This window comes from Arctopsyche grandis, chromosome 9 (genome assembly GCF_051622035.1).
Source record: "Arctopsyche grandis isolate Sample6627 chromosome 9, ASM5162203v2, whole genome shotgun sequence".
NCBI lineage: Eukaryota > Metazoa > Arthropoda > Insecta > Trichoptera > Hydropsychidae > Arctopsyche > Arctopsyche grandis.
Window position 1 is genome coordinate 10,442,131 of NC_135363.1, and position 274,433 is coordinate 10,716,563.

Consider the following 274,433-nt stretch of genomic DNA (forward strand, 5'->3'; position numbering starts at 1 on the left):
ATAAAAATCACAATCCATAGAAAAAAACATCTGACTATTGATTCCAGTACTCAATTGTATAAACAAACATCTATTTACAAACTTATACAAACAATCAAGAAAAATAGGAAACATTTTAAATTGATACTTTTCGAGCTTTTGATGCCGCAAATTTATCTACATATTATGTTATCACAATCTAATAAATGCACCACATCACTTTCAATAAACATCATCGATAAGTTATTTTGATTTAACGAATTCCTTAAACTATTTTTAACTCATTTTAAAACTGAAAACGAACGTTCGCCACTTGAATTGCTTATAGGAAGCGTTAGAAATATTCTTAAAATTGTTTCAACATTTGGAAACGTTGAAACAATTAATAATTTGTTTTTAAACCTCCAATTAATAATTTATAATTATCGACAGGATTTGTAATATTTTCGCTTTTGATATGTGTCAATATCATTGTTATATTTTGAAATTATTCTTTCAACACGTTCGTTATTATTCTTAAATTATTCTTATAACACATTTGACTTATTTCAAAATTAAAAAAATAATTGAAAATCTTTAAGTAAACTATCATAAATTGAGCTTCTCCTCGATACTTCTGAAATTAATGCATTGCAGATAATGTTATGAATATTTATTGAAAAGTTTTCTTTTTGACTAAAAATGAACTTGACCGCATATCTCTCCAAATTGCAATTTTCATTTTTTACGTCTAGTGTCTTTATATTTATGATTTTCAGTAAGAATGTTAGCATCTTTTTCAATTTCACTGAATTAATTTCTCGTATTTTGAATAAATTCTGAAAGGTATTTTATCAATCTTGTTCCTAACAACAAATTGTGCTGCATATTTTGTAATGATTTATTTGTAGCATTGATGCGTTATACAAATTTATCTCACAAAGTATGTAGTTAGTAATGCAGTCTCATATTAATCGAAATAAACTGCCATTTTTTTTGCCTCCAGTTTTCCCATAGGTTTTTCAAATACGGACGTACTGATTTTAATAAGAGCTTCTTTAATATTTTGATTTTAAAGAAAAAACAGTCTCTTATCTAGACGCCCATCGCGCACTATTTATTGTTTTTAAATATTGGTTATTCAAAATATTATCAAGTCGATGATGAAAAAAAACATTTGGTCAAAAACAGATCAAAACGAACAGAGACAAAAAACAGATCGCCAATATCTCCGTTTTGAATTTATTTGTTTTTCTAAGTTTGTATCTACATATACGCCCATGAATTGATAACCGTTTTTGGAAAGTTAACATCGATTTAAAATGAGCTGGCGAAGATTTGCGTTCTTTTAAACTACGTGTTATGTTTTTACAATCGTTAAATCCTGTTAACAATTTAGTTTTAGCTTGTGAAAATAGTTTACATACATACATAACAATAAATGGATTTCCTTTTTTCTGAAAATATCAACCTGTGTCGGAGTTCTTTGTTACCATTTGCTTTTACACAATTAAAATTTAATTCATATATATTTCTATAATATGTTCGGTTTCTATATGTATACTCCACTTTTATTTTTTTTACGTCTCCAGTATGGCATGGTTTATTTATTAAAAAAAAAGAATATTTTTTTCAGATATATGCTCTGGCCACAATGCTAAATCCATAGGATAATCATTGGAAGCCATTACAGTATCATTTTCACCTTTACTTTCTTCCTCATTTTCTTTTTCAGAAAACTGTTCTTCAGTACTATCAGGAGTCTGTTCTTCATACGTTGTAGGATGCTGCTCATTAATTTTTCCAAAGGGGTCTTCATCAGTTCTTCTACAGGGCTGCTTTTCGATCCTTTCCAGTGGTTGGTCTTCGTTCCTCTCAGAGAGCTGCTCATCAGTTCTTGTACAGGGCTGTTTTTCGGCCCTTTCACGAGGTTGATATTCATTCCTTTCAGGGAGCTGCTCTTCAGTTCTTCTACAGGGCTGCTTTTCGGTCCTTTCAAGAGTTTCGTCTTCGTTCCTTTTAGGGAGCTGTTCTTCAGTTCTTCCAGAAGACTGTTTTTCAAGTTGTTCCGATATTCTGCCATTTTGAATGTAATTAATTAGTGAATTCTTTTGTAGCAGTGAAATTTTACTAGAAAGGCCAAACAATCGACGACGGCGAGAGCAAACTCCAATATTTTATGGAAAAATGCATAGGAATTTCCGAATTATAATTTTTCTCAGAACGATTTGGATGCCCCTTAAATTTAGAGGCCACAGATATGCGCCAATTTTGCTGTTCGATAATCCGCCACTGATTGTACTAACTTAATATTAAATTAGTACGTATGGTTACTTCAAGCAACAAGAGATTTTGGAGCAGAATTGATATTTATTTAAATAATTAATAATAATTGAATGAAATAAAACATTGAAGGTTAGGTAAAATAATGGATTTATTTTATGATTTCATTGATAACTATAAAATAGTTCATGATTTAAGCATTTTGACAACTATGTATGTAGATTTCATGACCTATGTAGTATTTTTATAGCCCTTGATGATTAATGTAGTATGTAATAATTTTTTTATAAAACCCAACCTGATTTAAAAATTACTAATGTAATTGATTTTAAACACAAAATATGTAATAACAAATTTATTACAATTTTCAATACAAATATAAATGGAAAATGACGATTCTTATGAATCGTCAGGCTACCAATATTGCTCGATGTAGCAATATTATCATGTCATTAGATAAAATGATTGATGCAAATCAGTTGTTTGAACTTCGGACTTGATTTATAAAATATGTCGGTAATGTTACGCATTAAATTTCAATTTGAGTATTTTTTTAGAACTATCAAATTTTAAAAATTTTAATAGAATAAACAGTTTTAATTGAAAATAATGTTCTACTTAGCGAATGCGTATATACGTATGTATAAATAGATACGTGGCCAAAATATAGAATATCGGTATTTCTAATTGTACAAATGCAGTATATGTGTGAACATATTCGAATTAAAATAAAGAATATTAAAATGTAGGAAATTATGCATTTGTAGATCAGTCAGTGGGTGGAGTGGATGTTTTTTGGTTCTATGACACCTTATGGATAATTCGAATATTCAGCATTTGTACAATTCTAGTAATGTTTTGATACGTAGCCCTTCATTTCCATATGAACAGCCATGCATACGTATGCATACTATACGTGTATGTGTTGTAGCATTTTCACTAGGCTACTAATTTGGAAGCCAGCTATCGTGGCTGAGGTGTCCGAGTGGTTAAGGAGTTGGACTTGAAATCCAATGGGTTCTACCCGCGCAGGTTCGAATCCTGTCCTCAGCGATTTTTTTTCATTTGGGATTTGATGACATCCTTTGCTATTGAGGATTGTTATAGGATCTGCGTGATTTTTAAATGGGATAAATCAGTGTTTATACATATATATTTTTGGGTTAATATAACAACTTTTGTATTTGTAGGAAATTGAAAGCGCACCACCTCGGGGCGATGGTGGTGTAATGGTCAGCATAGTTGCCTTCCAAGCAGTTGATCCGGGTTCGATTCCCGGCCATCGCACTCCTTTTTGTTTCTCATTTTGGAATATATTTTTTTTAATTAATGAATAATTCATATTTTGCCCATCAGTATTAAAATTATTTATATTCTAAAATCGAAGTAGTAAGTAATTGAACTATCGAACTAAAATTTTAATAATGAATTAAATATTTTTTAAATTTATATAAATTAAAGTTTTTGCAATAATTTTTTGTCAAAATATTATTTAATAATTTAATATTATTTATGAATAATGATATAAATAATATAGGCATAAAATAAATGACAAAAAAGTAGTGGCAGCGGTGGGATTCGAACCCACGCCTCCGAAGAGACTGGTGCCTTAAACCAGCGCCTTAGACCGCTCGGCCACGCTACCGTGAGAGCGGGTTGGCCTAATTTTCATGTCTAAGCTAAGAGAAACAAAGTTTGTTTATTTTGTAGTTATAATGGAAAGGGAGAAATTATATAAACACAATTCATTAAAATAATACGAATTTCCACGCGTTTTCTTCAATTGAAACATATCTTTCTATAAACTATATAAAATTCGCATAATTATTCGAAACGTAAATCTATACCTAAAATTGAGATATATATGTACATTAGTGTGTATTAATGCAAATAATACATACTAATGTATTAATAAGAACCTTAGAAATGTTGCTGAATTACATATTGTATGAACAATGAACACAATGTTTCAGAAAATAAATTGATTATTGTAAATCGGTAGTATTCATTAAATAAAAAAAATTGAACATATAAAATAGTAGGTTGAGATGTACATATAAAATATTACATATTTCGTATCATTTTCTTCATTTCTGAAATATTGATTTTTTATAAAAAATATTAAACTGCTCTGGAACGTCAAATATCATATTTTCATAAATGTATTTATGGTTTCAGTTTGAGTTTCCCTGAAAAACTTTTTACTTTATTATATTTATTTAAACATAGGTTAAGCTCCTCTAACTTAATTTGACTAGAATAAAAAAAATAAAACAGCCCATTATTTTTTATTAATATTGTAGGAAAATATTTTGCGTGGATGTGTTGAGGGGCTGCCAGATCAGAATAGAGGACGTAATGACTAGTGAGTAGCACTGCTTTTTCCTAACAGATTATTCCGCACATAGATTTTTCCGATCATAGATCGATTTTTGAAAAAATAAATCATTATTAAAAAATAAAGTTAATTCTAAATTGATTTTTATTCCGGGATGTTGAATTATTAATTAATATATTAGAGTAAAAACACATAATTACTTTAAAAAAATCGGACTTTCAGAATCATGACGCAAGCGATCAATTTTTTTCATAATTATAATACTATATAAATGAATTGTATGGTATATATAATATATATATTCTTTCAATTATTTATTTCAAACCCGTCAAAAGAATTTAATAGAGATCACCATGAAGCTTTTAGTATTAGTTTATCGCACTCTTTAACATTTTTTTCGATTTGATTGTTTTGTAATAATGAGAAGTTGCACAAATGGTAACATCGTTTTAGGGCCGGGCCGCACCGTACGACTTGCGAGCGACTTGGTTGAGGGCGACCAGACCAATGCATGCAGGTAGATGGGACATGCTACGGTTCGGTGATTACTAGTCAAATGTGAACCGGTCACAGGACAACCGGTCGCTCTAGATCGGTCACACGTGATCACCCGTCACACCCTAAAATCGGTCACGAGAAAACTGATTGACCGATTTTAGGGTGTGACCAGTTTTAATGTGACGGGTGATCACGTGTGACCGATCTAGAGCGACCGGTTGTCCTGTGACTGGTTTACATATGACTAGTAGTCCATTTACCCATGCTACACAATTGTTTGTCGCACACATTTCCATACATTTTTTCGTGTCGCGCAACTAGTCGGCCGACAAAGTTACACGGTGCGGCCCGGCCCTTACAAATGATTAAAAAAAAATGAAAGCAAATACAAAATATGATACCGTAATTCAAAATAATTATATAGAACAAGTAAAATTCAATAATTCAAATGTTAAGTTTGAAAAAAAAAATTTTCTCGTTTGGAAATACATATCTATGTCTGGAGTAATATATGTGTGGAATAATCTGTGCGTGCAAAAATCGTTGTCTGGATTAGTCACTGTCTACAATCTCTCTGTTTGAAAAAAAAACTGACTGCAGTGTTGATGGATCGGTGAATGGCCGTGGAAGAGAGAGTTGCGACCGAGAGCCAACTGTCAGGCAGTGACATCAGCGATCGCCGGAATAGCCGTGAGGTAAGGCGGGGACTATAAATAGCGGTGGGGTGGGGCGGCCGGCTCTGTGTGGCGCAGGCGGTCGTCCTCTCAAGATGGTTCGTCCGGATCCGTCCTCTCGGCACTCGCTCTCGCCTTTGTTATTTATGTTTAGTCCTGTTTCAGGCTGAAGCTGGCGATATGGTGGCGCCGAGCAAATCCGCGACGCAGAGGGTGGACTCCAGCATGATTCCTCTGGTGATTGCTTTCACCAAGAAGGTAATCCTCGTCCCTCAACCAACGCGACCTTGACCCTCTTCACTTTTTATTAGCGCTTATGCGTTCGGCCTCGCCTTAGACTAAACAACTTTTATTGAAAGAACACCGACTCGTGATTTTATTGCGAATCAGGATGTTCCGACTTCTTACTGCGATCTAAAATATATCTTTGACCTCAGGACTAATTGGGCAGGTGCAACAGTTGCGCAAACACATGCCGCTGAATTTCGTATGAGGCTATTAAGTGTATTATTTTTCCGTTAGTAATAGTGTTCTAGATTAGGGGTGTCGAAATTTTTTTTTGGCACTACTTCCATTTATGGAGAGTACAGTCATAAGGATGAAAAACCACATATTTTATATATGTGAATATATGATCAATATTGCATATCTATGTTCATTGAGCCTTCGTTACTTCTAAGATTTTATTTTTACTTGTGGGAAATTTTCATAATTTTTGTTCTAAATCATTTTATCCTTGACGACTTTCAGTTCTTGAAAATATCTACGCCCAAAGAACAGATTATTATAAGATTTTAAATAAAATTACGATTTTTACAAGCTTTTTATTAGTTTCACTATACATGTGTTCACAGCTTGAAATGTATGAGCTGATTTTAAGGCACTTCCACTCTTCCGATCGCTTTTACATAAATACTACCAAACATACGGGGGTTAGCTCTTGTTAAAGTAAGCAAACGCTTACGGACGAATTTAATCATTAACGAAATCATTAGAATCGACTGTTAGATCAGCGTGATGACAGCTATCTTATAGTGAAAATATTCTACGTGGTTGGACATTTATAACACTTAGTTTCTCGTATAAAATTTATATTACAACCTTTCAGATATAAAAATATTATATACATTTTCAGTTCACAAATAAATTATTGATCTTCAAGACGAAACTTTTTTTCACTACGCTAGCCCAATTTTTTTAGATAACAAAATTTCTTAGTTTTCAAAAAGAGTGGTTTTGTAAATGAAAATAATGTTTCTACTTTTACAATTTTTTTTTTTTACTACTGACTCAACTAAAAATACTCATAATATAAACTACATATGTATATGCATATAAATAATTGGTCCGCAAATGTAAAAAAAAAAACGGTTGCAAACTACTGTTCTAGAGTTATATAAGCTATGACACAATTAAATATTACATGTATCTTAATTTATTAAAAAAAAATATATATATATATATATCAGAATCTGTACTAGTCATAAATATTACATTAAGAATATCAATTGTTTGTCGTAATAAAAACGAACGTTATATTATGATAATGGTAATTGTTTTGATCTATTTTCCAAAAGAAAAAACTTACTTATTTTACGGAAAATTCATTTTTTATTTCAATCGAAACATTCCAAAGATTTGGCTTACCATTTAAAATGAAAATAAAATACTACGGCTGTTGTGTCTTTGCAAAGTTCAGTCATAAATCAAGAGTTCAGCTGAAAAACTGAAATATTCAGTTATATGTAGTTGGAACGGTTCCTTCTTGTATTTTCATTGGCGCAAAAACGTTCTATTCTTATCATTATACTAGTTCAGTTGAAGTGAACCACATGGTTATAAATCATTTTATGTAATATTATAACTGAAATGACTAATGCGCGGTTTTATTACAGTATAGATACGCCGTTTTATCAACTTCCTTTGGCTACATTTGTGCATGTAATTGAGGATGTTTCATGCGTTTGTAGTAAAACTAATAAACGTGTAATTTTTGAGTCGCAACACAAATAAGATGATTACTATTGTCTTGGAGCATTGACTGACGTACTGTAATGATATGCTATACTGAGAAAATCTACTCATTAAGTCAAACATATGATTTGTTTGTTTGTGAATAGGTATGCGTGGTCGGGGCCGTTTATTTCGCCGGTTACATGAACTGGTCGATGGCATGGTTCATCTGTCCCATTGTGTTGTCCGTGCTGAGGGATCAATGGCGAAAAGAAAGCGACATCCGGAGAACTTGGGCGAAGGTTTCTGCCATGACTTCGGATAAGGATCTCGTTTTGGCACGAGTCAACGAGCTACCTGCATGGGTATGTTCCTTTCTTTCATCTATGACACAGTTTCTTCAACACTTGAGCAACTGTTGATGCAATATTTTATTGATTCATTATGCTAATAGGTCACGCACGATACGTACAGGACACGTGATAGTTCAATGACATGTTTGTTGATTTTTTTCGTTGTATTTTTTTGCAGGTATTCTTCCCTGATATTGAACGCGCTGAATGGCTCAATCGGGTGATTACTATTATTTATTTTATTTGAATATTTACTTTATCTATGTATGTACGTAGTAACAATAGATGAAGTTTTGCAAAAATTCGAATTCTAGATTTTGACTAATTCGAACTCGGAATCGATCACTGATCACGTTTACATGATCTAGAAAAAATGTGTGTGTGTCTGTATTTTGGAGATTTTTTGAACACCGTTAGTCCTATCGAACTGAAACTTAGTATCGGTTACTGAAATTCTTATCGATACGACGTAAATTTTTTTCAAATTTTTAAGTTGTCCGTAAATGGTACCTCCCCTTATAGGTGTCATCTTTTTTTTTTTAAGTTTTTGAATTCAATTATCACCTAAACCGCTAACCGAATCAGACTGAAATTTTTTTACATGTAATATAAAATATATAAATTTTATACCCTAATATTTTTTGAATATTTTTGCCTGAACCGGAAGTAGTACTTTTACTCTAGAGAATCGAGGTTTTTTATGTTTTTCTCGGAAACATTTGGGTTTATTGAATTGAATTTTCATATCTAGAAGTTAAAGCTTAATACGAAGTTATGTATAAAATTTGATAAGCATCCGTCAACTGGAAGTGGCAGTTTACTCGTGTTTGATTTTTCTTCCACTATTTTTTTCGACCACTTAAACATGTGTGCTCTTCACGAAAAAATTCAAGCATAATTCTTGTATCAATGTGATGAAAATAAAAATAAAAATCACTAAATTTAATAAACTGGAAGTGGGATTTTTTCCTCTAAGAAAAGTCAAAAATGTTGTGACCACGATTCTGTCCACACCCCTGAACGTATTAAGCTGAAAATCTACATTTTTACTTTTTATGCACTTACTTAAAGCTGATAAGGTTTTGGTCAGAATTCGTAAATCGGAAGTAATATTTTTTTTAAAACAATATTTCATTATTTTATTTTGACCTTTTAAATTATTTTTATTTAATTTGTATAATATTTATAGTTATTTTAAGTAACAAAATAATTTTTAACAAAATCTGACAATTGGAAGTAGAACTTTTGTCTTGTGTAAATTTCCCTACATTTTTGCTCAATTTGTATCGAAAATGCTCTCATAGCCGGTATGTGTGAACGTGTATGTATGTTTAATTATCGAATTTTATTTTGTGACCTTATATTCCTCAAATACATAGATAAAGTCATGGGTTGGTCATATCCGAATTTTTTTTATTGTTTTTTTTTTTAATCTTTTTAATTTTAGATATTGATTCAAGTGTGGCCCAACGTGAACAAATACGCTCGTGCTATTATCAAGGACTCTATCGAGCCAAACGTAGCTGAAAGTCTAGCAAACTATAAACTTTATGGATTTAAATTTGAACGTGTGATTCTCGGAAGTATAGTGAGTGCCTTTATCTAATCTTATCGCACGGGCTTAATTTTTATAGATACTTAATAATAAAGTTGTACAATGTTTATTTGAACCCTTTGCGTTTCAGCCACCTAGAATTGGAGGAGTAAAGGTTTACGACAAGAATTTATCGCGCAATGAAATCATCATGGATATTGATTTATTGTTAGTACACATTGGTATTGTTTCATAAAGATAGCACGTGCAATATGCCGGATGTGTTGTAATTAAATAATGTTTTCAGCTATGCCGGTGATTGTGATATTACGTTCTTGCTTAAAGGTATTCGGGGAGGCATTAAAGACTTCCAAGTGAGCTGACAATACAATTTGGTAAAGTAGTTCATGTTGTGTTTCAGAATTCAAGGGTTTCCATTTTTCAGATTCATGGTATGCTTCGCGTCGTGATGAAACCGCTTATTACTTCAATGCCGCTGGTTGGTGGCTTGCAAGTGTTCTTCCTTAACAATCCGACTATAGATTTCAATCTTGTCGGTGCAGTTGATATATTAGACATGCCCGGTTTCAGGTAAAGATTAGATTGCGAAATATGTAAGAAATTGAAAATTTAAATGTGTGAATGAATATTTTATATGGTAACAATTTAAAGGTCCATTTTATAAAATAAATGTGCATTTAAAAAATTTTTTGTACATTAAAAAAAGTTTCTGTACATTACAAAAAAATTGTGTGCATTTCTAAATGACGGATACAGATTGCATTAGAAAGCTTGCTTTGATCATTGAAAAAAATATTTGCTACTTAAAAAGTGGGTGTAATGTGCATTAAAATGACAGATTAACTGTATCGGCAATGTCGCGAATACCAAAATACGAGCCAACGTTCGGTTAGGTTTTATTTATTTGTGTTTTGGTTAGGTTAGGTTAAGTTAGGGTTGGTTTTATTTATTTGAGATTACATTTCACTAGTGAGAAACTAAAGTAAACACTTTTGACAGTTGACAATTGTCAATATTGGAAGACTGCAACATTGCCACTTTTTTGGATCTATTCTAATGCTAAAATCTATTTTTTCGAATGATCGTTTCATATTTTTTAATGGCCACTTTATAGTGCCAAAATATTTTATTCGATGCACAATACGAGATTGTTTAATGTACCGGAAATAATGCAAATTTTTAATGCATAAACATTTTTTTTAATATACAATGTATTTTTCTCCATTTTATATTGCAGTGATGTTTTGAGACGAGCCATCGTAGAGCAAGTTGCAAATATGATGGTTTTGCCTAATAAATTGCCGATTAAATTGAGCGATGAAGTTCCATCGCATGATCTGAAAATGCCTGAACCAGAAGTATTTAATGAAAATTTACTATTTTTAGTTTATACTTATTATATGTTATATTATATGATGTGTATTTTTCTAGGGAGTTCTTCGAATTCATGTAGTTGAGGCTAAAAATCTGATGAAGAAAGATATTGGAATGTTAGGTAAATTTTAATAATTGAAATGCTCGTTGTTGATTTGTATTGTGAAAGATTTTGTCCAATATGTTTCGTTTTATAATTTTAGGTAAAGGAAAGTCTGATCCTTATACTTTGATAACAGTAGGCGCTCAACAATTCCGAACAAAAACGATTGATAACACCGTCAATCCCAAGTGGGATTACTGGTGTGAGGTAAGCATCGGAAAAGTGTGCATTATATTGATTAATTTATCTATCGGATATTGAATCTGCAGCGTTAACTGTAATCTGTGCATGTTTTTGAGTTTAGATCCCTATGTAGTATTTAGTTACATGAGTTCACTTATAATTATAGACACGTTATCTTCAATGTTTTCCATGAGGAAATATTGCTTCAGCATTTTTTATACAGGTCGCCGACAGAATGCACCTGTAGACTGTACGAAGATACCGTTTTTGGATTTCATTAAGTATGATCACATGCACGTGGAATGCTCTCAATTTGCACATTTTCATTATATCCATTTCATCAAGTTTCAACTGTAGTTTTTTTGTTTTTTTTCTATTCAAATTACATACATATATGAATTTTATTGAAATTTACAATACGAAACTGGTTAATTTATATCTACAGGTGATATTGTACATACATATGACATTTTTATGAATGGCTTTTAGTCTGAGAGTCTTTTGATATGTGGCATGAATGTATGTACATATATAGATCATGGCATATTTGCTTCAGTATGAACAGTCCGATTTTCCCATTTAAACGTTTAATGATTTTATATACAAATATACTCATATCGCTCTGTTCATTTCGAAATATTCAATAACAATCGTCGGGCTTACTTATTTAATAATAATTCCACAACGCTTTCAATTAAATATTTAAAACGAACTTGAGAATACATACGTGTAAGAATGTCTATGAGCTGATTTGTCACTGCATTGTTACAACATCATCAATTATCATCTGCTACCATTGATGACACACATGTTTGTGCGTATGAATCACATTGCAGCAAACTCTTATATATAATATGTGTGTGTGTTGTGTGTTTGTATTGCTTGTTGAATTCTGTGTTGGTATTTTTTTTTATTAATAAGCATAATATTTGTTCGTTTGGAAAATTAACCCCAAACTAGAGCAAAAGTATGGAAGTTATATGATAATTAATTGAATTGTCGTTGTCTTATTACTATTCTTATTATGGGCGTGTGTTATTTTAACATTGGGAATTATTTAATGGTTAATGTGTATTGTTGATATTAATCGGTCAAGTTTGCCAAAACTGAAGAAAGAATTTTTACTAATTGAATTTTGTTAGTAAATTATATGTGTGTATAATTGGTGCGTTTTTGGTATATTAAAATGAGTCGGGATTTGCTTCTTGTTGGACTTTTTATTCATTCCAACATCTTTGATAAAGCGTTGAATATGTACGTATGTACTGTAAGGATAGTTTTTTCATGAAATGAAATTTTATTATTGGATTGAATGATATCTTTAATAACGACAATAGATGCCAGAATACTATTCTAGTCGGGGCTGTGGATTCGGAGTCATAGAGTTGTAGCACTTCAAGTAGAGTTGGAGTTTGGGTCGTAAAAAAATGGACCAACTCCGATGCATTTTTTTTTTCTTAAATTAATAGTATTACGGTATGTGTCAATTATTTAGTCTCCAATTTTATTGAAGTAAATCCATTAAAAAATTAAAATTTAATAATTAGTATATAAAAATCGTCAATTTTAATATATAAAATTAAATAAAAAAAGTTGAGTTGTAGTCAAAATTGATTGTTTCCTCCGTCTTATACTTTTTTAAATCGATTTTTAAAATTTTTATTTCTCTACTCATTTTTTTATTAAATTAATTTATTTATGTGTGAAATTCATGGGTCTACGTGACGAGCCAGAATGTTAAATTACAGAAAACACAAATATCGGAAGGCAAAGATCGAAAATCGAAAGATCTTAAGTCGAAAGATCAAAAAAAAGGGTGCATGGTAAACGGTACATACTCACTTAATTTGCGCGAGCAGGGTACAACAGGAACAAGAGGAACAGCCTCCCATATTCTGCGCGCGCACATTAATACGGGAGGAAAAGCCTGTTCCTCTTGTTCCTGTTGTATCCTGCTCGCGCAAATTAAGTGAGTATGTACCGTTTACCATGCACCCTTTTTTTTTGATCTTTCGGCTTAAGACCTTTCGATTTTCGATCTTTGCCTTCCGATATTTGCGTTTTCTGTAATTTAACATTCTGGCTCGTCACGGAAACCGGAAATTCATACACATATACTATGAATTTGTTTTTTATTTATACCTATTTTATTACCAATAATTCAATACATTGGGCTACATGTCAATTTTTAGTCGAATCATAAGATAAAGTTGGAGTCGGTAAACTTTGAAGCGACTCTACAGCCCTGGTTTTAGTACATTGTACTACTAATAATGGACGATTATTAGTATTGTAGAGATTTGAATAGGTGGAGATGAGTAAGATATAGATATTACGTATTCATATATACGTATCACATGTAATGAATAGGTAATCTTGATTCAGGGAAATTAATTGACATTATACCAGCAAATGAGATAACATTTCCAATCGTTGTTATTCAGTTAAGTTACTATGTGTATAATTTTAGTGGAAACATATTAGAATTTCAATTGCTTTATTATAAATATATTTTTCAATTATCATAGAATGTAAATTTTTTTAACAAAGTCATTAAAAATAATTAGTATTGTTGGAAAATTTTCGAATCGTTACTATTAACACACGTTTCATTATACTCGTATAATATAAAGCATTGCGATATTGTTAAAAAAATTCGATTATTCATTATTATCATATCGGCAGGTATTGCTATGCTATATTTCCCATTCCAGCTTTACATGTATGTATGTATATCTACAAAAAATATTGACATACTGTTGGTTTTGACGTAGCTGTTATTTCTTCTTCATTATACCTTGTAGATGTAGCAGTACGTGTGGTTTTATTATGTTACACAATAGTATGTTTTCTTTCCTATACGATAATTTTCCATACGAACGAATTGTGTTTGTATTGTTTATTTTAAACGTTGGTGAAGTGATTTTTTTGTGTGCTGCAAGTTTTGCGTGTATCATAAGCTTAATTTTCACCGTGGGTACGTTTGTATATAAAATTGCAATGGATTTGATGCAATGTTCACAGCACTCGTTTTTTAACGTACTCGTTGTGTTCGTTTGAGATAAATGCACATTTTCCGTATGTGGTGTGAATAAATTTGTATTATTTTTACCTGAAACATACTATATGATTGAAAATTTAAATTTCTTTTTAGTTCAAGAGCGTATTTTAGTCTTCTTTTGATATGTTAAGACATCATCGACGATAATTGGCTTTATTCAGATTGTGTCATTTTTGTTTTTTTTCTTTTTGGTTTGTTTTTTGGTTTAATCCTCTAACTAATTGACGGTGTGACTTTCGTGGCTATTGAAATTCAACTGGATAAATAGGCTACCGTCGTCAGCGCTTCCGGTCAGAGAGCAGATTTTCAACTTTGCGATCAGGACGACATGAGCAAAACTGACGAAAGTCTCGGCAGGTGGGTCATTGAACGGAAATGGTTTCGTCTTAGATCGTTCATATTTTTCATTTGATTATTATATTTTTTATGGAATCTTTTTCGCTTAGAGCTACATACCTCATTAAGACGATCAATAATGCAATTCGTCTTGCACTTCATAATAGTTATCAGCCGTTACGTTGTAGCAGATATGTTTTATAGTAGGTTAAATCGTGATTCTAGACAAAAAATATGAAATTGTATTATATAAATATTCCTTACAAAATATCGAGTCGTATTCACATATTATATTGACAAGCAAAAAAGTAGTTTGATATATTATAATATAATACATAATTGAGGTCATGGAAGGTGTACTGTACTGTATACACTTGTACACTCGAAGACTAATTTAGTAAGTTATGGAGAATATTAATTTATAATATCTGTGGTTTAATGGCTTCAGCTTACTCAATCCACTTGCAGAAAACATTCGCTCAACACATATAATTATATATTTGTGTTAAACGAAGTATATTTGCAAGTTTTTTTTTTACTAGCATGGCTAATGGCACACTATACAAATATTGCACCTTATTTCAATATGCTATATATATATAATTTAACTTAAAAATAAGACTAGTGTATGAATATGCTGTGTAAATCTTGGTGTTGACTCACAATATGTAAATGAATGAATAGTTTCTACAAAACACATTTTGATATTTTTAAATGAGACGTTCTTTCATATTCTTTTATATTTTACAATATATGTCGATGATGTCATCTTGTGTCTTACAGTGAATTATTTGTAAGCGAAGTATTGCAGTGTTATTGGATTAAAATTTAAAATTTGTTGCATTCAGGCGCAAATAAGCTCTCGGAAAAGACAATGCGTGTTTGCCGAGTTGTGGGATTGGGATCCAGGATTTCCGGGCGCCCAAAACGATGATTTTCTGGGAAGGTCTGTCTTTTTATAGCGAGCCTCGCAGTAGTTTTTCTGAATGCCGACTGTCCCTAATTCAGATGAAATATAGAGTGGCTCTCATTATTTAAAAGTTTTGTTACATTCACTAATATTTAACGCTTTAAATACAGTTTTGGGGTGTTTTATATTATTTACAAATCTCATTTGTAGATAATACATTTTTTTTTATTATTCATATTTATGCCTTATAACGAATATGTTAGTAACATATGTAAACTGCCGGCCGAAAACATAATTAAATTGCATGTAAATATATGTTTATTATATTTGTAATGTCGCATGATTTTATGTAACACGTTAAATGTTATATTTTCGATGAATGTTATTAACAGGCATGATTTTGGCTGTACATATTATATATGATAATGTTTTTGGATTACTTGTTTATCTTATGGTTTTATCTTTAGTGGTGTAATATTAAAATACGTATATAAAGCTTTATTTAATTCAACTGAACTTATTGGTAATCGTGTCTAATCTGTGTACAGTAAATAGGAAGTGTGGATTTGATTAGCAAGGCTTTATATAGTGTGGAAAATTTACAAAACATTTCATATATCTTGTTAACGGTTATTTTGTCCCGTGTTGTCTTTCGATGTTTATGAATGTTAACGCTATCGGCAAAACAGTATTGAACTGAATTCATGAATATATACAGTTATAGTTACTAAATAAATGATGATGAATAAATATTGTATATAATTAGGTTAGACAAAAAAATCGATTTTAAATGGTATTTATTAAATATATATTTTAAAAGTTCTGATTATTATCATATGCATCTGTTGTGGATGATATATTCTTTTTTTGTCATTTTTTCATCTTAATGTGGAGAAGTTTCCGTCTTCATATTAATTTTCGTATTGTTACTGGGTATGATAGGCGATCGTGCAAGCTTGTTCGTCATCCAAAATCGGGATGAAGCTTTTCGACTGGGACAGGACAGGTGTGGATGACGCTCTGGGAAGGTCTGTTCAACTTAACACTTAACTTATATAATAATAAATTCCTTTGAATATTACAACATTTACCAATTACGTACATATATTAATTGTTTCATCTTCTTACATCTTCTCTTGCATATTGTTTTTATCACTATTTCTCTTCTCGTCTTTAAATTTCGTATGCGATTTTTATTTTTAGTGAGTGGATAGTTTAGCCTTGTGTGTATGATTTGCTTCTATTACATATATATCGATAATATTTGTCAATGTAATATGTTGCGATACTTTTTTTTTTAGTTTTATCTAATTTATGTTTATTATGTAAAGAAAAAAAAATTCCTTTAGTGTATTTATTTTACTTTTTTTATTGTGTAAATTGTGCATCGGTATCTCGATTTTGTTGTATATATATTTTTGATTTTTTGAAGAATTCATTAGGATTTTATTATATTTTATGTGAAATTTTATTCAGCACAGGAGAAGAATACAGTATATGTGTTTTTGTATGTTTTTTTTAATTGATTTTTACTATTATTAGGTGTTCAGTAGAAATCAGCACTGTTGTGAAGAAAGGGCAACTTGATACCGTAAGCATATACATATGTAATATAACTAGAGACACGTATTTTGGGCATTTTGCTATTGATGCTAAAATTCGAAATAGATACTAAATTCGTAAAATATGCGAATAAATTCTAAAATAACAAACAAAAGTCAAATTTGCATGAAATTTATAAAATTAATAGAAAATTTTTAATAGAAGGGTCTTCCTATCCCTTTGCCCATTTATTATGTGAAGAAAGAAAGGGGATAAAACAGAGCTTGCAGTTTACCATAGACGGTATTTTTCCTGTTGAAAGCAAGCTTTTTTGAGATTCGTCGCACGAATCTCAAAAAAAAAGAATCTGTAGAAATATGCTCCATGTTGAGTTTTAATAAATTTTAATTGGTATTATATTTTTATATTCATATTTTTTGTCTATGTATTTTTATATTCATGTTTTTTTCATTGTAATTTAAATTCCAAAACATTTTTGAATTTTTCTATTATTTTTTAATTGTTGTGTAGTCTTTAAATTGAATATATGTATGTATATAAATTTTATTAAAATTCATCGAAATTTTTATTATTTAAAATTAAACTCTTCATAAAAATATATGCTAAAATTGATGCCCTAAAACGCTAAAATGCAAAATGAAAATGCTAAAATTTACAAAAATAGATGTCCAAAATACGTGTCTCTAATTATAACATATTGACGCGAATTGAAGCTAATTTATATGCATTACCATATTTCAGTGGCTTACTTTGGAACAAGCTAAACATGGTATGGTGCATTTGCGACTCACTTGGTACAAATTAAGCTCGAACACGGCTGACCTTCAAGCGGTAATTTTATCCACCTTCTAAATTTGTATCGAATGATTTTTATTCATAATTTTAATAACGTAAACTTAATTTTTTCCTTTAGGCTATTCAAGAAACTCAATTGCTATGCGTAAGTGGCATGAGCACGGCAGTATTGACGATGTTTATTGATTCTTGTAAAAGTCTTCCAGTCAGTATTGTTTTTGTTTATTTCTACATACTTTATATTGACAGTTTAAAGTAGATAGTTATAATTGCAGAATGCTCGTACTCAATCGAAACCAGATCCTTACCTTGTGATCAACGTCGGAAAGAGAACTGAAAATTCGTCAGTTCAGTTGCGTACATCTGATCCCGTGTATGAAATCGGATATACTTTCCTCGTGGGAAATCCCGAAAATGATACAATTCATTTCAAAGTATAATTCATAATACAATAATACATATAAGCATTTATGTATGATACTTTAAGATGTGTGATTCATATGTTTTATTTTTAGGTTATGGATCAAAAAACGGCCACTCAGATCGGTGCACTAGATTATAATCTGAGTGGATTGTTGTCTAAGGAAAATCTTTATATAGAAAGTCAACCATTCGTTCTTCAACGAGCTGGCCCCGAGTCTAAAATTATCCTCTCGATGAGTTTGAAGGTTTGTTTCATTCGTACATTCGATTCATCGCTGTGTGTAATTTGTATTAATATATATGTATATTCATTTGTTTGCATATGTTTTTTCGAAAGATTTTGAAAGAAGCTGAACCCGAGTCTGAAAGTAATGCCGATTCCAATTCTGAAACTTTGAGTGTTGGTAGTGCTCAGCAAGATCCGCCAGCAAGTATTGCATCAGATTCTCCAGCTAAGAAGATACCCGGCGAAGAGTCTGATCGTACATCTGATATAATCAGTAAATTGCGACTTGCATGTTAAAGTGTATTTTATTTGTTTTTAATACGTGACTATTTTTATTATATTTATTTTCTATATTTATTTTCAGCTACCGATAACTTCCTTAAGGATTCTACCGGTGAGCCTATCGAAGAAAAATTGCCCGAGGCAATTGTTCCTCAAGCATGTTAGTCTTTCTTAAATTAGTCATGAGATATAATGTCTTATCTGTCCTTGACTTTGATGATTCAATAATTTTTGTTTTTAACAGTTTCAAGTCCGGCTTTGGATTCGTTGCGAGGATCACCAAAATTGCTTCATCGCACTCCAAGCACTACTTCGTAATATGTTATTTTTAATATAAAGTATATACAGTGATTTCTCATTATTTAATTAAAAAAATCAATCCTAATTAAAACTTGGGTTTATCATATACATACTAGTGGTTTTACCCAACTTTGCTCGGTATTTATAATATAAACAGCTTAAACATGGCTAATCTAATAGTAAACGATCATTTATTTGAATCGAAAAAAAATAATATTCAACGATATCAATATCATCGTCATAGAATCGTTGATTTGTTTTCGATGTTCCCAATAAACCTTACATACAAAGTCTCTTTCGATATTATATATTAGATAGGTTAATATCGGTATTCTGTGTGTATCTGAGATAACGCTCGCCATACTATAATAGTCGTTTCGATTCGACATACGTCACAGCTAAACCAATGCCAACAAAACGTACGAATATAATAAAAAAAGAAAAAAACTTCTATATATACTGTTTGCTACCAATGTTTTTTCTAGGCTAATAGACGGCGCTAAGTCTCTGAGCATTTACCGCCATCTATTGAAAATTTAATTAATTTTTCTATTTATATGTAGGTATTTTTTACAATTTTTTTTTCATGTTTAACAATTAAATATAAATATTAAATTAAATATGTATATTTAAAAGGTATTTGAAAAAAATTCGATCGAATACAGGACCGACACATTTCTTTTAATTTAATTGTATTTAATAACTTAATATGCCAACACCATAGAAGTAGAATGCATAGAATCGCTCTCAGCCTCCAAAAATGTTGCTACAAAAACTCTGCGCGGCAGAGTTTGTTCATTGTTTGCTTAACTTCGTCTCTCTCTCTTTCTTGTCTCTCTTCTGACTTTCCGTCTTTCTCTTAGATGGCTCGCTTTTAGATGATACTTTTGTTAACAATGACCATTCTATGCATTCTACTCCTATGGCCAACACCCATGCGATGATATTTCATCGGGTACTACACTAGTATTATATATAGAATAAAATTTTAATTAATGGTATTATTATTAAGTAAGGTTTTCAATAGAATTACAAATATATTAAACCTCGTTCTATAGTAATATTAATAAATTGCTATTTTTATTTGCATTTTTGAATATTTACTTTTGATTGAGTTCAATATTATAGTGTCGATTTAAATAAGTAAATAAATATTCTACAAACGAGAGAGATCACTGTGCTGCTTCAATGTATAATATATTTACATGCATATTAAATCATCTTAAATGCAATAATCATGTCATTACAGATCTGCAGGTGAAGCTGGTCTTGGTCGTATTCAAATGACATTTAGATATGCCGTTCACAGACAGCGGCTCGTTGTTATCGTGCATAAGATAGCGTTAGTTTATTTAATTTTTTTTTCTGTTCTAATTCGTATTGCAGTATAATAAAGTGTTTATTATATTTTTAGAAACATACCTCTTAAAGATCCAACCAATATTCCCGATCCGTATGTCAAACTGTATCTTTTGCCGGGTCGTTCAAAGGAATCTAAACGCAAGACTGTCGTAAGTTATATTTCTAGCGTTTTATGTTGTTACCAAAATTTGCAATCGGAACTGATTTGTTTGTATAATATTGACTATTCAAGGTTGTGAAGGATAATTGCAACCCCACATACGATGAGACTTTTGAATATATTATGTCTCAGGGTGAGTTTAATTCCCAATCTCTCGAAGTGACGGTTGCTTCCCAAAAAGGATTCTTCGCCGGGGGAAGCCCGGTTATTGGCCAAGTATGTTTATTGCTATTTGTTTTTTGTTCTGAATTTAATGGTAATGTTGTTTTTTTTTTAATGTTTTATGTTTACTTTAGGTGGTAATTGAGCTTGGAGAATTGTACTTAACGGAACCGAAAACCATGTGGATGGACCTTAGACCAGAGAGAAATTGAGATGCTTAAGTTGTATCTCGTCCATTATTGTTAACTCTTCATATAAGTACATTATGAATTTATTAATAATTCTCAGCAAAGATTTATATTATATGTATATGTGTATTTATGTCAATTTTGGGAATGATTCCTTTATTTTACAAACTTTGCTGAAATTGTTGGATCTGACGTGTATTTTATATCTTTCTTGTTGCATTTAGATTATTGCATACATTTGATGTTTAATTCACTAACACTTCAGTAATTGCTTTCTTCATCACTTTGTTATTGATGTATGACGTTGATATTCTTGACATTTTTTGAATTGTGATTTTATGGTATACCTTTTTGTACTTTTTTTATTGTTGTCATAAGTTTGTTACCGTAATATATTAGTTTTCATATTGTATTATCAAATACATAGGCATACATAAAATGCTTTTTTTAGTATTAATTTTTTTAGCTTTTCAAGCAAAAACGGGTTACAAGTGTTGTGTAAAAAAAAAGTGCCTATAGCAAAATATTTATATAAACATTTTACATACATACATATTTATGTATTACAGTAAGATGTCCAAACGACATTAAAATGCACTTGTCATATTTATTTTGATTATTTAATTGTTTTTCATGACAAATTATACACACATTTATTTCTTTTTTTAAATGTTTATACATATTTTTTTACAAATGTGCTTTAAAAGCCTGTTAATGTTTTCATTGTGCAAAATGTTAAGCATTTTGATTTTTATATTAAGTTTCTATATATGTAATACTATTAATATGTTGTGGTGTCACTAAAATGTATTAAAAAAAATCTTTATTGAAAATTTGCGTTTTTATTAGACTGTATTGTATATAATTAAATTTTAATTAATCATCATCTTAAATATTATACATACATATTACGATTTTTTACTTAAAAGATGCATAGTACTTGCATATATACGTTTTATACATTTATTTAATTTACATATTAATTAAATTGAACAATTTTTCTTATAAATAAAGTAAGGGATGAAAAAATAATTAAAAGGAACTGCATCATAAAAAATTATATGTAGTTTAATTATTTTTTTATTTTTTTACTAATCGATTATTATATTTCAAACGTTGCATATCTTCCCTGTTAAGTATTTTCACATCGTTGGTTAAAATATCTCGCAATAGTTTTGCATTGTTTATTTCTTCAACTAGATAGGTTTTCTTATCGTTCAGGTCAATTTCGTTACGAGTAGATAGGGATATCATTCTGTCAATGTTAGTTGAATTTTCTCTGTTGGAAAAAAGGAATTTCAAGCAAAAGTTTATTAAGTATAGTTAGTTACATCATACATTAAAAATTAAATAAAGCATGACTTGAAATGGAATATATTGATATTATGTTGATGTTTCGGAGAGTCAAGTTCTATTAAAGTGACATAATTGTGTATTAATCGTTGAAACCTCATATATTGTATACTATTCTATTTCAAACGTCATGCTATTTTAAAAGTTGTGTTACATGATGTCGTTTACAGATGTGAAGGTAACATTGTCTTTGTTTGGTAGAATTAATGTTTGTTTTATCGATTCTAAATTGTTTTCGATTTGGGTAAGTTCACTTTGAACTTCATTGGCTTTTCCGATCAAAGAACGAACTTTTGTTTTCAATCTATCGGGTGCCTGAAAAAAAAAACCAATTGATTCGTTAAAAAATAATTTATGGTAAAATTATTGAAATAGTTTTATACACACATATAGACTAGGGGCTAGTCGGAACGTTTCACCCAATTGGCTCAGTATTGAATCACGATGATCACTGCAACAATCATGAAATTAATTGAATATACATGTAATATGTATATTCAATTAATAATTAATATATTTTATTACATGCGAGTCGACGCTTTTGCTTTTTCTTCAATCATCAGCTCAATAACAATGTTTTCGTCTGCTGTAGACGCTTCGAATATTTTTCTTTGGAACGCTATTCTATTCTGAATTTCCTCCATTTTGGCTATTTCTCTACCTGAAATTTGTTTAATTCATTTGAGACGTTGAGAAAGTTTATTTAATTTTTATTGACGTTAAAGGGCATTTGTGTACCGGCTTCTATTTCTAAACTTGTTTTCAAATTTTTGGCTTTTCTCAAGTCTTCTATTACCGTTTTAATTCTAGTTCGTAAATTTTCATTTGCATTTTTTAATGCAAGCAATGCTTCACGCTGAAAATAAAATTCATTTTTATTCTGTTTACGAGAAAAGGAAAAATTGATTTGAAAAAAAAAAAAACAGTATTCATTTCATCTATAAATTATACACATATAACAATATTAAATGAAAATAGAATAATATATAAAACAATATAAGAATATATGTATATCTTGAAATTTGATTCATGTTTTCGAAAAGCGGGAATGAGAGTTTTTAAAAATTCATCCAAAAGTTAGTCTAACTTTAACCATTAAAAAAGAAATTGTCAAAATTATGTTAAATTGCGAAACTTTAAGGTGCGGATGGCTCTGGATTGCCAAAACCGTATCTTGCAAATCTTCAGCTACGCCCTTCGACATCGCGTCGTCCTCCAACAATGGAAGTCTATAAATAAATACATATATGGCCATGTACTAGGAGGCTTCGTTTTCGTCCGCTTTTACAATTTCGTAATGTTTGTTTTTTTTTTCAAATGATATAGTATAAAATTACGAAATTATTTATGTAATTGTCCGAACGTTAAAATTTAAGCAATGCTTAAAAAATGTAGTTTAATTTAGCGTATTTCACAAATTCAGGTCTGTTCATACCTATTCAGCACGACCCGTATCCTGCAGGTGTCCTGCAAGTGCGGATAGTACTCTTTGGTACATTATATGGACGTATTCATACTCCATTCGCGCATGCGCATTACGCATTCATGCGCGTCCATATAGAATGTACTAAAGAATACTGTCCGTACTTGCAGGATTCGGGTCGTGCTGGATAGGTATGAACAGACCTTTAGTCTAGTCAACAATGAATAAAAATAGAGTTTTGATAAAAACATTTTTACGCACGACTGTGTTGATATAAAAATAGCACCTGCTCGTAAATCTAAGTAGAGTAATTTATCAAGAAAATATTTCCGCTTACGATAGTGCGAATATTTCAATATTTCAATAACGTAATTATTTAGAAGAATCGGACGTGTTGCACTAAAAAATTTACACGTCCACTGCATGAACACGCTCAAATATTTGAATATGCGGTGTCTACCAAAATAGTTCACCTAGTTGGCTTACAATGCAAAATGTTTTCTGTGATTCTCAATATGTTGAAAGTACACGCATTGACTTTTATTTTAATATGCACCAATAAGGAATGTTATTTTGAGGAGTTCACTTTATTTTGATTTGGAATCATGTTGAGTTGAGACTTTGAATGATATGATTTAATGTTGAATATGAATGGTAGGTTGATATATTCCATTCCAAATTAGCTAATATTAAATTTAAATGATAATAAAAATGGTAATATATTTGTTTAACACTTTTTTAATATTAATTATTTACAATAAAAAAAAAAAAAAAATGGTAGTAGGGCGTGCAATGAAGTGTCTGGATCAACGTCCAGCTGTCATTGTGGCGGCGGTGGATAGCGTCGTCTTTCTAAAATCGCGCATATTTTTCTTTTGGCGTTGAATTAATAATATTCTTCTGGTGTGGAGACGCCTTCGAGTCGTCGGGAGTCATCATGGCGTCTACAGATCTGAGCTCGTACCGTGATCAACACTTTAAGGTATTATAAATTTTCGAGGTTATGTCTCTCAATAGTAATTGTCATTTGTATAATAGTGGCCGTGGCCGAGCTAGGAAACGTATTGAATTTTATTTTAATAAAATGTCAGATCGAAGCAGATACAAATTTAAATATTCAGATATTTAAACATTTTTTAAGTGCATGTGTGAAACATATCGAAACCATGTGTACATGTATTGAATTTTCAGGGATCTCGCACTGAACAGGAGAGACTCTTGAAGGACACGACCACCATGTACATTGGAAACTTGTCGTTTTATACAACGGAAGAACAAATTTACGAATTGTTTTCTCGGTGCGGTGATATACGTCGAGTAATCATGGGCTTGGACAAATATAAAAAGACGCCTTGTGGGTTTTGCTTTGTCGAATATTACACAAGGGCTGATGCAGAATGCTGCATGAGGTATGAATTGCTATTAATGTTTGCTTATAATACATTTTCGATATTATTATTATTATTATTTTGCATTTATATTATTTTAATTTATATTTTTAGGTTCATCAATGGAACGAGATTGGACGATAGAATTGTAAGGACAGATTGGGACGCCGGATTTATTGAAGGAAGACAGTATGGCCGCGGCAAAACTGGTGGACAGGTAAATTTGATTAGTAACATGTTGGTAATGATACTTTCATTAGATACCAATGTTGTATTTTGTGTTTTTTTTTTAGGTTCGAGATGAATATAGAATGGACTATGATGGTGGTCGAGGCGGTTACGGAAAGATAATCGCACAGAAAGTAGCTCCCAATACAATTGATCATCGTTAAAGTGCACAAACAGTATTATTGAGTGATTAGTGATAAACAATGAGACTTTCACGTATGAGTGTATATGACGGTTCTTTTGTAAATCAAATGGATTCGATTATTAATAATAAAAATATCTTAATTCTTTTTTGGAATGTGATTTCAATCCGCCTATTTAACAATCATTTTATTTAGCATCACTTTAATTTCAATTTGATTTATTTAATTTTAACGTTTTGATGTAATCATTGAAATGGAACTGCAGGTGGTGAATATTTTTAAATATTTTCAAATATACTTAGCAAGATGTTATGCTGTACGTTTTAATACCATATAAAATATAATATATATTTTCAAATAAATATATTCTGTTTTTAAAATCAATTTTCCTTTCATATCCCAATATATGTATATTTTTTATTTTGTTTTAATTTTAGTAAAATATATAATGTATGGTATTCAAAAGCCATTTTTTGGTTTGTTTTTACACTGTCATGTTATCGACATTTAGAAATTACATTATAATCTAAATGAAATTGGATCTAGAAGTATTATTTATAATTATACTGGACAACGGTCTTTATTAGTTTAGACCTAGTATGTATTTATCACGAATGTGATATTGACATTTTTCTATTTGGTTTGGTTTGAGAGATAATGTCTGATGTTTTATAATGGTTGAATCTCAAAATTTTTGACGTATTCTATTCACCATCGGTGTGTTTGAATTAGTAAGTATTTTTGAGTTCTAGCCGAGGTGGTCATTCAAACTATGCAGTCTAGTTTGTAATTATGAATAGTACAAATGATATTTTTTGGTCTGATTTCATTTAAACTACCTAGCAATCTAAACATCGATTAATTCCAAAAAGAATACAATGGAATATCCTATGAAGTATTTTTTTTTATAATGGCTATCATTATAAATTTAGTTTTTACTAAATCAAATATGAATTGTTAGCTTGGGCTTTTTTACAAGGTTTTTATTATTTAAATCTAGATTTTTAAGTGTATTTTTTTGAATATTATCAAACGATAAATGTATAAAAGGGAAAATTTTAGGGATTCATAGAAACTTAAAATCGCCAGTGTTTTTAAATTCGTCATAGATAATTTCGTTTAATATTAATGATATGTATATAATTGAAATAATTAATGGGCATCGTTACGGTGTACTGTACGATATAATTTGATGATATGATCAATGATATGAAAATGATTGTAAGTAAATTAATGTGAATTAATCAGACCATCATGGGATATTTAAAAAACGTTAAACTCGTCATTTCTATATTGTGTATTTTATGCTATGTCATCTCAACAGTGAATAGTGTTAGTTTAATGATTAAGTGTATACGTACTTTTAAATCTTACCGTTTACATTATTCTGAGCTACGAAAAGTGCTTTGATTTTTAACGAACTCGATTTAGCCCGTATAAGAAAATAGTTGATTTTTTGTACTATCACAATTTTCAATGTAATGATGCAAAATTTAATACGGACAGTGTATATTTTGCAATGAACAATTTATGTTCTAAACTTGAAAGCACAATATGCATATCAGAATAACTTACATATATTCATTTTCTTTTTTCAATACTTTCTTTTAATATTACATAAGGTACAATTCATATTGGAAAGGGCCAACGAGAAGTGTGTAGAAACATATGTATATATCTAATTGTTCTATTACGGTAAAGAAGTATAACCGGACTACTCCATATTTATTAACATTATATATGTACACTTTTACATAACACGTGGGCTGAAAATGTTACAGTGAGATATAAGATATATGTATATGGTTGATATTTATATGGTTTTCGAATTATTTTCAATTTATATGATTATTATTTATCGATTTTTAGTTAACTCTGAAAACGTACGAGTAGAAAAACAACCAGTTCAAAGAGAGCGTCATACCCTTTTCATACAGTGTTTGCAAACCATTGGATGTCGAGGATTGGTTGTTTCCATTGATAAGAAAGTACTCAAATTTACCTAAAAAATCAGACAAAGTAATGAAATGAAGCTGGATCCGGAATATTTTCCAAAGAATTTTCCGCTTTCCAAATGGAAGTTTTCCTTTATAATTGAAGAAAAATACGACAAATATGGTAATATTTGATGTTATCTAGTAAAAGAGTAGTAGAAATTGCTAAAATGTAATTAAAAGTTTGTTACTGTTGTGCAAAATATATAATGTACTACACCTGTAAGATTATTTTTGTATTTTTTAAAACAATAATAATAATTGATCTTTGTAAGTTAAATTTGTGAAGTTATATCACTATCTACCTTAAAATAAATATCCAAAAGATCAATGCTACATGTATAATTTAAATAAATTTAATTAGTGAATATCAAAACACCAAGTACACATAAATAACTTCAAAAGGTGTATTAGTTTTATCAATTGCACAGTTTGTATTTGTAATTGATTTATGCTCGTGTTGTCAATTTAATTTAAAAAATAAATTTCTTAACAAACCAATGAAATTGTTTTCTTCTGAAATTAATATCTTCATACTCGTTTGTTCAATGCAATGTTTGTTCATGGTCAATTCTATCATCTGGGATATGGTGGACAATCAACCTCCACTCTTCCCAGTCTTGTGCTCAGTTGAAAGCAGCGTTTATGGACGACTCTTGTCAGTTTTTTAATTTGATCTGACCATCATATTTTATTTTATCTATATATTTATACCATGAAGGTCTAACAGGGAAACCCAATGCTCCTACCTGGTCAATTATGGGAGACCATCCTTTCGCTCACCAATACATTTAAATATAAACATTCCTGCCAATGTTTCAACCGCTAGTCTGGATTTTTCATTTGTCCAGATATCATTGATTACCAAATTTGACTAAAAGAGAACAAGGAGGACAAAGGAGGGTACAATTTTTGAGGAGGACAAGGTTTCCAAAAGGAGCTCAACCCTCAAAGGAGGACGTCTTGTCACCTTATGTAAAGTCTCTTTGAAACTGCCAGCTATTTGAGAATGGAGATGCTCGTGGGTCTTGCGTAGAGGTTGCGATCGAGAAATTTCGTCTCGAGATTTGTCGACAAATTTTGATTATCGTTTCTCGAGAATATTTTATTGTGAAGTTTTGAGATTGTCATTTCTCGAGAATTTTTTATTATGAAAATTCAAGATTCTCTTTCTCGAGAAATCTTTTATTAGAATCTCGAATATTTTTTAAATTTATCACTACATGTTTTTGTTCAATAAACTGATTGATTTATATACTTGATAACTCGTATATAATTTTTTTTGTGAAATGTTTAGTATGAATATATGCATGAAGTACATATGTATGAAGTTCTTCCTAACAGGCAAAGATGTTTGATTTATTATTTATGTATTTGTGTAGATATTTGTGTATTTGTTTCATATATGTATATTAATCAATTTTTAATATATATATGAAATATAGATGGTTAGTATTTTTATTATTTGTCCGGTTTGTCCAGTATTTTTATTTTTTGATCAGTATGCTATCTTCTCGTCACAAAAACACAGGCAAAGTCGGGTAAAAACACGGAATTTAAAATTTTTTTTTGTTAAATATTGTTATTTTTACATACCTCCTTTACGTTTTTACTATTTTAAATTACTATTGTATATTTTTATTTTATATGATTTTACTTTTTTTTCTATTCAATGTTTTATTGTATCTCTCTAAATCTTTCTTTCATCATGTCTTTAATAAATTTATAAGTCCCTAATATAATATAGTCATTGTGTCCTCTTGGTTTTTGGATGGATTCACTATATTAAAAAAATAAAATTATACTCGAGAAGTCTCGATAATATCGAGAAACAAAATAGAAAATCTCGAATTCACAAGATTCAAATATTCTGAGAAAATGAGATTCTTAAATCTTGAGATTCGAATATCCTGAGAAAATGAGATTCTCGAATCTCGAGAATCAAAAAAAGTCGAGAGATCACAACTTCTAGTTTTGCGGTACCATATTTTAAAGTCATCTAACATGTCTTCTTTTCTCTTTTTAAAAATAACACTGTTTGACACGAAAAATGGTTCAGAGACGAGATATGACTTTTCTTATAGATGCTCCATTAGTACGAGTTTTTAGCTCGCAATTTTAACGATTTAAAATTCAGCACACTTCCAATTAACCCCTTTAAACGAAAAAAATAGTGTGGTCAGAACACTATCCCAATTAACATGTTTCAATAGAAAATACTCAATATAAAATAGTATTAACAGTGGGAAGAAATCCCAAGTGAAAATACGTACTTTTGACTTTGATTTGAACTGGACGACTACTTAGAGAGATTTGAAAGCTGAAAAGTACTACAAATGAAAGATAAAATACCCGACTATAGATTTCAATATTCATTTTGAACAGGAAATTTACAGATTTTGAGACATCGACCGAACAACACCAAGATATAGAAAAATCGCGCGATTTAAAAAACACATATCTTCGAATATCGAGCCAATCAACATTTTCCATTACCAGATTCATATTCACTGGGCATAGATCTATAAGAAAAGTCATATCTCGTCTCTGAACCAAAAAAAGTCGTCATTTGTCGAACAGTGTAATCGTAATATACACGTCGAAGTTTCCTAAATTTTTGAAGACGGTAACGTTTGATAGCTAGTAGCCTATTTTAATTGCTTAAACGCCTATATCTTTATCGTTTTCACACTACAAATGTATGTATATCTTATTTAGTGTCCATGTCTCGAATTCATAAAATGCAACGGGGATCACCATAAATTAATATAGGTATGATGTATGTAATATTTGTGTACATCTAATATATAATTTCGAAAGAGACTTTGGAAGTACATATGTAAGTATTGTTGGTTCGTAAATCCGAGACGTCATCGAACAAATAAATTTAAATAAAATAAAACTTCAAATAAATTTAAAAAAAAATGTTTACTATTAAATTGGCCATGTTTAAGCGGTTTATATCACACATACCGAGCGAAGCCGGGTAAAAACACTAGTCTTCTGCATTCATATATTCTATATGCTATCTAGTTTGTTTGTATTATATATACATATGTATATTTGTCCGCAATACATCACTGTTTTCGACTTGGGAACATTATATTTGGTATATTATCTCAAGGTATTCCAACATAAAACTTAGGCTGCATTCGAAAGGATAAGAGCCCTGGATCGAAGGACTCCTATTCAATAACGTCTAGGTGACGCCAGGTGTACTTGTTTGCTTTGAAATTTCAAAGATATTAATATAGAAATGCTAAATTTGGATCGAAGGGCCCATAAAAATTTGAAAAGGCAATTTTAAGAGCCTCATATTACGGGTGAAATTTATAAGTGCCCAGCTTTGTGGGGGTGACGCCAATAGCGCTGGCTAGTTGTATGTAAAATTACATTAAGTGCTTTGGTTACACAACGGTTCTTGATATAATTGGCTAATTCATACAAATGATGATTATTGTTGTTTTTAAGTACAATATTACTATGAATATTAATGTGAAATACAAATATAATTAAATTTAAATGTGATTTTACTTTGAGTTTGTGCGCTTAGTGGATTGGATTACCATGGGCTATTTTGAAATTTTTGTACTTCTTATAAGTATTTTATTATGTGACGCTAAATCAAATGTTAAAAGTGTGAGATTTTTTTTAATTTCAAAATTAATACAAAAACAACAATGGGTATTTTTTTATTGAAATATTTTCAAACGATCGTTTTTATTAATATTGAATTTTGTTTCATATTCTAGAAAGTAATATTTGTATTAGAAAGGTCGAGCCATTCTTGTAATGGGGAATATGTTGTTAATTGTTCGATGAGAGTGAACAAGTTTAATAGAACAAGTCCGTATCTGCTATCACTGTACGCTGAATTACGGCAAACGTGGTCTTCTAATATTTCTGTGAGAAAAATACTAACTGATTTTTATAATTAAAAAAAAACGGTGTCATTATTATATTTAATACTTAGGTCTCGCTTCAAACATTTGAGTGGAAAAATAACATATTCAAAGAGAGTTTTATTCGCGTTGAATATCCTCTTTGCATCGCGTTGGAAAAAGATGATTGGCTGTTTCCGTTAATAAGAAAATACTCAAACTTACCCAAAAAGTGTCCCGTATCGGTATCAAATTTGAAGTAAAATCTTGAAAAATAAACTTTAAAACTTATTTTATTCTTATTAATTACAATATTTAAATTTCAGATGGGTCCATTTATTATAAATCAGCTTAAGATTGATCCTGAATATTTTCCGAAGAATTTCCCGCTTTCCAAATGGAAGTTTTCGTTTTTCTTCAATATAGCCAAAAATAAGATATCTATGGCACGCGCTGATGTTTATTTTAGAGTTATTAAAAATGTTAAAACCTAATGTTCCTTTTAAGATTTTTGTAGTTCTTCGGTTTTTTCTTATGAAATCGAGTATTTATCGTAAACATTTCATAAAATTTGTGTGAATTAAAAATATTTTATCATTTAAAAATATAAATGTAGAATAAATAAATAATTTCTAATATATATATATTAAAAAAGAACAGCAATAAAAAACATTATAATTAGATTATTAAATAAAAGAACATAAAAATTCTTATATTCCTCTAATATAATATTTGCACACTTTAAAAAATAAAATAAAGCATAAGATTGAAAATCTCTGACATGAATAAATAAAAAAATACTTGATAATCAATTGAAAAATTAGAGATGCATTGTTGTAATTAGGTTAGCATTTAATTATCAAATGCGGGCATTTGATGAATTATTTTCACGATACAAAAATATAAAGCAACCTAAAATGAATGAAATGCGCATTAACGCCAAGCATTTAAGATTTCGCATATAGAATCGGCAACGTCTCAACCGTTATCGAAACCTCAACCTCAAAGTTAATGAAAGTTTTTCAATTCTACTGAAATATTATTTTTTATTTCATACTACAAATACAATATTGGTCAGTTTAACATTTTTTATTTTACATAAATATATTTATTTAATGCGCAAATGAATCGCTCTAAGAAGCAAAGATATTTTTTTAAATGCCCCCTTAAAATTGTTCTCTTTTATAAATTAGATTATTGTAATACAACATGTCGGAACATTTTTGGGTACTACTAAAAATATATAAAAATACATATGTATATTTGTTGACATTACCCATTCGATTTGAATTAAGAATGGTTTTTCTAAAATTTGACTTTTGACAACTCAAAACCCGTTTAAATGCATAATATTCTTGAAGAGTATGTCTTACAATACGATTGACCTATTATTTTAATAGCCTTAAGATTATCATTTTTACCCAAATATGCAGATATGTATGTACATACATAAGTTCTGAGATCCATGTTGTAATAAAATATATTTCTGAAAGACGTTGGTTTTCAGAACATTTGTTTTTAGATGTGACATTTAGTATAAGAAAATAAAACAAATCCAATTTCCAGATAAAAATGTATAGTTTTTGGCACGAATTCAACTTGAATTTTAAATAAGTTATCAATCTTTTTAAAACACATGTTGATTGTGTAATTTATGTGAAGTTTGTGCAAATTTTATTTTATATTAATATGTTTTTATTGACATATGCAGATTGTAAATCTTATTATTACCGACACATTTCTTTTAATTTTTTTTTATTTAATAACTTAATATGCCAACACCAGAGAAATGTTATAATAATAGAAGGGCCTTTACGAATAAATAAATTATGTCAATATTACGCGGTACGTCTCCATAAATACGGTACAGCACACGGAATACAATAAGATCAATTTACTTATAAAAATGTATCCCATGTTGATTATTGTGTGTTTTTAAATGCATTGTGCAATTTTTAAGTATGCTTGCCCATCTTGCGAGTAATATAAACAAACAGAGAAGTATTTATCGGACATACGTCGAGCAACAAACATCAAATACGACTGATGCTAAATTTATTTAGGATTGTCTGTGGACAATCGTCACTTGACAACAATATAACGCCTAAAGCCACTTCTATTATTATAACAATTCTCTGGCCAACACCCATGCGATGATACTTCATCGGGTACAACACTAGTTATATTATAAAAGTGAAACATAAGTTTCTATGTATAGAAATTCCATCTATTTATTATAAATCAAATTGTAAAAGTTTCATCAGGGTGCTTAGTATTCAATAGCGATTTTAAAAATATGTATATTGTATTATACATGCACGATGCATCGTCAACTTGTTTGAACCCTGAGAGACGATCAAACTCTGTCTCCGTGCTGATGTGTATAACTTTTCGCTTCGACCAATTTAAAATTTAAATTGTTTTCACTTTTTCAGCAGGTGGAAACACTATACTTCATCAGCATCACCCGTTTATAAATTTTATTCTCGAATAAAACTTTCCACTGCTGTTTCGCTCCACCGCTCCTTCACGGTGAATATTTTAAGAGGACTCTCGTCATGTCGAAAATTGAATAATAAAAGCATATAAATACTTCACATAGAACTATAACTCATTTTACAGTTAATAAAACAACGTGTAAAATACATACATACATACATATGCAGGACAGGTTTTATTGAATCATTATTAGAAATATAATGTACCAAGTGAATGCTGACACAGCACTGAATGATTTTGTGGAACTATTTATTATGGGAAAATTCTTGCAACTGCAGTATCCATAGGCACAATAACCGTAATCAGATCCATTTATGTTTTTACAATATATAGTGCAATCATAGGTTTCACAATCTGGATTGTGAATTTCAAATGTTGATGAAGTATAATTTGTGTCGCTGAAATCTAATGTATTTTTTTAAAGGCACACATGAGAACGTTAATACTGTTTTGATACAATTGTTGTTAAATTTAACTGAAATTTTATTACCTGTAATATTTTCGAGTGAATTTGTATGTAAAATTAAATGTAAAAGTAATAATGTGCTATTCATTGTGAATGAGAATGAATACTAACTAAAAAAAATGATAAAAACTAAAATTTTCATCGTTGTTGTAATGCAAAAGGTTATTAATTCGAGAGATAACAATTGTGCATTCAAATTCGATTTAATTTTACATAAGTATATATGTATGTATACATACACGGTATTGTGTATTAATAGTTGGCTTGTTGCTGATTATATGATTGCTGGTGTTCAAATATTTTACTTTGTTTTAAATATTAAATTACAATGTTAATACGCTTATGAACCTTCTGCATATCATGCATGGAATTATTAAATACTAGTGGTTTTACCCGGCTTCGGTATTTAATATATAAACCGATTAAACATGGTTAATCTTATAGCAAAATTTCATTTGTTTTTTATTAAATTTATCGAATTAAAGAATCAAAAAAAAATAATATTTAATGACAGCCAATCAGAAATGAATGTTTTTTTTATTATATAAGTGAACCGGAACTGAAAAAATAATCCTAATCCGGAACTGAAACAGGAATCCGGATCCGGAACTGAAAAAAGAATCGGAATCCAGAATTAAAAAAGGCATCCGGATTTGGAACTGAACCAGTGATTGGTATCCGGAACTGAAACAGTAATTGGGATCCAGAACTGAAACTGTAATCGGGATCCGAAACTGAAAAAAATCGAGATACGGAACTGAAACAGTTTTTGGGATCCGGAACTGAAACAGTTATCGTGATCCGGAATTGACAAAGCCATTCGAATCCAGAACTGAAACAGTTATGGGGATCCGTAACTGAAACAGTAATGGAGATCAGGAACTGAAACAGTAATTGGGATCCAGATACTCGCATACAAAGTGTCTTTCGAAATTATATATTAGATCTGTAAGATGTATATACATATTCCCTGTCAGATTTTAATTACATATGTATATACATAGTTAAAAGATTGCGAAGACCTTTGCAGGTTATTAATTATATTAAAAACCTGCAAAAGTCTTAGAACCTTTTCAAAGTAAGGTTCCGATATGAGGAAATCTTTAACTTAATTTGTAGACTATTATTGATTTTTCCCTAAATAATTGGGCGAAGATCAGGGGCGGCCCGAGGGGCAGGCTGTACCGGCGAATGCCTGGGCCCCAAAAACCAAAATTTGCAAATGATAAGTATAATTGATAATAAGTATTCAAATGACAAATTACAAATGATAAGTATCATTATATTTGATTATACAAATTATAAGTATCATTATATTTGATTATACAAATGATAAGTATCATTATATTTGATTATACAAATGAATATATGAAAATGAATATTTGTTTGTTTGTATATACATACATACATATGTATATTTGACCACAATACATCACTGTTTTGACTTGGGAACATTATATTTGGTGTATTATCTCAAGGTATTCCAACATAGACCTTAGGATAGATTTCAAAGGATAAGAGCCCTGGATCGAAGAACTCCTATACAATAACGTCTAGGTGACGCCAGGTGTGCTTGTTTGCTTTGAAATTCTACAGATATTAATATAGAAATATTAAATTTGGATCGAAGGCTCATAAAAAATTGGAAAGGCAATTTAAGGAGCCCCATATTACGGGCGAAATTTAGAAGTGCCCAGCTTTGTGGGGGCGACTAGTCGTATGTAAAAATGGGCGTATGTAAAAATAATTGCATTAAGTACTTTGGATATGGAATGGTTCTTGATATAATCGGCTAATTCATACAAATGATTATTATTGCTATCTGTAAGTACAATATTAATATTAATGTGAAATTCAAACATAATTAAATTTAAATGTGATTTTACTTTGAGTTTGTGCGCTTAGTGGATTGGATTACCATGGGCTATTTTGAAATTTTTGTACTTCTTATAAGTATTTTATTATGTGACGCTAAATAAAATGTTAAAAGTGTGAGATTTTTTTTAATTTCAAAATTAAAAAAAATAATGGGTTCCAAACGACCATTTTTATTAATATTGAATTTTGTTTAATATTCTAGGAAGTAATATTTGAATTAGAAAGGTCGAGCCATTCTTGTAATGGGGAATATGTTGTTAATTGTTCGATGAGAGTGAACAAGTTTAATAGAACAAGTCCGTATCTGCTATCACTGTACGCTGAATTACGGCAAACGTGGTCTTCTAATATTTCTGTGAGAAAAATACTAACCGATTTTTATAATTAAAAAAAAATGGTGTCATTATTGTTTTTAATACTTAGGTGTCGCTTACAACATTTGAGTGGAAAAATAACGTATTCAAAGAAAGCTTTATACGCATTGAATATCCTCTTTGCACCGCGTTGGAAAAAGATGATTGGCTGTTTCCTTTAATAAGAAAATACTCAAACTTACCCAAAAAGTGTCCCGTATCGGTATAAAATTTGGAGTAAAATCGTGAAAAATATACTATAAAACTTTTTTTATTCTTAATAATTACAATATTTAAATTTCAGATGGGTCCATTTATTGTAAATCAGCTAAAGATTGATCCTGAATATTTTCCAAAGAATTTCCCGCTTTCCAAATGGAAGTTTTCTTTTTTCTTCAATATAGTCAAAAATAAGATATCTATGGCACGCGTCGATATTTATTTTAGAGCTATTAAGATTTTAAAAACCTAATGTTTCTTTTATTAAGATGTTAGTAGTTCTTCGGGGTTTTCTTATGAAATTGAGATTTATAAGATTTTATAATGGGGAAAATTTAAATGCGTTTTTATCATAAACATTTCATAAAATTTGTGTTAATTAAAAATATTTAATATCATTTAAAAATATAAATTTACAGTAAATAAATAATTTATAATATGAATGCAATACTAATATGTATGTGAAACATTATTTTTTATTTAATACTACAAATAAAATATTGCACAATGTAATTTAATTTTACAGAAATATTTTTAATTTTACAGAAATATATTCATTTAATGCGCAAATGATTCATTCTATGAAACAAAGTTATTTTTTTAAATGCACCGTTAAACCGTTCTATTTATGATTATTTCTCTTTATATGTACATATATACTTGGTCAGTCCAGCGTGCGGGGGATCTGCCTCTGGCTCTTTTGCCTTCGATGCCATCAACCAAAACCAACCGCTACCAACCCCAACTCTCCTCACCTCTTCGTGCAATGTGGCCGAAGAACTGTAATATACATTTCAGGCATATTGTTGACAGTCCATCCTTGATTTTTATTTCTTCAAGGATAGACACATTTGTGCGTTTCTTGGTCCAAGGCACGCGCAATAGCCGTCTCCAGGACTACATCTCGAAGGCGTCGATTCTCCGTCTCGACTCCATAAAAGCAGACAGAAAAAACGAGAATCTTCACGAGGCGGACTTTGACAGCAGTTGTATGGGCTCTATCCTTCCAAATATTCGTTAGTTGTGACATTGCCGATTTTGCTAATATAATCCGGCGCCGTATTTCCAGTTCGCTGCCGCCGTTGTTGGATATGAGTGACCCCAGATAGACAAGATTATCAACCACCTCTATACCGTTTAAATCTGAGTTGTTATTTTGCAGCTGTTGGTGACGGTCAATTATCATTACTTTTGTTTTGGGTTGGTTTACATATCTGGAGGCCAAGCTCTCTTTCTCAATACGATAGATAAGTTGGGCCATTTCTTTATGATTATTAGCTATGAGCGTTGTGTCATCCGTATACCGAAGATTGGATAATTTTTTATAATATCGATTTGATTTATATTTACTTTATGTTTATTAGTTGCCAAATTAATTTTTCGGCAGGTATTTTGCAATTAAATATAAAAGGAAAGGTTACGAGGCGCTGTTTCGATTATTTTATATTGGTATTTGGCGAAAAGGCAACGTTAACTTTGTGGTTTCAAATTACTCATGCAAATTTTTGACTTTGATGTGTAATAATAAAATAACATCAAAGAGTCACAATTAGTCAGAGTATAATATAATGCTTTTGGGCATAAATTATATTATGTTACTTTATGTAAAATATTTTGTAGCAAAAAATGTACTTACATACATATACGTATGTATGTACATATATATATATATATATATATATATATATATATATATATATTTTTTTTTTCCCTTTATACCCACAGGCTATATGCATTTCATTTATAATTGATAGTATACAATACAATATATTAATAGTATTGAATACAACATAATTGATAGACTACACAATATTCTAAATATATATAATAATTAAAATTCGCATTCGGGGCTTAAAAACGCAATTCAAACGCGTCTTTTTGGTCCAAAAAGTAAAATGATTGAATCGAGGGTGTGAGTAGACCACTCTGCCCTTCAGGTATAAAATGTTATCATGTGCATAATCAATGCAGCTGATCCATGATCCTTCGCCTACACTGGGAATTTAACGCTACATACATGTTTATAGTTTTTTGAACCATTGTGGCATTACGGGAAGAACCTAATAGGCCACAATGGTCTACATAAGAAAACAAACAAAAGAAAAACAGTACATTAAAAATGAACATAACGAAAAAGTAATAAATTAAAATTTATAATATAATATATGACAAAAAATCTTTACAAAGCACTAATGAAAGAGAGTAGATCAAAATTCCACTCATACATCACATTCAATTATGAAAATTGAAAATCTAGTTTTGTTATCAAATTCGGGATATTTCAAATTATTTGAAATTCAACAATTACACAATTAACATTTATTTTAAATGATGACTATTATAAGGGACGCGCCGCTTACGAAATGAATTATTATTTTAATTAATTAATTATTTCAAAATCAATTATTTGTCATTTTCATTTTTTCCAATATACATACATACATAGATGTGTGAATTTTTGTATGTGTAATTTTTTAATATATGTATATTTACATATAATACACATGTATGTATCAATATTCCATCTATTTTTTTTAGATTTTATTTAATGTTGTTGGTTTAATGGAAGTAATTACAGTAATAATTTAGATGATATCAAGTTTTTATATTTAGTTGACAATTGCTTCACAAATTAATAAGTTTAAATGACAATAAATGAATAATATAATTGAATTATCGTCTTTTTTTTTAAAAAAAAAAATGATTATTCAATGTATTGAAAATTAGAAACGACCCCCACCCTGCAAATTTCTTGGATCCGCCACTGCCAGATAGTGTATTCAATGCTACGAACTCAACACGAATTCACCTGCACGCTATCTAATTACAGGTAGGTAGGCAAAGCTCGTTCTAATGGAGTTTAATGGCATTTGGACAATCTTGTTATATTCGCAATGTTACAATAAACACCGCATGCTTCGACTTTCTAATTAAGGGTCCGAGAAGGGTCGGATCCTCGTCAAGTGTCACTTCGTTTATGGCGTCTGACTGTAAAAATGGCGGGGCGGTTCGCAAGTGAATTTGGCGGGTGAGTTTTTTGGCGCTCATTAGCATAATTGTGCTCCTGTGGACCACCGCGGAAGCACTCCGTCATGTTCGAAGGTCAGGGGTGCTCAAGTGACGACCCCTGGCACCGAATAAATTATTCATGCTGTCGCTCGCGATTTGTATGCCGCCATTTTGGAAATAAACACCTAGCGCGCATGGCTACCAACGGTCGACCGTTTACGAGGATCTGTTCCCAAATTAAAACGGTCATAAAGCGACACGTACAACGCAGAATGAATACCAAATCCTGCAGAGGGTAAAAGTACAGGGGTTTATGTTTATGTCGAGGCAAATTATCTTGTATTATTACGAATATTGTATTAAATGTATGAACAGTATTTTCCAAATTTTGATGGAAATTTATGCGGTTTCTCGAATGTATGTATACGTACGCGTAAGCACGCTCAGTCGTCCTATGCACACTCAGAATCTTTCGTTCATGACCATATAGATACTATGTAGTTTTTTATACATGAACCTATTTGGCCAGTTATAGTGTACATAAAATAAAAAATTGACGACTTTATAAGTTAAGCATAAGTATTCTCAATCGTTTGTCTCATCCTCTATGTACATACATACATATGTATGTACTGTTATGTTTATGTTTAGTCAGCAGCATAGCTCGGTCGTTAAGCTTCTGCTTAGCGTGGAGAGGCGCCGGGTTATAATTTTTCTATCGAGGTCAGCATATCAGTATATCTGTAGAGCTGCTGGTAAAACCTGAATATTTGTGACTCCAGTTCGATCGTTTCCTGTAAAGTTTGCCAATTTTCTCTGATTTCATTGTTGAAACGGTGCGAAATACTCGATTCATATTGATCAATTAGGAAATATTGATTAATATAAATCGAGATTTAGAGTTGGTCTGATAAACATATGTACATGTATTGATTTACCGCCACTGGCCAATAATTGTAACATCTAAGGATTATACAAAACGTGTCTGGATTAAATTTTGACATTTATAGAAATACCTACTTGAGATGTTTTATACTGCAGCGGCTCTACGACATGGTCGAGTTTCGGTCATCATCCTGTGAATTGGGATCGATTCGGTTATGTTAGTTTGCCGCTGTTTCACTTCCTTCCCGACCGTCAAATTAAACAGTCGTGTGTGTAACATTCCGTCATTTCATTCCTGTACGCCCCCATAATACTATTGTAATGTAGAGATTAAGTGATTGGTGCTCGTCGACAAGCATTTTCTCACCGGTTGACAAGTATTGACCACCTGATTGCACGTTCGCGCTAAAATGAATACATACATATATGTACTCAACAGCCGGCAATGTATCGTTTTAGCGACCTTAATGGTTAGACCAGTTTAAGTTAGCAGCACTACGCACTCATACATATAACAATTTTGACGTTTCGTTTGACATTTGAGTATACTATACTCACAACTTGTAAAATTAAATGAAATGGCTGGCAGAGTCGATTAGAGAAGCAAAAGGAGAAGCAGAAGTCAGAAACGAATGTTGGAAACGTGGTGTTGTCATGGTAGCAAGTCGAGCGAGGCTAACGTTAAACGTCAAATTACGAATGAGTAAATGCGAGTTATAATACAGACATGCCATGTTGCTAACCTAAACTGGTCTAGACATTAAGGCTGCTAAAACTATACATGGCCACAAAAGCCAATAAGGTGTCGCGACCCATCGACCAATGGTCTCTCTGCAATGAGAGTACACATTGTGTATAAATATTCGGTGGATTTGTTCCGTGTTTCATTCGGAGCTGTTTGGTCGACGGATCGACTACTTCATCACTACTCACTGCATCTTTCATTCCGATCTTGGAAACCTCTCTTCACGTTCACGTTTCGTAAATTGGATACAGTGTGTGTCGCTTTTCATATTATTTAAATACATTTATATTTCATTGCTTGTATGTAGTCGGTTTCGTAGCGGAACTTATGTAAGAGAGTTATGTGTGTATAGTGATCTAAAATTTTATTTTTTTTATTTTATTTTATTTATTTGGAAAATTTACAGTTTACAGTTTATTAGATTGATAGTAAAAAAAATATAATTATGTTAAGTAAACCATTAATAATTTTCACATATAGGTAAAAAAAGAAAAGCTCAAACATTTAAAATAAGAAACAAAAATGATAATAGAGTAAGATAGTTAAAGAAAACAAAAAAAAAGAAAAAAAATAGAAATAACAGTATAATAAAAATATCAGAATAATAAGAATAATAATATGATAAAAATTATGAAATAATATAAAAAATATAATATATAACAAAAAACAAAAAGACAAAATAAATACATCAAAATAAAAATTCATAATCATAATCATAAACTTTCATTAAAATTAATCATCGAAAAACAAATTTGCAATAATTACTCTAGCTTGTATAGCATTAATATTAAATAAGTCAAACATAGAAATTGTTAAGATTAGTGTGTTGACGGTGGAGCTTATTAAATTAAATCCACTATTGTTGAAATAGAACTTTTAGAACGTGCCCTTTCTTACGAATACGAAATTTCATTCTACTTAAAGTGTCACTTATTATAATCAAACATAATGTGATCGCGAAGTGCACGGCATGAATTTTGTATGAGATTGCTAGAATTCTAGTGCGAACGGTGCCGTTTCAAAGGCGGAAAATAAAATGTAACGGGACGTATTCAAATATTGCGAATGTACAGGGTAATGCGAAATTTTATTAGAATTGACGACTGTTTTTCCGAATTGGCAAAGACCGTGAGAAAAAATTCAAAATAGGCCAAAATCTCTGAAACGTGCAATGAAAACTTTTCAATAGAATTAGCCATTTTCAGTCAGGCGAAAGGTGAGAGCGAATGCGCAGGTTTTGTCTGGTTGTTGACTTTTGTCCGTGGAATTTGCATATTAAACTTCGTTTTCAACAATTGCTCAATTCAAAGGAGAAACTCCGAAATAGGGAATTTCACGGACGAGGATCACAGACTATCTTACGTTGTACGAGATGAGAACGCGAGTTCAGGTTTGCAGATTTAACGGCTATTTTGACGTATAAAATTGGTATATTTTATATGGAAAACGTTGTGAATGTGTTGTATTTGGCTCCCTATTTGCGTAAGACACGGTTTGTTCGTGAAAAGTCTGCTCATGACGTTTCTGTTTAATGAAGCTGTGAGATTTCTTACGCAAGTCCCCTGGATAACGACAAGTCCAGGGTCAACGGTGACGGAAATACAAGGTCGGAAAATATCGATAGGAAATTAATTCAATTAAAAGTGTTGTGAAATTGTTACGAACACCGAATTATTTCATTACAGAGTTTAATTATAATACGTCGAAGACAAAAACTTATATTTAAAAATAAAAATAATATATATATTTTTATAATGAAATGAATCATTTCACATCTAAAATACAAATTGGAAAACTTCTTAATTTAAACTTATGTTCAGGTTCAATTTATATGATACATATTTAAAAGATATAGATGTTTGACTTTATGCACATATGTATGTCAATTTTTAATTACTTTGTATTTTAGTATTACTTTGTATTTTATCAGAATTTGCCAATTTTTCTGATTTTCATTCAAACGATTCCTGTAAAAATTGTTTCCTTCCCAATTTTCTGTTGCGAACCTTTAGTTATTGTTATATCTTAGGTTTCGCTATATTGCTCACCATAGATGTCTCTGTGGTTGTTTATCGAATATAAAAATTCGTATTGTTACATGAAAGTTATTCATTGTTATTTATCGTATTAATACGATGTTTGTAATATCTGACCATAGATGTCAGATATTGTTTAGATTTACATGTATCTATGTAATAATTATGTGGACCAGGAAGGCGCATTTGGGGTTTACCCGTTAAGCCTTCCTGGTATATTTGTAAATAAATAAAATAAAAATAAATAAATAAAATAAAATTTTATTTAACCTTTGCCCACGGTAACTTTCGCGGTACTTTTTTAGCGAATTTGTAAACCGAGCTTTCGACCATACATATATTATATATATTGTTAGATTTATTAAGTGACCAAATATGTCAATTGATACCTGAAGTATTTTTTTTAATAGTAAATCACACCTGAATTATTTTGTTTACACAGTGAATCACGCCATTCTCGCTACTGAAATTTTATGCATGACTTCTATAGCGGTCATCCTAAAGTAAAAGATACAATTTATTTATAGAAAATATAACATGATGTTATTGACTTTTTCATACAAAAAAAAAAACGAAAATAAACATGGCATAACCTAGTGGTGACATCGTGCACGAATTAAATAAAGTTTCAGTGAACTGGGAATCTTATTCTTATTCCGAATTTATGATATTTGCTCATGAGCTACAAACATATTGGGTTTCATACTGCCTGCAAGTAAACTTTTCCAGAGTGCATTAGTATTCCGTATCCTATATGATTCACTAGTACGAAGCATTCTTGACTTTTCTTCTATTATATGGAGCCCTAATGATAAGGTCCATTGTTTGTGAATCGAGAGAGTGTAGAGGAGGTTTGTCAGATATATCTACATGATATTTTACGTTCACTATCCTTGGCTCTATCCTAGTACTTACCTGCTAAGAGCACTAGGTTATAACTCCCTCGAGTCACGACGTAGAGTATAATTGGGGAATCATTTCTATAAATTACTGGTTGGTTTGGTGAGCAAACCTCAAATTCTTGCAGAATTGAATTTTATGGGTTCGTCGCTTGTTGCCAGGGGCATTAAGCGACGAAAGCAGGGGCATCAAGCTCAATTAATTTAAAATATGCTTGTCTGGTTGATAGATTGTTTAATTTGAGATCGTAATGTATTGTATTTGTTTATGATTAACTGTTTTATATTTATGCTAGTTTTGTTTTATTTTACTTTCATCTTATTGTATACTTTTTCTTTTTTTATTTACCCATATTGACGACTTGGAACTACTCGTACGCTATATGACAACACTGACAAAACTTAACGAAATTATATGATGTATGTATAGGTACAAAAAGATTAACAAAAGGTTCCGGTGAAAATAAATTAAAAATAGCTTCAATATGAAGCGAAAAATTCTTGTACATTGCAAAGCACACTTTGTAGGTTGAAATAATATGACAGTAATTGTTTTATTTTACTAAACATACATACATACATATGTATAATGAAAGGACTGAATATAAAACGCTACAAAATAAAAAGTAGTGACTCTGGGTAGTCACTTCACGTTGAAACATTATCAAACAGGCACTAGTGAGTGCTGTTGCATTAAGTTTGGCGGTGCAAGGTTATAACGTTATAACAAAATACTACATCTTATTATCAAATTTTGTTTCGCAACTTCGAATTTATTTCATAGTGCAAATAAGGGGGAGGGGCAAATAGGAGGGGATTTGTAAGTAAATAAATACTTACAATTTTCTTAAAATGCAAACATGAAACCTCTTTTTTATCTAAAAAAAATTGGTTGCACTGACAATTAATGTATAGATGCATATCTCGGCTTAGTATAATTCAACTTTAAAATGGAGAGATTACCCGGCGTTATATCATTTTTTTCGTTTTATTATTAAGTTCTTCTTCTATGGTCACGTTTCAGAATTAGGGCGAAAACACACTGATTAGTATGGGACGTCACGTGTCTTTGGCTTCCCGCTGTGACCGTAAACAGTGGATGTTCCCCAAACCGAATTGGGGCGTAATTGCACGTGCAGAATGCATATGTTTGGGAGGTCGCACGTGTATGCATATCAATATGCAACCGACAAGTTTCTCCTACATTTCTTCAAATATGAGATTCACCGTTATCGATCACTCTCAAGCAATGATATATACGAGGATAAAATATCACCGAAAACACTCCAGGGGGTGATTTTTGGGACCGTGTATCATATACATTTTTCACATTTTTGAGTATCGAAAAAAAAAACACGTACCACGTCTCACTCAGTGTGTTTTCGACCGTTACCACCCGCACATTCTGCATCACTAATTTGTTGATAAAATGATTTATTCAAAGGAATATACCTGAAAAAAAATCGAAATTAAATCTTGAAAGGAATATTTTTATACATATTGATTTAATTATTATATTTAGTACATATTCAGACGATCCATTAAACACAACGCTATTTCAAAGCGAGGGCTTACCGCCCGGAAAATTGACGTGAAAATTGATTGAACGAAAAATTAATTGAAAAGAAAATTTATCATTTTTTCCGAATCAATTATAAAAAAATCACCACAAGCTTTGACCGAACCGAACTTCGTAAGGCTTAAACTTGAAAGCACACTAGGATTTATGTATGCAACTCATATGAAGTTTATGCAATAAATTTCTGAAGTCCACAATAGTCGGCTGCACTGGTATGACGTCACGGCAGTTTTGCTGGAAAACTGTGTCACGTGACGTCATATGCAAGGGTGCCTGGGGTACTTCGGAATGGGTCAAAGGTGACGTCACAAGTGCCATGACGTCACCGAGGCAGTTAATTGCCATGCGTTTTATATTTCATTATCATCGTGATTATAATATAATATAAAATTTATGGATTTAATTCGCGCGGTTTTGGTCCGAAGCTTTTTCGCCCGCGAATGCTATAATTACGCGGAAAACATTGCCTCTGGGAGAATCGCAAGTGAAGGGGACGATTTGCCCTGATGCTGAATTATCTCGGAAACATTTCCGGAAATAGAAGTGGTTTTTTTTATTTTATTAAATATTTTGGCACTCGAAAATGTGGAAGTTGGCTGGAAAATGTTTATCTGTGTGTGCACGTGTATGAAAGCTCTAGATGTGATGGCTATCTTCAAAGGATATATGTATATATGTAGAGATAAAGAATTTCGATAGATAGATATAGAATATATAGAGTAAAAATGTTTGATTAGATGCTGACCTCGGAAGCTTTTTTGTATTCAGTAGATAGGGTCAAGTTCATTACGTCAAGTAATGAGTATTACGTCAAGCTCGTGGGATTACGAGTTTTAATGGGAGTATTTAATTAAAATATTAGTTTTTAGTTATGATGCTTTTTATACGGAACATTTTGATGTTAATGTAATTTTTTTTAATAGTATTACTGCATTTTGATGCAGTAAGTGCAGTTATATAAGTTTAATTACAAAAAAAATCTACTACAGAATCATCATTTGCATCTCAAATTCACAAATTATAAAAAATACTTGCTATGTATGTATGTGAAAATTAATATAAGATTAACATTAGATAAAACATCAGTCAAATTAATGAATAAAATTATGGCGAAAAAAAAATCCATTACAATCATTTAGACACATATTTCGACTCTTCACTAACCACTGTGCTGGATGCCAAGCGTCCAGTTGAAATATTGCAAAATATGTGAGGCTAATTATTGTAATCTATACATATAAAAATCAATGTTTGTCTGTCTGTCTGTCACGTATGCGTTCCTATACCATTCAACCGATTGCCATGAAACTTACATGAGTTATTGTGTGCATGTTTGCGACGGTTTCTGTAAAAAAATTGCCCATAAACGGGAAAGGGAACGGGAAAACAGGAATGAGTGGCATTGCAATGCAATAATTTCAAATGTGTTCGCGTCGCCATCTGCGTTGTTAGGGTAAAATAAACAAACAATTGAATAATTTCAAATGTGTTAGCCGCCTGCGTTTTTCCGACAAATTATCATTACTATAATTTAATTTGATTATAAAGTATTAATTTGAAACAAAAGCATTGATTTATTGAAACGGTAACGGGAACGGGAATTGCATGCGTTATTGTGGCATTGCAACGCATGCCGGGTTCAGCTAGTTAGTATATATAATATTGTATTAAACGTCGAATAATATAAAATAAGTGCAAGAAATGAAAAACGGCAGAAGCAGAGCCGTTATTCTAAGGCGGATATCATTCTCACACTAATCGTTGAGCGTGGCGCGTATTGAATTCCGGGTATCTCTTGATTAATGTTTTTATTTCGTAATAACATTATTCATAAAATATGAAGACCCTGCATTCAATGTATTTGGAGAAATAAAATAAAATACAAGTACTGGTCACTCGCTGTCTATCACAATGTGGTAAATGTTAAGTTGATTTGTGTAATTGTGTTTGAAAAGTATAATATTAAGAAAATTAAAAGAAATATCTGCTGTCATTTGAATGAAATATTCATTTTGATCATTAGATTAGGAAATTTCAGATAAGAGACCGAACAACATTAAAAAATGAATATACGTATTGTTGCGTAGGGGTGGGTGGAGGATTCAAGTAAAAGGCCAAAGTCGTGTCACAGCATTTATTGGTGATTAAGGAGATACACGCACTGGCAGTACTCAGTCCAGAATGTCTTGATATCGCCTAAGTACCGCCTTATAAGGGGCAGGTCTCTCAGGACATCTTCGACTTCCGATTTTTTTTTTTTTTATTTTTTTTTATTTTATTTTATTTTACGGTCAAGAAAAAATTGACCATTTTACATGTTGGAAATAGAGAAAGAAAAAGAAAAAAAATTAAAATGAAATATAAAAGAAAAATACACATACATTCATATACTACAAAATAAATTACATTATATTAAAAAAATATTTAAATAAAATAGATTTCATGTTATATTTACTAACAATGAATAAATCGACCATGGATAATTCGTTTCCAACTCTGTGCAGTCTCAACATAGCTGAGTTCAATGAGTAATTAGTGGTAAACCTGGGCATATCAAAAAGATGGTTACATCTAATTGATCTACCCGGCACATGGAAGCACACTAAACTCACCAAGTCAGAGCATTTAATAGTGCCATTAAGAAGACCACACAGAACTGAAATATCGTTAATTTTCCTTCTGTCATATAATTTTAGCAAATTAAGTTTCCTATAAATAATAACGTTACTGACATAGTGATTATGACTTTTAAAAAATTTAAATTTGATGAATCTAGTGAACTTTATTTGCACTGACTCTATTATGTTAATTTGTTTCATTAAATAAGGAGACCAAATGGTAGAATTGTACTCTAATTGGTTTCTAACCAGAGTGGTGTATAAAATTTTAATCGTATTTACATTTTTGAAGTGAGTACTATTTCTTATTAAGAAACCAAGTGTTTTGATGGCATTTTTTGTGATAAAATTTATATGAGAATTAAAAGTTAATTTGTCGTCAAAAATAACTCCTAGATCTTTAATTAGCGATGATGATGGTAATGATTCATTATTTATATGATAATTATAAATAATTTTGTTATTTGACCTACTGAACCTGACAACAGAACACTTCTTAATGTTTAAATATAATTTATTAAAAGAACACCAATCGTTTAATGAGTTTAAATTAGTTTGTAAAGTAGCACAATCGTTAGTGTCTTTTATACATTTAAATATTTTTAAATCGTCTGCAAATAAGAGCACTTTAACATCATTAAATATATTTATAATATCATTTATAAAAATATTGAATAGGACTGGTCCCATGTGAGATCCTTGGGGAACGCCACTAGTTGGATTAAAGGAGTAAGATTTAGAATGGCCGATTTTAACTAATAATGATCTATTGGACAAATAGCTCCGAAACCAGTTTAGTAATACACCGCTGATTCCGATACTGTTTAGTTTATATAATAAAATCTCAATATCAACTTTGTCAAATGCTTTACTGAAATCAGTGTAAATTGAGTCAACTTGCAATTTAACAGATAAGGCACTAGAAATAAAATTTTCATATAATAATAAATTGGATAAGGTAGATCTACCAGAAGTAAAACCATGTTGTTGTGGAATAATAATGTTATTAATGAAAGGAATAAATTCGTCTAATACTAAACTTTCAAAAAGTTTTGGAATAGTTGATAGTTGACAGATGGCTCTATAGTTCATTACATTATGTTTATCCCCATTTTTATGGAGAGGCATTAAATAGCCAGACTTCCAAGAATTGGGAAATATACCAGTGGAAATAGATTGATTAAAGAGATTAAAAAGAGGATAAGTTAATACATTGGCACAATTCTTGATAAAAATTGGGGGTATGTTGTCAGGACCCGCAGATTTAGATATATCTAAGGCATTTATTTTGTTAATTAATTTTTGAATAGATATATTTATAGAATGTAAAGGTGAAATCAGGACATTATTATTTACAATGCTATAATTAGAATTATTGTTGTTGTTTTTGACATAGATCGATTTGAAAAAATCAGCAAAAAGATTGACTGAATCATTAGTATTGTCAACAAATTTACCGTTAAGTTGAATGTTTTCTGGTATATATGTTTTATTGTTGTTTAATTCTTTAGTAAATGACCAAAAATATTTGGAATTTGAATCAATGAATGATTCAGTTTTTTTAATATAAAGTTTAAAACATTTGGATATATGTAGTTTACACAAAGCTCTTAGTTTTTTGAATTCAATATATATGTGTGTAGAGTTATAAATTTTGAATAATTTGTGCACACTTTTTTTTTTATGTATTAGGTTTTTTAATTCGGGACTAAACCATTTTGGAAAAAAATGCAACTTATTTTTATATTGAGGAACATGGTTGTATATACAAGAGATTAATAATTCATTCAGCATAATGACTTTTGATTCAAAGTTAATGTTATCGTTTAAGAACGACCAATTAGTGACATTTAATTGGTTCATGATTTCGTTATAATCGGCTCTGTGAAAATCAAAAATATTTTGCTGAATTAAAGGTAGATTAGTAGATTTATTTAAAGTAATAATAATATCTAGGGGTGGATGATGGCCATCCACTGGAGATAGAACATCATGAGATTTCATAACGTTAGTGTTTTTGAAATTGGAAAAAACTAAATCTAAGACACGATCATTCAAGTTGGAAATAGTATTAAATTGTTTAAGACCTAAATTTAAAGATAAATTTATAATTTCTTGATGAATTGGAGAATTTTCATTCATTTCAAGGTTTTGCCAGTCCAAATTTGGTAGATTAAAATCACCAGTTATTAAGAATTTTGAATCAGGATATTTTAATCTGATTGTTTCAATATTATTTATAAAATTATTATATACACTAATGTCAGAGGATGGAGGGATGTAAACACAACCGAATATGCACTTTACATTGAAAATTTTGGTTGATATAAATATTTGTTCGATGGAATTGTTTGTGTTGATGATGACAGATGATGAATGAACTTTTTTAATAAGAATTGCCACGCCACCGCCTCGAGTCTTCGTACTGGTGTTTATGTTTCTATCATATCTATACATATTGTATGTATGAAAGTTTAGTTCGGAGTCATTTATAAGGTTGTTTAGCCACGTTTCTGTTAATAATATGATGTGATATGCGGAAGCAGCTATAGCATTTTTAAGGAATTGTATTTTAGATATAATGCTTCGAACATTTTGGTAATATATTGTTAGTTTTTTGTACTATTTTTATTTATTATTTTAGGCACTCCATTAAAATATTTTATTATTAAGTCACTTTCACCTTTGTCTTTTCTGGTATTCATTTCGATCCACAAATTGTTTATATGTAGTCTTTGCATGTACGTTAGGTCATTTTTTATTTTAATTCCTAATTTGGGTCCTTTTCTAAGTAATGATATTGCTGTTTGCTGTACATCGAGTTTAACTTTTAGGGGCCTTGGCTTCGTACCTTGTTTTAATCCGATTCTATGAGCGGTGAATTTGTGGTTAGGTAGCTCGGCTTTTGACAATAAATTTGCGATTACATTATTGTCGTCATTATTACCTGTTTCAGTAATGTCAAATATGATAACATTGTTTTTTCTATTTTTTCTTTCTTCCATTTCACTAACAAGTTCCAATGTCGATTCAATCGTGGTGGGTGTATCTTTAGACATATAAATTTTGGTAGCTGACAGCTCTCCTTCCAGCATTGCAATATTACAGGACATTTCGCCTACAGTTTGCGAGATATCAGAGGTGAAAGGCATCAATTTGGCCATTTGGTCCTTGCTAAATCTATTGACAGGGTCCATGAGGACTTGGACCATACTCTCTAATATTTTGGAGACGCTTTGCACGTATTTGGCCATTTTATATTTTATTTAGTAACAATGAAGAAGTAGCAAAAACACACTTTGGCGACACGACCGAACGCGACAACGAACACACTAATCGTGTTTATCTATTGTTATGGTCACGTACTCGGATATGTATTCCCACGTCATTCGGTCGGTATCGGTCACTTCTCAGAAGTGACCGATACCTTGACCAATAACGGCCATTGTTTAGCCTACATGCACTTAGAGTCTAGATATAATCCTTGAAACCAATTATAACGGTCACACAGTCTCTGGGATGCTACTCGGCCTAATCCGATTACAACTACTCGGCGGTGTACGTAACAGTATGTATGTATGTATGTGTAGGTATAATGTTTTTATCATAAGATGTATTTTACGATTCACACCGATAAACGGAAAATAGACCAATAAGTTTGCATCAAAATACATACTAAGCTTACACTGATTTTTATAATTATCGGTCACTTATTTTATCATATTATTATTATCGTAAAGCAGAGTAATTGGTAATTGGTGCCCGTCGATCACTGGTTTACCAGTAATGAATAAACTACCTCTACCACTACAAAATGGGTGTTTCACTTCTTATTAAAATATGCTCTAATGAGATAAATGGCACTGATCCTAGAAAAATAGAGCATAATTGAAAATGTTTGATATGATTTTCGTAATTAATGGAAGCATAATATATAATACAAATAAAGACCTATATTATATTAATGTTTCGTATTCAATTAAAGATATTCAATTAAAGTAATTTTAATATGCATAGACATTCAAATGTACATACATACATACATATGTATATATGTACACAGTCGACGAATTCAATTATGGTTATTGATTTTGCAGACAACAGACAAAATTTGAAATGCAGTACTTGTGTGTCGTTTGATGTGAAATTTGGATTCGGCTTTACATAGAACTAACATTCATATTATTCATATGCACAATATGTATAATTGACAATGGACACTTTGTATTGAAATCAAACTACATTGATGAGAAGCTTTGAATTCCATGTATAGATATGTACGTCGAATTTTAGTACAATTTGCGAATTGATTCGAATGAAATACATTGTCACAGTGAAATTATAATAGCACTGACGTTTCATTGAAATCATATTTAATTACATTTTCACTGGGTATAGTTATATTCTAGCTACGGAAATTACAAAAAAAAAACCCCAGCAGCGTGGTCTAGTGGTGAATGTTGAATTATTTCGTAATTGATGTTACGAGTTCGATTCCCCGCTAAGTCTCGCTGTTGGCCAGACCTTGATTTGTCTAGGTCGATTGTTTCTTATCAGAATTTGCCAATTAACTATAGATGTCAGATATTATTTACATTTACATGTATGTATGTCAGCGGTTTCCAAACTTTATGCTACTACGCCTCCCTAAAAAAAAATTTTTTTTCCGCGCCTCCCTACCTTGTATTTTTAATAGATATAATAATATAGACCCGTTTTAAATAATAAACCTTTATTTAAAAAAAAATACTGAACACTACAATAGACAGAATAATAAAAAGGTTTTGCTATAACATAAATTTATACGAACACGTATATTTATTTTTATATTAAATTACTAATTAAACTACATCTAACACATCAAAATTTAATGTGAAGGATGTTGTTGTTTATTGGCACAAAGTTTATCAAATCTTGGGGGCAATATGGAGAGTGCCACTCGTAACTCCTTTTCGGATATTAACCTGGCTCGATATTTGGTTTTCATTGCAGCTAGTGCCGAAAAGCCCGTTTCGCTTAAATAAGACGTTACAAACGGTAGAAGCACTTGCATTGCTTTGCAATACAAAGATTCATACTCTCCACTAAGATTCTTCCAAAATTTAATTATGGTTTCATTTTGAAACTTTTGTTTTAGTGAGCTATCGCATAATAATTCTATCAATTTTTCTTTTTCGATGGTTGTCAGCTCGAATTCGTCTTCTTCATTGTAGTTAAATGGAATCTGTATCCACAAAAACTTTGAGAAATCAAGGTCTTTGAAATAATTGGAAAAATGCAGCACTTAACCATCCAAGTGGTCAATAAAATGATTTTTACCTTCTTTAATATTGGCTGTGGCCCAGAAATTTTTGGAAAGTGAAAGCATATCCAACTCATTCTTTTGTAAATTTGATTTCCATAACTTCAACTTTTTAATGAAAGCTTTTACTTTTGTCTTTTTGAACAAGTGGATGTATTTGTGATCCCTGCATTGATTTATTTTAACCGCTCAATTTTCCAAAAATTTCAACTAAATAGGCAAGATTAACAATAAAATTATCGTTCGTCCACAAATGTGCCTCTTCATGTTGGTTTTCTTCTTGAAGGGTTGCTAATTAAATGTGTATATAAAAATTAAAGAAAAATAAAAATAAACATTCATGCATTGAATTTTTACTGTTAAACTACGATATGAAGTTTTATTTATTTGTAGATATTATGGTATGAAAATTATTTTTTTATTTAAAAGTTTTGGCGCCTCCCCTGGCAATAGCCCGCGCCTCCCCAGGGAGGCGCGCCTCCCAGTTTGGAAACCGCTGATGTATGTAATAATTATGTGGACCAGGAAGGCGCATTTGGGGTTTACCTGTTAAGTCTTCCTGGTATATTTGTAAAATAAAAATGAAAATAAAAAATATACACACATATTCACTATTAGTGAAATTATAATTTTTGACAGTTGGATGATAGTGAAATGCCATTATTTTAAGATCCTTGTAATTGCGTCGCCGACACGAATCACGCCACCCCGCGTAACAACCCCGCTCTTCTCCATACCCACTCCGATGCGAAGCCCGCGCTCACACGCCCTCCCCGCAACCCCACTCCTGTCCATTTGCATTATGTAGAGATTAGGAATGGACAGGAACGTGATCTCGACAGAGAGTAGCATCTGCTTCGATTTGGCTTTTTTTGATGCCGCATGTGTGGGACTGAATGCGAAGCAAACACATCATTAAAGAGCGGACCCAGAGCACGCCGTTCATTGTTCACATGTTGTAAATGCATTGTTAAAGGTTTGCCGAACCTTTTTTACCAAGCATTTACAATAATGGAACAATAGACGGCGCGCTTCCGGTCCTATGTACCTCTACACATCATAATATCTTAGCAGCCAACACTTATTTATTATACAGGTTAGGTTAAGTAAGGATTGGTTTTATTTATTTAAGTTTAGGTGAGGTTAAATAAGGGTTGGTTTTATTTATTTAAGGTTAGATTAGGCTAGTTTAAGTTATGGTTGGTAGTGCGACGTGCACTATCCCATGGCGCATTAGCGTTCGAATTACAAATTCACTGACATTGAGATGTGAATTTGTAATTCTATTGTTAGATCCGTACTCACTGCTTGAGCGAAATTATAATTTCACCGACGGTAAAAATTTCACTGTAACACATATGTACGTACGTATGTATATTCATTTCATGTAAAACGAAATTTGCAAAAATAAATAAAACACACTAAAAAGCGGATATTTTTGAAAGCTCGTACCATAAATTATTTTCTAAATAATGTATTACCTTTCAACTTTCTCCTCCCTGTTTTATTGTGTTCGTGTTTTGAGAAGTTTTTATCTATTCCTGTCAGGTTAGTCTGCTGACAATGTATCAAACGAAAGTGAAAGCGCGTATTTTTCGGATGCTGAAAAAAAATCATCTGTACGCCAGTGGTGTACTTTGTGTCAGAAAATATTTACGCGCTTTCCGAAATAATTTTCAACGTCATATTACGACATGAATTACGCTTTTAGTCGATAGCAAATTGACATTTTGCGACGTGAGCGAATAATGTCATCAAAGTGAACGCGTGACTTGATAATGTTTTCAATATATAAGCGGCTCAATACATACATACATACATATGACGTGGAGGAAAATATTCACGTAATCAATAAATGGTAAGATTGAAATGTGTGTGTGTGTGTGTGTGTGTGTGTGTGTGTGTGTGTGTGTGTGTATTAAAACAAAATGGAGATATTCCAGAAAAATATTTATTCATTATTTTCGTTGAAACGTGTACAATAAATGGGTGAACTAAAAAACAGAACATTCTATATACAGAGCGAGTGACAATAGTCTACTAGGTAGTTGCGAATTGTCTAAAAATGTTAAAACTTTATCTTTTACAGGGCGTGTAAAAAAATTTGGAAAAGTAGAAATTATACAAAAACTTTTACTTGGTACAATAATAATAATAGGACATGTTTTGGTAATCATCTAATAAAATATTAATTTATTTTTAATTACAATCACTCGAAGCTCTACTTGTGTATATTGACTAGTCAAGTGATCATTTACAGGTGAATGCTTGGCACAAGTAAACTACGTGATTTTTTAAACACATACTTTTTTCATGTCTTTTACTATACCTAGAATACATATTATATATACAGATTCAAATAAATATTTTAATTTATATCTCACTGATTTTCAATATCATCTCTACAATAATTATTTCTTCATTGTTAATACAATACATATTCAATAGTCTATTTAAGTACCTTTACATCATATATTATATTATACAATAAATAAAGAATGTATAGTGAAGGGTTTAAAAATAATATATATATATTGCACATTCAACGTATGCCCTTCCTAAATCTTTGGCATTTCATATACATACATATACATACATCATTATGCTATACCTATATATGTGTATGAATATAATCGTAAAATACTGTAAGTCATGTATAATCAAGTCGTTAGACGAAATATAATATATGTATATAATTTTCATACATCAACAAATCAAATAGAATATAGATATTACAAAAATATATATAACAGCGATAAAGATAAATATTTCTATATTAATAAATACAAAGTTTTGGTCTTTAATGCACTACGTCTTATTTATGCTGGAATGATGAAGGGGTTTGTTTTAAGACTTGTGAAAATCATATTGATTTACTCTTAGAATAGTGATCTTAGAATAGTAAATTTACAAGAGTAATTTGTGATTCCGATTCCACTAAATTGCTTGAAGTTAATTTAGCGAATTCCTAACGAAGTTTCTGCTCAAATAGTTGCTTAATTTACCGCAAGATTTCCTACGAGGCAAATCTCGGAAATCAACCACGAGTCACGACATTACATTTATGATTTAGAAACAGTGAAATTATTCTGAAACTATTCAAAAATTATTAAGTACTACGGTTGGAAGTTACAATTGATGTAAAATGAAAGTTTTCATATGTATACTCACTATGTATGCATGTATGTACATTCATACATTAGGCCGGAGCAAAAAAAGCGAAATTTGGATTTTCATCGATGGACGTAATGGAAAGTTTTTGTCGTATCAAGGGACAGTTAAATAAAAAAATTCATTGATTTTAAACAATGTCCTATGTCACCAACCAATCGATTTATCTCGAAAAAAATTTCGAAAAAGTAGGTTTTTCTCATATATCTCTTTTTCGAGAATAGTTTTGATATTTTTCTCTTTAGTAAAATAAATAAACATTCAATACTTACCGATTGAATTTTATTTGGGTCAATTATCATAAGTTTTGACTGATTAACGAGAGTTCTAAGTCATCGTTTCGCTAGAAAGCCATCTTAGAAAGTGCGCCATGCTAGCAATGAATGTTTGTATGGGGAAAGCGTTATTTCAGAAAATGCATTTTTTTTGAAAATAATAGTCGTTGGGAGCTTCCTTGGATTAATTTCTATTGATCCTTTAATTTTAACACCAAATATCCAAAAAATAACGAATTTTTTAAATTATAAGGAGGCCAAAATGACGTATTTCTATTCAAAATATCACATTTTATGTCAAAACAGGTAATTTTGGTTTTCTTACATTTCATGGAATAATTTTTTTTTCTAGATTTTTTATAAACTTATTAGTTGTCGGTACAAGACATCGTGTAAAATCAATATTTTTATTTATTTAACGTTTCCTTGATACGACAAAAGTTTTCCGACAAGTTCATCGCTGAGCATCCAAAATTCGCGTTTTTCGCTCCGACCTAATGTATTATACATACAAATTTGGAAATTTTCCTATTCTTAAATTTTATATATAAAAGTGATTTTTATATATTATGTCTCTAATAAAAAAATTGGATCGACTGGTAGGTATAGGACAGGGCAGTGAAATTTGTTTGACTTAACACAGAAGATGTATGCTCAACATTGAATATATCTACCTAATAATACTATCTAAATACAATAAAATGCAATTTAATACAATGTATACCAGCTATATGTGAAGTTTATATTAAAATAGAACTTAAATCAGAACTGTAACATGTTCATCAAATGACACATGTCTGCAGACGCTTTCGTAATACAATATAGGTATGACGAAATACAATATACGTAATTTTTTGTATATTAATATTATATAATTAGCATTTTCAATATTAAAATAACTTTTTTCATAGATTCAAAGAGTGTTAATTGAAGTTGGAAAATTTAATATGTTTAATTGATGATTTATAATAATTAAAATATGTACATATATCTGTTGCGTCAACACACTCTAACGATGCCGTCTCACGAAAAGCTATCGTTCGTCTACGCGTAAACAATCGAAACTTCTAAATATTCGCTACAAAAATATTATCATGTAATTGGTTCGGTCGTGTATACATTTTTGTAATATATTTTGTAATATATTTTGTAATATATAGTAAGTGATTAATTCTTGGTTTTAGCACTGTTCGTCATCTTCTTGCTGGGTACCCTTTTGGTGGCGTCGGCAATCGTGTGGTTGAATTTATCTACTACGTCTTTGACTTTAACCGACGACACTATTAAGTCTTGATTGGGCTTTCCCGTGCCGTTCTTGTAGCACAGATCTTGCATGTTCAAAATTCCAGTCTCTTGCGGGAATTCCAGGGAGCTGTGGCTGCCGCTCAACGAGCTGAGGTCTAAAGAGCTCGCCGGAGTTTGGTTGAACCTTTTGAATTTGCTCTCTTTGGACCTGCACGCAGACTCTTCGTCGTCTTGTGAAGTCATCCTCGTCAGTTCCGAAGGCTTCGGTCTTTCGGTGTGGTTTGTCGGCTTGGAGACTGTTTTAGGGCTGAGTGGACTGTCTGGAACTTGATCGTATGTGATTGTTGGGTTTCTAGAAAGGGTGTTCGGTGTTGGATGACGACTCTCATCGCTGGCTTGAGACTCTTTTGATTTTTCGCCGATAAGCCAATATGTAACCATTTTTCCCTTTCCCTGTAGAATAACGACAGTTATAATGTATCAAGTATAAGAGTTCCGACACGAAATGTCTTTTAAGTAAGCGAATACTTTAGAGTGAAAAAAATACCATAAACATAAGACATATAGATGTATATTGTGCCATTTTCACTTTGAAACTTACAGCTCAAAGTGGACGTTGTATAAAATATGTATGGAACCCGTTTTAATAATAAATGAAAGCATGTACATATGTTTGCAGTCTTTCATTAAAGTACATAGCTATCCGTGTAAGATTTAATACGAGAGTATTGTTTTAATTATTGTTGGGTAGGTTAAGTCAGATTTAAAATGGCCATCCATGTAGAGATTTAAATGAAGACAAATCGACAGATTTTTGAAAATTGTCGGTTGAAGCCATTTTTCCAGAGACTAGTAACTTCACTGCCAACATATAAGACAACTTAATATAATATATGTAGTACAAAATTTCAAGTGATCTTAATTTTTTATCGCTATCTTTCAAAAAATCAAAATACTATTTAATATGGATTGGTTAGTATTATCAAAATTAAGTATAATTTTATAATACAATAATAATTTTAAAATATAATTTTACTGTTTTTTTAACGCTTTGTACGCCAGTGACTCACCCATGAGTCGCACACTGACTTGCCCTGTATGCCAGCGTCTCACCGACGAGTCGCGTCGATTTCTCTTCCAAAGGGTTCAATATTTACCGTTTAAAAATGCTTTTGCATGGACAAACTTGGTCACAAAAATAATAAAAAATCAATGATTTAACTTTTTCGGGATTCTTTTAACAAAAATTCAATAGATGTAATCAGGACCATCGCTTAGTCGATTATACCCGTGAAATCAGAAACATCCATAAACTCTCATGAATCATTACACTTGTCACGCATATGCAAGCAAGGTCACACCAAACCTCTGGGAGTCTCGAATTATGTGGTTCAAATAATTTTTGAATGCATATTCAACTAATTTATAAACTACTGGCGTACATATAAAGATTAAATATTTTGCAAGTGGTAGTTAACAAAATTTGTTCGACAAAAGAGATTTATATTCAACAAAAGATTCTTAGTTTAGTTTATCGTAGCTCTCTAGCCATAAAAAAATGTCGTAACCAGAGACCCTATAAGCGTCTTGTCGGCAGAAAAATCACATTTGGACGGCCATCTTTAAATATAAACTCGTTGTACGTTATACATTTCCTTATTGAACGGATTTTTTTTAAAGAGAACGTTATATAATAGTAAGTGAGTGTACTGATGAGTATATGAAAGCTTCGTACAAAGTTCAGCTCGCTTTGAAGTTTCTCGTCAAAAGCTACCTTACCTTCATACTAATTTCTCCACGACATTCGAGCTCAAAGCATCCGAACGTATCCAGCACTTCCTTAGTCTTAGGACTGACGTGTATTCTGAAGGCTTCGCCGTGAGACTCCATCCTGTTGGCAGTGTTGACAGTGTCTCCGAAGAGGCAATATCTTGGCATCTTCAGACCGACGACCCCAGCCACGCAAGGACCTGAAAAAAAATTTTTTTGGGCAAAATATACAAAACTCGGCATAATTTTCATCGAAATGTAGAACAAGTACCAGTGTGCATGCCGATTCGTAAACGCAACTGCTCCTTAGGTCTATGTGGTATGACGAATTTGTATACGTTTTCGAGCAGAGCCAGGGACATCCTGGCAACTTCTCTAGCATGCCTGTTTCCATTTCGAACCGGAAGTCCTGAAACGACCATGTAAGCATCTCCTATGGTCTCCACCTGCAATGAAAAAAAAAATTAAATCAAAGCGATTTCACGAAGATATATGTATATTTAAAATGATTATACTATATGTAGTATATAGCATTTGTACTTGAGAATTGGGTCACAGTCTGTATTAAAAAGTAAATGTCCGAGATTTTGTTTTTTAAAGGATTAAATATGAACTTAAATACGGAAAAGGTTTTTTGGATTTTTACAGTATTATAAAAAAATATTATATATTATATTATGTACTTAGGTTTAATATAAGGCTTAATTTAAATAATAAAATTGGATACGTATTGAATAATTCAACGTAAGGAGGGATTAACACAAAAACACTTAAATATAATACAACATTAGCAAATTAAAAGGCTTACTTTGATAAAGTTTCGATAGATACACTTTCTAGTTTCAGGGACAAAGCTTTGCAGATATAATGGTGAAAGTTTTACTCGGGAAAATTTTGAAAATCTTAACAATCTTCGAAGGTCTATATCATAACTATAAATATGAAGTTTCGGCCCCACTTTACTACATATATGTATCTATGTATGTACGAACGTATGTAGATAAAATAGGAAAAAAGAGTATAGAGCAAATATACGTGACATACAAGTTTTTGCGTACATCTGTAATCCCTGGAGAGTGCCTTGAGATAAGATCGTATATTCTAAATTTACTTTGACTTCGGAAAAGTGGATGTTTTGTCGGCAGTTTGTTGTATATTTGCAATTTTCACAATCGAAGCATATCAAGCGGAAAATTGGTACCTCGGTTCGACAAATTTGTGTACTTAAAAAAGAAATATATTTCATGCTTATTTATGGACGATTTTATTTACAGCCTGCAAATTTCAAGTGTGTGTATGTGTGTCGATTTATATTATATTACTTGCCTTTTGTGGAAAATTTGATAAAAAGCTTCACTTAAAATTAAACAATCCCTAAGACTTTTCTCTGATTGAGCAAACGTTACCGAATGAAATTGGAATAATTGAACGTTCTCTTAACAAAGGTGGTGTATAATTAATGCCGTTAAAAGGAAATGGAACAATTGAAAATAAACAAAATAGAACGATTCACTTCTATTTTATGAAATACACACAAAATTACGAAAGGCTTTCACTTTTAATTGGCATTTCAAGCACTACAAACTGATTTTGGGTAACATACCGCATTTAGTGATTCCTCTGTCGTAGCTGTTATTTATTTAAGAGACGAGCAAATTATTTACCAACAGATAAGGCTATTATTCAACACAATACTTTCTATCAGGTGATTCTATGATAGCCGATTTTCAAGGATTCAAAATAATGCGATTTTTATTTATCTATGTACGTAGTAATAATTTTATTTATCGTAGTACGTAGTAGCTTGTGACCATGCGAAAATTTAACTCGAGATTTTGACTGATTCGAACTCAGAATCGTTTACTGATCACGTTTTCATGATCTAGAAAAAAATGAGTGTGTGATAGTATGCGTATCTGTGTATTTTGGGGATTTTATGACCAAGATGCAAGACCTTCCCAATTTTTCTCATTATATTATTTGAATTTTTAGTTTCATAACGATGCAACCTTAAGCACTTTAAGTTTACTTCGATCTCATTTTAAAAATAATAATAATACTAAATTCAGTACTATATAATAAAAATAAATATTATATCTAAATACATACATGGATACTGTGTATTGTATTTTTTTTTCGTTTTATTTTGCTACTTATAATTGTATATTATTATTACTAATATTTTACACGTATACAAAAATATTCAATTGAAAACAAATTTATTTCTTATACATTTAATTTCCCGGTGCTAGTACCGGGATACCGGGATCGGAAAATTCCAGCACCGCAATCCCGGTGCTGAAAAAACCTTCCGGGATTAGATTTTGATGACGAATTTTGTAACTTCGGTGTTTATAAGGGATTTGTTTTCCGAAAATCTATTCACCAGCACGCACGCAGTACCCGGAAATTACCGGTAAATTATACGACGATTGCTCTAGTACGTATTGCAAATTAGCACTATAAAGCGAATCCTTGATTAAAACATCATTGACATTTAATTTAACCAAATATAATTACTGTGAATTCAAAACATTTGTAGAGGCGAAACATTGGAGTAAACAATTCGATTGAAATTAGATATGCGGTCTGGTTCGGAAAATTTCCACATGTCAAACATAATATGTGTCCTCTAGAGATTCGAGTGGACTTAATTCATTTCAGGACATACATATGTATGTATATATACATGTCCTGTGAGATTTATTATTTATGATTATTCTCGGCGTGTATGTTTGCCAAAGCTGTCGGATTCGATGAGTGTATATTTGGTTTCGTTCACCGATTTTATAGGACACTTCTTGGAAATATGATATTTTTCTATTTCTCGGTCGATTTAACAAATATGTATATACATACATTCATATGTCGGGGAATAACCTATTATATTTACGACCCAAATGTTCGTTCGAAAACAGTGCCTATAATATTTGTGAACATCGATGGCTTGGTGCACAGATTTGTATGTCCATTTTTGAATTTGCATCGAATTTTAAGTATGTATCAAATTTAAAAATGGACATATAATATCTGTGCAATAAGCTAGCGATATGTTCTTTTTAATTAAAAATATGTGTTTATTTTTTTGCGGAATTATTCGTTCGTGTTTGCGTATCGTTGAATATGCATTGTGTCGTTGATTGTTGGTTTTTTTCCGACGAAAAATTCTCAATTTGCAAAAAAACTTTAATTCGATAAAAAAGAGTGAATGTATAATTTAATAATTTAGATGCCTGTTGAATATGCAATTGAATTTTATATACGGTAGAGCTATATGCTTGTTAGGGACAAAAGTCGTGAACTTTAGGGTCGAGTTTTAACCAAAGATTAATTATCATCGTACAAAGCGGATAACAGTCGTACAAAGTTTTATCGGATTAATCGCAGATAATAATCTAAAGCTATCGTTGGGATTAAAATTCAAAAACTATACAACTAATTCATTTCATTAATTTATATTATATTTTATTTACAAAAACAAGCTTTAATTGTATAGTATGTAGTTTTTTTATATGAAATTTTCTACTTCTTTTCAAATTTAGCATGTTTATTGAATCAATACATAATGGATTTGCAGTAATTTTTTTTAACTTCGTCTTTATATATATATATCATATATTGGTACTTATTCCTGTCGGGATTATAACCGATGTAGCCGGGCCGAATATTAAGTGGTGCCAATTTTGCATCATCTCACAGACTAAGTCGGATTAAATTCAAAAATTCTATTAGATTAAATTGAAAACGCTCAATTTTAAATTGAAAAATGGCAAAATCGTATTGCTAACACATATTTTTATCTTCCGAAATTCAAATAAATCGAATAAATTACTGTAAGTTATTATAAAATAGTCGAATTGCCTAACTTTGCTGGGGAGGGTGAGACGAAAAAGCATTGAATAATTTTTAATGAGCTCGTTAATGATTAAGCTTCTCTATCTTCATGTCGTAGGCATTAGCTTACTTTAAAGTTGGCTAATCCTCATATGTCGGTAAAATATTAAAGCGATCTAAAGAATGAAAGTGGTTCAAAATCAGGTTAAAATTTTTTGGTGGGCTGCATTTCATGGAAATAATAGGGTGAAGCTGATATGTAAAAAGCTTGTCAAAATTGAACTTTTTCAGAAAATTTTGTCTACGGTCTAAGTTGATATCATTAGTACATTCATGAGTTAGTATCTCAAACTTGGTGGTTTTTAAATTGATTATGCAAATATAAACTGTATATTTGCACAGCGGATAAACACAAAAACGAACAATGATTGAATGCTTTAACCAGTAACATATGTATGTAGATCAGTGGTTAACGTTTAATGCTTTCGATTGTGTGGTCACGAGTTCTATTCCTGGCTTTGTTGGTGGCCAGACCTTGGATATGTGACTCCAAGGTCGATCGTTTCCTTTCAGAGTTTGCCAAGTAATCCGACTTCATTGGAATCGGTTCCAACAAATTGGCAATCCTGGCCTATTTCTCCCAAAATCTTTGTGTTTGCAACATCTCATAATTTGTTGATATTTAAAAATGCTGCAAAAATTTTGTCAATAGATGTCTCTATGATGATTGTCAGATTTAATGATTGATGTTTGTAATTGGCTTTAAATAATACTTATGTACAATGTGAACAATAGATGTCACGTTAAAAATGGTTATACCTGTACAAAAATAATATAAAATGAAAATATAGGAGAATGAAATTGAAAAGAAGTACACTGCAAAAATAGCATACATACGTGACAAACTTGATTTAATTTAAATTAATTAATAATTCGCACAATGCATTCGCTCTCACTATTGTAATTTCAATATTGAAAACAAACAGAAACCATCCATATTAAACTACCATGTGCATATTGGCACGACTTGGTGTGAAGTGGCACGACACGCCCATCTTTGATCAATAAAAACCACGTCAATAGTGATGCTACTGATGCGAAAATATAGGACATGAAGAATTGTTATCTGTTTTCCCTTACTTCACGACGTAGAGTATATTTGGGGAAACATTTCTACATATAAATTACTGGTTGGTTTAGTGAACAATCCTCAAATTCTTGCAGAATGAACCTTCAATATTTCCAGCCAACTTCCATAGGTACATTAAATGCCGCAATTTGTTTTCTTCTCCTGGGGCACGCACCAATTTGATGGTTTCGTCGCCTGTTGTTCGGGGCAGCAAAATCCTCAACCAGATTTCCATTGACGATTTGTTCATTCTAAAATATGCTGATCTGGTTGAGGTATTGTTCAGTTTTAGATCATAAATGTGTTCATAAACATTTCTCACATTTAATCGGTCATATTACATCTTATTTTTTTTATTTTTTCTATTATTTTTGTTCTTTAGTGACATTTTGATATATAATTTTCGGGTCTACGTGACGAGCTAGAACGTTAAATTACAGAAAACACAAATATCGGAAGGCAAAGATCGAAAATCGAAAGATCTTAAGTCGAAAGATCAAAAAAAAAGGGTGCATGGTAAATGGTACATACTCACGTACATACTCACTTAATTTGCGCGAGCAGGATACAACAGGAACAAGAGGAACAGGCTTTTCCTCCCGTATTCTGCGCGCGCACATTAATACGCGAGTAAAAGCCTGTTCCTCTTGTTCCTGTTGTATCCTGCTCGCGCAAATTCAGTGAGTATGTACCGTTTACCATGCACTCGTTTTTTATCTTTCGACTTAAGATCTTTCGTTTTTCGGTCTTTGCCTTCCGATATTTGTGTTTTCTGTAATTTAACATTCTGGCTCGTCACGGAGACCGATAATTTTCATGTACATACATATACATATATGTATGTATATACTAGCTATAGTGATGCCTGTAGTATATCTGTAATGTCACTAGAGTTGTAGTAAAGAAATAAATATTCGATAGTATGTAGTCTTGATTTTGAAGCTTGGTTCGCATCAATACATGATTTTGACAATATACTGGAATCCTTAACCGCAGAATACATATGTATATACAAACATATGTATCTCATTAACATTCAGTATATGTATGTTATGTATTTACATAATATGCGCATCGTTACTAACAGTTAATTAGCGTTGCTCGACAAGATCGAACATTCTCATTACCATTAATAGCACTAAAGGTTATTGCATCAGCAATGCTGAAAGCCTAGTAAGCCGACTGCAATTTACCGCTTTATCGTATTCATTAAGCAAACGCGTCGAAGCTTAACGCGTGTACGTGGAAGGACGAATTGGCGTATGCAAATCGGATCGTCTTCAATAGGCTACGGAGAAAGCGATAAATTAGCGGGAGACATTAAGGTGAATCGCATTTACCTTGTAAACATCGAAATTTTCAATGATGGAGTCGAAGCACGTGTAGAGGTCGTTCAGTAGGTCGACCACCTCCAGGGGTGTTGATTCTGCAGATATTTGAGTGAAGCCGATGATGTCGCTGAAGTAGATGGTCACCTGATCGTACGTTTCGGCCATCACTGATTGGCCTAGTATCAGCTGGGAAGCTACTGATCTGAAAATTGAAAAAAAAGTCAGATTGGGTCGGAAAATTCCAACCGGACTACAATCGCCACATTCATTAATTTGGGATTATACAGGATTTCAGATACCGAGATTTTTGTCAAAATACCGGTACTACGATTTAATTACTCAAATCTATTACTTTAATTAATTACAAAATAATGTATTGAGTGTTTCTAAGCGACGCGAAAAACAGATCAGCGAGTGACAAAAAAAATTATATACACAGATATTTAAATATTTAATTTATACATACATATACATATATATTCAAATAATTTTCAAGAAAAAAATAGGTATTCGTAAAAATTGGAAGGTGATGGGGCTTCTCATTGTCGGTTAACAGTCGGTTTTAAATTAATATACATATATATTTGTAAATAGTCTCAGTCAAAAATACGTTATACATTTCGGCGGCTTCTTTGAATAGAAGGTCAAAAAGGATGTTGAGTATTTTATTTTATTTATTTTTTATTTTATTTTATTAATTGAAAATATGTATAAAAAAAACAAATAGTAAATAAATAATATATGTAACATGCGAGTCCAATAATAGATTTTTACAAAAATGAAAAAGATAAATATAAGGAAAACAAAATAAAAAGTAAAGAATAAAGGCATGAAAAAATATGTAGAACATTGCATAATTAAACTATAGTATTAAAATATTTGGAAATTAAACTATAGTATTAAATAAAAGGTTATAAAATAGAATATAAGAAGAAATTGAAATTTACAAATATAAAACAAATGAAAAAGGTAAATACAAAATAGACAAATGAAAAGGAAAAGAATGAAAGCTATAATATGATTAAATACCACATTACATAACTAAACTAAAGTATAAAAATATTGGAAATATTGGAAAAATAGAATAGGAGAAGAAATGAATCAATCGGTCAAAAAAAAGTATTGATTTGTTCTTCTACCAATCCATAAAAACTCGCCAATACAACGGTTTCTTCTGAATTCAAAACAATTCAACTAACAAAACATTTAAAATATTATATTTTGGTACTACCGGTAATCTATTTTATACTACCGGTAGTACCAAAGGTGAAATTTTGAAAAATCAGTAGAACCGGTTTCGGTAGCACCGATATTGGAATCTTTAATATGTACATATGTATATATGTATGTAGATAAAAAGTCAATAATTGTTAACGAAAACGAATAAAAATATCAACTTATATCTGGATTTGAATCTTAAACTGTCCACTTTATAAATAATTCATATGAAGTTTAAAAATGGATTGGTAGGAAAAAGTTGGCTTCGAAACATGCGCATGTGGACCGATATGAGCGCCGAAGAGCTATTCCGAGCCGCTGAAGACCGATGCGGATATCTTCAAATAATCGACGAGGTGGTCGCCAACGTCCGGATGCTGACAGAGCATTGATAAGAAGAAGATGAAGTTTAATATTGTAATCAATTTATTAATAATATACAAAAGTATGAAACTGGTTCTACTTTTCGCCTTTATAATAATAAAGGTAGAATCACTGTATGATCGGAATATCAAATTATTTTTCAAAAATGCAATCAATTTAAAGCAAAGATTGTTCATCCCTGATACTGAAAAAGCCTCCTTTATATAATTGAAAAATTATCACTGACTTTCAGCCCCTAAAATTTTGGCTACGTGCATTTTGAGGGAAAATTCATACCATCTTTTTTATGAATGGTATTCAATTTTTATATGAGATTATAATACATTATTACATTTTTGCGGATGTTACAGAGGAAAAATATAAGCGTAATTTAAAAATCGTGCACAAAGTCGACAAATGAAAACATACTGTATCAATTTGATTTCCCCCTATTTTTTTTTATATTGTACACATGTACTCGGATGCGGCAAAATTCATCCGCATTTTTTAAAATACATACAAAGTGAGCCAAAAATGTGACTAGTTAATGATGTTTTATGGCACGAAATGGACTCGAATGTTACAGATATAATGGAAAATTCACTTCGATAACAACTGTTTTACCTCTTTCACCGTAAAACTGAACTGAACAACACTCAAAAAGACCGACAATGGCCATTGAATTCCGTGTACGAAGATACGGTAGTGTATTTTCATAAGGAAAAGTCATTACCAGACCAGAGTTTTCTTTCCTCTGTGGAGATTTTCCGTCAAGAGCACACACACTAGATTGAACGTCAATCCTGGCAAAATTCTGAATATAAGCAGACATCCATTAAATGAATTTGCATTACTTCCGGTATGTTTTTATCTCTTTTCGAGTATTTGCGAATAGGAATGAATGCATTAAGGGGTTTATTGCTCTATCGGACGTCGCCGGCTGCGGAAATTGCGCTAAAGGAAAATTCGCGAAAACGTGCGATCCCGACTTTGGCTCTCGCTCCCGATCGATTTTCCGTGTTATTTTACGGTCGAACGGAATGCTGCATTCTGGATTCGTAACGTTTTATTTTTAAGGTAGTTTTTCCCGAATTTTTCTATGAGGACTGCGAGAGGAGAGATCGTGCGAGGGAGGGGAGGAGGACTCGCGGAAAATTCGACGCACATAACGCGATCGTTAAAGTTAACGATGCGAAATATCGAAAACGATTCTTATACCTTTGTTAACATCTCGCATGATCGAATAAAATACACCTTAAATACGGATTAAAAACTTAGCACTTTACGAGGAATACGTGATTTTTTTGTATTGAAATTTATTAATATATCTTTTACTAAAAACGGACCCAATCTCTGCAGTACTATTTTGAAATGAATTGTTTTATAAATGTATGAAGCCGTGGATAAATGTATTAGGCCACTTGTAAATAATGATTTTGAACGAAAACACTCGAGTATTTGAAACTGCCAGTATGTACTTCATCCATACTTTCTCTTCCTTGGGATGCTAATTATTTAAAAAATATATAAAAAATTGTCCTTTTAACGCATATCTGTGTTTTAACAAAACTGCTCCGTTTCTGTTATTTATCTTTTTTTAATCAAGTGCATCTTATTTATTAGATAATGCCAAAAACACAACGAATAGAGAAACTCGAAACCGAACAGAACTCTTCTTCTTCTTCTTTTATATTCCTCTCCTCGTAGGAGGTTGGATATCATGACATATATCTTCTCTTTATCCATGGTTGCCCTGAAAAGTGTTGTGGAGTCACATTGGTACCATCCACGGAGATTGCCCATCCATGAGATGCGTCTTCTACCAACGCTTCTTTTCCCTTGTACTTTCCCCTGCAATATGAGCTGTATGATTTCATATTTCGGATTTCTCATCACATGACCCAGGTATTCGAGTTTTCTGCGCTTCACGACGCTTAATAACTCTCGTTTTATTTTCATTCGTTTCAATACTTCTTCATTTCAGACTCTGTCCACCCAGGGGATCCTCAGCATTCTCCTGAAACACCACATTTTAAATGCTGCCAGCTTTTTCTCTGTATCTTGAGTCATGGTCCAGGATTCGACCCCATAAAGAAGTACTGATAGAACGTAGTAGTGTAGAATTCTCATCCTTAGTTCAAGATTGAAATCTCTATTGCAGAGGAGATCACGCATCTTGAAGAAAGCGTTTTGCGCCATCTCTATTCTGATTTTAATCTCTTGTCCCATTGGTCGTTCAACCAGCATCCTAAATATTTATATTGATGCACTAGTTCAATGTTTTTGTCATTTATTTTTAGTGACGTGGGAGGCATTTCCAATTTTTTATTTTTGGTAATAATCATTAATTTTGTCTTCGCTGCGTTCATTCTTAACCCACTGTTATTACTAGCCGCGTTAACTTTATCGAACTAAGAATTATTTTAATACATTTTCAAGATTGGGATAAATATAAATTTCCAAACAACTTAAACAATCGCAATGTGCGGTCTTATTAATATTAAAAGAATACAATTAAAGTGGTTCTATAAAAAATCGATCAAAAAACGGGATAAATACGGATGAGTATAACACTGTATTAAGATCTCATTTTAACGACTATGTCCTTAAAAAATATCACAAAAACGGAATTTCAGAGTTAGCTAGATAAATGAAAAGAGAATGAAATAAAATAATTTTCTTTGTGAATCATAAAAAGACACCCGAAGCAATCTGATGGTTTCAGTACCAGATATTAGCCAAATTTCCATTTCGGCGAACACATGCTGATTTCTTGGTCAGGATGTAGTAAAAACCCAAGTAAACTTTAATAGGTGTGTTAGTTATAATTTTTTTTTGACTTAACTTAAATATTATGTATTGACGAAATATAAAACACGTGATTTTAAATTTTAAAATTATTTTTAATATTAAATTCACAAATATTTTATAGATTTAAATTCACAAATATATATAGAGTTTCAAGCAACTTTGACTGTTGATTCTTTTAAATATGCTGCCTACATACTCTTTAATAATGTATTTCTCGCAAATTTTTGATTGTACCACAGATATCTATATTGTATATAATTGTACTTTCTGTAATGTTTGAATTTGTTAGTACTTATGTACAAAATAATCTAACCATGTGTGTATCGCCTTGTTGCAATTCATCTCATGGCACCTATGATAGAGATGTCTGTAATAAAAATAAAATAAAAAATAATTTGCTCTATATTGGCAAAGAAATGGTAAAACTTGGATTTTTTTATATCACATTTGTAATTTTTCTAAAACGTATACAATCTTATTACTTGAGAATTTTATTTGAATTTCGTAGCTGAACCGAAATTTTTAGTTTAAATTATACGTAAATAAACGAATTGTATTATATTACTTTGGTGGAAGAGAGGTAATTGAGAATAATATATTTTATTACTGTAAAAATACGTTTATTACATTTTATGTTACAAAATGTACATTTGATAGTTGGAAAGAGTATACTCAAGATGTACATATATATGTACATACGTATATACATAGTATCAAAAATTCAATTTCGACAAAAATGCAAGAAGCAATAAAGAAGTCGGCCAGGAAATAATAAAGGTGAGCACACACACACAAACACGATGTCGTAAACAGTTTAATAGCAATATCCTACGTTCATTGAAGCGTGTATGGGTGGCATTAATCTATCGATTGCGAGTTCGCAGCGAGCTCGGAACGTATTAGTCGAGGTAAATCAGCCCCGGGTTAACGAACAATAAAGGTGAAATTACCGTCGCATTCATTTTCCTCCATCCGTCGGTCCATATCTTTGGGAGGCTTCGTGGTCCGACAATTTTCACGCCGAGTAAGGGAGGGGATATCGGGTCGGAAAAGCGGGTACGCGTCGCCATTAAGGGGAGGCCCGAGGAAATTCCGGCGACGTGGGAAAATCTATTTCACTCAAATGCGAAAAACCTTTCTTTTCTTCATCACACCTCGCCGCTGGAGCAATTAAGGAGAAATACGCGGAGGCATTCGCGCATCTCGATGGAAACTCGCCAAATTGATGGCACTTAGGATGTACAGGATCGAGTGACGATGCCGAAATACGGACGATTATAAAAAGCGTTTTTTTTTTTTTTTTTTGGGGCTTCAAATGTCATCCGATTCAAGAGAAATTCAATTACCACCATTTCATTTAAACATAAAGTATAATAGTAGTAGAATTTTTAGCGTGCCTTGACCGAGTAAAAACGCAGTTAATATTATAGTGCTGAGTTTATTAACTGTCATTTGGATTGGCGCTGTATTGTATATGTAATTATAGCTCGAACGTGGATTTGGATACATTGTAAACTGAAAATAGAGGCTTTTACAACGACATTTTTCCCGATACTGTAAAATGGCTGTCAGAAAATAGCGTCTTTGAGAGGATGGACTCAAATCGGATTTGTCTGATAGAAAACGTGCACTTAAGATTAAAGAAAAGTTCTCAAATAAATGTTATTATATAATATACTCGTACATGCTTTTCTTTGATAAATAAAGCACTACAAAGTATAACGTATAAGTTTTTGAGATATACATATTTATTGCATATTTGATCACTTTATTACAAAAAAATACATACGTACGGTCACTTTATTACAAAAATGTTGATATAAGATATACACATATATATGATTTACAGTTTCGTGTATATGTTACAGTTGAAGTGTTTTTCCGGTTGTAATATATTTTGACTAACGGAATATATATATATATGCATATACATATATTCCGTCAAACCCACATAAGTTGATTCATATTGCAAATTACATTTAAACTGGTCAAAATATATTAAAACTGAAAATACAGTTCAACTTTATGATGGTACGTGGTTAGATTGTAATTCTAGGTTTTCGTGAAAACGTCACTCGAGTGGTAAATTGAGTTGGTAAGTCACATTGTTTTGAACACATTCATAGAGTTATCGTAATAGATACTCATGACCATAATTCGTAATATAATACCTGGCTAATTTTAACGCATTATTAAATTCTAAAGCATGTGTATAAACATCAGAGCTGTCAAAATTTAACTGGCGTACATTGTTGAAAGTGTATTTACGTTTGATTGTATTCGAATATGAATAATCCAAAACGCCAGTTGGAATATATTACAACTGAAAATACACTTCGACTGTAGGATACATATGTATATACATACATATTTATCCATAACGTAGTTAACTGGTAGAGCATACAAGTAGAGCGTTCGTGGGTTCAAGTCTTCGGGTTATTAAAACACAGATTGACTGTTATGCTTTTAGGATTTTCTAATTTTTCTAGATTAATTGTTGTGACTGACTCTTAGTTTCTCGCAAATTTGAATTATAAACATCTCAAAATTGTTAATTCTTATAAAATACTCCACAAAACATATTTTTCGAAAAATTGTTAGTACTTATGTACAAAATTATCCTTGTTCATTAATTCCACATACATAATTGTATGTAATAAAATATATACATTTATGTATGCACGTTTGTTTATAAAAATTATAATTCGTTTCAAAGTGAGGTTTAATTGATTTTTAGGTTTATTATTTTCATTGATATGTCTTAATTTATGTTACCGTCGGATTTAATTAAGTAATATATATGTAAATAAATTGAAAGCACATATATGTATTATGTGAGGTTATATTTACATACATATATAAAAAGCGATTAAAATTTTGCGTATTGCGGTGTGACTACGTATCAGGATATGGTAATTTTGAGGAACTGCGTATTATTTCTAAAATATAACATCTCGCCTGTCTTGGTACATATTTTCATTTTCGTATATTCGCGACGGGAAAATGAAATTTAATATAAGTGAAAGTTGTTGAAGGGTATGCCTAGTTTTTACGTTTCAGGTCAAAAAAATACCAGCATATGTTACACTGAGAAAAATTGTATTTTTCTATCCGGGCCTCAAAACATCTAAATATTGGTGCTGATAAATCACCGAGATAAATGCGAGCACTAAACCAAGATTTGGGTCATCCAGAATCTAGATTCGCACAGATGGGTGTGATCAACCTCTTCGCAAGCGAAAAAACTTTTTTCGCCCTCAAGAGAAAATTCACCCTCTCGCAAATTCACCTACTTTTTGCGTCGCCGTAACGATACTGCCTTGGAATAAATTTCGAAACATCGAAGCAAACCATAGTTTGTGGTGAAAAGCCGTTGTTTGACAACAGTTTTAATTGCAAAAGTTAACAAAAACCCGAGGAAAAATACTGTACCAACCGATTGTGAAACTTTTCACGGCGATTGCTTCGGAGCTGAAAAGGCTATTGGGGATAGTATTAATTGTGTTCCGGGACGAACTTTACAATGTACATATGACAGAAGACTACTTTGTCGTTCACATCCTTTGAGTTTGTATCGGTATAATAGACATTTCCGAGTACCCTGGTACTCGGAAATGGCTCGTGTTTACATAACGTATGCATATACATAATACATATGTATGCAAAATAATACATTTAAAGGTTACACTTATATAAAAAGCCCAGCCAACTTTGTCACGTGCTTGCAAAGGCTATATTTGGATACTGTAATTGTATTGGTAACGTGCAAACACTCCTAGGGGAAATAAACATGAATAATTGCAGTTGAAAGGCTTGAATCCAGCAATTACTAGACTGCCCGAGCAAAGAAGACGGGAAGGGTGTTTCAAAAACGTGCGGTTATGTCACGCGTAGAATAATAAAAAAAAGAGATTTTTTTCACTTCTAACATTGCCAAGTCTGAGAAAAAGCGTGCCATTAAAAACGAACACGGTCCTGCTGTTGAACAAATCCTCTGTTTTTTAAAAAATTACATCCCCTCGAGCAGAAAAAACCGGGGAAAATCTTGCGGACGTAATGTTTTAGATTCATGTGGGATCGTCATAGCGAATGTGAAAAAGGAAATTTCATTATACTTTTCGCACTAAAAAAAAAGTTGTAAAACGAGTTTATCATCTGTTTTACGATCGTTGATCTTAGAAATTATGGTGTCGAGAAATTAAGGTCGAAACATTAAATTAATAAATTAGAAGTTTCATATACATATGTATATATTTTTTGTACGCACAGCTAAAGTTTAGGTATGCGCAAGCTTTGTGGTACTCATAATATTACATACGTAGGTATATAAACATACATATTTACCAGGGTTTATTTAACCTTATTCTGTCGGTCGAGATGGTTTAATATTTTAACCACTTACTACGAGTAAATTTCCTTGAAATTTCATCAAAAAGAGTTAATAGAAAAATGGTATCTGTTTACTTGGTTACCATATCAATTAAATCAACATTCAATACTTGCATGACATATGTATGTAACAGTTGATTATTTGGAACAATGTGCTGGAATAATGCTGCTTGTCAGACTTGGATATTTGTCGATCGTGTCCTATCAGAGTTTACCAATTTTTCTGATTTCAATGTTGAAACGGTTCCTCCATTAAATTGGCTAAAACCCATCCTACCTACTATGTCAGTACTATTTATGTATAATAAAATTTATTTAAAAGCTTAAAATTCATAGATGTGTCGTTAATTTCGAGTTTTTCAATGAGTTTTTCAATTCAGCGACTTTTGTAATAAAAATGCTGCATTGTTTGTAATTGGCCAGGAAGGCGCATTTGGGCTTACCTGTTAGGCCTTCTTGATATATATGTATATATGTATGTAAATTTTTATCTTTTCATCATTATCTACAGCCATTCGCCATCTATGTACTACTGCTGGATGAATGCCTCTCCAAAACGCTTCCATTCGTCTCTGTTTTAGACCACTCTCATCCATCTCACTCCACACATTTTTGTAATTTCATCTACCAATCTTTCACTCTTTAACATTTTATCGGGTATTATTCTATACTTCTTTTGTTCAAATTTTGACCATTCTTCTGGCTATGTGACCCATCATTGTCATTTCAATATTTTCACTTCCTCCACTATATCCACTATATCCACTACCCTTTTCATACTTCTCACCTACTTATTTCCTTTTCTATCTCTCTTCGTTATGCCAAGCATACAGCGTTCAATACTTCTTTGAGTGCATTGGGCTTAACACTTGCCACACTTTGATGGATAACGACCGACCAGGACTTATATTTTATTTTATTTCTCCTAATATATGTACCTATTGCAGGGTCTTCATATTTTACGTATACCTCATCAGAACCTCTACGATTCGAATTATGTCATTACGAAACAAAAATCATTGATCAGTATCAACAGAAATAATAGTTTTCGCGGAAAGCCTTTGTACATGTGCATCACAGAAGTTCACGTGTACATGTTCTTCACATTAGCTTAAAGAGCGGTTGGGAATCGCGATAGTTGTACATATTTTTCGAATTTAAAAGCTTTAATATTATACGTGTGAAGTAAAGCTATCAATAGCTGTACTTCACACGTATGAGTGTTCAACAAGTAATCCTTGACCTAAAATCGTCCTTTAAGGCGGCTTCAGGCGGCTTTGCCCCTATGCTTACGTCTATTTTTAATTTTCTACATGGAAAGGTCGTCGCTAAACGACTTTTATTCAGTTTGATGGCAAAGATTGTTAGCAACGGGAGCGACTCACTTCGGCAAGAGCTGGTAAAGAAGCTCTTCACATTTTCTCTTCTCTTCCAAGTAATCTGAAGTACGCTCCTCGACTAGAGTTTCCAAGTTGTTGGCGTATTGTTCCATGCGAGATAGGAGTTCGTCTAGTATCGAAGACGATTCGAAGTCCCTGCGAAAATAAAAAAGGGGAAATTATTATTGTATGCAAAACTTTTCCACTTGGTTCGTATCCGTCATAAATTCAAATTTTATCGCCGAAAGCATAAATTCAACAAAATTTTCCGGCTGCAAATTTATTAGGCGAGAGCCGATTACGACTTGATTGCGTTTACGCCAAAGCGCTTTGTCACTCTCTGTATACGTTTATAATGATGATTAAAATGGTGCAATCAGAATAAATAGTGACTTATTTATTGCAATGAGATATGAGTGTGATGACATGCGTGTTTCAGTCGAAATCAATAAATATACATAATACTCAATCAATATAAATGCACCTTAATATACTCGCCTTACACTTTAAATAAAAAAATTATATTCGAGAAATAGTACTTTGGTAGTGTGAAACTTGCACGAGTAATTTATTCGTAGTCTGAGTGGATGAATCCTTGTACTGTGAAAATATGTAATATTTTACTATTTTAAAGTTCAAAGGTTAAGGTTGTTTCATGCAAGAGAAGGAGACTGTTTCAAGGATCACTTCGCTTAAAATATACGTTTCTTTGGATCAAAGGATTTATATTATGCCAAAGATTTGTCGCACTCTTTCAAATTTGTGTGTCGATATTCTGAAAAATATAGCAGAGAATAGGTGTGTGTTGAAATGTGATATGTACATATTGACGAAGAAAATATTTACTTAATATAATAACGCACTTTGGTATAAAAATATAATCTTTTTTTACTATGTATTCTGTTTATTTGATATTTTTATTGTGTCTTCTATTATTAATGCTATTGTTTATAATGATTATTTATTAATGTTTTTTTGTCTGCATAATTTATTTTCTCTCCTCTAATATATTTTTGACCATTGTGGCGCATTAGGGATTCCTGTAATGCCTCAATGATCAAAAATTAAATAAATAAATAATATTATATAGTAAATAAGTATTGAAGTAATTCGATGACGATATCAACTTTTGATTAGGATTTTATACATAATTTTTAAATTGTAAATTTCTTTAAAAATTTAACTATTTTGATTCATTTTACAGTCGAGGTTGATGGTTTACTATAATTTTCATTTTATTTTTCTCATTTCCCTTATTTGTTATTATTATTTTTTTAAATTTTATTGGCCATATATTAAAGACAAGCATCCTTTTTGTCTTTAATAAATTATATATTCAAGCTTGGCAACCTTATAAAAGTTTCTCAACACGGACACAAATTGTAATGGAAAATTTTCAAGCACCTTTTTCCACGAAAACAAAATATTTTTAAGTGGATGAAAGTCAATATACACCGTGATTAAAAACCAAACGAACACGCTTACTCAATTTGAAAATGAAACGATCGTATCTCGTTACAGTTTAATTGTTCGAAATGTTCAATTTGGGAATGTTGTTCGCCATTTTGGTGAAAATTCATCAATATTTATTCAGTCTCGAAAGGAAAAATACAAACGGAGATAGAAAGAGGTAGTGCAAGGTCTAAATTAAATTGGTAGTTTTACGAGTTCAATGCGATTCTAGAAAGTACCCGGTGGCCTTTAGACATGCATTAGTGGAATTAGAGGATGATGGCATAACGCGATTAGATTGAAAGTATATTTAGATAACGGCCTCACTCGCATACATCCATATAATGATGAATGCAAAGATATTGTTTTGCTATACAATTCCGGATTTTCTTCTCGGTAAGCATTTTCGATGCTTCTCCATATTTTGCGGTGGAAATGGGGAAAGTCAGGGGCGCTTTATGGAGTGGACTCTAATTCGATTAGTGCACGTGCAGGTGCATCCAATTTGCAGTCAATTTAGTGGCATTTGTATGCAACTCGCGCTTGCCGCGCGGAATAAACAATTTATTGCTCGATTAAAGGGTTAAAGCGAAATGGGTGATATTTGAAACGTATTTGTTAATTGCTTTATATACAGCAAAGCCGCATAGATACGTATATCTGGAAATGAAGTGAATTTCAATGAAAAATTTCAACGTTGAGGTAGAAATCTCGAATGAAAATTCTATGTAAGTAATTAAAAAATTGTTTTAATTTGAAAATAAAAAAAATTATATGAAAACTGAATAACGTTTCAACTCTATGTACTATGTACATATGTACCTAAAAAAAAGGAAAAAAACTACTGGCAGAATTCATACCGTATAATAAAGTAAAAATTCAAGCTGCAATTAAACCCGAATGATAAAAAAATGATAAAAGCTGGATATATTTTTTTTTATTATAAAAGTAGAGCTGTTCAAATTTTACTGACTTCGACTACGACTTTATCTTATGATTCGACTAGCTTCGACTCCGACTCCGACTTGAACGATTTTAGTACGATCGACTTTTCTGGCCAACGTATAAAATTATTAGTAATTTCCATAATATAAAAAAACCGTTGGAATTGAAAAAATCACTAAAAATTGTCATGTTAGCCAATTTATTGAATTATTGGTAATGAAATGGGTATAAATAAAAAGTCTGTATATTCATAATGTTTGTGTATGAATACAAAAATATGTAAATCAACGCGAAAAATGAGAGCAAAAATCAGAGTAAAAAAGGAGGAAACAATCGGTTTAGGCCTCAACACATCAAAACACGTGCATTCAACGATTTTGTTTATTTACGTAAGTTAAATTCATGATTTTTATACAGAAATTATTAAATTTCAATTTATTGGTGGATTTATATCAATAAAATTGGAGACTCTAGTTGTTACATACCGTAATACTATTAATTAAAGAAAATGATTAAAAAAATTCAATTCCGACTCCGCTTGAAATGCTCCGACAGAGCGACCGGATTCCACAACCTTGTATAAAAGTCAAAAAATGTTTATGTGGTATTTCTGATGATTTTTTTTAACTTCAGTAATGCTAGTGTTATACTAATCCTTAAAGAGCTTTAATTTCATATGCATTATGGATATTATAATGTTTGATAAGAAAATATGTAGGTTTTATTTAGTTTCGTGCAAAATTAAATAGACGCCATCACAAATGTACATACATATGTACCTATACAAGTAAATAAATAAACTAGATGTAAATCTAGGACGAGAGATGGAAAAGGGCTATTTCTCTGAAGGGATTTTTATTCACCCTCATTTCCAAGTAGATATAAAAGAGATTCAAAAAGGTGTGAAGCGATTGAATGGCGTACAGATTATTTTCCGGTCTGAAAGATATTGCGGAAACGAACAGTCTACTTGAAAAATAGGAAAAGAGGAGAAAAATTGCTCGAAAATTATTTTTCCCCCCGTTTGATGTAAGTAATGCAAACATGGAATATACAAACATGCGGAAGCAAAATTCGCACGCAACGTACATATTATGTATACATGTAAAAAATCAAAATACTTTTTCGAGCAAAAAAGAAAAAATCAAATTTTCCCCGGAAAAAAGGCAAGGTAAGGACTTTGTACGGGCAAAAATATACATATAAAAATTGCGAAGCCGTAATACAAACTCTCGAGCCAAATAATATGCAAATTTTATATTTAATACATACCCTAGTTAAAACTGTACACTGGAGCGTTATAATCGAGTTCAAAATTAACGGTCATTATGGCGCGTCCTACTCTACATACACATACTTCTACTAGCACTGTTTTAGCCATATTTAAAAGCCCTATTCAAAGTCAGGATCGAAATCTGGAATTGGAACGAAAGCAACCGGTGGCTTTGATCGTTATGGATCAGTATATTATTGTAATTGGATCAATATTTGATTGACCACGTTGCGTGTCGTATCTTAATATTTGTCATGCGTGTTTATTGCGTAAGGTAAGAGCGAAATTGTCCATCACTGTAATGGCGTCGTTAAACTGAAACATTATTATTTACTTTCTTGGGGCTTCTGGCACGTAAGTTGTTTTATTATTTGTGGAAAAATGTGTCCGAACGCACTTACGGTCTCCAAAATATAACAGTATGAGAGATGCTATCGTTATTTCGATGTAGAACTACGACATTTGTGAGGATGTATTATATAGGCGACACAAAAATGTGTCGCCTTTAAAATCGCCATAAAACTGAGGTGTCTTTAACAGAACGGAATAATATTTATATCATATATTATAGACCAAGATTGGAGATTTATAGCAAAAATAATTACATAAGTAGTTATTTTGATGATTTACAGTCGGTTAGCAGTGTTTCGTTCTCACAAATATCGACCGGTTAATAATGTCAATTAACCTAGTGTAATTTATAAAAATGTTTGAAATTTTGAATAAAATCCCACAAATAACCGACGAAATTAGGTATAGCCAATTCCAATTGTGTTCACTGTGTAGGATAACAATGGAATGTTAGTCCCATAAATGATCGTAATAAACGAAACTATTTATAGTCAAATCTAATGACGTCCTCAAATCAAATGAATTTATGTACATACGTAAATGTAAATATGTATGTATATGATAACGATGAAATAAATAATCTTTTATAAAATAGTATTCATTTTTATAAAATTGTAGGTTGTACGTAGTTTTAGATCTAAGCACAGTATGCGAATTCATTTCGGTCTCGGTATTTTTCGTAAATTTTATATCTACGTATACATATACATACATAATATACATATATATTCTGTTGCAGGTTTCAGGAATGTCCCAAGAGGAGGAACCTTTGACGGTTCATTACGCGCCTAATGAAATTTCTATCCGTTTTTATTGGAATTCAATACGAGAGATGACAGTCGGCTTTCATTTTTTTTATTGCGGAAATGAATCGCGATTTTTGAACTAAGAAATTGTGATTTAGTAGTAGGTAACAATAGAGTCTAATAACATATTGTTTGGATAAGTATATTGTATGAAAAGTATGATACATATGTACATATATGTATATATGTGAAATAGGCACAATAAATTGAATATGATATTATAATGGTATTGGGAACACGAGAGAGAGTATCCACATCTAATTGCATTCGTTGGTGAACGATAGAGACCCCGAATTAGGCTAACGGGTCTCAGTTAGTGCCCGAACAAAGCATATGCTGTAATTCTCACAGAATGGGGCGAGTACGGACCTATGTACGTGCCTAGACAATAGACACGTCAATAGATCGGGGAAACTATGCTGGGCAACTTGTTCTTTATAAGGAGGTACATATACACGGTAGATCAAATATTCTGGAGTGAGCGGTGGTTACGTGGGGTCCTCCTGAATCGGTGAATAAATGCTGTAAAGCGACTTTGGCCTTTCATTTGGACCCCGAATCTACCCCTACGCAATAGCATAAATTAAATTAAAGTTTATTCAATTGATTTTTTATGATATTAATATAAATTAATGTTTTGTTTATTTTATTTTGGTATCGATGAGAAAAAGGGTGTGAAATTACACACCGCATGCGGTAGACTGTGACTGTGGGTTATTTGATTAATTACCAAAAAATACACTCTTTTTAACAGACAACGTAGTACAAAATATGATAGTAGACAGACTATGTTAAAATGTTTGTTATTATAAATGCACTGGAAATGTGGAAGGAGCAGAACTCCAATTTAAGGAATCGACCAAGTATAAAAAGCTTATATTCTCCTTGTTAAAATCTTTATTGTAATAAATGAGTTTTGATTTCAAGATAGGGCAAACTAATAACGATTTTATTTTGTATTGAACTCGAGACAACTCGGGAATTTATTCCCGAGAATTTCACGGTGTCGCAATTTCAAGAATTTCGGGAATTTCTAAAAAATTAGCTCGAGACTAAATTTATAAAATATATCGTTCATTTTATTTATGTTTAATGAAATCTGCATAGTCGAAAGCAACTCGTCGCCGATTTGTATACAGCAGGTAGCAAAACGAATAATGATTTATTGTAAAGAGGGATTATGTCGTCTTTGCTATAAAATCTTTTGATGTTGCTTCACTTAAAACGAAAAAATAATACAAGAGAGGAAATATATGTATGTATGTACATATACTTTTACTTTTACCAGAGTACTTTTGGGCGTTTTCCTAGAATATATATTTTTTTAATTTATCGTGCATCTTATTTGTATTTTTCAAAACTTGAACTTACATACATATATATATATATATATATATATATATATATATGTATATATATATATATATATATATATATATATATATATATATATATATATATATATATATATATATATATATATATATTTATTTATTTATTTATTTTAAACAGACCATTGTGGCATAACAGGAATTCCTAAAGCGCCACAATGGTCAAAAAATATAACACAAAAAAGAAAAAAAACAAAATAACAATTAACATAAACATAAATACATACATAAAAAATAGCATTTATAATAACAGATAAAGTAAAAATATCAAATAAAATATAGCATAAGGAATGCCTTGCACCTACAGCCAGTTTCAATAAATATGTAAGAAACAACTACAAATACAAAACATCCCTGTAAGGCCCAAATGGAAGAGAGTTAATCAAAATTTCTCAGCAAATGATGATGTCAGCAAATGATGATGTCTACCACGCACATAGTGAATAGGGACATAAAGCCCCAACTGCTCCAGCAACAACGGGCATGACGTATTACCACGTAAGAGCAGGAGAACGAAACGAATTATAGAGAAGTTTCTCCGAAGTTCAAGGGAATTATACCCAAGCATGCCCAAAAGGAAAGGAGTGGGGTAGAGATATGGGTAATACCCATATTCTTTCCTATATAGGAAACGAAGAAATGCTTTTTGCACTTTCTCAATCATCAGAGAGTAATTTGCTTCATGCGGATTCCACACAATCGCATTATACTCTAGCTTACTTCTCACAAGCGAATTGAAAAGCAAGCGAGAAGACAAAGGATTGGAGAATAATCTTGCATATCTCAAAACAAATCCAAGTCGACGAAAGGAAACGTCAGCGACTTTTTTGATATGGTTGTGAAAGGTGAGCTGAGGATCAAAAGTGATACCCAAATCGACAATAGATTCCACACGCTTCAACAAGACGGATCTAATGGAATATCCGTGACAATAGAGTGAATATGCACGTCCATAGCTCATAATTGCACATTTGTTTAAATTAAGTTCAAGGCCTAAACTAGAACTGAACTCCAAGACAGCGTTAATATCAGCTTGAAGGAGAGAGGCTTGCCTCTCATCCTTGACAGCAAAAAATAATTTAACGTCGTCAGCAAACAAGAGACATGATGCATTACATAAAACTCTAGGGAGGTTATTAATAAGAATTGTAAATAGTAATGGGCCTAAAGTGGACCCCTGAGTAACACCAGATCGAGTAAAAAATATACATATATATATATATATATATATATATATATATATATATATATATATATATATATATATATATATATATATATATATATATATGTACATATGTATATTCGAACGAAATCGCAACTCGTCAAATGAAACGGATACTGTTTTTTTTATTGAGTCTAATAATAAAATCTAGGTAGTTTACTTGTCTTCTTATTTACTTATCAATAACGTTGATTACATATTTCAAAATCTTTACGATTATGCCGTTAATGCCTTATTTTTTTATTTTTATTCAATTAATCATACATACTCGCCTAACAGATTGCTCCAAAGCGGCGATGGTGCTAAACAGATTAAGACTCGAGAAATTATATATTACATATATCAAATACATAATTATTACATACAGTAAATCGAAACAATACCTGACATCTATGGTCAGACATTACGAACATCGTATACAATACGATTAATAACATTATTTTATGTAACAATACGATTTTTACATTCAATAAACATCCACAGAGACATCTATGGAAAGAAATCTGGTGAAACCTGAGATATAACAATAACTCAAGGTTTGCAATAGAAAATTGGAGAGGAAAAGCTAATTTTTACAGGAACTGTTTCGATGAAAATCAGAAAAATTGGCAAATTCTGATAAGAAACGATCGACCTCGACAAACCAAGGTCTGGCCAAGTGGGAATCGAACCCTTCCACGAAAGAATACAACACTCACCACTAGACCACACTGCTGGTTATATATTAATAAAAAAACTGAATTTTGAACGAATCGAACGTACATTGAACATACTCTAATATTGTGTAATTCTATTGATTGTGAAAAGCATTTACAATTGACACTGTAAAAAATAATTATAATACTTTAAATTTAGTGTACTCAATCTTTTGATTACACTAAATTAAAAGTGTTGATAATCCCTTAATGGTCGTGGTTTTCTTTATTCAGAAAGAAAAACACGCCCACTAAAGGTTAGAAACAAAGAAAGTGAAAAAATATGTTTTCTTATTAAGAATTCCAAAGTTCTTATGATAGAGTTTGTTATTTACGATTAAATTTCGATAAAACTGGCGTATCTAAAATTCATTTATTAATGTTTCAAAGGACGTGTATAGATCTTCGTTATCACACATTTTATTGAATTCTTGTATGTTTTTTTTTCGTTAAAAAATTCGTTTTGGAACATGTGAATGTCATATTATGTCGCGTTATCATTTTTTCCGTAGACATTATGTCGCGTTATTATTTTGTCTGAAGACATTATATCGTGTTATAATTTTGTTCGTAGACATTATATGTTCTTTTGTGTACAATATAACTGGTCAAATCGGTTCGTATTTGAACAAAGTAACGAAATGTTCACTTGGACTGTTATTACGGCTGTGGAGTCGGAGTCGGAGTCATAAAGAAACAACCGACTCCAACGCATTTTTATTTTCTTTTATCAAAAGTATTATGATATGTCACAACCAGAGTCTCCAATTGTACTGAAGTAAATCCACTAATATATTTAAATTTAATTATTTCTTTATAAACATCATTCAATTGCAGGTATTTTTATGATTTGTAGATATTTGTTTGATGAACTGATTGTTTCCTCCGTCTTTTTCTTTTTTTAATTTTCAATTTTCGCATTGATTTATCTGTGTACACTATTATTGTACTTAGTTTTTATTTATACTTATTTCAATACCAATAAATCAATAAATTAGACTGCAACTTTCAACAATTTTTTGTATTTTGAAAATCACTATTATTTTTATTTCTTACAATTTTATACGTTGGCAAGAATAGTCGATTTTACAAAAATCAAGTTGGAGTCGGTAAATTTTGATCCGACTGCACAAATAAGTGTAATAAATATCTTTATTGTATATTTTAAATATTTTGTGTCGTGTAAATTATTTTATTACCTACATATAATGTTATTCAAACCAAAAATTTTAGTTTTATTATATAGATTTTCAGTGTAAATAGCGTACTATGATATGCATGTATGTATAAACCTTTGGTTAATTTGCTAGAAATATATTATACATGTATAATAAGATGCGAGACGGTAACAAGGTAAAATTTATTTCATAATATATTAAATGTGACACAAAACTCAAAACATTTTCAAAGTTAGTTCTTTAATTAGTTGACGTCAGTTCGAGAATTTTAATATTATTAGAGACAACGGGGAAGGCTTAAGCACGGGTCGCTCGTAAACCGCTTAGCTAAGGTCAAAATTTGTCGTTTAAATTGAACTGAAACGGGAAAGCAACAAATTTCAATGCGGAGTGAAATTTGTACGAAAGCAATTTAAATGTTAGGATTGCATTGAAACGCTTCAGTAAGTTACACTCGAAGTGTTGACAAAGGGATAGCTGTTCTTTGAAATTTATGTATAATACTTGATGTGCATTTGAATATAAGACAAACAGCAGAAGTCAAAGCATTACATAATGTAATAAAACGTCGTGAAGTCGTAACAATTTAATTTTAGAAGTAAATTTAAAATTATTTTAGAAACTCTAATTGGAAAAGTGGAACTACTCATAATGAATTACGCAAACGATTACGTACTTTTCTTCGGACCGTTTTTTTTTATTTATTTTGTAGTTACTCACACGAACCGCATGAATAACGTTTAAAGTGCTAAAAGAAAATCCGAAATTTAAAGCTGCGGGAAATTCTGAAGGCATAGCGTTTAAGCTTATTACCGAAAGGAAATTTTCTCAACTCCGTTTTAACGAGAGCCGGGCCTAAGAGCTACCTACACATGGGGAGGTATCGTTCAAAGTTTATGTTATATTATATTTTCGACATACGAAGATGTTGTCTCAGTGTGTGGTGCGAATCAGAAACGACACGCATGGAAGTAATAAACCAATTAAACTAATCCTTGGTTGAGCTTTTGGACGAAGCGGAAAGCTTCGCCGTAATCTCGTTTGTTAACGAGCTCACGCGAAATTCCCGGTCTCGTGTTTGTGTTTTCCGAATCAAAGGAAATAATCAAATTTATAAACGAAAAAGTCTGTTGCAATTCAAGGAAGATTTTCTCGTTGTTTATTCTCGTATCACGTACAAAAATATCACGGCAAATTAGATTAGTACAATATAACATGAGTTACAAGACATGAAACAGGCACTTTATAAACCCTATTATGTCATTTTTTTTTCATGTATACATATTTTACCACATACATGAAATATATGATTAAATAAATGACGCTTTAAAGGTCGTCAATCAATGTATATTTAAATTTTTTACAAGCTTATATAAGTCAGTATTACTAGAGTGGATTCAATCGAAAACAATTCTAACAATATATGTATGTACATACATATGTATATTCACTATGACTTTTTACGTAATTTTTCTGACTGGGATGTTAAAAAAATAGGCTCAAACGAGTGTTCATCCTATGTATATTTTTGTATCTTATTTTTGTCCTTTCTCTCGCTTTAAGATGGCAATGTACATAAATTGGAGGCAATACTGTTTTCCTTCTCGAGACACATATTTGAATGTTAGAATGTTAATTTTTTTTTCATTAATATATGTACATATACATATGTAGTAGCGGTCTCTGTGACGAGACAGAATGTTAAATTACAGAAAACGCAAATATCGGAAGGCAAAGATCGAAAAACGAAAGATCTTAAGTCGAAAGACCAAAAAAAAAAATATATGGTGCATGGTACATACTCACTTAATTTTCGCGAGCAGGATACAACAGGAACAAGAGGAACAGGCTTTTCCTCCCGTATTAATGTGCACGCGCAGAATACGGGACGAAAAGCATGTTCCTCTTGTTCCTGTTGTACCCTGCTCGCGTAAATTAAGTGAGTATGTACCGTTTACCATGCACCCTTTTTTTTTGATCTTTCGACTTAAGATCTTTTGATTTTCGATCTTTGCCTTCCGATATTTGTGTTTTCTGTAATTTAACATTCTGTCTCCAACCATCAAATATCAATTTAAAAAAAAATGTAACAACAAATAAATACATTTTTATGGAGTCATATCACTGTTATAGAGTTTTTAATTAACGTCTATATATAATATCTATATAATTTCGAAAGAGACTTTGTATGTATGTATGTATGTTTATTTGGTTCGTGGAATCCGTGACGTACAATTTAATAAAAAAACAAATGAATATTCAAATAAATTTAAATAAAATAAAACTATTTAAATATATTTAATAAAATGTTTACTATTAGATTGGCCATGTTTAAGCGGTTTATACTACAAATACCGAGCGAAGCCGGGTAAAAACACTGGTTATGTATAAAATGTATAATTAGCGTTTAAAAGAATTATAAATAGGTTTTTGAGCTCTTTTTCCTATTATGCTGTACATTAACATTAGAATAATATATAATACAAAATTGTAAAATATTATATTATAGAAAATGATCAGTAGATCAGTAGCTATTAGAATAGATATAAGATGTACTGAGAACATAATTAAGTAATAATAAAAAGCATTTAATAATCAAAAAAAAATCACTGTTGATTAAAACTACCAATTTTTCTCATGAAGAGTTGGATAGTGGCTTTAGCCTTTAGCAACGCATGTAATATATCAGGGGTGGCCAACCTGCGGCTCGCAAGCCACATGCGGCTCTTTGAAGGATTATTTGTGACTCTCGATAAATGTTCTCGATTACTGACGACAAATAAGAAAGACTAAGTGCAACTTTGTAACAAATTTCATTAATCCCGTAATAAACATTTTAAATGTTATGTATAGTTTTCAAACGCCCTGTAGTTTGGGAACGTGCGTCACAAAGCAGGTTGAAGCTTGCACTCGAGAATGTGCGCTCTTGCTGACGCACATATTATTCAATACACATATTTTGTACTTTTATTTATGTTTTCAATAAATATAATTTCTGTAAAAAAAATTTTTTTAATACCTTTTTTGCATACATTTTAAATACGTATTTAATTGCGGCTCACGAAATATTTCAAATTTTGAAAAATGGCTCGGACTATCAAGGAGCTTGGCCACCCCTGTACTATATCAATAGATGCTTTGTGTTTTTTTTTCACCATTGGTAATCCATTTTACTTAGTTTTTCTTTGCCCTCGAGTAAACCTTTATCGTGTTTTCCTTTTTGTGGGCCCTTACAAAAGATTTTTACCTGTTTGCGAACGCGTTTCGAAATGGTTTTACTTTTCATACAAACATGCCTTCGGGATAAACACGTGTTGCTTCAAAAGTGTCGGTACACAATTCGACAATGTCAAATATGTCGGTGATGTAAAAAGAGGCAAAAACTAAAAAAGAAAAACGAGAAATGGAGTGAGCGAGCTGCGTGCGAAAAAAACGGAATGCACGAAAAGTCGATTTCGCCAATAAAAATTCCAGCTCTACACCCGTCGACAACAAGATTGAGGGTCTGCAAATAAATCAACAACTAAGCAAACTTTTCTTTTGCGTTCGTTAAAATGTATAACTTCGAGCTGTATGTATGTACTTGACATTGTTTTTCCATTGTTGTTAAGTCGAGCAATTGACCCAGTTATCGATTGGTCGCGAGGCTTTAGAATTTGTTCGCCTAGTTTTTTTTTTATGTTTTTTTGTTCATCTTATAACGTGTCAAGGATGCTTCCTTTTATTTCAACTTTGAAATATTGTTGCGAATCTAGGTCTCGCATAATAATTATTTACGACTAAGGATAATGTTATTTATGCAGCCTTCCTTTAATAAATTTGCCTTGAGTATTGGGAGCGCAAGTTTACGTCAAATATGTGTCTATAAAACTTTATAACTGTGATAAATTGCCTACACGTGCAATATGTGCACTATTTGTTGTAGTATGTTTGACATTTTACTAAAATATATCCATCAACATATACGTACGTGCGTATAAGCATAATCACGAATGGAAAGTGAAGTCTCCTGGGGAAGGAATCCGATGGGTTTTCCTCGTCTGCTAAAAGCGATAGCACCAAAGAAAGAAGGGACAAAGATTTGGTGCACAGGATGAATATTTGGAGACTGTTTTTGTAGAATGCTTTGAAAAAATTCTGATATTATGTAAAAAAAAAAAAAAAAATAGAATAAACTGAGAGAGAAATTTGAAAATTTATAATATAATATATAATATTTGTACTGTGAATTGGCGATATCTTAAAGTATTCTATTGAAGATGTTGTCTTTTCTGTAGTTTAAGTATATGTACATAGTTTCACTGTGAAAATGCTTTTTAGTGATTTTATTTGCTTTTCTTCGAAGTACTGGCATGTAAAAGACCGGTGGGGCGGCCCAAAGGGGTTTGAGAAAAATATATGGACTCAAATCTGTAAAAGGCTGGGATTCTATTGAGAGCAGCTTTTAGCAACAACGAAAGATGTACAGTTTGTACTGAAGGAAACTAATCTTTGGATAAAGAATAAAATAGAAGAGAGAGAGTATAACATATTATTATGTACATATGTATGTACTTTTTGTTGATTTTAGCGTCTTGATCGACCGTCTGCTGCCAAAGACTACCATTTTTTCTGCTTCAGACAGCAAACAAAGATAATAAAAATAGTACAAATTTTAAACACGAATGAATTCCGCTTCGCTTATGATGTATTAACTAAATAGAAAAAATCTATGTATAAAAATCAATTTTTGTCTGTTTGTCACGTATGCGTTCCTATACCATTAAACCGATTGTGACGAAACTTACAGGAGTTATTGTGTGTATGTATGTCCGCGATAGTTTCTGTAAAAAAAAAATCGCCCAAAAACGGGAATGGGAACGGGAAAACAGGAATGAGTGGCATTGTAACGTAATCATTTCAAAAGTGTGCGCGTCGCCACCTGCTTTGTTAGGGTAAAATAAAAAAAAAAACAATTGAATAATTTCAAATGTGTTCACCGCCAGCGTTTTTCCGCTGTTAAACGCTGGATAAGTCAATTACCATAGCTTTAACTCGGGAACGGGAATTGTATGCGCTATTGTGGCATTGCAACTCATTTCGGGTTCAGCTAGTAGTAAATATAAATGATTATATAAAAATAAAATTGAATTTTATGTATATAATTACTTGTTAATTCTCTTGATGCTAGCTTTGAGAGCGTCGAAATCCGGTCTGTCGGTATCGTCGGGAGCCTGAGGGGCGCAGCACCTTTTGACGAGGGCATCCACAGCTGCCTCGGTCCACACTCCTCCCCCGGGAGCCCCCGTAGACGGAGATGACCCCAATCCCACCAGGAAGCCCTGGCCCCTCTCATCGATGGAGTGTCTTGGCGATATGGACAGGGGCGAGGTTCCACGATGACGCACATCCGGAAGTCCTGTAATATAACAAAAATTATGGTTATACTCGAATAGTTGAGGATTCTATTATACAAATACTATTCAAGAGCATGCAATTATGTATATTCATAGATAAATATTTTTATATTACGAGTTTATACGAACACTTGTGCTAGTATGTGAATGTATAAAAATTCTGCTACAAAGAATATAAACAACGAAATTTCCGGTACAAGTTTTTTCCAATTTTATTATGATTAATTTTCAATATAACAAAACAATTTTTAAAGATTATAAGAAGTATTTATTGTAAAACATACCGGTATATTTGATTTTATGTTTCATCTTATAATAAAAACAGAAAGGTCAAATTTATAACAAAATATTTATATTTTATTTAAGCCCCCTTATATAAGTATGTATATCCTTATGTACTTAGTATTTAGAATGAAAAATAACCATTCGTTTTTCTTATATGATTTTAATGATACAATACAGAAATAAAAAAAAGAAAGTTTGACTGTGCGTATTGATGTTTTTTTTTTAAAGGTTTTGATAATTACGGATATTCCATTAGATCCGTCTTGTTGAAGCGTGTGGAATCTATTGTCGATTTGGGTATCACTTTTGATCCTCAGCTAACCTTTCACAACCATATCAAGAAAGTCGCTGACGTTTCCTTTCGTCGACTTGGATTTGTTTTGAGATATGCAAGATTATTCTCCAATCCTTTGTCTTCTCGCTTGCTTTTCAATTCGCTTGTGAGAAGTAAGCTAGAGTATAATGCGATTGTGTGGAATCCGCATGAAGCAAATTACTCTCTGATGATTGAGAAAGTGCAAAAAGCATTTCTTCGTTTCCTATATAGGAAAGAATATGGGTATTACCCATATCTCTACCCCACTCCTTTCCTTTTGGGCATGCTTGGGTATAATTCCCTTGAACTTCGGAGAAACTTCTCATTAATTCGTTTCGTTCTCCTGCTCTTACGTGGTAATGCGTCATGCCCGTTGTTGCTGGAGCAGTTGGGACTTTATGTCCCTAATCACTATGTGCGTGGTAGACATCATCATTTGCTGGCTGTACCTCCTGCCCGCACAGTCCTTTTTCGAATGGCTCCTATTCCAAGAGCTATCCGACTTCTTAATGAAATCGTTGCTGCCGAGACTGAATGTGATATTTTCCACCTTAGTGAGCGTAAATTGTCGGAAATTACTCTAACCCATTTATCTGGTAGTCTGCGCTCATCATTGTTTTCATGATTGATTGTGATTTATGAGTGAAATTTTGATTAACTCTCTTCCATTTGGGCCTTACAGGGATGTTTTGTATTTGTAGTTGTTTCTTACATACATATTTATTGAAACTGGCTGTAGGTGCAAGGCATTCCTTATGGTATATTTTATTTGATATTTTTACTTTATCTGTTATTATTAAATGCTATTTTTATGTTTATGTATGGATGTATTTATGTTTATGTTTAATTGTTATTTTGTTTTTGTGTTATATTTTTTGACCATTGTGGCGCTTTAGGAATTCCTGTTATGCCACAATGGTCTGTTTAGAATAAATAAATAAATAAATAAAATAAATAAATAAATAAATAATAAATAATTACAAACATTTTTTTAGTCATACATATGTATGTAAATATGGTTTAATTTTTGAACCTTTTTTGTATATTATAATAATCTTTTTTTTTATCTCAAAATAAAAGTATATCAAATAAATAAATAAATCCTTATTTTATGAAAATAATTAAAACAGTGCTATTCCGACTTATTCCTTTCATCGAATTTCATGGAAGTTTTCCGTCCTGTGCTTTTATCTCATCTTTTATGCAAATGACATCAATCTCGACCATACATCTTTCCATTCAAAATATGCAAATAATAAATAAACAAAGTACATACATGTAGTATATGTGTGTCCATATTATATAATATATATAAAATATGTATGTAAGTAATTCACCAAGATCTCGAGGGTCTCGTAATAAAATCCGAAGTTAATTGAGCAATCGGAAAGAAAGATAAAATGTCTACTGTTAACATTTATACGTGATCGCTTTACAGTGATTCGAATTATCGGATTAATGGTTACTGTCTGAATCTATACGCTTTCTTGATGGGATGAATAAGCAAGAAAATGGATGGATATTATTGATAGTAAACGATTTATACTGTCGAAGCGTATTTACACGTACTATTATATTACTTATGTACATATAATATATGTATGTACCTATAAGAAAATTGTTGCCTTTCAAGATCTATCATATTATTATTACAAATTAAACAGGAAGAGGTTTTGTTGTTTATTCGCGAGGTCAATACGAGAGAAAACAACAATTTTAAGTTACATAAATGATTCCGGGGTTAAAATTCGCGTTGTAAATATTCGGCACGAGGTGTACTTTTTTACGGTTCGACGAACGGCAGCAAACTTTTTTTTTCTTTTCTGAAAAATGATTGGAAATTCATTTTGGCATGTTTTTACTGCTCGTTTTTCCGAATCATTGAACACCGCAAAAGCCCTTGGATATTGCGTATAAATTTATTAAAATTAATTCGAATAAAATTATTCCCATTTCAGAAATTAAATCGAAAATAATCTTTTAGATGTAAGAACACGTGCATCACATATATGTATTAAAATATCTATATTCAAAATCAAACTACGCAGAAATTGCAGAAAAAAAAAAGTCAAAATGTTTTTCACGTGGCTCTATTAGGCAAAACTATTCATGCCACCCATCAAATTATTACATCTACTAACATTTCAGTCGTATCTCCTTTAGCAGACACAAGATCCAAGACAAGCCTCTTGAAAAGGGCACTTCTCAAGAGACTCACGTTTCTTACATCGTTACCGCGCTCAAAATTGAGTTACTACATATATTATACGTATAGATAGACTATCGATTTATTAGGTGATATATGGAAAGTCATGTAATATACATATATGTTTAATTTTTTCAGTACTTCTAAGACTAAACTACTCAGTCTGTTATCATTGTATGCTATTCTCTAGTAGATTTGTGACATTATAATGTATTAACCAACTGGACACACGTCATACTGGGCCGAGTACGGTCCTTTGAGACAGCTCGTACATTTTTCATTAGGTATTGTCGGGAATTTCAAACTCTACGACCACTCGAATTTCATTTATAATTCCGAACACAAATATACGATATTTTATATTATATATACTATAGGTATATATATGTAGGTACAGATATGTAGTTTTCGTTTGAAAGTCTCATACAATTATATTTTGCAAGTCATTATCGACGTGTAACTCGATTGAAGCGGTTTCTCATTAAATTTGAATATTGTACGTTCGGATACGATTCTTCTTAATTAATTTTTCTGTCTCGATTTTTTCGCGATCTGACGCTTTGAGAAGAACAAGAGGGTCTCTTTACGCTCGAGAATATTGCGTTATAATGAGCTCGCTGTTTGTTCGGCGTCGTAAAAGAGAAATAAAAGGAACTGTTCCTACTATGGACTCTGGAAAAATATTGACACAAGATCTTGATTAAATCTGTGAGGCGACATTTGATGTATACGCTCCATTAACAACCTCTACATATACATATATGTATATTTTTTATTATTTTAATTCGCCTTGTCGTGCTTTGTAAAAAAATTAATAAAATCTACAAGTGTCAGAGTTTTAGCACCATGTTAGTACACCTATAAACGGAGAGACGGGATTAAACTAATATAATATAGTATAAATTTAACGCATAAAATGTAGAGAAGGATAAATTTTCAGTTTGGAATTTTGATGAGCTTCAATGGTAATTTCGTTCGCAGTTTCAAAAATAGTTATAGCCTCCCCTGGGTGCGAATTGTATGTATGTATATTATATGAGTCATAGTTTGAAATACGTTACACTCTATCGTATATATTTTATTACAGTGAGAATTATATTGGGTTCATGTATTAAAAAAAAATAAAAGGAGGAACGTCGACAATAATCTGATTATGTGATTTTTGGTTCAAATGTAAAATGATTCATAAAAACTTTATCGAAAAATTTCTTGCATACCAAAAAAATACGATTTGCCATTTCTAAGATATTGGTTCTTAAAACAATAAACTAGAAGAATTCCAAAGACAGCTGAAGACTGATCATTGATTCATATTGTTCAAAATTTTGTCACGGTGTGATATCGAAGGGTCCATATTTCGAATCTACACATTCCTAAAGATTCACAATCCTTTAGTATTTATGGTATTTGTTAAATTTTTCGAAATTAGTTCACCGAATGCTATTCGACATATACATATTTAGACGCTTTCTTAGAAACGCAGTTTTTTGAATGACATATCGTTCGAATGAATATTCTAAGCCAAATTCCAAATTGGTGGTAATATGTTTAATAATATTCACTCGGTGCAACGTTATTTTTCGACACGATATTAACAAATGGCGTAGTATAAGTATATAATTAAAATTTATGACAAACGATATAAATTCAGTGAATTGAACGTATTATTTAATTTTTTGGCTATTGATTTTTGCAACTTGTGTGTATATACATATATTGTATAGCAAACATTCACTATGAAAACGTTATTAGTGATCGATTCTAATTCCATATAAGTCAAAATTTCATACGATCACAAAACTACATCTATCGATACTTCATATATACACTATGTTCTCTTTATGCGATAGGTGCGTTCCGTGGGATTTTGATTTTGCTTACGCAGAAAAAGCAGGGATGCGTTCCATAGCCTTTTAATAAAAGTAGGGATACGTTCCAATATGATGGATATCAAAGAAGGAGGGAAATAACTCTCAGGAAAGCCTAATCTCGTCGGTTTGGGCCGCATTTTACTAGCCGCGGCCCGAGTTTGCACAAAGCAAGGCCGGTTGGGCTTACCTTCCACCTTTTTGAACACCGATACGAACATCGCCTTGTCAAAGCCTTGACAACGTCGCCTTGCGACAAAGCACAGGAAACATCGGATTTCACACATAGCGTATATAAACATCTAAACATTATGGAAATAACTAGTGGCTGGTGGCCGAGATGCCGCCATAAAATAGCAATAGACCTCCCCATTGACCGAGAAAGCAGGAGAGCAAAAAAAGGTTGAAAATAGTAATTGACAAAAGTGAACCATTCTTTTAGCCGTCTAGCATCGTCGCCGCCGATCTCTGGTAATAATGTTCGAAACTATTTATTTTCCTGAGAATCTTTATCAAATATGTACCTGAGTGTACACAAATAAAACATGAATCGAAAAACGCAACACCATTAAAAATGATAATATTTTAATAAACTTGAAATTAACAATACAAAAGTTATCCGTCAACTTAATAATTTACACTCGAACATTTACATTGTCATTCGGGATTTTTTTCGGTTGAAAAATGTGTCATTGAAATGACTAACATTTCGATAATCTGCTATTCGAGTTATTAGTTTGGACCAACTTGCTTTCCACCAATTGATTATGAAGAATTTGACTAGAATCAGTATTTATTATGCTAGGACGTTTTATTTATAGTCGTAAAAGTATAACGGAAAACTCAAATCATACAAAATTAAATATTTATTAGATATACACGTAAAAGACGGGGAAGGTGAATAGAATGTTGAATTTGGTACGGAAGTTTGGTACGGAAAAATACTTAGCTACAATAGCTATATTTATAATACATGTACGTCGTTATGTAGGAGGTATAAATTCGCGAATACGCAATACGGTTTCCCGATTCGATATTCAATCTCGTCGCCGTTTCTCACCCACCCCCAGCTTCCGATACGGTGGCAATTTTCAATGATCTTGTCGTGGAATTTCACCCGGTTTTCACACGCGCGAATTTTCCAAGTCGCCTCACGTGCCGGAAAAACGACTTGACCTCTCGATAACGTCCCATAGCGGTCGTCCGACTCACATTCTTCAATACGGTAGAAACGGAGTCAGAATGTAAAACTGGGTGTCACTACTTCATGTACGTCCTGTATACAATTCCACGTGTCTCTTCCTTCGCCAGGTGTAAGTGGAGCAGGCCAAAGAAAGAGAGTCGCATAATAAATTCTCAGAGCTGGGGCAAAATTGCGAACTGCTGAATTTTATTACGCGCCAGGTAAGACGGGTTGTTTTATGCGAAAATAGTTTAACGTTATTAATTATTTTATGTCCAAAACTCACTCCTCCTCTCCGAGCCTCCCATGTCGCTTTTCTTTCAGTGTTAAATTATGGAAATTTCTCAAGTTCAACGTTAATGTTGTACAAGTAACCATAAAATGTACTTGGAAAACATAATATGTCAGGTTATTTCTGGTATGTTTAGTAACGCTGTATAATTTTGTCTTATCACATCATCTATCCGTGTACGAAACTTTTAGAAGGTTTCCTGAAATACGAAGCGGGGAAAAACAAACTTGACGTACAATGGATTTTTGAATTGATTCAATTAGATAATACGAAATCTTGTGTATATTTGAAATCACATTGTTTAATATATGTATGTATGTATGTATAAGTACATACATACATACATATGTACATATTCGAATATCTTTCGCTTGTTAGCAAAACATGTTTATTTGAATTCGAACATTTGAACAACAAAATGTCATGAACCCAAAATAAGAAAAATATCTATCTACACACATACAACATATGTAGAATAAAAGTTGACATTTAATACACAAATAATATGAAAACACAAATAAAGACGAAATTTTAAAAAATTGATAAACAAGATATATGAATTATATCTACAATAATATGAATAAAATTTATAATTTGATTTTGTGTATAGGTTACAGTTGTAATGAATTTTGACCAGTTGGAATACATATATTCCATCTAACCTGGTACCAACTACCGTTATAGTTGAAGTGTATTTTCAGTTGTAATATATTTTTATTAGTTGGAATATATCCTGTGAAACCAGTGTAAGTTGATTCATAAGGCTATTTATGTACATTCCAACTGATCAAAATACATATATTACAAGTGAAAATATAGTTCAACTATTACATATGTATAAGGTGGTACTATAGTTACATAACTCTAATAATGTTTTCTAGACAAAAATGTGACTTTCCAACTCAATTTACTAGTGGAGTGACGTTTTAACGAAAACGTAACTTCTCCTTCTAATATGGTAACTACTTATAGAACTGTATTTTCAGTTGTAATATATTTTGACTAGTTGGTATATATTCCGTCTAACCCACGTAAGTTGATTCATATGGCGAATTACATTCCAACAGGTCAAAATATATTATAACCGATAATACAATTCAACTTTAAGATGGTATCAGGTGTGATGGAAAGTTTAGGTTTTCGTGAAAATGTCTCTCGACTAGTAAATTGAGTTGGAAAGTCACATTCTTGTTTAGAACACATAATTAGAGTTATCGTAATACGGTACTCATTACCTTTACATATTCGTAAAACCTAGCAATTATTAACGCATTATTGAATTCTAAAGTATTCGTAAAACATCAGCTGTCAAAACTCAACTGTTATGTACATATATTACAACTGGCGCACATTTGTGCTTGTAGAGATAAATGTAATTTACTAGTTGAATTACATATATCCGAATATGAATGACCTAAAACGCCAGTTGGAATATATCACAACTGGAAATACAGCTCGACTGTAACACATACATACATGCATATGTATATAATATTAATTGATCGCAAATATGTGCATTTGCTGTTGGAATACGTAAATAATTGCGGTTTCTGTATCCTGAAAAATAATTTATACAAATTTTGATACTCAAATATCGCGTGTAAAGTTCTCACTCACCGCAGAATACGGGAAACGTAATAAAAGGGAATAATGAGTATTATTTTGCAATGGTAACCTAACCTAAATGATATTGAAACGACTTATTATGTACATTTGTACATAGTTAAATTTTGTAGGTTTTTTTTAGATTTGAGCGTAATAAAATTTAACAGAATCATCAAACTTTAAACGGGGTTGTTTTTGTTACATGATTTTTTATTTTGTTATTGAAAATTTATTCAAATATTATAATTTATGTATAATAGAAACTTTTAATAAATATATATATATATATATATATATATATATATATATATATATATATATATATATATATATATATATATATATATATATATATATATATATATATATATATATATATGTATATTACATCCATGAATACAATTTCAAAAAAATGAATGCCAGAGAGGCAGTTACTTTAAGTCAGGTAGCATACTATAAATATAAATCACAGCGTCTGGAATAGCAACTATGCCTCGACTTATAAATTGTATCAAAATTCCAAGAAACGGGTCATATCCCCTTTTGCCTTACATAATTCGATGTAGAATAATATAAATCATTATTAATACTGGCACAAACGACATTGTAAAATTAATTTATCGTCAGGATTCCCATCTCGCACATCCTGACCCTTAAGATTAAATTACGCGAGGCGATTACATTAATCGAAGGATCGCATGTAGTTTCCGACTGAAATTTATGCATCGATTTGTACTTAGCAATCAATATGTATGTATGTATGTAGATTTTATTTACGTATCGACATCAATGAACGAGGGCGTTAGTTACGCTACACGAAGCTGTTATACTATTCTGTAGGGATTGGAGTTTGGAGCTTATCGATCGTCGTAACTGGACCATGGTTTAAACGCCGGCATAAAAAGAGAATGAACGGGCCAATTTACACGGATTATGAATGTATGGACGTGACCGTGAAAGGGTTAATTTCAACATGAATAATTTTCTAGCCTTAATGAATGCGCAGCGCTTCGTTAACGACATTTTTTTTCCGTATAAATGTTAGAGTATTAATTATTGCGACCGTTTGACGCATACCCGCGCGGGTTAACATTTTAAGGGTCTCTCCGTCCGCCCTTGGACGTGTTGGAAGTTAATCCGATTCGCAAACGATGGTTCAAAGTTGGACAAATAAAAACGCTGCTATCGAGTTATCGAGGTCTTGACCCAACAGTTCTGATTGCGAGCTTGGCTCACCGCGAAAATTGCCCTTCAGGGATGGCCAATTGCTTTGAAGGCAACTTCCCGTTGGATTGTAAATATCTTTATAGAGTTTGGTTCGAACTTTAAAGGTGATGCTATATAAATTTCAATGTTTATGAATGTACCTATTTAAAAAATAATGGGCTATTATTATTACACATGATTATGTTTATGTAGTATAAATGGGTCTACCTCACGGGACCGAAAGTGAAAAGCCCGAAAAAGCAAATATCGGAAGGCAAAGATCGAAAATCGAAAGATCTTAAGTCGAAAGATCAAAAAAAAAGGGTGCATGGTAAACGGTACTATGTACATATATATAATATATATGAGTGGCATGCGGTGAAATTATCTCTCTTTTTGTCATACAGCCTTGTTTAATGTGCGCGCACAGGATTCGGGAGGGAAAACCTGTTCCTCATGTTCTTGTTGTATCCTGCTCGCGCAAATTAAGTGAGGATGTACGACGGGGGGAGAGAGACTTTTACCGCACGCCACTGATATATATACTAACCGTTTTTCATATGAATGCATGGTAAACGAACATTTTCGACTTTTTAACATTCGGTGCGGTGACGGTCACCCAGTATAAATACATTGAAGAACTGTCAGGTTACTATGGCAAAAATTATAAAAAATAAAATACCTATTTATTTATGTACTAGTGTTGTACCCGATGAAATATCATCGCATGGGTGTTGGCATATTAAGTTATTAAATTAAAAGAAATGTGTCGATTCTGTGTTCGATCCGCACGCGGTCGAATTTTTTTCAAATACATAGCTTTTAAATATATTTAATTACAAAAAATGGTAAAAACTACCTACCTACCAACATGTTAACAATATAAAACACCAAAAGAAAAATTAATTAATTAAATAAATTTTCAATAGATGGCGGTAAGCGCGCAGAGACTTTTTTCTATTGTTATTATATTCGTTTATACGTTTTGTCAGTGGTTCAGCTGTGACGTACATATGTATGTCGAATCGAAATAACTATTATATTACGGTGAGCGTTATCTCTGACAGACACAGAGAGATACACAAAAAGACACACAGAATAGCGATATTATTTTATTTATTTATTTTTTACATATATATCAGGAAGGCCTTACAGGTAACCCTAATGCGCCTTCCTGGACACTTACTAACATTGCAGCATTTTTTTTATTATATAAGTCGCTGAATTACGAGACACTGAAAAACTCGCAAATTAACGAGACATCTATGAATTGCAGATAAATTTTATTGTACATTAATCAATCTCAAATAGTGGTGACATAGTAGGTAGGAAGGATATTTAGCCAATTTTAACGGGAGCTGTTTCAACAATGAAAGCAGAGAAAATTTGCAAACTCTGATAAGAAAACCGACCAAAGACCGACCTGGAGTCACAAATATTCACGTCTGACCAGCAGCACTACAGATATACTAATAGAAAAATTCTTTTCAATCGAGTCAACTCATGGGATCGAACCCGGCGCCTCTAGACGCTGAGCAGAAGCCGAGCTATGCTGCTGACTGGTTATATATATATTTATATATATATATATATATATATATATATATATATATATATATATATATATATATATATATATATATATATATTATATAGAGAGTGCTCTTAATCAGATACAACACAATCGATATTTATTTATTTATTTATTTATTTAATATACAAGTATACCACAGTGTCTTTACAGGTCACCCCAATATATTATACAATGCGAATTCATACAAACATCCATAGTGACATCTATGGAGAAATTTTTGCAGCATTTTATAATCAAATCGGAGAACTCCAAGACGCTGAATAACTTGAGAAAAGCAAGAGAGATAGAAAGGAAATGTCAATTTTACAGGAACCGTTTCATTGAAAATCAGAAAAATTGGCAAACTGTGATATGGAAAGATCGACCTGGAGCCACAAACCAAGGTCTGGCCAGCAGCGGGACTCTAGTGGGATTCGAACCTGTGACCACTCTGTTAAAGCATAATATGCTCACCAATAGTTCACGCCGCTGCTTAATCATACGCTTACATATACATACATACAAATGCACCGTTGCCTTATTTAAAATTAACTTGAATATTATAAATGTGCATAAAAATATATACATATGTACATACATATGTAAGCACATATATCATGAATATAAAAATCATTTCCTACTTCTTCAGTACATATGTATGTATGTACATACATACATACATACATATGTCGTTGTTATATGATACTTTATTATTATTTATGGCCGCCATAAAATGTTAATACTGATTTATTACATTTCTTTTTGATTACTGAAACATTGCAAGCTGTTTCAATTAGTCTAAAAGGCAAAAAATATGTATAAAATAATGCATGACTATGAAATACATATATTAATATTTTATAAATACATATATGTTGTTAATGTCCAAATATACGTTTCGTTGGTTCATGAACACGCTAGTAGTTTGTTTATACACGAACCAATCTGGCCAGTTTGAATGTAAATAAAATAATAAATTGACAAACGAACTAGTTTGATCGTGGATTAACTATTAGGCATAAGTTTAATCATTCCCATCCTCCATGTAGTATATACATACATATGTATGTATGCTTAAACTAGGTTGCAATATTTTTTTAAATTGGGGGATAGTGGGTTTATAGCAAAGTTGTAATGTGGTTTTTATAGAATTTATCTTTGAAACAATTGGCGTTTAGACATCTCAAAGGTTTTGACGGGAAATTTTAAGGGATCGAAGTGATGATAATGATAGAATGACCGTTCATTATCTGTATATTTATTTATTTTAAGTGGCTCATTTGGTGAGGAACCATTTCAACAATGAAGTCAGATAAATTGGAAAACTCTTAAAGGAAACGATTGACTTGGAGTTACAAATATCCAAGTCTGACCAGCAGAACCACATGAATACTTATGTATATGAATGAATCATACAGCGTGTGACTATTTTCAGTCAAGGTCAAACCAGGGCTCTAGCCCAGGACCTCTTAGTCCACAATGTTGTTGGCTTTTAAATAACATGGCACTAAGAATACGCGAGTCTTAATGGTCAGCTGAAATATTTTGATTAATAAGAATCGTCTATTTAAAGATTCGCATAAGCTAGTTCTCCCCTCTGGAGAAAGTCTGAAATGGCAGCCAGTAATAAAATATTTAGGAGTAACGTTTGATAAAAGAATGAGATGGGCACCTCACATTGAGGCAGCGAAATGCAAGGCGATGCGGGGTATATCCTCAATATATCCAATATTTAATCGCCATAGTTCTTTATCAACTCAAAATAAAATAAAATTATATCGCGCGCTCATATTACCATTATTAACCTATGCTTCACCTGTATGGAATAACGCCTCGAATACTAACATTTCCAAGCTCCAAGTAATACAAAATAAAACCCTAAAAATAATTTATAATACACCCATATATACTAACTTGAAAAAACTGCATGCTATATATAATATTCCGTTTGTTACAGACATTACTAACAAACTAACCAGCAGATTCTATGACAGAATCACTAATAAGCATACTAACACACTTGTGAAGAGTCTCGATGATTACAACAAAATGTCTATACCCTTCAGGTATAAATACAGATTACCTAAACACAATCTGCTTTAGATCGTCGACTTTAGAGAGTTTTTAATTAATATTATGTATTAGATGTAAATAGGTTTTTGAGCTCTTTTTCCTATTATGCTGTACATTAACATTAGAATAATATAATACTATGATTACTAACAAAATTAAATTAAAATTGTAAAATAGAAAATGATCAGTATATCAGTAGCTATTAAAATTGATATAAGAGGTATTGTGAACATAATTTCGTAATAATAAAAAGCATTTAAAAATTAAAATAAGCCAGTTCATAATATGTAAGGCTTGATAATGAACAGGAATTCAATTCTAGAGTTTACTTACTACCAAATGGAATGAAGTGACATACATATATAGATATGTCCATGTACATATGTACATTCGTTGAAAGCGACATATTCTTTATTATTTGAGCTCCGTTTACTGTGATCGGGATACATTACTATGGATTTTTTTCGCTCAAAGGTTGAAGACGGCTTATCCATGTGTAATGGAGCACTCAGCACCCATTCCGCAATATTATAGCATAAATGGTATATTTTCTTAGTACGACCAAAAACACGGTTAACGTTTCAGACATATCGCACGCTGTAATCGGTGAGTAAGCGATTCAATGCGTTCAAAAACCACACTTGTGATGTTCGAAGGGCTTGGTTTTGCGGTGAATAAATTAAATGTATGTAGATGTGCGGGGGAGGAGAATATACATACATAAGTACCTACTTGCTTAGAATAATAGCAAGAAGACTTCAAGAACGATAACAATAATATTATACGTATCATAATAGAAGGCACAAACGCACAGAGCAAACTCTACTGCTAGCGCTTCGAGACGAGAAATTTTTAAGAAAGAATTCCTTGCAAGAAAAACACTTTTCGCTTGTTAGAAAAATATTTCGCGGAAATTTTGAAATGCGAAATTATTAAAGGGAATGTTTCGAGCTCGTTTTACGCGAAATTAAAGAGATTTTTTCTCCCTCAAGAGCGTAATTAGATTTTATGTAAGTTTGAAAACAAGCCAACATTTTTTTCTTACATCATACAAGTGTACGAAAAAAATTTAAATAAAATATTTAAGTTAAAATTTTTATCGTCACGCTTTTTGCAAATAATATGGGATTATACAAATGAAATCGATTAATTTTTTCGTATAAAATTATACAATCAATGCAATTGTGACAAATAATCGGAAGGGCTAGAGGATTAAGTTCAAGGTACATATACATAAATGGGTTTTAATTTCCTATATAAATGAATCTTATTACCCTTTACGAGCCATCGCAGTGTTTACTGAAACCAATATATACTGGTATATATTGGTTTCGATTCTTCCGAGACTGTATCCGTTGGGAGTGTCGAGGAGGTTAATGAAGATCTTACATCATCAGGTCGGTAAATATATTGCGCAATCAGCGAGGCAATCGTCAAAAGCAATCTCTAGCTCTGCCAAGAGGAAGGAAACCGGTATAATTTCCGCTCGAATCCGTTTTATTCGATTTATGATTTGGCGAAATTTTCTACTACATTAATCTGCCGCGATCCGACACGAGTACTTTCGAAATTAAAAGTTTCGAGAATATGGCAAAAGCGAAATATTTTTCAATTTAAAATCCATCCATTCAAAGACAAATGTGGAGTGGATTTTCAGTTGACGTCACGAATTTTGATATATGTATGTATAAATCCAAAATAAATATTTACTGTTACTTTCGTTTATATAATTTGCGTGAAAAAAACAAAATGTTATAAAAGTGCTTCATGAACGTCTTTTGTACGAGTGCTCTTACGTTTATTCCGTAATATATTTTTCATAATTTTCTTGCGACGTTCCCAAGAGTAACCGTGAAATCAGAAAGAAACTGCTCCCCTTTTCCCATTTTCTGCACAATGAAAAATATTCATAGAAAACGTGCGACTGTTCAAAGGCTTCACCCGGGATATTATATTATATTTGACACGCATCCTTGCATGCATACATCACTAAGGATCAAGAGTTTTTTCATCCCCGAAAAGCCTTTTTCGCCTCAAAGGGTGAAAAGAGGCCAAGTGAAATTCATTTTTTTTTATTTTACCTTCATAGAAGTGGAGAAAAACTATGAATTTTTAGCACAAGTGCTTCCATAGAACGCGTTCAATTTTTAAACGTAAATATTCAAAACGAAATTCCGCTTTTATCTGAAACCATACTTTTACTAATTAAACATTATTCAATACATATTCATTTCACGTTAATAAAAAATTAGGAATGTTTTTGTTTTTTAATTAATATTCAAACATTAATTAACATTGAGTGCTCTTTTTTCGGGACTTTTGACAACATCGATTATGAAATGAGCAATGAAAAATGATTAAAATATAATATTGAAGAATGGATACAAAACATTGTAAGGTATATTAAATTTGGAAAAAGGTCTTCTTTATGAGATCGTAAAATCGCAGCAGTAGATACCTAAAGAAAGTATAAACAAACAAACAAAAGGTCGAGTCAAAGACATTGATGAAATGGATCTTTTCGTTTACTAGTGATACGTTATTTATTTTTTATGTTCAATATATATGTATATACAAGTTGTAATATTTTGATATTTATTTGCAAAGTTGCAAGTTTTTTTCGCATCTGATATAATTATTTAATATAATATTAACGTTGCTCGGGATAATCCGATTGACTGCAAATGAACGGCAAATTCGAATTTTAAAATGGAGCCCCTAAGGGATCAAATTAATTAAAGACCAATTAATTAAAATTTTCTCGTTTTACAGACACTCTCATTCTTTTTTTCTCAGGAAAATTCAGATTTTGAATATTATTTCGTTGGAAGCAATTATTCTATTCGCAGAAACGTGCCGATATTCTCAAACAAATTTACGTTTTGATAAATCTCAAAACAAAAATAATTATATTTTTTTTCCTGAAAAGGGATTTACATATGTATTATATACTTGTGTATACGATTCATAAGAACTTGTAAGCCAGGTATGTATGTTCAAGCTAATAATTGGAACGAAGCTTTAGACGAACTAACATTTGATCTACCTAGCAAAAACAAGAGAACGGAATCACCTGCAAAACACAAACAAAACCGCAAAACAAAACAAACAAGCACACACCGACGGGTTTTAAATTTAAGCTTCTCGGAAAATTACCTTCTACATATTCAAATTTCAGTATCGTTTTCACCATTTTGCTCGACTTATTCACTCCTATTTGCACAAACGTGATTTAGATTTCAAATTTCAAAAGCATACATGTATCGTAAACATTCATTTTCTTTGTGATTTATAAATCGAATCCGTTCATATCAATAACAAAGGTAAAACATACACGTACATACATACATATATGTATAAAAATTAATATTACATTGTACATATGTATCTACAGTTGATTCTAGTATTCGTTTTTTATTTGTGACTAACACATACATAAATATTTACATACATACATATGATTACATCAAAAAATTGATAGGTACTATTAAATAATACACTGAAAATAATAAATTATAATTTTTTTTCGGGAAAGTAAAACACTGTACCTACAATCATATATTGACTTCTATGTATGTATATACATAAGTATTTTAGAAGTAAGGCTAGAATTTGTGACATAGTATATATGTAAATATCTAGTGGTTGTCAAACTATATTAATTTACTCTAGAAAATAGTAAGTTTTTAATTAGTGATGTTGAAGCCTCATTTTTTTATTTGAACTTTTACTTTTATGTATATAAAAATATATCTCGAACCTTAATTTTATACTGTTTACTTCTGAAAAAAATTATATTTTTTCACTAAATGAGGATCATCTATAAACTGTTTGAAATATTTTAATTTAAAATCTGGTTACAAATTAATTACAAACTAAGTGTCCTTCAAATTTTGTATTATTTTACTGTGTCTTGATTCTTTCACATGATTGACTTTTGCAATTTCAATATCATATACATAAATGTAGACATGCATGGATAAATGTATTATCCCATTTTAAAAAAGTGATTTTGACCGGAAATACTCGTGTATTTGAAATAGCTACCACCTGTATTGCATCTTACTAAGAATTCATGTATTGTTTAACCCTACTTTCTCATCCTTGGGTTTCGTATTATTTAAAAAAAATACGGAATTGTGTATTATTGAAAAAAAATATATGAAAACCAGTGTTTCGAGAGAAGTGGTTTCATCGTTTCCGTTTCTGCCATTGTAAGTGTATCTTTTTTTTTTGTTAAATATGCCAAAAACACGGAAATCGAGCGAAAGGAACAAAGCAAGGATTATTTTTATACATTTTCAAGGGTCGGGATTGATAAAAAATTTCAAACTACTGAAATTATCGCGATGTGCCGTCTAAACGACATTAAAAGGATACAGTAAGATTGGTTTTATAAAAAATCGATTAAAACAGGAAACATAAGGAAGAAAACACTGTAAAGATCTCATTTTAACGACTATGTCATTCAAAATCCCAAAAGTTGCTAGAGAGGTGAAAAGTGAATGAAATTAAAAAAAATCTTCCCAAATCGTAACAAGTCGTTTTATGGAAGTTGGATTACGGGGTTGCAGGATCAGAAAGAATCAGATCTGTGGAGTCAAAATTTACCGACGTCGACTCCAATTCCGACTTCAAATCCGACTCCAAACTCCGACTCTAATTTTAGTAAGATGGAATTTTTTTGCCAACGTATAAAATTATTAGTAATGAACATAATAGCGATTTTCAAAATATAAAAAATCGAAGGAATTAAAAAATTGTTATTTAACCCAATTTATGGAATTATTGGTAATTTTATTTTCATTTTTTTTATACCAGGAAGGCCCAACAGGTAATCCCAATGCGCCTCCATAACCAGAAACATTGTACATTTAAACAAATATTATTATACAAAGTAAAAACATATAAATTAGCATCCATAGGTCTAACATCTATGGTCAAATTTGTAAATTTGCAGAATTTTTTTAATGTAATGAATTAGGTATAAATAACAACATGTAATAAAATAGGTATAAATAAAAAGTAAATACATTCATATTATATGGGTATGAATTTCATGCACAAACTTTCATGAATATATCGATTTTGGCCATAACACATCAAAGTATGTGTGATTCAACGATTTAATTGATAAATATAATTTAAATTCATGATTTTTATGAAGAAATTATTGAAATTCAATTTATTAGAGGATTTAATTCAATAAAGTTAGAGACTCTAGTAGACGCATACAGTAATACTATTAATAAAAAAATAATGAAAAGGAGTTGGAATCGGTTGATTTTTTTCAACTTTGACTCCGCTAGAAATGCTCCAAATCCACGACTCCAACTCCGACTCCACAACCCTGGAAAGAGCCCACTGCTCTCTGAGGTCAGGAGAATGCAGATGGTGGTTGTTTTAATATACCCGAGTATTTTCGGTCAAAATCATTTTTTACAAGCTGCTTATACATTTATCCACTTCTGTATATGTTCATAAGTACATACATACATACTATGTATGTATATAGGATGCTTATATGAGCATCATGAAACTTTCCCGTCTTGCAGTCTTAGCACCAAATCAAACTCAGTACTCTCATTAACATCTCCGAGAGGTGTACAATGTTTCAACACGAAGGAATTTACTTACATTCGCGAAACGTAGAATCGATACGCGAAAAGCACGTTGCTACAAAATTCATATTTATGGGAAGCTCCTTTTGACATGTTTATACCCCAGTGTTCACGTTTGAAATCCCAGCTTTTCGAGGGAATACGAATTTGATGCGGATCGGCTGAACTTTTTCCATTACCATCGCGTGAAATAACACACGATTCGTGTACTCACTTTATTTATTTGAATAATGGATTAAGTTTACGCTTCGACTTGTGTTTAATTATTACTTAAAGATATTTAAGGCGCAAAGCGGGGTCCGGAACGAGTTGATTAAATATTTGCGGTCGACTTTGTGCCGCGTTTGCCTTTCGACATATATTCGATTTGCATACAGAGGGTGGGCACGTAATAACCGTTATTAATTATGACGCCATGGCCATACTACCCCTCCTCCATGTTAAGTTTTCACCTGAGCCTATTACTATTTGATTAGAAGCTTGGACGATTTTCTCCGAAGGGTTTTGCGGAATAGGCCCTTTGTAATACGCATTCGCTGGAAACTCTCGAGGTACATATGTATGTATGTATACATTGGCACATTGGTCTACCGACCAAACTCTCCCCTTAAGACTACCATTGTAAATTAACGAATCAATGTCGATCCGGTTTTAATTTATAGGGTCGGATTTTGTGAATTCGTTTGCGAGAGGAGGAAGTCACAATGGGATGTCTTAAAAGAAAAATGCTACTAATTTACCGGTGTTTTTTTCCGACGGATTCGAGCTTTTCTCGTGACAACCAAACAAAGACGTTGATGAATGTGGCGCAAATATCGACAGGCCTGTATCCGCAAGAAAATACTATTAATCAAAACGATTTTCTCTCTTGGCAAACGAGAAATATTTGCTGTCGATGTTTTGCGTGAAAATCATCACTTTTTGTCGTAAAAGAGCAAATTAGATCTGTATGCGAACGCCCATGTTACAATTCAGTATTTAGTAATATCAATACATGAGCATTTAATATATAAAACAGAACATATGATGGATAGAAAGAAAAGTGTATATTTTTCCGTTTTCCTTTATTACAAATAAGAATATTCCTTGTTTCCTTAAATAAAAATTATTTACCTTACTTAATAAAAATTATTTACCGTAAATAAAAATTAATTTAATATGGCTATTTTTATTAATAGTATTTCTTTTAAAAGTAAATTGATTTATTTAATTTGAAAATTTGAGAAAAATAAACATTTAATATTTCTATGATATATGTATGTACGTATGTACATCCACTATACATTTAGATATGTACACATGTCTGTATATACATACTAATGTAAATATTTATTTATACAGGTTACAACCATTTTTATTAACACGACATCTATGTAATATCAACATTGTACATAAATATTATTCAAAGCCAATTACAAATATGGATCATCAAACATTACAATCTTCATAAAGACATGCATATGTACATACATATATGGACAATTTTTTGCGGAATTTTTAAATATCAACAAATCATGAGCAGAAATTGGCGGGCAAGTTTCCTTTGCCCACAAAAACGGTTCACTTTTTGTCAATTACTATCGTCCTGCAAAGTAAGAGAGCAAAAAAAGGTTGACAATAGTGAACCATTTTGTGTGGGCAAGGGAAACTTGACCGCCGGTCTTTAATTATGGGATGCTGTAAACTCAAATCTTGCGAGAAATAGGAAAGAATTGCCAGTTTGTTGGAATCGTTTCCAATAAAATCAGATAAATTGGGAAACTCTGATAGGAAATGATCGACCCCGGAGTCACATATCCAAGATCTGGCCAGCAACAAAGCCAGGAATAGAACCCGCGACAACAAAATCGAAAGCATTACATGCTAAGAATTGATCTATGTTGCTGGTTGTAAATATATGTATTAGATATATCTTCATACATATATGTATGTATAATCAAATCAATTAAACAATGTACAAAACTTAAAAGTCGATTAAATGAAGGGTTTTAATTTTAATTTATAATTTGTTTCATTATGTGACGTGCAAAAGGCATTTCCCCTTTTGACTTAATATTATGAAAATTTTACCTATGCCTGAAAGTACTAAAATTTATTGAATTAATAATATTCCACTGAAAGCTTTCAAAAGGTCGGTACCTTAAACCGTTCTTCGAGCTCATTAGTCATTACCGATAATATAATATTATACATTCGCAAGGCTTAGGTCTAACATTAGAGCCTGCTAATTAGTGGAAGTCGGTTAATTATATATGGGATCAAAGTGCAACGACGACCTACCCTTAATGCGATGTCCAGTTCAAAGCCCCTTTCCGGATTGTGGGGGGTCGTGGATCGCCATTCCGGGTCGTCGCACCGGTTTCTAGGTCACGGGTCATGGATCGTGACGTGCCGCCGCCACATGCGCTTTTCCTAATGTGGGAAAAGCTTTTCCGCCGAAAGCTCCACATGTGCGTGACCGGAAGTACAAACGGACGGGAAAACTTTTGAATCGATACGCTTGCGCCTCTCCGTCCGATCCGGATCTGAGATAGCAGGGAAACATTTTATCTCGAAAAACGGGAAAAGGACCAGTTCAGGACATTGTATTCATTCAATGTGGTTGGTGAATTCAATTTTTTTGACGTAGAACTTTCTATTTGAGATGGAAAATATGTATATGAGCGGTAGAAGTAGAGTAACATTTAAAATCATTATGAATCTGGGTTTTTATTTTGCATAGACATGATCCCTGCATATGAACACACTACAAAATATCAAAAATGATGAATTCATTTTTTTCCGATAATATTCATTTGACCGGTTTTTTTAATTCAATGTCTTCTTTTATAATCTTCTTTAATCATGATGAATATAATAGTTTTAGGTTGATAGTAATTGCAAGTTTATTATTATTTAATGGATTTTCCTTTGAAAATATGTATATAAATGAAAGGATTTATTTTCAATGGAATGTTTTTGAACTGAAGAAGCTTTCAAAACTTGGTAAATATAATACGAATACAATATTTTCATCATCTAATTACATATTTTTGAAAGGTACATACATTATATTGTAAAGTAAAGAAAAGACGTGTAAACGGATCAGAGAGGCAGAGGAATAAACATGAAGAGAAATAATATTTTGTTTGGTCTGATTTGAATGAATTCGATTTTGAATGAATTCATTATAATCATGTATATGTAGGCGGAATTGATAAATTGGTCAAATTTTTTTATTATGAATAATGAAAGATTTTCATATGTAAGTAATATTTGAAACCATTAATGAAATTGAGTATCTCAAATTAATTCAGAATTTTAGTATTCATAATTTAACTGGGAAATTATAATATGGTTATACATATGTAAATAGAGTACTCTTGGGTTATAAACAAGAAATTGCCTTAATAAAAACTTTTTTTGGAATAAATCAGGTGTATTAGAATGCTTACACATATGTACCTGTATAATCGTATAATTATGTAAAATACAATGTACATACATACATACATATGTATATAAGATGGTGTTTCTTTTCCTACTACTGGTATTCGCTACGAAGGCGTATGTTACGCAATAATAAGAAATATTTCTTTACCATTTTTATTTTATACATCTTTCTCGTAAATAAATCAGGAATCAAAAAATAATTCCTTCCACAGGCAACTAATTGCCATTGTTGTAAGTTAACGTTAGTTAAAGTTTTGTTCGAGTTGGGGTCAAAGAAACTTCATCTAACGCTTAAACTATCTATCAGTACTTCTTATACCTACTACATATAACAAATAAGTGAGTGAAAGTAAAACTTGGAAGATACGATGTGCGAAAGCAAGTGAGATAATTCAAAAAGATATAGTATAAGAGAAAACGAGAATTAAGTCTCACAATGGAGATGATAAGTTTTCGTTACTTGCAAAATATCTCAACGCCGCATGGAGAGTTAAAAAAATTCCGATTTATATACCCGTAGCTTAAGAACAAAAGCTTTTTTGTATTGTAAGCATAATAAGCCGTTACGTTAACACGATTTTAACCGGAATCGACTTTTTTTTATATATGTACATACATAATAAAAAAATCGTAGAATGAAAATTGGCCTATAACAATTTATCTAAATATATTTTTTTAAAAACTACGAAGATTTTTCGCCTGTAAATAAAAAGTAATGCTTTTTATAATTACGTAGAGCTTTCAATGTTGCGAAAGTACCTACGTTTTTCGAATAAAATTACATTTCTTTTGTCATCTTATTCACCTTTAGCATTGTTAATGAGAAACTGTCACGCATTTCGAATATAAATTAACATAGAAACGCTAAAAAGCTATAGAAGTGATACGATTTTTTTCGGACGCCAAGAGAAGAGGTCGGTCAAATGGCCTCCCAAAATCATATTAGCACTAATAGATATTTCTAAATGAAGCTCGGCAGATCATCGCCATACTGGCGTTTTTTACATGTTAGATATATTTTAAATAAATAAAAATATTAATTTGTCAATATCAATAGTCAATATCAATCTAGATAGATAGCTTATATGTAGTACTAAAGCTGATATTTTAATTGGAATTAACAATTAAATTTCAATTATTTCATAGTGCCACGACAAGTCACCCTAATCGTACGATCCTGTGCTAATCTTTAATACTGCTGGTTAGACTTGGATATTTGTGACTCTAAGTCGATCGTTTGTTATCAGAGTTTGCCAATTTTTATAATTTCATTGTTGAAACGGTTCCTCACCAAATGAGCCACCTAAAATAAATAAATATACAGATAATGAACGGTCATTCTATCATCAACATCATCATCTCAATCCCTTAAAATTTCCCGTCAAAGCCTTTGAGATGTCAAAACACCAATTATTTCAAAGAGGAATTCTATAGAAACCACATTACAACGTTGCTATAAACCCCCTATCCCCCAATTTAAAAAATATTGCAACCTGAAATCAAATTTGCGAAAATCCCCCTACCCGTTATGTAATATATCAAAAATATCTGAATTTGATTTACGTATAATATGAAAAAAATATGTACAAGTATAAAACCATAGATGGATTATGGATTACTTAATTAATTCATTAATTGTTAATATCGTGTTCTTCAGCCTAATAAAAATGCTGCAATGTTTGTAATTAATTGTTTAAGAAGGCGCATTGGGGTTGACCTCTAAAGTTTCCCTTGTATATACATATCTATGAAAAATAAAAATAAAAATATGTATGTACATACATTCATACATACGTATGCAAAGAAAATCCACATCTTGCTAGCAGCGATAGACGTACGGGAAATCGAATACATTTTTCGATTCCGGCCGTGATTTGAACCCATGACCTCTCTCCTGATAAAAAAAATCGCTTAACCAGTGAGCTACGCTATTTAATGTGCAAAACGAACAATCGCACCAGCGAATATTCTAACACGATTTCGGACAATTTTCGGCATACACGAAAAATATTATATCGCGGATAGGCGTGCGTAATAGTACGTATCGTCTCGAACACGATATGAATATGAATCGCATATCGATGTTTGGAGCATTGGTTTCATGTCACGTACGTGATACACAATCCCAATATGGTGGTCGACGACATGGCGTACCGTAAACCCTGGAAGTCTCAGCCTCCGAGCCGTTTATGTGCTGTAAACGCCTCAGGCGACATACCACACTTGAATATACATAAGTACATATGTATGTATACACAGGGTTGGGCAGAAAATGCTGTACGGTCTGGTGGTTCGTATGTATTTAATTACATTCAACGGTGTACGTAGGCGGAAGTTTCATGGACACCCTTACACAAATACGGGTCGAAGTTGACGTGTGTGAGTTTGTCGAAAGTCGTTCAGGCGTGTACTAATTGCGGTGAGCTTTGTGCATTTTGATTAGGAAAATATAATAGTGCGATCTCGTTATATGCTATGATTCGATATAAATCGCGCAGTGGCTGAGTTCGTTCAATATTTGGTAGAACTACATACACATAGTGTGTAGTTGAAATTTGTGAATGAATAATTCAGGTTTCTTTTCGCCACGGTTGCCAAACGAAAAGTACATATATTTCAGATGATGGATATTGCAAACCCTACGGTTTATAAAATGCCTAAAGTATGAGGCAACTTCATTAAACGAATATATGAATGTATGTTGATTATAATATAATTAATACAAATGGTTAACCGCCATAGCCGAAAGTCGATTGTTCGAAATGTAAACTCTAAGATGCAATGTTGTTGCTCTTATTTTGATATTTATTTATTTATTTTACAAATATACCAGGAAGGCTTAACAGGTAAACCCCAATTGCGCCTTCCTGGTTCACATAATTATTACATAGATACATGTAAATCTAAACAATATCTGACATCTATGGTCAGATATTACAAACATCGTAATACGATAAATAACAATGAATAACTTTCATGTAACAATACGAATTTTTATATTCGATAAACACCCACAGAGACATCTATGATGAGCAATATGGCGAGACCTAAGATATAACAATAACTAAAGGTTCGCAACAGAAAATTGGGAAGGAAACGCCAATTTTTACAGGAATCGTTTCAATGAAAATCAGAAAAATTGGCAAATTCTGATAAGAAACGATCGACCTTGACAAACCAAGGTCTGGCCAACAGCGAGACTTAGCGGGAATCGAACTCGTAACATCAAGTACGAAATAATTCAACATTCACCACTAGACTACGCTGCTGGTTATGGTGTTTGAATACGTATTACAATGTAGATATAATAAAATCATCGGCGTGGAATAGTGGTTAGCATATTATGCTTTCGAGCGGAGTGGTCACGAGTTCGAGCCCCACTTGAGTCCCGCTGCTGGCCAGACATTGTTTTGTGAACAATATTAGGGAGGGGGGGGGGGGTCCACAGAAAACGGCAAGGAGTACATGGAGGAAAAAAATTTGGGAACTTATTCTTCATATATATATATATATATATATAGACTTGTCCCTTCTCTACTTTTGTTCACCGTGCTGATTATGTATATTTTGTATGCTCAAATTCTTTAGATTTTTAATGCTTTTATTCTATGCGATTTATTTATTTATATATGTAGTTTGTTATTTTCGGAAGATTAACCTAGCTTTTGGCGATCTTTGATTTAGGAATATTTTTTTTAGGATCTTTATTTATAGCATTTTATAGTATCTGGGTGTCTTCTTTTTGGATCATATAGCTAGCAGTATAGCTTGGTGGTTGCGTTAATGCTAACCAACGAAAGAGGCTCCCGACTTCAAGCTCTGGGTTGACCTTGATTGAAAAGTTTTTATTCGGAAGTATTATGCAGTACCGCTCGTAAAAAATGGATATTTGTGCTCCAACTTGATCGTTTCCTATCAGAGTTTGCCAATTTATCTGAATTCATTGTTGAAACGGTTCCCCATCAAATTGGCAAAACCATCCCACCCACTATGTCACCACATTTGAATATAATTTCAAATTTATGATCTATAAATTTATATATGTACATATGTACAAGTCTAATACCAAAATTTATGCATGTAAATTTCATCTCTGTGTTTTTTTTTCAATATATGTACCCAAGTACATCATATATGTATATAATAGCGCTATTCTGTGTGTCTGTGTAAGATAACGCTCGCCGTACTATATTAGTGGTTTCGATTCGACATATGTACGTCACAGTTAAAACACTGGCAACAAAACGTACGAATATAATACGAACATAATAACAGATCGCCAAAAAACTTCTATATATATATATATATATATATATATATATATATATATATATATATATATATATATACTGTTTGCTACCAATGCTAAAGAAATAAGTCTCTTCATATTTAGCGCCATCTATTGAAAATTTATTTAATTAATTAATTTTTCTATTGGTGTTTTATGTTGTTTATATGTAGGTAGTTTTTACCTTTTTTTTGATATTAAACAATTAAATATATATATATTTAAATAAATATATTTAAAAGGTGTTTGAAAAAAAAATACGACCACGTGCGAATCGAACACAGTACCGTCATATTTCTCTGATTTTTTTTTAATTTAATAACTTAATATGCCGTAACCCATGCAATGATATTTCATCGGGCACAGCACTAGTATTTTATAAACTTAATATAATTGAGATTATTACTGTTTAGTGGCAGTATTTGCGGACTCTATCTCTCTGTACGTATGTACATATGTCTAATATTATATGGATATGTACCGATATATGTATATATGTAATTATGAATCTCATATCATACTCGATCAAAGAGCCATATTGAAGGAAGAGCACTCCAAAACAGTACCGTTCAAATATCTACGTATAGGAGATGGTTTTTACTCGGTGTCGGGTCATCTATCATCCCTCGAAGTTTGGCGTAGTATGCTGGAGACATCCAGTATATCTGAATAACATTACTTGAAAATAAAAATGCATACATATATTGTATATACATACATAGATTGTACTATATATGCATATGTATTTAGACCGACCTATGCAAGTACTTACATTAGGTGTTGGTATTAAATCGAGTTATTTTTACTAATACTAATATAGCGCAAAACTTGATGTTTATGATAGACAAAAGCCGTCGGGACTAAAAGTACATTATCGTCCATCACCAGCGACAAATCTAATTTTGTATTGCTAAGAAAATAAGCGCTTACGACACTTCGGCAAAAAGTAATTTCAAGAAAAGGCTGCCTAAAAAAGATTTTTTTTACCATTTTGACAAGTGAATTATGCCAATTTGGATATTAAATATGAACTAGTTACGAAAGTTGAATTCTTAATGTAAGAAAAATGTCAAAAAAGATAATTTGAGATACGTCTTGCTAAAAACAATACTTACAAATAATTGATTGCAGATTTATATTTCGATAAGGAATCGGTAAAAAATTTATAAATTAATTTTTCAGTCGAAATCATACCATCATATTTATATTGATTTACACGTATCATTAAAAATATGATTTATAATAAATAGAATTCTTATTAATCACGTAATAAATTTGATAGGTTTTACGAGTAAGGGATTTAACCATTCCTCTTGTTCCTTTAACGTCTTTATACATATTTTTTAACAGAATTTATTCTGCCACACATTTCTAAGAAAAATAAAGTAAGCAAGTTTATTGCCATTACAGAGTCAAAATAATAAAACAAAAAAATTTAGAAGCCTATGGATAGAGCGAATTGTAGGGCAATCAGTTAGGCAATTTATCATGACTAGAGACCGGAATCTGAAGGGGCTGTTTATTGTTCAAAGATTGTAAATGCATTGTTAAAAGTTTGCCGAACCTTTTTTACAAAGGATTTACAACAATGGAACAATAGGCGGCACGTTTCCGGCCCCTTCAGATTCCGACCTCTAATCATGACTATACCTAGGATTTTGACCAGGGAAATATCCATTTGGGGCGGGTTGCCAATGGGCTGTATTCGTAACATATTATATTTTTATTTTATTTTATTCAATCAATAATGTACACTCGTCGTATACATCGCTCCAATGCCACGAGCTTACTTTACAGATCAAGAAACAACAAATTTTATATGAATACAAAATTATTATATATTTTTACGTTATACACGACTTATCTATGTATGTATATATGTATATGGTCAAACATTGCAAAGTAGCTTTGCAAGCATTTTTTACAATACGATCAAAAAGATCAATATAAGCATTTATACAATACAAATTTATACGATTATTATCCACAGGAGAAATTTTGCCGCCGAACCTTTAGATGCTGAATATCTCAAGATTTGCGAGATAGATAAGAGAGGGGATGCCAATTTTCACAGGAACCGTTTTGAAAATCAGAAAAATTGGCAAACTCTGATAGGAAACGATCAACCTGGAGTCACAAACCAAGGCCTGGCCAACGGAAACCAGTGGGATTCGAACCAGTGACCCACTCTTCGAATCCCACTGGTTTCAAAAGCATTATATGCTAACCATGCTGTTGTTCATGCTGTTGGTTAAGAATAATATAAATTAAATAATATCTAAAGGCTGGCGGAAATATAATAAACAACGTTATCTTCTTCCAATATCAACTTAAACTCATGCACCACTTTTTTAAATTAGCCAGAGGGAAAATTGAGGCTCCTAATCATGACTATTCATCGGGTAGAAAATAATTTAAGGACTCTATTTTAAACACTAAAACAAATGCTTTGGATTTATTACAGTCAATTTTGAAACTTTTGTTAACCGCATTCTATTCTATTTACACGGTGTATTTTTATGGGTCTATGGGTCCCTAATATTTTGCTGATATTATTTATGTAATTAATATATAAATTTTTATACCATATGTACATATATGTATATGTATGTATACACATGAATTTTCAACTGATATAAGCTTCATCTAATGATACTGTAAATATATATAACATAATATATAGAGGAAATATATGAGTAGGAAATTTCAGCGTATCTTTTTACGGCTTCGATACAATTTAATTGAAATACATGAATGTCATGCGAGGGTTTGGTAAGTTCAAATGTCTTGAGATTACGTGAATTCGAATCGAATCTCAAATAGCGAGGGAAGCATTTCAACGCACCAAAAGTAGCCTCAATCTAATTAAGGTAACAAAAACGATACGTATCGGTTGAAATTTATTTATTTATATATATGAACTTTCACATACACATATACATATGTATATACATACATACATCGTACAATATAAGTAAGCCGATTACTATGTTCCAATTTCGCTGTGCTCGAATGCTTCGCTTTTCAAGCTGTCCGGACAAAGGGAGAGATTTTTTTTTCAGCCACGATATCACGTATTAAATTCTATTGTATTTGAGAGAAGAATGCGCTATATATGTATTTATATGATTTTCCTAGTAAATTGAACTTCTCGGAAACTGCGAACCAAACAAACAAGCGAAAACGTACTTTATGGAATTTTCGTTAAATATATAAGTAATTCTGTCGATACGTTTGAATCCATGTGATCAATTTTAAGTTTAGGAATTCTTTTTTCTCGGAAAAGCCTCAATTATCTTGCCGGGTTGGAGGGATTTTTATTTTTTGTCTTAGGCCGAGAAAGAATAATCGTTTTCTGAAATTGCGGGATATTAGACGACAGATGCTTCGACTGAAATAATTATTTCGCTGAGAGAATAAAAATTAAGGTTTCCTTTTTAAAATAACGTTTCGGATGCTAGCGGTGGATTTTTTTCGCAATATAGTGAGAAAACCTATAAATATTTCAGACTTTCGACGAAACGAATTAATCATTGTCGTTGCCTCGTACACCGGTATCGTTTGGTGTAATTAATGTTGTACGATATTTTATGTTACGTATATATATTGGTATATGGTTTCAGTGAAAAAAAAGAAAATAAAGGTATTCTTTTTTGTTTGATTTACATGGCATATTAATTTCAGTTAAATTTTCAGATGCTTATGTTTTAATATTTGGAATTTTATATACATATAAGATATGTGTGTATAAACATCTACATAAAACTAATTCTGTTTCATAGCATAGACATCGACATTGATGTATGACTTTCGTAGCAAAATATTGATATATTATGCAGTTTTTTACATTAAATATTTTTTCTCTAAATAACTTTCACCTCTAAAATATTATAAATAAATACATTTTTAAGGTCAAACTTCATTACATATGTACACATAAGAAAACAGTGTTCACAAATAAAAAAAAAATCATACCTTTCTCCGCATTAAAAAAATGTAATTCACTCTCAATGAGTGAAACTACCAAGAAAAAAATCTTTGAAGCACATAAACGCTTAAATCGTTTTCATTTGAAAACGATTGTAAATTGAAAAAAGCGTACACTCATGTTTTATAATAATATGTTGTGATATAATATCCAACGGATGACTTTTTATAATGGAAAAATAAAAAAGCTGATGAAAAAAACTAATTGGTTTTTAGATATTATTCAGTTGAACTGTTGAATACCTTATAATATAAACGACATTGAACAGAATCGTATTAGACATATGTAATATCCATTTCAATGTATTAAACTTAAAAATATCAACCGAGCATATATTATGATTCTATATAATTGCTTTCTACATAGCGAAAAAAAATAAACTAAAAAATTTACACAAATTCAAAAAAATGACAATTTTTGATTATTTTTTGTCAAATTAAACGACCAATTCCACTCTGATGAATAAATTTTATGAATTTTTCATATAAATGGAGGTTATCTCTAATGAAATGTCTTTTTCGTGTTAATGTTACAGTATTCGTCGACGTTTCATCTCATTCACCGGGTACAAGTAAAAGATAAATTATATAATATATAAATAAATATAAAATTACTAAAAAAAGATCGATCGATTGATTTGTCTAAATTTTCAAAATGTGACATTTTTATACCATATTTTCTAATGTCGATATTGGCTTTTATTTGAAATAGGTGCTATTTATTTTATTTAATATTTCAGAATGTTGCGAATTTTATTAGTTTTGGTCGTATCGATTGTAGCCAGCAATGGCCAGTTGTTTAAATCCGGATTTTGCCCAACTTTACCAGCCGTGACAAGCTTTGATGCAAATAAGGTATTAAATAATATTCATATATATTTATGTAATATATGTATTTATTCATAAAAATTCAATCACAGTTTTTTTTTTATCAATTTTTGCCGTTTTCCTTCAATCCAATTGAATATGTGTGATGTTTGCGATTAAATATTATATGTAATTTATTCAATATTAAATTGAAAAATTGTACAGTTTTCTGGCCTGTGGTATACTGTTGAGCAATACCCAACTATTTACGAAACAATAGCCAGGTGTCCAACTATCAAATACACCTACAAATCAAATGGAAAATTCAATATTGAACAAAATCAAATTTTACTGACGTGAGTAATACATTTGCATTGACAGTAATTAAGGTAATATTAGTATTTATGCTATTTTTTAAATTTTCAGAAATTCATCTCCCATCTCGTGGGTCGCTACTGGAAGTTTCACTGATGGTCCCACCGTTGCGAAATGGACCTGGAGTATTCCTATGATTCCTTCCAATATTCTACGAATTCCTTATCAGGTTTTAGGCACGGATTACTCCAACTATGCAGTGGTGTACTCTTGTTTGAATCTTTTTGGTAACTATATGGGTAAGTTCTCATCTAATTTTACGTAACTACCTATGTATATATACAATGTATGTTACGTCCTCGGTGCACAATTAATTTTTAATCTGATCAAAACTTTCAATATTTCAGAGAGCTTATGGATAATGACCAAAAATTATCCTCTACTTTCATTTAATTCTGCGTCAGCTAGTGGAAGGGCTGTCATGAAAAAGTACGGCCTGAATTCGACCATGTTGATACCAGCTATTCAACTTTTCTGTATACCAAACCAGAATCCATGAATATTAGTGTCACACTCAATTAATATTATTGTCAATGAATTCCATCTTCATACTTATAATATAATATATGTATATATGTAATTGCAAGAAAAAATGGTTTCGGGTATTTCAATTACATACAATTTGATTCAATATTATTTTTATTTTATTTATTTTTTTTATTTTTTTTTTATTTCATACCAGGAAGGCATTACAGGTGAACCCCAATGCGCCTTCCTGGCCAATTACAAACAATACAGCATTTTTTTTATTATATAAGTCGATAAATTACGAGACACTGACTAAAACTCGATAATTAACGAGACATCTATGAATTATACACACACATTATATTGTAATATTTACATTTATCATACTCAAATAGTGGTGACATAGTGGGAGACATAGTGACATAGACATTATAAATAAATATATAATATTATGCGATTGATAAATATACATATTCGAGTACGTTATTTTTAACAGACTACAATATAAATAAGTACATTAAAAAGTCTATTAAGTAATATAATATTTATTTTTATTTTTATTTTATACGGGTATACATCCATTTTTACTAACACGACATCTATTGTCAACATTGTGTGTATATACGTATTATTTAAGGCAATTACAAACACTAAAATCCTCATAGAGGCATCTATAGACAATTTTTTGTGGCATTTTTAATTCTCAACAAATAAAGAGATGCTGTGAATTCGAATTTTGTGAGAAATAGGACAGGATTGCCAATTTATTGGAACCGTTTGCAATAAAATTAGCAAATTATCAAAGGAAACAATCAACCTTGGAGTCACATATCCACGGTCTGGTCAGCAACAAAGCCAGTTATAGAGCCCGTGACCACACAATCGAAAGCACTGATCCATGCTTCTGGTTAATCTATTTTTTGAAATTTAATATTATTTAAAAATAATGTACATACATTTGTATTAAGAATTTTAAGGTCAGTTGCTGTAATATATGGTTCAATGCTAATTCTTTTAATCTTACGAACGCTATAGAAAAAAGGGACGTTGCCACAATAATGTATTTTTTAAATTAATATTAAGCACAATAAAATCAAATGGTGGATTTTTTTCAAATGCCCTTACATATGTATGTATGTTTGTATATTGTGAATGCTTATGAAGAAGAATCGGATGATAATTAAGGCAATAATGCAAAAAATGGTCATTTCAAATGCCGAACTGGGCCATTGCTTTATATTTTTCAAGGAGTTATTATAATTTATAAAATTATTTTTTAAACAAGAAAGGTAATATTGAACGTAATCATTAGTACCAAATCAACGGACATGAAATAGCGTTGAAGATTTTATATGAACCGCGAAGATCAAAAATTTCCCTCTGACTAATTAAAAAAAAAAATAGTGCGTAGGACAGGTTTAGGTTAACAGTGCAAGAAGGGAACGTTGTATGTTATATTTCCGCTAGATTTGGATATTATTTAATTTATATGGGTTTGGTGCAAGCGCTCGACAATCACCAGATAGACTGAACGACAGATAAACTGGATGGCAGCTTTAAACGCAATTCTCGTCTTCTAGAATGATTGATTGCAGATCAGATGACGAGTAACTTTTCGATGTGCACAGATGCAATTATTAAAATGGTAATTATTAAAATTGAGTTGGATCTTTCTGGCGAGTTTAATAAGGCAAGATTCAGAACTTATCGAATCTTGCCTTATTAAATATATCATTCGAGAAGACGAGAATTGCGTTTAAAGCTGCCATCCAGTTTATCTGTCGTTCAGTCTGTCTGGTGATTGTCGAGCGCTTGCACCGCACCGCATTTATATAATGTGTTACCAACACGGCCCATTGGCAACTTTCCCTGCCCTAAAAGGATACCTATCTGGTCAAAATGAAAGGTCACATTATGAACGTATCTTTTAAATGAAAATAAAAGCAAATTCAATTAGCTGACAGATTGTCATGTACATATATCTATGGGTCTCAAAAAGGCGTTGTTATATGTATACTGGCGACACTTTGTGAATAATACTAGTGATTACCACGATGAAATATCATCGCATGGGTTATATAATATGAAATTATATAATAAAAAGTAATATTAAAATTAACCGGAATAGAAATCAAAATTGGAAATCGGAACTGAAATCGGAATCCGAAAAAAGAATCCGGATCGGGAACTGAAAAAGGAATCCGGAACCGAAATGGGAAAAGGAATTGAGATCCGGAACTGAAAAAGGAATCCGGAACCGTAACTTAAATAGGAATCCGGAATCGGAACTGAAAAAAAGGAATCAGGAACCGGAACTGAAATTTAAAGCAAACATCAAAACAAACACGCAAGCATCTCGTCCGTTTTTATTATATAAATAAATGTTCGGCGGGCGTCATTGAGGGACACACACCCTAAGAATAACGTCTTTATATATGTATGTATATAAAATAATAAATTGCAATGTTTGTAAACATGTATTTTATATAATATACATATATGTACATACATACATATGTAGGTTGACGATAGATATATTAAAATATCCTAATGAAATAACACTCCAATTTGATATGGATGAGGCGAGCTCCAATCGAATAAAACGCAATTCTTCCTTCTCGGAACTAAATGAATTTTATATGAGAGTTTTCGGGTTAATCATTGACTTCGAAAAATAGATACCTACGATTCATTACGAGTAGTAACCGTATGAAGTAAACGTGCACTTAATAATAATAGGCAGCTTTTACGACCCCCAAATGGGTAACCGGGTCATAAGTGGCACTCGATCGATATATTTAACTACTCAATCAGGGGGTTTCAATCTCCAGTTAACTGATATTCTTAGGAAAAACGTAACAAACTGCACTGATAAAAATGAAAATCCTTCAATGGATTTCTCTATGTAACTACCAACTTGTTGGTATATTTAAAATAGTTGTCCATATTGATATTGTTCACTTGGATAAGCGAAGTTCAGAAACTGGAATCGATCCTACCTGAGGTAGTGGATTGTTATGGTATGGTCCACCGCGTCGTTCGTCTGCACGGCTCGCCGTCGAAATCCTGTTCCTCTCGCGGTACTAGTGAATTGTTATATATAAGCGTTCCGTTAAAGACAAAAAAATCTTTAATTTACTCGTTTCTTCAAGAATTTATGGAATTTTCACTTAAGAATATTCTAATTTTTGTCTATCAAACATCATTCTGAACTATTTTTTTTTTGTTAAAATAGCACATATTAATAACATACATAATATCGGGGACAGGGAATCGGCTCACGAAACGATTCCTTAAGGAAAAAAAAACAGTGCCGAAACAAATAACGAGTTCTACAAATCATTCAGAAGATTAAGTTTTGAAAACGAACAAGATGTTATTAAGAAAAATTATATTTCTGTTAGCATAAAAAATAAAAATTATACTCATTACTTGAGTACAGATTATTATAATTCAAAAATTAAAAAAAAAAATTGTCTATACAAAGTTCCCTGTTTTAAAAGAAACGGCGCGCCACTGGTGTCAAACGATTATTAGCTTGTAAATATTCACTACCTAAATAAAAGCAAGCGAAATACGACAAATTATGCCACAATGTAATTTTTATAAGATAATGCCACTCAGATGACATTTGAACAAACAAATTTTAACACGCTTTGGTGAAGAAATGCAATTTAAATGCGAAATCGACTTCGACTCCGACCAAAAACTTTGTCACTCCAAGACGTTGACTCCAAATCCACAATATTCTTGAATTTATGACATTCTGAAATACATATGTATGTAGTTCGGTTCTAATTGAATGGATGCAAGCTGCACAACATTTTATGTATGTTTCCACAACATTTTACATGTCGTTTCTGAGATCTTGTCCGATTTATCATCGTGCGACTTCATCTTGTGGAGCTACATGTGTACATATTTGAAATATTATAGAAAGTGTATGTTCATTGATATTTAGTTGAAGGATAGCATACGAGCGGAAATAAACGATTTTCAACGAATATATTTAAAAAAGTTATCGATAATGTTCGACAGCGTGTTGAGCTTACCTGAGTAATATTATCATCAAAATATGACTCTATGGCATTATGTTATACTGTGTGGTTTGGTTTTATTTAGCTACTAAATATTTATTCTTCAATTAAAGTGTTCATTTCCAAGAAAATAACCGTCTAATTGTTTTCTAAATTATACAAACACTCCAAATTTAACCTTTAAAAAATAAATGTTAAGATACTTACGGATGTGCTTGAATCTGTCCTCAAGTATTGCATTGCAATGGTCACAGTTGAGGGTGCAATGGGGACGTCTAACTTCAAGCAGGGGGCTCACAGCCCTTCTGGGAGAGCTGTCCGAACCCCCTACTCCAGGAAGGGCCAAAGACATCACTTCACATTCACTGTTTCAACACTGATGATCACCGAACATCGTCAAACTTACAAAATTACATTTACATATACGGATACGATCAACGAGGCCACTGTGGAAATGTGTATATCTAGGTATGTAGTATGAAGGTACACCGAATCAATACGATAATCAAATTTGTATGCCGAAATGCAATGGAATTCGAATGTAATATGGAATACAATTACGTACAACTGAGTCACATCTGGCTCTGTTATACAACATATAATATAACTGCTGTTTGCTATTCAAATACGTAGAACTTCTCGGTGAATATATTGTTTTTGAATATAATCTTTGAAGTAGACCTATATTTATATATTTTAATTTGGAGTAGCAAAATTGAAAGGTTAATTTTCATTAAAAACAAAACATGATGCCATTTTATATAATATGTACACGATGCCATAAAAGTATTTGGCATTGATACATTTGGAAGAAACGGTCATTATATACATACATACATATGTGGAGCTGTGTATTTGAAAATCAGAGTTAAAATAAGTGGTTACGAGATGTGATTATTTATCAGTGATCATATATTTATGTACTGTAGTTGAATTGAAATATTGCACAATAACTGTCTAAAATAAAAAGTATTGTGTTAAGGAAGTACATAAATTGTATATGTACATAGATACATACATATAGATGCTGCATTGACGTTGGGAAGATCGAGTGTTTTGTACATGTGATAAAACGAGAAATGTAATAGGATTGAAGAGGCTTCATACAAATAATGATGATGCTGATAATTGCTTGGTATTCTGACTTGAGATAAAGCTCTCGAATGAAACAATTCACTCGAGAGCATTATGAAGGAATTGAGTGAAGTAAGGCAAGCCTACATGTGTATATTATATTATACCTACATTATATATAAAAGACTGTTAGTCACAAAACATGTAGAAAAGAAGGTGACCTTATAAACAAAACATTTATTAATGAAATTTCGAAGTGTCAAAAAGACGAATATAATAATATACATACTAAATATACAGTATGGAACTTGCTTCTTCGAATCTAAGCAACTCGTCGAGTTGATATCTTATTTAGGTGCGGAATAAAGTTTTTGGGTCGAAAGAAGAGACAAGAAGTTGAATCAACTTGAAAAATTGTCCACATCTTTGGCACGTCGTGAAAGGCCAACGAAACTCCATTTCAGTTAAAACGAGCTTTCGGTTGAATTCGAAATAAGCTCTGAGAAAGTTCTCCCATTTCCTACGAATCGGTCTTTCCATTCAATGTCACTTGACAATAAATAGCCTCGCATTTTTCTAACAAGTATTTACGAAAAATTATTCTGCGGTTGATTTTTCACTATAGCCAGGGATTAATAAAAAATTCAATAGTTATATTTTTTCACATTTAGGTTCTTAGAACTTGATTTAAATTTAGAGTAAAATGAGATTAAGCGTCGAGAAAGATATTTCGGTTTCTTTTTATTCTACATATACATACATACATATATGTATCTATAATACAAAAATATGAATTATGTATGTTTACAGTTTTCTACCAGAACTTTCAATTAATCACTTTGAACCTTAAAGAAAGTCATTAAGCTTTAAGGAAGAAAATTTTCATTTTTATTCCATCGTCCACAGTAATGGATGATATTGTTTTTTAATTCAAGTAAAATTACATTGCCTTTGATCTTTCCCTAGCGCTTGTACCATAATCAAATGCGCAAATGAAAATGAATTCTCGTGTGACAATTAAATTTGCTTTTCCAGTTGCTGTTAATTGGTTTTTTTTTTATGGTTTCAAAAGGTCACAAATTGAATGTGTTCACTTTTTTTTTAAATTGAGCCTGTAAAAGTTTCTTTTTTGTGGAGTCGAAATGTGAAATAATGAATAAAAGAGTTCGTTCCCCAAAGCACCTGCACGAAACATGTGCAAACCAAAAATAAAAAAATCAATGTTTCATTTTTTTATGAAAAAAAAAACGTTCACAAAGCGAGATGTGCGATTGATCGAAATTTATGAATGAAGCATATTGATTGGTCGCTTTGAAAAATGAATTGAATGCGAAAAATAATTTCATATGATTGCATTGAAAACAGTATTCTTTCATTTAAAGAGCGAGAACTTGAATTATGTATTGAGGAAAGCTATTTCATATTCATACATACATATTATGTGATATATTAATGTAAGTCCCCAGATTTAGAGGGAGACTCTTGATTATATTTTATGGTTACTACCCGTACTCTTTAAAAATTACATACCCAGTACACGAGTGTTTACTTATCTATCGTTTATAAGTATTATATAATAGGAACTATCCTTGTCATATCCTACATTTTTATATCACTAAACGAGTAATTTTTCCATGTTTATACCAATGGAATGGATGAAATGAGATGGAATTACCATTTGCAGGGACGACAGCGATTTTACAATTAATAAAAATAAATAGATAATTGAATTTTTGAACCTTGAATTGGTGGTAGGAAACAAAGCAAAAAAATACCATGAAATGGTAATCAAATTCGGTGGTATAAAATTGAAAATTGTAAATTTGCAAAGGGGCATTCAAACAAAATTTCATATTTTTGCTCCATCTATGCACGTAAAATTGAAAAAAAGTAGGTTTTTACAAGTACATATATATTTTTACAAGGTTTTTATACTTCATTAATCGGTCAGGCAATATTTTATGCATTCTTCCGATCGGTTTAAAAATTAAAAATTTTTTTTAGAATAGTATCGATTTTTTTTAGTTGTAAAGAAAACGCTTTAACGTCTATAGCAATGTAATCGAATGAATTACGAGTAGTTTTGACTGATTAACGAGAGTTAAAATTATCCATTTTACCAGAAACTCCCACACTCAAGGCCTTAGGGCCGGGCCGCATGCATGCATTGGTCTGGTCGCCCTCAGCCAAGTTGTTCGCGAGTTGAGCGGTGCGGCCCGGACTTTAGGCGAAAGCGGTTTTTTCATTCTTCCATCATTATTTTGAACACAAAAGTTGTTGAGAACTTTCTTGCGTATCTATCTGTATTTTAAATACAAAACATGTGACTTTTATTAAATAAAAGCGGCCAAAACAACAATTTTCCACTAGTTCCATCGTGGGAAATCTAGAATTTGCATATTCCAGTCTGGTCTATTGTATATACGTACAGTAGCAGATGATGTTCACTGGTATACAATTTTCTACGTTTTAATAAGCCCATTGTACGTATTGAAACTAATTGAGAATCCTTGGTACAAGCTCAAGGATTCACGAAGGTAGTCAGAATTCTCTGTTATGGGATTTCCTTTTGACGTCCATCGAACGATATCATATTTAATACAAATATTTTGCATCACTTCTGATACTAATGATGTCGAAATGTCATATGTTTGACAAAAGCTTCAAGCAGCACACTAACAGTGTACGCGCAAGTATTACATATGTATGTAGGTATGTACATATGTACATACGTTTTATTTAAACAATGAGGGGTGCACTACAGACTCTTCAGCCTGAAACAGCAAAAGCTTTTCATGTCACACGAGAGTAATAAGAAAAAGCTCGACGACGTTTGCATGCGCTCAAAGGGAATGGCTAGAGCTTTTGAAACCTTTGGTCTTGGCTGTATTGAACCCAATTTCCCATTCATTCCAAAACGGCCTTCCCCGATGTGTAGCACTGACGCGCCAGGATCAAACGCTGGAGATGAATGAGTCCTCGGGGAATCACATTTTTTATTTAGTTCTTTGCTTCTCGTTGCCCACTTCAACCGAAAAAAAGGGGAAATAATAAATGGAAAATATTGGTCCCTCGATTGTTGTATCGAATAAAGTGGAGGTTTTCGATGCGGAAAAAGCGAAGGCGCGAAGCAGATCTGTATAGATTGACCGATATCCATATGTAACTCGTCTTTTGTTGGCGCTGTAGTCGTTATGTGTGCATAATGTCCGTCCCAGTGACACATCTGCTTTGACGCCAAATAAAATATGCCACTCGGTTCAAATAATGGATTTTTCGCTCTACTTTTTGCTGATATTCAAATATTATACATACAAATGTATGACGAATCATTGAAAACATGCCAGTCATATTTCATAAGTTCTATAGGCAAAATGTCATCAGCGTAAGTTGTATTTAACTAGGATATACATTGTAATATCCGCATTCTCATACATATTCATATATATATATATATATATATATATATATATATATATATATATATATATATATATATATATATATATATATATTCGCTCGGTATTTGTAATATAAACCGCTTAAACATGGCCAATCTAATGGTAAACATTTTATTACAATTATTTGAATAGTTTTATTTTATTTCAATTTATTTGAATATTCATTTGTTTGGTGACGTCGAGGATTTACGAAGCAACATTACATATTTACTTACAAAGTCTCTTTCGAAATTATATATTAGATAGATACAATAAAAAAAGCATGTATTTATCTTCCATTTCATATACATATGTATGTATATACATTTATATACATTTCATATACATATGTATGCACATACATTGGCAGTAGGCACACACCAGACATCGATCGACAGACTCTGTTATGAACATCTAACACAGTGCTTTCCAATTACTTTCATGTCACGACCCCCTTAAATCTGAAAGAATTAATTCCCGGCCCCTAAAAATTTTTTTTTTCTTGTTAAAAGGTTTTTTTGGCAGTAATTATTACAATTATAATACACATATTTATATTCAGCACAAAATTATAGGAACTTGCTTAAAAACATTTTTTTTAAATAAAAACTATACACACATGAAACAATAGATGAGGTGGCATGTTTTTACATAACAAATCGATATCGGGTTCAATGTCAGAAATGCTAACTCGCAATGCATCTTCCAAAGTCTCCGTGGAAAGGCACGACCTTTGCTTATTTTTTAATATATGGAAGTAATGACGAAAATGCTGTTTCGCATAGGTACGTAGTCACGAAAGGAATAAGAGTTACCAGGGCTTCTTTTCCAATAGCAGGATATTCTTTCTGTCGCCTTAACCAAAATTCTGAAATACGTTTTTCATTAAATTCCACTTCAAGCAAATTATCTGATCTGATATCGATGAGCTCTTCTTGGGCTGTCCACGTAATATGATCATATTTTAAGGACTTGGCAAATGGTGTTCTTATCCAATTGTTCCTTTCATCCTCATTCAAGTTTGGGAAATATCTTTTGAAAAATAGTATCGATTCGACCATGTGATCAAGTATAACACTTTTCACTGAAGTCGAGAGTGATATTTCATTATTCGTGAGAAAATTATTCAAAAACATCTCTGTGCATCCTTGACTAATACCTTTTGACCACAAAGAAAGCTTTTGTTGGAAAGTTTTCATATAATGTGTTATTATTTAACAGACTTAAATATATACATTCCCTTATTATGTAATGTGGAAAAATATTCATAAATGAATATTTGTACTTTCTACTGAATATTTTCGCGGCCCCCGCGAGAAATCCTACGGCCCCCCAGGGGGTTGCGACCCCCAATTTGGGAAGCACTGATCTAACATACCAAATAAAATTGGACAATGTTAGCTGACCAAAATTGCATTTTTTTTCATACTGCCAAATTCATTGAAATGAGTTATATAATTGTAAAACTTTCACCATTTAATGCCCAACTTTTATTTAATTTAATATAGACATTAAAAGCATTGGTCGAATTCCATAGTCTAAAAAGCCTGAAATGTAACAAAATAATGTTGGATTTAATTTGCTAATGCAAAATTATGACCGTTTTGTCTGAAATATATTGTCGTATTGGGAAGTGCTATTGAAAGTTATATCTGCAATAAATAATGGCTTAAACTGATACCACTTTAGACATGTCTACTACACGTTTGGATTATATGTACATACATATGTACATATGTACATATGTACATATGTACATCATGTACATCATGTGTACAAAATGCGAATTTATGTTTTTCATCGATGGACACGGTGGAAAACTTTCGTCGTATTAAGAGAACATTAAATCATTCTTTTTATTGATTTTAAACAATGACTTGTGCCTCCAATCAGTCGATCCGTCTTGACAAAAATTTCAAAAAATTGGGCCTTTTCCATAAATATTGTTATTAAGAATACATAGTTTAGATTTTTTTACTATTTTTGAATGAAATAAACATCAATACTCACATATTATTTGGGTCTATAACATTGAGTTTTGAATGATTAACGAAAATTCAAAGTCACCCTTTCACTCGAAAGTCCCTATACAATTTCTCGAGTACCTTTAATTTGAAAACACAAACATTTTGAAAACAATTCTGGAATATGAGAACACTAAAATGAATTTTGACTTAATTTCTCATTTTGACCCCTTATATTTCAAAAAAATAATTTTTTTTTTTGTATTCAAATTGAATTTATATACCCGATGAAGCTCTTAATTTTTATTTTCAAAATTATCACAGGAACGTGAGAAAATTGACGATTTATGATAATAATGATTACCCATTGCGAGTGCGGTGAGCTTTGTATGGATATTTTCTCGAAATGGTGACTTTCAATTCTTGTTACTCAGTCAAAACTTATCACAATCGACCCAAATAAACTTTAATGAGTGAATATTAAGCGTTTTTTTTTTAATAGTGGAAATATTCTATATGAAAAAAGAGATACATATATGAAAAAATCTTGCTTTTTTGAAATGTTTGTCGAGACAAATCGATTGGTTGAAGGCACAGGTCATTATTAAAAACAACGAAATTTTTATTTAACGTTCCTTTTTGCTACGATAACAGTTTTCCATTAAGTCCATCGATGAAAATCCAAAATTCGAATTTTTCGCTGCGCCCTAATGTACATATACATGCATACATTCATGGAAAAACTGACCCAAATATATATGAAAAAAGAAATTTTCCTTTTTATAACGGCTTTGTACTGAATGTGTGTATAAGAGTTTGATTCACGACTAATGATTGTCACTACGGATGTTGGTCTACCAGATTCGTACGAAAAAGGCAGATGTGTACCCCAATAAACAAACAAACATGGCAAGGCAGTTCAACGAACATACAAATATGGAGGGGATTATTATATTATTATTTTTTATATATTCGGTTAATATCAACGTGCGAGTTTGCAGATTATATTTTCATATTCGCCAGGGGAGAGAGACAGAGAGAGAGAGAGAGAGAGAGACACAGATACCGTTATGAAATTTTCAATTGTTCCTATTGCGAATCCCTCAAAATGGAACCGGTTCGCGGTTGCGGGCAGCTCTTATCGGCTAGAACCGTTCGCTTTAACCCTATCGATGACAGAGGTTCTCATCGGGGTGCTTTTGACCCAATTCCCGCAGAAGGTCAAAACGCACCGAAGCCCGTTGTGTTATCAGTAAGGTCGTTTTGAAATTGGTTCCTATTCGGAATGAATTAATCCATTTCGAATTAGTGAGAGAGATGCTTCGAAAGCATCTGTTTCCACCGTCGCGTCGCTCGACATTGACGATTGAGCACATTCGGCGAAGATCTCACCAAATCTGGATTTGATGACTGTGCATGGGTAATTTGGAAATGGGTCGGTGATTGGAAATCGCTCCGAGGTGCGCTCGTTCGTCCGTGAAAGACGATCACTCGGAAAAGTTTCGAGTGTCTCCGCCCCCGGGAACTTTCTAAGCATGAGAGCTTTTCCTAATTATTCATTATGGAGGCTTAAAGTGTCTTTGGAAACTTATCAAGAAATTATCTGCCGTCGTTCGAAGTTTCGCCCTCGAATAATACAATGTCGTAGCTGTTAAGTTGAATGTTTATTTTTTTATTGTTCGCCGTTAAACTTGGTTCAGAAATGAAGCGTGGGCGAAATTTGAATATCAATTCCAATACTTATGTATAACTAACTATACAATGTGACTCGCGGAATACTTCATTCACAAAAAAAAATAGCTCGTATACTTAATAGGCCCGAAAATGATACGTTATTAAGGTCAGGTATATTTGAAATGATTCTATTATATTATATACGAGATGCGATAAAACATACAGCGAATTACGCATGATATCAGGTCGTTAATCGCATTGACGAAATTCAGATATTGTTAAAAAAAAATATATGTACATATATATAATCATATAAAGCATTTTCATTCAATCTTTTATTCTATGACTTCAATACTTTGTAGTTGAAATTAGAATTGAATAGGTTGATTTTAAGTTGGTTTCAAATGAACAAATACCTAAATTACGTACATACGTATGAATATAGGATAAGTGTTCTATAACAATAAGATTATTTATTTTATTATTTATTTTATATATGCATTTCGTACATTTCGATCGAATATAAGCATATTAGGTGGGCTGAAAAGTTCGTAGGCTGACACATAGATAGCGCTACTAGTATTAAATCCATATGATTTTTAGTTAGCCCTAAAAAGACACGTGTATAAATTTGACAGCTGTCGTACTATTAGTTTGTGAGTTATAGCATTTTGAGTGAAGCAACTTTTATTAGTTTGAAAAAATGGATAAAAAGGAATTTCGTGTGTTAATAAAGCATTGTTTTTCGGCGAAAAAAAATACTATTGAAGCCAAGGTTTGGCTTGATAAAAATTATTCGGACCTTGCACCAGTAAAATCAACCGTTGGGAAGTGGTTTGCTAAGTTTAAGCGAGGCGAAATGAGAACCGAGGACGATGCACGCAGTGGAGGCCCCAAAGAGGCTGTTACCGACGAAAACATCAAAAAAGTCCACAAAATAATTTTGGATAACCGTAAAGTGAAATTGATTGAGATAGCTGAGACCCTAAAGATATCAAAGGAACGTGTTGGACATATCGTGAATGAATATTTGGGTATGCCAAAGCTCTGTTCAAAGTGGGTGCCGCGCGAGCTCACAATCGACCAAAAACAACAACGAATTGATGATTCTGAGCAGTGTTTGGAGCTGTTCAATTGTAATAAACCCGAATTTTTGCGTCGATATGTGACAATGGATGAAACATGGCTCCATCATTTCACACCGGAGTCCAATCGACAGTCAGCCGAGTGGACTGCACGTGATGAAGTGACTCCAAAGCGTGGAAAGACGCAAAAGTCGGCTGGCAAGGTTATGGCATCAGTATTTTGGGATGCGCATGGTATAATATTCATCGACTATCTTAAAAAGGGAAAAACCATAAACAGCGACTATTACGTAGCGTTATTGGAGCGTTTGAAGGACGAAATCGCGGAAAAACAGCCCCATTTGAAGAAGAAGAAAGTGCTGTTTCATCAAGACAATGCACCGTGTCACAAATCAATGAAAACGATGGCAAAATTGCATGAATTGGGCTTCGAATTGCTTCTGCATCCACCGTATTCTCCAGATCTGGCCCCCAGCGACTTTTTCCTGTTCTCAGACCTCAAGAGGATGCTCGCTGGACAGAAATTTTGCGCCGATGAAGAGGTAATCGCCGAAACGGAAGCCTATTTTGAGGCTAAAGACAAATCGTACTATAAAAATGGTATCGAAAAATTGTAAGACCGCTATAATCGTTGTATCGCCCTCGAAGGCAACTATATTGAATAATAAAATCAAATTCTAATAAAAAAAAGATTTTTTCTATGCTAGCCTACGAACTTTTCAGCCCAACTGTTATTTACTACATCGATTGTTCATACAAGATTCGTGCATGAACAAACACTCATAGTTCGTTCCAGAGTATGATTCTCATAAAATGTTGATAATAATATCTTGACCTTCTTAAAACTACAAATAAATAATTTAAAGCTAATATTCGATATTCGATATTCGAATATATTCGAACATTTGGAACCCCTATACAGGAACCAATTTTAGTGTACACAAAAGAACAAATTTGTTTGTTTATTCATTAACAAAAAGAAAATTATCAGAGCGAAAACTAATTTATCAATTACTATTTAACAGTAAACGTGATAAAGTGAAAAATTAGCGAAATTAGCTCATAGCATTACGGAAAAAATGTGTGAAATAATATATTTTTGGCTTTTAAAATTTACTACATAAGTAATTATACGTATTTTGAAGAAAAAAAAATCACAATCTATAGAAAAAAACACCTGACTGTTGATTTCAATACTTAATTTTGACACAGCAATACTGAATTTTGAATTAAAGACTTCAAAAGCCGAAAATCTGTAAAAATTGTACATATTATTAAACACTCATATCACTTAAACGAGAGTAAGCCGATAAAAAATATTATAATATTCAAATTTAGTGGGTCAAATTAAGTAAAAATTGATTAGTCTCCGCTCCGGTAAGTAAAAAACGTGATTTTTTGGTGCAAGACATTGGCCGAAGTTATTACCTACCCTAAATTTCTTGATATCATTCATACTATTGAAGGATCTAAAAATTGGTAATAAATTTTTTTTGATAATTAAAATCAAATTGGGATGGTTTATCGACATTTAAAAATTGTATTTGTATTCGTATTTTAACTCATCAGAAGCAAACTCATTCGTAATACATATAAGTTGCCTTTTTTAGGTAAATTTTAAGATCCTTCTCAAAAAGTTGGAAATTTTCTTTTCATAAAATGGAATAAATAAGTAGTGTTCACAGTTTAATATGCAGATTTAATGTAAATAAATATTTACAAAATTACATATATTATTTTGTATGTATGTATAAAAATTAACATACAAATACATGGACATGTTTCAAATATTCAACAGAATTCAGAACTGAATTGGTAATTAATATTTTATTTAATATACACCGAATTTTTCAATGTTTACCTGTAAATTCAGCGAGTTGATTTATCATAAAAGCAGTTACTAGGCATCAATCTATCTACATATGTACAATAATTTGAATTATTATTTGAACAGGTCGATTTACACGAGCATTATACGTATATATGTACATATATGTACATATGATCAAGCGACGTACAAAATTATGCTTTTCATTTTCCGAACATCGTATAAATAATTTATTTCCAACGTGTCACGTAGAGATATCGCAAAATAATAACGATAATAATTCGATTAAAATTATTCCACACCGACTGGCAAATCCTCTCGAGCAGATACATAGATAGGTTTATTTGATATGTATTTGTTATTTCACTTCGGTGAAAATAAACAAAATAAAAATACGCAATTCGCAAACTGGAGGCGTACCGGATGCTGTCCGCCGACTTGAATTTTCCGACGGGAAATTTTCCGGAAGCGATTTCTCGACGCTGAATTATGATGAGAAATAGCGCTCGCCGCTCACTACGACAGTGTCTCGGCGACATAATTAAGTTATTTATGAGAAAGTAGTACGTATATGTGTACAATTTATATGAGCAGCTTCATAGTATTCATCTACGCGTCTCGGGCACTCTCAATCTCGAGCTTCGCCTTGTTTTAGTCGAAAACAAACGACGCTTAATTGGTTAATTTGGTTACGACCGAGAAACCGGTCACATCGGTGAAATATTGAACTAATAATTTTATAAATCTAATATTCGCCGTGTTGCTGAAGCGAACGCCGTGTCAAAAGATCAGGTGTATAAGCAAACTTCTCCGAGCACATACGTAATTAGTTTAATGAATTTGTGACAAGAGTACTTATTGCCTAATTTTACTTTTAATTAAAAACAGCTAAATGTACTGAACTTTTACAGTATCTACGTACATTGTATATTTCACAATAGAGACTGGAAAGAGTATCACGAGGGAAATTTTATTATAAATATAATAATAAAAAGTCTTCATACCATACATATATAATATTTTATGAAGAACATTTCGCGCGAAGTATAGCAATTTCAGTGTTGCAATTTTTATTACGGATATTTTCATTACAATTCAAGTATGTATGCCTGTATGCTTAAGATTATTTCAAGTATGTCAATAAATATAATCCATGTCTGTGTGATTAAAATCAGTATTTAATTTTTTTAAATTTATTTAATGGCAAAGCCGATATATTTTAAAAAAAAAACATTTTTTACCATGGTGCCATTACAGATTGCCTCGAAGCGACTCCTATGGATTTAAACTTGTACATAAATAAATTTATAGATCATAAATTTGAAATTATATTCAAATAGTGGCGACAGGTTGCCAATTTGGTGAGGAACCGTTTCAACGATGAAAAGACTTTGAGAAACGAATATCCAAATCTGACCAGCAGCACTGCAGAAATTCTCCGAATAAATTATTTTCAATTATGGTCAAACCAGGGTTAGTGCCTCTCGGTGGTAAGCATTAGCGCAATTACCGAACAGAAAAATAAATGTATGCATATTGAAAGACATTAACGAAATTGCTTTTCAAATTGGGAAAGTCAAATCAAAATTAAAATTCATTTGCGTAAATTCAAGAGCGCACATTTGGAAGATATTTTTCAGTAGACGGCAAATATAATCGAAATTAATGCATATTGATCAAAAAAATTAACGTAGAATATTTTAATTGTACGGTTGAATATTCAAGTGTGCGAAAAATACACAGAATATTGTAAATGGAGAGGGATAAATAGAGTTGATTTTCAAATTAGAAAAGTTAAATTGGATTACGCCGAGCAGACAAAAAATAAGGACTAAAATTCATTCAATGAAATTGAAGCTTTTAAGCCGTCGAAGTTAAATTTAATTTCACGACACAACGACCGTAAACAATATTTCGCCAATAAACGAAGACTTCGAAATCAAATAAAAGCGAAATATTAAGGTGAACGTACACATTCGGAAGAAAATCGAAGTGTCTAGTCTACAATAGCAGTCGTATAGTGTGCCAACAAAACAAACTTGCACCGATGCACTTTTGACAACACATACATATTAAAATGTAATATAATTTGACTGTGCATATGTATGCAGATAATAATTCAAACATTATATGTATGTATGTACGTCAATTTGCTAATTGATTGTCGAACTCCACTGTACTTCGAGCACGTTAGTTTATGATAATGTGTCGTTTATAAATTTATTACTTGGAAAAGGATCGGTGCGAGTGCACCTCTGTAATTTCTTTTCGTTATTTTCGCGCTTGTATTCAATAAATAAATGAATTTTCGATCGGCGTAGAGGTTCGCGTAGGGCGTCTACGCCAGAGCGAGCGTAGAGCCGCTACTGAAAGCTCCCACCATGCAATTCTCACCGTGAAAGCTTCAGAACAGTGTGCCCCAAAGAAAATGCTTTCAAAATTTCAGCTTTTTTCATCCCTCACAGTTCCGCTTCGACGTATAGGGGTCAAAGTCGAAGTCTCACTCACATATTGAAATCCAAAATAACATATTCAAATTTGTATGCATATGTTACAGTGAAATTGTTATATATTTTTATTGAAATTATAATTTCACTGACTCAAACAGTGGGTACGGATGTAACAATATATGTAATTACAAATTCACTTCTTAATTAATTTCAGCTAAATTGTAATTCGAACGCTAATCCACCGGCTGTGATACAAATCGCTGCAAACGACGGCTGCATTTCGGTATTTGACGTCTCGACGAAATCCGCGACTGTTTTAATTTAAGCATTTACGAAAGACGAGATATTCATTGGGTGGCGTAGATGACATTTCGAGTTGAGTTGGATCTTTCTGGCAAGTTTAAAAAGGCAAAAATCGTGACAAAAATATGAAATGAACATGCAGCCGCGTCGTTTGCAGGGATTTGTAGCGGAGCGTAATCTACCATGCGATAGTGCATGTCGTACTATCAACCCTAACTTAACCTAACCTAACCATAAATAAATTGAACCAACCCTAACTTAACCTTACATTAAAAAAATAAAACCAACCCTAATTTAACAGACCTCCTTGTATCGAAAGATGTACTGACAGCTACTTTTGCAGGTGACACAGCCCTACTAGCCAGCAGCAAAAATGCAGAAAAAGCCTCTAAAATCCTTCAATGTCAGTTGGATAAATGCGTCCAATGGCTAAGGAAGTGGAGAGTGAAAGCCAGCACTAGTCAATCGGTCCATGTAACTTTAACATTGATAAAAGGGAACTGCCCACCCGTCATGATGGAAAACATAATGCTTCCGCATAGCGACTCTGTTAAGTTTCTGGGAATACACTTTGATAGACGGCCTGTCAGGAAAACTCACATCAAGTAAAAACGCGATGAACTTAATCTGAGAACTAAAAATATGCATTGGGTAATAGGTGGAAACTCTGCTTTATCATTGGAAAACAAGATACTCGTGTATAACACAATCATTAAACCGATATGGACCTACAGAACTACAGAACTCTGGGGCTCCGCTAGCAGTTCCAACATTGAAATCCTACAACGGTTCCGGTACAAAACCTTGCAAACAATGGGAGATATCGTCCACACGATGAAGCAACAATCAAACAAATTAATGAAAGTCGAAGAACTGAACATAGAACATAGTTAAAAAACCCCCTAATTTAACCTAACCCAACCTAATCGTAAATAAATAAATGTTGACCGCAAAGATATTTTGACGTGTTTGCTTCCGCAATTCAGTCCCACACATGCGGCATTAAAAAAGCCAAATCGAAACAGATGCTACTCTCTACCGCGATATCGCGGGAGTGCTACTCTCTACAGAGTGGGAATGGACAGGAGCGGGGTTGCTGGGGCGGGGGAGTGTGAGTGTGAGTTCGGCATCGGAGTGGGGATGGAGAGGAGCGGGGATGTGACGTGGGGTGGCGCGATTCGTGTCGGCGACGCACTCACTTGCATATATAATCTTAAATAATATAATATCTTAAATAATCTTAAAATAATGGCACTTCACTATAATCGTTGCTGTCACAAATTATAATTTCACTAATAGGGGCCAGTGAGTATGTAATTTCCGTAGTGAAAATGTAATTAGATATGATTGCATTGTAATGATCTAATTATAATTTCACTGCTGTTATAATTTAACTGTGACAAATACATGTAATATTGAAATACTTCTCCTATTCTATTTTTCCAATATTTCCAATATTTTTATCCTTTTTTTTCGTTATGTAATGTGCTATTTAATCATATTATAGCTTTTATTCTTTTCCTTTTCATTTGTTTATTTTGTATTTACCTTTTTCATTTGTTTTATATTTGTAAATTTCAATTTCTTCTTATATTCTATTTTATAACCTTTTCCCAATATTTTAATACTATAGTTTAATTATGCAATGTTCTACATATTTTGTCATGCCTTTATTCTTTACTTTTTAATTTGTTTTCCTTATATTTATCTTTTTCATTTTTGTAAAAATCTATTATTGGACTCGTATGTTACATATATTATTTATTAACTATTTGTTTTTTTATACATATTTATGTACATCCTGTCTGTTGATTTTTCAATTAATAAAATAAATAAATAAATAATAAATAAAGCGTGTTTCATTTTTACCCCAGCATGACAGGTTTCCTCAAATCGAAAGTAATGGCCAAACTTGTGTATATGTATGAAATTACATATATAAGATCAAGAGGTTACAGTAGTGACAAATAGAGAGTAGGTAATTATACGGAGACGGTTCGTTTTTAGGGGCAAACGGGGTACTCCCACACACACAAGTCTCCTAACCAGAAAATAAAAGAAGTTTTGAGTTGTCAAGAGTCAACAAGTGTTTCTTTATCCCACTCGCAGTGAGTAGAACCGGGTTAGAATTCAGTTCGGGGCAGTTGTTTATCTACCGCGGTCCCGTGGTTGCCAGCTTTGGTTGCCCGCACTTCCGATTGGTATTGTGTGTAGAAAGTCGGTCGAGGCAAGGAAAATTGATCCGTATTTCCGTATACGGAGGGTAACTTTTAGTTAGCTGCGTAAAGGTCTCTTTGGGGGCAAAATACGCCAGCTTCGGTCGTCTATATTTTCTATACGAATCGAAAAATACACGACAACGTTTCTCGACATTTGAACTATATTTTGCAAGGTATGCTTACTTCTTTCATCTTTATCATTAAATATTTCTTATTAATAACATTTTTGGTTTTGTAGAACACTTAATGAACGAAGTAGATAATTTTCTAAAAAATGGCATTTTCCTTGCATTACATGTTATTAAAAATACATATATGACGTTCGATTTTTTGGAAAAAAATATGTGTAGGGATTTTACCTTCCTCGTGCACCGCCTGTTTTTAAAGCTACGTGCCACCCCTGGGTTTATTTATATTATTCAGCACTGCATGGCAACAGCCCGGCACGGTAGTGGACGGAAAAGTCTACTTCTGAAAAGCAACTGCACGTAAGCAGCAATACGAAAAAAATTCGTTTGTAAATTCTACATGGACACATTCATATGTGACGTATCCGAAACAGCAGCAACCGACACGATCTATTCACACTACATATACAGCAGTACATGACATCGAAACGGATCAAGCAGCTTCCGGTTTTCTTTGGCCATTGTGGAAATATTCACACATGACGTGGTATTATAATGATGAGTGCACCCGCATACTAATGAAAGTATGTATTGCCATGTGCATGTGAAAAATTTGACTTGACGATACCGTACATATATGAAAGACAAATCCAAATCCAAAACAAGTATGAGCGTGACGAAAACAGGGGGCGCTGTATAGTATGAATATAAGTGGTCTTTTCCATGCAGTGTTGTGTCGAGCTGTTGACGTGCAGTGCTGGATAATTTAAACGGACTCTAATGGGAAACGATCGACTTAGAGTCACAAATATCCAAATCTGACCAGCAGTACCGTAGAGTCATACAAATTATGATTCTATTAAATCGAGGCTCGAACCTGGGACCTTCCAGCAGTACGGCTCGGTGGTTCGTTTATGTTTAGCACCGAGAGGTTACCGGGTTCGATTCCGTGCTAATATTTACACATTTGGATATTTGTGAAATTTTTAAAAGTCGATCGTTTTCTATCACAGTTTGCTAAGTTGAAACGGTTCCTCCATCAAATTGGCAAAAATCTTCCTACCCACTGTGTCACCAATATCTGAATTTGATTTATGTACAAGATGTAAAAATGTATGTACAAGTCTAAATCCATAGATGTCTCTATGGATTAATTAATTAATTTCGCGTTCTTCAGCATCTTGAAACTCAGCGATTTATGTAATTAAAAAAAATGCTTCAATTTTTGTAATTGGCTAGGAAGGCGCATTGGAGTTGAGCTGTCAGGCCTTCCTGGTATATACATATAGTTAATCTCTAAATAAAAATACACCAACTACTGAGCTACATATAATGAATGTGTGTATGGAAGAGCAAAAGCTAATGCCAAAATTAGTCGTATAATAATTTACCAGTGGTATTGGTGCATACATTTGTGCATTTGAAAAAAAAAGATTACTCACGATTGCTGATTAAAAGATTGCCTCTTCTTATTTTATCTCTGAAGAAACGTCGACGTAGACTAGAACAACGAATTTTCCAATATGGTGGTGCTGAAAAGAATTACGAAATAAAAGAACAAATAAAACAATGACAATTTCAAATTGAATGTAATAATAATAATATATCTTATTGTGTGTGTGTGTGTGTGTGTGTATTTTATTCATTCATATTTGATAATTCATGGAATATTTTCATCTGCATGTTTTGGCGGGGTCTGTGTTCCAGGGTGAGCTGTGGCTCACCCCGTTTGCAGCGAGAATGAACGGGATACATCCATCTCTACCGACGTGTACGTTCTCATAAAAATTTATGAATTTACCTTTTTCATTTGTCGAGAGCGCACGTATTCAAATCGAGTCTGAAGTGGTCGAAAAAAATAAAATAAAAACACCACTCTGTGTACAATACTATGGACACGATCGAAATTCAAAACATAAGACCATTTATCTTCCAGAATTTCAACCGTTGACCTTTTCGACACGACACGTCCGCTTTGAATAGGAAGCTACATTTGAAACTTTTTCGACTACTTGTATTTGGCAACTTTTTCAGATATTTTGCTTAAGTTGCTCGTGATGAAAAGATGATTTTCATTTGATTTAATATAATTTTATTTGACGGTTATCTTTTATAAAATAATCGTACTGAATATTTGTAGAAGTGATTTATACATATATAAATGTAATTCACAAATTACATTACATATTCATTTGTTTCAAAATTTCAATTTATAATTAAACTTTAGACTAGAGACATCTGTATTTTATTAATAAAAGCTATATATGTTCAAAATAGTACTAAAAAAAAGAAGTAGATGGCACTAGTAAATAATTTCGATTCAAATATTCTTGAATATTTATTTATGTAATTTCTATAAATTAGAATCATTTAATAATAATTAAATTATAAATTATAGTTTCAAATATGACATATTTATGCAATATGTGATTATTTCAGTGAACATTAAAATTCAGTGACTGCAAACAAAACCATCATATGAATAACAAAAGTTAATATGTATATGTTATACTTATTATCTTTCGTGAAAGAGCAAATATGCTAATGAGGTAAAAATATATGCGTGACTTATGAAAATATGAATACTGAATATTATTATTTACCATTGTGTAGTTGGAAGGAACGGATATATACATGAAATACGATACAATAAAAATAATTTTATTTATATTAATGTATACAGTACATTCATACACATAAGGATAATGTCATAAACTCAAATAAAAAAAAATTATAACATTCAATTTCACACTAGTCTTTTTTTCAATTAATTAAATATACATTTCAACATATGTAGCTTATCAGTTTAAGAACATTTCAACAATGACAACCTAATCTGGCTATGTTGAATTGATTGCATTTACAAATACGAAGTCTTCTAGAAGTGTTGCGTTCAACGAACGCGTATTCCACACACACAAACATTTATGTAAACATTCAATTAATTGCATATTACATAAAATATAATTTAAACATTTAAATATTCAACCAACCTATCAAATTCATTTCTATATTAAGTACTGTAAGTGAATTAATTCAACTACACACAATTTGGAACGGATACAATAAGTAAAAGGGTTAAATCAGCGATCGGAACGAACAATTACTATGAAGACATTTAATCTAAAATCCAATACTGACAATGAATCAATATTAATAATTTAAAAATATAATATATCAGAGCTGTCAGTTTAACTGATCATCTTGCACAAACCGAGTGGGTATATGTATATTATAATATAGAGGACTCGTTCATAATTTCATAATTTAATAACTTTATTTTTTTTTATTTTTTTAAAATTTAATAACTCGTTCATAATTTCAGTCATATTTAAGACATGTATGAATCGATACAATAGTTGTGTTGGTCCAACTGATTAGTCTTAACTTTCTAACAGCATTAATAAATATTAAATTAAGTCTTTTCATCACACAAAGGAGATCCTTTTACAAGATATGTTCTCTCGTATTTTAACCGTATTTCATACGATGGAATCGTGGGTTTCTTTGGCTTTGGCGAGTAGTGGTACACTTGCGCTGAAATCATGAGATTTGCCGTTGATCGTCTGACCACCCAGGTCCATGTCTTCAGGCGAAGCTAGCTTTGGTATGCAATTGTTATTTCCAACTCTGCTGTATTTGGGATTTGCTGGGGGCGTACTCGGTAAGTATTTATCTTTATTCTTAACTAGCGGTTCCAAGCTGAAAGATACGCTCGGAGAAAATTGTCTAGTCACGTTATTCGGTATGTTTTGATTGGAATTGTTGAATTCTTTATTAGTGATTCCGTTCAGAGCATTCCCCTGTGGCGAATACACTCCCGATCCCCTCCTGCTCGATGGTCTGGAATTATGTTCCAATTTTTGACGGAACGGTGTTACAGACGAGGGACTATTCATGTTAGAGATCAAATTATGTCTTATTGGTTCTAGAGAAAGCGCCTCTGGGGGGTTTGGATTTGGCAATTCACCGTTGAGCCAATAAGTTACCATTGTTCCTTTACCCTGAAATTATACAAATGTAATATTAATTTTTAATAAATATAAATATAATAATTTCGTAGAAGCTTAATTTGCCACTATAGAATGTACTTAACAACAAAAATCTAAACATTTGAGTAGGATTAAGATTTAATTGCTAACATTATACGGGACAATGATTTTGATCATAATTTTAATGCCTCTTCAAATGTGCCCGATGGTAGATAGGTATAATCATAAAAAATAGAGTGGAGATTTCCGCAAAATAAGTCGCCGGGGAGAAAATTAGGTTGTGGAGCGTTAAAACTGCTTGATTTTGCGAAGACAAATGCACACCATTTGTCAAGTCACACTAAAGAAAAACCCTTCATTTATCTCGAATGTAAACCAGTTTCAGTCACAAAAAATAGTGATATAATATTTAAAATTCAAACGATTTATCAGCAGATTGATGGAGTTCGAACGAATACATATTTTATGAGCTCTGAATATGTCACAATTTACATACATACATCTACGAAAGAACGACATAATTTCAAACTGACAGATCGCAATTCTTCCAGGCGACGTTATATGTATGCTTGTCTACTCTAAAGAGTGCACTTTGCGTAAATATATCAGTGGCTTAAATCGAAATGTAAATAAATACCTTCATAGTGATTGGTCCTCTGCATTGTAGATCGAAAGCCCCAAAATTATCCAAAATAGCCTTTGTCGTGGGACTCACGTGTATTTTCAGGGCTTCACCATTAGATTCCATTCTGCTAGCTGTATTTACAGTATCTCCGAAAAGACAATACCTCGGCATTTTCAAACCGACCACTCCAGCGACGCAAGGGCCTGCAATTTAACAAATTGATCAAAATTTATAACAAATACCCCAGTAGTTAGAATAGAATAAAATATTCAAATACGTTGGAGAAGTTTGGAGATTTACGACGGAGAATTTGCTTCAAATGGAACGCTATTTTTTATTTGAAAAACATGAAAACCACTCACCAGAATGAATGCCTATTCTCAATTTCAGTTGGTCTGTGGGCCTGTGTCGAATTACGAACTTGCGAACGTTGTCTAAAAGCGCCAAAGCTAACTTTGCAATTTCTCTAGCGTGATTGTTGCCGTTTCTCATCGGCAATCCCGAAACCACCATGTAAGCATCTCCTATCGTTTCCACCTGTTGAAGATATGCATCAATAAAATTAAAAATAGAAACCAATGTTTTAAGATGTTATATAATATTCATTATATGTAGAGAAGCTTTGAAGGAATTATTTTTTTAAATAACGAGAACACACATCTGAGCTAAGGTGAAAATACTGATCTCCAAGTTGCACAGATAAAAAGTGAATAAAAAGACCAAAGTACATAGTAGTGTGTGGGAAATGAGACCAGACGAAAACATGACAGGTGGATAAATGAAATATGTATTTTAAAGGTACCCGAAAGGATTTAGAAGAAAATAAGAGAGACTGAAAGGAATTTCGACGGATGAACTATGGGAAATGTGAGAAATACGAGTATTATACAGTGTGTATTAAAATTGTTTACGGTAGGCAGGAATGAAAGAGATATCTTTATGTAGCAGTAAAGAGCGCACGTACAAGACCTATAAAACACTACTCTAATGAATTAGGTCTTGTGAACGTATGTACATATGTATTACGATATATCCACGACACGCATTTAATGTTAAAATATAATAGCTAAATCTACATATGTACAAAATTTATAAATAAAAAAGAAAATTTTGTATTTGTTTTGGCTTCTTAAGCACCGGTAGTCCATGAAAATTGATTTCCAACATACCTTATATACGTCGAAATTTTCTACGGTGGAATCAAAACTAGTGTAGAGGTCGTTGAGTAAATCGACCACTTGAAGAGGTGTTGATTCAGCTGATAATTGAGTAAAACCAACAATGTCGCTGAAGTAAATTGTGACTTGGTCGTAAGTTTCAGCTACTACAGATTGACCACGTATCAATTGGGCAGCAACGGATCTTAAAATTCATAAAATTAACGATAAAATAAAAAATAAAACATTGATATTCGATCAATGTGTGATATAATACTTTGGTAATAATTGATATAGGAGTTCTTCGCATTTCTTTTTCTCATCTAAATAAGCAGCAGTCCTTTCTTCCACTTGTGCCTCCAAATTGTTGGCGTACTGCTCCATTCGGAATAGTAAATTATCTAAAATATTTCCAGTCTCGTGCTCTCTGAAATTGTGTAATAATTATTAGTCATTCATTCATTAGTCAAGTGAGCTAGCCAGTGCCATAGCGAGGCTATGGTAAATGGGCGAGTGCCAGGGGCGCTCGATGCGAGGGGTGCCAAAGGCGCCTCTGCCCTTTTTTTTTTTTTATAAAACTTGTAAAAATTAAGAAGGATTCGATGTGTTTTTAAAATATCCATTTGTATGTATTTAAAATATCCATTTGAAACATAATATGTACGTAGTACATATTATGTACGTAGTACATATTATGTACGTAGTACATATTATGTTTCAATTATTTATTTTGTTCAAGGTAGCGTTATGCATGTTTTACTTTTAATACTTTTGAGTTTGAGAAATTGACCGAACGAATTTTTTAATCAAAATCTTAAAAGCTTACAAACCGAAAAAACGAAACGAAAAAAAACCGAAAATTTTAGACGCTAATAGATGGGAAAAAATATCATCGTTAAAATAGTTAGAAAATCTAAACAAAACTAGAAAATAGTTAGAAAATCTAAACATAAAAAGATTTCGGATGAATTGGCCGAAGACGAATCCCAAACTTTAAAATTTCGTGAAAAATTAATGTTAAAATATCATTGATAATATTATAATGCATTTAAAAGAAAGAGTTCAATGCATTCAACAAGTGGCAAAAGAATTTTATTTTTTAACTGGTAAGGGCTTACTGACTTTATCTGAACAAAATTTAGAAAAATAAGGCATAACACTTTCTCAAAAATACTTGGAAATAGATTGTGATCAATTTCTAAATTAAATTAAATGTTTAAAACATCAATTATAAACTTTTTGCGAAGATAAATATAAATAGAAAAATAAATAGGCTTCGACAGAAAGGAGTTTTAGTAAACTAAAAATACTTAAAAATTATTTGAGATCGACCAGCGGTTAAGAGCGATTATCAAATCTAAGTATATTATCTGTAATAATTAATAGTTAAGTTGTTAATAATGTAATAGGTTAGCGGTATAAACAGATTTATGGTTTTAGATACAGAAAAATTTATTTGAAACAAACATTTTAACAAAAATTAAAATAAATGATAAATAAACAACAAAAAAATAAAAATCACGAAATTTTAATTCTTTCAAGCATCTGTTTTAAGATTTCTTTTATAATATGATATTTATTGCGATATTGTCAATATGGGATATTTATAATATAAAAAATAATCTTGTTTTTTTTTGTAATTTTATTTTAAAATATTTAATTTATATATTTCAATGAATTTATATTGTTAGATGAAATAAATTCTTTAAATCTAATGAAAAAATAATAATGGGTCGCCAAATTGATATTTGCCAAGGGCGCCAAAAACATCGCTACGGCTCTGGTGCGAGCTTCGAAACGTACTTGTTCAATTTTCTAATGTAATTTTTCAGTTCAGAGAACCGGGGTCTGTCGTTGGGATCCTCGGCCCAGCATCGCCTCATAAAGTTGGGAACTCTGTCGTTTTCACACCTGCTTGCTTCAATCCGAGGCCTCAAAGGCTCCTTCTTCAAGGATATGGCAACAAGACACTGCTCATCCTTCACTGATTCGATAATTTCTAAAAATATACGTTTCAAGTTAGAATAGACTACACAACATTATACTGTGTATAATATCTACACGCATACACAGAACGGTGTGCATATAAAAAACAATCTTTTATTCAAAATTAAAATTAAAAATACCTTCCGGAGAAAGGTGAACGTCATCCCCCACCCAGAAGGGTCCTTGCCTAAAAACAATTTCATGTATAACAATTCCAAAAGAGTAAACATCCCCTTTCTGAGTCCCTTCCGGTGGTGGAGAATTCATCTTTAAAAGCTCTGGAGACGTCCAAAGTTTTCCTTAAATTAAAATGAACGGAATATAAAATTTTCATTCGCATAACAATAACACACAGTGTACGGAGCATAGGGCATACTTTCCCAATACCAATGAGATTGCATATTTTCCACTTCATCGGAAATAGTTCTGAACTTGTGCAATCCAAAATCAGTTATTTTTAGAACGAAACGACTGTCGACGACACAGTTTGAAGACTTCAAAGCGCCATGAGATCGTATGTCAGTACCGTGGAGAAACGCCATACCCTAGAAAATTACACATACCATCTAAAATTCCATAAAATATTGTATTACTATAATTTATATAATATAAAACAAATATAATCGTTACTTTGGCTATATCATGCATTAAGCTGACTTTAATCATCCAATCCAGGGTGAACTGATCGTCTTCGAGAATATCCTGCAGTGATCCTTTGGGGCAATATTCGGTTAAGAAACAACAGTTTGGAGGATCGATACAAGAGCCATAGAATCGCACTAAATGATCGTGCTGTAGGTCTTTCATCTTTTTCAATTCTATCAGGAGGGGTCTGGTCAAGTCTATCTTCTTCTGTTTAAGCCTTTTGATGGCCACTTTGGAACCTTTGTAGAAACCCCAAGGAACGTATATCTGTCGTTCGCCAACCAGTGATAAATTATCCTCGGAGCATATTGACTGCGGAAAAAGTTTATATAAATTAAATTACAATAAATTTGATAAGCAATTGATATATTTAAGCATACGTCATAGCTTTTTGGGGAAATGAAAATATCAATTTTACAAAGATTAATTTGTTGTAGGATTTCTTTGCATAACTTTGATGCAATATTTCAGAATGACTGAATTCACAAAGCCGATTAATAACACCGAGCAACAAAAAAAACACGTTTTTTAGTTACCTAAGTTGAGAATATTCAACCATTTCTTTTCTTTTTTTTTTTGACTCATTCAATTCGAATATGATGATGATTTTGTTGGTTGATTTTAGCGGTCTTTAACAAAAAACATAGTATTACTGTGCTCAGAATGATTATTCAAATCAATAGTCAGATGTTTTTGTATTGATTGTGATTTTTTTATTGCTTTAAAATACATTTTTTCGTACTATTATTTATTAATTTTATATTTCACTACGCTTACAAGGATTGGTTTTCTATCACAATATATAATATTTATTTTTACGTGAACGCACTAGTTCGATCGGCAAATGATTTTCCAGTGCTATTATTGTTGTGATTGTGGCTCTATTTAAATATAAGTATACGATTTTTTGGATTTAAAGCGGCATATTTCGCATCCAGGCTACCGCTAGTACAATATAATTAAGATATGTACAATTAACATCGTCATTTATGTATATGTACAATGTAAATACATCATCATGTAATCTTCACGTTTATGTCATCGTCACGTTTATGTAAATACATCGTCATTTATGTATATGTACATATTTAGGTTGAATTAAGGTCTATTCATACTAGCACAGCACGTACTGACAACTGAACATAACCAGCAGTACGAAAAGTATTTTTTTGGTACACATATGTACATACATATATGTACATTTTATTTTTTTGTATATTAATAACGATAAAGTTCATTGAATTTAAAAAATATACATATTTTAATGTATAAAAATAATAAAAAATTTAACTGTCTATCGTGGCGTAGACGTAACGGCAAGTAACAGCAGTAGCCGACAAATCCATTTATACTATACAGCAGTGCATGTCACCGTAACGTATCAAGCAAAACCGGTTTTCTTTATCCAATGTGGAAATATTCACGCACCACGTGACGTCATAGTAGTGAGTGCACGCCTACTAATGAAAGTGCGCATGCGCATATGAATATTTTTGTAAACGTCATATTGTGACAATATTGACTCGATGATACGACGCAAGCAATATTGCACCGTGTCGTCGTGCTCTGTAACGCAAATGTAAGCCGATTTTGCTTTGCACTCAGCCAAATTGTCTGAACGTGCCGAAACCGTGAGATGCTGGATAGTATGAATAGACATTAAAGCGTAACGATCGGGCCTATAATTCTATTAAGTTTTATCAATAAATATTATGTGTAATAAAAGTGATCTTAACGACTGAATTTCGTAATTACACGGAAGGATTAAATGGGACGGGTATAAAATAAAATTTATTATCCGAGCAGATGTTTCGCGCAAAGTATTGGAACGCACTGAGTATGTGGGGCGTTTTATCGTAGGGTGGTCGTCATAAAAAATGTATATAATACATCGTTTGACCCATTTGTGGGTGAGGAAGTGTAAGCAAGGAAATGCTTTCAATCGTGGCAAAAGCGTTCGAACATGTTCCAGTTTGCGCGCTAACGCTATTTGGACGGGCTTTCCGGTTAAACGGCTTAAGAGGTTGCGGCTATTGGCAATAAGGAACGTTTTAGGATCTTTAAACCAGTTTTGGTCGAAGGATTGTGGGTATTGGAATGGATTCGGAAAAACTTACCCCGGTATAAAAATACCCCGGTAGAAAATCTCGACGCTCGGTTGGGGATTTTGGTCTATTTATTCGGGCGCTGGATTAAGGAACGAACAATCCAATCAAGATTTGAATAAATTAAGAACGTTTTAGATGAATTAAACCTTTCAGTACATACGTCATCAAATTTAGAATTGGATTTAAAAGAAAATTTCCTTAGTTCTGCTATAAAGAAATAGCTCACTGTTTATTAAATCGAAAAATGTGTTCGATTTTTCGATGATTGAATGAATGGCAAGATTTGGATGATTATAAAACTATTATAGCCGATCTGATGTAGCATGAGACTTAGGAGAACCGAGCACGCTGTCGCATTCGTACAATGTGTTGTAACATTGCAAGGACGTAAAATAATACCTGTATTTTTTTAAATTATTTCTTATTACCATATGTATATATAATTTCACTATTCCCTCTGTGTGTCTGTGTGTCGTATAATAGTCGTTTCGATTCGACATACATACATGTGTACGTAAGCTAGACTGCTTCCAACAAAACGATGTACGAATGTAATATGAATAATAACAAAAGAAAAAAGTTCTATATATACTATTCGATGCAAATGTTTCTGTTAGGAAAATAGGCCGCAATATTTTAAAAATTAATACCACCATCTACTGAAAATTTATCAAATTAATTAATTTTTCTATTGGTGTTATATATTGTATATATTATATGTATGTAGTTCTTACCATTTTTTTTTCAAATTAAACAATTAATTAAAAATAATAAATTAAATATATTTAAAAGTGATTTGAAAAAAATTGGACCGCGTGGGGGATCGAACTCATGACCGATGACATATTTTTTTATTTAATAACTTGATATGCCAATACCCATACAATGATATTATGTCACCGATTACAATACTAGTTAATTAATAATATCAATAACTTATGTAGGTATTTGATATTAAAATTTTATTAATGTTAAAAACAAAACTAACTAAAAGTCAAATTATACAAATGAACAATGTTGTATTTCTTGACCAAAATTCAATGCAAAACTGAAACGAAATGTAATTAGCCATCGTGGGTTGAGTGGGGGGTGAATGCGATAGCGTGCACATTTTACGTAAGCCTCATGCTAGATCGGTTCGATCTAGCAATAATTGTTGAGGTGGTTTTCTTACAAAATTGGCACCAAAAAAGATTCAACTTACCCACCAAAATCATAACCCGTTTCCACTCATTCATTATTTCCGCTCTAGATAGCAAACAGGAAACCACTGAAGATAAAAACTTTTCCCAAGATAACTTTACTATATGTCAAATAGTAAAAAAAAAAAATTTGACATGTCTAGGAGGTCAGGAATCGAATACGCATTTAAGGAATTTTTTCCTCTTTTATTGATCGAAATAATGAGATTTATTTCGTATTCGGTGCTATTTTTTTAATTTGATAGGAATTTTTACGCTTCACAAATATTGAATGATGGAGTGAATATTTATTTGAAATTTCAGAAGGACATACTTGGTATTCCAAATACTAGCCGTACAATATACATAGTTTGGCGAATTTTTTCGCAACGGAAAACTTCAGATAAAATTTCGTATTCGAAAAATGTATTCGTAACGGTGAAAATTTAAAAACATACCTCAAAAACACAAGAATATACGATATATACGCGTGTACAAAATTCTAAGAATTTTATTCTTATTCTTATACGTCTTGAAGATATTCTATAAATATTGAATAGCATCAAAAGGTTGGATTTTCAGCATGTCAATTACAATATAATTCAAACGAGTCGCGTCTTTGAGATTTCATCGAGCATGTATAAGGGACACGAATTGAATATATGGAATATGATATACATATACATATATATATATATATATATATATATATATATATATATATATATATATATATTTATATATATATATATATATATATATATATATATATATATATATATATATTTATATATATATATATATATATATATATATATATATATATATATATATATATATATATTTATATATATATATATATATTTATATATATATATATATATATATATATATATATATATATATATATATATATATATATATATATATATATATATATATATATATATATAATATATACGGACCATTAGTGCGCATAATATATTCAAAGTAATACATTTTTAAAAGGACAATAATTTATGAAGGTAAACCCGAAGCCTGGTTGTGGGTATATATGATGAAACCTAGCTTAGAATTATTAACTATAAAGCTTTCAATGGTTTGATCTGTGATACAATGTTCGTTACTATGGTAAGGCATAAAAGCTTATTTATTCCCCAAAAGGAAACTCTTTGAGTTGCGTTAAAGCCTTTAAGCGAAACAAAAGCTATATCCAATTAGTGAGCGTTTGTTGATGTAAATAGGGGATATTTTGGTTTCAATATCCGCGAGGGTAATAAATATTCCTTGTATGTAGGTCAACAGTCTAAATATTGTCTAAAATTCAATGAATAATTATACGTTTGAACTTTTGCAATGTAAATAAAATATGGATTTGATATTCGTATAATTGAGATTCCATAGAATAAAAAAAAGAATGTTTAAAATATGGTAAAATACGGTATTTATCTTTCTCTACCCGCCAGGATATAATGGGGAAAAGTCTGAATAATGTCCTGGCCAAGATACCTATAACAGACGTGTAAGGTTTATTGTTATCGGGCAGCATTCCAACGTTTAATATTACATGAAAGAAATATTCGAACAATAAAATAATGAAATAATGCTATAATTAAAATACCGCTTTTAAAGTGGCATTTTTAAAATTGAGGTTAGATAGTAAAATATAGATTTGAATTAAAATATTTTGCAATTGGATCTGTGTCCTATGTATGTACATATGTACATTCACATATGAACTAAAATTTTTAGTTTTGACTAAAATGTGATTATCTCGAGTTTTCAAAATGAGCATAAACATTTAATTATAATAATTATATTTTACCATGATATTATTACAGGTTTTTGGTATTAAACTTGTAATTTATAGTTTATAAATTTGAAATCATATTCAAATAGTGGTTACAAATAGAAGGTAGGAGTGGTTTTGCCAATTTGAAGAACAACCGTTTTTTAACAGTGAAATCAGATAATTCTAATAGGAAATGATTGACTTGGAGTCACAGATATCCAAGTCTGACCAGCAGCACTGCAGGAATACTCCAAATAAATTATCTTTAATTGAGGTCAACCCAAACCTTTCAGTAGTTAGCATTAACCTTAGCATTACATTATATAATGTAATATAGGAAGAAATTATTTCTAACATCGACCCGAATTTTTATTTCTAGTTTCGATAAATTATACTTCTTTGTAATATATGTAGTATAATCGCAATTAAAACCAATTTTTGTCATTTCCTATATACATATTGCATACACGCATTTCTTTTTAAAAATATAATTAAAACGTATGTTTGAATTAATTGAATTGGTAAAATTTCTTGGTAATCATTTTGTGTTATAGTAAGAATATTTTTTCTTGTGTTATATTTATAGAATCTATAATGTCCTTACATTAATTACAGAACCCTTTCTTGAAAGCTATACACTTATTAAATCTAAATTTATTGAAATAATTTAGTATTTGTTATATTTGATTCTATTTATGAATCACTTAAATTAATTTAAAGCGAAAGCCTTCTAGAAAATTATTAAGCTTAACAATTTTGTCGATCATACCGAAAATATATCAGATATATGTATATACACACATATATATATATATATATATATATATATATATATATATATATATATATATATATATATATATATATATATATATATGTAAGATATTAATATAAAATGATTATAATTATGTATAATGATGTGGCTCATGCCGAACAGTTGGTATTATTCACTGTATGTATTAATGTTAAGGTTGGTACTACCGAACCGTGGGCGGTAGGGACAGTAGTTGGCGTCGCGCCTTGACGCGCCGGTTGCGTACGCGCATCGATTACCTATTGTTCTAAATAAACATAAGATTGAATTGAGATCGCTTTTACTTGTCTCTCTCTCCTGCAATCCTCCCTACTACCCAGCGGACTTCCTATATATATATATATATATATATATATATATATATATATATATATATATATATGTGTGTATATACATATATCTGATATATTTTCGGTATGATTGACAAAATTGTTAAGCTTAATAATTTTCTATAAGGCTTTCGCTTTAAATTAATTTAAGTGATTCATAAATAGAATCAAATATAACAAATACTAAATTATTTCAATAAATTTAGATTTAATAAGGGTATAGCTTTCAAGAAAGGGTTCTGTAATTAATATGAAGTTAGTAGGTATTGACAAAAAAATATATTAAGATGATGATACTCACTAATTTACTTCCTCTGTGTAGCAAAGAGTAGTTGCTTCCACCGAATTTTCTAACATTTGGAGAGAGTTTCACTTCATACCAGTCAACTTTCCAGGTCATCATGGTGAGTTCCAAATTTAATTTGTAGCGTCTGCAATGGCGAAAATTAAATAAAGCTACCTTTCCGACATTCCAAATAAATCATAATAGATCATACGGTCAATTTCACAAAACAAAAAGAAACTATGAAGTGTTTTGTTTACATTTGAATTGAAAACACGATTTCTGCGTCGGCCGCTTTTCGTCAGAATTCTTAAGCAGTACTTTTAAAATCAATACTCGCTTACAGGGGTACATTTTTTAATTATAGCCATATTGTGTAGACATCTACATTTGTTCATTGGAGTGAATAATTGTGGAAGATCAAAATACACAAGGGGTAATGAAGCCGCTTACGAAAATTTACGTTAGAACGAACAGTGTTCTGCCTACTTGAACCGCAAATTTCCACGATAAATATTAAATATAGACATTTCTATATATGCACATATACATATATTTATCCGAAATCTGCATCAAAATCTGAAATATGAACAGGGTATTTCATTTGAACACATACCGTCTTATAACAAACTGTCTTTAACCGATCACACAGCTTTATAAAGTTTTATTTTTGTTCCCTCGAATATATTGGTGCAAAATAATGTATTGATAAGTATTTTTTAGTACATTCTAAAAATCTAAATGAACAAATTTATATGTTCTGTAATATGTATGTGATGTATTTGAAACAGTAGCGACCGACCCGATCTATTCATATAATACAGCAGTACATGTCACTGATATTAATCGAGCAAAATTCGTTGTATTCACTCATGACGTGATGTCATAGTGGCAAGTGCACCCGTATACTAAAGGTGCAAATACACTGAATCGTACAGCATGCACATGCTCGTGAGAGTTTTGGGAAGATTCTAACACTCCAGGGAGAGTTTTGGGAAGATCCCGACAGCACAGACTAAATGACCCAGCGTTATTTTAAAAGAAAAAAAAAACCACGTACGGTTATGTGTGTCTCCACCTTAACGAAAGTGTTGCCATGTGTATATGAATATTTTCGGAAACGTCATATTGTGAAAATATTGACTCGAAGATACGGCGCAAGCATAATTGCGCTTTGTCGTCGCTCTTGGTAATGTATAATAGAGCCGATGTTGCATTGCAATTACATAATCGTGCCGAAATCGGGCGGTGCTGTATAGTATGAATAAAAATGGTCTTCTCCGTGCAGTGCTGTGCCGAGCTGTTAACCTGCAGTGCTGGATAATATAAACCGACTTTAAAACTTTACCTTCATGTAACAGTTTGAAATGTATAAAAGTACCATAAGGGTGCAGACACACAGATTGGTACGCGGTACGTGTTTTTTTTAAATGGTTTTGCACATGAAAAGAAAACACTGGCCCATCTAATCTATGCTATCGAATCCTTAGCAAAAATCACCCCTTGGAGTGTTTTGGGTGATCTTTTATCCTTGTATTGACAAAGTTTTGACAGTGATTGGATATATCGGTTGAATTAATATAATAAGCTAATTTATTATGTATGTAAATATGAACGTAGTAAACATTTAAAAATTTAATTTTGTATTTTGCTGCAATTTCGGATGGTTTGCAAAAGAAAAAAGCGAATGAGATATGTACACATAATATAAAATAAACCAGGCAATTTATCATTCTGTATTGAAGTAACATTTCGGGACTCGCTTTATCCGATTTGTTTGGAGCGGTTTTATAGGCAAATCGACCCGTCATATTTGACGGAACGATACGCTTTTGATGGAGTGAAAGTTTTGCCATGTTTTTCCGCGTTTTGAAATTTAATAAGCCTTGTCACTGACGATAATTGCGAACCGATAAAGGGTTTAATAGCGGCATTTGAAGCTAGACTGGATATTCCGCTATGTTGTTGATTGCCCCATCGATTTATTATTATATCATAGTCAATGGTGATTAATCTGTCACGAAAACGCGAAACGCGATTAATTGATTATATTTGCTCTGTTTCGTTGTTCAATTATCCAATCATAACGAAATAGGTCAACGGAAAAGTATTGCAAACATTAACAAGAATTTTGATATTGTTTTTTTCTATAATAATATAGTACAGATAAATATTATTATACTATATTTTATTATACTAGTAAAGTACGTCTAAATAAAACCTCGAACTATAAGATTTCCATTATAAGTATTGATCCCGACGGTGTATTAATTAAGAGAGCTAATCACATATGTTTTTGATGTGTTAATCCTTGAATATGTATTATATTACATTTTAGTTCGAAAGTACATGTCTATATTTATTATATTGTATGTATATATTTTGCGATTTAGAACTAATTAAATTTGAGTTTAACACTGAATTTGAGTTTAACAATTATAATATTTTGAAACTCTAGTAGTTGCTGTAGAATGACGTGCAGTAGAAATATAAATATTTATTTAATTCTTTAATTAATTTTATGTTAGGGAATGTATGTATGTAGAAGATTTATGTAAATACAAAAAGTAAATTATATTTACACAGGTCAGCAAAATATTTTTTTTGAAAAATGAAACCAAATATTATATTTTATTAGCAATCGACATATGTTATAATATGACAAGTCGTATTATATAACATTTCATTGCACTGAAAAATGATTCCTTTTATATCAAATGTGCGTTTATAAGAAAATTTACATAGAAAACTATTTTTACGATACACTGTTAGGCTTCTGTGTTCTTCGCGTTTGTAATAAATATGTACATATGTATATATGTAGGTATTATGGCTTCGATGTTCCATTCATGATAAAAACTTTTTGGTGTATTTCATTATAATTAAAGATTCAACCTGTCTGTATGTGTATTTTTCAAATGTGATTTTATAAATATGTATACGTACATTTAATGCCCATAAGTACATATGTAAAAATGTAAGGATTTCATCACCTGCACCTATGTATGTATGTACATATAAAGGTTCGTTTATACCAGTACAGCTCAAGCTGGTAGCCGCACGTACATAAACAACGGTACGAAAAATATTCTTTAGTACATTCTATATGGAAACATTCATACGTTCCGTAATATGTATAATACATAGCGTATCCGTAACATTAGTAACCGAAATTATCTATTCATATTATACGGCAGTATATGTCACCGAAACGTACCAAGCAGAACTGGTTTTATTTGGCTGTGAAAATAGTCCCAGATGACGTGACGTCATAGTGGCGAGTACACCTATACTAACGAAAGTCCTGCTATGTGCATATGAATATGTTCGAAAACGTTGCAATTTTATGACAATATTGCACTTTGTAATGTATATGAATGCCGATTTTGCCTTGCACTCGTCCAAAGCAAGTACGAACGTTCTCAAAACGGGTGGTGCTGTATAGTATGAATAGAAGAAGTCTTTTCCATGAAGTGTTGTGCCGGGCTGTTGACGTTAAGTGATGGATAATATATGGACTTTAAATCTTCACCTTCATGTAGCGGCTTGAAATGAATTTGTAACGCTATGTACTGTTTATTAAAATAAAATAAAAATATTATGGTGAAAATACCTATAGAACACCATTGATACAGCCCCAACGAGTACGACTACGACGCTCAATATAATACTCAATATGGCATATCCGGGAATAGCTGAAACAATATAAAAGGTTTTATATTAAATAAAATGACTACGTTTCATTTCCTTTATATATAAATATATTTTTTGTATATATGAATTGTATGTTTGATTGAAAAAAAAAAACTTACAGTTATCGGGACAGAGCGATCCATCAAAACCACAAACAGGTGTATCCGATGGTGGTTCGGTTTTACCTCCAGCCCAGTGAATTGGTCTATCATTGACGTATTCGAGGGTTCGATTCGAAGCTATATAGTTGGCGACTACCTGAAAATGTGAAAATCTTCCATAAAGTATACGAAAAAAAGTTGCTGTTTTACTTTCAAAGTAAACGAGTCTTCAGTTTTGGGTCGGAAGTTCGAGCTTTGTTCTCGGATTTTCTTTACGCTCGGGATCCGAATGGAGGCTGTGGGTGGTTGCAGATGTTGCAATTTATGTATCGGAACGGAAGAACGATACGGATGGGGAAAATGGAGTTGAAGGCAGATGCGGTGGGGTTTCTCACGCAAGAAAAATAAACATGGACGATAGGACCCTTTTGGGAATTTATATAATTGGTACGCGAATTTACTTTTGTGTAGATCGAAGGAAAATATGAAATAGCGGATTGTTGCTTATATACAAAAGCGCACGAGGAACGGATCGAAAATATTTTATTTTGATTGAATGAAAACAACCGACGAAAAGAACTCTGTAATGCGACATAAGTATCGTATCTAATATGAAATGTGAAAATTTTGAGAGGGAGCTTTGAATTTAAGATACGCAAGCGATTTATAAACAGGGTTGCTCGACAAAATGGTCTAAAGTATTTAATATTTAAATGAAAAAATATAAGAAAAGCGATGTGTGCATAAGAAAGACCTCTTGAAAAAAAAGAACGACCTCTTGAAAAAGGTGTATGTAACTTAATTACATATTATTTTTGTTTAAAAAAATGAATTCCATTTTCGTTTAGTGAAAGTATAGGCAGTAAAAATTTATTAACAAGCATAAATAAATATCGGCACATGTACCCCCTGGATACATACTTTCCGGACGCATTTCCCCGGTCAAAACCCCCCTGGACATTAACCTCCAGTGCAAAAAAAAAAAACTCTCTGAAAAATAAAACCTCCATGGATAAAAATATTTTAGATGAAAGAAACATCATTTTATTCCGCAGTCTGGGAAACAATTTTCTTAACTGTTTATATGAGGTTGGACTCAAATTCGAATGCAATATATTTAACAGTTTAATGTAAGTATCCTGTCTTTTGTTTTGTAGTAAAACATAAAGACAAGGAATAGCTCGGTCATGAATAAGTGCATGAATCGTTTATAGTTGAAAAATAACGCAAGAGCAGTTTTGAAAGTCCCATACGAGAACTATCGCGATGCTGTTTCTAACAGTCAGAGACTGTCACATTTTCCAAAGATTAATATTCGATTGTTATCTCATCGGCCGGAATAATTTTAAATTATTAATTATTTATTACTATTTTTAAATAATTTAAACATAGCGGGGCTATTTTTCAAGGGGATTTTTGCACGGGGTTTAATGTACAGAGGGTTTTTGTGTCCGGAGGGCATGTGTCCGGGGGGTATGTGTCCAGGGGGTGTATGTCCTAGAACCCATAAAATGTTGGTGTTTTTTTTATTATTTTTGGGGATAATTAACACAATTGAATCTATGGCATCTTTGGTTGGGTAATTAATGATATCTATAATATCGGTCTCCGTGACGAGCCAGAATGTTAAATTACAGAAATATCGGAAGGCAAAGATGAAAAATCTAAAGATCTTTAGTCGAAAGATCAAAAAAAAGGGTGCATGGTAAACAGTACATACTCACTTAATTTGCGCGAGTAGGATACAACAGGAACAAGAGGAACAGGCTTTTCCTCCCGTATTAATGTGCGCGCGCAGAATACGGGAGGAAAAGCCTGTTCCTCTTGTTCTTGTTGTACCCGCTCGCGCAAATTAAGTGAGTATGTACGTGAGTATGTACCGTTTACCATGCACCCTTTTTTTTTGATCTTTCGACTTAAGATCTTTCGATTTCCGATATTTGCCTTCCGATATTTGTGTTTTCTGTAATTTAACATTCTGGTTCGTCACGTAGACCCCTATAATATACATATGTAAACATCGATTTGTATTTAAAAAATAATTATTGTACATATGTATATACAATCCCATACTCAATTTGTATATATTTTCATAAATACATTTATAGAATAACTGTATAAGTTTGAAGCGTTTAAATTTATCATATATACATATGTATGTATGTATGTAAGTGTGTACGTCTTAAAGAAAAGAAACATTCGAAAAATACCACGATTGTATTTATAATTGTATTAGATAAAGTAAACGTAGTTTTCCAACGACGTGTGTAATTCTGCAGCATTTTTCCTTCAGATAGATCGCAAACAAAGAAATTTACAACGGCAAAGTTGTCCACGAAAAAAGAACACATTTAGCTGTTTTCCACTTTGAAATGACGTGCGTTGTTTCGTACAACCAATAGTGAAAGCTTCAGACGAGTCGAAAGAAATAAATAATGCTCCCTTAAAAGCAAGCGTTTCAGAGAAAATTTTCTTTATCTTTTGTTTATTTTTCATTTTCATTTTCGGCTACAGCAGCTCTACGTTTTTGTCGTCCCTTTAATGTAAATAGGTGCGGCATAAAATATTAGTTCGTATGCGTCGCGCGTTATCCTACTGAGGGTCACGACTGGAATTAAATACTGAAGCAATTTCATAAGCGAAAAAAGCTTACGAGTTATAAAATATAAGTCCTAATACATACGAAAAGAATTTTCAATGTGAAGGATGTTAAAATAATATACAAATCTGGTTAACAATTACGAATGTCATTCACCGTACAAATTTAATCGATATAAAGAGATATTTGAAGAACGAAGACATAATAAAATTTCATCAAATTCAGTCAACTGAAAGAAATTTATTATTCGTCAATAAAATTTACGGAAAAATTTGTCTGCATTGGAAATTTGTCATATTGCAATGTTATAATACATTTTGAAGGAAAATTCTTTTGTCGCAACTTCACATGTATGTACTACATACATATGTACGTATTATATGATATTGGACCGACAAATATTGCAAATGTCAACGTGATCTGAAGGAAATAGTAGAAAATAATGGAATTTTGTCGGAAAAGAATATATGAAAGTAATGATGATACGTATGTGAAAGAACTGAAGGTCTTATTTGTCAATCTATACGGTTATAATTGACTCTAATACAATATCTGCCATTTATTAATTAAAAAGTGAAAATTGATCATTTTAAATGCCAATTATATTACGGCGCAAATAATTGATTGTTATATTGTGTATTTTGTAAAACAAATACCGTTTATGTGTGCCAATTAAAGTTGCTTTTAGGAAACAAACAATTTATGTTTGTATTGATCCCACCTAATGAACCGTGTATGAACGAGAAGATTTATTACGTTTCTGTGAGAAATTCACTAATTTTCAATTAAATCGTGAAAACTAAGAACACAATGGAAACGTATGTAATTCATACGGAGTACCTGAATAATTTTCCTTTGTTAGTCGGTCTGTTTACGATTTATTATCTGAAATTTCCATTTATGATATATGTACGTACATGTATGTACATTTGTATGTTAAAACATATAATAGTGTTACATCTCGTAATAGCGTACCTTTTAGTAACTAGATAAATTATATCCATATGTTCATACGATAAATACGAAGTTCTGTTCAGGACTGGAAATTTTACTGTTTAGATTTTTATTATAGTGGTATTTGACTCTATTTTTAAATATATAATTACCTCGAATTGGCCTGTATCTGGATGCATATCCAGTAGAGAATATGATGCAATTCTATCACCATTGGCGTCGATTGTAACATCTCCAGTTATTCCTATAAAATTTAAATAACGAATATTTATAGTACATATTATCAAAAAAATTTACATAATAGACATAAGACATATGTAGGTACATAGAATCAAACTTAATTCATAGCAAAATATTCATTGGAAAATTGTCGAGAAGGCTTTCAATTCAATTTTATTTTAAATTAAATTGCGTCGGGGAGATTTTTCAAATTTAATAAAAATGATTAATGAATTAATTAATGATTAATGTACCCATAATAAAATCACAGAATTGTTCTAAATACTTTAATTTCTTTTTTCAAATATATTTTTTATATTTTGTCGAAAATGAGAGAAAATGTGAAAGATTCGCCGACTGTTCTATTTCCTTTTTGTCTCTCACGCCATAGGCATGTTCGTATTTGAGTGTTTGCTCGATTTTTTTTCCAATTTTATAGATGAAATCGCGTTTGGGTTGAATGTATGCGCATCAATCACCTTTGAAGGTTCTATTCCACATCTTGCTGATGATCTCGGTTCCATTCAAAGACACATCCTCGAGGTTTCCAGCTGACTCCATCAGGGTCTCGTTTAAAGCTATAGCGTAGAGCAGCACTGCATCATAGAAAGCCGTGACGAAAGTTGATACACTTTCATTGCCGAAAGTGTAGTTGTAATTTGTATTTGCTAATTTTTTCACCTAAAATAAAATAATCATCGATATATTAATTTTAAAATTCGGAACATTATGTTCAAATTGTATTCCAAAAGAGCATTACTTTCGAGATTTTTAAACGTGTGATTTGTATGAATATAAATTTTATTCTGAAATATTTAAGTTGAAAACAATAGATATCTACTAGCATCATATAAATATAAATAAACAACGATAAAAAATATTTCTTATAGACTATTACGCATACAATGAAGATGAATTTTCTCGTTAAAAAAGCGATTTCAAATAAATATTGTTTATGCAAATTTGGCCAAATACGTTTTAGTATAAGAAACAGTAACGTAAAAATAAATACATAAGAAACGGTCCAAAATAATCCCCAAAACGCTGCCGGAAAGAAAATTCTGAATTTTCAACGATTGGAAAAGTGATGTTGTTCAGCCTTTTTATATTCTTTATTATATTTTTAACGTCTAAAAAATTAACCCTTGAGAGACGTGTCGCAATAAAGTGCCATTAACGTGCGTTATAAAAAATATTTCTCCTTTACGATGACATAAATCGTGGCAACTTTCGCCCGTATCCTTCGTCGTATAAATATTTTTTATTTTATTCATTTTTCTTAAGTTACCTCGTATTTTACGTAACATCCGCCTTGTCAACCTTTCCTTGTTTACATCATATTTTTTACGATTGTTACTTTCTCAGGTAAATCAACAAGGGGATGACGCCAAAAATTCATATTTACAATATTTGCTAACATTCTCCCTACGGCCGAAAGCAATATAGTACATAGTGAACAGTGTGCTCTAGCAGAAATGTAATATCACAAAGGTTACAAACAACGTTGGATATTCTCGCTTCCACACAATGCGTAGGTGTACAAAGATGAATGAGTATTGCGTCGTGAATTGTCTGAAGTTCAGCAGGATAAGGGTTAAAATGAGGTACGAACCTTTGCGGAAAACTCAAGGTATTCTTCATCATCAGGAGTTCTAGTTGTGACTGTCAACATTGCTGTGTAGGCTCGTTTGGCTTGCTCGTTGCGCGGATCATTTTCGACGTACCACGGTTTCAAAGAAGACGGCGATGAAAGACTAGAAATTGGAAATAAAAGTTATAATTTGTACGAAATGTAAAGGAACTTTGTGTCTTTCGTGGAAAACATCAGCGACATCCGCTGGAAAAAGGGCGAGAGTTTGTTTTTAACGAACGAGTAAAAGGCGGCTAATTTAAAGCATTCGCCAGACGAAGTCGTTAATATGCACTGAAACGATGAGAGAAAGGATATTTTCCGCACAAGAAGTGGCGTATTAAAATTAAAGAAAATTCAAATAGCTACCTCAACGTAATTGGTCTCCGAGGGCGAACGGAAATTTTCCGGGGAGAATAAACGTTCCTATTTTTTAGAGGTAAATTGCAAGATTTCCCACTGAAAAGCGTCTTTTGATAGGTACACAAAATTTCAACCGAAAACCCAGGGCTGTGGGTATATGTTTTTAATGTAGTCGACGTTATGACTATTTCTTCCTTTTTATATAATAAATTAATCAGTCTATTTGATTTAATCGATAATCTAAACTACATATGTTATTATAAAAGTTTAAAAACTATGAAAATATAATATATAAATATACTATAAAAGAAAAGAAAATATACTATAAAAGTTTAAAAACTTAATTTTAATATGAATTAACGTACATATATATGTATGTTTTCAATGGATATGCATATATAGTTATTATTTTTTTAAATAGTTATTTTATCCGTTTATATAATATATTGGATATATTGTCGACTTGAAAGAGTCTTATTTTCATACTATTTGTATAAAATGTATTATGAACATTTATAAGATTTGTAAATGGGTTTCTAAACTATTCTTTTTTCTATTATGCTGTACACTAACATTAAAATATGATAATACAATAAATAAATAAAAATAAAACACGTAATAAATTATCACTAGATCGTTGAATATTACAATATACCTAAGATGTACTGTGAACATAATTTATGATCAGTAAAAAGTATATCAAAGTAAAAATCAAATATTTTTTTGGGCAATTGCATAAGTTCGTGCTCGATTTTCATACATGACGATCAAGAACTTATATCCATATATTCGTCTAATGAAAAACTAATGGTGATTATTAGTTTCACTAATAAGCGAAACTTTTATAAAAACTAATGGCCACTGGATTAGATTTAAGTCTGAGTCTAAATTGTTTTACCATTTCACAACCCTGTCCAATTCATCGTATTTTCTCAACGATAAATGGATGAATTACGAACACTAATTGCTTTTAATTAAATTAAGTAAATAGATTAAGTATGAAAGTATATGTCATAGAAAAGGAAATTTAAAAGTATTCCGTTCGGATGAACAAATAATCATTCTAAAATAACAAAAAAAATATTTGTTACATTTGCATTGAATAAAAAAATCACAATTCAATTCGTTTATTACGATATAAAAAGCAAATATGTCGTAATATATCATGAAAATTGATCGTATTAACCTTTGAAAAAATATAAAGGTTGATTTATACCGGTCGTATTTTTCACATGGGTCCGCTAAGAAAAATTGGTAACACTTGCGATGTTATGAATATGATAGTTTGAGCACATACAATAATGATTATTTTAGGCACGTACCATACAATAGGTCTTATATAAATCAACCCTGAGTGCACTTAAGCTCTATTCATACATCTATACATGTACAATAAATACCAACATTTGTATATGTATGTATATGTATAAATGAACAAATGTGTATGAAAAGAAAACGATCGCTTAATTTGAAATTAATATACATACAAGCATACGAGGTGATGATATCGCATTTCAACTTCATCATTATTAAGTCAGCTAATAAAAGCCCTATTGTAATGGCTAAATAAAGCTTTCCAAAATTAAAATATCCATAGCCTCAGCCCAGTGTTTGGACATCCCAGCGTCACACAAAGAAAAGGGGTCTAGTTTGAGCTTTTAGAACGACATTAATGGATTGGGTCTGAGTGATGTGAGAACCGGATTTCCGAGGACATATTTTCGCCTGCGAACGTGATTAATGGTTCCAGTGAGAAACAGACAGCTCCTTTGTCATAATTGAAAACGAGCTTTGTGTGAGAATTGACTGGATTTGGAAAATCGCAATAAGCTACTGTACAAATTGAGCTTTTTCATTCTGAGTCGAAAAATATATAGTCGATCTGCAGAAGTACAAGTATGCGATCTGAAATTGTCTGAAATTTACAGGGAATTATATCTGCGAGTGCCAAAAAGCTCCGACGATAATCATCTGCGTTGAATAATGTATGAACGCGTATAAAAGCGTACGAGAAAGCGCGTAATCTGTACAGTCGAATATTTTTACATAATAATCAAAAAAGGGGAAAATTGTTTAAGACAGATTACGACAATTTTCCTCATCGAAAAATCAGAGGGTTGCTTTGAATCGCAGTAATCGAGAATTAACATACATACAAGAAACTGTAAAAGTATGTATATGTACATATAAAACATCTCAACATTATTGAGGAAATGCCTCGATAATTCCAAAACCGTACCGAATAAATTTGATTAAAATATACTACGCACATAAAGCTTTAATATCGAATGCCCATAATATTTTAATTACATTCCTTAAGATTATGTAAAATATATAACTTACCTAGAAAATAATTCGATATTGAAAAAGACGTATTCTCCCGATGAAACCATGCCAAGTTCTTCTGCAGCCAGCATGATCTCTCGCACTGTCCTTGGATTGGCACAAACGACCACAACTGCAAAAAATTCAAAATGTTAACTAATTCATATCACATAATATGGTAGAACAAAAGATGAAGTAATAATATTTCTTTTTTTTCAATTTTTAAGTGTATAAAAGGACTCGCTACTTATTAAGGTGAGGCGTTAAATTTTTTCTCGCTCTCTGGCCACGGAAAATATTTTATTACGGAGGAAAAAACGCGGAAATTGAACACCACCTCTAAAATTAGAGGATCCTTCCCGACGAATTGAATTATCTTCCCCTTTTTACGCTCGTCATACTTTCGATTTTGCCATGTTGAGGAGAAAATTGGCACGAAGGCTAAAATTTTAGCTAAACAAGATAACGTAGAATTTTAAACAGTGCTTGGATTTCTTTTTAAAAACTTTGAATACCAAGTGAACTTATTTCATTGAACTATGAATAGACCAATCCTTTATTTGCAAGCCATTCATGGTATGAAAGCGATCAAATTAATTACCTCTCCGGTCAAAGTGAAATCCGATCTCATCTGTGCGATATGTGCCAAGGTGAGCTTTGATTGAACTACGGATATAATTTTAATTAAACAAAATTCGAAAGCTTATCACTTAAAATAATACATCTCCAGGCCATGAAATCTTCAGGGACAACTCGTTTTAATGAAAGTTTATAAAACGGGAGAGGAATTGTAAAAATAAATTCCTAGCCTTTAGTCAGGCAAAACCCACGTAAGAAAATGGGGTCGTAAAAAACGAGCGCGACCTGTCGAAATATATCCGTGCGTTGTAAAAGTCGAGACGGGTCGTTAAACTAGAATAAAACAGCGAGTCCTAAAAGGTTGGCCTTCGCTGACTTTAGGTAAAGTCGTGTTGAATTACGCCCTAGAATGTTTGTCGGAATTCCAACTGATCCAATATTTAAATTTCGCATCGAATGCCCAATTTATCCGTTTTACATGTATATATACATATGTATATATGTACATACATAGTTTATGTATAGCATACACACATATACAAATAAAGCAACAGAATAATTTCGTTCCCTTTTCGACGGGGACAAATTCGTTACTTACGTGATCGAGATCTTAAATTTTAACCGACAAAAACCCAAAAGGGACACAATACATACGTACATATATTGAAACGGCCAATAAATTATTTATAGCATATTATTTTAGGTATTGATAATTAACTTATTTTTGTACTAGAATTTTCTCGGAAAATTTTGCGTATGCAAAACACACACACGTAGTTATGCAATGTTCAGATAACTGCATATTATCACGCTGTTTGCTCACGCTGCTCGAAAAATAGGCTCTTTATTGTGATGATAATATATATATATATATATATATATATATATATATATATATATATATATATATATATATATATATTTATTTATTTAATAGTTTTGGACCATTGTGGCATTACAGGAAGAACCTAATGCGCCACAATGGCCTACATTTGAAAAATATATAAAAACATGATATAAAAACAAGTAAACTGTAAATAAAGGAAAAAAGCAAAAGCAGAAAACATGGTAAAATAAAATAATAATAAAAAAGTAACAAAAGGAAAATAATACATCATTCAGAGAGAAAAAAAAAATAACAAAAGTGTAAAAATTAAAAATAAAATCCATAAATCCCATTCTTTGTTTACACTGAGCAAAATTAAAATAGTATATAAAAATGTACAAAGGAGAAAGAAAAAATAAAATAAAATAAAACAAAATATGAATAAAAAAATAAAATCACAGCGAGGCCCAAATGGAAGAGAGTAGATTAAGATTCCACACATTCATCACATTCAAATTAAGAAAGTAATGATGAGCGCAGGTTACCAGATAAATATGTTAAGATAATATCCGATAATCTACGCTCCCCAAGGTGGAAAATATCACATTCAGGGACAGCAGCAACGATTTCATTGAGAAGTCGAATAGCTCTTGGAATAGGAGCCATTCGAAAAAGAACTGTGCGAGCAGCAGGTACAACCATTAAATGATGATGTCTACCACGCACATAATTATTAGGGACATCAAGTCCCAACTGTTCCAGCAACAACGGGCATGACGTATTACCACGCAATAGCTGGAGAACGAAACGAATTAACGAGAAGTTTCTCCGAAGTTCAAGGGAATTATACCCAAGCATGCCCAAAAGGAAAGGAGTAGGATAGAGATATGGGTAGTACCCATACTCTTTCTTATAAAGAAAACGAAGAAATGCTTTTTGCACTTTTTCTATAATAAGAGAGTAGTTTGCTTCATGCGGATTCCACACAATTGCATTATACTCTAGCTTACTTCTAACAAGCGAGTTGAAAAGCAAGCGAAAAGACAAGGGGTTGGAGAATAATCTAGCATATCTCAAGACAAATCCAAGTCGACGAAAGGAAACGTCGGCGATTGTCTTGATGTGGTTGTGAAAGGTGAATTGAGGATCAAAAGTGATACCCAAGTCGACCATTGATTCCACGCGCTTCAACAATACGGATCCAATGGAATATCCGTGACAATAGAGCGAATTCGCACGTCCATAACTCATAATAGCACATTTACTAGTATTCAGTTCAAGCCCTAAACTGGAACTGAACTCTAAAACAGCGTTAATATCAGCTTGAAGGAGAGAGGCTTGCCTCTCATCCTTAACAGCAAAGAATAGTTTAACGTCGTCAGCAAACAAGAGACATGAAGCATTGCGTAGTACTTTTGGGAGGTTATTAATGACTATTGTAAATAGTAAAGGGCCTAAGGTGGACCCCTGAGTTACACCAGATCGCGTAAAAAATGAAGGAGATTCATAACTACCATATCTAACAAATTGCTTCCTATCACTAAGATAAGAAGCAAAGAGTTTAAGAAGACGTGGAGAAAAGCCCACTTCAGCTAATCTGATCATAAGAGCGTCATTGTTGACAAGATCAAATGCTTTTCGAAAGTCAAAGTAGGCTACATCAACTTGTTGTCCACGGTCAACTTTAGACATGGTATAATATGAAAAGCAGGCAAGATTAGTGGTAGTGGAACGACATGGTGAAAAACCATGCTGCTCATCACACAACAATCTTTTGAACTGCAAAAGAATCAAACGGTGAAGGATATTATCGAAAATTTTGGGAATAGCCGAGATGATAGCAATAGGTCTGTAATTTTCAACCTCATTTTTAGAGCCACTTTTATGAATGGGAATGACTGTAAATAATTTCCATTTTTCAGGATAATTACCAGAACCCAGAATAAGGTTAAAAATAAACTGAAGAGGCTCTAAGAGCGAATTACAGCATGCCTTTAATACGTCAGGGGGCACACCGTCAGGCCCAACAGACCCCTTCAGCTTCAAAATTGCTATCCTAACATCTCCAAGCGAGACCCGCGGAATGTCTATAACAACACCTTCAGTACCAATTTGGGAAGCCAAATTAGCATCAAGGGATGGGGATCTCTGATCAAATACAGAGCTAAAAAAACTAGCAAAAGCTTTAGCGATCTCAGGACCGACACAACTTTTATTATTAAATGAGAACGAATGCTCAAGGCCATGTGAAATATGCTTACTCTTAATAAATCTGAAAAAGTGGTGAGGATTACTTGCGATAGCACTCTCCATCTCTTTGAGATAGAGGGTATAACGCTCACTCACACCACGTTTCACGATCTTCCTAAGAATCCGAAATTTCTCATAGTCACGAAATGATTGGCTACGTTTCCATCTTCTATGAGACAACCATTTTGCACGAACATCAGTTATAAGTTTGGACCCAAACCACGGTGGAAAAGCCCGACGATGTAGTTCTAAATTAGGATAACTGATGAACCGAGGAACATAACTGTCAAAAATATTATATAGTGTGTTATACAAAAATTCAACAGCATCACCAGTATTCATGAGGTACATTTGGCGCCAGTCCATAGAACGGACCTCATTATAAACCAATTCAGAATCAACGCGAGCAAAATTCCATCGTGATGAAGGAACCCCAACAGATGAACAAGCTGAAACAGGCCTCACAGAAGACAAAAACAGAAGCTCAATTTGTAATGCATCATGATATAGGTCCTCAGGGATGATCGCAGTTCCTTTTGGGTATAGGATCATCGTTGCTGACACATTGGATTCATTCACCAACATAATATCAAGCTTACTTGGACTAATGGGTGAACCAACCTGTACTAGGTCGCAATAGGAATTATATATATATGTATATATATATATATATATATATATATATATATATATATATATATATATATATATATATATATATATATATATATATATATAAAAGGGATTAGTAAGCCGGTTATATGGTTGAAATTAATCAAATACACGATGCGAGAGGTGTAGGTGGGTGGATTAGGACCGGAATTCTGACAAGAAAGGACGAAGGGATTTCATTTAGGCTCGGTTGGGAAAACGATACCTTCGTATCGATTGGTGAGTTTCCATGTAGAAGTCATCTTGTCGAAGTTTCAACTACGTCCATAGAATCTGGAAAACTTTGACCTTATAATGGGACGGAAAACTCTCAGTGTTTTCTGATGTGACTTCTAAGAGCTTAGGTTATATCTTGAACCATGTTTCTGAATTCAAATAGCACTATCGCGATTTAATATTTCCCCAAAGATGAAGCTTAAATGTGTATGCATATTGATCGATTTGAATATAAATATAATTTATTCAACAATATTATTGAAGAAATATGTATATATTATTCTGATTATTCTTTTAGTATTATTATGAAGAAATTATATAAAGTATTATATGAATTTTCGTTTCAAACCTTAATAACTCAGAACTCGAATATAATTTTTTTTTTCGTTTGAAAAGAGAATTTTTCTCTCTTAAAAGAAAATTCGTTTTAATGAATAGCATCATGCAAAAAATTCCATATTATGTAAATAACTTCATCGACTGTATGTATACATATATTGTAAGAATAAGCCAAACGAAAATTTTGTTGAAATAAGCAATTCGCGATGTTCAAATCCAATAAAAATATATATATATATATATATATATATATATATATATATATATATATATATATATATATATATATATATATATATATATATATATATATATATATATATAAGATGACTATTTGTATTGCTAAAATTTTTATGATAATTTTTTTTTTACATTGCAAGGGTTTTTTATAACTTCTTTTTTAATTATTTAATTCAGTGAATTTAGAGATGAAAATATGACAAAACTTTCTTCATAGAATATAAAGTTCTCAAAGCTACAAAATAATATAAAAATATTTGATCGGTGAAAATTTTTTTTGTTGTTTATTATATTGTTTATAAAATTATATCTGTGTAGAAGCAGTCTATTTATTATTATTAAGGTAGTGATAACAATTTACGAATGAAGTGAAACTGGAATAATGTTTTGGGAACAGAAAATTGGACTTCCACCACATTCAAATATTAAAACTTGTTACAACTAAATAGAAAATTAATTAATATGATAGATCGAATTTAAATGTCAATTATAACTTAGTGTTTCATTTTGAATTTAATCAAAATATGAGAATTTAAATAACAGTATTTGTAAAACAATTAATAATGTTTGTAGTTATTGTTTAACGTTCATTTGAAATTGGATTAAAATCAGCGGTTTTGTACCCAACAGATACATATTTTGTACCTTTATAGGGTAATTATACCGGCTAAGAAATTTTAATTAAATATTTCATTATCAATCAGCGCCAAATCTTAATTGACTGTTGAATAAACAATGAATAGCGTAGTCCTCTTTAACAATTTAATTACGGGCCAAACACGAGGGATGTTTATTGTGATGCGGCGGGGGATATGTCAGAGAGGAGAGAGAAGGGTCGTCGCAGTTTTCCCGCACGGAACTTCCGCTTTTCCGACCAACAAAAGAAGTTTGACAAGCTCCGGTTGGACGAGAGATTTCTCCGCCACAATTCAAAATAAAATTAGTCAATTATCCAGCTATTGATTTGTGTAAACGTCGTATAATTGTTCCATATACTGGTAGGGGCTCATTGTTGTCAAAAACAATAGGCTCTCGGATTCGGAAAATGGGCGAACAATGCTCAGAATTCCTCGCTTACTTTACCCAAATTAATTACAACAAATAAATAAGCAAACTTGGACAAACTATTGTCGGTGAAAATTAACGCGAACAAAACCGAAACGATTTATAAACAAACCTCTTAGAGCGTTTACATACATACATATGTACATATGTATGTATATGTATGTATACTGTAAATTGAAACCCAGACGCGAAATGTAATACGCGTCCAATATACACATGTCATATCAATATTTTCAAGTTATTGTGATTGGATTCAATTACCATTTCATGATAGAATGAGCAAAGAATCTATACGCACTGTAAAAATACAAAAAAAATTCATTAAACACAAATTTGATTGAAAATTTGCCGTACAAAATAACAAAAAAGAGCTTTTGCCGATTGAAATTAATAAAACTCAATTTAAAAACCAATTTCGTTGTTTTATGTAGCATTTTAAAACTTAAAATAAATCTGTAGGTATGGTTAACTTAATAAATTGAAGATTTATAATCAAAACTATTTTTAATAAAAAAAATGCATTAAATTGTTTAGCCATTTTCTAGCTAAGACAACAGACAAACAGTTTTGTTTTGCTTACACATATTATAAATTAAATGCTTAAATACATATATGTATATACACAAAAATAATATACATAGATATTATTATTATATTAATTCAGGAGGGTGTTGCTAGAAATTCACACGATATTTTTTTAAGATAAAATTTATTTGTATACGAATGTTACAGAAAACATTTTTTAATTTTAATATTTTCAATATAATATACGAAGACGTACTCCATAAGTCACAAATTGTTTGAAAGTCGCCTTTTGAACACATTTTTTCAATGGCGTCAACGAAGCTCTCAGAGCTTTTATCTTGGTCTGCGCACTCGTACGTTTATTCCAGGCGAAAAGCTTCTCTAGCATTTTCGGTTATTTAAGAAAAACGCGGAGGTTCAATACACCTAAGAAAACCGGATGGTGGTAAAAAAATATACTGTACAAAGAAAAAAAATTCAAACATATCTATTTCGCTGTGTGAAAAAATATTCCGGAATTTTGACCTCTATGTTGCATGGCTGCCGCTTTTGAAGAAATTTTCGTGGTGTATAATTTGGCACACTTTCGACCCAAAATATTAGAAGTTCGCTGAACCGGAAGGCGTCTCTCGTAACACCAAAACACCCTAATCTGACAACCGGAATGGAAGAGGCTTTCATGTACTTAAAATATATCAAAATTGCACGCCGGAGGTTACCTTATTTAGTCAACAACAGATACGTATGACTACGCAAAGTAAATAATTAATTTAATAAATGCAATATAAAAATCCTACAAAAATGTATCATTGAATCATCTGTACGTTGTCTAAAAATGACAATACATTTCAAATGCAACTAATATATTCAGGAATATATATGTATATATTACATCCCACACAAGGTAATGTATAAATAGTTATGTACTAACATAATGAATTTTAAAAATATAATACATAATTAATTTTAAAAATTTTCTTGCTTTTTTATACATGTACAAATATATGCACATTTTCATTCAAAAATACTTTTTTTCCGTGAGAGATGATGAGAAAGAGATGAGGGTTGCATACAGCGCATCACCTTTTGTCACAAAATTCGCTTCATATTCCCATACGTGTTGTGCTTAAAAAGCAGTTTTATACATTCAAAAGCAATATGCTTTTGAGTAGAAAGTACATATAATGACAAAATTACACAAATGCGCGTGGAAATCATGATCAAAAAATTAAAAACATACGAGAATAGTCTATATAATCAAACTATGCTTTACATATGGATGTATGTACATGGATGTACATATGTACGTATATTGGATACCATTGATTCATCTACGTTATTTCATGGGACAAAGGAACATATATTTGTGTCGGTGTCTAGTTTTGAGTCGGATTTATTTACAGGTCACCTTGATGCAAGAGAAATTTGACCCTGATTATTTAAATGAAATTTATTACGATAATTAACAATTTAAATAGAGAAAGTCATCAATTCATTTAACATGTAGGTTTTTCTCGAAAATCTTTAATTATATTTTATTGTATACTTCCTAAGAACTGTTTTGTTTTTGACATACATACGTACAATGTATTTTAATTCTAAAATAATATAATATAATACTTATAATTTTCAATAGTACCACTATTGGAAAATCCAGCATATGAATGATGATTAATTTATATGACAACCAAATATACAGATACCATTTTAAAATATAACATATTATAAGACATTATAAATAAGTAAGGAGACGGTCGATTCACATTATTATACAATAGAGTATTGTTATCGGAAATATTTGAGTGAAATTTCAAGAAAATTGTGATGTAAGATGGTTAAAATTGATCGCAAGTTCCTTGTACAAATGCAACTTCATCGAATAAAATAATTTCATATGTATGTACATATTATGTTTATGTAGGTACTAACCAGCAACATGGACTAGTTAGTGGTTAGTATATAATACTTTCAAACAAAGTAGTCACGAGTTCGATTCCCACTGGTTGCTGCTGGCAAGACCTCGGATATGTTACTCCAGGTCGATCGTTTCCTAACAGAGTATGCCAATTTATCTGATTTTCACTGAAACGGCTCCTACAAATTGGCATCTCCTGTCCTATCTCGCAAAACCGCGCAAAATGGCAAAGTTTCAAAACGATCGGAAGTCTTTAGGAATTTCAGCTCAATCGTTTGCGAAGTGAAACATAAAAGAGCCTGTAAAAATTCGAGCTACTCAGCATCTCGATTTTTCACTAATTTCCATAAATGCTGCGACTTTCCCATAAGACGTCTCTCTGAATTTTTAGTGTAAATTTGCCTTCTATAATGTTTACAATGTTTCTGAACAATGTTTGACCATATATGTCGTATTTAATGTAAAATATATAATAATAATGTAGTATTTGTAATTGTTATTTCTTGATCTGTACCACTCGTCGCATTGGAGCGATCTGACGAGTGTACATGATTCATTAAAAATAAAAATAAAATATACAGTAGGTACTGTATATAGTTAAATCTTTAGTAAACGGAAGACTTACATTAGTTTAAACTGTAGGTTGTTCCTTTGCCTCAGTTTTTAATTACTAGGAATTACCCTTGGTTAAGTTCAAAGCTATATCCACGTTCAATTTCTACTGAAAAAACGTCGAAGTAAATTCGCTAAGGAAAAAGCGAGGCTGTCTGGAGTTCTTTAGATATTTATAGGGATGTGTTATTTGTCGTTGAGTACTCACTTCTGGCGTTCTTGGACATATTCTTGAGTATGGAGATGAACTCTTCTTTGGTCGTGTCATTCTCGTCGAACGACCTGTAGTTTTGTACCGGAATTGGATTGATCTTTTCAAGAGCGCTGTGCACGGCGGCCAATGTCAAAAAGCACAAGCTGTTGCCTTTTCCTGTTCCTGCCTTGTAGTTGTGGAAGATCATCCCGCAAGTGGTCCACCCGAACCCCTGCCCCGCAACAAAAACCTGATCGCATTAGTGGACGGCGTGGGGTGAGCGTTAGTCGGGTTAGTTGGTACTCGACATACACTTGGTTAGTCGTGTTATTTTATGCATTTTAAATAATGATGATAATCTACCTCTGATGTTATCGACGACAGTGGCTTAAAACGCAGGTGAAAACATCCCCGAGATTAAATCGTCTTGCGATTTCAATTATATAGAGTGCGAATTGAATCGAAGTGTTGGTTTCATCAGATGCAGTATCTATCTGATCCTGTGTGGACGTTCACATCGAAAGCAAAGTTTTTATATTACATTAATTCAGACGGGAGAGAATTGTGCGAGAGAGCTTTTCCACCTCGAGACATAAATTTCCACGTAATCTCAACGAGTCTCGTTCAATTTTTAGAAAACCCCGTAAGAAATGTCCCGAGGGATCAAGCGAAGTAGCGCGTTGGGAAAATTAAGAGATGACCTCGTCAAAATACAATTTCTTTCTAATTATTTTTAGCAACGTGCATTTATTTCCTAGGATTCAATTAAATTCAATGTTATTAAATTTGAAGCGAAATTCATTAACAACATGTTATTAAACGGTATAAAAAATAAAAAAATATTATCATAAAATTTTGGAATTATTCCAAATTGAAATATTTTTTTATACGAAAATACTATAGAATGATTTTCAGTTTATTTAATATATTATAAGGGTCAAAAGGGCGGGCATTGGTAAAAAAATCATGGGTCCGGAAATTGATCGTTATCAAATTATATTACACGCATTTGAATATCCGGGTAATAAATTGAGTTAGTATACATATTAATATGTACATAAAATTCGGTGAACGCGGTGTAATATAAATGTATTTTTCATTTTATTTATGCATTTTCATTTCATTTACTATTGTTTTGCAATTAAATTAAAATTGAAGCGTCAATTTTGATGTTTGAAAATGAATATATGACACAACGAAAGCTTTCAGGTTTATTTTTATAATAACTAAACCGATGGGAAATTATTTTTCCAGAATATAATTAATTTGAATGCAGGTATTTTCAATCTATTTTGGAATCTTTTGCCAGTCAGATGTAACCCACAAACCCTTTCTAATGCATAATATAATATAAACTTGCTTAGAAATCTTTTATATTGAAAAAAAAAAGTTATCAAAGCAAACTAGTGATGTTTTATTGGTAAAATAATCTCGAATAAGAACATTAAACTTTGGTGTGGTATTTGGAAAGGAAATTAACTGCATGTCATGTAAGACATCTAATCGATATTTTCAAGTTATCTTCATTGTTACAAATGTATAAAAGCCTCATGTATGTACATACTAGGGCTTCCAAACCGGTTTAAACCGAAACCGAAAAGCCGGCTTTTTGGCTCGATCAACCGGATTTTTAAGGTTTTCTTTAATTAATGTTTTTTTCCTCAAAATTAACAATTATGAATTTTAAATTTCTATGAAAAATCAAAATAAATGTGTATAAACGCTCTTAGGTATAGGCGTATATTTCTTTGAACAAAAAAAAAAGCTACACTTCTTTCTTTCTTGAGCGGTTTCTTTGAGATTTAGTAATGGACCAGGTCATAAACCAATAAAATATTATTGAAAGTATGTAGTTTCAATGGCCTCAGGTATAGAAAGCATCCTTATCTATCGCAAATCCTTGTACTTGAAAACATCAAAAAACGTAGTCAAATGATTTATGGCAAAATGCATAGGAAATTCCGAAATATAATTGATTTTTCTTCGAAGGAATTGCCCTTTAAATATTGAGGCCACATACCTACTTTTATTATGGATTTAAAATGTTCGTGATCAAATGAATTTGCCGTTTCAAATGAATTTGTTTCCGAAATTTGCAACGGTTGCTTTTGGATTTTTTAAGCTAAAACAGATGCGTAAAAACAACTTTGAAATCTTTTTATCTATAATATATCTAGCTTATTTAAATCATTTAATTATATGTGCGTATTTAGGATCTGCTATTTTACGACTGTGATATATGTACATATAATACAAATTTTATTATTTGTAATATTTGTAATAATAATATAAAGTAATGATCTTATGAAAGTTCATAATGTTTATAACTTAATTTAATTTATAAAAAACTATTTTTTTTGCATAATATAGATATATATTATGCAAATATATACTTATTTACATTTTTTTTTTCGATATAAAAATTTTAAACTTAAAAAAATCGTATTTTTCTAAAACCGGTGAAAGCCGGCTAACCGGCTTTTTATTTCGTGCGGTTTTTTGGAACCCCTATGTACATACATACGTAAATTGAAAAAAAAAATGGGGTTTTCACATTATTCACATTTCTAAATCATAAGGAAAATCACCAAGACGAAGATATGAATTACGAATAGGTATTTTAGAACCTTTCTTTTGTCCAATCCATCCCTTACAATATACATACATACATACGTATTTCACGAACCAAACACAACCAGCATAGTAAAAATTACATAATATTGAAAGCAGTCACCCAAAAGAGGCAATTTACTTCCCTTGACGTATGTAATTTACATTGCCCGTTTGAGTATCAGATTTTCCCCCCCATTATATAATATCTAATACTTCCTAAAATTAAAAAAGAAAAACCGCAACCGCAAAATATTTTTTAATTTGGCGAATTTTCGACACACAATATGGCGATAAGTAAACTTTTAGCAGCATACATTGACGCTATCAAATCCATATCAAGCCGACCGAAACTGAACCACCCCACATATGTACAAACCGGCCGGTGGTTATCTGGGGGGTGGAAAACCGGCATATTTATCGTCGGAGAAAATTCAAACTGGGGGGATTACGACTCCAGCCCATACGTCACGCGGTCTGCGGGTCAATTTAACCCTTTTCGTGCCCAACCGCGAGCAAAATTAGCGGTCGAATTCGACCGGGTCGAACAACGCGTGTCACGACTCGTTTAACCGGATTAATTAACCGCTGTCGGCACGTGCGAAAGCCCCGAAAAACGAAAATTCGCATTGTTTTTCGCACAGTCCGCGAACTAATTCGTACGATTGAGTGTATGTGGATCTGTATTCAAATTGGACGTGCGATAGCAATTTGCATATTTGAGCGGTCATGGTATAAACAACCATTGAAACGGAGGAATATAATTGCCGAATCAACGGAGATCGGTAAACCTGTCAAAGTTTGTCCCATCCATGTGTGTACATATTATATAATATACATATGTATGTATGTATATTAACAGGTGCGTTTTGTGCGTCGATTTATTTTCATGGTGAATTAATATTTAATGTTTCCGCATGATCTTTCTCGCTCATCGGTGTCAAAGGCACACAAAAACACACCTATCACACCCCAAATATAGATTTACATATGTATGTGAAGTGATGATGAAATAATCTAAGTCAAAGTTATGATAGTTAATTTATTAATTAATAATACCATTTATATAAAAATAATAATGATCTTTTTAAAATGTTATGTTTTATAATCACGTCCTTAAGATTGAAATAAAAGTCCAAAGTTCCCAAGGAATTCACTTTCTACTATTTTTTGTTCGTTGATAATTCAATGTGTAACTTTAGAAAGGAATCGATATGCGATCTGGAATGAAAGTTAATACTAAAACCAAAAAAGTGCAAATTTTTGAAAAGATACCAATGCTCTGTGATAGAAAATAGGATCAAGACTTCATAATTCGATTAACTAGATCGTGAACTCATCACTAATACGCGCCAAGGATACGATATATGGTCTTTTAATACTATCATTAACAGCATGTTATTATATAAAACATATTTTGCGAAGAAAAGTTTTGCTTGGATTAAATTTGAACGGTACAAGCTAACTTCGAAACAATGCAAAAACTGATAAAAAAATCCTACTTAATTACACTTAAGGACACGAAAGTATAAAAAAAGATTTTTATATAAATATTCACATCTGTATTTTATTTACATAAATATTTACAATATAGCAACGATATTAATAAAATTGAAAAAAATTATTTATAATACACAGTCTTTACAAGTCTAATTAGTTCATTTTTTTGCAAAAATGTTCTTATTTTATATAAAAATATTCCAATCCAATCGTTTTATAGAATATTTAAAGGTAAGCCGTTAATAACGTTTAATTAGATCCGCCGAAGAATTTAATAAAATGATAATAGGACCTCTTAATCGTTTCCTTAAATTGATGGCGTATTTATGTTTTCGCTTTATTAAATGAAATATGACATTATACAATTTCGGCGTTGATAAATTTTAATATGCAAAGTACGATCGTAAACGATTTTCTTCGGTGTTTTAATGAAAAATTATCCAGAATCGTTTTAAATTCAACGAGACATGCCCTAACCTTTAAATCCACCGGAGATTTTCTTTTGTTTATGCTCTTGGCTCGATTTCATCCCTCTTTTGTGGGGGGAGATAAACATTTTTACGCGACGCCACCCCGAACACGTGACGTTATTAAAACCACAAAGGACCCATTAAAAAGTGGTGAAAACCCGTGACGGGGGCGAACGGAAAATTTTCCCTTATTTTCCCTATCGAAGGTCGCGAGACCAATATAAATTCGCTATTGGAATTTAATCTCCATAAAAATAAACTTTTACGCGCGCTATTGAAACGACATTCCATTTCATGATAATTTGAAATTTCGATTACGCGTATTTCGAAGTAAATAATATTAAGAATCTACTACTAATTTCTGCAATTTCTATAATCATCGCTTACTATTAGTTTATGATACTGCTGTTTACATACATACATTGACAACTCGTATAATTTTATCCATCTAAGTAATTATGATTTATACCCCTAAGTTTTGAAAACTTGCCAAGCAATTTCAAACATCAAAACTGCATCAAAATTGGTTAAACGTACCACCTGTTTATATCCACAACTTGTCTAAAATAATTCTAATTTCACGAATGAAATACTATGCAAACTACGCATGAAAGACGTTAATATTCCATAAATATTATGTATTGTATATACATATATGTAATATTTTAGTATAATATATTTATAAGCGTGTATTCAGAATGATTAATATTTGCATTTAGCACGATTCTAAATAGTTTCTGAAAGATGAAACAAATTACATATGTACATGTAAGTTTTAAATTAACGTGAAATTTTATTCGCAATTATTTTTGCCAAGATTTTTTTATAATGTTACGATTTACAAAGCATTTAATATTGTTCTTGATAACGCGATCAAATAAAAAAATAAAGCGAATACAGAATTTCGTAATAGATTTATAAGATCTCACCAAAATCTTATTGATATTCAAAATTTGATTCTAAATGATTTCAATGCTTTCTTAGTTTATTTTTTGGTCTTTTTAAATAAAAATATTTTGTTTCATTTATGAAAAAAATTGAAATACCCGAAATTTACATACAGCTACGTATGTACATATATATGTGCCTATTTTTGTAGCTCAAATAAATTTTAAATGATTTTGAATATTTTATATCTGTATGTATATATATTTAAATGATGTACATACATAGTATACATATAAAATATTGATCTTTTATTAGTTTTCGGTTCGATTTTGACGTTTGAAAATAATTTTGCATGTTTTGAAGGTATCTTATTATATCGAAAGTACCCATCTATTTATACATTTATGTACAGCAGTTATTGATTTAGCCTCGTGTTTTATTAAAATGACATTATAAATTATAATAGCATAATAGAGAATGCGATAAAACTTAGCATCAACTTTGTCATATGATATTTACATAATAATTATGCAGATTATGCATATGTTAAATTAAATTAAAATTTACTGACGCTTAATGCGAGCAATTAAGCTAAATTTGACGTAAGTATAACCTTTAAAATAATTTAATTCGATGAGATATTATGCGCCCAATATTAATGTACATACATCAAATTAGGGGATTTTAATGTGAGTGTTGATGTTTCCATTGTTTTGCCGAGGTGCCACTGTCGCCGTTTGATTTCAAGTTTGTTTTTCGTAGATTACCTTGAGTATTTGATCCATGGCCATTCCTACCATGTTGTAGCCACCCATCATCCTTGTCAAAGTATTAAAATGTGTCGTTTTCTTCTCAAAAGCTTCGGCATGAGCGCCAGAAGTGATAACAGGTATGCCCCATTTGCTTGCATATCGCGCCACAGGCGCAATCACATATTCACAACATGGTCCTAAAAACGCATCTAAGAACCAAGGAAAATAATAAAATATCATCTAGAACTCAATTTGCGTAGCAATTTGATCTTCGAATTCATCTGAACCACTTTTCAACTTGTTCGGTGCGGTGGGTTACGCATCGCTCAACTTTCAGCATTTACAAACATTAATACGAATATAAATAATATATATTTTGGCAATGACTTAGGGTAAGTGCGACGTAAATGGATAATATCACTTATGGGTCGGCTATTCCTCGATCTTGTATTTGGTATGTATCTATGTATATTTCTTCTTTTGTATCTCAAAAAGAATGTATCATGTATTCAAATGTCAAAGTGTATATGACGACATTTTTGAGCGAAATATAAAGAGTGTTTAATATCCTTAAAGCGTCTCAATTGCGTGGGTTTGACGAAATGAAAAGGTCACTGATCAACATGGGTGTTTTTCAGAATTGTTTTCATATAAATATCTACATACATACATACATATGTATGCTAAAATCCAAGCAAAAGTAGGTGTTATTTCGAAGCGTGTATAAATTGATGGAGAGATTTTATTTTAATTTCTTATGCATTGTATGAATTATTTTGTGAGAGACTCACTTATATTATTCCAAGAAATATTATATTTAATCTAGGTAATATGTAGTTCAAATTCTTAGTCCAGTGATTAATACATACATAGTTCATATTTGTTGAATATTTAAAGCGCTTCATCGAAATGCAATAATCGAGTCAAAACGTGACCGGAAATCGAATTTTCCGTGAATATTTTTCAATCACACAAAAATGCTGAAATATTTTCATTATGAGTGTGAGAGAATGTGCCTTCAAAACACGCAATAAATGAGACAAGTTCAGTATTGCAAAAAAGACTATTTAATTTTTAATAATTACATAAATTATATATATATATATATATATATATATATATATATATATATATATATATATATATATATATATAAGTTTTATAGAAAATATTTTTAAAATTTAAAATTTAAAATTTAAAATTTAAAATTTAAAATGTCAAAAACACATTTTATGGATAAACTACCATTCTTCTTCTTGTTAATGCCTTGTCCGCATCCGGACGTTGGCGACCACCTCGTCGAAACTACCATTAATATGCAACAATACCATAAAAATGAGATTTTTTCGAGCATACACAAAATTACACTAAATATACAGAAAATATTCCATGCTAGTACGTAGTATTTATTATGTATTTATTTTTTAAATAATATATGCTACATTTCAAAACAAAACACGTGTATACACGAAGAAAGCACACGAATTTCCACAAGATCACAATAAAGCGCTTTTCACATTTTCACGGCGACTTCCAAGTTTTTCTCATGTCAAGATTTCATATATGACAAACACGCAAGTGCCTTGCTTATTTGCAATTTTCCACGTGTTTGAAAAATCCTTTTGACAAAATTCTTTTATTGCGTTTTCAAATAAATATGCATTCCTTTTTTATTAAAAGCATTCTCTTTTAATTAAACCTTTACCTTTGCGATCGTTGTAAGCATTGAGAGAAGCTCGAGTAATTAATTGCAATCTACAGTAGAACTATGTCAGAGTTTCTCGCACATAATACTATACTACTACATATGTACATATAATAAGCAATGCTTCTCTGAAAATAGCTCACTGCAGCTAAATTGAATTCCTGCAGTAGCTCAAGAATAACTAGAATTTAATTTAAACTAGCTGAACCCCGGCATGCGTTGCAATGCCATAATAACGCATGCAATTCCCGTTCCCAAAAACGCAGGTATCGAACACATTTGAAATTATTGCGTTGCAATGACACTCATTCCCGTTTTTCCCGTTTCCGTTCCCGTTTTTTCCCGTTTTTTCTTCACAGTAATCTTCCCGGACATGCACACAACAAATCCTGAAAGTTTCATCGTAATCGGTTCAGTGGTTTAGCAGCCTATTCGAGACACACACACACACAGACATTAATTTATATATATATAGATAGAAGTTAGCTATTATGCACGATGTATTGAGTTTTGAAAATCTCAAGAATCACTATGACTACTTCGCTTTTCAAAGAAATGCTAAAGAAAATTTATTCAGCGTCTCGCGCAGGTGACTGTGAACGATAGCAGTTTGTAAAGTTTAATAAAGCGTCACATGCAAAACGTTTAGGAAAAAGAGTATTAATAAAAAGAAAGAATTTCGATATTCTATGCAATTGCAATTTTAGATATTTTATGTCATTTCTTCGACACGTCAGTCTGGGCAAATTTTCTTGTGGGACACTTGCAAAACGTGGTTCGTACGTAAATATGCACATCAAACGAATTTATGTAATTATTAAAAATTAAAATATTCCTTTTCATTGATCTTTCACCGAAGAGTCTAGTTTAAGTTTAAACTTATAAAAGCTTCAACGCATAACATTTATACGCTCATTTGATTTTCTAGATTCAATATGTAGTAAATTTCGGGGATCAGTATCTTTTCATCGCGTTTATAATATTTTGGTCCTTGAATTTTGTTGATAAAGCTCACGGACTTTGTTAAGATTAATATGCTTTTCAAGCATCTTTTAAAAAGTTTTAAATGTGGTGCGAATTCTTGTGAAATTCCGTTAAGTTAGGATGGCGAAAATTACTAGATATATGAAAGTTTTTCTTAAATTAAATAACTTTTGAAATGATTTTTAAATTATTTCCAACCAAAGCAAATTTAATTATTCTTATTGCATTATCGTAACTGAGACATACATATGTACATATGTACATGTATACCATATTATGCATATGTTACAGTTGAAGTGTATCTTCCAGTTGTAATATACATATGTATTTTGACTAGTAGAATATATTCCATCTAACCTGGTACCAACTACCGTTATAGTTTAAGTGTATTTTCAGTTGTAATATATTTTGACAAGTTTGAATATATTCCATGTAACCCACGGTTACACGGAATTGATTCATATGGCGAATTACATAGATTAAAAATAATAAAAATATATAAAAACAGAAAATAAACTTCAACTATAAGTTGGTACCAGGTTAGATGGTAAGGTTAGATTTTCGTGAAAACGTCTCTCGACTAGTAAATTGAGTTGGAGAGTCACATTTTTATTTTGTTTTTAACACAATCATAGAGTTATCGTAATATGATACTCATTACCATTATTCGTAACTAGCAAATATGCATTATTCAATTCTAAAGTATTCGTTAAAACATCAGAACTGTTGAAACTAAACTGGCAACATTATATTATATTACAACTGGCGCTCATTGTCGAGATGGTATTTACGCTTGTAGAGTTTATTTGTATTCGAATATGAATTACCTAAAACGCCAGTTGGAATATATTACGACTGAAAATAGACTTCGACTGTTACATATATGTATAAGTTAAAGGATGTCATCTTTTGTTTGATTCGCATTAAATTTTAATTATTTTATCATTTTATGAGTGAAAATCTAATACAATATGTTTTTATATTAAGCAAGTCGAACGATTTTATTTAATTCCATGTTCAGTTATTGAACTGTTTCATATGTATATATGTACATATGTACAATATCGAATATGCATATATGTGTGTATACAATTCCGTCTATTCTCATACGTATAAGACGAATCAGGATTTGGATTCAATGAACTTTGAACAATGTCCGCGTCTCGGATTCATGACATTAGCGATGTGTCAAGGGTCACAAGACGACCGAATATTTTGGAGAAGCGTGTACGGCAAATAACCGGGTTTGTCGGTTGCGTGAGGGTTAACTAGTTTCTGGATAAATGGAAATTAGCAAACTAATTTGCTTGCAAACTAACCATGTCATCCCTGACGCCAACACATGGCCATTTACCACTGCTATACACTCAAAACTTCAACTACCACTGAAGGACATATGTATGTATGTATATATATTTGCAATACTTTCTAGACATGTATACTCGTATAAAAACACACTCGCAGATGGGATACTGTAAATGAGTCGGTTGAATTTCAGTTCCAATTTCTTTAAAAAGACAAGACGGGTGAGTAGGGATGGGTTTGAATTTGAAATTCAGATACGATCCGAACGGTTCGAAACACGTCTCTCGGTGCAAAAGTTCGTACGTCACATCGGATACGTGGAACATACCTGAGGTGAAAACTTGGCGAGAGCTCGTAGTAATGAAATCATCGGAAGCTCGCAATTACGAGAGCCTCCATAAACTTTTGTAACAGACGTCGATCGTTTTGTTCCCAAATTATCGAACGCATTTGGACAAGAAAGCATAAGTTTTATTTCGACACACGTGGGAAAACTTTGTGTTCGAGTGTAACTTTTTGGGTAAAGGGCGTTCGTTTTCCGAGAAGTCCACAGGTCCCCAAAGCTCTGCTGAAATATAGGACAATCGGGAATCACGCACGATAGGATAAAACAATTTGGAGGTATAATATAAAATTTCAGAAAATATTTTGCGTATAATTCACGCTTGAAGGAATTTCTTATGTTTCATCTACAAACACAAAAAAGTTAATTGGAAAAAAGAGAACTTGAAATTTTCATCAAAATAACATTTGATATTAATTAAAACGACGAGTTTTTAATAACGAAAATGAACTAATTTGTTTTTCCTTTTAATTTTTTTCCAATTTCTTTCAATATACGCACTCTTCATGAATGAATACGTGTCATGTTTGTTTTACTTTGTAAAACGATCTCGCTAAGTAAAGAATAATCTTAAAAAAAATTTTGTGTCGATTTGGAAAAACTAAACACACTTTTAAATTCGTCACTCAATATTTATATTTAAAATAAACGAAAATTCCTCATTTGAGTATAATTTGAGTATTCCATTTATATATACATATATAAGATCGATTATTTCCCTAAGGGCTAGTTCATTGCAGACTTCAATTTTTGATACATTATATTCTAACAAATACATGTATACTATACATGCCTCAGGTGAATAATATTACGTTCTCACTTTAATTCAATGGAAATAAAGAATACGCAAAAAAAATAATATTGCTAACTCCGTGTAAATAGATATACATTTTCCAAGCAATGAATACTAAATTAGAAATGTCAATAGTAAATTTTTCAAATGAATATAAATCACTTGAGGGAAGTCTGCTTTTTAAGATCTTAATATTCCATCTATCTTTAATACATGTTAAAGCTTACTTTTGCTATAGTATATATAATATATGTATATGTATTCATACATACATATGTATGTATATAAAATAAATTTATAACAGTTTTAAAATTTTCAATAACTTAAATAACTTTTTGAACGTTAAATAACTTTTTCGTTATTATCAGATGAATTTGAATACAGGAATATACATATATGGAGATAAAGTGATATAAATTCAACATCTGGAATTTTCTTAAATATATTATACTTCATATTTTCTACTGCAATAGATAGTTATCTAAAAATTTGGACTATAAACAATTTTTATTACAGCTATTTAAAACTTACGCGACATTTACAATATTCATGAGAAAATCTGATAGCGCGAGAATCTCGCATCGACTTTCCGATGGCAAATTCAGTTCGACTTGGCCGCAATGAAAGAATTTTCCTCGGAGTCGACGGAAAAGTGTATAGTTTTCCTCACACTTAAATTTAACGACGACCGTACCCAGTCTATCTCGCACTACTTATTTTGATCGATAACGCCCGGAAATTATTCGCATTCGCTCGTTTTCGCGGTGCAACGACACCGTTATGGACCCATCCGCAGGTTCCTTCTTCGTCGTTAGCAGTTAACGGCATCGTTCGTTACAGTAACGCTGCGTCATAACTTTACACAACCACCGCGCTTAACGCGAGGGCTGATTCTTGTGTAAAAAAGTAAAAAAAAAGCTTTCCATAGACACGCGTTATTAGCAAATTCGGCGAAGCGAACCCGATCAAATTGACCGGAACCTACTCACGTATCATTGAGCACCTTCAAGCCTCAACGAACAATACTAAAAATCGGAAATAAATCAATTCAAGACGAACAGTAAGTCGTAGGCGTAGTTCGAAAAAAAAAATTACCGATCTAATAAAATTATTAAAAAATTCCAAGATTTACATAAATGAAAGCTCTAAATTTTACTGTGTATAAAGAAAGCGGCGTTTGTTAAATTGAATACCAATATTGACTGTATAGAATGTCATATAAAAAACCTTTGAAATCATTCCGCATAAAGAAAAAGGAATTCCTACTACATGTACAAGCCCGAGTTTCATTTAATTTGGAATTCGCACAAAAGCTAGGCTTATATACTATGTGAGAGAAAAATTCCCTCGTAAGACTGAGATCCTATATATGATATGTGTATATATATTTTTTCAATTTTCCGCAATTCGCACGTCTCAATTCCAACTATGATTTATATGTATGGACGGTTCTGTTTTTGTCTTTCGATTTTTTTGCCATTTTTATTTTTTCGACAATTCTTTCTCGGACGTACATAAATCATCTATTGTTTTTGTTTTATTTTTACATAAAATAGGCGAAAAACTGTATGGCAATGTTAAAGTTGTATTCGACAACTATATATGTACATATGTATGTATGTATGTATTATATAGTCGTTTCTACGGGTCAAGGCTCGATATTTATTGAATTCAAAAGATGACAGTAAGATAAATAATAATAATAATATATCTATTTGTGATAAAATATCAGCGATGGCCAATCGGAGGCTCTTAAGTTACTATCGATTTATATCGGACGTGACTTTTCTATTTAATGGCAATCTTCTATGAAATATGTTCTGATATTGTTGCCCTGAAATATCTACATACAATATATGAAACCGAATGGTAACAATGTGAATAAAATGTTATTAAATATGTACGTTTAATACCAAAGTTAATACAATTTAATGAATTTTAACGTTGAACGGTTTATTAAATACGGGATATAAGTTCAAAGGCTTAAGTACCACAAAGGGAAAATTCATCTGGAGTGCAAAAATTTCAAAGTTACCTAAGATTTTAATTAGTATTTGTGTAAATCGAAGATGATACAATTGTGTGGATAATTTTACTCCAGGAATTTTAGCAAAGAAGGGTGTTTAATTTTCTCCATTGAATTCGTTCCCCCTTTTCGTGTCGGGCTATTAAAAATGCTCTACCGAGCAAAAGCTGCCAGCGAATAAGCCGTTAAGCGGAAAAACTTTAAAGCTATAAACAGCTGTTTGTTGAGGGCTTTTCATTATTAAAATTTATACAGGCGTAATTATGAAAATATACACACACACATACACAACTATCCAAATATTATATTCGAAACAATCTACACCCACATATGTATATTATCATTTTTGGAATCGTACTCAATCAAACTATAAATTATTAATTTTATGAAATAAATGAATCTGTATAATGTGGCGAATTTAGTGTTTTATTTCCGGAAAAAATCCTTTAATCTAGAGCGTATTTTTTGTAAAATTATACGGTAAACTCATGATTGCAGATATATTTTACTCAAAAAACTTTAAACCAAACCTTTACTTAAATGGCTAAAACAAACCAGGCTTTGTTAGGAAACTTATCGGATCGGAATTGGAAAAGTTCATAATGGATTCTGTGAATCGTTTCTTATTGTGACATTTTGACATTTGCATACAAAGTTCGTTTTAAAGGAAATTTCATAATAAGAAAAGTTTCGATGCATAATTTTCGACTCTTATATAATGCTAAACACTTTTTGTTTGATTTAAATAAACAAAAACTGAGATACTTCATATAAATTTCCTGTATTGAAAGCAATATCAAAATACAATTGTTCTTGATAAATATAATGCGTACCCCAGTTGAAAGTTGAAATGGTTCAGAATCAGACGAATAAAATATTGAATGATATTTCATTGATTTCATATGAACTGTATAGAGAAGGGGCAATACCTGCTTTGTCGTTGATGTAAAATTCAAAAGCGGCTAAAGGCCCCTCTACAGAAGAACACTGAGAGTCTCTGAAGTCCACTTGGATGTCCCAGCCGGGGAGATAACCTTTTTCTGGATCGGTGACCGCTTTAGAAGCCAACTCGATCATCGGCAGAATTTTCCTCAGGGAAAATTCATGAGTGGGATCTTGAGGTGCAATCACAGCCAACCTGACCTGCTTATCCTTCAGCTGATTTCGGCTGGCATTCCTCAGATGAGTGGTGATGTTCTTCACGTAAAACGGCTTGAAACTGTGCAGGCGATGCATGCTGTCTTCGTACGTTTCAGTGGCATTCGACATTCTTTGGTGAGTTCTAGAATCGGAACCGAGAACCTCGGGTATGCTATGGATTTGGATGTGAACGTGGGCTTGCACCAATTGGGTCCAAACCAGTAGAAATAACACAGCGTAATATTTACTCTTACTTAAGTCTAAAATATAGTATTTTTTCGGTATTCGAGATCGACACTTAACGCAATGGCTTAATTTATTCGAAGCACTGTCCATTTTGAGTCTCACACTCTTCGGATGACGATTGCAGTCCGTTCGATTCGAAGAATTCACTATGTTTGATACGGAATCCATGTCTATCGTGATGTTTATTTAATTGAAGTTCACATCGAGCATGGTTATTTTTATTAAACTCTTCACCTTTGTATAATCCATGAGAGAGCTTTTACGTGTATATAATGATGAAAGCTCTAAGGTGGCTCAACGCGCGTCAAAGTTCCTTTGAAAGCTGAAATACAATAAACGGTGGAAATTTCACTTTTAAAAAATTCATAGCTTAAAAGCTTCTTTCCAAAGTGATAAGTGCGAATATGTATAATATATATAACATACATGTAAGGCCGTTCGAGTGGTGCAAACATTAAATGAGAACGAGAGTAGCTTCTTAAATTACGCAATATGGTGGTTCATTAGTTAGTGAGATATTTTGACGTGAAATCGTGAAATTCCAAACCTCTCCTCAAATAAACAGTCGATTGTTATTATCATAATAATAAACTACAAGGTCAAATGTGGGTGGTCAATTTACTAAAAAATATATCGACACTTTATAGATGGAAAACATTAGTAAAATAATATAATAGAAAGGTAATTTTTTTTTTTAATCTTAAATTAAATTTTCTGAAGCAAAACATTGCGATGAGATAATTTGATTAAGCAGATAATTAACACTAATGATGGTACCAATAGCGATATAAAATTTTTTTGCTGCTAAGTATATGATAATAATAATTGTGCCTCATTAATACATATCTCTAAAAATAGTCGATAATATAGGTACATACTCTTATAATAACGCGGAATTGAATTGGCACAATTAAAAATATCTAAATATAACAGCAAAACAAATTATTTGAAAGAAAAGCAATTTTTTTTGCCTTTATCATTTTTGTTATATAAGAGGATTTCCCTAGTTCGAATAGTTGACATGTCATCAATTTTTCGGATAAATATGTAACTCATTTTCTTTTACGCCCGAAAATACTATAATATTTATAGGTATACTATTCCGTTAGAAAAACATGTTGAATGTTTAAGATGGAATATTGGTTTATTATTTACAAAATTATGACAGCTTGAACACACAAAAACCCTAACAGGCGAAATGTTTATATTTAATAACATAAATATAATAGACGACCCAGCCAATATCATATTACAACACGAGAAAGGTTTCTTCTTTTGAAATTTCAGATCGATTTCACTTTCTATGGCAGAAAGTTTTGTACAATGAATATAACAGATATAATTGAACATGTTTATTTACAAACATTCTAAGAGCGGCTGGAATCGACGTTTAAAAAATATCGCAAAGCACAAAATTGAGTCGAAAGTTCAAACGTATCAATGATGCAAACGCTCTCAATTTTATATACGAGAAAATGTGGGATTTCCGACCCGCGTCACATTATTATCCCATTATTATATCGTCCCGGAGGTGTAGCCATCATAAAAATAAATATTTTATATGTACTTTTATATTGAGTACTTATGTATGCATACAAGGTGGCTGAATCTTCACTTTTCCATAAAACTATGAATGGGAAATGAGAGAAAAAGTAAACCTATCGCTTTTCGAAGTCAACCTTTCGAAAAATAAACGTAAAATGCGTGTATTTTGGGAGAATAAACGATTTTCATATGGAATCAAATCTGCTTCGATTGATGTAATTCCACGGTAATCTCATCTCTAGGGTTCTGTAAGCATTTGGAAATTGATTACATTGTATCCGATAATGTCGTTGGATGAAAATCGGCAATATCTTCGTGCTTCGATTAACGTCAAATCAAATTTAATGTGAGAGCATTACCGTGTACGGATTCTGGGATTATTCCATAACTAATATATTCCGTACACAAACGAAATTAGATATAATATTATGTATTCATAGAATGTGTAATATTACAAGTCACATATTTGTGTTTGCGCAAAAAAATGACGGATTATCAGTCGAATCAGGTGGTCTATATGTAAACATGAAACTGAAGATCAATAACCGTTATTTGTTTGCACAATACAGCGTATTAAATTCTACACAGCAAAATTCCGGTTATAATAACGTAAATCAGTATATGAGATTATTTCTACAAAAGCTGCATTTAGGTTTACCTATGTACATGTACTATATCATGTAAGGTGGCTCCATTGTGAGCCACACGTACCTAAATATAATATGCTGGTTTGACCCAAAAATAAATCAAGTATCATCTTTCGGCCCCAGGATGATTAGATAGACGTTATAAAGCGCACGTACAGGTGTGTGTACGTATATTCGTAATTACATGTTATACTTTGCAGTCAGCCAATGGGCAGTTTGCCTTGACCGTCTTCTCACACGTGTCTCTATTGAAAAACAATACAGACATGTGCGTTGGGCCATCAACATCTCGGGCAAAGCCTATTTATAGGTATTGACCTTAAACCGGTTCAAGGCGCAGTCGAAGGAGACCTCTAAATATGAAAATCAGAGAAAATTTACCAATTTTTGGCAAAGGAAAGTCACGCGAATAAAAGAAAAAATACGACTATGATAGTTTTTTCCGGAAAATTGACCGACATTTAAAAGTTGTAATTTTGTATATGTATATAAATAAAAATGAAGTTCACACGTATTTTTTATCTCATCAATAATACTTAGCTACTTATCAACAACACTCTTATAAAAACTGTAGATGATGAAACTGTAGAAAAAAAAGATGAAAATCTGTAGATTTAATACACGGAAAAGTGTTCTAAATATCAAAAATACGTTATTATATCTACATAAATCACAATAACAATGAGATCAATACAGCAATAAAGAATCAGTGATTCCGGAAATTTACCAGGCTTTTTGAAAGAAATAAAAAGATTTCTTTGATAAAATATGGAATTCGTGTGCCAAGAATTCGATACATTCAGGAAAATCAAGAAACCTTAAAATTCGGGTTACATTCATTGATATGTACAATATTTAAGATGATAAAAGCGTATTCTGGTAGGTGAATCTATTCCAAAAATTGAATTTTGTAACGTTTATTATCGAAAATAAGATACGTAAAACTTGTATAATAAAATATCTATTTATGTATGTATTTTTCAATGAAAAATTCAAATGAATGTTCGTAACGCTTGATTTTTTTCCAATTTTTTATTATTTCGATTTTGGTTAATTTGATCAATATCAAGATTTTTGCAAACGCACACCGATGCGTGTACTACCATAAACTATGTACATAATATGTACAAGAATTCATATTAATTACACGATATTTTTGCACCATCGTAATGGCGGAGGATCCATTTACTTATATTGATGACCAAAATGAGTAATTATGAAAGTATGAAAACGATCGAATAAGAGGCAAATTTTTTCCTGAATTGTGATCGTAAGTGAAGTATAAAAGAGGTTTGTAAAAACGAGAAAAACCGTACATAAATTGATATAGCAGGAGACGTGTCCTTGATCTTTTCGCAATTCATAACAGTTATAGCGAGCGACATCCGATAAGCCCGTTACAACGTAATGCGTTGTTACGTCGTCACCATGTATGTAAATATATTATGTGTAAATAAAAATAACACACCAACGTTGTGTATTCTGCATCCGAGTGATAGCGAACGTTACACATTGAAATATTTTTCAATCGAGTGCGACCCAAGGTCGACCATATGTTTTGTTTTCGATTGTCAAACATTTGGCATGTTGGCAAACGAGACTTGGCTTAGAGGAAAAACTCATATTTACGATTCCCTCTCGGAGAACCGGCGCGATGCTGTGTGAATGAAAGAATCAGAGCTTTTCGAAATCGCTACGCAGACAGAATTACGGTGTAAATTACCACCGTTTCGAATTTACGGTATCAATAAAGGCGTGTAATATAAAATTTACGTCATCAATTGCAATATTTCCATTATCTATCGTGCAATGCGAACGAGCGCGGCGAATTGAGTTTCGGCTCGATTAAATTTAAACGAAGTACATATATTCGAAGCCATTTGAGAAATATCAATCGAAAGATTTTACGAATCTGCGGATAATGCGCGCCCGAGGTAAATGGACCGGATAATCTAAATCAATAAGCTTTTTTTGAGAGTGATTTTAAACTATGTAGTTGGAATGCTTCAACGCATGTTTGTGTGATTTGCGAAGATTAGATTAACATGTGAAGAATTGCGGTTTGAAGTTGTTGCTTAAATATTATTAGCATTCGAAATGCGTACATACATATATTTATAACCGAGAAGCACTCAACATTATTCGAAATTTAAAATTTACAGTATATCATTGATATTTTTCCTATTCAAATTAAATTTCGGAGTTCTTTTTATATGATACATCGGATGAATATTCACTTAAAAAAATGTTGCAATAAAATTTAATTTTATAGAAGCTTTAGCTGTTCGGAATATGGGAATCGTAAGAAGGCGATATAATTTTACGATTTTATATTATAGTAGTGTTTGTAAATAGGTTTTTGAGCTCTTTTTCCTATTATGCTGTACATTAACACTATGTAGAATAATATAATACCATGATTATTAACAAAATTAAATTAAAATTGTAAAAATAGAAAATGATCAGTAGATCAGTAGCTGTTAAAATAGATATAAGATGTATTTTGAACATAATTTAGTAATAATAAAAAGCATTTAAAAATCAAAATCAAATATTATAGTCGTGTTGTGGCCGTTGGTGTTTCAACGACGGTTTCGGAATGAAATTAATCATGAATTACGATAAAGTTAAATGATCGTCTACATCACTCACTTTAAAATTGTAAAATATATTTTTTGAAATCTCCATATTTGTCGACGCAATAAAACATTGACAACCCTTGCACATTTGCAAGGTTTTCTATTAGTTTCCCTAGTGGGTCGTCTTTATATCACATCAACCTTCCGCGACCCAAGGTTTTAAGTAATATATTTAATTACATATATCCTCTAGTATATGTACATACTATATCATGATATTCCTTCATGGTTATTTCATATTTTTATTCAAGTAAGCCGGGATCAGAATTTTTTCATTGTACTAATTTTTATATTTATTTTGAAATATTTAAGTACTTATATGTATATATGTATTTATATTTAAATTTTTAATATTTATTTTTATATATATATATATATATATATATATATAATATGTATGTATTTAGTAGTTACGTTAGGTATGTACATTAAACACAATGTACATACGTAAACTAACACAATAGTGTGTTTTGAATTTGCACCTGTAGAAATTTTAACTTGAATTTATTTCAAGGTGTGTATTTTCGTTTGTATTAAACTAACTACTGTGAATTCGCACAATATTACCCATTTAGATTTGTTTCGGCCGCAATTCCTTTAAGACCAATTTAGCAAAAGGGATGACTTTTGGGCTTTGTCTAAATCCACCTTTCAGCCCAGTCATCATTCTTAATCCAGGGGAAAATCCCATTTACATCCAACGCTCATACATTTTCATGTAACCCTTTGCCTGTGCGTTGACTTGCATTCGAAATAATAAGCGGTTACGACTAATCGCTCCCGTTGGCATACACAAAGGGAATAAATTAAAATTTTATTCGTAATCATAATAAAAGAGCGGTATATTATTTGGAATAATAGTACGTGTTGGCTGAAATGTTATAGAAATTTAGTTGGAAAACTTTTGCAAAGATTCCTTGTACAAAATGCGCAGCTTTTGAGTTCACTTTAACTACGTTAGCCTCTATGTAGAGCTGTTTCGGAGTTGTGCACTTGTTGAACAAATTCAATAAATTCCCTCTCATGCGAGCGATATTTTCGCGTATTATAATGCTATATATGTACATACGTTCATATAATACAATTTAATTATAGTTATTTTGGGGTCTGCATCGAGAAATATCAGATTGAGGCCAGACTCGTATTTATCCGGTACGTATATATCCGGTTGGGTGAAATTGCGGAAAATCCAACGTAGCGGACATTTGAGGATAGTCGTCAGAATCCGGTGATGATGCTTATCAAATAATCCCACCAATCTAAAGGGAGGAAACTATAATCTTACCCGAGTAGAGATTACATCGAAAACACAATAATTCGGTACGCTACTTTGTAACGAATGAGTGGAGTCATGTATTAATATTGATGAGAGATTACAGCGAGGATAAAAAATAATATTTGTCTTATTTTTATACAAAAAATGGGTTATACACGCTTAATTGGATGTCGCGTATATTGAATTTAGGAAGAGCTATAGTCCCAAAGGAACAATAGCAAAAAGCATACGATAGCGATTTGTATTCAAAGCGTTCCTTTACTGTCCGAAAGAGTCAGTAATGAAATATATGTACATACGTACATACATATATTGGAGTGGTTATCACTTTATATGAAGAAATTCGAGCATACCATTTCTTTATAATAAACAGTTATTTATACATAAATTTTATGGAAAAAGCCGGTCTTTCGCTATTTAAAGTTTATCTCCTGGAGTGCTGAAAGAGTGGAGAATGTGAAGAAAACTTTTCCGTTTTCGACCCGAAGAAAAGTTAAACCGAAGGACGAAAGTTAATAAATTAAAGACGTCAAGCACGAGAAAAGTATTTCTCGTGACATTTTTGCGAAAACTATTAACATTTTAATATGCCCACAGAAAATACCACAAGATTTACAATTAATTAGGTATTAATGATAATTCGATATTAAAATAACAATTATAATTATCATTCGTAAGCAAAAAGCCGTATGCAGAAAATGTTATTACATAAACAACACGACCAGTTAGTCATAATATATTATTATAATAATATTTATACTATAAATTAAAAACGTGAGCATTTGCGACACTTTAAATAACACCGAGATAAATACGTATACATATATAATATAAGATTTTTTTAGATCGATTAAATTTTTTCTGCAATAAAAGATTTCAAATGAAGGATATTACGTTTTTATTCGAATTTAGTAGGGCAAAAAGTAAGGTCTCCCAAGATGTCGTTTGTGCAAAACGAAAAGGCAATTTCTTTTGTCATCGTATGAATTTATAGCTGTAATTTTTACTACTGTCCTTAAGGTGGGTAAAATTACCGAGATATTACCACCGTAATATTGCGCAATAGTAGGCGCAGTATTTTCAAATGTAATATTGAATTTCTACTCCGCGATTTTCGTTTCACATTAGCGTTGATATGTTTGAGAAATGTCAGTATTTATGTATGTATATACACGAAGCTCGTGATTTCCATTTTATTACACCATTGGGATGTATCACATTTCAGCTGGCATATCTGTTTCAGATTGAAAACCTCCCCATCCGTGAGACAAAAGTCGTATTTTTCATCTGACAGGAAAAGAGTTTTATTTAACTTTTAATTAAAAAACGGAAACTTTAAGATTTTTATTTTTGTTTTTTTTTTTTTAATATTAGATTTGTTTTTCATTTCCGGGTGCTGTGCAGAGTTTCGTTTGAAACATTAACCGTTGAAAATAGATTTGAACTATTAGATGACTAAAACTTGTTTTTGCCGTTAGTCAAATTATAACAGTATTCACAAGTCGAATATATTTGAGGTAAAATTGACAATGAATTGAAATGTTATAATATGAAATGTTTTCTGAATCAATTATGCTGTATGTGCTCTAAGCCAAGAATTAACATGTAACAGCTTTGTTGTAGTATACATACGTATATATGTATATATATATATATATATATATATATATATATATATATATATATATATATACACATACATACATACATATATACATATGTATATGTATTTGGAGCAAAAAAAATATGATTAGTTTCATAAAATTACAACCAAATTTTAACATCAATAATTATCTCGCAATGTTAATTAAGGTCAATCAATAAAATTTTATTATGATATTAAAATATATATAAGAAGCGCATTTTCATCGATGATCAAGGAATATAACAAAACTTACGCTATTAAACAACTCTATAAGAAGTTTTAATTGGCACTAAATTTTACTAGAAGAAATAAATACAAATGTACATGCATATATGTATATAATAAATACTACATATTATATTGATGTTTGTATGTAAATTTTCCTAAATATTTATATTAAAAAGAAGTGTTCAACCGTCAAAAGATATATCAATATTATAGACAATTCCGAGGATGAAAAAGTATATTAGTAGAATATAAAGCGTGGTCCATTGTTTTTGAAATGAATACAATTTACATAGTAAGGAGAAAAATTATAATTTTATCATAAAATGAGCGGGAAATCAGTATTTTTTTGACGACATGAAAAATACGTATTTATTGATTTTATCATTTAATAATAAATATATTCTTTACTTATTTTATCTAGAAGCGATTCATATACATATGTATATGGATCGTAGTACTTGTAATTATCGACAGCTACACCCAACGGTGAAGAGACCTTTGTGAGGTGGACTAACCGAGCCCGTCTCCTTTTTCATAACCCTCTTACAATTAACAAATTAAAAAAAGAGAAATCACCGAAAGCTTCAAAGGAAATCCAAAAAAGACCAATCGGTCTCTCAGCATCAGCGTCCGGATTCTTTTTCCAATCAACGCGGGCTAATTGTGTCAGGCTTCGACGGCGAAGTTTGCAGTGTTTGCCTTTAACCGGATTCGCCGGAGGGTTTCGGTACCGGTAACCAGATTATCCCACGGCGAGATGGAAAACGGAGGCTTTCGACGAAATAATTAGACGCCCCTTAAGCAAAGTTCGATTGTGGAAAGCGTCAATAACGAGGCGCAAACGAGTTTCCTTGGAAAATTCCGTACGAATTTCCGCGACCTGTCTCCGGTTTTGTAACTATGCGGTAGTATGGGAAGTTTCAGTGGCGTGTCGGGTTCAAATGTCACATAGTTATCAATCGGTCAAGTTTCTACGCTCGGTAATTTATCTACGATTTTATCGAACATGTGAACTTAACCCGCCTAATACAATATACGGAGATTTTGAACTATACTGGTTCGTATATTGAGATATACGAACCACTTGCCCTTATAATAAATAAATACATATAAATATGCATATTACGAAAGCTATAACTTTTTCCATTATATTTTGTGAATGTGTATAATAAAAACTTTATTGACATATGTACTATTGTATATGATAAAATATACAATATAATATAATAATTCATTAAAACACTAAACTAAATTGTAAATACATTAAAGATGTATGAACATATGTATAACCATATCGAATTAAAACATACATACATAAAACTTTTCTATGTAGGATCCTTTTTTACTTCAACTTTTTTTCAAGTAAATGCTATTTTATAATCAATAATTGATTAAAAAAAAAACTTAACTGAATTGAAAGTATCGCAGTGATCATTTCAAAATGGCATGTGTGGTTTTTCGCTTTGATTCATTTTAAGGGTAAGGTTTTTACTTTCAATCATCGAAAAAGGTTCAGGTAAGAATACCCTTTAGTGGCAAAATGTCTTTTGAAGAAAAAGCGTAAAAGATAAGGATATTTTTATGTGAATTTTGTTTTGAACGTCTGAAAATTGAATTATTTTGACCGAAAGGAAACATATCGACATCGAAATTTCCAGCAACTACTGAATATCCTGTATTTTAAAAATTGTTTTATTTCGGTTTTGTTCAAATTATACAAAAACAACATTTCAATTCAAATTGTATGTACATATGCATATTCAAATTTAATCCGTTGGACCTAATATTTATACGATGTCACGGCAATTTTCCCAATTTAAACAGTCCAAAATATTTGTTTTAAAAACATCTTTTTCTGTAATAATTTATACAGGAAACGCCTTGATTGAATGAGCTTTAAGGGGTCTATTATATTCTTTAGTTATGTATATGAGCCGTTATATTTGAAAGTGGAAAAAGTCCACCTTTCTTGATTTTGAGAAATATTTTATAATACATTAAATATATTTTACGTTTAACAATATTAAAATGTACTGATGTCCTGTGTTATGTATATGTGTATTCTGCTTTTCCGAGATTCTGGACATATCGAATTAAAATAAGTGATAACAATTTGTGAATTAAGTCAAACAGAAATAGTGTTTTTAGAACTGAAAACTGGACTTTTACCACTTTAAAATATAACGGCTTATATGTACATACTGGTTTTGATGAAATTAGATATTAGAAATACTGAGCAGATAGCAAGTTATTTTGTTTGAAACCACGAAAATATTTGTTGCATTGGAATTTGACCGTAATCCATTTAACACTATTAATGTTGCTTGTCGAATTATTCTGCATAATATACATAAATCAACCCTCAAAACAAAATCTAGAACGCACTTTAATGAGCCGAATCTTACGACTAATACTTTAAGCCTATTTATACATAAATATATCGCGTCACGGATATTGACATTCTGAAGAGATTGAATTAATTCAAAAATATGCAATACATAATATGTTTACGCATACATGGATAGATAATCAAGTGACGTATATAAATTGAAAATAAACAATTTAACCCACACGTCATAAGCACCATATACAATTATCCTCAACGTAATAGAGATGAGATTTATTTTTGTATAAGTGTATATTTGCACTAATTCTAAACACAACTCAGTTGCGACTGCATGAAGTATGTAGTATGTAGCTCAAAATCTAATTAGAATCACTGAGGGGACAGCTGCAGCGTACGTTTAAATAAAATCTTCGTTGCAGTTAAAAGGTTAACGCGCGTCTGCGAACCACACATTCATGAATTTGAGACGTGCATTCAAATTAGCCACACGGACAAGTGGCTTATTTCAAGAGGTGCATTTTATGCAAGATTTATTATTGTAAGCGTAAAAAATATGCTCGACCTAAGTCCACAAGTGGAGAAATTTGAATGAAGCTTAAGTAAGATTATAGAAAACAATTTCGAATAAAATAATATGTTGGAATACGTCAAACGGTCATTTGGCATGGGTGCTTCCCACGCATACATAGCTTGTTACTCGCAATAGTATAGAAATGATATTTTATAAATGCTAGATTTTTACGGTTTGTAGGCGTGGACTTGGACAGGGATAAAAATAGCTCGTTTCATTTCCAAAGGTCATTTTCCTTGTTAGGATGGAAAAAACAAGATTATAAAGTATGCATTTTCGAGAGGAATCTGAGCTAGAGAAATTAACGTATGAAGATTACATCAATTTAATGATAATTAAAATAAAGTATTCAAAATAAAAAAAATCATTTTCTTCTCGTTTTGAAGTAGTGATGTTTTCATTACTAAATCTTCCTGTATATTTAATTATTTCAGTTTAATAGAATCTGACAATAAAATTGCGTGTCGTTAAAAATATAAAAAAATGGTAGGTCCATACATACATTTTTAAGCCTTACATACATACATACATATTGTATGTAATGTAAATAACTTCAAAGCTTATAAAATAAAATAAACATTAAAAATAAACCAAAAACGTAACTATCTTTGCAATTATGCGATATTTTGACTACAATTTTATTTATAATAAAATGTTGTAATATATACATATGTATACATATGTACATATGTATATACATTCGTATATACATATGTATGTATGTACTTTATAAAAAAAGCCCAGTAACCGTTTTTATTATCCTACTTTATATAATATGATTTATATTTGAACTAGATATAGAGCTTGCACACACAGGTGAAGCAGGAAAAAAAAAGTATGACAGCTTTTTACGAAGCTAAAAATGAAATACAGTGCGTTATGTACATTATAAATGTGTACATATACTGCGTTGTTGATTTAGAGTAGATTAAAATGTTATCATATCATGCAGAATCGTTCGTTTAAAATTTTACCATTTATATAACGCATCGATCCTTAAAATATTACATGCCGTGTGTACGTTTTAAAGTTTTCTTATGAGTCCATTTATATTTACGTGGAATTCCACACATATAGAGTTTCAGACTGAAACTGGGTTGATTTAAATATTATTCTAATTTTGTCGAGCACAATTAAATCAGTTTCGAGCAATTTCCACTGAGGTTTTCAAACCATTTCCATAAAGTATATGCGTTCGCATTTTCGTATATGAGGCCTTTACGGTTACTCGTAAATATACAGATTCTTCGATGGATACGATTTAATTCGGAACTTTATCAAATTATGTGCAGTCATTTAATTTTATGCACATGTACATATATACCTACTACATATGTTCATGCATATGTTCATTTATTCGTATCGATGAAGAGGGACATAAAAATGCGCCGCAGTGTTGAAACAATATGTAATGATGTAATTTACACGTATGAATAATATTCGCAAGATTTATTCCTCAATAATAAATTTCCATATTTTTATGCCGCCCGTTTTTAACACATAATATTAAACTTACTAATTATAAATTTTACTGTTGGATGATTATTTTTAATTTTTAAGCGTTTACATGTAGATACATTATCATCAAAAGTATTATATAAAATCACAAACCTCAGTTACTACTAAGAACAAAATGGCTACGTCAAGTTGTATTATAAGATTTAAATTTTGATTACGCTCTATCATTTTCCTGTTTTGTCAAGAATTCTGCGGAATTAGAGATGTTCCAACAGTTGGGATTAAAGTCTTTCGGTATTTTAGTGCAAAGATAAATTTAATTTCACTTGGCTAATGCGTACATATTCAGATTTTTATGCCCCCATTTTTGTTTATTTATTTACCGAAACAGAATTGAAATGTCTTTTGCATTTGTTCTTATTTGAATAATTTATGTATACAGAAAAGTACTGTCAGTTTAGTTGTTACGAGAAAGCCTCTGTCCGCCAATCTCATTCTGAAAATTCTTTCTAGGCGCAGTCGAGCACTCTAAACTGATACAACATATATTTTATATAATATATAAAAAGCCTCTTTTGGTAGATAAGAACTCCACCTGAGGCTTTGTAAAAAGGATCGATACCGCACGTTAAAAATGTATACCAAACTCGATCCAACAAGATTAACCTGTCACAAGTCAATAGAAAAATTGAGAGAGAGAGGGAGACTAAAACGACATACACATACACGTTCATATAATTCTGAAAGCACGGAAGCATAGTATAATCAAAATGGCATGAAAAGGCTTAATGGACAAACGCGTTCGGAAATTGTTCGACGCGATTTTACGGTAAGCGAATTGCGACGCAAAGCCATACTTGATTATTCTGATTCGCAAAGAGTGTGTGTGTATAGTATAATATAATGTGATCGAAAAACAAAAAGGTCATCAGGATATTATATTATATATACTGGAGCGTGAATTTTCGGACGAAATTTATTGCAAGAGCGAACGAACGGGTGGAAAGTCGCTCGTAAGCGATTTATGATTTGATTTTGACGGAAAATTTCGCCGACACGTCGAATTTCATTCCGGAGATAAAACCTCGGACCCTGAAGATCGACACCTAAGGAGCGAAAGGGTTAAATACATAAAATCTCAAATGACAAGATTGACGGTTTTATTACGAAATGTAACCCGGTTGCAATGTGTGATATATGTATGCGATTTCATTTTCATGTTTATGTAGATGCACATTGGACAATGACGTCAATTATCGGTCACTGACAATAACAAAAAGGACGAGCAAAAGCGTCCAATAGCTGACGTCAATGCTCATTTCCAACATCTAAGTTGGAAATATGTTAAAATTTAAAAGTCAATTTTTCAAATATATGTAGACAATATTCAAAGACGATATTCATATGGTATTGGAACTATGTACATGCATACAAATATATGTATGTATCTTTTGTATGTACATAATTATATCAAATAGATAAGATAATTTACTTCAATTTTTCTAGTACTCGATTAGTAACATAATCCCATCAAAACTAACCTAACTTAACCTAAACTTTCAGACGTAGATAACCAACGTTGTGCATAAACTTTTAATGCCCTCAATTCAACACTATCTCAAAGTAGACAGGCGATGACGTCAACAACCGGTCAACGGCCTTATATCTTCAACATTCTGTTTCAATATCAAAATTCTCTAAAATACAACGTCATTGATGGTCAATGTCATCGTGAATTATTCTCATTAGCTAAACTCGATTTCAACTAAATCATACGTTTACACAATACATACATATGCACACATACATATAATTAAAAGCATGTTTGTATTTTTAGTTTAATTAAATACATAAATTCTTCATTTTAAGCCCAATATATTGTATATAATGGATTTGCAAGATATTCATACAATAACTGAGCTTGGAACTTGCAGGAACTTTTCAAACTGAGCATATAGGAATTTTGAGCTACATACATATGTAGGTAAATATATCTGGTAGTTTCACAATGTAACAAATGCGCTCAAATACTATTTGTTTTGAAACAGTTGAAACGTTTGAAGGTACATATTATATCTAGCAGCATGGTTGAGGTTCACTTTGTTTGATTACAATGCTTCTATAGAATAGTAAAAGGAATTATAGAAGTTGAAATATTGCTCGAGAATGCTTCTAAAAAAAAATTCAATATAATTTCTTACAATATTTGCAAGTACGTATATCAATTAGTGCAAACAAATAGGTATTCAATGGATTCAAAGAAGCTCGTTCGTGGAAAACTCTAACAAAGAAGGAACGAGACGGTGACGTTAATGTCAACGTGTTAGTTTTTTTTACAAACTGCAAATAAGATGCGAGTTATAAAATTTGTGATGATATTATTTACGTGCAATTCGATATTATATAATGTAAAAACATAAATATATATATATACATTTCTGTATGCAGTTAACTAATTGAGCTCGTTGGCGAAACTCCAAGTACCGGAGTCGGATAACGTCTTCCACAAGCAGGTCTCGAAATAATCGAACAGCGAAACCAACGCATAAAAAGTATATTAAAATGTGCGAATTTTTGAAAATTATCACACCATTAAACGGATCGTATTATTCAGATTTTTTTCTATATATTTTATTTTGGCAAGCGAAAGCGTGTCATCAATTCAGATTTACCTGTACGTATGCAGATCTATGTAGGTACGTCCTTAGTCGCGAATTAAACCGTAATGCGTTCATTATTCAAATCGAACGAGAGCGCGTGTATTGAATGGAAAATTGGGTTTTTCCGAAGAGACGCTTCGACGATTACGTGTTTGACGCGTATGTATATGTATTCTTAAATTTAATTTGCACAAATTTTTCGGCAGGAAAATCGATATTATAAACTATACATAGAATTTATAATATTTACACATTCGATGGAAACGCAACAACACATGAAAGGTCGCATTTTCCTAACTGAAAATTCATTGCACCACAATATATTGGGAATAAAATGGAATACATGTATAGGTACATTTATTAAAATCATAAAGTTTATAGAACAATACTTTCATGTTGGAAACAATTAGTTTAATTGAATTGCATCTGTTTCATTTAGTTAAAATTTTTCGTGCTACGGAAATACAATTTTTTGTTAAAAAAATCATGTTTCAATAATCTTCAGCTTACCACTTGATGTGCTATTTTGTATTCCTTATATGTATAGGATAACAATAAACCTACAAATGTGTACTATAATAATATTAATATAATAAATAAGTTATTTTATAAATATTTTGTTGTTTACAGTCCAAGTTAAAGTATGATTTAAAATTTTGAAGAGCAATTCATTACTTTAAATTATAATAACGATGTCAAATTTAATTAGCTGTATGATATAATATATATATATGACTAAATAAATGATTCAAGTATGTATAATCCTCACAAACGGTGTATGTTTTTTTGATAAATAAATACATAAATAAGTCAACAGGAATATTCATAATAATTATATAAATATTATATAAGCTCCGTACGCAGTCACAGAAGGGACTTCTGAGAAATCTCCCTCAGGATATTTCACTCTCGCTTCGGTATATTTGTTTATGGACGAATCAAACTCTAGTGCCGGATATTTATTACGCTTTTTTCTAGTATGTTACAATCCCATAATATATACCGGTATATATGTACATTGGTCGTCATTGAGTTAAGCATGCCGGACACGAATTCGTTTATAGAAGAAGGGGGTGAAACTTTTGTTTGTTTTGTGTGGATATCTGTTCGGATGGACGCTTTCCCTTTGATGTGAACGAAAGGACTAGAATGGACTGGGTTAGTCGGTCCGCCAAACGGAAAAAAATTATCAAAAAGAAATTGAAAAGAAAAAAGCACACCTTCTTGTTTCGAATCACAATGAAAATCCGACGACTAATAGAGATCGTGCGCGCCGGAAAATTTAGATACAAAAAGATGCTTTGCACTCAAAGTTTTACGAGGCGTCGTATAAACCGTCGACGCTGTGTTCCGATTTTACGCACTTCGAGAGGAAAATTGCAGAGATCTACCACTATAAACCCAAATTAAAATATACAGTATATAAATTTCACAGTTTCACTCTACGAATGCTATGAAAATTTTATCAACGTCTGTCTACTCTTACGGTGGATTCAATGCAATTACAGAAGAGATGCATTCATATTCTGCATTGTACATATAATACGACACATAAAACGGTGCTATTAAAATGAATGTGAACAATTCAAATCATCAAAATTACAAAGAAATATAAATGTTATGGGATAGATAAAATTTATGAATCATACATATTGCATAATCAATAAACGTATGTACATACATACATAGTTAAAATTTCTTCTTATCTATTTTATAGAGAAATAAAAATAATTGCCACATGTCTATCTCTAGCATACATATTATTATATGTATATGGTTCCTACAAATGTAACACTGATTGTTGCTTTATAGAATAAGAATGAAAAAAAATCATTTGATGTTTAGTATTAATGTTTTGCTTGGACATGTCTCGACTGTTAATTAAAATGGAATTGATTGAACTTTTCGACTTTGAATATGAACTTACTTAATTTCTGAACTTTTCGTGTACAATATAATAGCTAAATCTTTTAGTTAGTTAATCTATTTCCTAGATTGAGAGGTCAAACTAAATTGGAAAACTTAGTTTGCGGATAGTTCCGGCAAGTTATCATCCATATAAATATGTACATACACATCGAGAGAGAAAATAAATCGCTTACTAGATGTTTTATCTCGATTCTAAGAAATTAAGTGAATATAGAGTGCAGTTTATCAAAGTGTATGTGCGACATGTCGGATTTCACACGCTGATCTTTCCTAGAATTTATGTTCCATTTACCATAATGTCGAGATTCCGAGTAATAAATTAGTCTTTGCTTTTTTCTTCGATTTTCCAACTTTATTACATTTTATCGGCAATGGAAAAATGGACCATTTCACTGGCCGTATATCTTTTCGATATTACGCGTCGGTGCTTTGTGTGCAATTTTTACAAACGCTATCATAAAAGACGACAAACTTACGAACACACATATTTTGCGATAGGTTTTTTTTTTATTTTCTACTCTTTCAATTCTTGCAGAACTGTGTGATTCGTGCGAAATATTTATTATATACATATGTATATGAAAACGAGTTTCGCTCGTAGTGGTGGCGTATTAGGTACGACCTAGTACTCGTTTTGCGAGTCCTCGCTCCGAAGAATAGCAATTATTTTCCAAACATTCGTCGAGGCATGAATGGACACGTCCATTTCGAATTGAAAGGGCTTTTGTCTACATATGTAGCTATGTCAAAAGCAGCCACGTTTTCGACATTGTTAGACCGACTGAGGAATGTCCCTTTACATGTTTGCCAGTGTTACGTGTGAAGTGGTCAAATCTATCATCATTCACATATTGTATGTACATATGTGCATATAGAGGTTGTGATTTCTCGACTTTTTTTGATTCTCGAGATTCGAGAATCTCCTTTTCTCGGAATATTTGAATCTCGAGATTTGAGAATCTTATTTTCTCGAAATATTTGAATCTCGAGAATTCAAGATTTTCTTTTTTTGTTTCTCGAGATTCTCGAGAATTCTCGAGAAAGTATAATTTTTTTTTTAATATAGTGAATTGATTTTTTTAGCATATAAACTTGACAACATACAAAAATCAAAAGGCGCAAACACTACATATGTATATTATATCAGGGGCTTACAACTTTATTAAAGAGATGACGAAAGAAAGGTATAGAGAGATACAATAGAACATTGAATAGAAAATAAATAAAACTATATAAAAAAAAATATTATAAAAGAAGGCATGAAAAGAAAATAAAAATATACAAAAGTAATTCAAAATAGTAAAAATAACAATATGTAAAAAAGAATTTTATAAATTCCCAGTGTTGCTTCCCGGCTTTGCCCGTGTTTTTGTGACCGGACAAATAACAAAAATACTGACCATCTATGCATATTAAAATACTGACTATAAATTGATTAATATAACTAAGGAACAAATACTCGAATAAATAAATAATAAATCAAAAATCTTTGTTTTATGTGTGTTAAGTGGGGTCATATTGTCAGTGAAAATATATTTTCACTAGCGTTTTAGTGATATCATAACCGAATACTTTCGCACTAGTGACTAGTACCTACATACATGCACATACATAAATGTTACTTAAAAATGGTGCGATTTCGTTTTAACATGTATATATGTACTTACATATATGATGACCGAATAATAACTTGCCGGACAAATAAAAAAAATACTGACCATCTATACATATTACAATACTTCACAAAATTATTTACGAGTTAACAAGTATACAAATTAGTCAGTTTATTGAGCAAAAACATGTAGTGATAAATTAAGAATATTCTCGATATTTTCGAGATTCTAATAAACGATTTCTCGAGATACGAGAATCTCGAATTTTCATAATAAAATATTCTCGAGAAATGAGAATCTCGAAATTTTACAATAAAATATTCTCGAGAAACGAGAATCAAAATTTCTCGAGAATTCTCGAGAAATCACGAGACGAGATTTCTTGATCACAACCTCTATGTACATATATAAATACAATTAACGTACGGCAAAAGGTCCCAGGTTTTGGTATAATGTTATTATTTAATTTTATAACGTATGTAATAAAGTTTATGATAGTCAACTTTGTAAGGCTGTAACTAGAGGATACCGCCATTCAGTTTGCACGCCAATTCTATCACGCCATAAGGCGATCTACATACATGCATACATACATACATAAATATAGTTATATTTTTCAATAGAATTAAATTTTGACCAAATTAATTTCACAAAACAAGTTATATTAAACTATCTGCGAAGCCCTTAATATCTAACAGATAATATTTTGGATGAAATTACAAAACATTAGACCCCAAATTCTAAAGAAAGTTTAAGCCTCTTACCATATAATCCAACTTATACATATCCATGTGTATATAGAGAATTTACTCGTATAAAATTAGTTCGAAATGTTAATTGATATATTTCTATTGAATATTGAATTCGTTGGCAATGTCGATGTTGAAAGAAAGATTCCTATTGAAATTTAATCATTTTTATCTGAAGAAATATGAGGTTTATAAAAATACAAATATAGCGGTCCAGAATTACTTGGCAAATTAAGTGAGAAAAGGGTGAATGATTTCTATTGGTTGATGCGCCATAGACGGTGCAAGACTGTAATATGAGCTCTTCTGCAGAAGTGCTCTTCTGCAGGCACTGGGATTCTGATGCAAGTACATGCACATACATACATAGAAGGGTATACATATATAAAGTAGTTCAATATGGAACATGTTAACGTTTAATATAGTGTATATAATACACATTGTCTAATGAAATCAGAAACTACATATATCTACTAAAGAACATCTCAAACAACCAATATACATATTTAGTTCGGTCGTTGAACACGTAAGTAATTAGTATCCCAATATTCCCCAAAGTCAGAGGTGACAAAATTACCATGGAGAGTGGCAGTTGTCCACTAGGTTCAAATACAGAGTGGGTAGTTAGCGATTGCAGAGTCAGAGGAAATTGTATCCGAAACGGTATTCGACGTTGATTATTCAAGTGCATCGTGCAAAATTGGAATTGCAATCTTGGTGTTCAATTGCAATTCAGCTCACATTCGCGCATAAACATATCCACGCTTCACACGTTGAAGGTCGCTTTCGACCAAAGTATCAATTTACCAATTCCTCTATATCGAATAAGATGGTTAATTTCATAACACATAAGTTTCAGCGGCGCTCAATCATTCCAAATGAGAGGGATTAGATTTGCATGTTGCGCGTGACTATCGCTCATTTGCTTAGTCAATATCCATCAATTAGTCTATTCGATACGACTTTGGATCATCACAATGCCGTAATAAAAGCCCGTTTGATAATTAATTTAGATTATATGTTATTATCTATTATATTTAAAGTGTGCACGACCGTAGTGTCGTTTTATCCAATGAATATTTATTTTGTGTGGTTAAATTGGCCGGAACTTGTGGTCAATTCCTTAGCGATTAATATTTTTAATTAGCATACACTATTTTTAGGGTATATTTCTGTACATCCTGATTCGATAAAGTTTATTTTAATGGAATAAAAAAAACATCGAATTAATTCAACGCAACCTTAACAATAATTTTCCAAAGAGAGGAAGGCTTAAAACAATGCGCCAAGGATCAGAATATTTTTTTCCCATCCTTTATCCTCGCCTGACCTCGACTTGACAAAGGAATCTACCCTCAAAAAGGGTTTTGGTCAATTCCTCTACCCTTCGCACAATACACATTCGTACTGTATGTACAAAACTAGGGTAGGCGAGTGGGTATCTCACGTACAAAAATATTACGGTTAACGTACGCGAGGATTCTGTTTATAATACCAATTAAGGCAGTATATTTACATATATGTAATAATACGTATCGTTATTTCATATTAAAGCACAAGAAAAATTGTGATATTTTTACGAAAATGGAAAAATTATTATACGTAGACTAAAATAGACTCTTATCTATAGAAATATAACATCGCAATCTTTAAAATGAATCAATCATAATTTATTAAATGGATAATCTAAATAATTTCCTACACCGAATATATCAACGGATTATAAGATTTCGTTTTTTTTTATAAGCTTTAGATCGTATTAAATGATAAATATCATATCAAACAAATTTACAATCAATATAAAATAGCTAATTCCGACGTTTACATGGTGTACTTTTAAAACAAAATTCATTATAAACCAGTATATGAATGTACATAGAAAATCAACACATGGATAGATGTGTATGTACATATGTATCTCATCACTCTATTTATGTATGTATCTATCGTTTGTAAATGTACATTGTACATATAATACATACACAAACACATACACCATGAGTCATATTTAACACAGGACATTTCTTTATTTCGTCCCTATATACGAGAAATTCGTTTAAAAAGTTTGATACAGTATATGTATATGTACATACTTTCAATTGCTCGTGTAAACGGAAGCACTACTGTATATTTTTAGACTGTGAATTTAACTAACCCATAACAATAGAAGACATCTACAATATTTATAAAGGAAAAATTATTGCCAATAAATTATAATATTAAAAATATATAGACAGAGTTCTATAACAATACGATCCCTTCAAATAAATTTTGGCAAAAGCGTAAGTATATAAAAATGAACATGAAATTTTATTTCTTTGTTAAGCAGAAGTAATCCAATATATAGATAAACACGAAATTTAATCAATTGATTGTTTTATATCGCATGTTAGGTTGAATTATATACATATATAGATTAAAATTTCCCGATTAGCCGATAGAATATTTCCCGGATGTCGGAAAAAACTGGTAATCATTAAACCAAGTATATTGTGTTGTACATATGTACATACATATATTGCGATTCGATTTGATAAATTTTAGCATGTATATCTATAATAATCAAATTCGTCAGACAATCATACAAAAACGATGAGAGGGTTTGATTGATCTCGTAAATATCTAATAACAAAACATCATCACGATCAACCGCGATAACTATAATATCAACAACGCCCACAAAGAAAACACACAATTTTATTGATAGTTCAGTTTAATCGCTGTTTGTGTTGTATTTAGTGACTATTTAGCGACGTGTTTGGTATGCAAATATTTGGCGAAGAAGAAGCGTTTTATTACAGTCGTAAATGTGCAAATATTAATTTAAGTTTCGGGGACGAGTCAGTTAGAATTGATCGCCGCGCATTCAACATGCAAAAATTAAAGAAGATAATTGCACATTAAAACACTAATTGCACACTATTTGCATGCTTAAATAAATTAATTGCGCGTGATAAATTTCAATTTTGATCGCAAGTGGAGGTCGAACGATGACTCACTCCAGTGATGATTTTATTTTGAGAATCTATTTAAAGAAACTGTTGATATTTATTACATATACATACATATATATGGGCCTTAGTGGAGCTAAATGCAACGTCTAATTTTCAAGAATCACACTGAAACTTATGTATAGTTCAGATGTGTACAGAAGAACTTAAATCTACCTCCATCAGCATCAACAGGTGCTAATGTGGAAATTACAATCTTATTAAGTCCTCTGTTTATTGGACACATTTTGCAATCATGATTAAATAGTAATATCCATACATATGGCCAGCAATATGGCTCGGTGGTTGCGTTTATGTTTAGCACCGAGAGGTTACCGGGTTCGATCCCGTGCTAATCTTCTTCCTTCAACAAATTGGTAAAAACCATACTACCCACTATGTCACCAATATCTGAATTTGATTAATGTACAATATGTAAAAAAATTATGTCTAAGTCTAAATCTAAATTCATAGATGACGATCCACGAATTTTACTACTTAGATTTTATTTTATTTTTATTTGTTAAAAGTTTTCAACCATATACATACATATGTATATAAGGTTTTTATTTTAAAATGTGATGCTGGTCCGTGAGAATTACTAAAAAAAAAATACTGGTCCGCCAGCTGAAAAAGTTTGAGTAGCACTGCTCTAAAGTGACTTTTGATTGAGAATGAGCAAAAGAGACGAAACAATTACATCTGAAGAAAGTTTCTAACTTCCGAATTGTGACACGTGACGGGGTGGGTGAGGTGATTCAGAATTAATTCAGGACTTATTACTAGCCGACTTAACTGAAGAGAAAACTGCGTGAAAATTTGTAACACGTTTCGTATTGTTCGTCAAGTTGATCGTTCGAGACTCGAAGTTTGAGTTTTAAGAGTCTTTCAAATTCTATTTAATGAGAGTCGTCGCGGTCGCTAACGAGCGGAGGATTTTCTCATTCGAATTATGCAGCTTTTCGCTTTGGCGTTAAGACGGCGAAGAAAAAAAACGAAGAAAATTAATTTCACCGTCGAAAAGATAAGGTGGAAAAGACAATTTCGGCTTTTCTATCCGTGCGGACGCAAATCTCGCAAACTTTCGAAGAGGACGTCTAAAAAAATTTCCCGCTAGCTCCGGAAAGTTACACGTTTGCGAAATACGTTGTTTATATGATAAACATTTCCCGCATTTACATATTTACACTACGGTGAAAATTGAAAAACACCACATGCATACATCATAAATTTAACCATAAAGTATACACGTTACATAATAAACACTCCGACGGTTGCCGTCAGATTGCTGAAATTCCCATGGATGCGAAAATTTTGTCACACATTTATGTATTCATAAAAAACAATGGTTTAATTTATGAAGCGTAATACAGATTTGAAACAAAATGTTAATAACAATAATGTTTTTCTAATATGTAGAAAATTTTCTATATGATATACATTTGTATGTACATATGTATATTATAGCTAAATCTAAATTTGTAGTTTATTATACGAAATGTATATTTAGGATTATACAGAATCTTTTTGATGCATATCTCATTTGAAATAGAATCTTTGAAGTATCAAGAGGCCAGTCCAAAGATGATATCGTTGATTTTTTTTTGCGAATCCCGGAAATTTCCATTAAAAACTTTCAAAAGAAAATGAATATCATATTTTTATATCAGCGTAGGTATTATTAACTCATCTATAGGTCAACGCTCAAATAAATAAAAATATAAAATAAGTTTGAATCAATTATACGAAGATGTTTATAAATATTGTCTGATATCGGGTTTTATATTGGTAAAACATTTCAAACCAAATGTTTACGACCGTTTTTCCCACAAAAGATATATATTTTAATTTATGCGAACAGAAGTGTAGACAGTAAACTCAACGATCATACCTTGTATGTACAAGAAAGGTTTGCATATGTACTTTCGTAGGCTAACCCTTCAGTTTTAGCGAAATCTGGTCATTTTCGAAGAAAACTTTCCTATACGAACCCCAACCCACGTGATGTTCGGAAACTCGTAAAACATTCATGTGAAAATTTATAACTATAATACTTGAAATGTCGAGAAAATAATATTGGATGATATTACTGAGTAACAATTGAATGTATACAATTCTTTACTTAAAAATAACCAAAAAAATATATTACATAATATTTGTACACTTCTTGTTAGTAAAAATAAATATATACTATTGGAAAAATAATTTTAAATTCAATAATAAAAAATAAAAAAACAAAAATTTTAATATATGTAAATAATATTACAAAAAAGCGTCTTATTAAATATAGGTAAAAAAATAATACCCTTTCAAAATTTGATCCTTTGTATGATGAATACTTTTGAATATATAATTTTCTTTTATGAATTATGAAATACGCCAATAATTAATTAATCATTCCCATTAGTAGTCATCAAAATTCTACGTACTTCTAATTAGTATAACCGAGAGATTAGAGACTGATCCAGCGATGGTTCAACAACGCGAACATTACAGATGTGTATCTTTTAACTGGGCTTGATGACCTCATGCTTTCGTAATGATTTCTAAAACGGCACTGTCAATTTAAATTTAAAATAAAAACATGACTAAAAATTTTCTTTACGAAATTGTTTCCAGACGTAAACAAATTTACCCAGATAAGCACACCAGCTAATCATCATATTCATATACATGCATACATACATACACACAAAGCTTATTCAAAATATACACGGCATTACCAAACATAATTTAACTTCAACTTCAAATGTACACGGTATTGTGTGTTGTTACTTGTTACTTTTGAAGCCTGGCAAAGTTTCTCATGTGTTGCACAGTTCGCAAACTAACAGTTGAACAGCTCTGTTTCGGGCTATTTTCAAACATGTTTCTTTTTTTTTGCCTAACGAAGAGTTCGTTGTACAAGTGGGCAGCCCATAACCGACAGGCTTGCTTTTATTGTCGGTCGAAAAAAAGGATGAAAGTCGAAGTAAAAGAAGACTTTTGCAAAACGAAGTAAAAGATTCGTTGCTTCAGAATATATTTTCGTCGAACGATAGTCTTTCTATTATTATAATAAAGCTATATTCGTATGTATGTGTATGTTTGTTTGATTTTGAGGATATATGTACATACATATATTGCACGTGCACAATTCAAACAGAATGATAAATTGCAGCATATAATGTAAAACAATGAAATCACATGGCGACAACGCAGTTTAGAATGGAATTGTAAAATATATTACTTTTTGAATTAATTAAAATAGATTAATTTTGAACTTGAATAGATTACTTTTGAGTGTATTTACATACAAACATATATTGTATGAAATTTATTTCAAAACAAAGAATTTTCAACGTTTTAACTTAAATGCATTGAATTCAGTATACTTACCAAACATTTACATACATATTATCTCATGATGTCTTGACTAAGATATTACATACTAAATATTTAGAGTCATTAGAAGGGGTCTTTTTCAACATTAATGAACCCGAGTAATGCCGGTTAGCATAATTTAAAATTTTATTCGTCCTTTTTCAGGTATTCAAATTAAAGTGGCGAAGTTTTAGAAGTAAAATTTTCACGACAAATAAAATTAACGAGCATCTTTTAACTATTGATGTTCATTGCGACATAAAAGAAAATATTTTCAATTAAAAATCGTCAGGTTTTCCACCACAATATATTATGTAAGCATAGCAATGTGACGTTTGAATTTATAACCGGGAAAGAGGTCTACGTATAAAATACGCACAACCAACCCGTATGACAATATGCTGAGTACGTTCCTGACGCAAGGGATAGATTTGTATGGAAATTGTATACTAAGAGATGTTGATGGAGTGCTAAACTAGAGGAGACACATTCGAGCGAATGAAATTTCATCAAACAAGCCCATATGTTATATGTATGTTCGTATGTACATATTTACATATAATATATATACAATCTACATATATTACACACGTAGTGTATTGCAGTAGGTGTAGATTTGACGAGAACTGTTGTCCCACACATACATACAAATGTACGTTCAATATTACCCCGATATCGACAATTTCATTCTGCGGCTAGCAATAATATATCCACGGATTAGATTAGGTATAATTCGTATCAAAATTAGTTATACGTTCACGTATAATATTCGAGATTGTGCGGCGGAAGTCATCACACCGAACGAGGCAAATCGGATTCATCAATGTTCTGGTTTATGTCAAATTGCAAATTCGTGTGATTTCAAGTTATATAATGCTATGACATATTTGTATACATATATGTTCGACACTTCAAAGCATCACTCTGATATGCGTAAATAATAATATTTTGACGTCGCATCGACATTTATCATATAATATTTACTGATGAAATTCAGTGCCAATTTTAGCATTGCAAAAAATATCTTATACATATATATATGTACATATTTGTGTATGCTTCTAGTAGTCTCAGTGGTTTTAAATTTTTTTGACTCATACAACCCCTAATTTCCATAAATTTTATCTCCCATATTGAAAATTTTTAGCTGCGCTTGTGGAGCTCGTCCATATTCAAATCTTTACTACAGACAAATCTACAGTTTGTTAATTAGCAACGCTCATCGATTCTAAAGAGCCACAAATAAGGAATAAAACCGACACAGAAAGTTCTCATGTATTCATATCGACAATCTATTTCAGGCAACAGTTTGTCCAAATACTATTTTTGTTGTTTCTACATTCTTAACTCTATTTTTCCCTTACATTCGATACGAAACGAGTAGGCATAGGAAGTAAAGAGACAAAATAAACAATGATCAGAATGCGAATAGGTCAAAAATGATACTTTCAGTCATCATAATATGTTTGACGTACCTCGACCCTAACGAACTCTGGGAAAAACGCGTATATCAGATTGAGAATCGCTGTGATTTGAAAATGACGTGTCGGAATGTGAACATATTAAAACAACGAAGAATCCTAATGCTACGTATAATACAAAACCAGTTTTAATATAACCTTTGATTAGGTCTCGTTCCGAAATTGCCTAATAAATGCTATAATAAAGTTTTTTGTAACGAATTACAACAAATATAAAACCTCCAAATGTATTCACGGCTTCATACAATTTGAGATGTTAACGAGATGAAGCCTTTGAAGAAAATTCTCAATTTATTATTTAAATATTCACTTTTGATCGCTCGAAGTACAGAAACAAAAATTTTACTTTGATGCCGGCGGGTGTATTTGATTTGAAAATCTATTGTATGTAAATATATGCACACATCTGATTTAAACCGTATTTACATTGCAACTATGTTCATACGCAAATTCGAAACATTTTCAAATTCACGATTTCGCATTTGGATTTCAGATGCATTTATTCGAATATTTTAAATTCGAGCGAACGTTGCAAATCCTATGGATAGCGATTTCGGAGTAAAATATATGGACGCCGCACAATACTTCTATTTTTAGAAGCACATGTTCAATTATTGTATGCAAACAGAATAAATATTAGTATAATTATTTATTACTCGATAGTCTCTTGACGAAATATGAGAGAATTATTCTATTAGCAACACCGTGAGTATTTTATTTATATGTACTTTATAATCACATAATAGTAATTGATTTTATTATACATATTTGAATTAATTCAATGAAATAAAGTACGTATGCCCTGTATTTAATGTGAAATTTTAGTAAAAATTATCAAATATACGATGCTTTAAATGAAATACGATTATGTGTGTCAAGTATGAATAAATGTATACCGGCACTTAAAATGTTAGCACAATTTTCCGTCAATTAAAAACGTCCACATGTGTATTATATTTTTATCGCGTGTGTAATATTATTGTGAGAAGTGTTTGCCTACCTATAAGTCGACATTTCAATGTTAATCTAATAATAATGTTAATTTGTCAACAACGCTAAGATATTGAAGTTTTACATACAAATACATATGTACGTATAATCAAACTTACATACCCACATATGTACATATGTAGTGTATGTACATTAAAAATTTAAAATGTATTGCACGTGTCTATGTATGTATGAAAGGATCAATTTTCACAATTCCTATTAAATATTTATGTATATACAATTCATCGTTGATGCAAATCCGGGATAAAGCTGAATTTACGTAAAAGAAGACTTCAGATCTGATTTGAAAACATTCGACAAGAAATAAAATGGAATTTATGAACCAAAGCAAAAAATTTATTACGCAAAATAAAATTTGGAAATAAAATGAAGAGGGAAATACTAGTATGATGCTAAAATATACAATATGTCTAATAAAAAACAACAGAAAATATATTGTGGATTTTTCACATTTGTTCATAAATAAAGAAATACATACATACATATATGTGTATGTATGTACATATATATGTATATATTGTACATACATACTATAATATAATATATACCCAAAATATAATACTTATCACTGTAATGATTACTATTGGTTTTATGTCAATATAGAAAACGATAACACAATATGACACATTCCGATCACATATCATATCAATACTAATTGACTGATTTCGTCCAGGTACATGTTTTCTTCCAATTCCCAAATATTATTATTGTTACGTGGAAAAGTAATAACAGAAAAGCGATACCTTCGATATGTTATATTTATTTCAATCTGTAAAAAAGCTTTTTTCGACACTTACCCAAATTAGGTTCGACACTATAGACTTGCGAAAAATATTAAATATCAACACATCTCGAATAACAAAAGCTGGATGTAGTGCTAGACACATTGACGCAGAAATTAATACCTAAAACAGATTTTCAACGTATGCATTTATATATTTTTTTAAAAGTAGAACTAGACACGTACATATCTTAACTAATGTGAAAATACTTTGGATATCAAACATACTAAATAAATACTAGTAAATATCATTAGAATTTATAATAGTTTCGTTTATTACGTTCATATACGGGATTTCATACAAAATTTCATGTATTTTCGCATGACTTTGACGCATTACTACAGACCGACTGTAAGTCATCATGCCAACTATCAGTTAACCTTAGAAAGCGTCATTTTACTGTCATTTAACCATTTAATAATTATTTTTATGCCAGAGATAGTCTCAGATTTATGCGATTATAAAGGTGATATATTTACGTGACGTGACTACCGTCACTCTGTCTTTTAAATACAAATAAGCCATTTGTTTTCTTATTTTATTTAAAATCATTCCAAACATCAAAGATTTATATTTTATTTTGAATATCAAAGATTTATCTGTTGGTTTTTATTTACAAACGGACTAGATTTTAATAAGTAGTGGGTGTCGGGAGTAATTGGCATTTTAAATTTTGAAATTCTCGAAAAAATCTGAAAATACGTACATATTAACGAACATACGTATTTTACATACATATTAACGAACATATTAACGAACATATGTATATACAATATTAACGAACATACGTACATATTAACGAACATACGTATTTTAACGAACATTTTGGCCTTTGGTGACGAGCATACGGACGCTCCTACACTCTTTGACAAAAATCTAAATAAATAACTTTAAATTGAGTTGTAAAAAAATATATCATATAAAATGATAGCCAGGTATTTTCTTCAGACGTTCCCAAAAACAGACTGCTAAAAAAAATTCTCAATTAAGAACAGTTGATATTCTCCGGCGAAATTCGCCTTAACCTGACAGATACTGGGACCAATACCTTATGCCGCGATTCATACGACACGTTATCAACGCAAATTATCATGGTCGAATTAATTAAACATTCGGAAAATATTGAAAACAATCATGCAAACGAACGCTTCATTAGCTATTCAACGCACGACCAAGGACGAACGCCGATCGTTTATACGTAAAAACACACCGACAAAATCCTTATTTACATCTTTTTAACGGGTACACTTTTTTCTTACAACTCGTGCGAAATTGAGACGAATGTCCAAATTATGCACGCTCGGAAATAAGTCGTGTCGGCGGCGGCAAATTTTAATTTCTCTCATATGTACATTGTACAATATCCGAAAAGGTAATGTGAACCGAAAATGTTTTCAGAACACACACACACACACGCACGAGTCTCGCGTCTCGGCTAAAGTTGATTTATTGTATGGCAAAAAATAACAAAAACATGAAAATTGGATGACTAAGGAGCCTTCAATGTGTTTGATGTATCTTATGTCTCGAACGATCCGGTAATATAATGTCAAATGCGTTTCCAATAAACCAATAACTACTTTAACCGTCCGTTGACGGTGACGTTCATCCAGGTGACGAAGTGCTTCCAATTGAAGTAACATTTTAACTCTACAATTGAGTTTTACGATGCTATTTTATTCGTTACAATTTGAACGTCCTCTCTGTTATATTTATATACGGTTTGAACAGTTGTCTTCAGGCTATGATGAAGCCTCATGTTGATCGTATTTCTGTAAATAAACCTTTTCGCAATTTGTTCAGCGGCAATTCAGCCACTAAACGCGTACATACATACAGACCCGACGAAAATACGTAAATTCTATTTTTCAAAGAGTTTTTCGTGCCAGAAGAGGCCATTATCCCGCTTAATTTTCGTGCCGAAATCGGACCAAATTTATTCAAATGGACGATCGTCAATCATTGCTGAAAGCGCATTGGAAAAATTCACAACAAGCATTTTCAGCAGGTTTTTATTTTCTGGTTTAAAAATACATACAATACATGTGTGTGTGTATGTAAGTGCTTATTTTGCGACATCTGAAAATGTTGTTTGCATTAGCATATGTACATATATACATACATACATACATTCGATTTTTTTTAAATCCACAGTTACAGCGTAACGAATTGTTGATATTTTCGTCGGAGTTGTCACGGAATGCGAATGTCATAATTTTAGCATATTTTTTACGGTATAATTAATTTCAAATAGCATCGCAACGAATTCACAGATGCTTAACGTCATCCCCTTATTCACGTTTTAAATTGAAACGCACATCTTTTCAATTTAATAAAAACGGTCCACCTCTGTGATTCAATTATGCAGCATTTCAACGTCTGTTCGTAACATTTTCATCTGTGATGAACGCAGTCTTGCACTGTTGATTTTTTTCACTGTTAGACAAATTTGAATCATCACTTTTTATGAAAAAATTAAAATAAATTATTTAAAAAATACACACGTTCAATGAAACGAAGGTCATTCTATGATGACCAAGCAAAACAAACGCTGATTATACGGTCTTATCTCACATTAAAAAAAAATTGGTATAGAATAATTTCAGCTATTACTAAATATCTATAATTATACCTTGGAACTTGCGGAAGATAAAATAAAATAAATCTATTAGCGAGTTTACTCTAAATATACAGCATTTTCACATCTAATGTTTTTTTTTTACTTATTTCATAACTTGATTAATATACATATATGTATTTACCACGTGTTTCGTTTTCATTTTATAACCAGAAAATAGCTCTGTTAGAATAATGCCATTGATTGGAAGGCTTGATATCAAAGTGGTCCCCAATATAATAATTCCATATATGTAAGACAAGGACAGAATTTTAATGTTACAATATTCAAGAAAATTTTATAACACATATGTACATACATACATATGTACATACATACATATGTACATAGCTCACAGATGTTAGCGCTGGCTGTAAATGTGCTGGATTGAGAATAAAATAGAACCTTACATAAATCGATGAATTGATCATGTGAAGATTAATAGCATATTTTGGTTGATACTTCTCGTATTGCAAAAAGCAAAAAAATATAACTTTCAAACTCAATAATTACTACATATGTATCATCATTTACAGCCATTCGCCATCCACTGCTGGATGAAGGCCTCTCTAACACGCTTCCACTCGTCTCTGTTTTGCGCAACACTCATCCATCTCATTCCGCACATTTTCCTAATTTCGTTCACCCATCTTCCTTGCGGTCTTCCTTTTACTCTTTTGCCTTCTCTCGGGTACCATTCAAGCACTTCTTTTGTCCACCTTTCGTCCATCCTCCTAGCTACGTGACCCGCCCATTGCCATTTCAATCTCTTCACTCTATCCACTATGTCCACTACCCTTGTCATATTTCTCACCCACGTGTTCCGCTTCCTGTCTTTCCTCGTTATGCCAAGCATACAGCGTTCCATACTTCTTTGAGTGCATTGGATTTTATTTTGCATCTTGGCGTTCAGTGTCCAAGTTTCACATCCATACGTCATCACTGGCAAAACGCATTGATCAAAGATCCTTTTCTTCAGGCAGAGTGGCATTTTTGATTTAAAAACAGCATTCATCCGTCCAAATGCACTCCACCCTAATTTCATACGTCTCTTTATCTCTTCATTTTTACTACCAGACATGTCAATTATTTGACCTAAATATAAATAATTATTTACTACTTCTACTGGTTTATCATCTAAGGGGATGCTATCAGGCATGCAATAACTATTGAACATTAGTTTAGTCTTATCTACGTTAATTTTTAATCCTACTTTTCTACTTTCCCTGTCCAGCTGTGTTAGTCTGATAAGTAGGTCAGCTGAATCACGAGCTACTAAAACTATATCGTCTGCGAACCGAAGGTGACTCAAAAAGCGACCATTGATGCTTACTCCGGCTGTATCCCAATCCAATTTCCTGAAAACTCCCTCAAGCACCGCATTGAATAACTTGGGCGAGATTGTATCTCCTTGTCTTACTCCTTTTCCTATGCTAAATCTATCTGTACCTGAAAAAATTTTAACCGAAGCTGTGGCATTCTTATATATTGCAGCTAACAGTCCCACATAGGGTTCCGGCACTCCCTGTGTTTTTAGAGCGTTAAGTACTGCATTATGACTAACTGTATCGAAGGCTTTCTCATAATCGACGAAACCTAGGCACAATGGCCGTTGATATTCGTTGGCGCGCTCGATTAGTTCGCCAACTACTTGGAGGTGGTCCATTGTGCTGAAATTTGCCCTAAACCCTGCCTGCTCTACAGGTTGGTTCTCGTCGAGGATATTCTTCAGCCTTTCTGTAATAACCTTCGTGAAGAGCTTCACATATGTATATACATACATAAATAGTAGAATGAATATAAGAATCGAACTCCGAGATAATCCATTCAATTTATTTAAATACGGATCGATAATTTATGTATTCGATTTTAGCTGTTTTAATTAAATACATCCTCAAACGACTCGCATTTTCCATGCGTAAGTAAAATCCTCTGGTTAATTAAATTTTTCGCATTACAAACACTCGAAATCCCCTTCCGTGAAATTAACCTTGATCCCATTAGATAACATGCATAGTTTAACTCGAACAATCAGAGATAAAACCACGTGCAAATTCATAATAAAACAAGCTACTTATCAAATAAAAAAACGAGTGAAAGTATCTATGTATGTATATGTATATACGTATATATATAATATAATTTAAAAGATTGATCGAGAAATTGCATTCTGTTGATGGCGTTAGCACGGTGGAGAGGTCGGGTTTAAATTTAACACCGTTTTTAATATCTGCGATAAATTGAATATAATAGCACTTGAGATGCCTTCAGCTGAACAAGTATGTGTTTTTCATGTTATAGACAAAGCGCCCTGTAAGCCGATCTCACTAGAGGCGCCCTCGAGCCCTATATACCCAGTAAATTGTCGAGCTAACCCAATTAGCCGCTATTGGTAAGTGTTCATACTTTTAACAAAACTAGACACCATACGCCTACAAATATTCTGGACCAATTAGACGAACCTTCCAAATTATCCGACAACGATAGACGCATCGTTATGCTTTAGTGCCGAAGTGCGTCATTGCGAATTACAGCGTCCATTTAATACCAGAACACGATCCTTGGGGCAGGATCTGGCAAATCTCTCCAAAGCCGCCTCCAATGTTCGATTTTAACGAATACGCAATTATTTTTGACTTCAAACTATGTCCATTCTGAAACATGTATTTTAACGAAAACCGTCATGCGAAAACGTGTCCCCTTAAAAAATCGGTATAAATCCGAGATTGGACCAGATTAAATCTTTAAAAGAAATAATGTTTGCATCATTAGAGCTAGAGTGATATTTTGTAACATAAATGACCCGATGATTTACAGCCACTGTTGCGTCAAAGCTATGCGAAAAAGACAATAGTGATAAAAAACATGAAAAAAAGCAATCCAGTATTTTCATTTATTTAAATATGTTCTATTTATGCTGATGTTTCAAAGACTTTCAATAAAATTTCTTATTTACATTAATGACCGGTCCTGCTTCTTGGACTCGTCTTTTCTGCTTTTTGCTGGCGATATAATTTGAATAAAAAAAATCTCTTCCATTGAAAATTTTCTAAACTTACAAAAGAGTTAGACTCCGTCACTAACTACTGTCTTCATAACCAGTTGTTTCTCAATGTTTCACATTACATTCTCTAGACTTACATTCCCTATATTGTTTAATTTCCTTATCAGTAATAATAATCAATTACTTAGGGTTAATCGTGTGAGAGACCTCGGCGTTTTACTTGTTAGTAAATTATCTTTCCGTTTTCATATTGATTTAATAATAAGCAAGGCATATAGAAATTTGGGTTTCATTTGTACACTAACCAAGCATTTTTAATCTGATAGTACTGCCTTGCTGTTAATTTGTAAAAAGTCATCTGGAGTTTACTAGTACTGTTTGGAATACTTTCTATCGAGTATATACGAAATTATTAATTATTTTACATTCCTGTAATTACTAGTTATAGATAATAAATCTTGTTCATCTTTTAAGAATATTCCCCCTCCCACATATTAGCCAGGAAGGCGCATTGGGTTTACCTGCTAGGCCTTCCTGGTATAAATAAAAATTAAAAATAAAATAAAAAATATTAATCTTATTACTGTTCCTTTTCTTGTATTAATTTTCTATTGTTTGATTATTTTTCTTAATGATACATGTGCATACATATATCCCATATCTACCATTATTCAATGCTTTTCTTCTTTGTTTTTATTTTATTATTTTCATTATTGTTATTAATTTTTAGAAGTTTTTTTGAATGCTGTATACGTATTTTAAAATAAATAAATAAATATTTCTGTGAAAATCCTAAGCTAAATTCAGCGTACATGTCACAGCGGGCGAATCCATCTCAGCTCGGTAATATATGTATATATATTTTTTTACGTTTGTTTAAGTTCATATTATGTTATTGAATCTATTATAATGAAGTACTAATGAGTGTTTGTGATCGATGTGCGTTGATTGCGCCGAATCTGTAAGGGACGTTGACGATTTCGTACGCGAATTTCAACCGAGATGGAAAACTTTGTTGTCGTTGTTGTTGTTTATGAAAACAAATGATTCGGTTTATCCGAATAACAAAGCTTCAAATTGACACGTGCGAATCGCACGCAGTGCAAATTGACAATTCGAATAACGCTTAAAGCAAAGTAATGAATATACAAAACCAAAGGTAAAATTATTTTTCTATTAATGTCCATATATATTAAATTGTGCGAGATTTATATAATTATTTTTTCATTATTAATTTTGCTAATATTAATATTTAAAAAAATATACATTTTCAACATTTCATTGTAACTGTAAAGATTTATTTTTATCGATTATGTATATTAGAAATCGTTACTATGGAGCATTATAGTTGGATTTAAAACATCAATGACCTATTTTAAGAATTCAAATAAAAAAGTATTTCAAAAAGCCGATTAAAAAGTATTTCATTGTTTTTAATGGGAAAGAATTTCGCTCAGTAAAAAAGTCAAAATTAAAGTTAAACCTTTAAAAGTTCAGAAATTCAGCAGTTGATTGAAAGTTACATACATACATACTAAAAGCTAGATGTATAATAGCTAGTTATATAGCATCATGTCCCAATGTGTTTAATTTTTAATATAATTTAAATATTATACACGTGTAAATTAAATGTATTCTACTATGTCAAGATCTAAATGAATTTTTAAAATGAAATAAGTTTTCAGTCATAATATATTGAAATGGTTTGTTACTAAATTCAATGGGCAGTTACAGTTATTTAAAACGGTCAGTATTTAAATTAATCACATATTTATAATAACGCTCATATACTTTTTTTTATTAATTACCTATTTTAAAAAACATAAAAAAAAACAAATTTCGAAATTGTTTGAATAATGGCTGCTTTCATAAATACTGATCATTAATGAATTTGGTTACCGTCCTAACAATAAGTTGTTCTATATAGGTATACATATAGTAGGTATACATGTAATATGTACTTATTTTATTACAAATTTAGTTAGTTTTCAACGTGCTATATTTAATTATATTCATGTGATATATTTAAACAATATAATTTTGCATGTTGTGTCATTAGCATAATAATATGCATAGTTACCATGCGTTTTATGTATCAATGACAGAAATCAAGCTACGAATATGCAAATTAAACACAACAATGAACATTTTTTTATCCATACATTATGTATGTGCATATGAATTTGGGCAACATTTTGTTCAAAAATTATAAGATATTGGAAATTTGTACATGACCTTGTCGACCGCTTACGAATGTTCAAATATGAGTTTTTATCTTACATGTGCAAGATTACTAAAATATTTATAGCATAAGCAGGCACAGAAAAACTGCAAACACCCGAAATAGTCTGTTGATAATTTTTTTTCATATTATTACGTTTGTGTAATACAATATTAGTATAATTACACATACATACGTGCATATATGAAATACCTATGTATTATATGTATTTGGAGAATAGAAAATCAATGCTCTCGTGTGATAATTCAACCCGTCATCCTGCAAAATGAAATTAAAGCAAAATTAATTTTGCCATATGGATTGAACCAATTTCCGGAATTCACCAGATATGTGAATTAAAGAATTTCGCGTGAGTTATACATATATTAGGTACATGTTCCAACATTATTCATGTTTCATTAGTTTTGTGCTATGCGCGGGTTCCCATATATATTTTTAGGGACAAATCGAAACGAGTTCAATGTAATGGAAAGAATTTAAGATATTATAATAATAAAAAAAAAACAATACGATGTAAATTCTCACATTTAAATATGCATGAATACGTATGAAAAGTTAATTAAAAAAAATGGGAAAACATTGATGACATGTTTTTAAATGCTATTAACCACAAGAATGTCGATATTAATTTTGGAAAAAATTATATAATAGGAATATAATAAATAAGAAATTTTCGGAATCTATGGATCTTAAATTGCTATAATGTCAGCAGTATGGTGGTTGCGAAAATTATAACCACCGATAGGTTACCAGGTTCGATTTCGTGTTTTGACCTCGATTGAAAATAATCTATTCCGAGTATAATCTGTAGTGCTGCAGGGGAGACTTGGATATTTGTGACTCCAAGTCGATCGTCTCATATCAAAGTTTGCAAATTTATTTGATTTCATTGATGAAACGGTTGCTCTATGTCACCACTATTTGAATATGATTTCAAAATATATAATTTACTAGCCGAACCCGGCATGCGTTGCAATGACACAATAACGCATGCAATTCCCTTTCCCGAGTTATCTGACATCGTGGTCATCTAACATATCCAGCGTTTAACAGCAGAAAAACACAGGCGGCGAACACATTTGAAATTATTCAATTGTTAAAAACATTTGAAATTATTGCGTTGCAATGCCACTCATTCCCGTTTTTGAGCGATTTTTTTTACAGAAACAATCGTGGACATCCACACAATAACTCTTGTAAGTTTCATCGCAATCGGTTGAATGGCATAGGACCGCATACATGACGGACAGACAATAGTCAGACAAACGTTGATTTTTAAATGTGTGTTTTAAAAACCTGTGTGTTTAAAATTAAGTACCGATTAATAGAAAAATCTTAAACAGCATCGGTTAAATACCTATCTTAAATTAAAATTTTCTATTACAGTAATCATCTTAATTAAGAAATTCATTAAATCAAAGAATAATGTCACCTTAAAAAAAAAATTTATTTCGTCCAAATACCGTACTACATATCTTTCGTCTATGAAAAAATTTACAACTGCACTAAAACAGTAGTTTACTACGTTCAACCACCGCAAAATTTTAATTACCGAAAAACTTTTTAAACAATAAATTTAACTAACCAGTTTCTTTAAACGCGGTGTTTTTATAACATGAAAAAAAATAAAACACATTCAAAAAAAATTCACACTTCAACAAAGCACCACCATATGAAAATAAATATGCAAAAAATACAACACACACACACACACACACACGTACAATAATAATCAGAAAATAATTTTCCCTTTTCACGTTACACTTCTCAAAATTTTCCGACGGGTAGATTTAATTACACATTTCACCGCCGCTCTTTCGCAGAATCGGCCAACAGCGATATACGCGACTTTCATAAACACAAACAAAATCATCAGTCAAAATTTAAATCGAACCATATCGCGACCGGAACATCTGCAATGAACAATTTACACACAGCATAATAACAATAATAACAAAACATAAAAGCGACAACAAAATACTATCTCGGACAATAAATATTTAACACACGCGCTCACATTCTATTCATACATACGTACATATACATACGTATATAAAACACATTCGGTACGTTATCTCGAAAAGTCGAACGGAAAGGGTTAACTGACGCTTCGTTTGCACCACTCGAACCTTACCTACTACATATGCACAATATGCATGACCAATAAATACAATTTTCTCACAGGCGACTCACTCCATACTACATATAGCCATATACGTATATATTTATAGCAAATATGTAATTAGGAAACGCACTTTGATGACAATCACCACCTATGTACATATGTATGATATTATGATCAAAACGCGCACATCATTTCATATGACAAATATTTTGAATAATTTGGTATATACATGGCCGATAACGGTTGCCGCGAATTCGCATACGAATTGTTGATAAGTGGTCGCGCGCGCGTCGGAAACCCCACACACGTCTGTCGTGCGCGACAGTCGCGCGGCAACTGAACACGGTCGTGCCGAACCGCGTTTCGAACTTCTTCGGTTCGTTATATTCGTGTTATCTCAAAAAGCTGGTCCAAATAGACTTCGTGGCGACCATGACCCATTTCGCGACGCATCTGTCCGCCGCTTCGATTTCCTGATATAAATAAACGTGGTGATGTGGATATCAAAGTCGCTGTTGTCGGCGTCATCATCATCATCATCATCATCGCCATCACACGTTTCGATGATGAAATTGATTCCGAGTATCTATTATGTCTATGTTAATTTTTTGCCGTTGACTCGGTAAGTTTGCTCGATTTGGTCAGTAAATCAAAGTTTATATAGTAAGTCGTTAAATATACATATGTGTAATCACCCTAATCCGTGGGTTTCCGGAAACCCGTTATTTAATCTAAAATTTCATATAATTTTTGTCAAAAATTATACAAATCTTGAAAATTTAATTAACTTTCATGTAATAGTGCCTTGGACGAAAAAAAGTGTGCATATATAATATAAAGTACGGGTCTACGTGACGAGACAGAATGTTAAATTAAAGAAAACACAAATATCGGAAGGCAAAGATCGAAAATCGATAGATCTTAAGTCGAAAGATCAAAAAAAAAAATGGCGCATGGTAAACGGTACATACTCACTTAATTTGCGCGAGCAGGATACAACAGGAACAAGAGGAACATGCTTTTCCTCCCGTATTCTGCGCGCGCACATTAATACGGGAGGAAAAGCCTGTTCCTCTTGTTGCTGTTGTATCCTGCTCGCGCAAATTAAGTGAGTATGTACGTGAGTATGTACCGTTTACCATGCACCATTTTTTTTTGACCTTTCGATCTTTCGATTTTCGATCTTTGCCTTCCGATATTTGCATTTTCTGTAATTTAACATTCTGTCTCGTCACGGAGACCGATAAAGTACATATATATTTTCAAAATAATTTTATTAAAAAAAAATTGTAAGCCCGTTGTTCCAAAATTGGGGTGAAACCATTGTGTGTAATACATTACAAGTAACATTTATTGGAAAAAGTCATCATTTAATTATCTGCCCCAAATCTAACCATTAAAGAAATTGTAAGGTTAAAACTTTATTTAATTTCAAAATTGTAAGAAATCAATAATGAGTCTGTCTTTACATATGTATCTCTCACACTTTTCAATGGTGGAATTGATTCCACTATCTATTATGTCTATGTTCATTTTTTGCGGTTGACTCAATCTGTAAGTTTGCTCGATTTGATCAGTAAATCAAAGGTTATATAGTAAGTCGTTAAATGTATGTACTTACATATGTGTAATACATTACAAGAAAAATTTATTGGAAAAACTCATCATTTAATTATCTGCCGCAAATCTAGCCATTAAAAGAATTGTAAGGTAAAAACTTCAAGATTTAATTTCAAAATTATAAGAAATCAATAATGAACAGACTTGTCTGTCTTTACAAATCTCACACTTTTCAATGATGGAATTAATTCCGAGTATGTATCTATTATGTCTATGGTTATTTTTTGCGGTTGACTCAATCTGTAATTTTGCTCGATTTGGTCAGTACATGATTCGTTATATGTATAATATATTACAAATATCATTTATTGAAAAAACTTTTCATTTGATTATCTGCCCCAAATCTAACAATTAAAGGAAATGTAAGGTTGCAAGTTGTGTATATGTAATCAATAATGAATAGACTGCCTTTACATACATATGTCATACTTTTCAATGATTAATTGATTCTGGCTATCTATTATGTCTATGTTAATTTATTGCGGTAGGCTCAATTTTGCTCGATATGGTCAGTAAATCAAAGATTACATAGTAAGTCGTTATATGTATGTACATACATATAATACATTACAAGAAATATTTATTGAAAAAGTATTCATTTGATTATCTGCCCCAAATCTAACCATTAAAGGAAATGTAAGATTAAAAGTTGTTTAAAATCAACAATGAATAGACTGTCTGTCATATTTCACATTTTTCAATGACGGAATTGATTCCGAGTATCTATTATGTCTATGTTCATTTTTTGCTGTTGATTCAATCTGTAATGTTGCTTGATTTGGTCAGTAATTCGATGGTAAGTACAAAAGTCGTTATATTTATAATATTGTAACGTAGAGATTAGGTGAGTGGCGCTCGTGGACTGATGGTTCACGACCGCGGATCACCTGATCTCTCGTTCCCGCCAAAAAGGCCTCCACGAATGAATCAGCCCTATGCAACGGCCAAAGGCATCGTCTGACTCATCGACCAATGATTGTTGAGATATGTATGTATGTGTACTGTGTCCAGCGAGTATAAATATGGGGCGTTCTCGGCATGGAATTCATTTCCAGCCCGGACCGCCGCCAAGAGAACACGAATAAACCGCTACTACCCATCTTCCTGCGTCTTTCTCCGATTCTGGAAACCCCCCCTTCACGTCCACGCAACAATATATTACAAGTAAAATTTATTGGAAAAACTGTTCATTTGATTATTTGCCCTAAATCTAACCATTAAAAGAAATGAAAGCTTAAAATGTGTATAAAATCAATAATAAATAGACTGTCTTTACATATCTCACACGTTTCAATGATGGATTTGATTCCGAGTATCTATGTATAATGTGTATTTAAATTTTTTGCGGTTGGCTCAATCTTCAATTTTGCTGAATTTGGTCAGTAAATCAAAGGCTATATAGTAAGTCCTTATATAATATTTATGTATGTATTTATAATACAATACAAGTAACATTTATTGAAAAACTAACCATTTGACTATCTGCCCCAAATCTAACCATTTCAGGAAAGGAATGGTTATAAAATTTATAAAATCAATAATAGGTAGATTTTGTCTTCTCACATCTCATACGCTTTGATGATGGAATCGATTCCGAGTATCTACATACATATGTACCTATGCATATGTATGATGTAATTATTCTGCGGTTTTGCTTGCGAATGTCGAATATTTTGATTAAAAATGATTGATCATTTCTATGATCGAGTCTTGATTTAACCATTATTAAAAAAATAAAGAAACCGTTAAATTCACAATATAAATATTTCAAGTCCAAAAAGTAAAAAAAATAAATAAAATCCAATAGAATTATAAATAGAAGTCCTCTTCTATCAATTCTCTGTTGGAAAAATACAACTCGAATAAAAAAGATGTGTATTTTAACAAACTTTGAAAACACTTTTAGTATAATTTTTCACCTACAAACCTTAAATTATTATTGGATAATGTAAAATAAATACCTTTTTCTGTTGAAAAAACAATTAAGAAATACAACATGAATATTTCGTTGAAATATAATATTTTAATAGAGGTGTGAAAGGTCAACCCTTTAAAATAATTCTCACGCATGTTGTGCAGTAAAAGGTATAAAGTATAGGATCTGTATCAAAGTCAAAATTTGACATAATAATATTATGAAAATCCTGCGGCAAGTTTTGGCAAAGCCGCTAAATTATAATGAATAAAGTTAAAGTGATAAGAGTGTGGACGAGAGACGGAATTTCACTATCAAGGCATAGTATAAGCCGTAAATGAAAGAAAGTGCTTAGTCATTAGCTGTCTTATTTATGTTAATGATACGCAAAATTATTTTACATACTATACATAAGTATGTACATATATACATATTATTATACGTATAAACATAACACTTACGAAACATTCAAAATATTGATATAATAATGTTCGGTTGAGGTAGAGAAAGTTTACTTTATATTATTTGTATATAATAATAATAATAATATTGAATACTTGACATCAAACATCAAAACTGCAAAGATCATGTAAAAAATTCCGGATTTTTCGTAAAAAATTATCAATTAAATAAAAATATCCTAGTATAAGCAGGAAAGCCTGAATTTATTTTATCATAGTGTAAATCAATAATTGTAATCATGGTAAAATAAAAACAGGTTTATAAACAAAAAATAAGTTTGTTCGGAAACTGATTTGGATTAAGGAGAAAAATCTAAATCTTTTTCAGAATGGGAATTTATCCCGAAGTGAAAAAACAATGGCAGGTATTCGACTCAAAGTTTTCCGAAACTTAAATTTTTAGCTTTATGCTAAAAACTTTAGACATGCTTATAAAAATTTCTAAAGATGAACTTAATATAAAATTTTATATTTAAAATATTATATAATAGGTAAGTTTTTAACATGAATAAACTGCGAATATTATAAAAAAAAAGAAAAAAATAATCATAATTTAATTTTTATAGTAAAAGAAAATTTGGAAATGATAAATGTTCATCCTTTATTTTTATTGTCACAAATCAATACACACTCACCATTACAGATTTGCTCCAATAGGATTATATCGATATTTAACGGTTTGCGAAAAAGAAAGTGCTTTTATTAATTTGCAATAAATTCTAAGTATCGAAACGAAGTATAAAACCTTTGCAATACATAAGAAGTCATAAAAAAAATTATCTATAAATTTACTATCCATAATATTTGGATTCATTGATGCCTATAAATTATACGTATAAACCTAAATATAAACATACATACATACATGTGTTGCGTAGAATATGAAAATGTTTTATTATGTTTGCATCGAAAGATTAAAACTGAGAGAGGGAATGAGAATTATTACAATATAATTTTTATTTATTACAAGTAGACTTTTGGGAAATTCTAAAATGAATATTTATCATCGGAATGTTTCACTTAGCAGCCGAGTAAAATGGGAAAACTTTTCAAGGAAAATCGCGCACGTGCGTACATTTATTAATTGAATTTACGGAGAATGCTTTACAAAATAACTTATATTTCTTTTATTTCATTGAATTTTTGGTCAAACATCGAAGCCCTTTGTAAAATTTAATCATTAACTCATTATTAACTCAATCATTAACTCCTCGTGGCAATGATTGTTATTAGCGTGAACATATTTTTTAAAATATGTATATATATATATATATATATATATATATATATATATATATATATATATATATACATATATATATTATATATTATTTATTAAAAATATCGCATATCTTAGTTAATTAAACATATCTTTGTCGTGCCAATGACCTGATATTATATTATATAACACAACAGACGGCTTTACGGCTAAAATCTGGTATTTTCAGATGATGTTCATTCGTTTAATTAAATTTTTAATAACTTATGCCTTAATTAACGATAAAGCTGTGGCAAAAACTGAAGGCTCGTTATTCGAAATCGTTTGCGAAATCTCGTTTCGTTTGCTTCAAAGGGACCACATTGTGCACGAGCAGAGATTACATAGCGCTCTCGGGATGCGACCTTATCACAAGCTTAAAATGAACACAATACAGCAAAAAATAACCGAAAATACACCTACACACGAGATTCCAATAAATCGGCTTATTCTTAAAGGCCAACAATATAAATTTAACAAAAACATAACACCACCACGACGAAACTAATAATACATTCATACGAAAAGTCTACTAAATTTTGAAAGAAACTAATAAAAAGCTTCTCGAACTTACATATGTATATGTATATTAATCGAATATTAAGTTCACTTAGCATGTTCGCTGTCGAAACGGTTCCAGATAGTAAAAAGCTTTCCTGACCGAAGGTTATGTATGAAACGATTTAATATGAGGTCGACTGAACACAAGAAGATGATCCTTATCCTGAAATACGTACCCAATATAACCGTTATTAGATTGAACCGTGGTTCGTTCGTACACACTATTTAGATAAGATCTGTAGTTTAAACTGTCGTTTGAACTGTAATTTAAACCGGACTAAGACTATCGTTGCAAATCTGGGATTTCACTCGAATATACATACATACATACGTACACAGCAAACCATCCATCTATGTATGTATATATATATATATATATATACTATGTATATTATATATTCGGCGAAAAGGTCACTTTGATCCGTTTCGATAATCGTTAAATAAGGATTCGGGTGCGGTTTGAAAATCGCACTCAATTAAACCCTCATCAATGAGAACGGTGTGGTGCGGTTTACCATTTCAGTTAAATGCGCCAATTAACCACCCGGTGAAAGTAATTAGCGTTTTTTTACGTTATAAAGTCTGATTTTGTTCACGATGGATTTTGAGTGAGTTATGGCGGAACGAAAATTCACATGCAAATAAAATCGCAGAGAAATATAGGAGAATTTTTAATTTATTCCCGTCCTTTCGAGAAGAAGCTCCCGAAATATGTATAATATAGGTATGTATAACGCCGCGTTCGGGCCAAACAATATATGTATATTATAATATTTTCCGACATAGCAAAATGAAAAAAAATCGATATAGACTCTCAAAGGAAAACTCATCGTCGCGTCCGAGTAATTTTATCCGATAAATTAAACATCGAACCACTTCATAATATCACTCGAAAGAGAAACACAAATTCTTGAAAGGTTCAATTTCAGAAATCCCGTTTGGAATAAAGGAATACTTTTAATTAAAGAGAGGTTCACTTTATACGCATTTATTTTCAATAGTACGAATTGAAAATAAAGGTACGTTTATCTCCATTGTTAGCGAAATGATGCAATTAAATAGATTAATGGGTATGTATTGGAAAATATTTCGTATTTATTGGAACTGATCTAAAAGAGTCCAAACGAAAAATTAAATTTCACTAGAAAAAGTGCAATTTTAAAAAAAACACACAAAGGAACTTATTGAACATATTTTCAATGGAAACAATCAAATGATATTATACTGTCTTTCTTAATATTCCTGTTTTTGATTATTATTGAAACAATTTTAATTATTACTGTATTTATTTATTTTTATCATTGAAATAAATGTTTAGTTATTGTTCATAAAATATAGCAATACGTAATATGAATTGAAGGCTTTGGATAATAATATATGTATATATTATATATAATATATAAAAACGTACGCGATGTATGTGGGTATGTATGTGGCGGACGCGTGGACAAGTATGGAGACTTCAAAACAACAAATTTTAGAATACCAGGTGTATACGTTATGCATAGGGATGTGGCGTGACGACCGATCGTGTCAAGGGGATGCGGGGTACCAGGGAAGTGGAGAGGTGCGGAACGTCTGACATGTGCTCCTGATATTGAGCACCTGACTTGGAACGGGTGACGTCAGCGTCAGATGCGCTGCATGGGAGCGTGCACACATAAACATAATACATCCACAAAGACACACACATACACATTCATTCATCATTTTGAGCGGGTGAACGGGTTGGATCAGCGAGCGTGTAATGCGCACACTCAAAACTTTAGTATTAATACTTGCGTGTGCCTATAAACTATCTTACATTATATTTATATATATATAACATATAACTTTATTTTAATTCATGTATCAATCCTTTATGAAACCACCCGTTAAAATCAACACTAGTAGTAAAATAAAATAAAAACCAACATTGGAAAATTTAGACGGGAAGTGAAAATATGTATGTACATATATAAATAAGCCAACGCTTTCGGTCTTGCGATTTCAGTCAAAATCAACAGGTCAAACCCAAAACACAAAGATAAAGTTTCAAATATAAGAGCTTGAAGTCGTATTTTGTTACGACATTCTATTGTATTTACGTTGTTAAATAATGATAATAATGAAACGGTCCAGAGTTTTATTTTGAATTACGAATTTATGAAAGATGGCGAACGTTTGAACTTCCTTCACCCGAGAGGGTTAATAAAATTATGCCGTTCGTGAGAGCAGTATTTATGAAAGGTTTTCAGTGAAATTGGTGAAAACGGTTTATTTAATCTTCAATGTAATTAAGACGCTAAAGAGGGTTGTTCATTAGTCGGGCCGACGAGATGAAGTTCTCGATAAATAACAATTTCGATAAATTTCATCAATGCCAAAATTAAAACATTGCCATATTTCAAACGTATGTATGTACATACCAAAATACATGCATATATTGCGATTCGCATTTTCTCGACATTGCTTTGCACACAGGAAAAGTCGCACATCTGCCAACCGATTCGAACGTACATACTAGCGAGAAATAATCCACGATAATGCCGGGCCTTTCCAACAAGAGAATCAAAAGAAATCGAAAACGGAGGAAGAATTCTCGAAATAAAAGAAGCCTGACTCGGCACAAAGCCGGACCTCTCATAAATATTCCGCGGAATCAATGAAAAATTCAAACTAAACCAACTTAAGTTAAAAATTTCACATCGAAATGAGCCACCCGCGGGGGTGGGACAAGATAAGGTTGAAATCAATTCGAAATTATACCCCGTAAAATTCATATACATACATACATAATATGTACGTGGGAGTCTATTATTAAAATGTGGGTTAGCTTTTCTTCGTGAAAGTAATACGTATGCGAATAAAAGGCGCGTATAAAAATCTCTGCAGCGTAAAATGAAATTTATTACTGTCGGTCAGCATAATAATGTTTACTTCAAGTATACATATATGGAGAATAAAACGCTCGTAAAATTGTGTTGATCTCGTATCGTTAATATGAGATTTTATTTGTGCTCCATAAATTCTAAATCGAATGTAAAAACGAGAGCTTTTAGTGCGAAAGCTCCGCGTTTTATATCATTCATTATAATGTAGATACCGTCAATCATAAATTTTTATTGATCAATTGCATGCTTTGATGACATATGCAAATTTTCATTATATCTATGTATTATCTATTCCATATATGTATTTCACTCTAAAAAATATAATAAACAAATTGGGGAAACATCAATTCTTGTTAAATGAAATCTCCGTTTCCATCCTTGTCTCATCAGATTTGTATTAGGATCATCATAGTAATCATTCCAGAAACATTTTCCAATATCTACTATGTATGTTACGACTTATCTCAATTTTTAATTCAATATTTATTAAATGCAAATTAATTATTTGAAATAAAATTATTATACTAAAATTTTCATTTTAAATGGATTTGGTTTCATTTCATATAAAGCATATAGTACCTGTAATAAACATAAAATTATTAATCTTATTCAAAATTATGTCCAATTATAGAAACGAAGAGTTCATTTAACGAGAATTGGCGAAACGAGGCCCACCGAAAAAATCGACATATTTTTTTGATTAATTCTAAATGCTAGATTAAAATTTAAATTGCTCCAAATAGAAACATACGTAATATTTTTATTCAAAAATAACATTAAAAATTAATACGAGTATTATAGTATAATGTTTTACGGTACCAATTTAAATTAAACGGTGAAGTTGAAAGTATCGAAACTTTGAAGACTTACAATATCTTACGAGGAGAGCTTAAAACTTAAAAGTTTTCATCTTAATATAAATTATACATTGGTTATGAATAAAATTGTCGAAAAACCCCATTATTATTGAGCATGCAAATTATTGTTTGTTTTTCCTGTTAAAGTGTTTTTAATGGATTCCGTTGTTGTTTTTCGTATTTTTTATTCTCAAGCGGAAAATCGCTTTGTTTGTCTACGCGTATTATTTTCTGTAATGAAATAATACATACATATATCCATAAAATGAAATATAAAAATACGAGACGAATATGCAAAAAATTTTTCGCTCACAAAAATACAATACATATTAAATATGAACCGAGCAACGATGACATACCAAAGCAAACATACATACATATGTACATACGTACAAACATTCGTACTTATACATGTTAGCGAGCATTAAAGACATACTTTAAGCTTTTACGACAAATTTGATGCACAACACGCAGTTATGCGGAAACCGGAAATTATATTTCCACGAGCTCTTAGCTTTATTGCGTACACAGAGGCCGTCGTTGTTTCTTAAATGTATACACACAGTGCATTATTTTCCCCGTTCGAACGTTGGTAGATAAACGGGGGGAAGCAATCGAAACATCCACTTGCCCTTCTCTCAATCGAATTCAGCACATATTGGTGTATTAGAAGAGCATTGAAAGGCTCGAGAAAAGGCATCAGCTGTTTGTGGAGAGGCCTTCGTCGGCGAACGCTTGTGGGTCGATATGGTGATAGTGGAGCAAAATATACGTACATACGACGATCCGACAGAGTGGTACGAGAACGTGTTCTGTGCAACGTGTGTGGGATCGTTTGGAAGGTTTTGTGACAAGGGCATATCTGTGATTCACATACGAACGAATGTACATACATATAAACGCGTAGAGCGCGACGAAACCTCCAATTAAGTTGTCGAACGACAGTCAGAAAGGGAGAGAGAGTGTGTTAATTCGGACAAAAATTTACAGCGTCGTAAAATCGCATCGCTTGTAATTTTTGACTATTTTTGGGAAATCTACGACGAAAGCGTCGACACTCCCGGGGACGCTCGTAAACGTAAAATTTTATTGAAATTTTACGAAAAGCGAAGCGAGAATGGAATGAATCGAAAATTTTCAATAACAGGGACGACCGTTCCGAAAATTACGGTACTAAAGAAATTCACGCTAAATGTTTTGTCGAAATTTTCACACAAAAGAACGTAACAATACAATCATTTTACTCAATGCCATTTCGAAGCACTTGTTTGTTGCTATCTTTAGAAAAAAAATATTAAAAGGAAATGAATGCGTACGATTTTACAGCCATGAAACTAAAAATGCGATGTTTACGGTTCGACATATAGCGTTTCATCGCGATATATTCAATTGAAACAAAGACATATATAATTCAGTTTATATAGGTACATATGTATATGCATATTTTGAAGTATAAAACTCGGCTTGTATCTTACAAGCAGGACTGTGGAGTTGGATCAAAATTAACCTACTCCGACTCCAACTTGAACGATTTTAGTTAAATAGACTTTTCTTCCCAACGTATAAAATTGTCAGTAATGAAGATAATAGCAATTTTCAAAATATAAAAAATGAAAAGAATTAAAATAATGTAAAAATCATTGAAAATTGACTTAGAGTTGGTAATGAATTGATTTATTTGTGTATGAATTTCATACAAAAATAAATCAATGCGAAAATGAGAATAAAAAAAAGTATGAAATGTAGGAAAAAATCGGTTTTGGCCACAAAACATAGAAATACGTAAATATTGCTTCAAATACAATAATGTAGCTCACTGCTAGATCAATAATATTTTATACCAGTTGAGAGGTCGTGGATTCAAGTCCCAGCCGAATACGCTGCTGGCGAGATTGGTGATTATTAAAACACAGATCGACCGCCTCATGCTAGAATTTGGCGATTTATCTAGCTTAGCTTTTGTGACGGATCCATTAAATATGTAAGTATCCACCTCCTCTAGTTTTTCACAAATCGAGTTTCTAGCATCTCGAATTTGTAAATTATTATAAAATATACTACCTATAGGTTCTCGCAAATGAATTCTCTATGAATTCGTATGAATTCTCGCAAATTTTATGTCCATCAAATTTGTACTAGTTTGCCCAAAGATGTCTCTATTATATGTACTCGACATACATATAAATGTACTGTAATATTTGGATTTTTTTTGTATTCAACAATATTTATAGTTAGTACTTATTTACAAAATAGATGTCATTTTTTATGTAAAAATAGATGTAATTTTTTATGTAAAAATAGATGTCATTGACCATATATGTCATTTTGGGATAATACCTGTCATGGCACCTATGATAGAAATGTATGTATGTATGCTTGGTTTTAAAATATGTATGTACATTTATAGGTTGGTTATTTGGTTGGTTCATTAAACAAAATTTTCGTCTATACGATAATTTCTCTTTATAGAGATATGATATACATACATACATATGTATATACATAATTAAATATATAGTTATAACTATATTTCAAATAATCTGAAGATCACAAACAATTATGCAACATACAAACTGTGATATTGATCGCTCAACGATGCTTCAAGATTAAATTCCAATTTGCATGCAAGTATCAAATGTTTCCCAAATAATTAATATTTGCATCAACTAGCATTTCGTTTCATAGGTTGTAACATGGAAATTGGGTCTAAAGTTAGCAAAATAAAAAAAGAAACATTCATACCACACGTTATTGCACGTATTACGTGCTCGTTAAAGCCACCATTGGGCTCGAACTGTTAAACATTCAAAATCGTAACAAAGCATATTGCAATATCGATATAGACAGATAGATATATAACATGAAAAACATCTTAATGAAAAAACCACCTCGTTAACGAAAAACGAAAGATCGCACGCAGATCTGCCGTTTAATACGATTTCTCGTTAATGAAGTCAATTTACAATTCGAGTAGAGATTGGCTTCGTTACGAGATGCGCGCATTTTCCGAACCGCATCCCTATCGTTTTCAACCCGAATCAAATAAAATGAAAATTGTTAAATTTCACAATAATATTCGCACGTTTCTAAAAAAAAAAAAAGTAAAAATCACTTGAAATATTTAAATTAGGACATCTCTGTCCGACCTTGATAAATAGATTGAAATTTTCAATGTCGTTAAATAGTTTTTCAATTCGGTAAAATTGATTCAATTAAAAAGTATGAATCGATTACCACGTTCATGTCGGTAACGTTGCATTGGCATACTTAGGCGAACACGAAAAGAAAAAAAATCGATGGATGGTGCAACATTATCATTACGAAATTCGACACATAGTACATAATAGTTATATAAATAGTATGATTACGTATATATATATACATATATACCATCGAGAGAAAGGTATGCAATTTGTCTATGTATAATAATGTGAGCACTGTTCGATTACAAAACGGAATACGCATCGGATTATTTGACAGTGAAATATTTGGGAAACGTAGACGACATTTTATAACGTTTACGTGCAATCGCTTTTATAAGCACTTAACGAGCTTTCAAAATGGTCCATTATAAATTATAACGAAATCCTCGTCTTATGCTAATTAAATTTAAAATTACAACGGAGTATATGGTATATGTATGTATGTGTCTATGTACATGTGTTTAATATGATGACTCATATTTGTATGTATATATTTCAAAAAAGTTACATACAAATGCAGAAATCGTCAGATGAAAGTAAACAATATTAGAAATGAAACGTTCACGTTCAAATCGGACTTACATACATTATATTATTCTACACCTGAAAGATCAATACTTCGGCACTAATTTGTGGTTTAATTTCACGATTAAACACGGTCGTATCGTTCAGTTCCAAACAATCTTTAGGTAATCTGAAGCGTTGCATTATGTAACAAATTAATATTCGCATCGAATTGAGAGTTTGAGGAGCTCTGGCGGATACAGGTGTTTTCCTTTTACGTCACCAACCGTTGCAACTACTTTTATCCCTGCGTTTCGCTTTTGTTCTTGGAAATGGAGTTATTCTTTTTCTTTTCAAAATACTCATATTTCAAATAAAAATGAGATGAAAAATCGGAAAATAAAAAACAATTGGGTATACAATATACACACTACGGTAACGGTACACACGACGGTAAGCAAAATAAAAAGAATTAAATGCAAAGCATTCTTTCATGAAAAAATGATCAACGTGAATTTTAATAAAAATTCTCAGTTGTACATCGCACATACATACGTTGTGTGTGTGCGATATTGTTGTACGTTGTATGTGCATACATACATACATACATACGTACTTACCTATGAGTATACATAAATATGTACGTATGTAGAAGATGAATAAAAATATATTTTTCTAACAAAGAAAATAAGCGTAAGAGGAAAAACGAGGCCGACACGTAAAGAAAACATACAAATGGTGCGAAAAGTCATGGTGATTATGAGAATTGGTGCTCGATTTTTGTCCAAATTTGAAACTCACTGGCGTAAACGTTCCCGATCTTGTCTAGGAGTTTATCGGTCATATTGACGCCGTCGTCTACGTACTGATAGCTGGAATAGGCGATGGTGCCATTGTTGATTATCGTTTGAATTAAGGTGCTCATGTGAAGGTGGCACGTGTGTAGACCGGCAACTTCGAATTGTCCGTCACGCTCGGAGATCAAGAGTACTTTCCGCCAATTAAATCTGCGAACAAGCAGTATCGAGCAAGTGTCATCAATGGTGTCGCCATATTCGGCAGAGACAACCCGGAACCGGGACAATGTTTTGTGCAAACGAGTGCAGCATGCGAATGATTATGTATGAGATTGAATTATGATAAAATGTGTCATAAACGATAAATACAAAATGTATCTATTGTATATTTCGACAGCCCTGAATAAGACGTTTCTTTCTAAAATAAAAATTTAATTTTGATGCTTTTGTCAAAATTTTCGTTTCGTACACATATCGTAATTATTTTGAAATTTATTCAAAATAATTAAAATTATTGTAATTATACTAGCGACATCTATGAACGTAAATAAAAACTTTTTGTAAAAACATTAAATAATGAAATCTAATATTATTATATCAATAAAAATTAATTTTAATTTTAAATAATTATTCGAAATTATTTCTATAATATTGACGCATTTGGATTATTTTTTATTGGATTATTTATTATTATTTTAAATGTTTACGATAGTGACATCTGTATATATTTATAAAAATCAAACGTGCTGAAAAACGCAAGAAGGCAAAAGCGGTGTCTGTTTGAAAGCATTCGATTCACCACTTACTTGAATACAATAAGAGATTAGTTCTCAGGTTTGCTTTGATGTCTTCCGATTCGTTCCTGTCGCTCTTTACGTTCTGGCTCGTGTTCCACGTTATGAACACTTTGCCCCTTTCCTTGAGACGCTCATACAGCGATTTCATCATCAGGTTGCAGGTGTCCTTGCAGGCGATCCTATCCTGGCCTTGATTCTCGGTGACCAAAATGGTGCGGTTCCAATGGAATCTAAACAGACAAACACGATGGGGAAAAAATATGCGGTAGTGCCGAATGTGGTGCTGAATGCGTGCTTGCGGTAAGGGTGTTAAATAAAAATGATCAAAATAATGAAAAAAACAGTGAAATATAAACACAAAGAGCATCCACCCCCTATATAGATATGTAAAATCAAAAACATGCAATATATCTTAGAAAATAATTGTAATTGAAGTTTTCCAAAACTAATGATTAGTATCGAGTGTTAATGCGACCGATATCTTAATTGCGTTATCTCGTCACGATTAATTATTACAATAGAGATACATAGATAACGGTTTTTTTAGATGTCTATAAATAAACTCAATGTTAATTTTTACCATTGTGATGATTTCATGTCATGCAACTGATCAATCAGTCGATATGGTCTAATCAGTGAATCTATATAGATAACCGGTTATGAAAAACATCTTAAAGGTTTGATTATATGGCACGTCTGTACGTAAATATGTACACACATAATAAATATATGTATGATGTCGGCAAAGAACTATTTAATCAACATGTCGCTACGTGTTTTTCAGACAGTTAAGAGACAATTTCCGGTATGGAGCTTTTCCCAAACGATGCTCTCCCATACGTGACTTGGTTTAATTTTCACTTGAGACCCTTTTTATTACACGAGTGTATTCCATGTATCGATGGCTTCGAACTTAAACAAGTATATAAAGCGATATATAGAAATCGTTTCGAATAACCTCAATTTTATTATTTACCAGTGTTATATAAGTTTTGCATTGATTTTTAATTTAATCTAATACAACGATGGTTATTACACTGTTCAACAATGGTGACTTTTTTTTTTGGTTCAGAGACGAGATATAACTTTTCTTATAGATCTATGCCCAGTAAATACGAATCTGGTAATAAAAAAATGTTGATTGGCTCGAGATTTGGAGATATATGTATTTCTTAAATCGCGCGATTTTTCTATATCTTGGTGTTGTTCGGTCGATGTCTGAAAATCTGTCAATTTCCTGTTCAAAATGAATATTGAAATCTATAGTCGGGTATTTTATCTCCTATTTGTAATACTTTTTAGCTTTCAAATCTCTCTAAGTAGTCGTCCAGTTGAAATCAAAAGTCAAAAGTACGTATTTTCATTTAGGATTTTTTCCCACTGTTAATACTGTTTTATATTGAGTAAATTCTTGTGAATTGATAACAAAAATTCTATTGATAACTGGCTTACCCCAATAAAATAAACGAACACTATCCCAATAAACATGTTTCATTAGAAAATACTCAATATTAAATAGTATTAACAGTGGGAAAAAATCCCAAGTGAAAATATGTACTTTTGACTTTTGATTTGAACTGGACGACTACTTAGAGAGATTTGAAAGTTGAAAAGTACTACAAATGAAAGATAAAATACCCGACTATAGATTTCAAATTCATTTTGAACAGGAAATCGACCGAACAACACCAAGATAAAGAAAAATCGAGCGATTTAAGAAACATATAGATATACATATCTCCTAAACTCGAGCCAATCAACATTTTTTATTACCAGACTCGTATTTACGGGGCATAGATCATAAGAAAAGTCATATCTCGTCTCGGAACCATTTTTCGTGTCGAACAGTGTTATCTATACATATGTACATATAAAATTTATCTATTTGATAAAATCTTAATTACAACTTATATAATTTACAATTGATAGGATTCCGATTATTGACACGTTGTTTTGAGGTTATATGTGCGATCGAATATAACACAGTAAATCTAATTAATTATTTTTCTTTGAAGATAGCCTGAATATTTCTATTCAATGGAAAAACTTCCATTTTTAAGGAAAGTACTTAGCAAGTATTATGCCAAGGGCTTCGTTCGTGTTTGTACTGTGGAGTTTGGGGTACAACAAATAAGACGAAGTACTACTTTCAGATCGGAAAACAGCGCCTAGACAAACCGTCGCTAAGTTACTATTCTTGTCATAAACAAAAAGGTATTTTCCTTGCAGATTTACATAAAATGAAAATGTGTGTATATGAGAGAGAAGAAAATATACTCACTCGTCCATAACTTTCAAAACGAAGTCAGATATGTCTTGAAATCCCGCAAGTCCTGTTCTCGTAAGCATGTGATATTCACCAGAGCAGTTTTTCTTTTCCCGTACAAAGTCGAAGGAAAGTCCTCCGGTAGTAAATTGTGGAGTTCCACTATTTCCCAAAAATTTCACAACGCGAGCAATTGACGCTGAAAGGATTAATAAAAAAAATCATAACATATTTTCATGTACATATAAAACTTAAAGCAATTAAATTATGCAAAAAATGTTTGAAATATTCATTGTAAATATTGGTTAAATGTAAAAGATTGTCCTCACATAAGTAAATAAGTCATTTCTAAGGCATATGCTTGTGTTAGTTTCGTATTTGTGACAACTAACCAATTTTCTCAAATGTCGACGATCATTTTTATATTAGAATTTTATAGGTATTTATAGGGCTATTGATGCTGGGTGGTTTCAAAATGTGATGCTTATAATATTGAAGACGTAGAAAATGAAATCACATTTACAAATAATTGAAACCATTATTGGTGGAAAAAAAAAATAAAAGACAAAATTTTTATTCAAATATTAAAATTATAAAAACAAATAATGAGTACTATTAAAAATGAAATTATGCATTCTTTCTACATAAAAAATAAGGTTGCGATAATTTGCGGGAAAGAAATGTAGTAATGGTAATGAAACTACATATCTATTAAATACATATATAATTACATATTTATTAAATACATTTAGCCAGCAGCATATCTCGGACGTTAAGCTTCTGCCTGACACCGAGAGGCGCCGGGTTCGATCCCATGAGCTGACCTCGATTGAAAAGAATTTTTGGAGTATATCTGTACTGCTGCTAGTCAGACCTGGATATTTGTGACTCCAAGTCGATCGTTTCCTATCAGACTTTGCTAATTTTCTCTCATTTCATTGTTGAAACGGTTCCCGATTAAAAATTGGCTAAAAACTTTCCTACCTACTATGTCACCACTATTTGAGTGTGATTAATGTACAATTAAATTTATGTAAAATTCATAGATGTCTCGTTAATTTGCGAGTTTTCAGTGTCTCGTAATTCAGCGACTTGTATAGTAAAAATGCTGTATTGTTTGTAATTGGCCAGGAAGGCGCATTGGGGTTTACCTGTAAGGCCTCCCTGGTATAAAATAAAATAAAATAACCGATACTAAGGTTCAGTTCGATAGGGCTAACGGTGTTCAAAAAATCCCCAAAATACACAGACACATACACACATTTTTTCTAGATCATGAGAGCATGATCACTAAAGGCCGGATAACCAAGGTGCCTAAACGGACCTAGAGGGTGAAAAAAACGGACCTAGAGGGTACTGTGTATTGTTCATTGCATTGTTCGCCGATCGTTTTTTTTTTTACTCTAGCTTTGTAAATATAACTAAGCCGCCCCGATTCCTAGAAAAAGCACTGTGACTATCCGGTGTCTAATGATCACTGATCGATTCTGAGTTCGATTCAGTCAAAATATCAAGTTCGAATTTTCGCATGATCACAAAACTTCATCTATTGTTACTACGTACATAGATAAAGTAAAAATAAAAAATTATTACATGTAAATATGTATGCATGTATGTATGTTACATTTGAAAGTGTCATTATATTTGAAAGTCCAATTTTAAGTTCCAAAAAGTCTTTTTATTAAATAAAGTATTTCTATTTGACTTAATTAAAAAAAAAATGTTATCGTTTCTTTGAATTCGATATGTCCAGAATCTCTGAAATGCAGAATAAACGCATTACAAGCCACCATAATTTTTAATATTATTAAACGCATAAAATTATATTTACTGAAATACTTGGACTGTAACATATACATACATAGTACGAACTTTACTTTAGCTGTCTGAATGGTGGCTGAAAAGCCATACGAATGTTGGAAACTTTGGTAAAATACTTGCATGCATTGAAAAATTGCACTCTCCAGAAATATGTACATACATATTTACATATTATACCTATATAATGGAAAGCTAATACTATTTAATGAAAATAAAAATTTAAATAATTCCAATACACAATATATATATATATATATATATATATATATATATATATATATATATATATATATATATATATATATATATATATATATATAAGAACGCAACACTACCAAGAGATTGAAAAGAAATTCCGTTAAGCTTAATCGTCTTTAGATGAAGATTAAATTAAGGACGAGTGAATCGGTTATACAAGTTCGATAGATTCCGATACTAAATAAGTAAGATACAAATTTCGGAGCTTTCCCATTTCTTTTCAAGGCGTTCTAGCACGCAACGGAATTTTCCCGCATATTAGCGACGGCGTTAATACAAAGTATCTATGTACATATATGGAATGACAATTTTCGTTAATGAAATTACAATTTGGTTCGCCACGTGCGTACATACATACATATGTACATGTAGTATAATATGTGAATGCATAAATCAATCAATCCGACGATAAGTTGAGATAGGTACCGAATAAATATATGTAGGTGCTAGAGATAACCTCGTTATACTGTTGACTTTATTGAACGCTGCCATTTTCGCATGTATGTACATATGTATGTGTACATATATAAAATGTGAAAAATTATGCGAAAGTCCATACGATTGTGTACGAAGGAATATATTCATCTTGTCGAAATCCCATTCGTTTCACATTCTAAGCTTGTACAATATGTCGAGAAAACCGCACTGGGATTTGAACCAGTGTATATAATACGTACATGTGTATGTATATTTATAGTATTCTTTTTGAGTTTGAATTATACATATGAAGAAAATTCGGTTATGTTTTGTATGGAAAATTTTGACGATTTGTACTTAAATAGAGATAATTCTGCTAAATTGAGTCAATTATGAGAAAAGTTACAGTTACAATATAATACATATTTAATGAAAGACAACCCTTTGAAAACGTTGAAAAAATATTGCATAAATAAGCGATAGAATTTTCTTCGGTAAATAAATATTTTATCATTCACAAAATGAACAAAAATTGAAAGAACTCTACGGTGAAAATTTCAACGAAACGAACATGGCGAAAAAGCTTCATTTTAATTCCAATGAAGCTTTAATTCGATTTTTTTTTCTATGCGAGATTATTTCACAAAATTGGCAATTTCAATTTATATATTCCAATACTCGAAAAATCACCCTTTGATGTGTATTGATATGCGGCAAGTTATAACGATCAGAGTATATTTTCCATACACGACGAATCTTATCAAGACGAGCGGAACAGATTGTATTTCGATCGATAAAAATGAGTGACACAAATGAAAAGCGTGCCGAAATGAAAAGTTACGTAATACGCCTTAAATACTGTATATATGTACCTATAATAAAGTAATAAATAATTTTGAATAGTATGAATTAGAAACATACATACATAGGATAATATTAATGAATCAATAGTTTTGAAGATGTGTTTTGAACATAGTTAATAAACGATAAAAAGCGTTTAAAAATAAAAAAAAAAACACATAGTATATACGAACAGTTAATACTGGGTACATGACAGAGATTTCGAATCGTAAAAAGTGAAGTGCCGTTTACGTTGATTGTACTGTATGTACCTCATACGTAAAAATAAAATAAATATCGTCGGGGATCGTGGATCATTAACCCAAAAAAAACCCTACAATATATATCTACTTTGGCGTAAACCATCCATCCCTTGCAGACTTGGCAAACAACCACTCTCTGAACAAACAAAATTTGGGAATATGTGTGTCGGTGGTCGTAGAGACCTATCAGATTTCAGTGGTAGGCCCTGTGCGACCCTTATTTAGTACACAGAAGAACGAGCATGGAGCATGATCGTCGGAAAATTGGACGAAAAATATAGTAATAATAGAACGTAGTTTTTCCCGCCGGGAATAATCCACCTGTGTAATTTTTTGATATACACAACTTTATGAATATTTTTTGTACAATATAAAAGCAGACTCATAAAATTTGGTACAATCTATAGGTACATAGAATAGTAGACAATAATAATAAATTGTTATTTAATAGAAAATGGCTTCAAATTGAAAAATTCTTTCTGAAATATGAATTTTTATACAATTCTACTCGAATAATGTTATGTTCGATTGCACGTGTACGTTACAACAGACACGTTTCATGTTAAAAGATATTCTAAAAACCCGCTTTTTCTTTGTTCCGCGATCGGTATATGTATAGCACCATGAATTTTATATGAATAAAGGATGTGCGAATTTATGTGATAAACGGTGGAAATCGAAAAAAAATCAACCGGAAGTAAAATAATATTACGTATTCTAGCAACATTTCTCTCCGAAGACTCCTTGTAGAATTTTTAGATTTGTATTTTATTTGATTTTATTATTAAAATCAATACATTAAAAATGGAAAAATAATAATAATAACAAATAAATGACCGCTGTAACCTGACGGATTACCCCAATGAGTCATAGTCATACAAAAAAACAACAACAAAAATAAATAACTTATCAATCAAATCATCTCATTCAAACAGACTCGTATTGAATATCATGAAACTGACCAGTTCATCAACACCACAATTAAACAGGTCTAAATGCTCACCTATCACATTAAGGAACAGGACAGCCTCTACAAGAGACGAGTTACCAAAAGCAGACGTTGAAGCAACAATAGGTTGGAAAAGTCGACGAAAGCTCTACCACATTCAGGAGCCCTTCAATACTTCCGTTTAATACTCTAAAGAAGTCTTTGAAAATGGCAACAATGCTTCTCTAAGATAGAGAGTCGAAGCCTAAGATGCTTTGTAAATAAAGTAAAAAGCTGTGGAAAATATAGGTAAATATGGGTAATTCATACGTCCTCGTGTAAAGGTATAGAAGAAACTTTTTTTGAACTCTCCCAATCAAGAGAGAGAATTTCATTTCACTGGGACTTCATATGACAGCTACAGACTATAATATGCTCCAAATAAGAGAACAATAACGTAACCCGATTATATTTGGATCTTGAAAGTAGTGAGCATTGCGCGAAATAAATCCAAGTATTCTAGTAGCATTACAGCACATATTTTTGTCGAGTAAAATATTTGAAATTGCTCCTGAGCAATATGCTAAGATCCACAATTGAGTCAGCTTTCGATAACTATTAGTTTTAAAGGCTATAGGAAAATTCAATTGGGGATAACGATCTTGAATAGGAAATCATCATCATAATCATCTATAGCCATTCACCATCCACTGCTGGATTAAGGCCTCGACAACACGCTTACACTCGTCTCTGTTTTACGCAACTCTCATTCATCTCACCCTACATATTTTCCTGATTTTGTCTACCCATCTTCCCTGTGGTCTTCCTTTTGCCCTTTAGCATTCTCTCGGGTACCATTCTAGTACTTTTTTTCCACCTTTCGTCCATTCTTCTAGCCACATGGCCCGCCCATCGCCATTTCAATCTCTTCATTCTATCCATTATATCCACAAACTCTTGTCATACTTCTCACCCACGTGTTCCGTTTCCTGTCTTTCTTCGTTATATCAAGAATACATCGTTCCATACTTCTTTGAGTGCATTGGACTTTTTATAGCAACATGGAGTTAACATTTTAAAATTAAAATTCATTACATATGTTTGTATATCCATCATCTTATTCATTTGATTTGTAAACTTTATTGAAATAAACAATAGTTTCATTCATTACGATTTTTTATACGACTTCAAACAAAACTTTTCGTATAGCTTTGACGCAATAATGTGAATTTTATCAACCTTACCAACCAACAGTACTATTTAAATCTCGCTTCATTCAAAGATTTAATTAGTACTGTTTTGATATACGAATGGACGTAGTTCTGCAGGAAAATTTCATTGAAAGTCGGAAAAAGGTTGAAAGGTTGAAAATATATTTGAACCTTTGCTTTTGTTCTATTATATTTTAATATTACATTACAAAAATATTTATAATATCGTTTTTACTGCCGTTTAAGTTACTTCTAAGCGAATATTTCAAATTGCGAAATCAAACACAAGGACTTTGGAGATGCAAATAAATTTTCATTAAAATGAAATATAATATATTTGTTTGAAACGAGCACCTTTGATCTTTTCATTATGTATTTTGATCTTAGAGCAATGGATCAATTTTCCTAAAAATTTTACCTTGGAAAATTTGTGAAAATGTTTCTTACGTATCTTTGTCGATTTTCAGACGGATTCAATCAATGCATCTGTGCGAAATTACACTTCTTTGATCGATGCCCAATCTGAAATCTCATTATTTCGCACGAAATCCCAATATATCCCCAAAGATACCGCCGATCTATCGCATCGGACATTTACGAGACTCAAATAGCGATTTATCTTAGCTTGCGTCCAATAACCGAAGAAAGTCTTATGTGAATTTACGTATAAAAAATATCTTTCCCCCGTATTATATCCAGCCTTCCTTTTATATGTCTTAACGTAATTTTCTACGTAGTTCATTGCGAATATGCTTGTTTGCGTAGATTGATTAGGTACGCCTCGAAGACTTACTGCACAAAAAAAAGTGAGTTTATCATCAACAAAATAAACAATTTTTGTTTTTTCGAAGAGGAAAACGTATAGACAAAAACCGGGATTGTCGTTGCTTTGGGGTGAATTAATTGATCCAGGGACCTACATATAATGTATCGTCTTATTCAGGAGCACGTTTCGGTAAAGTTGTAAATAATTCAAGCGGCGTACATAAATTAAGGAAATTAAGTTCGATTATCCCTAGATGTATGTATATAAGTTTCCAGGGAAGTTAAACGGGTATAGATAGTTTAATTTGAGATCCAAAAGACTAACAATCTCCCTGCCTCGAACACATCTAGTATTTTGTAATTGGTTGTGTATCGGATGTTGATCGATTTTCTTAATTAACCCGTGGTATTTACAAATATATTGTATTATATTATATCACATTATACAATATATCCGTGGAGCGTCTTTTCCTAAATATAATATAAAGCATTAAGTAAGATAAATATTTTCCCATAAAATACTCTACTTCGAATTGGGGTAGCATTAGACCGTTATACGCCTTTAAAAAGTTACTATGTTATGATAAATGGTAAATAATTATATTAAATTGGCAGAAAACGAATTTGGCGGTTAGTAAATGTTATATTATATACATACATACATATATACGTGTATCAATTTGTCAATATTTTATATCTAACAAGCAGTATTTGAAGTAAATGATTAGTTTATTTTGAAAGTTGGTTCGTAATTTGGGATATGAAGTTCTATTTTTTTTATGTATTACACTAAGTTGAAAATACGTGGAAGATTTTCAAATTGTATACATATTTGGACATTTCAATTAATCCAATAAAAATATTAATTGACCAAAACTGAATGAATTTGTATATACATATTTGTTACAATGATTTCATACTAGCAGTGAAAGCAAATTTGTTATAGGGAATTCATTTTCCGAATACTTTAAATTTTCTTCTATTAATGTTGTGTCTTCTTTTTCTACCTCCAACTAACAGTATAAATGTTCAATCACATCAAAAGGTAAATTTTATAATGTTAGACTGACTTTTAGTTGATCCAAATGCAGTTTTGTATGGGGACCGTTTAATTTCTGAATAGAATTCCCTATTTTCCATAAATTGGATAGTCCTCAGTCTTTTTTTCCTATTGGTGCTGTTATAATCTAGCATCCAAGATGACAGCTTATTTTAATGTACTGATTTGTATGATAAGCTTTCACCGACTGAGTTATACACCGGAAAATGTATACGTCTACTAGTGAAAGTATAATATCACTGAGGAATACAGATTCACTGTAATATATATGTACACATAGTTACTGGCCGTTTAATTTAAATAGCATTAAACCAGCACGATAGATTAGTGGTTAGCATGCAATGCTTTCAAATCAAGTGGTAACGGGTTAAATCTCTGTACGGTGCTGCTGGTCAGACCTTGGATATAATACTTCAGATCTATCGTTGCCTATCAGAGTTTTAAAATGCTGCGAAAATGCAAATTGTATCCATACATGTCTCTATGATGCTCTGTAAAATTTACTTACTCATATATTTATCTTCCTGGTATATATATATATATTTTTGCACACTCATCTTAATAAATTGCTCCAATTTGTTTTCTATATATGTACATATAGATTAAGAATTAATTATATATTTACATTAATCACGACATCTACATATGGTCAAACATTAGACAAATATATTGTAAGTATTATACAAGGCAAACACAAACATCGATTAATATCCACAGACAATTATGGACAATTTTCAGCATTTATACAAATCAGCGAAAATCAAGATGATGAATAGCTTGAATTTTCGCGAGAGAGAGAAGATGCCAATTTGTTAGAACCGTTTCAATGAAATCAGATAAATTGGCAAACTCTGATGGGAAAAGATCGATCTTGGAGTCAAATATGCAAGGTCTAGCCAACAGCACACACCAGGTATAGAACCCGTGACCAAATAATTAAAAGCGTGCTAACCATCGATCTTCATACCTATATACATACAATATATTAATTAGGGATACTATTATTAATGCTATTGTTTTCAATGATTATTTATTATTGTATTTTTGTCTGTATATTTTTTTTTCTCTCTTTTCTATTATATTTTCGACTAGTGTAGCGCATTAGAGATTTTTGTAAGGCCACAATGGTACAAACTTAAACAAATAAATGAATGTAAAATAAATATTATGAATAACTAAACGAAAATTAAACTATTAATATTTTCAGTGTTTTCAAAAATATGCTAGTTTTATATAACATTAAAAGCGTGTTAAGTAAAATTGCATTTCGCAATGAATAAATTTCATAAATCGACCAAATATTTTGATAGCAAATATTTGATATGCGTCGGCGCGACTTTTAATCAAAATCGAATCGAATTTATTAATATAGGCCGAGCTACCAAAATAAAGACCATATGGCCATGGTAATAACGTAAACCTTTCTATGGTAAATATTTTGGATACCTGTTTACATATGTACATACATATATGCAAAATTTTCATAGCGCATAACGCAATCAAATAAAACATTTAATTTGAATGGCCAATTTGACACTTTGCGTTGATAAAATCCAAGAAATCTTAATCTCGCTATATAAATATACACGTCCAACGAAATTAGATTTTGATTAAAATTATTGTATGAAGAAAAGCCTCATTCATTGTTGTGACATCGAGAATTAATTAAACGCCTCAGTCGACTCCCGCTTCCTTTGCGAATGAATTAAAATAATACGAATACGCGATACTGATACAATCCTCGATTGTTTATATTAAAAATAGAATTAAATTTATACCTAGAGCATATTCACAGACGGGTCCAAAGAAGACGTGCACACAGTCATCAGAGTACGCATCGATGGCCGAAAGAAGTGAATGTGATGCATCACATCTGTCATCGTAAGGTATCCATGTAATGTTTAAATCGTCAGGCAAGAGTTTTCTTCGACGTATTTCAGCTTCGGCCAGTTGGAGAGTTGGCATCACCTGAAAAGTATGAAAACAATTAAAAGTGGAAATTGAAATTACAATGTGATGCAAGATACTCGTGGAAAATGAAAATTTTCTTTTCATATTCAGTATATGTACATGTGTCGAGGTTCGACAGTTGATTTACAAGATTAGACGTTACCCTTCTTCAAAGTAAATCACGTCGAATTTGAATGAAAATGTATATTGAAATGGCTTCGCGTTATAGACGTTTTAGATATATCGGAATATTATAAAGAGAACATTTGTACAATGAAAAAGGACTGGAATAGAAATTCGCACAAATAAATATATTTTCTATATATTACATATCTACATAGTGTTGTATAGTACAACTAATATCCAAGAATATTTTTTTATTGTTACCAATTTAATAAATCGCTTTGCGCAATATAAAAAAGAACCCATCAGAATTTATTTACAATAATCGACAGTATATTGTTGCGGCTATTATTATTAAAAATTCGGATGTGACCAACCTACGACTTTATCTATGTATTTGAGAAATATAAGAAGATCACAAAACAAAATTCGATAATTAAACATACATACACGTTCACACATACCGGCTATGAGAGCATTTTCGATAAAGATTGAGTACAAATGTAGGGAAACTTACACAAGACAAAAGTTATACTTCCGGTTGTTGGATTTTATTCAAATTTTTTTTATTACTTAAAATCACTATAAATATTATACATATTAAATATCAAGAAAATAAAAATAATTTAAAAGGTCAAGATAAAATAATGAAATTTTTTTAAAAAAAAAAATACTACTTCCTGTTTACATATTCTGACCAAAACCTTATCTAATCTTAGTTAGTACATAAAGAATATAAATATAAATTTTCAGCTTGACACACTCGGGGGTGTGGAAAAAATCGTGTGGTCACAACATTTTAGACTTTTCTAAGAAGAAAAAATCCCACTTCCGGTTTGTTAAATTTAATGATTTTTTATTATTTTCTTTTCAGTGATACAAGAATTGTACTTGAATTCTCTCGTGAAAAGCATACAGGTTTAAGGGGTCGAAAAAAATAGTGGAAGTAAAATCGAACAAGGTTTCCGGTTGATGAATGCTCACCAAATATTATATATAGCTTGGTATTAAGCTTAGACTTTTAAATATGAAATTTCTGCTCAATAAACCAAAAGGTTTATGTGAAAAACATAGAAAACCTCAATTCTCTAAAGTAAAGTACTACTTCCGGTTGAGGTAAGAATATTTAAAAAATATTAGGATATAAAATTTATAATTTCTATTACATGTAAAAAAGTCTTCAGTCTGATTTGGTTAGTGGTTTTGTAGATAATTGAATTCAAAAACTTAAAAAAAGGGACACAAATAAGGAGAGGTACCATTACCGGTCCACTTAAAAATTTGAAAAAAATTCGAAAAAAATTTGAAAAAAAGATAAGCGATACTTTCGATAAGAATTTAAGTAAGCGAAGTTTCAGTTCGATAGGAAGAATCATGAAAACATGATCAGCGATCAATTCGTATGATCTCAAAACTTCATCTATTGTTACTAAGTTTATAGACAAAGTAAAAAGTTTTAATTTTTAATAGTATAAAAAGAGAATCACAAAATTATCCACGAGGGAAATCTTTCACAATAGAAAAAACGTCTGATGTATGTAGCTTTAAATGAGATATGACGGCAATATATTACAAACGGTAGTGTATTCTTTAAAATAAGACCGTTATAATATTGGATTACTATTTAAATGGGTATCCTTATATAACTCGATTACACAAGAAAAACTTTAACACATATAGACTTTAACTATTTCGAAATTTTAACTTCGCATCGCTGGTATGCATGTAGTTGTTAAATTGAATTCAAATTGTTACGGCGTGGAACATTTTAGCTTGCCGTAAAAGTTATCTCGGCTGTATGAAATAGTAACAGCAAAAGGTCGGGAAGAGCCACCATTCCTGTCAATTTAAATATGGTAAAATTTTAATATGAGGCGAAAGGGTTGAGTTTCAATATATTAAAAAAAACGGATGATAAATATAGTAGTTTATGACTTTAAGTGCATAGGAAATATTTGATACAGCAATCGAAGCGATTCCCGTCCTTTTGAACTGTGATATATGTATATATGTAAGTTATAAAATATAATTGGAAATGATGTATGTTTGTATTTATATAAAACCGATTGAATCATGAAGCTTATTAAGCAAAGCGTGTTGCTTTCAGTTGTTTATCTCTTATGTACCTATAGTTCGGTTTTGAAATGATACAAATCAAAAACAAGTTGTAATTTTATACCATAATTACATATATTGTATTACATGTGAGTGTTATTTTATTTATAATTATTCAATTTTTACTTCCGATCGTTATATGTACATATATGTTCATATAATATATAAAAATGTTTTTTAATATTACATATTTTTATAATTATAGAAGCAATTTTCGCATGTATGTACAGCGTAATATTAATTTTTTTATCATATTTATATTACGTGTAATATTAATCTCTTTATAAAAAGTATCTGGAAGATATGTATATTAAAACGTATTTCAATGCTAATACTACATTTTCACAAAAAGGTAAAATTCATTTTCGATAAATAATGTTTACTGATGAATTCATCCAATTGTATGAAACCGATAAAAATGGTACTTTTTCTTTGTTGTGGAAAACGATTTTCCTGTTTTTTTTTTCGCTACATTGTTTAAAAGCATCGTATTTTAATTTAACAAAAGCCTTCATGAATTTAACACTCAAAAGTAATTAATTTATAAAAATATGTACTCACAGTAGAACGGGATGCTAAAATGGTAGTATTCGTCGAGATGACGACAGCAGCTCTAATCTCACATTTTCCATTTTCGTCACACAATTTTTCGCAGCTTCTTTCTTTTTTTGCATCTTCTCTGCATGAAGCGTTAACAATATCGAACAAAACACACGACAAAATAAAAATTGTCAAATGATTGAATTTTCCACCACTCTTCGTTGACATTTTCTTTAAGATTTATTTTGAACGGATTCTCACTTCACTGCAAACACTTTTTAAACACGTTATTTTTATTATTATCACAATAGAATTCTTTTTACTTTTTCACTGCATATATTTGTTCAAATCGTGTATGCTAAGCCTGTCCGAGCAAAGAATTTTTGTTAAATATTTTCACTGGCTTTCCGTCGTTCAATTTGACCTAGAAATGAAAATGCACAAATGTTAATTCAAATGTATGTATAGAAAGACATTGTGTTAGATTGATATATCAACCTAAATCTGTGCAATCCAATTTAATTTAACGAGACTAGCATCTCAATTGCTATCAAACACATTGTCAACAAGAGGCTTCAAGTTAGAGAGTTTCCAATGTTCCCAATGAAAACAGTTACAATGTTACACAAACGAAAATCATATTTTATCATTTTGTTTGCGTGCTCATAGTATGGAAATTTCAAATGAAATTACATTTTCCACGTTAATTTACAAGTCCGTGTTTAGGGATGTTTCCATGGGTGTAATGTAACAAAGTGTAAGCTCTCTAGATTGTGCGGGTGAAGTTTGCGGACCATAATACACCGCAGTTAATTAAATTTGAATAATCACTGAACAAAGACACTCAAAAATGGTAACTTTTTTGAAACCAATTAACATAATAGAAAGTATCGATTAGAACAATCTTAAAACTGTTATATTCCCAATATTACGGGAAACAAAAAAAAATAATATCACGTTGTTAATTATTTAAAAATATATAAATAATATTTTTTATATACATATGTATGTACATATGCATCGTAATATAACTTAGTATAATTTGATTTAAATATATTTGTCTTACATATGTTTCTGAAAAAACAAGCATTCGTTTTTTCGCTATGGTACAATGTAATACGAATAAATGATACATTTTATAACATTGTAATGGAAAAGTTTTGTTTATTAGAAAATGTATACGCTATAAAATAGTCCAAAGTTTATAAACAAAAAATATCTGACAGTCTTTATTGTTTACTTTTGAAATTTTAGTACATATATGTATAAACCTACATATCTTATATATAAAATATCTAATAACATTTAACGCAAAAGATTAAGCTGCATATAGGCAGTTATAATTCAAAGTGGCATAAGTCTACTTTTCTTCATTTCGAGAAATATCTCGTAAAATATTAAATATAATGTTGTGTGTTTAAAAATATTTAAAAATACTGGCAGGCTGCAATACGTTTATTATGTATGTTCATAATATTGAGATGATACATTTTATAATCTGTAGTTTTAGGATTTGTAAGTAAGTTTTTGTGCAACGAAGACATTAATTTTTATTAAATAATGAATTGAAGAATTTTATTGACTGATATGTAATTTCGTGAAACAAATACATATATATTTCCTTTAACGTCACGGTTCAGTAATATTGTATTAAAATACAATTTGAAATAACCACTTGTACCGACAACAGGTTATTGTTTGACAAGTTGTATTCGTTAGTCGTTGATATTTGACTATCGACTTCTTGCGTTTCCCGTAAATTTTAATATTTTAGTCAGTATTTTTACTTCGAGTAGAAAAATTAGGTTGAATATAAAATGTTTTATTTTATATTATTTTTTAATTTTATATTTAAAAAAATGCTATAAATACTACAAAAAAATTAAATTCGTGAAGTAGAAAATGATCACTAGATCACTAACTGTTATAATATGTAGATCTGTTATGCATTATGCAATGCATATTATGAACATATCACTAAGTAACAAAATATTACGCTTTTTACATACCGGAGAAGAAACTAATCAATCTTTACTAAATTTAGCTCACTTAATTCGAATACGATAATAAATCTTGTTGGTTTCCTCTCGTTTATGGAACATGAGCGTTTAAAGAATGTGCAATTTTTACAGACTTTTGGCTTTTGCAGTCTTTAACTCGAAATCTAGTATTACTGTATCAAAAGTGATTATTGTAATCAATAGTCAGATGTTTTTTCTATTTATTTTGATGTTTTCTAGCTTTAAAATACGTATAAATAATTATGTAGCAAATTTTAAAAGTCAAAAATATACCTTTTTCTTTTATACATTTCTTCTCGAGCTATTATATATGTACATATACATATGTACATATATTCATTAGGCCATTTTTATATTTCACTATTGTCTATACCCTTCAGATATAAACACAGATTACATAAACACAATCTGCTTTAGATCGTCGACTTTAGAGAGTCTTTAGTTAATATTATGTATAAGATGTATTATGAGCATTTATAAGAATTGTAAATATATTTTTGAGCTCTTTTTCATATTTTTCATATTGAATAATATAATACTATGATTACCAACAAAAATAAAGTAAAATTGTAAAATAGAAAACGATCATTAGATCAGTAGCTATTAAAATAGATATAAGATGCATTGTGAACATAATTTAGTAATAATAAAAAGCATTTAAAAATCAAAATCAAATATTATAGTCGTGTTGTGCCCGTTGGTGTTTCGACAGACGGTTTCCAAATGAAATTAATCATGAATTACAATAAAGTTAAATGACTCACTTGAAAATTGTAAAATATCTTTTTTGAAATCTCCACATTTGTCGACGCAAAAAAAAATTCACATCCATGAAAAAAATAAAAATTTTAATCGCTAAGTAGGAATCATCAGTTCGGGGTTTGAAAATTTTTTTTGGGGAAAAATATATATTTATTTTGTTAATATTTGTATTTAGTTTATTTATTTTTATTATTATGTGATGTTAATATTGGAAGTACATATTTAGATTAAGGTATTGAATACTGAAAATTTTCGAAAGAGACTTTGCATATATGTAAGCTTCGTTCGTTGGTTCATAGACAACACGACGATTAGATTTTTTTCTATTAAAAGGATTCGAAGTCCCCGGGGGCGAAGGCTCTGGGGGCGAAGGCTCCGGGGGGCGATGGCGCCGAAGACGAAGGCATCGGGGGGAGGGTGCCGCAGGATTCCGGTATATACATACATATAATTTCGAAAGAGACAGTATACATATATGTTTGTTTGTCCGTGACAGTTAATTTAATAAAAAAAAAACAAATGAGTATTCAAATAAATTTATATAAAATAAAACTATTCAAATAAATTTAATAAAATGTTTACTATTAGATTAGTCATGTTTAAGCGATTTATATTACAAATACAGAGCGAAGCCCGGTACACCCACTAGTAATAATATACATAATTAAAATAGCTTTATTTAAAAGTAAAAAGTCTAAAAAACCAAATCAAATGCTATTCTCGACAGTTGTAGATGTCAATGGGATTACATAAACTACAAATTAGAGGCCAAAAGATAAGTCATACTCAAAAGAATGTTTCCTCTCTTTGAATTAGTGACTTCTAACTTTTTTATTATGTCTAGAGATAGCAAAAAGATATCAATATTTTTAGATAGAGATCTTCTAAATGCCCCGGCAACAAAGGGTTAACCATTACGCTTCGATTAGCAAACATGTCTATAGTGAATAAATTTAGGAGAAGAGCCAGTCGAAAAAGAAATCGTTGGTGACGTCAGAGCGAAAACCCTTTTTAATAGCGTTTCGACTTTCTATCGAATGTCATCAATGTTTAAAAAATTTGTACCTACATATGTGAAATCAGCAATAAGATTATTTTTAAATTTAGCGATAGCAAAAGTATGTCGATAATAGTTTATCAGACTATATGTACGTTCGATAACAGCTGAGTGACATTTCACGTAACGTCAGAGAGTTGTCATTTTATTTATATGTAATATCTAATTTTGATCATACTACGTAAAAGCCTTTTGGAACCCAAAAAGAGATTATGGAAAACCGTTTTCAATTTTTAAAGGCACGTCTACATTTATTTTCATAATATCATGAAATTGAATTTTCCAAATTTTCCTGTAAAATATACAGAAAAAAATCCATTGCATATTTAACTTTGGGAGTGTAGCGTGATAAGTGCAAATAAAAAATGATACTTTTAATTATTGAAAGAACGGAAAACAAACATTTTGCCTAAACAGACTCACATCCGATTTTTATTATCAATCATTGTTTTAACAATCGGAAGGTTGTTTATTCTATCACGCTGAAGTTATCTAAACAGACTCACATCCGATTTTTATTATCAATCATTGTTTTAACAATCGGAAGGTTGTTTATTCTATCACGCTGAAGTTATCTGATGACAAATTCGTACTTGAATTTTATCAATTGAAAAATAACACAAAAAAAATAGATAAGAAACGCGATGAGTAATTGATTTTACCTATGAGTATTTTACCTTTCATTTCAGCGATGACACATTACACAAAATTTTTATCAAAACGATTTAAACAGTGCAGTCATTTGAAGGCGTGTTATACATATGTATGTATGGTAATTCTGGTGATCCCAAAGGATACATTCCATTCGATCTTAACACCGTCGACTTAATTGTCAATTAAGACGTGTTCCTTTGAAGGCCAAAGGCAAGTTATCCCAATTTTCCGAAACACCAGGTATAGATTTTCAATTTTCCGAATGGCTCAAAATTGTCGCGGTTGAATATATACTTATATATAAATCTCAATCAAAATCCAATTCCTTGGAATGGGTAAGTCGAAATTCTATAGGAAACCTTTTAATGTGTGTTAAAAGCATAAAATGAAAATCAATTTATTTTAAGTCGTACATAGCAATGAATCAATTGAACAAAACCAAAAAGTTGTGTTTTCTTAAAGCTCTGTTGATTATATGTATACAGAATCGGAAAAGTAATTATGTATGTACAATAAATGAAATCGTAAGAATATCTCGTACATATAAATTAATCTTTTAGTGTTTATTTTCTATATACATATAGTATTTGTTTTTATTTAATATTTCAATACGAATTGGAATATTTTACATTTTCATATGCGGAATACCTGTGTTGCGCTTGATCGGCTATCAAAATTTTAATTAAAACCGAACTAGAACACAAAAAAGTTAATCAACCAAAACCTTATCAATCAAAAACAAATTCAATATAAAAGTTATGAATTTGCGTTGTATCGACGAGCGCCTTTTCGCCTTATCGAAAAAAAAACATAATTCAATATCGTTTAAGCGTTCCTTTTATTTACCATCAAATCTTACCTTTCTGTATTCATCTGTAAGTACGTTTCTTCATTTATCTGCGAAAAAGATTTAAGCATTCAGCTGAATTTCTCACGTTCGCGGAACAAAACGTGTACTGACGATATATTTAGATCAATGAAACATGAACGTTAAAACTACGGGAGTTCATTATGTAGATGGAATATTATGGTCGTTGGTGTAGACTTAATTTTAATGTGATTATGCTACTGAAGGGCGTGTTCGATAAATAATGTACATATATACCTACATACTTTTGGTGGATGTGTGAAAGTATAGGTAATATGATGTTGTTTACGTTATAATAAAATAGGTGCATTTACAAAGTCTTTTTATGCGCGCTCATTTGGATGTGTTGAAAATTATAAAATTACAATCGGAACACTACTGTTTAGTTTATATACTTACTGTAAATATCACTGATTAAATTTTCACTATTTTAATTTCGTGAAAATATTATCCGTAAGAGTAAAACGTATTCGTAAACCGACTATCGATGCGTCGCGACTCTACGACGTTCACGTTGCTACTGACAGCTTCCGGCGATAACGCTATACCACTCCAACGCCACTGTATGTATGTATATATACATGTATGTATACATACATACATACATACATACATTTATCTATATAACAAATTCAGGTAAATTTTCAAGTCCCTTATAGTCATAACATCGATATTTTGGCGGAATGTTGGTTAATTACCTGAACGTTCGAATTTTTTTTTAATTTATCGTGGACGTAAATCACGTATAGGTTATAAATAAGTTATGACCTTATTTAATTTATTTTAAAGTCATAGTGTAGGTCACTGTTTACCAGAAGAGAGGTTGTGGGATGAAATCTTGGCCGGAATCGGGAAATTATTCGATTTACATACCTTGCTGGCAAGATTTGGATGCTTAATAAGAGGGTTGGACACCAGCGCCTTGTCCATACAAACGTATTACACTTCTCCCTTCCTGAATTATGGCACTAGAGAACTTATTTTTTAATATGCTATGGATATCTACCATTGGCATGCATCTGTGATTTTATTTTTTTGATTAGTTATTTTTCATAGGAGCTAGGAGCCGCCAAACATTTATAAAATCGCCTCTTTTTTAAACCCACGAAAAGAGCCCAGCGTGCTTATTTAACGGTCGATTTACAAAAAATACGCACACAGTTGCATAGAAAATATCTTTCTCATACCGATGATGAATTTTTTTTAAAAATCGGTCCAGTTTCGGAGGAGTAAATTGGAGAATACGAAACCTCGATTTTGTAGATTTAAAATACGTATTATCTGGTCGAACTGTCGCATTCACTCAATATATACATACTAGTGAATAGCCCGATGAAACATCATCGCATGGGTATAAAATTATTATATACTCGTATAAAACTAAAAAAAAAATCCGGAACCGGAACCGTTATTTTCGTAGACTCTCATAGATAGTTTTCAATTCTTTATTTGTAATAATTTTCAATTCTTAAAAATACGCAGACTCCCATAGAGAGTTTTCAATTATTTATTTAAAGACCTATTTTTTTCTATTATTATTAGCTATCGCCCCGAGCGATACTGCAAATCGAAATCGATTCACTCGATCCATGACACCCGACCACTCCCGACCTCTCCCGACTACTTCCGACTTCTTCCGACAACTACCGAAGATATGACTCCGTTTTGATTGGTTGTCCATACGTTCTGTACGATTATTGAATATTAACGTTATTTAGAGCAGCCTTTATATCCGTATCGTGGTGTACTGGTCAGTGTATATTGATCTGGGCGCGATGGGGGTAGGTTCGAGTCGGCGTCCTGGAATTGATTTTATTTTTTCAAATATCGCTAAAATATAAATTAATTTCAATTTCAATAATTTCAATTAAAAATATATATTTAATTGTTTTATATGAAAGGAAAAAAAATGGTTCAAAACTTCGATAAATGAAATTATTAAAATTACGTATTTTTATATGGCGAGAAGGAATATTTCAATTAATGTTTAAAAAAAAAAGGCGAAATGAAAAATTGGATTTGGCACGATGTCCGAGACCATTAGCTCATTTAGACCCATATTCAGGCTATTTGGGGTGATCAGTTCGAGTCGCGACAAAGTCGTCACGTTCACTCAATATATATATCGAAGACAGGAACGGCTACAAAAATTAAGGTTTCGCGTATACAGCCCTCTTAAATCTAGATCGACTGTCTTCTATTAGAGTTTCCTACTTTTTCTAACTTAATTCGGTACCTTCCCCCCTTCTTTATCTCCAAAATTCGTTGCGAATTTGAATTTTTGATTGTTAAATATACTTTGTATAATGTCTTTAGTATTCATGTACATACATATGTATGCTTGGCCATAGGCGTCCTTTTGGGGCAACCTGTCATTGTACCTATGTATGTATGTATGTATGTATGTGTAAAAATGAAATACATATATCGGTATGTTATTACAAAAAAAAATGTTGAAAAGATGTCAATGTTATTAAGATATTTTTCGGCCATCTACTGTAAGAATATTTCGAAATTATCTGACTTTGTCAAAGAGAGCAGTACAAAATTGGCACCAATTATGATACATTCATCCGAACCAGTACACAATTCATTTTCCTTTTTGATTATCTTATCTTTTATCCCTATAAACACATTAAAGAAATTCTTTCGCGCTTCTGTTTATACATAAATTATTAATTAAAAAGATTTCAGCGCCGAAATACCAAATATAGATTCGATCTATGTTGGTTTTCCTTACGGAAATGAAAATTTCTTTATATACATACATATAGTTAATTATAGTTTCATTTGTTATAAAACTTTGGCGCAATATTGTGGACTGATTGTAAGCAATTGTCCAGCTAATTATTATTGTAAAAACGCTTCAAAAAGCTATAAAATTCATCCGTGAATGATTGATTATTACTTACCGCTTATTAAGTTGCATTAAAACTAAAAAATATGAATGTAATTTCTAAATATTTACATACCTATACAATATTACAAATTTAAAACAGGAAAGGTACGCCATAACGGAATCCGAAAACAAAATTTATACTATGAAATTGACGGATGTTGATTTATATTACACCTTGTATTGGCAGATGTTATTTGAAAGGGTGTTAATCATACATCAAAAACAAATCTATCACATTGTATCATTCGACATGCATGGATTAAATCAATCGTATCAAAATCTTTTCCAAACAATATGAGATTTGTGGGATTTGCGTCACAGATACGAAAATTTTTCGGAAGTAGTAAGCCACGGTGCGATTTCCATGCTTTATTTATTATTGCATTGTAACCATTGTTACAAAATCAACGAATCCCATCATAAAAGGATCTTTTGTGTCATTTGTGTAACACGAAATTTTCCACACTCGTCTTGCCGTTTCGCATGCTTACAAAGTATAGTGCGAATTTTATCAGGATGAATTTAAAATGAGTGTAAGTAGGGTTTGGATATATGTACATATTTATGTATTTTGAATGGTACATAATTAAATTATCCATGCCACTTTTCTCATATAAATTATTGACGAAGTGCGAATATACGAAAAAGGGTACAACCTCAAACTCTAATTGAGGATAATTAAATGTTCAAGGGCCAAACAGGATTCGATCTGAAAGCGAAATTGAATTTTAGATACGATTCGTATTGTAATCAAAATACCAACGCATTCAATATTGTGACAAAATTTAAATAAAATAAAAGACAAATTTAAATTGATTCATGTATTATATTGAACTGAATTTAAAGATAGCTTACTCCATTTAAGCATTTTACAATAAAACAGTGTTAAATACTGGTAAATCTTAAGGGATGTTTCTGTTATGATTATACGAATATGTATAGATTTTTCAAGGTTTATTATTTAATGAGATTTACGTTGAAAAACTTAATTTTCTTTATTGTATTTGTAGGTTAGGTTTGCACCTTTTAAATTGTTCTTCTCAACGTAGACTTATGCTGAACTACATATTATACAAATTTGGATGTCGAAAAAGTTCCCAATCGAGAAAAATATCAATCTTACAGTACTGTTGCGTAGTGTGGGTTCAGGATTCAAATGAAAGGCCAAAATCGCTTCACAGTATTTATTCAACGATTCAAGAGGTCCACACGGATCCACCGCTAAAGGATCCACCGATCCAAGGTCAAGTCACACATCACAGCTTCCCCGATCCATTAATGTGTATTATCTAGGAACGTAAAGGTCTAACGTGGCGAGTCACCCAGGTCAGTGAGAGCTCCAGCGTATCCTTTGTTCGTGCACTTATTGAGTCCCGTTAGCCTAATCCGTGGTCTCTATTATTCACCCACGAATGCACTTAGACAGTGGATACTCTCTCATGTTCCCACGTTACAGTACCATGTCCATCTTCATCTCATAATTGGGCTTATTTCCCTGAACAACTTCTGTCATTTTCATTACGATTTTATTAATCACGGTAGATACATAGTATGACAAACAAATTTATTTTATTATTTTTATTTTTATTTTTATGTCATATTTATTTTTATTTAATGTTTGAGAATATCATAGTCCATATCGTTTTACTCAATATTAATTATTGGCATTCTTATCAAATTCAGGAACAGTTTAAGACCGACGGATCACACTATAAAGATAGAGTTTATTTTATAAGTTCCATATTTATTTTACGTGCAGTTTTTGATTACTCCGTTGCAACGAATCAGGGATACTCGGGTCTGGGCTATCGATGGTTTATTTTATTCAATGAAAATATAAATAAAATGTAGTAATAACATAAGAACGAACGTTCAACGCAGTTAAAATTTATGGTGGAAATATTATCGCAGTTGACGGCGTATTTGTATTCAAAATAAAATTAGAATGTTTGTGTTACAACGAATAAACACAAAAGTTATATCTGTCAAAGAGACAAACGGTTTTGACAATATTTAAATGTCACACTGTTTCATTTTCAACGGGAAATTAATTTGAGAATCGTGGCGTAGACCAAATAAAACTTTTCACTAAATTGTAACCGTGAATTGTAACTTTTAACGTTCGCAATTAAATTACATTGAATTGTGTAAACAAATAAAGCGAAGTTGCAAAGTTGTTTGATACTACTTTTTAGATTTAATTAAGGGAAAAATAGATTTGCATAAAGTGATGCAATACCTTGTTAGCAAAGTGTATCAAAATGATCTTACATGCATATATGTACATATTGTTGCGTAGGTGTGGGTGGATGATCCAAATAAAAGGTCAAAGTCGCTTCACAGCATTTATTGGGTGATTAAAGAGATCCACGCACTGTCAGTACTCCATCCAGAATGCCTTGATATGGCCTAAGTACCTGCTAATAAAAGGCAGGTCGCTCACTGCATCTTCCTCGACGCGTTTGTTTACCTATTTGTATTGTCACGTACTAGATATGCAGTCCCACGGTCTTGGCACACAGTCCCATGCTTTCGCGCTGTCAGTTCTGAGAACTCTAGCGGGAGTGCCGTTACCGACCACTAAGTCGATTCGGGGTTCTCCATTGTTAGCCGACTGCACTTAAGCCTGGAGAAAATCCTCGAAAACCAATTAAAACGGCGGCTGCTTTTCGCATATGCTACAATATTTTGATTTTTAGCTTTAGGCTGTTCAGTTTCGTCTTAAAATAAACTGAAACGGGAATTAAGATTCAATTAAGTAATTTTGGGAGCTTATTAAATTATACTATTATACTTATTATATTATAGAATTTTTATGTCATGTTTATTTATTTTTATTCTCTATTTCTTTTCTTCTATTTATGAAGTTTTTCTTGTATTTTCATGTATTTTTTTCCATTCTTAATCTGTTTAGCACACTCGTCGCTTTGGAACAATCTGTTAGACGAGTGTGCTTGATTAATTGATGTATAATAAAATAAATTAAAAATAAAATACGGAATGTGATGGAAGCTCCAAAATATTTGCTGTAGCGTATCAAACTTGTTCATAATAAAAATAGTACTCGGAAATATTTCAGACATACCAAAATACCCTATCAAAACTTTCTGTATTTTTTGTCATCTAAATTACATCACAATTACAACGAGCAGTATGGACTAGTGGTTAACATATAATGCTTTCAAACACAGTAGTCACGTGTTCGAGTCTCACTGGTTGCTGCTGGACAGACCATGGTTTGTGACTCCAGGTCGATTGTTTCCCATCAGTTCTGCAGTTCTTCAGCATCTCGAAATTTGGCGATTTATTTATATGTATAAAAAAATTTAAGTTGCAACGAAAATTTAAATTTATCAAAATTGTCACAGTCACAAAACAGTCATCCTGACATGATATTTTACATTTTCTAGTGTAAAATGCAGGGCTGTGGAATCGGTTCAAAATTTACCGACTCCGACTCCAAACTTCGACTCCAGCTTTAATGATTTTAATAAGATCAACTTTT

At 31.6% G+C, this 274,433-nt stretch overlaps 7 protein-coding genes and 3 non-coding genes across 16 annotated transcripts; 5 read left to right on the forward strand and 5 right to left on the reverse strand.

Moving 5' to 3' along the window:
* The first annotated feature begins 3,212 nt into the window (after window positions 1-3,212).
* On the forward strand, window positions 3,213-3,294 carry TRNAS-UGA (transfer RNA serine (anticodon UGA)). Its single transcript has one exon. It is a non-coding gene; the product is annotated as a tRNA-Ser (tRNA).
* A 162-nt stretch (window positions 3,295-3,456) lies between these two features.
* TRNAG-UCC (transfer RNA glycine (anticodon UCC)) lies at window positions 3,457-3,528 on the forward strand. The gene has a single exon. It is a non-coding gene; the product is annotated as a tRNA-Gly (tRNA).
* Window positions 3,529-3,804: 276 nt separating this feature from the next.
* TRNAL-AAG (transfer RNA leucine (anticodon AAG)) lies at window positions 3,805-3,886 on the reverse strand. The gene has a single exon. It is a non-coding gene; the product is annotated as a tRNA-Leu (tRNA).
* A 1,853-nt stretch (window positions 3,887-5,739) lies between these two features.
* Window positions 5,740-21,870, forward strand: Esyt2 (extended synaptotagmin-like protein 2). 3 transcript variants are annotated; one of them, XM_077437976.1, is made up of 24 exons: window positions 5,740-5,849; window positions 5,917-6,009; window positions 7,872-8,069; window positions 8,236-8,277; window positions 9,505-9,645; window positions 9,743-9,819; window positions 9,899-9,965; window positions 10,037-10,182; window positions 10,850-10,970; window positions 11,044-11,107; window positions 11,190-11,296; window positions 14,602-14,690; window positions 17,122-17,170; window positions 17,884-17,973; window positions 18,056-18,142; window positions 18,213-18,371; window positions 18,453-18,605; window positions 18,698-18,860; window positions 18,951-19,028; window positions 19,113-19,182; window positions 20,418-20,510; window positions 20,583-20,679; window positions 20,763-20,906; window positions 20,987-21,870. In XM_077437976.1, the coding sequence occupies exons 1-24, from the start codon at window positions 5,847-5,849 to the stop codon at window positions 21,062-21,064; spliced, it is 2,409 nt and encodes an 802-aa protein (XP_077294102.1). In that variant the 5' UTR covers window positions 5,740-5,846; the 3' UTR covers window positions 21,065-21,870. The 3 variants fall into 3 exon arrangements, with proteins under 3 accessions (XP_077294102.1, XP_077294101.1, XP_077294103.1); XM_077437975.1 differs by lacking the exon at window positions 14,602-14,690 and adding an exon at window positions 15,518-15,615; XM_077437977.1 differs by lacking the exon at window positions 14,602-14,690 and adding an exon at window positions 16,522-16,607 and having other exon boundaries at window positions 5,762-5,849.
* On the reverse strand, window positions 21,869-24,038 carry LOC143916743 (uncharacterized). Its single transcript, XM_077437978.1, has 6 exons — window positions 23,529-24,038; window positions 23,132-23,249; window positions 22,919-23,054; window positions 22,781-22,844; window positions 22,548-22,708; window positions 21,869-22,319 (listed from the first exon to the last, which is right to left on the reverse strand). The coding sequence occupies exons 1-6, from the start codon at window positions 23,646-23,648 to the stop codon at window positions 22,121-22,123; spliced, it is 798 nt and encodes a 265-aa protein (XP_077294104.1). The 5' UTR covers window positions 23,649-24,038; the 3' UTR covers window positions 21,869-22,120.
* A 582-nt stretch (window positions 24,039-24,620) lies between these two features.
* Cbp20 (cap binding protein 20) lies at window positions 24,621-25,930 on the forward strand. The gene is made up of 4 exons (XM_077438018.1): window positions 24,621-24,798; window positions 25,008-25,225; window positions 25,319-25,421; window positions 25,498-25,930. Exons 1-4 carry the CDS (start codon window positions 24,754-24,756, stop codon window positions 25,594-25,596), a joined length of 465 nt encoding a protein of 154 aa, XP_077294144.1. The 5' UTR covers window positions 24,621-24,753; the 3' UTR covers window positions 25,597-25,930.
* A 32,379-nt stretch (window positions 25,931-58,309) lies between these two features.
* On the reverse strand, window positions 58,310-127,539 carry LOC143917011 (atrial natriuretic peptide receptor 2-like). Its single transcript, XM_077438371.1, has 8 exons — window positions 127,395-127,539; window positions 91,437-91,567; window positions 91,318-91,382; window positions 76,860-77,009; window positions 66,703-66,895; window positions 60,671-60,845; window positions 60,409-60,599; window positions 58,310-59,082 (listed from the first exon to the last, which is right to left on the reverse strand). Exons 1-8 carry the CDS (start codon window positions 127,537-127,539, stop codon window positions 58,552-58,554), a joined length of 1,581 nt encoding a protein of 526 aa, XP_077294497.1. The 3' UTR covers window positions 58,310-58,551.
* LOC143916810 (apolipoprotein D-like) lies at window positions 115,356-123,312 on the forward strand. The gene is made up of 5 exons (XM_077438055.1): window positions 115,356-115,462; window positions 122,241-122,355; window positions 122,533-122,663; window positions 122,734-122,921; window positions 123,030-123,312. The coding sequence occupies exons 1-5, from the start codon at window positions 115,356-115,358 to the stop codon at window positions 123,179-123,181; spliced, it is 693 nt and encodes a 230-aa protein (XP_077294181.1). The 3' UTR covers window positions 123,182-123,312.
* Window positions 127,540-145,993: 18,454 nt separating the features above from the next.
* LOC143917188 (atrial natriuretic peptide receptor 1-like) lies at window positions 145,994-233,629 on the reverse strand. 5 transcript variants are annotated; one of them, XM_077438650.1, is made up of 21 exons: window positions 233,494-233,602; window positions 233,311-233,412; window positions 193,886-194,664; window positions 185,816-186,009; window positions 179,596-179,812; window positions 170,167-170,281; window positions 167,443-167,584; window positions 166,310-166,511; window positions 165,764-165,855; window positions 162,077-162,215; window positions 161,878-161,959; window positions 158,283-158,412; window positions 151,743-152,069; window positions 151,489-151,657; window positions 151,253-151,411; window positions 150,930-151,125; window positions 149,404-149,553; window positions 149,139-149,331; window positions 148,332-148,506; window positions 147,982-148,172; window positions 145,994-147,356 (listed from the first exon to the last, which is right to left on the reverse strand). In XM_077438650.1, exons 3-21 carry the CDS (start codon window positions 194,508-194,510, stop codon window positions 146,835-146,837), a joined length of 4,020 nt encoding a protein of 1,339 aa, XP_077294776.1. In that variant the 5' UTR covers window positions 194,511-194,664; window positions 233,311-233,412; window positions 233,494-233,602; the 3' UTR covers window positions 145,994-146,834. The 5 variants fall into 5 exon arrangements, with proteins under 5 accessions (XP_077294776.1, XP_077294771.1, XP_077294773.1 ...); XM_077438645.1 differs by lacking the exon at window positions 233,311-233,412 and having other exon boundaries at window positions 233,494-233,629; XM_077438647.1 differs by having other exon boundaries at window positions 233,395-233,602.
* A 15,129-nt stretch (window positions 233,630-248,758) lies between these two features.
* LOC143917189 (uncharacterized) lies at window positions 248,759-268,551 on the reverse strand. Its single transcript, XM_077438651.1, has 5 exons — window positions 268,429-268,551; window positions 262,689-263,091; window positions 259,718-259,907; window positions 249,872-250,575; window positions 248,759-248,879 (listed from the first exon to the last, which is right to left on the reverse strand). Exons 2-4 carry the CDS (start codon window positions 262,893-262,895, stop codon window positions 250,388-250,390), a joined length of 585 nt encoding a protein of 194 aa, XP_077294777.1. The 5' UTR covers window positions 262,896-263,091; window positions 268,429-268,551; the 3' UTR covers window positions 248,759-248,879; window positions 249,872-250,387.
* Window positions 268,552-274,433: the final 5,882 nt, after the last annotated feature.

Excerpts from the sequence above, each read along its gene's own strand:
- Esyt2 (XM_077437975.1), top strand. Across the intron at positions 15,616-17,121 it reads AACGATGATTTTCTGGGAAG|GTGTTCAGTAGAAATCAGCA; the intron begins GTCTGTCTTTTT and ends TACTATTATTAG. Across the intron at positions 18,861-18,950 it reads TCGTACATCTGATATAATCA|CTACCGATAACTTCCTTAAG; the intron begins GTAAATTGCGAC and ends ATTTATTTTCAG.
- LOC143916743 (XM_077437978.1), bottom strand. The coding sequence starts at position 23,648 with ATGGCCATATATGTATTTATTTATAGACTTCCATTGTTGGAGGACGAC. Across the intron at positions 23,055-23,131 it reads AAGTTTAGAAATAGAAGCCG|GTAGAGAAATAGCCAAAATG; the intron begins GTACACAAATGC and ends AACAAATTTCAG. Across the intron at positions 22,845-22,918 it reads GCAAAAGCGTCGACTCGCAT|TGATCATCGTGATTCAATAC; the intron begins GTAATAAAATAT and ends TGATTGTTGCAG.
- Cbp20 (XM_077438018.1), top strand. The coding sequence starts at position 24,754 with ATGGCGTCTACAGATCTGAGCTCGTACCGTGATCAACACTTTAAG. Across the intron at positions 25,226-25,318 it reads GATGCAGAATGCTGCATGAG|GTTCATCAATGGAACGAGAT; the intron begins GTATGAATTGCT and ends TTATATTTTTAG. Across the intron at positions 25,422-25,497 it reads GCGGCAAAACTGGTGGACAG|GTTCGAGATGAATATAGAAT; the intron begins GTAAATTTGATT and ends TTTTTTTTTTAG.
- LOC143916810 (XM_077438055.1), top strand. The coding sequence starts at position 115,356 with ATGGTGGTCGACGACATGGCGTACCGTAAACCCTGGAAGTCTCAGCCT. Across the intron at positions 115,463-122,240 it reads CCACACTTGAATATACATAA|AATGTTGCGAATTTTATTAG; the intron begins GTACATATGTAT and ends TTAATATTTCAG. Across the intron at positions 122,356-122,532 it reads CAAGCTTTGATGCAAATAAG|TTTTCTGGCCTGTGGTATAC; the intron begins GTATTAAATAAT and ends AAAATTGTACAG.
- LOC143917011 (XM_077438371.1), bottom strand. The coding sequence starts at position 127,539 with ATGTCTTTGGCCCTTCCTGGAGTAGGGGGTTCGGACAGCTCTCCCAGA. Across the intron at positions 60,846-66,702 it reads AAAATTTCGATGTTTACAAG|GTGGAGACCATAGGAGATGC; the intron begins GTAAATGCGATT and ends TTTTCATTGCAG. Across the intron at positions 59,083-60,408 it reads GTGGAGAAATTAGTATGAAG|GGAAAGGGAAAAATGGTTAC; the intron begins GTAAGGTAGCTT and ends GTTATTCTACAG.
- LOC143917188 (XM_077438645.1), bottom strand. The coding sequence starts at position 194,510 with ATGGATTCCGTATCAAACATAGTGAATTCTTCGAATCGAACGGACTGC. Across the intron at positions 170,282-179,595 it reads TATGTCCAAGAACGCCAGAA|TTGTGGTCGTTTGTGCCAAT; the intron begins GTGAGTACTCAA and ends AATTTTTTGCAG. Across the intron at positions 149,332-149,403 it reads CTATATCAATTATTACCAAA|ATCCGTTGCTGCCCAATTGA; the intron begins GTATTATATCAC and ends ATGAATTTTAAG.
- LOC143917189 (XM_077438651.1), bottom strand. The coding sequence starts at position 262,895 with ATGTCAACGAAGAGTGGTGGAAAATTCAATCATTTGACAATTTTTATT. Across the intron at positions 259,908-262,688 it reads TTTTAGCATCCCGTTCTACT|GTGATGCCAACTCTCCAACT; the intron begins GTGAGTACATAT and ends CATACTTTTCAG. Across the intron at positions 250,576-259,717 it reads CGTCTGTGAATATGCTCTAG|CGTCAATTGCTCGCGTTGTG; the intron begins GTATAAATTTAA and ends TAATCCTTTCAG.